The 288,358-nt window shown below is 39.7% G+C and overlaps 1 protein-coding gene across 2 annotated transcripts; it reads right to left on the bottom strand.

Annotated features, from left to right (window-relative positions):
- Positions 1-59,591: 59,591 nt before the first annotated feature.
- Positions 59,592-262,747, bottom strand: khdrbs3 (KH domain containing, RNA binding, signal transduction associated 3). Of its 2 annotated transcripts, XR_012599499.1 has the most exons (11): positions 262,288-262,747; positions 175,295-175,413; positions 153,733-153,849; positions 132,728-132,874; positions 131,733-131,872; positions 120,342-120,522; positions 95,091-95,173; positions 70,016-70,068; positions 64,181-64,320; positions 62,111-62,165; positions 59,592-59,792 (listed from the first exon to the last, which is right to left on the bottom strand). XR_012599499.1 is itself a non-coding variant. In XM_074686039.1 (9 exons), exons 1-9 carry the CDS (start codon positions 262,376-262,378, stop codon positions 64,229-64,231), a joined length of 1,023 nt encoding a protein of 340 aa, XP_074542140.1. In that variant the 5' UTR covers positions 262,379-262,747; the 3' UTR covers positions 62,780-64,228. The 2 variants fall into 2 exon arrangements, 1 of the variants encoding a protein (XP_074542140.1); XM_074686039.1 differs by lacking the exons at positions 59,592-59,792; positions 62,111-62,165 and having other exon boundaries at positions 62,780-64,320.
- Positions 262,748-288,358: the final 25,611 nt, after the last annotated feature.

Genomic DNA, 288,358 nt, shown 5'->3' with positions numbered 1-288,358 from the left:
ATCAGACAATGGTTGGATTGGGTATGACTCGGCGCGTGTTGGTACACCTGGTGTTCAGCCAGCAGAGGTGGATGATTGTGATAAATAGTCCATGGCTCCAACACAGCAAACAAATACCATGGGGCATTCTAACACACATAAAGAGCTAAAGAGCTACAGCTGCACCTGTCTTCAGCATCGTAGTTAAAATGTTTCCTCCTCTTTGGATAAACCTAAACTAGTTCCATACGCACTCAGCTTTGCTTATCAAAAAAAAATACACAGCCTGAAGTTGGATTCTTTTTTCTGCATGTACAAGCAGACTAGACTAAATCCGCCGCTGTGACTTTAGGATGGTGCTATGACCTGCTGGGTGCATGTGAATGTACTGACTGATGCACTGTTTGATCTCTTGTTACGCTGATGATACACAAGTGTGCATCTTAATACCACTTGGAAAAAAAGTACACTCATCTCTTTCCTACACTGTCTAAATAATCAAACCTTGGCTCAAAATCAGCCAAAATAAAGTTCTTATTAGCCTGTCCTGCAAAGTCAACAGTCATTCAGCAGATAATAAGATTTGAGGAGTGGTTTTAAACCATAATTTAGATTTCATAAACCATCATTCAAACAACAATTCAGACTGTTTTGCACTCAGAGTATTGTACCATTTTAGTGTTTCTTATTTTAAGTCAGGTTTTATAAAGCTTTAAAATAAACAGAGCTGAGCTATGTGACACCTTATCACCACTACCTCCTGTAACATACAAATAATTATCCAGCTGCACTACTGCTCTGTATTTCCATTTATACTGATAATGTGTCTGTCCTGGGGTTTAGATGCTTCCTTTACAGAGGTGTCAGCGATTATTCAGTCCTATGATTCAATGCTAATACATAACTGTCACATTGCTGCCTGCTGATGTATTCACGACCAGTTTGCTAAACCACATGTACCCACATTGCATCACTGTTACTGCAGACAAGTATGCACAAGTGGCAAATCAGCCTAATTCTATTCAGCTATCTGCAGAAAATCACAAATGAATATGCTGAGCTAGTAAATATTAAATTACCAGCCCCTGTTTGTGCTCTTTTCATAAATAAATGAATGGATGTCTTTATGTTTTACTGCGACGGGATGTAAAGGAGGAATGGAGTTAGTCAGGTATTAGGGGGCAGGGATATCTCTGCATGGATAAATGAATACGCATGGTCAACAAAACATGCTGTGATTTCTATCAACAGAAAATGCAGGCAATTTGTGTGGAGCCAGCTTTTTTTTTTTTTTTGCCGGCTCTATTTGCTCGATTTCCATACCCCCCGCCCCTGCTGTTCACACCCCTCCCTCTCGCACCGGGCAGCAGGAAATAGGCATTCAACGCTTTCTAGATGACTTCCTGAAAGAAATGAATCTCTCACAGAAAATGAGAACAATGAATAATGAAACGCTGGATGGGATGTGCCTGACCCGTGCTATTCATACAACCTCTGCCGTAGCAGAGAGCCATGTATGAAATTGAAGGTTGTGATCACGGGGCTGTAAAGAGCCGCTGGTTGGACCATTAGAGGGAGAGGAAACAAATAGGTTTTTCTTGGTGCACATATAATCATTTGATTCGGGCTAGACACAGAGCGCGGCACTTCAGCCTGGATAAATCTTGCATTTTGTAACTGTGAGATGGATTATACGTTTTGCCTTCAGTCGTAACATCCTGTGTTATTTTCTGTGGGAACTGTGGATTTTCCAATCACAGTATTTGACAACAATTCCAGGCTGAGGAGAATTGAAAAATTGATAAATAAAAAATCAACTCTGCCCGCTAAAGTGCTCACCCCCGAGTGTAACTGAACGCAAAGTTCCTCAGGGAGGAATAATACAGTCGGACCATTTCCACAGTGTGCGGCCACTTTACCGCTGCAAAAGTGTCTTAACAACATCATAACCCCAGAGAGAAAATAATCCACCGATGACAGCAAATACAGCAGAATAAGGCAGGAAGAATGGCGGGGCCAAGAGGCGTTCAAGGTTTTGAAAGCCTCCTTCTCTGCCTCGCGTTCGGCTCAGCAGGACGGCCAAGAAAAGTGAGGCAAAGAAAAGTTGCTCGTGCCGTTTTCAAAAAAAAAAGAAAGAGAAGAGTCGGACCGCAGCCCTCCAGCTACCGCTGCAATCCTGACATGAAGGAGTCAGCTTGAGCACTTACAAATCTTTCTAATCCCTTTCAACATAGAGCAGCATTTGCCAGACCCCTGCTCCTTCAGGGTTTTAGATAGAGAGAGTGTGTGTGTGTGTGTGTGTGTGCGTAGGTCTGTCAGGAAGGCTAAGTCAGGATGTGCGAAGGACTTTTGAGAGTCAATGGTAGGAGAGCTGAGGCACAGCGGCTGCTCAGTATGAAACTCACACTGTGCTGTGGAGCTATCATTTACCCTATGGGTGCCTGGGTGGCTTACCGCCTGCGTGCTACCAAAGGCCGTGAACTGAGAGATCAAGTAATTACTGAACACTGTCCAGGCTCCTGAGCGTGTGTTTCGTGTTTCACTCTTTTTTCACTGAAGTCGATGCTTTCAGTGTTCATTTGGCTGTGTATAATCATATTGAACGTGGTTGCAGGGGGTGCCTATCTGACACCCGGCACCGACTGCTGTGTTTCGGGTCACTGAGTGCTGTTTACGAATCATTGATTTTGTTGTACAACAGCAAAAGACACAAGGCAAGGCTTCGCCTCATCACGGACAGTCCTAGTGAGGCGCCAACAAACAGAGGGGGGCCACCGTGAAGTGTCACTGCAGCCCAATTATGTTTTTGTAATAAGCCAGTGATGCCTGGCCAGTTGCAGAGCCCCAGGGGGGATCTCCATCGCTCCGTAATTGTATCGGAGTCGCCAATTCCATTTTAATCCTTGAAATGTTGGTATGGGTAATCAGAAGATTGATTGAAGGGAAGTGCTGTTCTGACAGAATACTGACATGGAGACAGCTGGCTGCCTGTCAGAGGGGGAAAGCTGAGTGATATATGAGCATCCTCACTTAAAACAAAGCAAAAACCGCCCACATCTGCAAGGTGATACCACAGCCCTCTGTAGGCTGCACATTTGCTCATTATTCCAGCATGTGAAGCATATCCAGACACACTTTCCTCCTTATGACTGTTGATGATTACATCCACCTTTTTTTTCCCCCACCTTGCTTTGAAATCTGTCACAGGGAGGTCAAAGGAGAAACACTCATCATTATCCTTCAAGAGCATATTACAGGTTAAAGACAGCAGTCATGCAATTCATAGGAAAAAAAAAATTAAAATTCATATTTTTAAAGAAATTTCAAAATGAATAAACCATGGGGTGTCCTGCTGAGATTTTAGTGAGTTGGTTTTACTTCTGCATTAAAAAACTGGTATTTGAACATGACATAACACAAGGGAGTCCCTCTGCTCTTGCCTCTGTTTAACATTAATTAACATGGATCCGACTGTCACTCCTGTCAATGAAGAGGAAGATAATTAGTATTCTTATCCATATGATGGTCCTCAGGGTTATAATTATGAGCTTATTAGGAAAGATGGAGCACTAATCAGAAAAAATGATAACAAAACAAGACAATAACTTCTTAAAGATTTTCAGTGAGCAAAAAGGAGCAGGAAGAAGTCTCAGTTTATCTGATCCTACCCCTTTAAATTTTGCTCAATTTACTACAATTTTAATTTTTTTAAACATGTAAAGTGAATATACAACACCATTTACAAAAAAATACAATCATGCCCATGCCTTCTTTACAAATGTATTTACTATACCCTGTAAAATTTTACTCCAACAACAAGCTAAAATCTTACATTATTTATTTATCACTATACCTCTGGGGGATCATTTCTTTATGCCTCTTTTGAACAGACAGAATTTGTTTTAGTTCTGCTCTCAGTCTATTCCACAGTTTAACTCCATGAACAGTGATACAGAAACTTTTTAATGTTCTACTCACACTTCTGACATTTAGGTTTGAATTTTCCCTTAAATTATAACCTCCTTGCTCCATCCTGAAGCATTTTCTGAATGTTTCTCCATTGCAAATTGTTCCTAGCTTTGTTATAATAGTTAATCTGTTTTGTGCTCCACCAAGTCAAGAATTTTTTGTGTTTTTAATTTAAACAATAATTCATTTGTGTGTGCCTGAAAATCAGCATTATGAATTGGTACTTGTCAAAAAACCATGCAGTTCTAAGTGATTGCCTCGTTAAAAAAAAAAAAAAAAAAGCTGATCTTAACTATGTTTTTACAATGGTCCGTGGGTATCACATGATTTACAAAGGTCACAACACGAATGCAAAAGCGACAATACAACAGAAGTGCAGCCACAACATAAGTTAAAAGAGGTTAGTTATCCCAACAGACAGAAAAGTTGTAACACTAAGTATATGGTTTTATTACTATTATTATTCATCTATGATAAATAAAGCTTTGTAGGGGTGTTGATATCCTTCATAGTGCTTATGTTTTTTTATTCACTGTAAAAATATGTCATATTTAGCTTTATGAGTCAATAACGTTAGCATTGAAGATATATTTAACATAGCTGAAGGTAAAAAAGAAAACAATCATTCACTTAATTTCACAACTTTTCTGTGTCACTGTGGGATAACCGTCCTCTTAACTTCCATTGTGGCTGTACTTTGGTTGTGTTGTGGCTTTTGCATTCATGTTGTTGCTTTTGCAAATGGGCTGACACCTGGCTCAAGTGATGTGCGGATCAATACTGAAATATCAATATTTCCGATACCAGCTGTCTGTGCTCTAACATCGATCCTAAACCTAGAATATGGATACTTTTGATACTTCAGTCGTTTGAGGTCCTGTATGATACGTTGTTCTGTGGGAACTACTTTTTCGCCCGCCTGGCTTAGTGCATAATGCATAAGTGCAGCTGCACGCTGCTCAGTCTGTCACTCACTCTTACGCTGTCACAGGACAGAATGGTAAAGTGCAAAAGAAATCGTGTGTGGAGCTATTGTAGATCCACAAACAGCCAAGATGCTGTTGGTGATATTTTAAGAAAAAACGTCAGGACTTGTGGCAACAGAGCGATCCTCGTTTAACACTTTGGGTTGAATCACAACTAAGAATACAAGTCATTTATGATGAGGGGGACAGAGGTGAAGAAGAGGTCAGCATCAGGTGCTGCTATGGTGAGGCAGACGTCTCTGAGTCCTTCAGTGCTGCAGGCAGACACCATCCATATACAGAAGGAGAAAATGTGGAGCTGTAAGAGTTGCTAAGCTCTGTTGCAATTATTTGAATTACTAGACATGGTTATGAAATAAGTAACAAAATAAATACATGCCTGTATAGATAACTGCATGAGTTCATTTAGAGTAATAATACATAAGTCAAGGAGATAATCTCACAAAGGCAAAAAAGCCGACATTAATTCAGGAGAGGTTTCTAAAGACTCAATCATTTAAAGTGGATTACAAACACCAGGTGTCATTAAATTATACAGAACAATTGCAATTAAACAGTCATAGTTGGTTAAGTTGCACGTAATAAAAGATGAATAAAAAACAACATTTAATCTACAAAATGTATTAATTATAATGTACGACCTGTGTGACTTCTTTAACTGTTGAATAAATAATTCAAAATGTAAGTATTTGCAAACTTGTGCAGTTATTGTGGCATTTATTTATTTAATTAAATATTGTATTGGCAATTTCATTTTAGTGGTATGATTTGAAATGCGCTCATTTTTTTTGTTAAGATTAACCGGACACATTTATTATATTTGTATTGGTACCAGATTGGTATCACCGATACCAGCCTGAATTTTACTCAGGATCGGAAAGGAAATCGATGGAATATAACATCACTACCTGACACCTGTGAGTGAGAAAAGAAAAATAAAAAAGAAATTCTAATGACAAAAATCAATACTTGTGTTGCTTGGTTTTTTCTGTCATGTTGAATCTCTGAAAAATCCTTGTTTTCCTTGTTTTCTGCCACTAGGCAAGGCTAGGGGCTGCTGCTGCCGCTGCCGTTGGTGAGCCTCCAGTTTGTCTGTATTGATGGGACAGCAGCTGCCTCAGTCTCACCCGGTCCCAGCTCCGGTATCTCATCCTGGACTCCATCATATTGCAAGTCACAACAGATGACATGAGTGATGAAGAAATAGTCTTGTCACCTGCACAAAACGAACCCTAGCATGAAAGCTAACTCAATTTTTCTACCTGTTGGGGAAAAATGTACTCAGTGTCCTATTAAGTTGGTATTTCTGCATCCAGTGCAAACGCAATATCTAATTATTTTGATGTATGGTCAAATTATATAATACACCTAAAAAACACAATAAAAACAAACCTGAAATGCTGCTTTCACTCACTACAACCTAATATTCACAGAGTCAGAGAACACGAGTCCCTCATGCTACGTTGTACAACACTATGTTGAGAAAAAAAAACAAACATTCTAAACAGTTTTACTGAAAACAGCCACTTTTTATTCTGAGTTTGTGCATTTTTATTTTATATAAAATATAAAATCAATGACTGACTTATTCTACAGCTATTATCAGACACCCTGAAGTGTTAACTTACAAAACAATGTAACCTGCATTATGCTCTTTAATTCAAAACTACTGTACGTCTTATTAAATTTCCAGCAACATACCAGTTCCCCTTTTAAATATCTTAATTTCACACTGCTAAGAAACAAAACACCCCAAAATCAAATCACCATCTACTTCCTCCTGTATCTGAATGAACACCGTGACTACAGAGCAGCAGAGTCATATTGAAATGCAAGAATACTCCCACACACACACACACACATCCACCATCTCATAGCTCATTTTTAGTACAGACACAATCATTAGAGGAGGAAGCACAATAGAGCTACACTCCATTAAAGGTTAGCACTGTATAAAACTGCTGTTGGTTAGATGATAATAAAAGATACTGGGGTGTAATTAAAGTTAGGAACGATGAGAAGTATTATAACCTTGTTGCAATATTGTGTAAGACAACAGCACATCAAAAGGCTTTAAAAACCAAAAGTGCTAAATGTTAGCTTCGTAAACAGACTGATCCCTGCAGAGCTTTTAGACACTTTAATATCCCCTCTCTTTTTTAAAATGCTAAGGAAAAGTAATCTATTTAAAATAAATAAATAACCCAGCTGATATGATCTGACTGATGCCCAGGAAAAGTGGTATTGACTGATCAGACTCTCTTTATCATACCTATTGATTGGGTTTAGTGTGCTGTGGATTACAGCCACATGTCCCCTGCTTCAGGTAATGAAATATGAGGATCTATTGAATTGGAAAAATAAATGCTTTCAAAAGTATTGCTCTGCAAAGTTAAGCTGACGGCCTTCTGAAATGATCATTATTTATGGGGGGGACAAGCTCGGGGAAGATGACAAAGCCCATCCTGTTCAGCATTTTTCATGCAACAAGATACACCGCACAACGCTGGACTGTCTCCACATGAAAGACCGGGCAGAGAGGAAAAAGTGCATGCGGCAATATGCGCAAAGAAAGCAGGATCAATAACCAATCTAGAGAGCAGAGAGGGTCAGGTTCAGCATGGCGAGGTTATCATATACTGCACCTTACACGGATAATGGAAGGCTCTTGGATGGCTTTAACTGCTTTGTGGGTAAGGAGGTGAAGGATGGTACTGGAAAGGCTGGAACACAAAGAAACACCTTTACATTTACACAAACACAGACAAGAAATATCCACAATCATTCTTCAAAATTATATATGAGAGTTTAATCACTGTGTATGCACATTTTTTCCCTAATCTTTCATTTAAAACTTTCTGTTTCCTTGTATTTTATAGAATTGAGCAGTTAGGGCTTTGTTAAGGGGTGGCACCAAAGACTATATATAGAGTAGACAGGGTGGCCCCGCCCTTTACCATTCTACGGTTTTGAAGCCAAGTACCCCCATTGGAGGTGCCTCCATTGTACAGCCAGAGTGTGTGCAGTAGAGGCTATTAGGGACTCTGGGAGGATCTGAGTGGAGCCAGGTGAAAAATATATATCCCTCTTTGGTATGCACAGTGATGCCACTTAGAATAAAAAAAATTAAGTGTTTTTTTCTGTCTGTCTGTCTCTCTCTCTCTCTCTCTCTCTCTCTCTTCTTTTTTTGGTCTTAAAGTAGATTAAATGAACATAATACAAAGCAAAAAAAAAAAAAAAAAGTACCATAATGATCAATAATACAGAAAGGGGGTTATGTATTTATATTGCAACACATTTTTTTTTTTCAAAAACAAATAATTATACTTGATGGCCTCAACAGTTTGCAATGCATGCCATAAAAAAGATTTTATGTTTGAACGTTACCTGAAGGTAACACTGTTCTAATGAGAAACACCCCATTGCAACAAATGGGTCTAGGGGCTCTAATTTCGTAGACCAGATGCAAGCGCAGGTGCACCTGCCCTGCGCCGGCCTTCGCTGTGCGGACATGGCGTGACCGGTGCACTTTGCAAATTCCCTGCAGTACCAAGAGAGGCACAGTCAAGGTGCAGAGGAGCGCAGAGCTGCGCATCCACGCCTCCCCCCGCGAAAATGGCAGAGAGGGAGGAGAAAAGCCGTGAGTGGGTTTAACACAGCCGACCGCTGTTTTCACCAATCAAATGAGCGCCTCTCCTTGCCTTTAAATGCCCTGCGGCATGGTCTGAGTGATCCCCAGCACCGCGGAAACAGTGCTGGTAGCGGAGACGGTCCCTGCTGCAGGAGAATAGACAGTGGGGCGTATCAGAGGACACGAAGCGCGTCACCGTGTGGGCCAGCTCCCGGGACAGATGTAATCTGTTCCTTTGTCATTAATAGGAGTACAAAATGAAGAGACAGTTACACGGCTGGCTTATCCATTCAGAATACTTTTGATCCACCTGCACTCCTGGTTTGTCATCGCCAAATAGCAGAACCTTTGGTGATATACTGTATACTCTCCCAGTGTCTCCACCTCATCCTCCTCACAATAATGTACACCATCTTAGTAGATCACGTTAAAAATAAAGACTAAAACAGAGAAATATGGGAAATCACGGGTAAATCCTGAGTGACACACATTTATTTTGTCTCTTTTTCTTCTTCTTTTCTCTCCCTCTTTTCTTTGAATTAAATGAAATGAGAGAACCAGATATATACTCAGTATCAGATGTTAAGGCTGTTCTTTGTTTATTTGTAAGATGTGCATCAAACTTCCAGCTGCCGTCAGGTTAACTTTCCATTATGACAAACGGCTTTAATCTGACATCAGATGTGACGGGACAGTTAATATAGATACAAATGTATATGCTGGTTCAGACGGTTACATTAAATAGTGATTACTGTGATTGTTTACTGCATTAAAATGTGCCTGACACTCTGGAAACCTGCCTCTGAGGCTTTGTTGACATGTGTGCACATGTGCGCCTGTCACCAAATTACAGCTGCGTGGGGTGCGCTCCGCTTTGCGCAGAGGATAGACCAGGTTGGAGCTGGCGAGCTTTCAGCGCACTTTTTTGGCACAAAATTGTCACTGCGCCAACATGAATCTGCTGACACCTCCCCCTGGTGCGCCGTCAACTCCCCCTGGCGCGCAGTCACACCCATCTATGAGCAGACGGTCTACCAAATTATCAAATTGGCAGCGCACGGTGGCGCGCCGCACAGCATTAACACTGCGCAGGCCGCGCCAGACTTGCGCCCCCTGCGCTGCACCACGAAATTAGAGCCCAAAGAGTCTAAGTATACTTTTCAACCTGACGTGAACTATTCAACCAAAGACTTGACTACTGTAGTTTTCAGGAGACATACTTTCTTTAGTGGGAAAAATGTGTGGAGGATTTGAGCCTGTGCTCTGTAAAGAAGACTCACAAAGTTCACACCAGTACACCAGAGCCTACAGTGTGAGTCTGAACTTTACTAAAACTAACATCAAATTTATCTAGGTGAAAACTGAAGAGGCCCAAAGAAAGATATTAAAGACCAGTTTGTTTTTGAACAGTTTCTAAACTCAAAGACAGTAAACAAAATGTTTTCATGGTAAATCTGAAATGGTACAGTGTTGCCTCAGGTCAACATTTGCATTTTTACATGTTTTCTTAAATTAATCAGCAAATAAAGTAAATTAATTAGCTATTAATATGATTTTTTAATATGATTTTTTTCTGAGAAAGACACGGTAAAATAGCTATTGGACCGTTTTGAGGAGAGAATTGGTCGAGTTGGTTCTTCAAAAAAGTCCACAAAAACAGGGATACTGCCTGACCTCCAGAAGGTCACATGACAAATTCAAACACTATTATTGGTTCCTTGAGGTTTTTTTTTTTTTTTTTTTAAGTATTTAAAGACAACTGGGATGAATTGTGTAAGTGTAAAAGGCCAAAAATGGGTTTGTTGCTCAGAGGCAACGAAGTATCATCGACATATCTGTTTTTTCTTTCTGAGTCTAATCTCTTCTTGGCTCTCCCTCCTGACAAATTTTACAATCCTTGAAAAAAATACACTCTAATGGCAGCTGTCAATCATCATTAACTTTTTTCCTGGTGCCAGCCTGGTCTGGGTGGGCCCTGAATTCGTCTGCCTAAACACTTGAACACCTTGATCTAAGACTATTGAGGACGCAGAAGAAGACGCTGAGTCCAATTAGCCAAAGAGCTCAGTCAGAATCCAAAATCTTTACTCAAAACAAGCCATCATGAACAAAGTGAGTTGAGAGGTCTGCAAAAAGTCAACTAACTCCCAACTCTCCACACTCAACTCTCCTCTCTTCCTAGGCTCATAACAGCCTCCTCGAAAAACTTCTCTACAAGGCTGAAGCAGCGTCTTTTATAGCCTAGTGTTAGGTGTTTTCTACTGTTGCAACCCAAATTGGTGTAGGCTCAAGTTCAGCATCCTCGGATGTGTCCAGGTTATTTCTGTCAGGGATGGCCTCAAACATGCATTGCAACTCAGTCTTCAAGAGGGAGGAGGGGAGGGAGTTTTTTGGCCTTGACAATAGAAGGCTGGAGAGGGCCAAAGAGGATATCTTTAAATGTTAAAATGTTACCCAGACTCCTGAGTTCCTTCAAGGTTTTCTTATTTTTGTTAGCAGCAATATTTTAACATTCAGCATGCTAATCCATTGGTCAGTGTCCAGTTACATCCTCTGTATTCTGGGCTAATCCTGTAGTCACTGGAAAGCTGTGTCTGTCACCTGTCATTCCAGGATGCACAGGGCTGAGGTGTTATTTACGATTCTGTTTACTCTTTCCCCCTAAGCTAAGGGGACTGCATGCAGTAAGGAGACAGCTGGCAGCTATATTTGAGTTTCTAGACATTCCTTCTAAGCTGCTGTTCAAGGTTGAGTTTTTGGATTGTCCCTCAAAGTATAATTAACTAATGAAAACACAACTTTTATTTTCTAAAAAAAAAAAAAAAAAGAAGGCAAGGCAGCCAAAATAAAATCTTCAAATCATAACAACAATCAAAAGTGAGAAATATTTCTACAAGGTGTATTCATTTTTTAAAGTTTGACCACAGCCCACCTGGAATGACTGGGGAGACAAATTTTTTGACGTAAACTGCAGCCAGCTATCAGGGGGAGCAGTTTTTGCGGCGACTCCCAAGATGACGTCCATTTTTTTTTTCTTTTACAATCTACGGGTAGCTCAGCGGACAGAGTAGGGAATTTAGAGCTTAGGTGCTTCAGTTTGAATCCCAGCTGCACATTAACCCTTTTTTCACCCTAATGGTCCTGGTGATGGTTCAGAGTTGGTTCAACTTGAGCTTCGCCATAGAACCAACTTCTTTTACAGGCAAAGGCTAAAAAATTGTCATTTTGCCACTTTATATGTCTGTTAACATTGCCAATGCATCAGGACACACTTACTGTGTATAAAAACAAATACACTGACCTTGAAAATACTTTTTTTTTTAATGAAAACAAATAAATCATCAGGATCTTACATCCCTCTATGGCTTGATTTTTTTTTTTTTTTTTTTTTTTCTGAATAATTAATTTTCATTATGATTCGGGATGTGATATTACCCTCCATTTTTTTGGGTAACCTTTGGGTTCTGAAAGGGCCCAATGCATGAGGGAACTCTGGGCTAGTAAGCCCAAAAGGCTTCCCTCAGCCCTCAAACTCAGACATCCTTCACTGCAGATGTTGACTGGTGAGTCGCCATGACTACAGGCACCAATAACTTTGAGGCCACAATCTGAAGCAGCCTCTTCCACAACAAAGACTCTCAACATGGCCCCAAGAGTTCCAAGTCACCAACCTCCCACATGATGCACACTCTCAATTATTCATTAACATGCACATATTTGTCTTTACAGAAAAATAACATCAGTTTAATCATATTAAAAAAAAATGAAAGAAAGAAACTGCTCAGTTCACCTTTTTCAACCACAGGGCTGAGTCCTGGGCAGTTTTTTCTTTCCTCACCCCTGATGAAATATCTCACCCAACGCTCCCTCATCATTTTTGGCCAGAGAAATATTTTGAGGTTTTATATTTTGAATAGACTACCATGTTGTTTTGTTGCTATTTCTTGCTCAGTTAATAAGTTTGTCTGAATAAACTTAAATGAAATTAAAAAATAAAAAAAAAATAAAAAAATATTCCAAAGGATAAAGGGGCAGTGTCATAACAAACAAGAGGTTTATTGCCAAGCCAGAGTAATATTCAGGGTCTACTCTTTTAGCTGTCCACCAAAATTTAAAACATTCAAGTACCTGACTTTTCACTTTTGCCAAAGTTGGATAAGCCGAGTGCTATGAGGTTGAAAAGTTTCCTTGTCAAAAGCAGCAGAAAAACTCTTCTCTGACTTTGAAAGAAGGTACAGTCAGCTGGAGCATGATGTGAGAAAGAGTTTTGGCACTGTGGTGTACGCAATTCTTCTTTCAATCGTGGCACGAGCTGGTGCTACGCTGGAACCAGTTTTACAGGCTTGGTGTTTGCTGGGGGTAGTTGTCTGTTGGTTAAAACTCAAAGGAATTGTGCCTGATTGGGCACTAGCGACTAACCAAGCAAAAAGTCTTGCCATGAGTAATGAAGGCACTGCAGAAACGCAATAAAATAAATAAATAGATACATGAAATAAACATGAATGTATTCTCAAGCTAGTTTTATTGGTCCTTTGATGAAATGACGGTCCTCAGGTTTGATTGTGATGTTGTGAGGGTGTTGTTACTGCTGTTGGGAGTCTTAGGATCATACAGGATCTGTATGAAACAGAAAGAGCAACCAAACTGTAACTCCTGAAAGGAAAATGAAAGAGCACTTCAGAGCTTTCTAGAGACTTTCTAATAACACAGGAAACCAATATCGGCTGCTGTATTGAAGGGAAAGCTCTTTAGCTGAGTCAGCACACAGTCATGGACTCAGATTGTTTTATATTTAATTCAGCACAAAAGAAGAGATTTTTCATATTCTGGACCAAAAGATGGAGGACAGAGTTTCACAAAGCTGATCAGATATTCACCAGAAAGAATGAACTCAGAGTTGAATCCTGCAGAAATATTCACAAGTGGCAAAAGTGCAAGTCATTTATAGTGTGTTGGAACCCGGTGGGGCCAGCACATCCCTCAGTAAGCTGAGGTTATGAAATACTGGATTCTCATCAGATTTCTATCCTCTGACTGAAGCCATAAGATTCATATGGTGAGCTGCAAATCTCAGGGACTGTTTACATGATCACAGTTTGAGGATGAAACACAGAGGTATTGTTACATTTTGGCCTCTTGTTTGCATGGAAAAGGCGTTTTAGCTGACCAGAAACAGAAGCTTTTGAAAACGCCGTCCAGAGTGGAATTTTTCTGAAACACCACAGCCACCATAACCCTGTAAACAGCATGTCGCAGTTTTCACGGTGGCTACAGCATTTCAGGAAAACGCTGACATCACAATCCATTTTTCACATTACACTTTTATTGTGGCAATGCCTCCATGCACAAACCAGACAATAACCAGAGTAACAATGGGTAGACTTCTTCTGGTCAGTGGTGCACAGCGTTTTTAGTCCCTCAGCGTTTCTGCGCTAATGTAGTTTTTTTTTTCACTGCAATTTTTCTGTTTTGGGGTGATACATTGTCATGTAAACAAAACTAAATGCATGTGAAATGTGGGCCTTACTACTACAGATAGTGGTAGTCAATGTTTACCAGTCACATGTAATATCTGACAATTCATATGAAGCTTGAATACAAAGGACTAGACTGAATACTGCAATGCAATCCCCCTGCAAAGTGCTCTAGCTGATAACAACAAAAGCTGCTATCTCCAATTTGCTTGTCAAACATCTAATACTTGAGGAAAAAAACAAAAACATAAATTAAAGAATATGTGAAAAATTTTAATATCTGATTAAGTATAACCAGGTTTTGACATTTAAGACAATATTCTGTATATTTTATATAACTACATCAGCCCCACGCCACACACAAAAATCATACTATTTTGGAAACAATTTGGTGGACCACTGACAACACCGCCTTTTTTCCTTTTTTTTTTTTTTTTTTTTTGGTGTAGTGAGTCCCACATTGTGTCCCATTTTAAATCAATACAGGACACAATTTGCCCCATTATTTTTAGTTTGCCTTAAATGCAGCACCACTCTGCCTGAATTCAACAGTATACATCCGCCCACAATATAGAGCAGTTGGTTGGTTGAGTGAGTGGTGTAATAGTCATTTCCTCTCATCTTGGAATGCACCACAAAAGCTGTCTTAGGGTGTATTCACATCTGTGGCTTCTTTGCTTTGTTCCAATTCAGGGGCAAAGATGATACAATTGTAGCGGTTGTCTCTTGGTTTGTTTGTGTTCACAAGGCAAAAGTCTCTTGTGGTCCAAAGTTGTAAACAAATGTCACGTGTGAGCGATTTTTTTTTTCTCTCATTGGTCAGAAATCATACCCAGAAGGCGGGGGGTTTCCTTATCTTCAATCATTCATTCATTCATTCATTCATATTCTTACTTGTTTTTGGAGGTAAAAACAGCCATGGAGCATCAACAACGTGTGTGGCTAGTTTGTGTTATAGCATTTATCTGGCTAACAGTATGTACTATATGATCAACATATGTAGTTTCATCTGGGTTAAGACACTTTGATAAGGCACTTTTTTTCCTTACTGCTCCATGTGAGCCCACGACTCATTTTCCTCAGTTCTTCAGTCTTCGCTTCTTCTGCTGCTGTGGTTGATTCTTCTACTTCTTCTTCTTCTTCTTCTTCTTCTTCTTCTTCTTCTTCTTCTTCTTCTTCTACTGTTTTGACTGTGTAGTTGTCAACAACGCTCATTACTGCCCCCGTCACTACAGTGTGAGCCACAGTTATAAGTCAGTCGTGCCGGTTGCTGGGGCGTTGGTGTTCTCACTGCACAGGAATCGCTACAGGGCTCGAATGGAAGTGAGCTGGTACCACCTATTTTTGGTGATCTCTACCCGCTTGTTTTGTCCCGCATCCGAGTGCGATTGCTGTGTTCACATATGCCCTAATGAACCAAGGTTTTGGGGGGCCTGCCCACTGTTTGGGAACAACTGCCCCAAATGATCCAGGTGTGAATACACCCTTAATCTCAGGGTTTATTTGGATCTTAATCACCTGCTTTGTCTGCTTGACAAATAAACATAAGCTGAATCCAACTTCAACGTTTTCTGGGGATTCTTTGAGTGGGTTTCCAAGATTTAAAGTGTTGTCTAAAAGTTTTTGATGATGAGTAATTGGCTGCTACACATTGTTTCAGACCACAATGTGTACACTTCAAAGTATGGGACATCACATTCTGCTGTATACATGTGATTCCTGAACAAAGACTTTTGTTCCAATTTGTTTTAAATGCGACATAATGGAGCTTTCATTATATTTGAAACATCACATTAATTTGCCAAATGAAATTCAGGAGAAAAAGTACTTTGAATACCACTTATGTTGATCGTCAGCTTGTTGAAAAAAGCAACAATTATAATGGGCTCTTTAAAAAATACAATAAACCCTCTGACCATTTTCCTGCCCTACAGCGTCCACCTCAGGGCAAAACCTTGATTGTATCTTTCTCACAGGTGATGATGTAAATTATGCGGAGGAAAAAATCCCTTATGTTTATCTAAAAGAAACCAAATCATAGAAATGATACAGTTAAACACCTTGTTTTATTTGCCCAGCCTGCGTCAGTGATGGAAAACTCAGTGAGCATGATCAGCTCAGGCACAGTTTCCCCTCAGCTGGACATTAAACACTCACAGAGACCAGCAGCGAGTCTGTTTCTGGTGTAACAAATCTCAGCAGGTGGTCTCTGGAGACAGAAGGGAACCTCTGCAGGAGCAACATGATAAACACGAGCACAAATTTAACTCCAGGTCCATATGGAAGCTGCTTCAGACAGCCCACTCCACACAGCAGGAAGCTTTAGGGCAGGACTTCATTTAAGCTCAGCTGGTTTTTCGTTTGAGTTAGGTTAACAGGAATGTCCAAAGATGACAGTGAACTTTGATAAACTCAGTCTCTCAGATGAGGTGTGATATACATCTGAAGAATCTTATAGGTCACATATTAAGGTTGCATTTCATTTTGAGCCAGGTTTAGGATGCTGAATTTCTGCACAGGTGTTCAGCTGGACTCACTACAATTTAGCGTCCCTGGAGATCAGACTGAACACCTGATCACTGAAGTCTAGGATAGGCTTTATGTTCAGTTCAGCAGGGGACTCTGAGTGGTGGTGGTGGTGAGTCATGCAGACGACAGTCGTATATAACCCTGTCTTGACACCTGTACCAGCAGGTAACTTCCAGTCTCTCCAGCTCTCAATAGTTTTTTCTCTCCTCTTCTTTTCATCTTGCTCTTTCTCTTTACACTCTGGCGTGAAAAGGTGTGCTGTTCTGTCCACGGCTAACAACATGTCATCTTTAATGTCGTAATCTCCTTTGTTAAATTTTTTGTCTCTTTCAAAGCATAAAGACCTTAACGGCTGATCAGTGCCCTGGAAGAACCTGAAGGTTGCTTGAAGAACAGAGAAAACATGAGTGTCATAGTGAAAAGCTTCAAGTTTTCCAAGAAGACATTTCACTCACAGAGATTGGTGTTTGGGTTGTAATGTTTTAAAACCAGCTAAAAGATGAGTTAGGATTGACCCTGGTTCTTCTGGTTCAGTCGTCTTGCTGGTCTTCCATCAAAGCAGTTGTGATGACACACTTAACTCTTTTAACTCTATGTTAAATGAACCTGAACTGTCCCTTTAAGGGCTTATATTTCTTGTGCTAAGGTAAACTCATGTCTACTCTCTCAATGTCCTCCTTGACTCTTTTGTTCTTAGTCCAATTCCCTTCAGCTGTTTGTCTTTTGGGTGATCTGAAAAGCCAATAATTGTCAGTCAGTGCAAGTTAACACTTTAAAGAGGGGGTATTGTGCTTTTTTTTTTTTTTTCTTTCAACTTTGTACCGTGCCTCTGGTGAATTTACATACAATTAAAAAAGAAATATCCCCATTTTTTTTTCTCACTGGTGTTTAAGAAATTTTCTATTTCAGCCTCTGTCTGAAACACTTCATTTAGCTGCCGTCTCTTTAAGGCTCCTTGCTCCACAGACTCCTTTCCCTCTGATTGGCTCTTTTTTAGAACAAAACATTTTATCAGTTTAAAGACAGATTCAGAGATTTCTACATCATATGAATACGTAGAGGTTTGAAAATCTGCGTACATTTAGCCCAAACATCCAGCATTGTTACTTTATATCCATGTTTATAGGGACGGGTACCAAGTTTGGTACTTTATAGGTACTGACCAAATTCTGTCTGTAGTCGTGAGTACAGATTGGCATAAAATCAAATGGTACCATCTTTGGGTACCTGAATGCATCCTTATAACTGTGAGGGAGAGGAAGAGTAGGGGATTTTTCTATAAGATATGAACACAGCATTGCAAGTTTATATATTAGGAGATTAATATGTTAAATTAAAAAAAACATTAATATCTCTTACCACATAAGCACACACTGTTGAGTACTGATACCGACTGTCAGATACTGTATTGTTTTAAATGTTAAAGGATAATTTTGTTTTATACAGCTTTTACATTGTTTATAGAATGAAGTAGAACAAAATGTTCCAAGCAGTGCTTCGGGAGATATTTAGATCCAAAATCGTGCAGTGGACGTCCGTATAATGGGATCCATCGGGGCATAGACAGCGCCGCTCCTAAAATTGCATTAATCGTCCAAAAACTAGTGTTTTTCACCAATATTCCATCATGGTCCGCTCCGGGTTAGTCCTCTGCTGCAGTCTGTGTCACTCCAGACAGCGCTGTGTGGCTGTAATGACTTCTGAACTGATGAAGACTTTGTTTACCTTTGCCCCTCAAAGAAAGGAGTCAGCTCTCCAGAGAGTACTGCGCATGCGCGGAGGGGCAAAGGTAAACAAAGTCTTTGTCAGTTCAGAGGTTATTTCAGCCACCCAGCGCTGTCTGGAGTGACACAGACTGCAGCAGAGGACTAACCCGGAGCGGACCATGATGGAATATTGGTGAAAAACACGAGTTTTTGGACGATTAATGCAGTTTAGGAGCGGCGCTGTCTATGCCCCGATGGATCCCATTATACCGACGTCCGCTGCACGATTTTGGATCTAAATATCTCCCAAAGCACTGCTTGGATCAGGAAAGCCTTCTGGGTGAGTATTTTGTTCTACTTCATTCTATAAACAATGTAAAAGCTGTATAAACAGAACTTATCCTTTAAAGGTACCCATCCCTACATTTTTAAAACATGGGGTAGCAGAATACCCCCTCTTTAAAATCAACAGGATCCAAAGATGATTAAAAAGGATTTGCTGGACACTTCATAATTACCTAAATATTGAAGTTCCTTGCACACAAATTATACCATAAGCTTAATAAAAATAGATTTAAAAAAGGTAGACTGATTACACTGAACACAGATGGAAATAAAAAGACTGATCAGATATAAACCTCAGCTCATAAAGCAGACCTGATTCAGACGTTATGCTGTGTAAATAAGCTGCCTTGAGGAATGTAACACAGCGGCCCAAATAACTCACTTAGTTAATTAAAATGGGTAAAAGATCAATACAGCTCCTGGTCCCTCTCTCCTAATTCTCCAGTATTAATTAAAGATACTCACTTTGAAGCCTGCTTCTCCTCTTCTGTATCTGGTTAATTAGAAACTTTGAGGCAGTAAACGACGCTAAAGGAGACAAACAAACACCAGTAGATCAAATGAAGCCACGGGGTCTTAATCAGAATGAGCAGTGAGGCTTTTTGTTCGCAATTGACTAGAAATCAATATCACCGTATCAGCATTGACTCCATATGTCACTTAAGTCCTGTGAGGTTGTGGCATTAGAGTGGATGTCATTTTTCCTCTGATCTAGGTTCACACTGAGAATTTAAATGACATCTTAGCGGTCTGGGACAAAACAGTGCTGCCCTGAAATTGTACCAGAGTGGCCTGAAGCTCAGGAAAATGAGACAAATGGCTTTCATTGCATCATAACCTTGACCGCGGCGGCTGCACTGCTTTGAGCTCTGGCCGTTGATGCACTTGAGGGCCACTTTGTGCCAGTATTACCCCTCCATGCCGTCCTGCCATCACAGTGCAGTCTGCCCAGTGGCAAAAAATAATAAAATGAAATGTCAAATCAAAGAGACGACAGAGAATGGTCTTTACCACAGGGCTCAAATTTGAGAGTGGAATAGAAAGGCGTATTTACTGCGGCTTTCCTCAGTATTTGGGAGGATATACTGCATATTGAGTCAATGAAATATGGAATGAGTCAAATTCACTCTCAGCTTCTGGTTAAGATATTCATCCTGTGACAAGAAACACGAGTGATATAATAAAGGTTTCTTTAAATAACAAAATGAAAACCCCTCCATTTCACACTAATGTAAGAAACAAACTGCATTTACATTAATTTCACTGACTTAGTAAGAAATACTAACATGCTCACTTCTTCAGAAGACATAACTTAAATGTTACAAATGCAACATCTATCTAATCAAATAAAAATACTGCAAAAACAAAACAAAAATACTGCAGAAATGTTTGCAGTCTGGAAATTACCTTCATCACACTCTGCACTGGCTCAGGTCTCTTATGCATGTGTTTCTGCATCAGTGTGGTGTGTCATGGAGGAGATCAGGTGTCATGAGGCTCAGGTTGCTTTGATATCAGCCTTCAGCTCTTCTGTGTCACTGGATCTGAAGTCTCTCATCTTCCTCTGGATAATACCTCATAGATTCTCTCTGGGGTTCAGGTCCAAGCTCACAAAAACATTATGGTCATTTAACTAGCTTTTGGTTCTTTTGGCGCTGTGGGCAGGAGCCAAGTCCTGCTGGAGAATAACACCAGCCTCTCCATCAAGCTTGTCAGCAGAAGGAAGCATGAAGTGCTCTCAAGTGTTTTGGTAAACATCAGATTTGACTCTGGACTTCAGAAACTACCTGCAGATGACATGACTCCCCAAACCATCACAACAATTCTACAGTTTCATTTAGCACATGCTTTTGTCCAAAGCGACGAACAACACAAGCAAGAATTTGGACAGAAGAAAAAGCCTTCGTTAATGTGACAAAGTGCTTCAAGTTATTTGGCTGCCGCTGCTGCCGTTAGGTGCAAGAAGAAGCGCTTCTCTTTTTTTTTAACTGACTGTGGAAACTTTACTTTGGACTTCAAGCAGCTTAGATGTGCCTCTACATGTTTCCTCCAGACTCTGGGTCATTGAAAAGAGGACTTTGGACCACTAAGCGTTAGTCCAGGTATTTTCTTTCTTAACCCTTGTCAGACTCCTTTGACGTGGTCTCTGGTTCAGGAATGGTTTGTATGAGACGATTGTAGTTATATTCTGTGTTTGTGGCTCTTAATGCTCTGACCCCAGACTCAGTCCACTCCTTGTGTAGTTCTCTCTGGGCTGTCCACCCTGTTTCTTGAGCCTCTTTTCCCACCACACTTTTTTCCCCTTCCACTCCTCTTTCTGTTAATCTGTTTGGATCCAGCACTCTGTGGACAACCAGCTTCTGTAGAAAAAACCCTTGTGTCTTACCCTGCTAGTTAAGTTTGTCAATGACTGTCTCCTGGAAAACTGTCAGTCAGATTGTGTCAGTGACTGAACCAGACTGAAGCCCTGTTTCCACCAAGTGGTTTAACTTGTTTTGACTTGGTACGTCGCACATTTTACAGCATTTCTTTTGACTAAATCAGGGACAGGTCCCCAAATTAGAACAGAATGGAAAATACTTTATGTATCCCGAGGGGAAATTCAGGAGTCGCAGCAGCAATCAAGAAAACAAAAGTAAGAAAGTGTATAGAAAGTGCAAAAAGGTCCACAAGAAATTAGATGACGACATCCCGTCCACCACTCGTCCACCACTCTCCAGCCCAGCCAGTCTCCACCTCCACAGGGTCCAGGACTGAGCCTCCCCAGCAGTCTGTTCAGTCTCTGTCTCCTGGATCCTGTCTGCTCACAGCAGGCGAAGCTCCTCCAATGTGGCACCGGCGTCCGATGTCAGCTCCGTCAGCCACGTCCGTGAACAGCACGATGCCGCTGGGCTAGCACAGCTAGCTCGTCCATCCCATTGGAGATAGATCCCACGTTCCCAACAACGATGGATGGAAGGACAGGTCCACGTCGTCACCTCCCAGCTCACACCTGAGAACCAGCACGTCGTCCTTACCTCCTCCTCCTCACCTTGAGGGAAATCATCAAGCCCTACACTAGTTAGCATTTACATGCTACAGGCTTGTAACAGCTAATTTCACATGTAAACAATGCAGCCATGGTTACATGTAGGATCTCCAGACGAACACAGGAGAAAAGTAGTAAGCTACTTTAGTAGTGAGCTACTGCAACAGGCAGCTACTTGGGCTGCGCCTAACCTTTAACTGTCCCACGCTTTGGTACCCTTTCATTTGGATGCCAGACTAAATCGATCTGATCCTGGAAGGTGAAGCTACAACACTGCTGTCTGTTGATTGGTCGAAAGAATCCTCACTTACAGTTGGACAGCGACTGCTGTGGCACACAGTCTTCTCTGAAACAAAGCTTAATTGTTCTTTGTAATTACGAGCCACATGCCAATCACAAAGCAGACGCATTGGTGGATGTCTTTCATTGTTGCTCTTTGTTTAATGTGTCCCGTTTTTCTTCTTTGTTGGATTTATTAGCGGGGTACACTACATGGCTGACGTTGCTATTGGCATCCGGCTGACACGGCGACCCACCAAGACGGGCATGTTTGGCTGTGGAAACGCAAAACAGGATCAGACTTTACAGATCCAACTCGTACCAAACCAGACTGCTTGGTGAAAATGGGGCTAGAAAGATCATGAAATGGCTCAGGAAACCTTTGCCTGTGTTTCCAGTTGATTATCTGATTTGAATATTCTAATTTTATGAGATACTGGATTTGGGGTTTCTGTTAACTGTGGGTTAAAATCATAATACAAGCAAAAAATACATGATGAGATATTTCACTCAAGGTTTTTCTGAACCGGTTTAATAAATGAGTTTCACTCTTTTGAATTAACTGCTGAAGTAAATAAATAAACTCCACTTTGTTCTATTTTATTGAGATGTACCTTTACAATTTCCCTTTCTGCTTTTTGTACTCTGGGAAAAACGTTGAGACGACTAGCACTTACTGTTGTTGTCAAACCTCCCAAAGCTAGAGAATATCCCAGCATGCACTGAGCCAGAGGCAGAGGCAGAGGACACCATAGGTTCAGAGCCTAACAGCAGGCTGTGACAAAAAGAGACAGACAGCACGGACACAATGAACAGCTGAACTCCCCTACTGTCAGAGAGAAAAGGCACAATCCAATACAGCACATCAAAGTCTCTCTATGAGAGCTGCTCTAATGTTACAGGACAAATCAGTTTCTCTGCATATTTAGATCCTCATTCAAACAATGAGTGAACCCTGTGAGAGCCACAGTTATTACACTGTCCTCTTTATATTCAACATGGCGGTGCAGGGGACACATGTTCTCTTTACCTTTGAATTTTGATACTGTTTCTGGAAATTCATTCAATTCTTAACTCGCAAAACAACACAGTTGATCCACCAATAGTTTTGACTGCTGCCCGGTTCCATTGTGGTCTGTTCAAACTTGAGAGTCTTTCAATAAAGACTTCAATTAATCAATAAATACCGGCTAGGAGTCATGTCCTCATGACAGTGGGTGATGGTGCTTATAGGAAACAGAGTCTTTATACAAGAAAAACACTACAAATTTTGACCACAGGTGTCACTGTAACCTTCAAAAATGGATAGTCCTCACAGAGCCTTTAAATGGAGGGAATTGTGCCTTGCTCTTCTGTATTGAGTTTGAAAGCAGGGTGTGGTTTGAAAACTGTGAAATAAATGGATGTAGTCTCCCTGACGTCACCAGTCTGTTTCCGAAAAGGATTTCTGAGGAAAACTGGCTGGTGTGACCATATTAAAAATGGGGCAGAATTTGAGTCTTCACACTAACAGCTATAGGGCGCTTGTCAGTCACTTGACCTGAGCTGTGCATCTGATTGGGTGAACTCACGATTTCGATATCCTCTGAATCGCAGAGTCAGAAAAAAAGTCTGACAAGGGTTAAGAAAGAAAATAACTGGACTAACGCTTAGTGGTCCAAAGTCCTCTTTTCAATGACCCAGAGTCAGGAGGAAACATGTAGAGGCACATCCAAGCAGCCAGAGTAAAGGTTCTGTAGTCAGTAAGGGAAAGAAAAGCACTTCTTCTTGCACTTAATGGCAGCAGCTGCAGCCAAATAACTTGAAGCACTCTGTCACAATAACTAAGGCTTTTCCTTCTGTCCTAATTCTTGCTTGTGTTGTGCATCACTTTGAACAAAAGTGTCAGCTAAATGAAACTGTAGAATTGTTGTGATGGTTTAGGGTGCCATGTCATCTGCAGGTGGTTTCTGAGGTCCAGAGTTCAATCTGATGTTCACCCAAACACCTTAGAGCACTTCATGCTTCCTTCTGCTGACAAGCTTGATGGAGGGGCTGGTTTCATTCTCCAGCAGGACTTGGCTCCTGCCCACAGCGCCAAATGAACCAAAAGCTGATTAAATTACCATGATGTTACTGTGAGCTTGGACCTGAACCCCAGAGAGAATCTATGTGGTGTTATCCAGAGGAAGATGAGAGACTCCAGACCCAGCGACACAGACAAGCTGAAGGCTGATATCAAAGCAACCTGAGCCTCATGACACCTGATCTCCTCCATGACACACCACACTGTTGCAGCAATACATGCATAAGAGACCTGAGCCAGTACAGAGCGTGATGAAGGTAATTTTCAGACTGCAAACATTTCTGCAGTATTTATTTTATTTTATTTTTTGCAATATTTTATCTAATTAGATAGATGTTGCATTTGTAACATTGATAGTTATACAGACCTGATCAAAATCTTAAGACCGGTTGAAAAATCGCTAAAATATGCATTTTGCACATTTGGACCTTGATGAGGTTTTAAGTAGAGCTACAACATGCAAAAGCAAGGAGAAGTGCAACAACAACAACAACAAAAAAGAAACATTTGGAACTTGGAATTAAAAAAAAAAAAAAAAACTGAAAAAAGTTGTTTATCACCCAATCAAAAGTTTTTAGCACTTCAGCATTGTTTCATATTATTGGGCCGGAGGTTGCCGCTTTTTTTGATCCCTCCAGTACTTGTGCCCATAAACAACAACAAAAACAACAACAAAAACAAAACATCTGAAATAGGAGCAACAGAGATAAAACAGATTAGTATTTTTTGACTCATCAACCTGTCACACCTGCCTCAGGAAGAACTGAAGGACACAAATGTCAGTGAGATTATTTAAAAACTGCTCTGGGGCCTTTTATAAGAGATGTGTGTGTGAAAACTCTTTGGTTTGCAGTGTGAAGAAATGAAGAAGGAGGAAAGGTGAAAAATAATAAACAAGAATAATGTCTGACTGCAGTGACCCAATGTCAGAGAATATGAGTTAAATGAGAGGCCACTTGGCAAAAGATTTTGAAGATGCAAAGGAAATAATCTAGCCTGGCCAAAAGACTCAGAGGAGGCCACTCTTAAAATATGATTTTATTTCTTTTAGTTCCCTAATATGATGTTTAATATATTTTTTTCTGCATCAGATACAAGACAAGACATTTGTCTAGTTTCGAGTGTGGAACTGAATGCAGTTTGTACAAGAAGTGTTCATCTAACATATGACAGTGTAAGACAGAGACAGTCTTTAGAGACATGATGCATGTGGCTTCCCCTCACACTCTGCTCCTGCAGCGCCATTACAAACACTGCATGGATCATGCAGTTGAGGCAGTCTCCTGAGAGTCCAGATGCTGCAGAGAGGACCTCTGTTGACCTCACAGCAGACCCGGGATCAGCGTACTGCGGGTCCACAATGATCATCCTAGGGCCCTTTTAGATGAGGTGTGCATAATGGGGAGGTTTCTCTCACTGAAGGATGAATCAATGTGGCATGAAGAAGAGAATTTCCAGCCCATTTCCCGGCCTGATTACCCCACCACATACAGCTCCTTAATAGCTTGTTGTGTGTCATAAATCTCCTTTTACCACCATAGCATTGCAGATGTATTACAGTGTATGCCTTACATATTAAACCAAAGGTGTCATTGGGGTTCGGAGCTGGTGGCATGTTGGGGCAGTTGTGTGAGGATTCAGGTTTGATGTTTCATCTGTCAGTTTGTCAGGCTGCACACAGAGCCTTCCTGCCTTCAAACAGCTCTCTGGTTTGTACTCAAACTGTCCACGCAGGGGATGGAGAGAAGGATGCTGCGTCTTCCTCCTCACAGGTGGGACTGGAGAGGACGTTTGGGCCCCTAGGCGCAGTAAACAGAACAAACTGTGAGCGTGTACGGGCTCAGGGGTCAGCGTGATCAGGCACCAGTCAGTTTCTGAAATGGAAAATATTGTTCTAAGGAAGATATAGGATCAGGATTTGATTAAGAAGCGTCTGAGCCTTAAACTTTAAAGTACTGAAATCTTGCAAACTACTAATTGAATTATCTGCACACATTTGGCCAACAGGAGCTACAACTGACATCTTGTCACCTTGTGATGTCATTCCAATTTTCTTCGGTACACTGAGCATTAACTTTCCTCATAGTGAGTCCCATGGGTGGCAGGTCAAGAAACACAAAATCAGCCAAGTGCCAATCCATGCACGCAATTTGGATATGTATAAGATTTAAAATATGTCTGCAAATTTGGTTTGCCACTGTAAAATAAGTTCCTCCTGCAGATTGTAAATATATACGCACAGATTTCTAATTGATCCCCACAAACCGCATATCTGTGCATAAGGATTATAAACTCTGCATGGATTTGCAAACCTGATTGGCTCGTGGCCACAATAGGAGAGCATGATAAAATCTGGCTTAACTTGAAAGACATAGTTTTAGTTGTATATATATTAAGTGGGGTTTTATGGGTGTCCTGATCAGAACGGTCTCCTTAGTGAAGAACACACCCATGAAGTGACATAAATCAGAGAAAGTCAATTCCCATCCTGTAACGCAGTATCGTCAAGAAAGTCCCATTCAATAAATCCAACCCTGAGTGTAAGGAGCGACACAATGACGCCACTTTCTGTCACGTTCAGTTCACTAATCAGCCTCTCTATGGCTCACAGAGTCGAGTAAGTCGTCAACTCAGCTGAAAAACAGGTACAAAGGTCGATTCCTGGCATCTCCATTCTGTTCGTGTCCTTGAGCAGGATGCTGAACCCCAAATTGCTCCTGCAGGCACCGATGTGTGCACGTGTGTAAAAGTGCATTATATTAGATACTGATGAGGGCAGGTGTAGTGCATGGCAGCCTTTGTCATTTGTGCATGAGTGTGACAGGTGACGTATTGTATTGTGTTCTCAGTAGTAGAAATGACTGGAAAAATAGTGTCGTAATGTGCTTCATTAGCCATAAAAAATGAAGATCAGACTTAGACATGCAGTGTCTTCTTGTCGTGCCATCAGGGATTTAAGGGTTTACATCTACCCGAATTGGGATTTTCTGCATTTTAGAAATGAACGAATGAAAGTCAGCAGTGTCGCTAATCTCTTTAGGCTGTCCTAAAAGTCGACAAAGGTCACTAAATGGCAAACTATAAACAAACTTATTGCGTTAGGAAAGGGGAGTGGCTCACAGCAGCAACTGTTGCTCCAATCTCTTTTCTTTTTTTACTTTTTTTTTTCGTGGGTAAAACATTTTTTATTTCCAATAGAACAAAATACAAGACAACAAAAATGTCTATCATGATACAATATCAGTGATTAGATGACTTGAACAGTTTTCCTTTTAAACACCCCCCCCCCCAAAAAAAAAAAAAAAAAAAAAATATATATATATATATATATATATATATATATATATATATATATATATATATATATATAATAATTATAAAGAATAAACAAATAAATAAAAAAGGGAAAAGCAAAGAAAAAAGAAAGTAGGAAAACAAAAGAAAAGAAGGACAAAATTCAAATAAAATATGGGGGATAAAAAGGAAACAAAAGAAATCCAAGAGGATAAAAAGGAAATAAAGAGAAAGAAAAAAAACATTGAATAAGATAACAGTGAATAAGTGAAAAAGTAGCAACATAACTTCACTGACATAAATAGGTTAATAGTAAGTTATTTGTACAAACATGTCACATGTACTCATGAGTTTACATATCACATCAAAAGTCTTTACTAACAGAGGAGTAGATTTACCACAGCGCTAGACTTGTTACCAGTCGTCCTTGTCAGCTCACGTCCCCTTTTTGAGTCCTTCTGGCACCCTATCATGTATGTGGACATATTTGCAGACTTACGGCCCAAATACACTAGATGTGTCTCCAGTCTGACTTGACTCTTTCATGACAAATAGATCAAATAGGTGGCTGCATCCCTGCTACAGCAGGATGCAACAGCTATGCATCAGTCCTAGTTCTACCAGATGCTGGAGCTGTGACACGTCAATTAAACAAAAAGCAGATCAAGTGAGACAGGAAGTCGTGCACAGAAACCATCTTAAAACACCAAGTGACTTCAAAATAAAACAAACATGTCAAAGGCAGCTCATATTCAACTTGACTATATCAATAGACCAACATAATCGTGAGCCAGACCAGGACTCGTCAGGTTTGAGGTTTTGCAGCCCAAACAAGAATAAGAAAAGATCATCAATGGATTAAGAAGTGCAGGAACTCCTTTGTCTGAAGACTCTAGGTGTCTGGTGTCCTGCAGGGTGATAGACTGAACATGCAGCTGGTGTGAGTTGATGTACGACCGAGTGGAGCCAGACTGGAAACACATCTGATGTATTCACAACATCAGTGTGAGGGAATTACCCATATTTCATAGCAATGTGACGTGAAACTCAGGGTTCCCAGGGGAAGCCCGCAAACCAGATAAAGGAATCAGGGAAATTGGAACCAATGTTGACGCTTCTGAAATATAAGTCTGTAAAAATGTGTCTGTAAGAACAAATGTATCTAACAGGCTTAATCTGCCTAACGTCTCAAATACACCAGATACATCCAGAGTCTGTCTCTGTTCTTTTGCATGTTGACTGCGTTTGTCAACCCACACTGTCTGCGTGTTCTGTCAGGCAAGCTGCGTGACTGACTGACAGCTGGAGTCACAGACCGAGGAGTTCCCACGCTTCCCACTCCAATGATAAGCCTCTCCTCTAAAACCCCAAACCCGTGGACTCCTGGTTTGGCTTCACTCATTATGTTGGTCTGCTGTGGTAAAGTTCACAAAATCTTACGTCAATACAGTTAAGTGTGTTGGAGTCAATCAGATGTTTTAGTGTGTTTTCAGTGCATGAAAAAAGAAGTCCTGTGTGTTTGATCCAAAGTATGGCCGTAGCGAGGTATGAGGTCAGCGAGGTCCGGACCTCACCTGATTTTTTTTTTTTTTTTTTTCGCCTAATGTGCCCAACTGAATAAAACATAAACTCATAAAAACTTGAAGCCTCTCTGTAAAAAGTTCTTGTAAATTGTAAGTTGTGGTAAACATGAACTTTGTGTTCTGTCTGTGCCTGTGTGCGTGCTGCAGTGTGTTTTTATTATTAGCACTTTGTAGACCACATCCCCGCCCATCTACACCTAGGTGACCACAATATATTTTTCTTTTAGATAATTTGGCACTAGTTTGGCCTGTCAAATCATCTGATCAAAGCCAGTTTATTTACTTTTATCCACAGCAGAGAGTGCGCCACTCTTTTTTTTTCTGTTTTTATGAGCACCCGACTCAGTAGCTGGTCGAGCACGTCACAATGATGCCACTACTCGAGGACCTCGAGTCACATGATGCGTGCTTTGTTTTCAGCTGCACTGGAAGTTCTTCAGATACACACCTCAAAAACACCGCTAAATAAGGCTGTAGTTCTCATCGTGTCGTAAAACGGCGCTACCTCTGCTGCAGAGCCACAGCTGGCTACGAGGTGCTAGCTGCTTAGTGTATCAGTCCGCGTGCACGGCGTGCCAGATATAAATAAACGCAGGTAGTCTGCCAGGACGAAGAGACACGATGAGAACTAGAGCCTTATTTAGCGGTGTTTTTGTGTGAAAGTAACGTGCTGAAAATTCTCTGAATAAAGCGTGAATGCAGACAGATATCAGATTTTTTCGGTGGGAGTCCGTTTATTTGTGTTTTTGGTCAAGTAAAATATGGCCCCGTCTGAGTGCAGAGGAAACCTGCAGAGGAGCAGGGAGGGGGTGTTTGGTGCGAGCGCTCTGGGCTTCTGCTGCACAAAAACACTGCTGTAGGGGTAATTTCTGCCCTAAACCTTGTGATAGGACCCAACTTGTAGCATCCTGGAGTATCACTTCAAGACATGGCTTTGATCTACCATGTCCAACGACAGACTGATGGGCCTGGTGATGATGCATGTGCATCAGAAAGTGGAGGTGAACCAGGAGAATATCCTACGACAGTGGGATGCCTCTGGTCACAGGAGGATTCAGCTAGCCTTTGATGTAAAAAGTTGATTTGTTGTTTTGAAAAATGCTGATTTCACATCACTAAAATATATTCAAACCATAAACATCTTGTGTGACTTTTAGCCTAAAAAAAAAAAAAATAAAATAAAAAAAATTCTTTGCGTGCTTAACGCTCGCATCATGGACCTCACCTATTCCAATATTCTGGCTACAGCCCTAATCCAGAGGGCTCTTACCTGACCCAGCAGAGACTGAGCTGGACGCAGCAAAGTGGAGCCAGTGTGAGTTAACACATTGAGTTGAACTGGCCGTTAGATATCACGGAAATGACCAACTTGGATTGAAGAGGAATGTAAAAGAGGTGTCGGAAGCAGAGAACAAAACAACGAAAGGGAAAAGGGACACAAAGTTTACAATTTCCTGAAACTCAAACCACTGAAAAAAAAATAGAAATGCTTAGCTAAAGGGACTTAAAGAGAACTCAAAGAGCACATTTATTGATTTAAACACTGAAGACATCCAGTATTGACACCAGAGTTTGAAAAACAACGTTCGTTTAGATGTCTGGATAGCAGCAAGAGTGTGATGCAGGAAGCTTAGGCAATGTTTTCATTGGACTGGGGCCTGAAGCACTGTCTAACAAACCCTCTCCGAGTCATAATTTACCAGAAGAGGCCCGGGGGGGAGTGTTTATTTGTCAGAGAGGATACGAAACACACTGTTTCTACCGTCAATTAAACTCAAATAGGCTTTGATTCAAACTGGCATGTAGTGTGTAAATGGATTCATGTGAGGGCCCAACCTCTTTTTTAAGTCATTCTATAGTCAACCAATTACTGATAGCAGACAGCTCTCCTGTTGCTTCCATGTCACCCTGTTCCTAAGAGAAGAGCAAAGTCTGTGCCGGAGTACGCAGAGCGCTCACAGAACTCCGGCTACATTAATAGGCGCTGGGATTTTTCTGTCAGAGCTACATATGCAAATGTGACAGCAATGTACCAACTGGTCATGAAGAGCAGTGGGAGAGCTCTACACATTAGTCATCCTCGCAGAATGAACCGCACTGACACAACCACTAATTAATGGTTAAAAAAAGATTCAGGAGTGATTTCCATCCAGCTCTCCTCCACCTAATCAGTTTATAATAGCATTTTCGTCCTCTGGGATGATAATGTCTTCTCTCAGATGTCTGCTTGCTCTGTCATTAAGCCCTTTGCAGGAGTTTAAGTGGATTTGTCTGTAGGTGTTTCAGAGATAGGGAGCATTTGCAGTGGGACTGTAGTAAATAAGACCGACGAGGAGCTGTTCATAAACACGGGATAACACACGATCTGAGGGACACCTATTTGACAACCAAACACTCCAGTTCATTGTGGAATCAGCTGTTGGTTTAAAGTTTTCATCTTTCTGAGTTAACATTTGATTATGAATGATCCACAGGAAAGTCATCACGCTCTTTAACTCTGATCTATATCCAACGCCCACATCAGAGCTGGTGAGGAGCGCCACTGATCTAAATGACGCTAAAGAGGGAGTGATGGTGGAGTATGTGACTCTAATATGGATAAGTGGATTGAGGTGTCAACTGTGACATCAGTCACAAAAGTACTCGGTAGAGTTTATGGTGTTTCCATCCGGCCTTTTTTACTTAAATTACAGTGCATTTGGAAAAAATACTCCTTTGGTATCTTGGTTGTGGTCTTAGGGTCGTTGTCCTGCTGGAAGATGAACCGTCCCCCCCCAGTCTGAAGTCTAAAGTGCTCCAGAGCAGGTTTTCATTGAGAATGTCTCTGTACATTGCTGCATTCATCTTTCCCTCAATCCTAACTGGTCTCCCAGTTCCTGCTGCTGAAAAACATCCCCACAGCATGATGCTGACACCACCATGCTTCACTGTAGGTGTGAGGAGCGGACTACAGCTCGAACAAATAGGGTGTTTAAAATAATAAAACAATGTAAAAACAGGTATCTTTTGAGTTATGGGTGAGAGCAACCTGGCAATAAAATGAGGCTAAAACAATGATGATCTGGTTTGAGCAGGTTTATTTTTTGAGCATAACAAAAGGTCTTTAAATAACACCAGCAAAACCCACATGAAAAAAATGTAAAACAATAAAAATGACTTAAAATGTCCTTGGTCAAAACAGACCAATAAAAGACAGAAAAAACCTGAGGCGTTGTGTCCAACACTTAGAACTCCCGAGTCAAAAGTCACTTAAAGGAGCAGCAAGACGTCCTCATCTGCAGGCTTTCCTTGGCCACGGCGGTACTGCCAAAACAGGAGTTGGTTGACAGTTTGTGGCACTTCAAGACCCTTAAAAGCTAGCCACTAACAATTCCCACCCAGAGTTGACTATTTTCCCAAAGGGATACTCACAATGCCGGCAGAGCTCTTCACTCTGCTGCTGCTTGTACTCCGCGTTGTAACACTCCTCCACCAGTGGTGGCAAGCTGTGGTGTCCCCGCTTGGTCTCAGAACCTTGCACTGTGCCTCCCCTTCCTCGATTTCTGTCTTGGTTGGTTTAGGCTGCGTCAGTGCCTCCATTCCTCGTGCTTGTGCCTTGTCCTCCCTTGCTGCCCTCGTCTTTCGATCTTTCTCCATCTATGAGTTCCAGGGCAGCTTCTTTGTCCCCTCCCCACAGCTGCTTATTGGTCAAGTGGGCTCCTCGTTGGTCCACCAGGTTATCTGTCAAAGCCCACAACTCAACAACTCTCGCTCAGTTTAGACGGGGTCCAGCTCTACAACAGTCCTGGTGGTTCTGAACTTCTTCTATTTACAGATGATGGTGTCCACTGGACTCATTGGGACCTTCAAAGCAGCAGAAATGTTTCTGGACCCTTCTCTAGATTTGTGGGACCTGATATAGACAGGTGTGTGTCCAATCATCAGGCTACCACAGGTGGACTCCAGTGAAGCTGTAGGAACATCTCATGGTCAGTGGAAACAGGATGAACCTGAGCTCAATTTAGAGCATTGTGGCAAAGGCTGTGAGCACTTATGTTGTCTTTTTTCTTTTTAATTTTTCAGAAATTTGTAAAAACAAACAAAAAAAACAACAGAAAAAAAAAAAAAATTCACATTGTCACAATGGGCTGTTGTGTGTAGAGTTGTCAAGGGAAAAAAATCATTTAGGACCGAGGCTGTAACATTAAATGTGAAAAAGTGAAGTTCTGTGAGTACTTTCCTGATGCACCTTAACTTTAAAGTGTATTTTTGAGCCATGAAAGCAACAAAAAGCAACACAACAGGGTCAGCTTTTCAGAGCTAACGTCAGTGAGTCTGTCAGATCAGGTGAGTCACCTAAAGGTGCTCACAAACTGGATGTATAGAGAGAAACTAAATGTCACCTCTGTTCTCATGACAGCCCTTTGCTTCCAACATTGACCAGTTTACAAATCAAGCAGTTGTTTTCACAACATTCAAAGTGTATCATTAAAATAAACAATTGTGTAAGTTTTGTGATATATTGTAGATGTTCTCAGTTTGTTTTAAAGGATTCTGATTTTTTTCTGTTGTTTCTCTGAAATGTATCCTGTTATTTTATGTCTAACCTGTGAGTTTTTCTTTTTAGGGGTGTTAAAATGCATCATACAGACTCAGTTCTGAATCCCTTCTCTACTCAGATGAAGTACCATTTATGGACATCACACCACATAGGTCCCTTCATTAGACACTCACTGTATGACTGAAAGTTTCTGACTTCTGTTACTTTTCTTTGTCTTAAACCCCTCCTAGCTAAATGTTGTCTGTAGTATGGTTCACTCTTACCCTAGAAAAAGCCAAATGCAGAAACACACAGGTCTAGATACAGTAGTTTTCCTTGCTTTAACTGTTGCTGAAGTTTTTATCCTTTTAAACTCCTTTTTTTTCTTTTGTGGCACCTTGGAAATGGGTAAAGTTGTGCCAGAATCCTCTGCTCCAGTGTTTACCTTCAGTCACAAGATTCTTGCGATCATGAGGTTTAATGGAACTTAAGTTTCATTAAACATGAGTGGATGAATACTTAATTTTTGGACACAGGATGAAAATAAAAACCTTATTCACCCTGCAGATATAAACTTTGAAATGGTGTAAAACAAATGAACAAAAAAGAAAACCAAGGAGTTTTATTTGTATTACCCCAAGTTCAGTAAAAAATGTGTCCATCATGCAGTCGAAAGGTACAGTTGATTGTCTCTCTTCTAAAAAAAGTTCTAATGCTCAGGAAATATCAAGAATACATCGGACAGAAAACTTTTGTTTTCTGCTTTTCAGTGAAATCTCTGACTTTTACCTCAAGAATCAACCCTCTCCCCCCCAAAAAAAACCAATCACAAGGGAAGAGGATTTATTTGAAGGAGCCCAGAGGTCAATTGGTAAATGATTTAAAAATATAGAGTTTAATATTTATGAAGTGTAATTCTGTGTCTGGATGTGGTCTATCTCTCAGATGAGAGCAGTATGTTAGTTTATATTAGCGGACAGATGTTTACTCATATAGCTTCCTTCATAGCTTTGCTGTGGAAATGAAGTCTCCAGAACACTTTGTGTTTGTTTTCCCAGCCTCCGTTAAAAAAAAGGTGTCTGAACAGTAACTTGTTTATCACAATTGCAATTCAATTGAGTGTTTGTCATAGGCCGCTGCACTGACACTGTTTATTTGAATAAATAAAATAAATCAACCCTCCCTCCTCTCTGCATGAAGTGAGTCTAATAATCACACGCTGCAAGTGAACGGCTGTAGAAACCACTGAGAGCTCGGAACTACAAAAATTAATTCTGCTCCGGCTGAAACATCTTTTTCAGCTCCATGTTCTCATTGATTGTTGGTTTTGGTGGATCCATGTGCTTCATGAAGACGAATGTTTCCCACTTACTGTCGGTGTGTCTTTAACAGCAGCAGATTTTTCTTGTTGAGAGGCGAGCAGGTTCCTAGTGAATGTGATCACTGTTCTGTATTGATCCAGAGCTTACATTTACTGTAAAAAACAATAATCAATACAAGAACCATGGGAGGAATCATGTCTGGTTTTGACACAGCATACTGATGATGGTCTTGTATTGGAGTCCTCACTCGTACTATCTGACGCTCTGTCTAACACAAATATATAGTGTCAGTGTTTCAGCTACAGTGGATGGATTTTTTGTTTTTCATTCTGTCTCTTCTACCCCCACAGAAGCATTACATGATTTACAGCTCAATAAAATCTCTGTTTTTCTCTCACTGAAAAGAAAACAATCATTTCAGCCACTGTCTGAAACGCTGCTGTCTCTTTAAGGCTCCCTGCTCAACAACCCCCCTCCTCTCTGATTGGCCACCCCTCTGGAAACTTCTGAGGGCCTCTGGGTGTAGATCAACATGCAGACCTTGGTGTTTGAGCCCTGCCTCTGAACCAATAAGAACATCCATATGTGATGACATCATCATTTTAGCAACTCTCGTGAGGATCTCGTGCTGCTCTGATGTAGCAAAACCACAGCGGAGTATGAGTGAACCGTGGGTCACAATGCTAAGAGCAAACTTCCTTTAGACATGTGCTGAAATTGTGTTGGGGTTAGAGAAAAAGAGATGGACAGAGTTCGTTGTTTAGGGCTGTAGCCAGAGCCGGACCTAGCCAATTTGGAGCCTTGGGAAGATTTCACCTGGTGCCCCTTGGATTATAGCACCAATAACAATTTTTACATACTAAAATGAAACTATCATACAGCGCTACATTTTAGTGATTTTTTTTTTTTTAAAGAAAGAAAGAAAAGAAAAAAAGGGCAAATAATCACTTTTTTTTATAAATTTATATAAATACGAAAAAAAAAAATGAAAAAAAAATAAACAAATAAAAATATCTGGAACTGGTATACAAAAATCTGTGAATACAAATTTAAGATTTGAAAATATGTGTATCACAGGAACCTATAACAAATTACAATAAATAAGAAATCAAGTTAGTCACATATATCAGTAAAGTTAGTAGTCGTGAATATTTATTGATAATAAAGCAATTTGAAAAGCTTAATTCCAGAGGTTCCTTGGTATGTTTTCTCTTCATCAGAGCAGCAGGGCAAGTGTGCTTCAAACTATTTATTACAATAGTTGTATTTGAAATCAGCCGAATGTTAGCTTACTAAGTTCACAATTATGTTAATAAGAAGCAGGACTCTAACGATACCTGCCTCACAAAAGAAAAACTGCAGTTCTATACCTGCTTATTTTATCTACATGTATAAAAATGTTTGTTTACCTGATTAAAAAGTAGTGAAAATCACTGACGTTAACTTTATTAGAAGTTAGGACTTATACAGTCAAACGTGACTACTAACCGATAACAAGCTAGCATAAGAGTGAGTAAAACTTCTAAATAACATTACGCACAAACCTCTGTCTTTACAGCATTTTTTCTCCTCCTCCTCTCTTCTTCTCTTTAACCCCTGGGCTCCTGAAGGCTTTGTTTTTTTGACATGATACCTGTTATTTAGCGTACTGCCGGTCAGTATCATTTATGCAGCATAAACTGCCTGTCCATCTCGTCCACAAATGAACAGGTGAGGAGGAGCGGTGTTGATGATGTTGTGATAGTGAGCCCTTCAGGGTCAAGCAGAGTGCAGGAAAATAGAGCCTATTTTAGGTTATTGTCATGTTTTGCAAGATTCTTTTGTAACATTACTGAATTTAAGTCTGGTAATACAAAAAGATAGCTGCTTGTCGGCACCCCTGGCATTTGCCTATACTGCCTATGCCACAGGCCGGCCCTGGCTGTAGCAGTGATGAGGATGGTGAGACTGAAAAAGCTGTAGCAGCTGAAGTCTGGCTGGTCTGATCCAGAGGAACCAACAAGACAAGACAGCTCATGGAACTTAAGAAAGATCCATGTATTCAAAATTCTCTTTTTACAGTCTACTGTGGTTTCTCTTTGTTTCTTTAATTTGTTTAATAGTTATCTGTTTGTTTTTCAGCCACCAAATGTTTTAGTACAGGACTAAATTGATTCATAAGATTAAAACATGTTTTTTTTGGTCAAATGAAGATGTTTGAGGTCAATAAAGAGCCAAATCGTGTTGTTGTTTTGAGGCTAATAGTAGCTGCGGAGTCAACTCAGTAGATCAAAAGCTGCTAACACTGACCCTTTCCACACATTGCATCACTAAACAATGACCAATCAGCCCGTTCCAGCTCCAGAGAGTGAATAAAGAGCAGTGTTGCTCTGATATCACAACTAATGGACGAGAGGAAAGTAAATGAACGCAATGAGTCAACAAGAATCACTGTACTGGTCCATCAGTGAGGATATCAGACTTCATTCAGGCGTCAGCCCCGTTTATCTTCATGTTCCTCCTACAGCAGAGACAGGCTGAGCAGCTGAGGGCTTCAGTCAGAGTTCACGCAGACTGCAGGACAGCACGGCCTGATCTGCCCGCCGGCCCCCGGCCCCGCATGCTGAGCAGCCACCAGGCGACCTTTGACCCCTAGCTAGTCACAGGGTTTTGATCCTAGCGTCAGCCAGAAGCAGCACAGCTGTAGCAGCAGAGGGAGGCTTCCTCGGGCTCCAATTAGGCTCCCGAGTCGCAGCCGGCCCGCTGCGGCAGAGGCCCTCCAGGGAGCCGGGGCCTGACACTGATGTGGCTGTACAGCAGCTGAAGGGGAGGGCAGCGGGAGGTGCTACCTTTGAGGCAATGCCAATAAGTGGTTTAAAAATGTATGGCACCCTTGTCAAACTTTCTTCATTTCATGCTGCTATGGAAACCAGCTTCAGCCTGTGGCATTGCTGGGGGTAAGAAAAAGTAGGGTCACATTTGTTCTCCTTGTCTTTCTCTTTGCACATGCTCACACACAATTTATTATTCAGTGACTATTGGCACGGCTGTTACAGTGAGCGGATCACACAGAATGACAGGGACTGAAAGAAGAGACTGAATCAAAGAGGGGATGAGAGGTACAACAGAAAAAAAGCATTAAAACTACTGCTGTCAGGGGGTTAAAATTATTAATCTAATTAATTAAAGACATAAGGTCCCCAAAAAGAATCTGAATTCTAGGACATCACAAAATTGTAGTGTATGACTAATCAAACAAATACTCAAATAAGAGAAGATTTGTAAATCCACATTTTTTTCAACTGGCCAATAATAAAATGTTCCCTGCCATTCACGTTGTGCAACTGTTTACTGTGTCTATAGAAGTAAATAATGTTTTTCAGTAGGAGGAGGCGGGATCTGTCGGAGCTTGTCAATTGAAATCCTGCTCATAAACTACTGTGGGTGAGAGCGGTGTGCTCTGTGGATGAGAGCTCAGCATGGATATGAGGAGAACATGTGAGATGACAGAGACATAGCGAGATATATATATATATATATATATATATATATATATATATATATATATATATATATATATATATATATATATATATATATATATGTGTGTGTGTGTGTGTGTGTGTGTGTATATATATATAAATTCAAGAATGCAGTAAAGGATGAGAAAAGTGATGGAAAAAGGAAATGCAAAACCCAAAAAAGTCATATGACACAAAAATGATTATGAATCACAATTTACCCAAAAAAAATGATGAAAAATACAAGTTGTTAAAAATACAAATGGTGAAAAACTTGACGCAAGAAATAATTAAGCCAAAAACGATGGGAAAAACAACGGCACAAACGATGGCGATGACCAAAAAAGGAAAAAAGGGTGGGTGGGGGGTCAACTCAGAAAATGTGGGATTCAGTACACTGCAAAAAAATTGAAATCTTATCAAGTGTTTTTGTTTATCTAGTAAAAGTGTCATTTTACACTTGATATGAGCCACATTTAACTCACCAGTTCAGAACAATGTCTTTTTTTAAAGTTAAAAGACAAAAATGAGGTCTGAATTGCTTGTACCAAGTAAAAAAATCTACTGATGGAACATAAGAAATTTACTCAAAAATTTGCTTGAAACTAGAATAATGACTCAATATAAGTAACCTTTCTCTTGTTCCATTGGCTGAGTCTTTTTTTTTTACCTGTTACAAGCAATTCAGACCTCATTTTATTCATTGAACAACTTGAAATAGGACTTTTTTCTGGACTGGTCTAGTGAATGTGACTCATATTAAGTCTAAAAAGACATTTTATAATGAAATTAGCCCAACATATTTGATAAAACTTCCTTGTTTTGCAGTGTAGGTATGGTTTTTTCAGGATTTTTTACAAAAAAGGAAAATAGGCAGGTTGAAGATGGGGCGGTAGGTATTAGGGGTCCAGGCCACCTCACCAATGAGTGTGGAGATGTTGGGCAGACAGGCTTTCAGATGTGGGTGGGTAGTAGGTCAGGGTTGCAGGTTGAGGATTTCATGTTGGCAATAACTAAGGATCCAATGTAACTCAGAGTCAAGAAGTTGGAGTTATGATTGGAAATAAAGGAACACAAAGCAAAGAGACTGTGCTTCAGATATCAGCTGATGGAGCATAGCTGGGTTTACTGTCTGTAGTTTTTAATTTTGTACATTCATCACTATCTACAATCCATCCTAGCTACAGCCAGAAATCCTGCGAGCAGTTTCTAATCAGCCTTTACGTTCACATGCACCACCATCCAACCTGTCAACACTTAATGCAGTGATCACATTATATGAAGAAAAATATTTTCTGCAGAACACTTGGCTGACAGCACCTTCCCAACTTATGTTAATGAGCATCTCACATGTTGAACAGTGGCCAGCAACCTGGCAGTGCGAGGGCGTGAGGATCTGTGCTGTCAATTATCCAACGTGAAGTAGCCTGGTAGGGACAGCTTGTAGCTTTGCAGCTCATTGACCAAATATAGTCACTCTAATGCACGCTGCCTTTCCATCATCCGCTTCCCAGCGCTTGTTTAATGCACACCAAATCCTTTAAATGAAGTCTGAGCTCTGCTTTATGAGAAACAGTTGGTTCAAAGCCATTTTTGGTTTTGCTTTAAACAGGAACAATTCTGGGTTTTTCATGCGCTGTAATAAAAAAAACAGTCAAACAACTCCATGAGAGGTTTTTGATCAATACTAAATGGGTCGGTGATTGTTTGGCCTGGAGCTGAGGGGTCTGGCTTTCTTCCTAACCTGAAACCCTCCACAAACAAACACACTCCTCAGCCACTTACCGGCTTTTTAACCATTTTCTGATGCAGCCAAAAGGACATCACAAACCATTTAGCTCCATGGGTGAGAGAAGCAGGCGTAGCGACAAAGCTGCATTGTTTATTCAGTATTCATCAGGGCAACATGATTTCTCTTTACCAGATGTTTCTATCGGCGCCCCGCTCTAATTACCCAGCATGCTGATCTACATTTTGACATGTAACAGAGCAGAGAGGTCTGTGCCAAACACCTGGTGGTGTTGTCGGTTGTTCCACTCTGTGACAACTTCAGAATGGATGACTATGTTTTAAGTTTAGCATACAGCCATGGAGGCCCCAACATTCAACCAAAGCAGCTGAAGCTACCCAGCCTGGACTCTGGTCTCTCTGCGGTGGCTCCTAGTGGGTCCAACAAACGACAATCAAAACAGCACTTTGCTTTAATTTAATGACATCTTAGAGAAGTGGCCCTTGTTTTTTTTTTCTTTTTTTTCCCAGACCACAGTTCTTTGTTTCACTTCCTACATTGAATACATTGTCAGAGATGATAGATGACAAAAGAATTTCTCCTAGTGTTTGTCTTTTTCATTTTTCTATTTCTTCCCTCTATATAATAAATACCGTATGGACTGGTTTCACAACAGAAATTAAGTGTTTGGATAAGTGATGTAGAACATGTAATCTAGAAAAGTGGCTTCAGCTGTGAGGAAAGGGGGATTCGTGCAGAGGACGCGCTAGGATGCTAAGACTCGGCAGGTTCCACAGACAACACACTTCGGACTGTTGGTGTGAAACCACTATGTTCCTTTTTTGTTAAGACTCAACCTATTTTTTAATAAAATCTGAACTTTGACAACAACGCTTGTGCTGGCTGCTTCCCTCAGCTTCTCCTCGCTGTTTTTCTTGTTTGAAACCATTCCCTAATATCGGTCTGCCCTTCTTCCCACACTGTACATTTAAGAGTAAGCTTCTCGGGTTTATGGGTTTCCCTTAACTTCTTCCATTTAAATTTACATTTTTGAGACATACTACAATAGAGGGTTAGGGCCACATGTTAAAGAAAAGTAGTAATGAATTTACAAGATTAATCTAGTAAATTTATGAGACCAAAGTTATTTTAGTCTTAAGCTATGGGCTAACAGAACATTTCAGGTATGTAGTATGAAAAACACGAGATCACATGTAAAATGATTTTGATGATGCTACACCTCTTCTGAGGGGTTATTTAATATTTCAGTATTATATTTTTCTCAGTGATGCTATTTATGTTCCTTTTGAGCAAGAGCTGGGTCTGCATAGAGGTCAATGGAAGTTCACCAGCTGAAGATGGCTGATTTTGAGGAAAATACGTTTGCAGCTCTCAGTCTATCTTGCTGTAATTGTAGAGAGGGGTGTAAAAGCAATGTTCCACTGATGAGTAATTGATTGGGTAAAGTTAAATCTAGGTATATGTCTACTTCTTAACAAAGCCTCAGTTTCTTGGCTATCTTTTCAGGGTCCCTTAACTTATGACAGTGTTACGCTGATGTGCTAAAAGATGAAACAGTTCCTTGTTTGGGAAATTTGTAGTACTTATGTATAACTTAACAAAAAACTCGACGGTCCTCAAATTTTTTATTTTTTTATTTTTTTTTACAGGCTGCTGCTTTTCTGATAGCCAAGCTATAGAGTAAAATAATGACTTTATTCTCATACTTTTACGAGCTTTATCTCTTAAATTTACTTTTTTCCCCCTTTAAGGAAACTCTATTCCTCCTTTTTAAATTATAGCCCTAAAATGTATTTATTAAGAAAAATAAGCATGTAACATTTTTATTTTTCTTATGAAATTTCTTTTTTTTTTTTTTTTTTTGATTTTTTTTTTTGATTTTTTTTTTTTTGATTTTTTTTTTTTTTTTTGATTTTTTTTTCTGCATTTTTTATTAGCGTGGACTATAAGTTTATACATTTGATTGAAGTTCGGTTATAAAAAAAAAAAAACAAGGGTTGTATTGATGAATAGCAAAGGTTTAATGCAAAAAAAAATGACACCACATGATGTAAAGATGTGGAGCTATGCTCTGGCAGACTTGGCCTGGAAGGTTACAAATGGTTAAACTGCTTCATGACAAATCAAGTTTTCAGAATCCATTATTAGTGAAGTGTTTTCTCATCTGAAGGTCTCCGTAAAAATCTCTCATTTTAACGTTTCAGAAAAATTACAATGGTTTCGGGGTTTGTCTTGTTTCTGTTTTATCAGTGGAGTTCCTCTGCAGGCCTGAATTGACTTCACTAATAAAGACGAGCTATGCAAAGGCTCCTCAGAGCTTTTATTCTTTGATATGAACAATATATTGTAGATTTTAACTCTCTTTATTGTTTTTATTTTGCTTTATCAGTTTTATTGCTTTATTCCTTTTTACTGCTCGTAGCCTATCTTATTGTTTATTATTGCTTTAATCTTTTTACTTCCTGGTCCCTTTGGTTTCAGCTCTTGTTGGGCTCTTGTAATGAAGGGTTAAACTGTTGCTGGGTTTTTCTGCTTTGGTTTTATGTTTATACCCCAAAGCACTTTGTTGATTCTTAGTTATAAGGTGATGTATAGTTAAATGTGTCATTATTGATAGAGAGATCTGGTGGTCACTTCATTAAGTCTGAAGTAGGAGGTATACCAGAGTCCACTTCATGACATTTTGGATTTTCAGTGTACTAATGAGAGAAAAATCTGGATTATTGTTTAGCGGGGAATCATGTTAAGATAACAAGGTGGCACCAGAGAGACAGAATACAGACTAATGAACCCCCTTTAAAAAAGAACTTGTCTTGACAAAAGCTGTTACTTCACTATGAGTGGTAAATCTGTTAGGATGGACCTAATAGGTGGTGACATAGTGGAGGCATATTTCAAGAGGGGAAGAAAGATCTGGAAAAATAGGGATAAAACCATCTCATCTTTCATGGTGTTCTTGAATCACAACATGAAGGGAAAGGAAAACTCGTCTTCTGCTGCAGCTCTGAAAATGTGAAATCACCAGTCGTATCGTGTGTTGTTAGAAAGGAAGAGAAGTGACGTCGGACGAGGGAAACTCTCTTCAATCTGAGAGCAAGCTTGTAAGGAGTATAAGGAGGAAGAAAACAAGAGAAATGTGCAGCGAGGATGTAGCTGTCCTTCAGTGAAACAGTAAAAGCACAGCGTACCCCTGAGTATCGTTAGGGGAAGTCATTTGAAGAGGCCCAGTTTTGTTCCCCGCTTGGATAAAGACAAAAAAATGCTAATTTCTCCAGCTCTTGTAGGAACGTGACCCTGCTGGAACTCCAGGGGAGGATTCTTGTCTGAGGTACCTCAGAGATGTGATATTTTTTCCCCTAGTGATTTATTAAACGGAGCTGGCTGTACAACAGTAGAGGGCCATGATTGGGAGGGAGGCCCGCTATCATTTTCCCCGGGGACGTGTGTGCACACAGCTATGTGACAAATTAACATCAAAAAGTGCCTCTTGTTTCTGGAAGCGAGGAGGGAAACTTCCTTAGAGCTGATTTATATCATTTCACCACTCCCACTCCCACACACACACACACACACACACACACACACAGCCTCCCAGGTCGCCCACATTAAACAGAGCCATTTCATTAAACCTAAAACCCAATCACCTCATTGTATCCGCCCTAAATATGACCTGCTATAACATGTGATGATCTGTCAGGATGAGCACTCACATGAGATTTCTTCGTCTTGAGGGATTTTATGTGACAGTAAAGGAAACATTAAGCTGCGACCGTGTGATGCTTTCCTTTCATTGTCGGGTAATAAAGACGTCCATCGAGTCAGATGAGGTTCATTTTCAATTAAATCACACACTTTATTTAGAACACACCCTCCATGAAGAAGAGCAGCAGAAGAAACATGTGAATCCACCAGAGAATATGTGATTAAGGTGTGAGGAGATAGAAAGAGGACGCATACCATCAGGAAGTGAGAGGACAAACACCCGTAGAGAGTTTTATCTCTGCTGATGATCAACGTACTGCAAGGAAGTATCCGAGAGAGGTACACGCAGAGTAAAAATAGACAGAGAAAGTTGGAAGAACCCAGAGGCTGGTCTGACACAGAGGAGGAAATTTTATGAAAGCCTCCTGTGCACTGTAGGGGGAAAGAAAAAGACACAGAGATGTACAATCCCAGAGGTCGAGAGGTCCATCTCTGTAACTTTATTCTGAGGGCACGCAGAGAAAAGAGCGCTGACAGTTTCATCATCTCATCCAACACTGATCTAACGCTAAAGCTGAGCCGTGTTCACCTGGCTGCCCAGGGGATTGCCCTGAAACCCGAGACAAAATCAAACTATCAGTGTGACTGCAGACAGAGGAGGAGCGTGTCTGCAGGTCTGCCGGCACCTCTGGACACGAGGCAGCCTTTACAATGATGTAGGAAGTGGAACTGGTGGTTTGAATGACATCAAATAACATATTTGTGAACACTGTAAATTAGTGTTGGGAGAAAAACCAATTCAAGACTGAAGTTTTGCTGTTTTTTCTTCTTTGTGTCTCACTCGAGCTACGCATGGAGTAGACACAGCAACACTGCCCCCATTGTTTCCAGTAGTAACTGCTCCATTCAACCTGTGTCTGTAACATTTATGGAAATGTACAGAAACAGACAAAATGCACAGACAAAAGGCTCCATCTGTATCTGGATCCATACTTAACTTTGAGCATAAATGGGTCTTTATGTGATCACATTATCTTTTCAGCAATCCTTGTGAAGATCTTGCCAGGAGTCATGCTTTGAAAAAAAAAAGAAAGAAAGAAAGAAGAAAGAAAGAAAAGAAAAGAAAAAAAAACTTCCATTTTGATCTGCTTACAAACAGATTTATGGATTTCCACAACATGTGAATCTGTAGAGGTTTGAAAGTCTTAACATCCAGCCTTGGTCTCATATATGTTGGATAAATGCATATGAACACATACTGTCTAACTTGTCACATTGGACAGGAGCCTGGAGGAGAGGAGCACAGTGCGTCTCTGTTTTTGCTGACTCTATAAAACTTCTTCTCTCAGCGTTTCTGTGACTGGATAATTGGTCTTGGATGTTGAAGATTCTGCTCATGTGTGAAAAGTTCAGAGGTCAGGCAGCCAAAAGGTGAGCAGGCAGGTTAGTCATTAGTTAAGTCACTTAAAATGTTTATCACTCATTTCAACACTTACAGTTCGTCCAGTTTTCTTGGTTAAGGTCAGATTTTACATACATTTTTTTAATCCCTGTTTGTTACACAGTTGTAAATATTTTGAGAAAACATCTTGAAAGTGTCTTCAAACACTGAGGGCACAAATTAATTTTATATAAATACAAGTATATCAGATATACTGAAAGCAAAGGGGAAATTGATTACATTTGTTTGTAACATTCGTTACCTATTCAGCCCCTTTTCATTTTTCCATCCTTACACGAGTTACTGATACACCGTACATGTTGAGAATTTGTTGGTAAATCTCTGACAGTGTTTTAATTTCAGTAAGGAAGTGTAGAAAAATTCAAAGGGCTGGGATTAAAAAAGTTTACACTTCTCCCAACTCCTTTTCCTTTTCACTTCTGAGAACCTTTAGAAATTGTCTTGTTTTGTTTTCTTCATTTTTCTGGACAATTTGATGTTATTAAACTAGTCTAAAGACATGGTTTATTAGAAGATGGTTTATCCCCGGTGTATAGTACAATATATCTAAACACGTTATTTTGGTTGAATTTTGTTGGTTGTGGTGTTTTTGGTTTTTTTTGTTTTTTTTTCTGTATGTCTGTTTTTAGTGCATTCCCTGTGCTATTTATTCACAATGCTGTTTATAAGAAGATTAAGAAAAAAAACAGTTGTGAAAAAATTCAACCCTATACAGAGTGAGCTAATCGATACATTTTTAAGAAGAAAATAGTTTTTTTGAACCAGGCTGTAAACATGTTTATTAATGCTGCAAAGAGCTTATTTGTCTTAATGTTTATGTGGTTTCTTGTGCTTTACAGACAGCCTCAAGTGGACACTGGATGAACTGCAGTTTTTAGTTATTGCTTTAATAACAGCAAGAGTCATGAAATCTTGATTAAAAAATGGGGTACTTTATTCATTATCCAACCTATGAGAACTAGGCAGAGAAAAGAGAAACAAACCAGTTGGATAAAATTATTTTCATCACAGATGTAGCTTCTCAGCTGTACAACACAACTTCACACAGTAAGCACATTACAAACAACACAAAAGTGTAATAAGTTCACACTAAAGATTACATCAAGTATACACATGAACAGCATAGACTATAGACTATATCTTGTGCTTTTTTGTTCTCATTGTAAAGTAATTTTAGCATAGCATGTTAATTCATTCAGGCTAATAAGTGTAAATCACAACACAGAGCAAGAAACATAAACACAAACAGACCTCATAGGCTGATTGTATAAAGGGGGCTTAATCTAAGACAGACTTAATTTTCTCTTTCTTATTTTCTTTCTTTCTTTCTTTTTTTTTTTTTTTTTGATTATTGAAACATACACGTCTTTAAATAAACCTGTTGCTCATTATCAATCTTCTGAAAGGCTATCTTCTGAGGTGTTCTATTTTTAGAAGCTGTGAGGAGCTCATTAGCCAAGATTAGTTCCACCCTGATGCACTTCATATAAAACAAACAGACGGACAACCAAGAATTTACCAGAAGAATAATGATGAGGCAGTGACATTAGTATTTCCACACAGGCTTTTTATACCAGAGGTTACAGCTTGACCAGTATGAATGGTATTTTTTGTCTATCTGCACTGTGTGAAAATGAGGCTGTGGTGAAATGATGTGGTCTGATTTACAAAAAAATTATAACCACAAGCTGCTATCTATGATAAAATAATATTTCATCATGTTTCCATAATTTTAGTTTCTATCTTTGATGGTACACATGACTTAAATTTACTCCAGCTTGAACGAGGTTTCATGATATATTTCATGGTTGAATAAGTCTGGTAAAGGAACAGACCAACCACAGCTGTCTGGTGACTTCTCTTCTTTGCTTTAATTTTTACTCAGATGTCTCCTTTGTTATATCTTTGCTGACTCTGTCATGTACATACATCTCTTTAAGCCTGTGAGGGAAAATCTCATCCTACATCTTCTTAACTGGCTAACATTACAGCTTACTGTGAAATGAGAGCGCACCACGACTCGTGTCATGTGAAGCGATCCAGTGAAGGTGGTGACAGGCGTCACAGATACAGAGAGAGCCAGTGCTGGGCTAATGGTTTTCTCTTCTTTTGCAGGTCGTAAAGAAGCAGCAGAGACTGTTTGATAAGCAGTTAAACTCCTCACAGTAGGATTTAAATGATGTACAGTAGATTGCTCAAAAGCAGTTCATTACGTGGACAGAGGGAGCTGAGGGTAGGAAGGTATCAGCTGCTCTGAGAACTTTAACCTCTTCTTTCCTGACGCCCTGATATCAAAGCCAACCACCCATTTAAACAACCTGCATGCTCAAAGCCAGCCTTTAATATTCACACGTGGAAAAGCCACAGAAAGCTCAGAAACTCAACTACAGGCTCACACCAACTATTTTTATGACAATCAAAAAGTTAGAGCACCATGGTATCAAAACAGAAAGGAGGAAAACCTTGGCATCAGCATGAAGAAAAAAAAAGAACATGACCAGTGAGGCAGCTGTATCGTGGACTCACAGAAACAAAACATCTCTCTGAGAGCAGAGACTCCACAGATTTCAACAGTACCATTTTTATCCCACTCCAACCAAGATTCACTGATCCAACAGCCAGACACCACCAAACAAACCATTTGCCTTTGAAAAACACAACCAGAAATGTAGTGATACCTTGCCTGTTTGTGACCAGAAACTTAATCAAATGTGGTAAAAACACTATCACCTAACAACTACATTTCCCAGCATACTTCGAGAACAACATCCAGCTCAGTTGCCTACTTTTTAACACTGTTAATGTGGTTAGATTGGAGGAAGGCACTTGTCCATGAGTCAGTATTAGAATATTAGTATTAGTATGTTTGACTCCTTCTTTTAAAGGTCCCATATTCTCCTTTTCTGTAGTTTAATATGGATCATTGATGTCTTCATGAAATGGTTGTAACATGTTTTGGTCCAAAAAGCCAATAAATCAAGCACAGCAGCATTGTTTCCAGGCTCTCATAGCCCCTCTGTTCAGAACGCTCTGATTTAGTGGGCGTGGCCTTCATATGTAAATGAGCCACCGCTGATACCGCCCAGCTCTTCAGCGTCACTGAGAGCAGCACCACGAGCTCCAGGTGCACAATGTTTAGAAAATAGCACTACAGGCTAGAACAACAGGCTAACCATAGCTAAAGTTAGCATTCTGAAGCTAACACAGAGACAGGGGGAACACTGAGTAAAGGTTTTACATCTGCTCCACAGCACACAGCATTTAAAATACTCACATTTCCAGGGTCCCAGGTTTGTTGGAGGATGGTTGGTAATGCGCCTGGATTCAGGACCAGTCTATTCGCTAGCCCTCTGTTGTACTATCCGAAGTTAGAAAAGCAGTTGGCTGTGAAGTGACTAGCACACACATGCACAGTTTAACTGAGTGTAGCTGGAACATTTCCTTGATAAATGAACTTTAGCCACTTAGTCTTGTCTTCTTCCAACATGAGAAGCTTGTGCATGGAGCAGTATGGCTGCACTGAAAAAAATGTTTTGTTGAATTTACCCAATTTTAATTAATTTTAGCAGTTGCACACAATATCTTTATCTAGATCTAGATAATTTATTTAATCTTAATTTACATGTTATCTTTAAGTTATTTCAAATTAATAACATTCGTTGTTGTAACTCAAATAAACATAGTAGATTTTACTCAAATTTCTTAAGAGATCACAACTAAACCCATGTTAAATAATTTGGTCCAACTACTTCTATTATTAGTTGTAGCAATACAGAATTTCATGTTGATATGGTCCACAAAAATACATTGGAAACCTTAACTTAAATATTGAGTTGGATTGATTAAAAAAATTACATCACTTCAACTGATTGACAGACTTTTTTACAGTGTTATCCTCTGGCTCTGCTCTCTGATGAATAGGGCCTATTGCACATTACTGCCACCTCCTGCTCTGGAGAGGTGTTGCAGATGGGATTCCTACCTAAACCAATTAGGTTGAGTTAACATAAAGTGATTTTGTTGTTTTAACAATTTTGCACATCATGCTGAAACAACATGTTTTGATCTTGTTTAACCACTGAACATGAAATAATCTAGTAGAAGCTACATGTTTTATTTATGCTGATTGAACAAACACCCATGTTCCTTTTTTGAGTGTGTCTACAGCCAAAAACAGCCACACTCCTCTCCCCACTGCTGGACAAATTTCTCTCCAGCAGCGGGAAGAGGAGTGGGCGGGGAAGGGGTTTGGGGGTATCTGCTCCAGTGGACCAGTCAGGTCAGACTTGCTCCTGATTATTCAAAAAAGGGAATTGCTGACGTCAGTAAACCCCGGAAATTGCAAACTGCTCGTTTTAGGTCAGGATTTTACATTCACAAGAACTACTACGTACAGGTTTCATCGTTAAATATCACATTTTGTGGGCTGGGAGGAAAGACAAAGACCCACAAATTTCACTAAAAGACTAAATAAAGTGATTTTTGCATAATATGAGACCTTTAACGTTGAACATAAATGGGCCTTCATCAGTTGGAATAGCATATTGCAGCAATATTTTATACATTTCATTTTATATATATATATATATATATATATATATATATATATATATATATATATATATATATACCACAGCCTCCTACCTCTGGTTAGAACATGGACGATCAGCCTCCTACCTCTGGTTAGAACATGGACGATGCTCTCAACATGCCTGGGTTGTCTCGTGTGTTTATTGTGAAACCGATATAATGCTTACAAAGCTTTAAAGATATATCCTATTTATTCTAAGTATGTAATTTTAAAGCAGGGGCTTCAAACATGGCTCAGGGAGTAACAGGTTGAATTAATTTACCTTACAATAACTCCCCTCATGAGTGACTGTGATTATTAACAGTTTGAGTGTAATAACCCTTTAGTGCCTTCTATTTGTTCTCTGTGGGCGCAGGGACAGACACAGTGTAATTTTCTGGTTAGGATGTTTTATCAGTGCTAACACAGAGCATGGTCATACTCTACAATTAAGCTTTGTTGAGTGTAATCAGTTACTCTGTGGAGTAGAAGAGGGCAGCACATCGATCTGTCCCTCTATTATTTACCGTCTTCTTGTGCAGAGTTGAGCTGGAGTGGCTGAATGAGATCATCTTAAATGCCAAACACGCTCATCTTAACAGAAGGCAAATGTCATTTAGAAGGTCAATGTTCCATGAGAGGAAATAGGTGTTAAGGTAAACACCATAGGTGAGAGGCATTTAAATTTCCTCATGATGGTGTCTCCTTAATAACCTCCTGTCCAGCGAGTCTCCTCACTCTGAGTTTGCAGAATGCGTCCTGTGTTATTTCCCTCTGCCTGCTTATATAGCTCATAACTCCCTGTGTGCTCTGGAAGCGTCTGCAGGCAATCATTTCCCTCTCCCAGCTCTGCTAGCGCTTTGTTTTGGGTAGCTGAGCCGAGAAGCCGGCCGCCCCTCTCTGCTGCTGCTGCAGCTGGAATAAAAACTGAACAGAAGAGTCGCAGTGGGACGAGGTGCTGTGAGAGCACATCAGTTCATTAGCCAGGATGACCAGCAGCAGAGCCAGGGAGAGGGCTGCAGCCTCAGTCTCCAGTTTATTGGAGAAATATAGCATGTTTCTGTTTATACCTGAAAAGAAAATAAAACAGGAGAAAGAATGTCACACAGATATAAACCTATGGGCTGTTATACAGCCAACAGTGGACTGTGGAGGAAACCAACCCAGCATCAACCTCTGCTTGGAGACTTTTACTACAAGGCCTTTTCTTTTTTTTTAACTGTACCTGCGGTTTCAAATCCATCATTTTTCAGTGATTAAAAGATAAATATATTATACTTTTTGGAAAACAATTGTTATACAATAGAATATCAGAATATTCTATTTTTTTTATGTCCCATAGACAATATGCAACAATATGTTGGTAAAGAATGGAGAAAAAAAAAGTGACTGCGACACACCACCAGACCAACAGAGGGCAATATGACAACTCATAACATTCTGTAAATATGATAACAAAGAAGGAGAAAACAGGCTGGTGTTATTATTGGGAGCACAGCAGTTAGCCTGTTAGCACAGAGGAGATGAAATCTGTGCTTGTTTTAACCGTGCTATATTTAACTGCAGATGAATTTGTTGACACCTCAGAAGAGATGAGCGTTTGAAGCAAAGCCAACACCAGTCGAAGAAGTTTCAAAAAGCCTGAAACATCTTTGACATCACCAGACCACTCCGCTGTCTAAAGTATGCAGACGTTGTTTTAGCTTCATAAAAATCATCATTGATTGATGACTTTCAGCAAGTTGCACCCTACTCGACCAGATCATTATTAAATACTTTCCTGATGAGGAGATAATGGCATATTATGTATAAAAATAAAAGCCAAAAGGCTGTTTACATAACAGTTTCAGGCCAGAACACAAAATTATTGTTGCATTTTGGCCTCTCGTTAACACAGAGTTGGCGTTTGAGCCAACTTAGAATGGAAACTTGGGAAACTGAGAAAGTGGAATTTTTCTGAAGCGTTACCACCACTGTTGCTGTGTAAACAGCAAGCCTGAGTTTTCATTGGAAATGTTGATGTCACACTCCACGTCAGGCATCACACTTTCACTGTGGCAACTGAAATTGCCATTCCCGAACCAGACAACAACATCAGTAACAACGGTGGACTAACATGTTGTGTTTGTGCTGCTGAATCTGCTGACTTTCTTTCAACCAAATGCGCATCCGTTGCACTATTTCTGCATGTCTTCTATATTGTCATCTGTTAAGACTTTTTCTGGTCTGTGGAGGGGTGTGTCTCTACACATATTCATGTGAACACACATTTCTTTCTTTTTTTTTTTGTATTCTTGGCTGAAACTTGCCACGTAAACAGGGCCTAGGACGCATTCCTGAGAACTTCTCCTGTTTTTGAACAGCTGTTGTAAACTGGATACCCACTGACGTATATCGTCAGGACTGGATATCAGCTGAACGTCACCAGTTTACAGGGTCACTCTTCAAACCGGAGTATTGGGAGTTTGATGGAGACACATTCACACTATCAGGCTCAAAGAAGACCATTGTTAAGGAGCGATTAAACCAAGTCCATCACATATGGGGGTCATCTTATTGTGGACAGAGGGAGGGGGAAATCAAAACACTGTGGTGCTCTACTGACGAACAGCTTACACACCCTGGCCCCAAAGTTCCTTGGTTAAATCAGTTACCCCAGAGCTAAATTTAGACTGTGGTTCCTGGGGTCAAAAAGCACCAATTTGACGATGATAGGTATGTTTATATAGAATCTTTTACATATAAGTATATTCAAATAGATGTATATCATGTGTACATGCTTTTACTTTTTTTTTGTAAAGAGGTAAACAATGCATGTAAACAAAAATAATTTCCAATAGTAGTTTTCAACTGACACACAAGCGTTTCCTCCTGTGTGGGGCTAAAGAAGATGGCCCAACCTCAAGGTTTTGTCTTTTATGTTGATAAACTGCCAGTTATCTGAACTAATGGCAATAAAGTTAAAAAAAAAAAGGAAAAAAAAAATCAATGTAGGAGTCAGGATCATGAACCATGTTTATTGTATCAATATGGTTTTCAAATACAGATACTGCAGGATTTAAATTGTTAATATATAGCACAAAAAACTTCTTTAAAGTCCAAATTTATGGAGTTATAAACTTGATTAATATGGAATTAATCACAATTAAGTCCTGAAACAAGTTATTAGATCGAGATTTTTTTTAAAAAAGGATCATTTATCTTCCCTAAAATTTTTATAGTAACATATATAGAATAATGATGTATTACTCTAAGGAGGAAATACACTAATACTCATACCTGCTAATTGCAGTAATTCATAATTTGATTGGAGGCTAATGTTCTCAAGTAGTCTGTTTGAGGGGTCCTTGACCCCCTGAGGGACCCCCTGAGGCCCCTCAGTCTATCTCACTACTACTCCGGCTGCTGTTGGCCGGCTAAAAATAAAACCCACTTCTCATCAGGCTTTGTTTTTGTTTACATCTGAGTAGGTATTGATGGAGGGTCAAGAGGAGATGGACTTTAATCTCAAATTTCAAATGGCTGAGAAACAACTTCAAAGTGGATGGGCCTGAAGGATGGAAGCAGCACCAGGAAAACAGTTGAAAGAATAAAGCACAGCAGCATTTACATGAGGAGAGAGATGTTTCCAAGGCAGCAGCAGTTCTGGGGAACATACAATATTTAAAAGGTTGGAGACTGAGACAGCCTTTGCAACACAAACTTATTTGATCTGCAACTTTTATTTCAAGGGTGCATCAAGGTAAATAATATCCCTGCAGTGGTGGGTTTGAAGTCTGAAAAACATGCCAACTGCCAAAACTCATCACGAGCTTCCCCCGTGGAGTTAATAAAAATATATTTAGAGCAGACTTCATTATACTGTACACATCAGGCTGAGATACACTGGAACTGCCTGCATGATTTGCTTCCTGACATGACTCAGGTGGGGAAACATATTCTGACTTTGAAGTGTGAAATCAAAGATAAAAGAGCAGCACATTGTAGTGGGAGCAGAATAGAAGCACATCACTCTCACATTATTTATGGAGACATCTTAAGAGCAGTTAGAAATCCACAGCCTCAACATGTTCTACTTATTGACTCAATGAGTGAAACAAACAGCATCACATGGAAAATTTAGAGCATCCGTATATTTGATGAAACACTTCCTCATTGTTTGCATGCACCAACCCTAATTCTGCTGTGTTTCTAAAGACTCACTGCTGCTTTTCCACCAAAAGAGAAAATGTTTCCCATTGGCCAGCTTTATAATGACACTTTCTCTATATTATTGCCTCTACACGCCGGGCCCTGTAATGATCGATCTCTTTAAATCTTAGCCTCTACTTAGCAGGCGACACACACTGACCTGTGGTCACATTAGCGCTCACTTCTAAAGGAGACAGAGGGGCACTTCAACATTGATCAGATGGTTTTAATCTCACAGAGATTTAGAGCCCTCAAGTTAATTACAGAACAAAAGGCAGCAGGCAGACGCTTTAGAGCCGACATTTGATCAACAAGAAATGGACGAGCACAGTCACAGAATCAAAAGAGAACTCTTCTTTTTTTAAAGCTGTTTTTGACCATCACACAGTCAAATGCAGCTCACATTAAGTACAAGTTTCTTTAGAAAAGGGGTATTCCGCTTTACCATGGATAAAATGTAACACTGCAGGATGTTCAAATTAAACTTGTGCTGATTTGTAAAACTCTAAATATGCTGGTGAAGTCCCTGAATTTGTTTTCACAAGATCTTCCAAAGACTTGCTGAAATGATGAGGTCATCACCTTAGGATATCCTAAGTGCTCCATAATTCGTTGGTGTGGTGGGCCTCAAACAGCTAAAAAGCTAAAGCTAAAAATACACCTTTGATATAGAAAAAAAAAATCCATGTGTGTTGATTGGAAATATGAAACAGGACTTCATCGTTGGTGGTGTACCATTGTAAGTTGAAAATCCAGGATTCTGAATCTAATCTGTCAGAAGCAGTCCAGTAACTGGTGAGAGTCAATTTTCAATTTCAGTTTAGTTTATTTGATAAGGAGGGACAATGTACATTCATACACACTTAAAAAAAATAAAATGTAATTGTACCCAAATCTAGCTACCAAGCTAATTTCCATTGGTAGTTAAAATATAAAAACAAACAGGTTAAAAAAAAATAAAAAATACAAGTATAATAGTTGCAGTCTTAGCTTTATCAAATACCTTTGATAAAGCTACCTGCCATTCTCTCTAACTGCTCCAAGTCAAAGCCTCCATTTATCCTTATCGTAAAAACCTTTCACTGATTCGACCAACTCCAAGTTGGCAAAGACGGGGATGTGCAATTGAGAGAGCTGAATGTCTGTTTATTGTGCCTGTCACCACAAGCACAATTGGATGATGCTGGAAAAAGTGTGATACAGTGTCTTATAATGAATGCAGGTGTGGTCGTTGCACTTTACTCTGAACTATGTGAGAATAATCACAGCCATGGTGCTCAGTTAAAATTGTTTAAAGATGATTCTTCAATTGTAACATTTACTAGTGTGTACTGCACTCCTCTTACCTCTGTAGGTCAGCAGACACAGCACCAGGGAATCCAGAGTTACACAAGTTAAAGTGAGAAGAGATTTTAATGAGTCCGCGCTGTGGAACCATGGGTGAACATGTCAGTTTGTAAGAGAGTGAACATTGTTGAAGGCTTTTTCCGTTTTCTTTTTTTTTTTTTTCCTTTTTTTGTCATAGTTTTATTCCACTGTTTTATTGTGATAAGGATTTCCCTTGGTCTGAAATGAAGTTAACCATCATTAAATGTTAGCTTACAGATAAAAAAAAACACTTCAGTACTACTTGAGCGGCAGGTGATTGAAATAGCCGGAGGACAGAAAACGTTTGGACAACAAGTAATGACTTTGTAGTGATGACTCAGAAATACTATTACTATTTTTACTACATCTACAGTGACACTGTAAAGACAAATAAAGATGGCAATGTGACTGAAACACAAAAGTGAATTTCTCCAAAGACTAAAACTAAGATAGAGGAAACAATTAATGTGAGATGCCCATTTTAACATCTGGCCGGGGACTACATATGATTTATTAATAAATTAAATTAAATTAAAAATTAAATGTAACCTGTTTTTTTTTCAGTTTTTGGAGCCAAAATTATCTCATTCTCTTAACCAGAAGCACTTTGACATATCTAGGAGTGTAGTCTGACTGTTCTGTGGAATTTGTTTAGTAGTGTCACTGGATCTTGTTGTCAAAAAGTGAACATAAAGCTGTAATTCAACCAGAGGAACTTAACCCTGAGCTACCTGAATCTGACAGCAGTAACTAGGGTCCAAATGTAGTTCTTGGTTCAAAGTTTACTACTGAAAACAGCTTTGCCTGGGAGGTGGTACTTTCCACATGTTTAGGAACTTTAGGGGCAACGGTCTAAAAGCTGAACATGTCTGATGGAGCAGCCAGCGTTTTTTTCTATTTCCTCCTTTGTCCACAGTAAGATGACCCCCAGCTGTGATGGACTTGGTTTAGTCCCTCCTAACCAGTGGCGATTGCTCTAAGACTGCAAGGGAAGCTCAGCTTCCCCTAAAATGTCCCCAAAAAATGGTGATAAGTTCTGCTGTGTGTACATTTCATTGATAAAATCTGAGCTAGAATTCCTTCATCTTTTGTTCAGAATCAGCTACCTATCACAGGTAACTGGCTCCACCTCCTTCTCATTCATCCCCGCAGCGTCTCAGCGCTTTAACACAGTCGGACGCTGAGCGTCTTCTGACTTCAGTGGGGAAGCGTAGAGTGGGTTGTTCCACTGTGGAAACTGGACGGTCATTGGATAAACGCTGGGCTTTGTCCCGCCCTCGGACGTTCAGCGTCTCTGGGGGTCTATGAGGCAGTGGGCTGGCCTGGACGCTGGGCTTCTGCATGATGATTGGATGATCTGTCTGAGGCTGAATCCCTTTTTGATTGACAGTGAAATAAGCCAATCAGTGATCTTGAAGTTTAACCCTCCACCGGAGCATCTTCTCAGTTGTTCTGGACTGATCCGGAGGCTTTATTGATCCCCAGTGAGTTTACCTTCCTTAAAAACGATGAGCGTTGTGTTTAAAGATTTTCTCTCTTTTCACCAAGAAGCACCTCTGTATCCAGCTGTGGAGCTTCTCCCCCTGTCACTCACACTTCCAGCCTGTCGTAGTCTCACGTAACAGCTCCAGCTGCAAACAAGTTGACACGGAGGGTAGAATTTACATTTAAATAAGTAAAAAAATTAATGATGTAGGCCGGAAAAAAATGAGCTTCCCCTCCTTGACTGACCAGCAGCTGCCACTGCTCCTAACCAATGGTTTTCTTCGAGCCTAATAGTGTGAATGTGTCTCTGTCAGCTCCTGGTGTTCCAGTTCAAAGAGTGACCCTGTAAACTGTAAGCTGAACGTGTCAGTGGATATACAGTTTTCAACAGTTTTTAAGACGCAGAGGAAGTCCTCAGGAATATACATTTTTATGTGTTAAAATATCCTCAATCAGACAAGTATTCAATGATACTTTAAAGACATCTGAGAAGGATGCACCGTGCTAGAAGTTTTCGATCCACAGGCTTCTTTTTTAAGCAGAAAAAACGGGTCAATCTTAAGTCTTCATGTTTTAGACGGCAGAGTGGTCCGATGTTTTGCCGGTCAAAGCCATTTCAGACTTTTTGAAAGTGCTTAAAGTGGCAATAGCTTTGCTACGAGCGCCCATCTCTTTTGAAGTGTCAGCAAATCCATCTGTGGTAAAAAAAAAAATAAAATCATGACCAAAACCAGCACAGGCTAAATATCCTCCATGCTAACAGGGTAACATGCAGATGGCGGTGTGTCTTGCTGAATAGCTTTCATTGTTGCCCTCTACTGGTTTGGCAGTGTAATGCAACAACCTTTTTTTTAATTTTAATTTTCAACATACATCACTGATGTCCATAATCTACCCAAGTCTTCAGCCTGTAGGGGCATTTCAGACAAACAATGGGCCACAGGAAGTTCCTGAGAACATTCTACCAGGAACTAAAAAAAAATGTCTTCAACTTCTGGTTGAAAACTGACAGCAAAACCACTTTTATAGCAAGAATTTATGACTTGGAAGAAGTCGATTGGTGGTTTATATGGACTTTAATCATTTTTCTAGCAATGGGAAGTAACCTGAGAGAGGGTACCATCTCTGCTATGACTCAAAGTGACAAGAATTACCAGCATTTCTTCCCCAACTCTTTACTGTAACAGTGAATGTAAAGACATTACACCCTGCTACTCTGCAGGAAACATTGAATGAAACCACACTCTAACTTCATTTTCAACAACTGTAGTCATGACAACATTTTGAAGAGTCCTTTAATTACAGTTAAGTTATACATACATTGACTGAGGAGCCCATTGAATTAAACAGAGCGCTGTTTCTTAGGAGTTTATTACAATAAAAAGTAAAGATAAAAATAAGTTTGACAAATCTGAGACGTGGATTTATTTGTGTTATTGCAGTAAGCTTGAGATGAAAGCTGACACCATCTGATTCCATTTAACGTGCCTGTGGTGTTAGTAGTACCAGGACTTGAGACACTTATGTCAGTTTGGACGGGGAACAAGAGGAAACAGCTCGTCTGGCTTTGTAACAACATCACAGAAAATGTGTACCATTCACTAACGATCACGAGAACACACAGCATCAGTGGCTCCGTCTGTTTCCAACTGTTGTTCCTGAGAAAGAAGAGGACATTCAGGCAGACAGACGAGTCTTTAAAGAAGGGTCTGTCCTCTCATTTATATTTAGAAGCCGGCTGAGAATAGTGTCTCAGGTCTGTAAGCTGTCTTGCCTAGTTTCTCCGCAGCCTTCAGAGGTCCCTGTAACAAATGTTAGTGACCCATCGATCTGCTCTGAAATGGACTCGTCTCTCAGCGACAGATCTCATGGCCCTTCTTTGTATGCATTCTTAATCAAATAAGCTGCTCTTACTTTATTAACTCGGACAAGCTCCCTTCAGATAAGCCTGTCTCTCTGTTAAAGCCACTTCAGAGGGGGAATCAGCTCCGGAGGTGATGAGAGTTGACTCTGCTAGCCTGAGATGCAAGCTTTAGGTCGCTGTGTTATTGTGTGAGGCTTGGCCCCCGGGCTCCAGAGAGAATCACTTCCTCTAATGGAAAACTATTGTCTGCCACTGAGCACATACAACTGTGTGGAATACGGATCAGCCTATCCGGACTTATGCACAAGACAGAATGAAGCTCTCCACCCGCTGGAAAGCTATTTTGGAATTGTAATATCCACTGAAGTCGATTCTGATTAAGCAATACGTCTGGGATGGACTGTACTCTTGTGTGTGGCTGGGGGATGTTTTCCAGCTTTGGGAAATACGCACAGAAAACCAACAAAACAGCATTAAAGGAGGAAAAAAAGCTTCTTTTCCCATGAACTGTCCTACATTATAACTCTGGCAATGAGACTAAGCTTAAACCTGTCACAACAATGCAACAATAAGGCACTTGGGGAATCATTTATTCATTGGAGTGGATTGGATATAGGTTAATGAGCACAATACTATGAGATTAGAAATGTCTTGAGAGGTATGATGTCATTTCCCTTTCATACTGCATTATTTATTTACTCGCTCCCCCTCCGAGGCGATGGTTGATGTCTAATGTAAGCGGTAGACTCATCACTTTCAACTACAGTCAAAAACGAGACATCCAGAGAGCAGGTTCACAGTCAGTTCAGAGCGCTCCTGTGTGTATGGAAAATGTATACAGAGCGATGGAGCTCTGATGGAAATATTCCCCAGCAGATCGTCCCCGAGGATGTGGAACTCCATTTGCCTTACAGGTTTCCTCTCCCACCCCCTTCCTCCAGAGAGCGGTGATGTGTGATACATGTATTACCCCAACCCTCCCCCTTTTTTTTTTTTTTTAAACATCACCACAGGTCACTCCATTTTGTCCCCTACAGGAGTCAGCGCAGTCCACACCGTGAAAAATTTAGAAGTCTGAGGTTTGGCCTTTGGGCGGATCCTCTGTGAGGGTTGGACGGCCTTTTCGGGATTTGGTTCGACATTGTGTGGGCTTATATGTTTGGAGGGAAGCTCCTGTGTGGTGTTTCAAGTCTGTTAAGAGAGAACAGAAGAGAAAGAGAGGAACAACGTCAGCATCAAAACAAGGAAACAGGAACAAACAAGGACATTCAGAGTCCTTCCTTTTGTGATATCTGCATCTCAAAGTAATCAGTCAGCCTGTCAGCTTTGTACAAACACAGGGTGTCATTTTCAAACCGGAGCAGCAGGGTTCAGATGACACAGAGTGCTCTGACACACTAATTGCAAAGGTTCACAGAGAGGTAGAGAGTCCAGGGGGACATGAATCCCCCTTTCATAAAGACCTGGAAGGGCATCAAAGGAGAGCTGAGGGTCAACATCCAAACAAGAGCTGATGTCGAGGATTCCTCAAGCTCCAGAAAAAAATATTTTCTACATAAACATCCATCAAAAGAACATCAACTTCCTCTCAAAGTCACATTAATATTTGATGTGTAGTGATGACACCGTGTCCTCTGGGGAATGAAGCATTTTATTTATGCTCAGAGTTTTTAAACAAGACAAACAAACAAGTCTCACCTCAAACGTAAGTCTGCTTTATTTGCCGGAGTGTTACTTAATTACTTGCTTATTCTTAAGTTACCCCTAACTCAGTGTGTAACTTTTTAAAATCAGTGGTTTAATATGAGTGGTTTGATCTTCGAATAAATGATCTGGGATGTTATCATTCATGTGAAACGCATTGTGAGAAAAATGTTTTTTTTTTATACAAGTAATTTACTTGTTTTTCACCCTAATGCTGGGCTTCTACCATATCCATTGCTGTTCTCCCTTCCTTGTCTGTCAGCACCATAGACTACAAAACAAACCTAACAGTCTATGACATCATCAATTTGTTTTTGATAGAGGGTTTTGTTTCCATGCTGAATCGGCAAAGGTGCCAGAATGTAACAAAGCTGAACACACTGATTAGATTTGAAACCTACAAGCTTCAGAGACAGACTGGACATGGATCTAGTGAAATTTAACAGTTAGAAGAAAAGCTCACCTTTGGGTGATATATATTTTCTGTCTGATAGAGGCTGAGGTCAGGTTTTTCAGACACCAATCTGCAAAATTTAAAGTCTTATTTGAACTGCCACTGCACTGTCTGAATTATTTCATCTGAGCGACTGTGAACCCAGCACTTCAGTAGCCTCATCTACTGTTGCCATGCTACAGTTATAGTAATGAGGTCCCTGGATCTGACCCCTGAAAGCTCATTATGCTCAACTTTAAATACACATTCAGACACAGACAGAGCCTTCTGTCTTTGCTTTGTGTTAGTTTTGTCCATATTTCTGCATGTTTCCACAAAGCTTATTGAATTGGGCCAAACGGAATGCCAACGCAAAAAACACATGGAAGTAAATGATCAGAGACGGTAACATAGTTTTAAAGGACGGACACATTTTCATACACAAAGGGAGGATAAAGGGGCCTTAAGCCGTGGAAAGGGACAAACAATCGCTGACGATGGCAGCACAGTTCTATTCAGAGATTCACCAATTAGTGATGTCACAAATTGAGCAAATCTCTTGTACCTCACAGAGAATTCTGGTGTTGCTTACAGAACAGCCTGAAGTCTATTCCTAGGATTACACCAACGTGTATCTCACATTTTGAAAGTCATAATTTACCGTTAATCTCTGATATATATATATATATATATATATATATATATATATATATATATATATATATATATATATATATATCTATATATGCCCCCCCCCCAAAAAAAAACATGTTATTTTATGGGGCTTATTTTACACCTTTAATTACAGAGGAGAAGATAGTGGATAGACCAGCAAACCGGGCAAGAGTGGGGAAAAATGTGCAGGAAAGAGACGACAGGCTAGATTTAAACCTGGTCACCCGCCTCAGGGGGAACCTAGACTAGATAGACTAGGCCATCTGAGTCCCAAGTCCAACAACTAGACTTAATACTTTATTATTTTGATAATATTTACATCATCTCTCCTCCCTCTGAGACCAGAGGGAGACTGATTATACTGTTTTCTAATGGATCATTTTCAAGAGTAGGAACCAGGATCCAATTATGATGCTTGGAATATTTTTACCCATATTTGACCCAAATAGGAGTGTTAGAATAATATGTTCACAGGCTCACAATGTGACAATATATAACAGCTGACCGATTTTTTATGAGCAAGCTGCTGACCAATTTTTTGTAGACTTCTTGGAAACTTTTCAAGAATTCCTCAAAGTTTGTTGGAGCCAGTGTCAAAGTTCTGTGAATTTCTGACCCTCTACTTTTATCACAGTTTGATATTAAAGAGCAAAACATCACCCTAAATAACGTAAAGCACAAGTAAAGAGCAACATACCTCTAGCACCACTATGACACTCGTACAGATGGCCTTGTATAGCCGGGGCATCGACCTAGAAAGGGATATAAACAACACCATGACCATGCAGGCTGGAAGCAGACGACACATTTCACATTCATGAAAACAGCAGATATCCTATTTTATGGTTCAATTATTGTAACAGAGGACATGTTTTATCAAAGTCTTAGAATAAAGTTATTTCACTATGCAGTTGGTTAGAATATTACTGCTATTTATCAAACTTTTTTTTCTTTTTACATTTTGTGTTACAGATATCTAATTATTCCCAGCTTTGAGGCTAGATTACGCACTTAACAGAGACAGGAATACATATTACATTTAAGTTTAGAGAGGTTTTATGTTATCTACATTAGGGGAGAGGTTAAACTAGGTCAGGTTGTTTACCTTGTGGGATGGAGGTCTTTTTAAACAGCTACTGCCATCCTCTCTCTGCGGAGGTCAGCTGGGGGTCATTTAGAGTCTCTTTAATGGACGGGGCAAAGGCAGGCTCTTTAAACGACTGGGAGAGGGTCACATGACCGGAGGAGAACAGAAAGAGCAAAACAAGAAGAGAGAGCAATCCACCCCCCACCCACCTCCCCGTCCCCACCCTGATCCGAACACGGCCTTAGAGGTCAAGGAGGCTTTCATGCAGTGCCGCTCGCTGTTTGTGTCCCGGGTAAACATTCAGAAGTTAATGTGTGTTTACTGATGATGCCTGACGTGATCAGCGCTCGCCTCTCACCGAATTATGTGAGCAAACAGAGTGAGGCGCGTTTCAAGAGTGGTGATGTCGTTATCGCTAAATCCTGCAAATCTCAGTCGGGGAGATTTCCTTCCAAAATGCATCACATGGTGTCCAAATACAAACAGGAGACCAGCTTTATCAGATGACAAAGGCCGTTTACAAGGTTACACAAAGCCTTTCCATGTTTCCGTCAAACTTTCTGCTTCCAATTAGGAGTTTTAACAGCAATCTTAAAACACACTTTCTTTTAAATAAATATCTGTCTGGTTTTTATCATTGTGGGGTTGTTAGTTTAAATTATGAGTCTTTTTAAGAAATCCATAATTATTCTCTCCCAACACATTTTTTTTTGTTTCAAAATGTTTATTCAGCATCAACAAAGAAGAAAATATTAAAGGGCTTACATAAGCTCAAAATCAATATAGTTGAACAAATCTCTAGATGGGGGTAATTACCAATTCACCAGCATGTGATCGAGGATCTAAAAACTGGTTATCATATCTACAAAGTCAAAAAAAAGAAGCAAAAAGTGACATCAAGATGACCGATTGAAAGCCTCTAAAAGAAATCACAGAATTACAAAAAAAAAAAAAAAAAGCTCCTGGACTTTTGCAGCTCCGGTTGGTCCATCTACAGAAAGGATGAGCAGGGTTTTTTTTTACTATTTATAAATCTTTTAAAGTGGATGTTTGAGGGCCTTTATGATGAACACATCTACAGTTTTCAGAATAAAACAGCTGACAATATCCACAGTTGCACACCATGCTTTTATAAGCCCTTTAACACTAACAAACTATTATTTTACAAAAAAAGAGGAGGAAACAGCAAAAACAATGTTTACACTTTGACTTTTTCTCTTTTTTTTTCAGTTTGTAAATGTTTCATTTACAAGGGACACAATTTCACTGATTTACCCCTCAGAAAGAAAAATATCTACAGTACTGCACTTTCCTAGATCTAAGCTACTACATTTTAAGTGATCAACCACGCAGTTTCAAGGTTTGAAGAATAGAGGGTTAGAAATTAAATTGTACTGGCAGCAGTGCAGAAACATCGTATCAGCAGCTTTTACAGAGACATTCCCGAGTAAGAGCCTGATACGATCGCAGAGCTGAGAGAGGAACTTCATATTAAATCTGCGTAAATCTCAACGTCCTGTAGACTTCAAATGAAGGGGAGGTTACATATTTTTACCCAGGGGAGTATAGTTTTATTATAAGGGCATAACCAGCTTTTAATCATTAAGCGTCTGATTATTATTTGTCTTATTTTAGTTTTTGATTCTAAAAAGGTGGGAATGTCCATAAAAAATCCATTACTTGGGTTGATACAGCCATGAGGACTCAGGTGTGGGTTGTATAAACAGTTCAATATCTGGAGTATGGCTGCTCTCTGTACACTCCCTTGGTTGTTCGTGCAGACGGTGCTTTGCCGCGGTTGTTTGCCCACTCTTCCAGACCTGGTGTGAAGGAAAAAAGGAGAGACAGAAGAAGACACACAGACGTGTTCAGCTTAAATCGTTCCTTCATAGAAGCCTCTGCGAATCTATTTGCCTCAACACAAATATTGAATCGAGCACTCTGAATGCGCAGCATCAATGCTGCTCATCTCATAACAAAAGGCCTTTTTCAAAGTGAGAATAAAACCACTCACGCAGAGACACTTGACTTTCACCTGGAAGGATGCATCACAGATAATTGAATGAGAGGATCAAATAGCGACTTGAAAAGGACCCGTTTAGTGTCTCCCAGCAAAAAGGTCACAATTACCATTAGCCCAAATCAGCCCCTGTTCACCCCCTGGTACTGTCAATGTGAGAGTGCCAGTATCGATGGCACCCTTTGTCTGATCTTCAGCCAGCACTGAGGCTTCCCTAGAGCTGAGGCTCACAAAGGGTTGTTTTTTTTTCTTTCCTGTGTACAGCTCTCTGTTGGCAGCACATAGCCAATACCCCTTAATTAAACCTGTCAGACACTCACTGACAGACACTTTGAAGAAACAAACCAAGGTTACCTTGGGTTTTGGAGAACAAGGAGACCCATCAACGCTGTTTATCTGTTTCCTTTGAACTGTCGCCCTTTCCTGTGCGACCCAATGCCGCTGCGCTTTTTGTTTCATGTGCAGGGATGCTGCACCCTAATGAGCCCAAAGTGTGGGGTGCTTTCACGCATGTGTGGTCAGAAGAGTTGGGAGAAGTTTTGTGGAACTTCAACTTAAATCCAGACCAGTTTCTGCAGCACACATCAGCAGGCTGGGTTTTCAATGAGATGTGCAACAGATCAGAGTTCATGATTCATTCAGCAACCTCCGTCAACTATTGCTATAGCAAGAAACAGAGGAAATGAAGGCTTAAAATTCAGAGTTTTGAAGTTGGGAGTAAGTTTCTGATTTTTTTATGTACAAGAAATAATTAAATGTCCTTTCAAAAAAGGGCTTGTTTTGGAGAGCTTCAGAGGTTGAGTGAGGATAAGGATCCTTTTACCGATATGAAAAATAATCTGCTCCATGATCTTTAATCTAAGATCTGTTGCACACCTGGTTTAAAGCTATAAAATCCTGTATATGCAGGAGAGTTTATGTCCTATCATTGGTAAAAAAACAAAAAAAAGTCTTAGTAATTTTAATCTGAACCACATCCCCCTGACAAGTCCAGAAAATGTCTTATTTTAAGATGTTGAAGGACAAAAAACAAATGCCTGAGTTGCTTCAAGTGGGAAAAAAAACAATCTGTTGAAGAAGTGTGGAGGAAAATAACTGAACCTGTCTTGTTTCTTGTATTATGAAAGTATTCTTTTTTGAGTGGACTAAAAAAAGTACATTTTTTTTTACTCTTGACTTTTTTTTCTCACTTCAAGCAATGTTCTGTTGACATCTGTCAGATTCGTCAGTCTGATCACTGTCCATCTGTATCACTCTTTTTTACATATTCTCTCTTTTTTATATATATACTTCCTCTAAATTTAAACTGACACCTTATATTAAGGTTTAAAATGTTTTGCTTATTTGCACTGTTTTTAATTTACTTTGAATTGCCCCTGGGTACAGATACATTTTCCTGAACTGAATTTAATTCAGACATCTTTTATTGTTTTCTTTCTCTCTTTTTTTTTTAAATAACTTGAAATAAAACATTTTTTTTTTTTGGTCTGGTCAAGTTGATGCAGCTTTTATCACACAACACAGTGCTCTGAATGTCTACTTCTAATTGAAAAAAAGACTGACTAAAGATAATCAAACAGCTCATGTCAGAATTGACTGAGAAAAAAAGTCATGTTCGTCTTAATATTAACCACATTCAGTCCAGACAAATGTTTTACACCAAGATATTAAAAGACAATTAAAAATCAATAACAACCTGCCAATGGGGTATGAAAATGAAAATTTCTATGGCATCAGACTTATTTCAAGCCTTCATATTATTTTTGCTTACCACATAGGATTTTTTTTTCTACTATTTCAAACAATTCAGGTGTCATTTTTGTCTTCAGATACCTTGAGATAATTTTCGAGGGGGCTCTTCGGGGGAAAATGACTCATTTTGAGTAAAAGATAACATTTTTCACAAATATGTGGAAAATTCTTGTTTAAATTCCAGTTTGTGCAGCAAGTTTAAGTCTCATTCCAGACAAACAAGTACTCCTGTGTAGCTTTATACTAACATTAGATGTGTTCTAAAGTAACAAATCCTTTTGAGTCAATTTTATGACACAAAAAAAAAACAACTATTTTTTTTTTCTTATAATGATCCTTAAAGCTGGTTTGCATCTTAATTTTACCTGACTTTTCATATTTCAAAGAAGTCTTGAGTTTTTGGACCTCACAGCAGGAAAAGTAAATGTTGTGAAAATCCAAAGCAGCACTGTGTTGTTCCTACATTGCCTACATTTCATGTTAGACATGATTCAATAAAGAAAATTTAAAAGACAGAATCAGAGTTTAAATAGAAAAAATGAATTAAATCATGAAGACATTTTATATCCATGTTTCTTTTCATTTTAGACAACTGCTGTTTAAACATGATTAAATATTTATGCCCTAAAGCTCTTTTTTTCCAACAAAGTAAACGCTCTCTGCAGTAAAAGACAATGATTTTCTAAAAAAAAAAACCTTGATTTAACCTACTGTTTTTGAAAACATCAGTCATTAAGGATATTTTTAGTGATGTGGATGGTGCTCTGCAGAGCGAGGCCTTCAGACCCAGACCCCGTTCAGCAGCAGTCTGCAGCACTGAACTGTATATTATCTCCTCTATCATCTGACTGCACTCTGCAGCAGGCACGACCTTGGCCCACTTTTTCTTTTACCTGTCAGAAGCTGACACAGTATTGTTGAACATTATCTCAGTGGTTTCAACTCTGTCTGAACTCTGGCAAACGGAGCTGCTCACGTCTTTTTTTTTTTTCCAGACATGTTAAACTGGCTGTGAACCAGAGACCACTCATTTAGAGCCATTAAACATTGAACAGTTGTGTTTAGCTGACTGCAGAGCCAGAGTGAAACACGCTCATCAACATTTCTGAGGTTTGAAAAAAAAAAACAAACGTCGACTGGTTGGAGGTTCTGTTAGCTGAGGATGAGGACACGCTATGCTAACTAGCTCATGGCTATCATTAAAGTAACACATTAACTGAGCCTTCCACAACCTAAACATATACCTGTAGGCCATGCTTCATTCTTAGATATGAGGACATTTCAACCTCAAATCTCAATGTCTCAAACTGTGTTTCATTAACTTTTCATGTTTAACATCTGAAAGAGGAAAAACGATGCTTAAAATTAATGCATAATGCAGAGGGAGTTTTTTTTTTTTTTCTGATAACAGCTTCCTTGCTGGTCCAAGATAGACCTATTTAATGTTGTCTTTTAAATCAAAAACAAAGGGGATCACTAAATTTGGCCCAGACTGCTCTTATTTTCATTTTATTTAAAGAAGGGGCTATCAAATTTTTCAGCCCGTGAATCCAGAAATCTTGGAAACTGGGACCCCCGGCTGCAGGAATGCATTAATTGGCCAAAAACAGTCAAAAACAAACAAAAGGTCCAATTTATTGAAATCAGCTGATGTGTGTGTGTGCGTGTGTGTGCGTGTGTGTGTGTGTGTGTGTGTGTGTGTGTGTGTGTGTGTGTGTGTGTGTGTGCTTGTGTGTGTGAGACTACCATAATCCTGTACTTCCAATCTGGCTCCGCTTACACTCCACTGTTATCTTGATTTGGTTACCTCTGAGGTCTTCTAACATTTTCTGTTTGTGTAGCTTTGAACCTCTATTTTTGTTTACACTTTTACTATAATGTAGGGCTGAACAATTAATCAAATTTAAACCGACATCGCAGACTGCAATTGTCAAATTGCAAAGGCTGCAATTAGAAAAAAAAAAAAAGTTATAAAGTGCATCTAAAAAGTGCAATCCACAAGTTTATATATTTCAATGCTTGAAGCCGAAACTTTGTTTTTATTTAAATTTATGCACTTTAGTTTGTGTTGTGTTACTGACGAAAGATCAATAAGGTTTTAAGACATTTGATATTTATTTTATAAAAAAGTGCACTTAACATGTTGACATATTTCAGTGGTTGAGCTAGAGATTTGGTCCTATTCCCATTTCTGCACTTTATTCAGTTCGAAAATCATAAAAGAAAGGATTCATATTTATTTTCAGATTATTGTTAATACCAGGCCTCTTGTTCTTCAGAACTTTGTTCATTTCTCTGATTTTATTCAAGGAAATAATGATAATATTATTAAAAGTCAACAAGGCTCGAAGTTAAATCCATCAGTCAACATTCTGCTGTGATTGTAATAGTTAAATAAAGATACATTCAATTCATCCATCAATTCATCTCATTCATCATAACATGTAGGCCTGGCATTCAGGACAGACTAGTTTATATGTTGACAGTATCCTTTGTCGTGTTGGTCATACCATTGAACGGTTTATTGCTTGTGTTAAGTGAATAATGTAGAAGATAAATATCCCCCCACCCCAACAATCGCAATTGCAATAATGGCCTAAAAAATTGCAATAAGATTATTTTCCAAAATCGTTCAGCCCTACTATAATGGATGAAAAATGCCGCTGTATATAGTTTTCAGCTTTGGAAGGTAATTAATAACTAGCTCTATGAGTGTTTTGCAACCCCTGCTGTAGGAACCACTGAGGAGGATCTGTTTTGATTGCACTCCCTCGCCACCTTCTGGCCCGGAGTCTCACACACAATGTTGTAAATTACTTTTAGCGAGGCATGTGTTTGATTTGGAATTAAATGGAGATTGGATGGAATCAAATTTTCTTTGTTCATGACAACCTTTTACTGGATACAATACACTGAGGTATGGTATTTATCAGTGCGGTCACGAAGCGCTACTGTTTGAAATGTGACATCAAGCAAACGTTGTAGTAGCTGACTATATGTAGTGCTATCGGCAACGTGCTCCTAGTAGGCTAATGTGACAACTTGTAAACACTGTCAGTTTGTATGTAGTTTAGTAGGTGTGGTATTGCAATAGAGACTTAGACGTGCCATATATCAATCCGGTCCTGCTTGACCTGATCGTGACGCTAGGAAGTAGCAATTTAAAATAATCTGTAACCAGCAATAGTGGTGCTGATAATCTCATTATTATATATCTAGAAGAGACTTTTTCAAGTATCACTTTCAAACTTCTTACAGCCCCTTTAATAACTTAGGATGCAGGATTTTGTGTACGCTAATGCAACGTTATAATGATGCTTTAGTGTTCAGCAGAAATTTTTGCTCAGTGGCAGCTAAAATGACCAATCGGATGAGAAGATCAGCTAAAAATCTGATTACCGATCAATTCAAAATCAGCCCCAATCTAGTACTTGAGATCAGGATTGGGATATATTGGGATTTTAACTGCATTTTTTTTTCTCAGCTGAATGAGCTACATATGTATGTTTAATACCATAATAAAAAAAAAATAAAAAAGTAACTCGTAATCATATTTCTTTTTTGTTATTGTGAGTTTTCGTGCTATTGTTGGTCAGAGAGCTCAAGCAGCTGGAGAATGACAGCTTGAATAAATCAATCTGAACCTAATTATTCTGAATCCACAGCGTCACACTTTCTCCAGGTGCCAATGCAACAAAGGACTGACATGAAGTGAATGTGCGTGGGAGAGGTCTGCAACTCACCATAAGAATCATACGACTCCCCGCTGTGTCCGTACTCGTAGTAGTCATCTGAGCTGTGAACAGAGAGAAGAGAGCAATGAATGCTGGGATACATAGATAAATATGAAATATGAGAAAAAGATGTGAGGTTATCAGCAAACAAACGTAGCTTTTCTTATTTCTTCCGTTATTGGAGAAGATCAAAGTGATATTTGCACTGATTCAATCTGATATAATTTATACAGCGGCAATAAACACAAACACAGGGAGTGGTTTTGCAGATATATACGATGCTGAATTTGAAAGTAAAACACAAACAAGAGGAAGCTTTCAATTGCTGAAAAGTTGGGCTGCATTTGTGCCCCTACAAGGCAATTTCCTCAGGCGTATTACGGCACAAACTTCCAGTTCCGAATCGCTGCATATGGAGATCTATGAGAGGAGGCATCTTTAATGAAAAATAAAAAGATGGGGAGGCGAGGTGCGTAGCGCTTCATTTCTCACTTATTTATTTATTTCTTTATTTGCGGTCGCAGGTGAGATGCTGACAGAACAATCCTGCCTCGGTATCATTCAGTAACAGCGCTATCATTCAAGAGAGGCAATTCATCATAAGGCTGCCACTGAGCCGACACCAGCCATCACAGCTGGGTCCTCTCCGCCTGCCTGTCAGTCAGTCTGTCAGCGACAGCAGCACCTCTCTGCTCGCCGGATTAGAGAGCTGAAGGCACCATCTAAAACCCAACACAGCACATCAACACCCCGACTGCTGAGGGCAAAGAGGTGACGCTAATGTCACACCGCTGCCAGAGTAACAGATTACATTTCACTCCAGTTACTGTAATGGAGGAGCGTGTGATCTCAAAAAGCCAAAAAAGGTTGAGACAGTCCGCTCCATTATCAAATTACACCACAGTTTGCAGCACTCCAGGAAATCAATTTCTACAAATTCTGTCTGTTATTAAGCCCGTCTTTCACACTGCAATAAAAAAGAGTCTTCATAATGATCGACACTTCTAAATTAATCTTCATGTCACTTGCTTTCCTCTTTGTATATTCCACAAATTACCTGACAGAACAAAGATGCAGCTCTCTCTGCTTTGTCTTTTAATCAAAGTGTTACATGTGATGGTTGAGTACTGCACTGAGTACCATCACAGTCTTCAAAGGGTGGTTAAAAAAGCAGCTACTGTGACTAAAGAGCACATATTTCATGTCATGTTTTGTAATCCCAGAGTCGAGGACCTTCGCCTGTGAAAAGCCACCTACAGAATGTGATCCCGCTGAAGGACTTGGTGGTGAAAGCTAAATGGACTCGTATTTATGTTGTTCTTTTCTGGTCTTTCCAAAACCTAAAGTGCTTTCATGCCTCTCCTTTCATTCACCCATTCAGTCATTCATCCAGTCACTGAAATCAAAGGCTGCTATTGTTGTTGTTGTTGTTGGTAGTGCTGGCACCACCACAATTCAATGTTTGTCCATTCACATTCCCACACGGCTGTCACCGCGAGCAATCTGGGGCTAAGTGCAGACGACGCAGCTGGAGTCAAACCACCGACCCTTCAGTTGGATGATAGCCCACTCCAGCCACAGTCACCTCTTGTGATAATTACTGGGATTCAGGAAAAATATAATGCAAAAAAGTCTGTAGTTTCCGCATAATTTCAACAGAATTACTATGTTTTTCCCTTTGGTCAGAATTCTTGCTTATGTTGCTTTGGGAAAAAAGCATCTGATAAATGAATTTGTTGAAATGTAGAAGCGGGCTTTGTGGAGCAGGGAGTCTTAAAGATACAGCCGCTAAAACAAAGTGTCTCAGACAGAGGCTTGTTAGAGCCCAATATGTAACAAGGACTGACATGTAATAAAAAAAAAATGTAAAAAAACCCTGAAATGTAACAAGATGCTGAGCCAAAAATGTTATAACTTTTTGCCTATAATGTGACAACTTGTTACATTTTGGGGTGTTATAACGAATCAGGCTTTAACAGCCTGAAATAAGCTTTCAGTTATAACACCAAAATTTTGATCACACACTTGTTAGAGCCTAATTAGTGACAATGACCCAAAATGTAATAAAAGAAAAATATAATATGTTATAAAGTCTGAAATGTAATAACTTGGTGATAATGTAACAGAAGAACAGCCTGAATTTTAAATTCTTAATAAAGCATTAAAAACCCAAAATGTAATAACTGACCAAATATGTAACAAGTTGTTACATTTTAGGCAAAAAGTTATTACATTTTGGGCTCAGCATTGTCACATTTTGGATCTCTTAATAAATTTTGGGCTTTATTAAATTTTTTTAATCTCTCTGGGTCGTTGTAACATGTCAGGTTGTTGTGACATATCAGGCTTTAACAAAGCTTTTGCTTCGAGATGAAAAGCATCAGAGGTACCACAACCGAGCACAGCATTTTAGACTTTATCCTGTCCCTCTGGTGCTCTTGTGGTATATTTACAAGATTTGCTGCTCAAAAAAAAAAAAAATCTCTGTTTTATAAAACCCGTATTTCAGCCTCTGTCTGGAACATTTTGTTTTAGCTGCTGTCCCTTTAAGACTCCCTTTTCCACAAACCCCCTTCACTCTGACTGGTCAGCTGGAGGCATGTTGAGGGCAGAGTTATAGACATCTTCAGAGATGATGTCTTTAAAAATATGTGTGACAGGAGCATGGTTCAGCTCCATTTATTCAGACCAGTTAGTGCTCTTTAAACACTTACTTTACGACTGCAAGCAGCATAAAACTGTCTAGTTGTTCAGTGGTGGGCTTACAAACAAACTCTTCTCTCTGACAAACCAATTTAAAAATGTAACATGTATCACAGATGTATAACAGATGTATAATATGTACATATCTTTATTTCTAACAGACCAATATCTTAATACTTGCACGTGACAAGTTTTAAACATCACCAAAAGTTGAGGCCCGAAGTTGCTAGAGTTATTGGTAGGGATGGGTACAAAAATTTGGTAATTTTAGAGGTACCAACCAAATTCTCTCAAAAGTATTGGGTATCAATTCAAAGGTAAACCAAAAGGTACCATGTTTAGGTACCTAAATGCATTCTTGTAATTGTAAGGGAGTGGAAGAGTAGGAGATTTTCCATGCTGGACATAAACACAGCATTGCAAGAATAGAATACAATAGAATAGAATAGAATAGAATAGAATAGAATAGAACTTTTCTGTCATTGTAACAAGTACAATGAAATTACGTGGGTTACATACTGAAGAAAAAAAATGTTCAATTGAAAACAATATAAATTTTATCAATAAACAAAGTGATGTTTTTTTTTTTTACCACAAAAACACAAAAAATACTGAAAATTTGTACAGTTGAGTACCAGTACCAATTGCAAGGCAACAGCCATCAGTACTGTACCATTTCAAATGTAAAAGGTACCCATCCCTAAATATTAATGATGTCGATATAATGGTTATATATATACATCTCTCTCTCTCTCTCTCTCTCTCTCTCTCTCTCTCTCTCTCTCTCTATATATATATATATATATATATATATATATATATATATATATATATATATATATATTTATATATATATATGTATATATATATATATACATATATATATATATATATATATATATATATATATATATATATCCCTGTTTTTCTCGCACTCCTCCAATGTGTCATGAACCAGGAGGTGTTCATGAGGGTACCCTCATGATATGACCTCATCATTTCAGAAAGTCTGTCAAAGAGCCCTTGCAATTTTTTTCCTTTTTTCTTTTAGAACAGACTGTTTTCATCAGTTTACAGATAGATTTAGAGATTTCTGTAGAGGTTTGAGAATCTGCACATGGGTAGCCTAAACATCTAGCATGGTCACTTTATATCCTTCTCAGAATGTGGGAAAGCAGGATACCCCCTCTTTAATGCCAGCACAGAGGTTGGTCACACAATGAGCTGTCGTTGGATTAATTCACAAAAAAGGCTTTGTCCTCAACACCACATGGAAATGAGTAAAGCAGTAGATTAAATAGAATTCTAAATAGATTAATAACACAAATCTCTTTTAAAGACGATAATATTATGCAGAGTAAGAGTGTAACAACAAAATACTTATCTCCCATTTGTGCCAACATGAAATAAAAAAAATATTCCATATGACATGCTGTCTTGTCTTTTGTGAGAGCTGATCTTGCTTTGGCAGCTTCTCCTACAACTGCAAATGCTTCCCAGCAGCAACATGACACACCGATTGGCTGCTATATTGTTTCCTGTGACAATTTCTTGTTAGGGATGAACAAGACAGCAGGACTGACTGAGGACAGCGGGAGGAATCGTTTTAAGAGCACTGTGGCGGCTCAATGAGACATGAGACAGCTCCCTACAGAGGCTTGTGCCTTAAGTCAGGCTTAGCATAAATTTTACACAGTTCATAATTCAACTACAAACAATGCCAAGCCAGCAGAAGAAAACAAGGCGGATTCTCCTGTGCTAATACAGTCTCCCTGTGAGCGGCGAGGCCAGCTGCTGCGGCTCCGAGCGTGAGGTCTCCAGCCGGCCCTCGCGGCAGAGGTGCCACTGTGCATCTGCCACAGATGTCAAGTCACTGCAATATTCTTGACACCTCTCAATGGCCGACAGAAACAGAGGAGGGGAGGAGAGAGGGACAACTGAGAGCATGTTTGGCTCGTCATGTTGTGTACCCCGAGACAAGCTCTGACAGGATACTAAATAATTAGGTTTCACATTATGCTAAACACAAGGGGTGTATTCCTGAGAGGTCGTCTTAAAACCAGCAGCACTTCCTGTGAATGTGAGCAAATCCATGTGCCACACCTCACAGAGGCAAGCAGACATATCATTAAGGGTGTGAAGTATTGGATAATGTGGGCTTTTCTCTGTCATATACAACAATAAAAACATTAGAATAAAAAAGATGCTGCCCAGCAGTGCTTACAGTGTTTCAGAGGCTTGCCTACATGCTTTGTGCTGTCAGCATTTTCCCCTTCATTTATTTTCTCTATGGTTGTCCCACAAGAACCGGAAAAAAAAAACCCTCTCACTTAAATCTTGAAGTTTCTCAGTTGCTCAAGGCAGAAAAGACCAATAATAGCCGTCCGCCCTGGTGGAAGCTGCCAGTGTGGACCTGCTCTCTGCACAAAGGAGAGGAGTGCAACAAAAGCTGTTAGGCGCCTCTAATTTCTGAGGTGACATTTTATCAATACCACTACAAAACTTCTCTCCTTAGTTACTTTCTCTTCTCAATTACAGAGAGCGGTGAGTCTTGAGATGCTTCCTGAAGGTCAGAGATTTCACTAAAGTTCTGCTCTTTGTGTCCAGAGTTTGACAGCAGCACCTGAAGGCTGCTGTCTGAGCAGCAAACCGTCACTGTCATACTGATGGGCTTCACTGTTAATGAAATGACCGATTTTAACATGTGAATTTTATGACACCAAGGCTTTTCTAAGACATACACCCCTGAAAAATCCTGACAAAAAAAATGATTTTTTTTTATAGTTCATTGATGACTGATTGATGATTTATTGCTTGTTCTTCATCCTTCAAACATCCATGAACAATTTCTTAATTATTAAATTTTAATAAATATAAATCTTAGCATATGATTAATTTAAAATTGCTCTTGTTCCTTTAATTTTTATTTATTTATTTATTTATTTTTCCATTTCAGCCCTTTGCTTCTTATATGTTTTTATTCATCACTTTATCTGATGCTGTTAAGTATCTCATTTAAGTTTCTTAAAAAAGACAACAAAAAAAAAGAAAGAAAGAAAGAAAGAAAGGAAAGATAGATAAATAGGCCAATCAATTACCACAATATTTTGACACCAGTTTTTGCAAATCTATCAAGATAGTCTTCTCCTAAAATCTCAAATGACCTTAGTCCCGCCCTCAGGCACAATGAGCCAATCACGGTGCATATAGCCCATACAGTCAGACAACCTCCATCCATTGAAATGCATTGCAGAAAGTCAGTTTTTTGTTCTGTTTCATGAGAATTTTCTGAGATTTAAAAGTTTAAAATATGGTCTAACAGTGTTCATGGGATATGCAACTCCGACACAAAGTATCCTGAGAGGCTGGGTGACAGTGACACATCTGAACAGAGTAAAGTGTCTTCTTTGGATAAAGTTGTGCTGTAAAGAAACATCAGCTCTGTGTGAATCAAATGAAGAAGGATGTCTCCATCTGCTCTAAGGTCAGCTGACGTCGTATCTGAGGCAGCAGATTGTGACTTTGCTGTAAAGAAATATAAAGTTAACACTAACACCAACACTAACACAGCTAAAGTTAGCATAATGTTAACTCATAGCTGTGTTGTTCATCATGTCTCTTTGTTTGTTGGGAGTTCATTGGCCTGTTTGTTCTAGTTTTTGTTCTTTGGTGATGGTACATCATTGTTAGCTGTTGTCCAAAGGGCTCTAGTTAAGCTAATGTTAGCTTCTGGATTTTAGCTTCATTAACTTATCTGTAATAACTGAGATAACAAAGGTTGTCAAAAGTTGTGCAGAATGATACAGTGTAAATACTGTAGCTCAAACTAACAGAGACACACTCTGGGTAAAGATGGTAAAAAGGAGGTTATATTTTTGTCCTGACCAATGCTGATCCTCTTTTGTTGTCTGAGATGCTGATGCTAACCAGATGCTTTTTATCGACCTTGTCAAGAATAAAATGATTCATATCTTCCTCCAGTGTGGACTTTAGAGACTTTTGGGGACTGAAAGATGATCTGTGATCTTTCTGTCTCCAAAAATCATCAATAGCATTCTGTGACTGTGACACCTGCCATAGCACCTGTTACTAAATGTTCATTGGTTTTTAAGTGAGTGGTGGGGGCGGGGCTTAGCCATAGGTCAATCAAAGCCCCTGTAAGGAACTTTCTGTTTGTGCAGATTTTGGCGCCCCCTGTAGATGAAGAAGTGAATCTAAAGGCAGCTTTAGTTACAATGTGACTATGCCCGAAAAAGGATCATGATATTAAGTCAAAATGTTGGGTAACAGTGGAGGAGGCTTCTGAAATGCTGGTCTCTAAAGTGTTAGCAGGAGCCCTCAAGGACCGAAGCTGAAATGAAGCTTTTCAGACACGACTCAGAAGGAGCTTTAAATCTCATAAAGCTACTTTCTCAGCTCAGAGGACAATGCAAAGAAAGAAAACGGACACAATACACCGTCTGTGAGCAGCCTCATACAGTACATATCTTTAGCATAAGCACTGACTCTTACATTGTTTTGAAAGATTTAATTTCAAATTTAGGTTTCCGTAAAAAAGCTTCATCTTCAAATAAAATTGTGGAATCTGTTGGGAAAAAAGCCACTTACTCTTTAACCTTTGCTCACCTCCCACATATCAGACTCCTCTACCTTAAAGAGGTAAAAAAGAGGAGTGAAAACACCTTCTTCTTCCTCCACTTTATATTTAATACCTTCTTCTTTATTGATTCCATATCACAGCTTCGCCTTGTCTGAAGTCCAGAGCTGGCAGCTGCAACACAAGCAGGAGATGAGCCCCCTGGGGTGCTCAGATTTCACTGGAGATAGGCCCTGTCATAGGTGTGAAAGAGCCTTGGCTTTCTAACTAGGTCAGCGTTTGATTTGACATTCATTAGCAGAGGGCGACCGCTGGCCTGCGTCTCCCTAAACTTCATGGGCCAAGAAGGAAAAAACCCTCCACACAGCACGGGCTGCGTTAATACTACATGGATGGGATAAGTGTGTCTCTGTCATCCAGCTTCTGATCCCAGCCTACTTTCCCACCACAGGTAAAGAGACCCTGCCTCTCCGGATCATCTGTCATCTCTGTAAATGCTTTGTCGTAAGCACTGATGTTGCCATTCCTGGGCACGGGAAACAGATGGTGGTGTTAAATCTGAATGATGTAGTACACGTCCCTGGTGGACTTTGTTTTCTTACATCGTCATTACTCTTCTGGTCCTCTGTGATAGATTAGGAGGAATCTAGTAGGACATCAGGAGTAGCTGTGGAGGTAATACGTGGAGGGGTTGGAGGCGGCTTTTCTTTTCTTCGCCTGTTTCTCGCACGTTTTAACTCATCCTGACTCTCTTTAAATGACTTTTTGGATGCTTCTTTTGAAAAAGGCTTTTTTCATTCATTCATTCTTGGCACAGGAATAAAAAGGTAACATCCTGACAAATTGCCCCCACACAGAATGCTCTGATTTTACAGACGCAGCAGTGATTTTACAGACACAATGCAATGAAAGTGGAGAGAGGAGAAAAGCCGCACTACCTATCCCTTTTTTTTTTGGTCATTCTCTGTGAAATGAAGCCGACGTAATTTCAAATGGAAGAACTCCTTATGGATACACTGGTGATTGCTCTTGTGGTGGCTGATTGCAGAGCTATCTCCAATGCCGACCCCCTGCTGGAGCGCGACAAAGACTGACAAAATGCTCCGTGGCACAGATTTGACTTCACAAATGAGACTTCTTTCTGGCTTTAAAATGACCGTTTATGCCACTTTGATGCATTCTGGGAAAGAAGTGCTCCAGGGAAAATCTGCATGAGCAAGTTGAGTCAGTATTTTTTAAAGCAGATCTTATTGTTAAAGCGCTACATCTGTGCATGACTTTGTTATATTTTATTGAAGGGACATTACATTTCTGAAGCTTTTGTTTGCTGAGAGAGAACAGGGACGGATAGAGAGGAAGACTGATGTAAATCCCGCCCCCCTTCCCCTCAGACAGTCTAATTCCCGCCACAGCACCTGTCACTCACCCTGACAGGCTGTGTACCACGAAAACAGCATCTAGGTACCCAGCATCTGTGAGGCACCGCAGGCGTTTCAGAGGCAGACAGCTAACACAGCCAATCTGTGCTAAGATCCCACAAACACACTGATATTTCTATTGTACTAAATGGATGTTGTCTGCCTCAGGGTGCACACACAACATCAGCAAACCTCAAAGAAGTCGCAGTGATGAAGTCACGCTGAAGAATGTGTCGTTCCAACTGTGTTTGAACACGTTTTTTTGCAGAGATGATTGCTAACATACTTCTTTTGTGGCATAAGAGCAGAAAAAAAACTCCTCAATTATCGGGAGATTTTCTCATCCTGTGGTCCTCGTGTGGATGATAGATAGGAGCGAGGTGAAAATAAGGCAGAGATGATGAATGAATCACATGAGTTTTTCCATCTAATTACTAACAGATCTGGAGCTATTGTAGCAACGGTATCTGTAAATGTGCAAAATGATTTACAAATGCATAGAAAGAGTCACAACTCCGTGCAGACATCCACCAATATTTGTGAATTGATCCAGAAATATGCAAACAGACCTGAAATAGATAAAATAAGTAAAAGCGTTCACATGAATCCACAAATGAGTTGCTACAGTTCTGCAGCAGTGCTGAATTTGTTGATAAAAATTACGAGGATAGATGTTTGGCAACATTAAATTTCATTGAGACAGACAAAATGGTTCATACACAAAAAAAAAATTCAGATGAGCATATGTTTGGTTTTTGCTATTGATGTTAATTAAAGATTAAAAATAGATCCATTGTTTTCACAGAACAAGCATTTACTTTTGACATGACTTACAGTAAGGATCACACTGCAAAAACACTGATATCTTGTTAAGTGTTTTTGAAAACTTAAACTTAATATGAGCCAGATTCACCTGACTAGTCTAGAAAAATGTCTTTTTTCAAGTTGTTAAAAGACAAAAATTAGGTCTGAATTGCTTATAAAAAGTGAAAAAAATCTGCCACTGAAACAAGAGAAAAGTTACTTGCATCAAGATTTTATTACTGTTTTAAAGAGATTAAAAAAATATATATAAAAAAAATTATATATAAATATATAAAAATAAATAAATAAATATATAGATTATTTTACTTGTTACAAACAAGTCAGACCTCATTATTGTCTTTAAATAACTTAAAAACAAGACATTTTTTCTGGACTGGTGAGTTGAATATGGCTTATACCAAGTATAAAAACACATTTAAAAAAAAAAAATCTTAAATAAGCCAAAAACACTTGATAAGATTTTTCCTTTTATAACTCCACTTTTATCAAATGCGAGGAGAGTCCATGATCAATTATTTCACTAAAGGTATAATTTTAGGTATTTTGCCCAAAACTATAAATGGCACAAAGCACAAAAATGTGACCAAATCTAAAAAAGCTGCCACAGTTCATAATTTCCTGCCATTTTTGAGATCAACACATGCATAAAAACTAAGACTCCTTGTGAAGTTTTAATGCCCTGAACTGTGACTCACAGGCACAGGTTGCCAGGACATGCCTAACTTTTCTCACACAACATAATACTCATTAATATGAACAAGTAACGCTTGGCCAATTGAGTGTTAAAAAGTAAATTCATATATTATGTGACGCCAGTGAAGTGACTGAGCTAACAGGCTAATTAACCTGAAAATGAAGCTGCTATAATAACGGCTCCATATTTACTGAGGCAGAGTGGCCCTCAGAATGGATGTACACTCATACTCACGCAGGGATCAGCATTTATCAGTTTGAACATGGGTTGAGGGTGTGATAAAATCCCACACAAGGCCTGAGTCTGTGGATGCAGTTTTCATGTTGGAGGGAGCTCTGTAGTTTGGTTTGTCACATCTGCTGCTGACAGGTTTAAAAAGAGTGTGCCCATGTTCCCACCTCTCTATGCTCCCATGTTTTTAAGATTTTTTTCTTCTCAATCTGGTTTTGTTTTTTCGACTTGAGGAAATGATGAGGATGAGGAAATCTGCCCAAACCCTTTTCAATCAGCCTGTTTCATTTTTCTTGGAATGATTGAAACTGTGACGATTTCTGGGCTGTGGCTACATAGGGCTGACCCTCTGCCAAATAACACAGCTTAATTTCTCCCTACCTCTGTTGCTGTAGTGGTGATCTCCATCTTCTGAACTGTGTCATGCTATTTCCTAAACTCCATGGGTAAAGCCTGAAACGTAAATAGTTTGGAACGTGCAGGTATCTAAAAGCTGTGATTGATATAAAAAGGGAAAAAGATTAAAAAAAAAAAATCACTTCATTAATGTAACTCAGACTGTACTAAGAAATGTGTAATGGTTAAATCAGTTTTATATCATGATGATTAAACTCAGCTAAATTAATAGTGACTCAGCTTCAAAATGTTGAGCGTACCTCATTCACATGCTAATTATACTGATTTGCTTATTGTTCAGTTTACTGTCCATGCTGCTCATGTGACTACTCAATGTGTTTAATTTTAATGGTGGACGCAGACTCTGCTGTGATTGCTGGTGTCCTTATAAAGAGCGGTTTTGTTTGTAGGAACGACCAAAACAACGAACGAAATGGACAAGAACAGAATTCGAAAGCTCAACTAGTCACAGAGCAGAGCCTGCTGTTGGCTCAGCTTGTGAAGGAGAATAAAAGAGTGTTAAGAGGGAAACTGGGTCCCTGGATCACAGCATGAGGGAAGAGGCAGACTTGGGAGCTCATCGCCCTACAAATCTGTTATGTCTCATCTCATATGTTAATCTCACATCCTGTAGTTCAATCTGGTCTGTAGTTGTCCTGTCTGGCTTTATTTTGTGTCCCTCTTTGTCCGGTGTCTGTTCGTCTCGTTCTGCCATGCAATTAATCAAATGTCTCCTGTTGAACTCTATTTACTTCAAGTAAGTTTTGGCAAGGCTTACCTGTGAATTTAAGTTATTTAGTGACTCTTAGGTTTTTCAGTACTCACTGAGGTTTTTGTTTGTTCCTGTTCTTTGTTATTTGTGACTTTGTGTTCTCACTTTTATTTCAATAAATCAACCTAAGCTTCAACCAGTTGTGCTCCTGGATCCTTGAAGAAATTCTTGTCAACATCAATGCATTGTTTCTGCTCTTTGTGCTCACAAACCACAAGTGTGAGAAGCCAGAGCAGAGATTGCAGCCCACAAGCAAAGGTATTCTCAAACAGTGTTGAAGGCTATGGCTGTTGATATCACTTACTCTGATATCAATAATTGTATGAATGTTAGAAATTTCTCATGCTCCTTTACTGGACTGTTTAGGGGGTGGATTAGCAGCTACACAGCTGTCTATAGTGGCAGAAACTGTGTTTAGCATGTTTGGCTTATGAGGCTTCACCTCTCTTAAGGCCCATATATGCTCAACGTTACGTACGGATACGGACAGAGCTTTCTGTCTGTGCTCTGCGTTCATTTTAGCCATATTTCTGCATGTTTCCATGAAGCTTATGGATATGGACCAAACGGAGCAGTACCACTGGAAACCATGGGGGCAGTGTTGCTGTTACCACCCGATGCAAAGCTTTAGGGGCCGTTTACACGACAATGATCTTAGGATGAAAAGCAAAAGTTTTGTTGCTTTTCAGCCCCGGGTTTACACGAAAACAGCGTTTTAGCCGACCTTAAGCTCAAACTTTTGAGAATGACCTCTAGAATGGGATTTTTCTGAAACGCCGCCAACACAGCTGCCGTGTATACAGTTAGCTGGCATTTCCAGTGAAAACGCTGACTTCACACTCCACTTACTGCGAGCACATACAACAAGATAACAGTACCGTTGTTATGATCTTCACGGTCTACCATGTTGAGCTTGTGCTGCTCAATCTACTGAATCTACTGACTGAGCTGATTTGCACATCTATTGCTCTGCTTCTGCTCTTAGTAGGGGTGTAACAGTACACAAAAATCACACTGCAGTACGTACCTTGGTTTTAGGTTCACAGTTCGGTACATTTTCGGTACAGTAACAACGCAAAACCATTTGCTTGTTTAGCATGTTTATTAAACCAAAAACTTGCCATTATACAGTGAGGGAGGGGGGGGGGGGGGGGGGGGGGGGGGGGGGGCTCTTCAAGCTCCGGTTGGTTGTTAGCAGCAGCCGTGATGCACAATTCAGACACAAGCTCCTGTGGCTACAGAAGCTCTTTGATATTCATCTTCTGATTGGCTCACTGTGAGACGTCACGTCCACATGATATGCACATGATCGCAAAGCATGAATCACAGACCACTTTCCTCATGAATACTAAAACGCCTTCCCTGCTCAGCCAATCATAGACAAGTACTCACGTGAATATTAAAGAGCCATGTGCAGCGGCTAACATAAACTTACTGTACTCCTTTGAATACAGCACTGTACCGAACCGAATTGCCTTATGGAGCGGTTCGGCATGGATACGTGTACTGTTACACCCCTAGCTCTTAGTATTCACCAATACACCAGATGATCGGCTCAACTCTACTTTAGTGGAAATCTATCAAAAGCTGCTTCCGGACAAGACAGTTATAGCGCCACCTACAGGCCTGGCATGCTTACCACAGCATTTTCAGTCTCTCGGCGTTTCTGTGTAAACACAATTTTTTTCAGCGTTTTTAGATGGAACGCTGTTGTGTAAACGGGCCTTCATGAGACACGAAGAAGAAATTACAATGGCAGAACTTCCGTGCCGTATTTAATAGCCTCACCGACCATCGCCTGCTACAACGCTGCTTCGTTTAGGTCTTTTATGCAAGCAGAACATTATTAATACCTCCTCCACAGTTGCCATGCTTGTTTTTGAGTTTCGTTGTCATAAACTTTTGACTCTGGGCTGACCCCCCTGGTGGACGTACTGGCCAATGCAAAGGCATCTTAACATCTTCCTTCCTCCCTCCTTATAGCAGTTTAACGCCTTAGGAGCTCTCTTGAGGCTTAAGACGCTTTGAAAATATTTTTTATCTTACTGAGGAAGAGTTTTGAGAAAAATATTAAAAACCCAAGGAATTTTACGATTTTTCCAAGAATGACGTCACTAAGAGCCACTTTTGGCCTAAGGATGCTTCCCCAAGAGTGGGCCTTTCTTTAGTAATCTTAGGGTTTTGTTCAAGGGACACTTAGAGGTTGACATTCTTTGGTTTATGTTGAAATGCTTTCACAGCTACAGCCACACACGTGTCTGACTCTCTTTATACTCCATTCATAGCTTTCAACCTGCTTTCAGCCTGCTTCAACACAGCATATTATGTTTGTCATTGTGAGCAGGCGTGCTGACAAAGGCTTACAGCTCAAAGTTTCAACACACCTACGCACAGCCTCTAAGCTTTCACAAAACTTTAGACGGAAGTGAAATGCATAATTGTGGGTCTTGAACTGAATCTTTTGTCACAAACTTTAACTAATGAAGTGAAATCTCCAGCTGCTAAACTGCAGGGCTGCTCAACTGACCAAAACGGGGATCATCATTTGATGTAAATCCATTCCAGCTGCTCTGCTTCTTACTTATTTTATTGTATCCAGTGTTTATTACTAAATTATTTGATGTTATTTTCTGAAGTTTTTCTCTTTCTAACTCAGTCCTTTGTTTGTGTTGCATTCTGGGTGATATTTGTCTGCCTGTATTTTCAGAATTAGATAAAACATTAAAGACGGGGAGGTTACAATGCTTTGATATTGTTCTCTGAAGGAATTCCTCCTGATGAACTGTTCATACATCATTCCTCGCAGCTCTATCAGAGGCTTTTTTTATGTTATTAAAACTCTAAGTTGTCTTTCTGACTTGAAATGGGACTTCTTCCTGGAGTTTTGTGTCTCTCTAAGCAGTGACTCCCTCAAACATAAAAAATCCAGCCACTCTCCTTTTTCTCTTTAGCCGTCCCTTGTACTAAGATTTACAGTTGTTCCTCAGGGATGCGTCTGCCCTTTAAAACACTGTCACACGGCTCGCCTTGTGCCCTCAAGCCTCCAGGATCCAGCCTACGATATACCAAAGCAAGATGCGCGAGTAGGTGTGAGGTGTCAGCAGCCAGCAGTCTCCGAGGTGTCAAGTATGAAATAACGCTTTGATCACACCCGGGCTGCGAGAGACGACCTCGCTGTGACCTCCCCAAGTGTCCAGCCAGGGCTGTGCCACAGCTGTCATCCTTCTCATTTCCCTACAGAGACGTCACCTTCTCTGCTAATAAAATTAAAGGGCCTCTGCACACACGCAGCCCTCTCCAGCCTCCTTGACCTTAGCGTTTGATCGGTACCGACGTGCTGCAGCTTCAGATGGCTCTCCTGAGAAGACGCTCTCTGCTGCCTCTCCAGAAAAGATGACGGCTCAGTGCTTAGTGTTGTATAAACACGCTAAGAGGAGGCTGTGATCTGGGAAGTGGCGGACCCACTGCCATGGCTGTCACACTGAGGTAGTGTTCCACCAGGTTCCCCCAGGCGTCTGCTCTCTTCTGAAACATGGAAATGTTGCAAAATGTCCTCAGGGTATCAAAAACATCTTTTTTCGCTCCAGTCTCATGTCTTAGGACTATGAACGCCTTATTTGCCTTTCAAATTGAATTATGTCTAAATGACTCAATTCTGGCTGCTCAGTGTGACAGACTGTGTACAGTATAATTACGCAGAATGTCTTGTCTAATTTGGCAGTTGTTCCTATAACAAGAACAGCATTTTGCTCCACTTAAATCCAGCAGAGAACAGTACAAATTTAATCACTGCCACTGCCCAACAGTGAGAGAACAAATGCTGTGTGTACAGTACTCCAGCTCTGCATTTTAGTTAAACATGAGCGTTAGTCTGAGGAGAGTTTCTGTGCAGTTTGGACGAGTGTATCCTAATCTCTAAATATGGGCATGTGTGTACCTCTAACTCATAACTGCTCTGCAGGGAAGGGTTTACATTAAAAGCCAGCCTGTCGTGACTCGTGACAAAGGAAACACACCAAGGCTCAATTAAACCATGAGGTCATCACAAAAGGATCTCCTAACCAGAGAACCGGGCCTCAAACAACAAGGTCTGCCTAAAGCTCCACCCGCGACAGGACTTTTTAGAGAGTTGGCCAATCAGAAGGAAGGGGGTTTGTGAAGTAGGAGCCTTAAAGAGACAGCAGCTCAACAAAGTGTTTCAGACAGATGATGAAATAAGGATTTTCTGAAACACAAGTGAGAGAAAAGGCTACCAGAGAGGCCCCAGGGAGACAGACTAAAAAAAGCTTGCATCAATACCATCACTCAGTCAGCAAATTTCCTCCTTCGCAATATCAACCATCTCTGCCTTTCTGTCACACCCACCAGCACTGACATCCTCGTCAATACCCTGGTCACTTCCTGTTTAGACTTTTGCAATTCCCATCTGGTCTACCACTCAAGCTTCTCCATAAACTCCAACTGGATCAGAACTCCTGTTCTTCACCATCTGCACTGGCTACCAATCCAAGACCTAATTCACTACAAGATTCTCCTCCTCACCTTCACGGCTATTAATAACCTAGCACTGCCATATCTTTCTGATATCCTTCTCACCTACACACCTTCCAGGACTCTCCGATCTTCTTCCTCCATGCTCCTCTCTACACCTCCTGCCCATCTATCCTTGATGGGATCCCAGGTTCTCAGCTGTGCTGCCCCCTGTCTCTGAAACTTTCTCCCTCAAACCATCTGGAACATTACCTATCTCGCCACCTTCAAATCTCCACCTTAAAACTCATTTGTTTTGATTAACCTTTTCTGTCTGACCACACCATCCTCACTTCTGCAGCTTGTTGTTTTGCTATGTAATTGATTATGTTCTTGTTTTTATAAAATTTTACTTTTGCTATGTAAGGGGACCTTGAGTGTCATGAAAGGCACCCACAAAAAATGTTATTATTATTACAACATTCCCTCTTTAAGATAGCAAGTTGGTTTAAAAACATGAGTGGATGAACATGTTAAATGTTTTTCAGAAATGTCAAAAAAATAATCATGAATTCTGCCAACCATGTCAAAAAATCTGCTTTTCTTTACACTTATCATTGTTACACACCCAATCAAAACTATAAGACCAGCTGAAAAATTGCAAGAATTTTCATGTTGCACGGCTTGATCTTAGGAAAGTTCTAAGATGATTTCCAAAATGCAGAAAGAAGAAATGGAAGTGATACAAGCAACAATTGAGCAAGAATTAATGGCAAAACCAAAATTGCACTCTAAAGGCTGGTCATCAGCCGATCGAAAGTTTAAGATGATAGTTAAAGAAAAAAAAAAAAAAAAGTCAAAATAGTAAGTACTCAGTAATAACAGGTAACTCCACCATTCTTGGTGATCACATTACAAAACTGTTTCTTCATGCTTGATTGGAGTGTCTCCAGGAGGCTGTGTGAACGTTGCTCCAAGTGGTGAAGGTGTCTTCATGGAGGATCATCCCCTGTATGGACCTGATGTCACTTTCTGTGAATGCCCCTCTCCATCCATCCCCAAATGTTGTCAGAGTGATTTAGATCAGGGGAACATCAGGGTGGTCCAAAGAGTGAGCTGATTCCTCTGGAAGAAGTCCTTTGTCAGGCGCCCATTGTGACCTGCAGCGTTGTCCTGTTGAAAAACCCAGTCATTCCCACACAGACCAGGGCCCTCAGTCATGAAGGAGGCCCCCTGCAACATCTCCACAGAGCCAGCCGCCGTTTGACGCCCCTGACCAACCTGAAGCTTCATTGGTCCATTGAAGGAAAAGCCCCAGATGATGACGCTTCCTCCACTGTGCCGCTATGAAAACATCTCCAGTGGGATCTCCTGGTCATGTCAGTGATGTTGAAGCCATCAGGACGTCAAGGTTCAGTTTTTTCTCCTCAGAGAATCAAACTTTCTTCACCTTTCAGTGTCCTATGTTTGCTGCTCTCTGAAAAAGTCCAAACGGCGAGTTTGTGATGTTGAAGGAGACGAGGTCTTCAAAGACGTTCGTTCTTAAAGCTCTTCTCTCTCAGATGGCGTCTGATGGTTATTGGGCTGCAGTTGGCTCTTACTTCGTCCAACCTCAGCAAGGATGGCGTGTTGTGAGAGGCCTTGCTGATGCAGCTCAACAATCCGTTGAAGTTCAAAGTGAGAAAGATTTTTAGCCTTTGCCATCAGGACATCATGACAGAGAGAATGCCTGACAGAAAGATTTTGTCTTTTAAAGGCTGTGGTCTTAAACTTTTGATCAGCTGATGAACAGACTGTGTCAGTTTCATTGTTGTTGGGATTAAATTTCCCACTCAGGTTTTTTCTCTCTAATTTCTTCTTTTTGCATTTTAAAAATCTACTTAGACCTTTCTAAGATCAAACAGTAAAAAATGTAAATTTGCAGTCTTCAAATTTTGACCAGGGGTGTGTACACACAGAGCATGATGTGGATGTGAGCTAATATTCTCTATGTGGACAAATATTTGAGCTTCCTGTTTCTGGAGGAATGGATGTTTTATCTCATTCTCTTATTTGACATTGATTTAAACAGGATTTGTGCGGCGGTCCACTGACGACTGTCAAGGTCGTCCGGAGAACAAACTCATCATCGCGTAATAAAAGGCGGTAAGGGTTTATAATTACCTGACTGACATCCCCCCTTTGAACAATCGTCCTGTGCTTAATTTACTCCACTGTTATGAAAACATATCTCAGCATTAATTTAAGTCTCAGAGAATCCACTGATGCAGCATTACGGTCTTTTTTTAAGAGCGCAGGCCTTTTATAAGCAGCCTCTTCCTTCCCTTTGTGTTCACAAATGGCAGGCCTGTTTCTAGCATAAGCCATCGGGGTAATACCCTGACAGAGAGACTGTAAATTGTTCTGCTTGTTATCCTCCGGCAACTGAAATCCTGCCATGCAGTCAGAGCGCAGATTGGTGACTGGGAGCTCCTTCGGCTTCGAGAAACATTGTTAGTAGACTTCCTCTTCGCACACACACACAGGCACAGGCACACACACTCTCTCCTTCTTTCTCCCTGAGGCCCTGCTGCAGCTGGGACCTGCTCTGACTTTCCTCGAGCTTACGGTGAGAATAATGCACCTTTGTCCATCAGGAAGCTAAATGTGAATGTGAATGTGAAGAGAAGCTCAAAAGGACTTTCAGTTGCAGGATTGACTGCGTTCTGTTAGACGTAATAATTGAATCATCTTATGATAGTTTTCTGTACACAGTCCATGTGCTGCCTTCAGTATTTACAGACATTTATGGACTTCCCGTCATAATGTATTCAATCAAATGCTGATGGTATCACAGAAATACTAGTTTAAGCTCTTGATGTACACATGCACAACATCAGCCTGCAGGAAGAGTAACTTTTCAACCATATTCAGGACACAGGATGCTCAAATGAGAGGAGAAGTAAGTGAATCAGCTGTCTCTGGAGGCGCAGGCTCCCATGTCTGGCTCCTATTAGTTGCTTTGTCTCCTGCCTGATAACAGACATGAAAATCTCTTTGAGTAAACCCAGCCTCCAGCCTCTACATGATGGACTCCATTTTTCTTCTTCTCCCCCCTGCACGCTCCCACCTTCAGCAGAACAACCACCCCCCCACCATTATTCACGAGGCTGCTTTTAAAACAAATAGCTGCAGGTTCCTGAGGCGGACCGGCTTCCCCCCACCCGCCGCCCGCCTTCCTCCTCCGGCGAGCATCTCTGCACCTAACCAGCAGCACATCAAGAGACACTGCTCAGTGTGTAACACAGGGCGAGGAGTGCATGTTTGTGTGTGTATGGGTTGTGATCTGGCCCAGTGAAAAAAACAGAGATAGCACAAAAGATGGATGAAGCCTGGGTGACATACATCCTGACACCTCGACAGAAGAAAACATCGACCACCCTGCTCACAAAAGCCAGAGGACAGAATGATGTTTTCTCTTCAGTTTTCCAGCTGCTGCCAATACAATCCAATATTTTGACACACTAAACGCGGGGACAATCACTCTTTCTTTGAAGTGAGACAGGCAAGCGTACATAAATGTTGCACACTGTGTGCTGATGGAATATAGTGGGACGTCAACAAACCAGAGCGAAAGCCTTTGACCTTGTGCGGCTTGAAGAGTGTGATAGCTCCCTGGATATAAGGAAATCAATATTCTGCATTTAGCTGTGCAGGACCCTCTGTTAAATGGAGCAACATACCAAGAGGAGACCGTTTTTTTCCTACATCATGACAAACACAGTGAGCTAAATGCACATTAACAGAGGTGGGGGACTCTAGCCGCAAATTTGAAGGCTTGAGACCTACTAGACAAACACTGATCAAAGACTTGACTTTAATTTGAGACTAGACTTAGATTAGAGACAGATGACTCAAAAAGACTTAAATATTTCCTTTTTTGTGTGATTATCTTAGAAATTATTTTTTATTTTGAAAAAAAAAATGATTGGATGATTTTACAGTGTCAGCTCAGAAGCAGCAGTCATAGAGGTGGGTAGAACAACAATAACTTAATTTGGGTTCAAGGATTGTGTTTTTGATTACGGTATGAAGAAGAGAGCAGTGGTATGCAAAGTCTGCAGCTCAAAAATCAGTCACATGACCACCGCGTCATTCTACTTCATCTGTTACCACAAAACCCACTAAGAAAGGTAAGCTACGTAAATGTGTCTTTTAGCCAGCTGTTACGAAGCTATCATTTCCTTAAAGTAACATAGCTTCAGTAAAGCGTACAGTTAAAGTGTCTTTGTCTTACTCATTGGCTTGTCAAATGGGTCAAAACGCTCCTAGAAAGACAATATTTGCTAACATGAATGCTAACATAGCTCATCAAACTAGTTTTTATTACTCTTAGTGAACACAACATTCAAACTGGGCCCATTCCCGGATCAGTGCCAGTAGCAGCGCACACCCGGTGACTCTCACTGTCACTTTGTGAAAACACTCACTGCACCAGACTCGGCATGTTAGCACAAGCCAATCATGGTTATTGACACATACCGACTTTTTCGGCCTGTGTTGCTCTTCAAGTGCCTAAAAGTGAGTGAAAGTCAAGCCAAGCTTCACCCTTGTTTGGGAAAAAGCTTAAACTCTTTGGTATTTTGTTTGACTTAGGTTGGGTTTGTCTTTCTGGGTGCTATGTTTATGGGGCGCAGTTAAGGCTTGCCTTAAGTGGGTGGCCTGGGTTCAAATCCTTCCTGTGGCCTGTTACCCTTCATGTCGTTCCCCATTCGTACCGTGTTTTCTGCTCTATCCAATTTCCTGTGCTCTTCATTTAAAGGCATAAAAATCCCCAAAATAAAACCAAGCAGACCAGTTCAGTTCATCTCAGTACAGCGCGCATTTTGTGGCGTTTCCACTGACTTATCCCAGGACAGATCCCCAAATAACCGAGACGAGCTGTCCCACTTTTTGGGACCCTTTCGTGCCAGACTGAACCGATCCGCTCTCGGAAGGTGGAGCTACAACACTGCAGACCGTTGATTGGTCAAAAGAATCGTCACTAAACATGCGAGTGCATTTCTCTTTGCGGCACACACAGACTTCTCTAAAGCAAAGCTTGATTGTACTTTGTACCAAAGAGCTACATGCCAGTTACAGAGAGGACAAAATGCTGAATGTCTTTCATCTGTGCTCTTTGTTTACTGTGTCGCGTTTTTCTTCTTCGCTAGATTTTTTTGCGGGGTAAACTGTGTCGCGTTGCTACAGTGCCACGCCATTATTTAGCAGCTGCGGCTTTCGGTATCCAGCTTACACGCCGCCTACCATGAATGGGCACAGTTTGCTGTGGAAACGCAAACAGGATCAGGCTTAACTGTACCAAACTGTGCCAAACTGTACTAAACCAAACCAGACTTCCTGGTGGAGACGCGACAAAAGTCACTTGATCACTGGGTAGTTGCGGTTGGCTGATATAACCATGCTTGCTCTCTGACCAGAAATGTCCTGATACAGCTAAAGCAACAACATACAGGCAGATGAAGGGGTTGAGGCTGATACAGACACTGACATACACCTATAGAGGTCTGTAGAGGATGACTGAGCAGGATTATTGATGTAAAAGTTGACATTCTATCTTTTTAGGAAAATCCTGTTAACTCTTCATTGAAGCTTAAGATATGTGTAAGATAAATGTGACATTAAACAATATTCCGTTTTTTTATATGACGACCAGGCAGACAGCAGGGCACCAGACACCCAGGTGTTGATATTATCATAGTGGACACTGCTTCATTAATAATGACATAAGTTATATTGTTTTTTACTGATTAAACTATTTATTTTTTTACTTATTTATTTATTTAATTCTGAAAGTTTCTGAAAGCCATGAAATGTAGGCCCCATAAGATTCACTTAATAACATAAATACGCACAATAATAATTTTCGACAGTGACTTGGTATTTGCTTGTCACTTGCACATGAGTGACAGTCTCATCTCTGCCAAATACATCAAAGATAACAAGTAACATCTGATTCCTTGTAAAAACATAAAATATGAACTTGAATTCAAAAACAGAGACTTAAATGAGAGATTCCTTCCACCCTGACTGACTCTTTCAGGAGTTAGAATTTTAATGTCACATCCCACCTGTCTGAGTCAACCCTTAAAGGACACCCTTAAAGGTCAGTGAAAACATTTCACACTTCACAAAATACTTTCATTAACAGAAAGTGTTCTTAAGAGTTTCAAACGGGGCAGAAAATGAGCACAGATGACTCCTAACAGCTCATGCACCATAATCCAGCTGCTCTAAATCCAAAAAATCTCAATTTGACCTCATATTCTCTTCCATTTCATTTAGCCCAAATGGTGAGACTGAAGCAAATCCACCGCCTCCAAATGATCCACATAAACGTGTCCTTTACATCTACAGACACCACTTCCTCCATTTGTATCTTAATGCACTGATCCAAGCTGTTGGGAAACTGCTGACATGAGTTTTTCTTTCCTTGTGTGGACTCTTCATCATTTTGCAAATGCACTTGTGTTGATTTTAGTAGAAGAGATTCTGTTTCTTCACTTTCACTGCTGTCTCAGTCTGCTCTGTTAAATATGCCGACAGCAGACTGCTCATGTTTGCAGTTGGTCATATGTTGCTAACTTTTCTCCATCTATGTGAAATCCTGTGGGGGATTTATTACCAGACATTTGCTCGATTAAAAATCGAGCAGACGCGGAGGAACAACAGGATTCATTTTGGACTTGCGTGTGGCACTCTGTTAACTCTAAGAAGAAGAATTATTCCCTTCAGCTCGTTTTCACCAAATGTTTAGAAAGATTTCCGTCTTTTAAGCGTCTTCCTCTTCCTCAGCTGGTTTCTTTCTCTGCCTGACTCCCGTTGGTGCTGGGCTGGTTTTGTAGAGTGTTTATTTATCACAGATTGTTGCTTTATCTCTCTGCCCAGGCAAAGAGGTTGATGAGAGCAGTGAGCCCAACAGTAAACTTGTAGGCTGTAAGACCACAGCGATGTGCTGGAGGTAGTTAAAATACTCAGCCTGGCTGAGGTCATCTGCAGAGTCAGGTGGTTTCTCAACAACTGCTCTGTTACTGAAGAAAGACTCTAATAAGTGTTGTCTTCTTAAACCAGGGGCGTCAAAATCTGCTTCTCAAGGAAAATATTCTCCATTAGGGGGCTTAATATGGGTTAAATATGTCAGGGTTTTTTTATGTCAGGATCAGGATCTGGATTTTATCAGGACTGTTTTTCATTGACAGACTATTTTAACCTGCAAATATCATTTGGCCACAGTATTTGTCGTTCTGCATTCTGATCATTTTTTTGCACTTGTTTTTTCTTTTCTACACCATTTTAAAACTTTAATATGATCTTTTTTGAACCCTCACATCCTGATGAATTCATTCTTTTAAAGACATCAGCTGCAAGAGTTGGACAGAGCTTTAAGTAGCCTATGCACAGTCCAGATGTAGTTTCGTGAGATATTGCTGGATATATGTAGCTTGGCTTAGTTTGTGCACTGGTTGATGATTAAAAACATCATTCATTTTTGTGCCATAATTAACCCTATTTTGTAGAACATCTATCAGAACACATATGTGATACATGAGTTTCAAAAACCTCTATTGTCATGGCAGTATTACTGTTTTGTTGTAATCACAAAAGTCTCCATGAAGCCTGACAAAGAGTTCCTCTCCTCTTCTTCATGTGTGTGCTTTGGGGAGCCTTTTCTTGTAGGATTGCACATTTTTTTTCTGTTTTGTACAGGAGTACATACACAAACAATATTGTTTTTACAAACAGCAAAAGGAAAAGAGATAAAGAACAGAAGAGAACTGGATAAACATGTCAACTTCTTAACTCCTTTCGCTTATTTTGTAACTTTATTGTTCGTTATCTGTCAGTAGAGTGTATTGGACACACGGCTGCCATGAAAACACCCACCCATTTTTTTTTTTTTTCCTCAAGAAAGTCATCATTTATTTTCAAAAAGGTGCAGAAAGGATACTATCTAAACTTTTATGCGTATCCTAAAAAAAAAAAAAAAAAAATTCAAATTTATTTTAAACTTTACAAAAAAAAATGCAAAACAGCCTAATTTATCAAAGTAAATACAAAAAAAATACTATAAACAAAATTACATAGCAATATTTTTTGTGGATTTTTTTGTTAGGAGGGTTAATAAACATCTCATTTTGAAAAAAGAACAAAAAATAATTTTCTGGGGTTTTTTATGGGTCAGGCTTTACAAGGTTAATACATTGAAAGATGAAAGCTTAGGACGGTTTCACTTAAACTCATTCCCTTTGTTTCCTGTACGTTACATTGGAAATATGTGTTTACTTGAAGGGTCATACACAAGAAAAGCTAAGTGCTTAAGGAGTAAAAGCAAATAATAAGGTTAAAGGATCCATTCTACTGGTTTAAAAGGATCAATTTGATGTGTCATTTTACCTTACGTACTCTAAGTTAAAGCACTCTGGTCTGAGGTTATCATTTAGTGGAACTAACAGTGAAATGTATGGACATAAGAGTATATCTTAAATAGATATAAAGAAGTTTCTCTCATAATTTTCTTAGGTCTCAACATTATTGCAAGGGTGTAATTGTCATTTTTAAGAGCCAAAGTCATGTTGAAGTTGTAGAAAATGTTCACATTTCCTTTATTTGTTTATTTCAGCTCTTATGGAGTGCCCACTCTGTTCACAGATGTTGAAGGGAGAGTCTGGAAATCAAACTTTGTGAAGCATCAGTTAAGGAGTCAAATCCACAATCGATAGGAGACTCTATAAGTGTAGTTGACAGACACATACAGTTTTTAGCCTGTGAGTCAAACGTGCACATTGCTCCCTGATGCTTCCCTCATAAGTCCATGAAATAAAACATGTTTTTCTTATATGTCCTGGGTGTAAAATGTACGCTGCAGAACTGTTGAATCTGAACACATTCACAAACATACTGAGCTTCCAAAGTCTTATGTGGAAAAACAAACAACTTACTTCTGTCCTTGATTGCTGTAGTTGTTGTCATAAGATTCGTAGCCTTGGTCGTCGTAAGCTGTTCCGTAGCCGTCGTCGTATTCCTGCAGAAACACAAAGACAGAATGCAGCCGCTTAGATGATGTTAAGAGGAAAAAAAAACAACAAATATTTTAAGGATTTGATGAGAGAATCAGTGCATTATCATCATCCAGCATAAAGCTCCTGTGAGCTGCACTTTCCAACTTTGAAGCTTGAAGCAAGCTACAATAAGTTGTGACCCAGACACCGTTCAGGAACTGGATAATCATTTCTGTCAGTATGGAGCCTTTTCTTAAAATGCTGTTTCAATCAAACCCTTTCTCAACAAAGAAAAAAAAACAAGAACTGTAATTTATAGGAGCCTTCATCTCTGCACATATTTAGGTCAAACTGCTGCTTCTGTGCTGTTGCTACAGCAGCTACGACAGCAGCCCTGCCCTTGTCTCTGTGTCAGCTGACTGACAGTGGGATGTAAAGACTCTCGCTGAGGCAACGTTTCATCACCACCTCAAAGGATGAGCCTTGAACATCTGTTTGTGCTCCAGCAATCTGCCACCCCCAGCCCCCTCCTCCTCACTCCACCCAGGCCCCCGCCAAGAGGAACATCAAAGTGAACCAGTGCCGCACCCGTCCTAATTTGGGATAAATGGGACTTATGTTCCACAAAAGGCGTCGACCCCTAGCGACACATCTCTCATCCCCCACATACTTCTTGGCTAATTCCATCTGCCCCTGATTTGCATGCTTGAAATGAATGTCTGTAAGATTTAGCACATGGAGAAAATGCTCATCACATCCATGTTATTATTGAGGACCTAATTCCTGATTAGAAACATGCTTTTACCAATGACCGCAGTTGAATTGGCTCTTTTATTCTTAATCCTCTGGAAACGGAGGAACTACATGTGACCCTCAGCGCAGAGGACCGGCTGCATGAATACTTCCTCCTTCTCCAGATAAAATGGCAGGTGCATAACAAAACACATGTTTCTATGCTGGAACCTTGCCTTGTTCATCCCACTGGGCTGCTCTAAAGACTTGTTTGTGATTCCTTTGTTGTTTGCATGTTTGTGGGAGGTCTGTTGGTTTTTGTGAAGGTCCTTGTCAGTCCCATTCTATTTGTCTAGAGATGGCTTGAAGGGAATTCAACTCCCTGCTGGCATTTGTAATTCAGCAGCTACAAGAGCTTTTGCAAAGTCAACAATTCCCCAAGCTAATGCAAGGACTAAGTTTAGTCAACAACTGTACTTTTGACGATATTAAAGACCCCGAATGCCTCTTTAAACAATGTAAGCAACAGTTCTCAAAGAGCGGTGTCAGAAGGGATGTAATTATGAGCACTTTCCAACACGCACTTTGATTTCTAATTTTCAATTATAACCTTTTCCACCACAGAGACACTGGATGAAGACAATTAGTCTGCTTTTAGAGGAGTTTGTCAAAGATTATTATTACAACACTGTAATCAGTGGCAGTGGCGAACCGTGAGTACTACAGCTGGGCCTTCACCTCAGCCCTCACAGCCCAGAAAAGAAATCATCGCGGAAAAAAGTAGTTGACAAAGAACATTTTCATTGAATAAATAAAATGAAAATAAAAAAGAGGCTTTACATAAAACAATGACTAACATTATTAAGTGAGTTTACAAAACTTACTTAAATAACCTAAAATTATGAAGAAAATGTCTTTGGTTTTTATCTTTGTCAATCTGTGTCATACATAAACTCGTTACTTTTACCCATCGAGAGTCCTGGCAGGCTGCCAACACTCCTGAATATGGAGGGAGTCTCCCATTTTTTAAAACCCTTTTCTGGCTGTTCTCCTGGCTTATGATTTCTCCTAATTGTCCCCCAACTTTAAATATACTCCTGTAATTGCTAATATTTTTTGAAAGTGAATCAAGTCCCGTACTTGGGCGTTATATCGGAAACTCAAAAACCATCCACCCCCTCTCTCTTAGTTGGTTTGATCCAAAGACGCTACAGCAGACCTAGAACAGTAGAGAGTTCAGGTGGAGGAGACAGACTGTGCCAGTGGAAGAGAGGAATCATTCAAAACAAATTGTCCCTTACAGTGCCCGTGATAGATGAAGTATTACGACGTAAGCACTCGCACGAGCGCCACCAGATGCAATTTTTACTCGCACACGCTGAAAAAATGCTACCAAGCTAGCCACAACTTCGCTCTTGTCCTCTGCCATTCCTCTCACCGCTCTCACCACTCTGCCCACTGTTCGGACTTCACGAAGGCCTACGCTCCTCTGTTTTTGTCCCGCCCCCCAAAAAGTCAAATCGTGATTGGTCAATTCTCCTGTCTCTCTCCAAACCAAAACACATAGCCAGGCCTTCGTGAAGTCCTAACCACTTAACAAGCCAGCAAACCGGGCTCCGATAGAGATAACATGTTTCAGGACAGTAACCCTTTCATTGCTGAAGTGAACTTTGCAGAACACTTAATTTCAAAACTTACATGATGTATTAAATGTATTTTATTCAACTAAATGAGAAATTATATATATATATATATATATATATATATATATATATATATATATATATATATATATATATAGAGAGAGAGAGAGAGAGAGAGAGAGAGAGAGAGAGAGAGAGAGAGAGAGATGATACGTATATTTTTTGGTCCAGATTTTTTTTAAGGCCTTCTCTGAAGGCCTAGAAGTCCCTGAAGGTTCCCCACTGATCAGTGGAGAAAATAATGTTTAAGGTGTAAGTGACTAATAGATTGATACAGAAAGGCTCTCCACAGAATGTAAACATTTGTAGCCTCTAATCCTTAAACTAAAAAACAAAGACACACTAGTTTCACTGTCAGTTTTAAACATTTCCCAGATCAATAACTTCTATATTTATCTCAAGCTAGTAAACACTCATGTGTCCAGAAGCCTCCTCCACTGTTGCCTATAAAGTTGTCATCACTGAGACAAGTGATGTCATAGACAAAATTACCCACCATCCAAACTTTACTGGAATATATATTTGGACCAGACCTGATTGTACCTTTGGGTAGAAAGTGGCCTGGTCCCAAATATACCCAGGGGTGTAAAATAGACTCTTCCAGACCAGACCCCCAACCTCACCCCTCTTGGGCTAAAGGGTTTAGAGTCAATGAAGTGTTTGATTTGATGGGGAATAACCACTGTGAATACAAACAGTACATAAAACATAGCATGATCAAAACACGTCCATCACAATGTACAATTGTACACATAAGTCCATTTGAAATATTAAAGGCTTCATGGACTCTATAGATATAATGTTTTTTGGGGGGAATTCTAAGAAATGCTGAATCAAAGTACTTTGCGTTTACTTTTAATAATGTATGAAAAGCAGTGTTTTTCCTAGAAGAAAAAGGAGTTTTGGTTATATATTATTAATGTTGAACAATGGAAGACAAACTGTATCACTAGACAAAATGTACCTGGGAGTATAATCCAGCCTGTGCCACTTTAACCCTGGGTTAAGTCTAGATGGAGGGGTATAGTTTTGGCTTTTCTTTGAATGAACAGAGTAGGATGGTAGTGTTTGATAAAAATGCTGGGACAGTAACCAAAGCCACAAGTTTCTGCCTCCTTTCTTCTTGTACAACTTACTGAGCGTGCTGCTCAGAGCAGCCTGCAGAGAGATACAACAACAAACCAGGGTCTGGAAATTTACACATGTTGATTCAGCATTTGTTTTTAAAATGTGAAACAGAATAATAGCACATCTAAATGGAACTACATTTTATGAGCCTCAAACTGTATTTGCATATCTGCTTGTGATAAAGTGTCTCTTATGCACGGCTACATCATGGACATTTTTATATTCTTAGGGCTGTATAGTAGTCCGCCCCAAAGACTGAGCCAAATAAAGAAAAAACCTTGGAAGATAGAAATGAAAAAAAAGAAAAAATGAAACTTCTTATTGTCCATTTATACTTTTATATTGTCTAAACAGAGTGGCTGCTTTTCCATTGTTAGTGCAGCTTGTTCACAGGTATCAGAGTGATTTAGAAAGACAAAAGAAAATCTGTTTTCATTATTTTTGATGTACTAGATGGATATTTTTACTCTGAAGTCAGTTCAGATATTAAAAGAAAACTATTTCTCTCAAACGAACAAAATGAGCAAAGCTTTCTTTCCTGCAGAGAACGAGCGGTTTAATCCCTCTTCATTCCTCTTTTTAAACTGGTCTTTCAAAGTAATCATGCTCTTCTGCCAGGCTTTTCACTGAAACAAGAAAGAGATCTCCCCAGCTTCAGTGGAGGCTGACAAGCTCTTAGTGTACATGAAGACTGATTTAAAGACTCTTAGACTTGTTTACATAACATTTAAAGGTCGGGAACGGGCCAAGATTACGCTCAGATGATATGATTGTTCTCAACTTCTGAAATCTGCAACTTTATTTAAAGAAACGCTTTTCACAAGAAGAAAAAGGGATGTTTCAGCTGACTATTGATTTTTCATCAAACTGTGGACTTTCTGAACAAAGGCAAAAGATGTGCAAATTATCTGCCTGAAATACCCTAATCACCAGGACTGAATTTTCTGGACTATTACTTGCAACTTTTCATGGCTTTGCTGGTCCTGCTACTTATACTATACTGGAAAAAGACTGCTGAATTCATACAAAGGAATAACAACAATAATAATAATAATAATAATAATAATAATAATAATAATAATAATAATAATAATAATGATACATTTCTTGACACTCAGGGTCACTGATGCCATATCCCCACAGCCTGACTGCACTGTGTGCTGATAGATGCTCTCTATCCCCGCCCTGGACAGCCTGACAGGTCCCACTGTCCGGTGCCTGAGAACATGTTTTAAAGAAATAAAAGTTCAATCACATCTTCTTTGCTCTTCATTGTGGACAGTTTTCTGTGGTTAGAGTCAACAGTGTCAAAACTCTTGTTACATTTTCAAAGAAAGAACGTTTATCTGGTAGAACTCATTTAAGTTCACACTGCACTGGTTTAGCCAACAACACTCACAGTGAGAGCATGTGAGCGAAGTGGGACAGCAAGTATTTCTGCTCCTGGCTACCTGAGGTGCCCGCCTCTGTCGCTCCCTGCTTCAAGTCCCACCATGCCGCTCCGCCCACTACTGCTCAGCACTCAACAAAGATTGCGTCTCTAGTCCACACTTGCTCCAAAAATAAGTGCATGCACATTTTACCTCTCTTTAACTGAAGACTTACACCCCAAGTTGGTGGGGGTAATACAATATTTGAATTCAGATACTGGGCCAGATGTGGGCATGAATCAGACTCTAGTTGTGAGTGGAAACAAGGAAAAATTGAGCAGGACAGCGCCCCACTCCGCCTCCTCATTCCTGAAAAAAAAAAAAAAAAAAAAAAAAAAAATCCCACTTTGGGCTCTTTTTCAAATTTGGCCACTCCGCTCACATGCTCATGCACAGTAGAGCAAGGTAAAGTGTACATGAGTAAAGTGATCGAGAGGAGTGCTCATAGAGAAGAGAAGAGAAGAGAAGAGAAGAGAAGAGAAGAGAAGAGAAGAGAAGAGAAGAGAAGAGAAGAGAAGAGAAAAGAAACTGAAACTTAACTATGGTCACAGATGCTGTAGGGACAATATTTAAACCTCCCGATAAACAAATACTTCTCAAAGTTACAGGTTAATTGGTCTCTCTGGAAATAAAAACCCAAATCATTCTAAATAAATGGGACTTGCTGTCCAGTGCAGTTTTATTTTCTCCTCTTTATGACACATTCTTTGACTTTTGTGACTTGCACTTACAGTCTAGAAAAAAAACACCATTTTACTTTTTCAGTCATTTTTATGTCCCTGTTTGACCCCCATAGCAGCTTCACATGATTTACAGATAAAAACAATATGAAACAAAATAAATATAAATATGCTGCTATAACATGCTGCTGTCTCTTTAAGACTCCTAGCTTCCTATGATTGGTCAGACCTTTGGAGGCCTATTTTGAGGTGTTTAAGACCTGTCCTTCTATTGTGTAATGAACCAGGAGATCCTCATGTGATGACCTCATCATTTCAGCGAGTCTTGTAAAGATCTTGTGCTATTTTTTGAACAGTAAAAGTTTACAGACAAGTACAGGATTTTCTACAGCATGTGTAGAGGTTTGAAAATCTGCACACGTTGAGTCTGAACATCCAGTATAGTTATGTTATATCCATGTGTAAAATATGGAAAAGCAGAACAATCATTTCCACTTTGCCCCTATTCAACACTGCTCTTGATTTCTATTCTTGGCTTCCTCCATGGTTCATTTGTGCAGATATCTTCTCTTTGAACAACTTGATCTTTGAAAGTAGGAATGATTAATGCCTGCGACTAAAGAAAAAAAAGTAGTTTCCAAGGTTAGAGGGTTCATTAATAACTGCAGACATGATTACTGTATGATTTGAAAGCAGACACCTTTCTTGAGAGCGTCTCACTCTCCCACACGACCACCAGCTGCCAAAAACAGAACAAATGCAGAGACAGGTTTCAATTACAGAATAAGAAAATGACACGAAACACAACTGCTAATTCAAAGTCTCGACTGAAATCTTTACAGCTCAAACAGATTTAACCAAGAAGAAGAAGAAAGCTGGTGCATTGCAAGAGATGTCATTCTGATTGAAAGTGAAATAATGTCTCTGTTCTTGTCAGAAAAATAGCTGTTTTTGTCACAAAACTCCGAGGATGGTTCTATTTCAATCTCTTTAAAAGGTGTCTGTATTTTACCGTACCTATTGCAGGCAGGAAAACAAAACAAAAAAACAAGCATGTTATAAATATTAAATGAAGAGGGAAGACAAAGGCAAATTCATGTGGCTCTGCAGACTCGGTGTTCAAATTGCTTCGTCTGAGAATCCTGTCAAAGTCAACTCATCCATTGGTTTCTATATACTGTCCTCTAGGCACAGGGTTTATATGGTGCCTGTAGTTTTTGTTCTTTTTCCATTAAATGCCTTCTAAATATTCTCCTGTTAAATTTGATACAATAGTTAAATAAATAGAACAATCTATTACTGTTTGCCACTGATACACAAGACAATCTACAAGCTACAGATAGATATATTGAAACAAATTAATACACCGTTAAAGGATTCAAGGTTGTTCATTGTCATACTAACACATTGGGCTCTAATTTCGTGGCGCAGTGCAGGGGGCGCAAGCCTGGCGCACCTCGAGCAGTGTTAATTTTGTGCAGCACACCGCCGTGCGCTGCCAATTTGACAATTTGGTAGACTGTCTGCGCAGAGATGGGTGTGACTGCGCACCAGGGGGAGTTGACGGCGCACCAGGGGGAGGTGTCAGCAGATTCATGTTGGCGCAGTGACAGTTTCGTGGCAAAAAAAGTGCAGAAAGTGTGCTGAAAGCTCACCAGCTCCAACCTGGTCTATTCTCGGTGCAAAGCGGAGCCCACGCTCCGCAGCTGTAATTTGGTGACAGGCGCACATGTGCGCTCATGCCAGCAAAGCCTCAGAGGCAGGTTTCCAAACACTATTTAATGTAACTGTCTGAACCAGCATATACATTTATATCTATATTAACCGTCCCGTCACATCTGATGTCAGATTAAAGCCGTTTGTCATAACGGAAAGTTAACCTGACGGCAGCTGGAAGTTTGATGCACATCTTACAATTAAACAATAAACAGCCTTAACATCTGATACTGAGTATATATCTGGCTTCTCTCATTTCATTTAATTCAAAGAAAAGAGGGAGAGAAAAGACGAGGAAAAAAGAGACAAAATAAATGTACGTCACTCAGGATTTACCCGTGACTTCCCATATTTCTCTGTTTTAGTCTTTATTTTTAACGTGATCTAAAAAGATGGAGTACATTATTGTAAGGAGGATGAGGCAGAGACACCAGGAGAGTATACAGTATATCACCAAAGGTTCTGCTATTTGGCCATGACAAACCAGGAGTGCAGGTGGATCAATAGTATTCTGAATGGATAAGCCAGCTGTGTAACTGTCTCTTAATTTTGTTCTCCTATTAATGACAAAGGAACAGATTACATCTGTCCCGGGAGCTGGCCCACACGGCCACGCCCCGCTGTCCACTCCCCTGCTGCAGGGACAGCGGCTCTGACCGTCTCCGCTACCGGGTCTTTCCAGCATGCTGTTTCCGCGGTGCTGGGGATCACTCAGACCAATCAGACGCTTAGCCTCGGCTGCAGGGCATTTAAAGGCGAGGAGAGGCGCTTAATTGATTGGTGAAAACAGCGCTCGGCTGTGTTAAACCCACTCACGGCTTTTCTCCTCCCTCTCTGCCATTTGCGCGGAGGGAGGCGTGGAAGCGCACCTCTGCACCTCTCTGCACCTTGACTGCACCTCTCTTGACACTGCAGGAAACTTGCAAAGTGCGCCAGTCACGCCCTGTCTGCGCAGCGAAGGCCGGCGCAGGGCAGGTGCGCCTGGTCTACAAAATTAGAGCCCATTCTGTCACATAAGGTGGGATGAAACCTGTCCTCAGGTCTATGTTAAAATCGCATAAGAAGAAAAGAGACAAAAAATTAAATCACAAAAAAGAGCATTTGACGCTAAAGCAAAACAAAAAAAAACAATAAAATGTTGAAAATGTCAAAGTGCAATGTGCAAATGTATGAGCTATATAGAGACATTGTGTTGTATTTGTCTTGTCCTTTTTCTTGTGGCAGGGAGCAGCAGGCAGCAGAGCACCACCAGAGTTCAGTCCCACAGCTTCAGGAAAGCAGCTACTCCTCAGTCTGGTGGTTCTGCTCCTGAAGCCTGAACTACAAACTGAGATATTTTCATTTTGATAGTTTTAGAGGCTATCAGGGCTTTGAGATCTGTTTTAAAATGTAGGACTTCTTCTGTAACATTCAGTTCCTTCTGATGAGCAAGTGGAAAAATTGAAATGCTATCCTTAGATTAAGCTTCATGCAGAAATTTACCTCACTAAATGTGAACTCAGAGACCAGTGCTTCACTTTTTATTGTCTACAATCAGCTCAACTTTGGTAGCTAGAAATCCAAGGCTGCACCCGCTGGGTGTTCAGATGGCTGATAATATCCAGGAGAGAGAAAGCAACAGGTAACCTTCATTTATTGCAGGAAAGGTGTTCAGTGCTCTGTTGGAAAAATGTGTGAGGCCCAGTTCCCTTATTATTAACAGTGGGCCCTGCACTTAGAAAGTTATTTTACTGGAAAAAAAAGCATTAGTGTGTTGATAGATTGGAAAACTGAGGGAATAAGTCAAGACCTGGCATTGTGTTTTTTATTTTATTTCTTTTATTTTTTAACTTTATACTGTTGCTCTGATTCCCCCATACTTCCTAGTCTACATGGTTGAAAGCCCAAATACAAGATTTAAAATCCCCTGTTTTTCTCACACTGCTGTGTTAGGGTAGCCTTATTTCAGCCTCCGAGTGAAACACTTCATTTTAGCTACTGTCTCTTTAAGGCTCCCTGCCGCACAAAACCCCTTCCGTCCCATGTGATGACCTCATCATTTCAGCAAATCTTGTGAATATCCGGTGGAGATCGTGCTGTTTTGGAACAGCACGCTTCAGTCAGTTTTAGGGATTTCTACAACATTTAAAAATGAAGAGGTTTAAAATCTGCTCAAATTAAGTCTGAACTTCACATTGCAGGACAAACATTCAAGTATAATGAAGCTAGCAAGGATTGTCATGACTGTTTAATTGTTGTTTTTCCTCATGTGGTAAAAAAAAAAAAAAAAAATATCAGAGCGTCTTTCAGACTGGTGCACTTCAGCTCCACTACACCTCTGGTGCATCCTCCAAGAAACAGGACAGGGTTGTCACGCTATGCCCTGGTGCCAGACTGTGACAGACGGGAGGCTGGAGGCTGAGGAGACAGGTTTGGGAGGGGTGAGGGGGAAAGACAGGACTGGATTTGAAGGGTTCTAATTGTTGATACTTGTGTAGGTTTAAATGTGACTAGTTCTTAACTGCGTTGGTCCAGTATTAACTCTTTTCTTATAACCAGCCTGATGCTGTGGTACATTATCATATTTCTTGACTCTGCTGACTTGCAGATGTGTTTCCTGAGGACAATGAAAAGTTGAGTTTATATTTTGTAGAGATACTCTTTAATTTTCTACATTTAACCATCCAAAGACTGTTTTAAAGGAGCTGAAGCACAGTTGGTGAGTGAGAAGGCTGATAAGACCAAAATGTCAAAGTTAAAGGGATGATGAAAACTAAATTCAGAATTTCTTGTTGGGATGGAAAATCTTTCCCCTTGTAAAAACTTAGATACAAATTTAAATGCAAATGTGTTTTTGGTGTGGACAGTTAACAGACATGATTTTAGAAAGTTAAAAAAAATACTAAAATAGTTTACTTATGGAAAAATAAACCTTTAAATCAGAAATAATTTTACAATACTGTCAATAAGCGTAGTCAGATTACTGACACATAATTATGTAGATCACTATTTTAATTCAGTGTGGATTCTTCTGAAACTTCTCGTACCTGCAAAAGTTTTCATTATAACTCTGGTAATAATCCTGGTTTTACAAATTCACTACTTTCACAAAAACAGCATGTTCCATTTCTTTCTTTTTATTTGTGATCTCAAACAAGTCTTTTATTATTATTAATGTGAATACAATTATTTCATGTAGAAATGATATGCTACTGTTCAGTGATTGAATGGTTTTGCAGGTTCCAACATTTACAAAAAACTCCCTCAATCAGAATCTCTGATGGAGTTTAGAACCCCTAAAAGTCTGATCTGGTCCTGCATCTAGTGAAACATGTTGACAATATGACAAGAGGCTGACCTAATGATTATAATTATCATAGTAATACAGATTAAAAGAAAGCTCTCAAAAACCAGTATGAAAATAGAAAGTTTAAAAATAAAAAGGAAAAAAGTTAACTAGCCAAATAAAGAAACCCAATAAAAATAAAAAAATAAAAAAATAAAAAGACATTAGCCCCTCTTTAAGAAAAGAGCATTAACAGGTCAGCAATAGTTTAGTGCACTGTAGATCCCTGCTTGTGTGACACTTTAAAAGAAAAAAATGGTTACAGATTTCACAATACATACAATATTATATCATCACCATAACTGCTCTTAGCTCCACCCCCAACTGACCTCCAGAGGGCTGGCCAATCAGAGAAGAGGGGGTTTGTGCAGCAGGGAGCCTTACAGAGACAGCAGCTAAAACAACGTGTTTTAGACAGACTGAAATAAGAGTTTTCTAAGACACCAGTGTGAGAAAAAATTGAGATTTTTCAGGAATAATCAGAAGGGGCAGAAGAAAGCGTAAAAAAAAAAAAAGTGCAGAACCCCTCTTTAACTCTTTAAAGACATAAATGTTATATCCTGGTGTTTCTTTGATTGTGTATTTTATTTTCAGGATCATGTTGAATAAACTGTCATTTGGCTGACCCATTTGTAAGATGATACTTCCTCCATGGAGACTGAGGATATATCTATTGCACAGGCAGTCTGAATTGGTCACCTGTAACAAAACATTGATGGACAGCTCCCATGCCAGGCACTGCACTGAGCAACATGAGCAAGTGGGCATCAGTGTCTTGCTGGAGGACACTTTGACATGTGGACAGGAGGAGCTGAGGATCGATTGCCAACTTTTTGCTTTCTTTTTTTTTTTTTTTGAACATCCTGTCCAGGGGCTGTCCAAATGGCCAAGTAAAGGACTTTGCCTGTCAACTGGTTCCAGGGGAATTTGATGCGTTTTATCAAAAACAGCTATCAGCTGAAAAATTCAGAACACCTTTGTCAGTTTTGCCATTCCTCATATGGAGCTGAAGGGAAGGAGAGCTATTTGGCAACAATGCCACTGAGGTAATAATTTCAACTTGAACTTATAATGGAGACGCAGAGAAGAAGAGATACTACCAAATTGGGGCTCTACCGTGCAGCAACTTCTGGTCAAAACCAGATGAAGCCTTTGTGGAAGTGTCAAAAACTGCAGTTCTCTGAGCGTCCACTTGAGGCTGGCAGCAGAAACAACAGAAACCACATACACACAAAAAGATGATCCTTACAGCATAAATAAATTGGTTACAGCTTAGTTCAATAACTAGTTTGTGTCTGAAAAGCGAAATCCTCTTTACTTTATCCTAACTGGAACAAAGCTGGGTTGAGTTCAGCATTTCCGCGGCCATTGATGAGAGGCTTCAAAACTCTGCATCAAAAACAAATGGGTGATGTCACAAACTACTACTACTACATCCACTCATTATACACTCTGTGGGCTGTACAACCCCACATCCAAAAAGATTTTGGTGCTGTGTAAAGCATAATAAGACTCAGAAAAGTTGTGACAAAATGGTCTGCATCAAAGGATACAAAGTTTTGCTAAACGTCGCTAAAAATGATGCCTCACCACAGCTGTTACACCATCCTATGTCAGGTACATTACACTCAAAATTTTATATTAAGGTGAGCAAAACCTGTTTATAAATATAAAACTATTTCTGTGAGTTACAAGTTTAGAAACTGTTATCTCACCCTGTTTCTACGAGGTGCAGAAGCTCTGTTCACTTTAAAGATGAAGGGCAAGATGAATAAGGAGAAAGTGGAGGAAAGATTTGTGGTGATGAGATTACACTTATTTTATTCTGGTGAGTCACTAGAGTTTAGTTCTGCAAAATGTAGCATGCTGATATTGTTTTCTAACATAATAACCTTTTGTTACTCTTTTTTTTCTTTTGATCATTTAGATAAATTCAAGGTTGTGATTTTCTATATCTATCCTTATAAGAAAGAGTTAAAAATCATTCTCATAGTTACTTTAAGAGTCTAAGGGCCAATCCCAATTTTCATTTCTAACCCTTCCCCTTGGCCCTCTATTTTAAGGGCCAAGGGGTTACAAGACATGAGTAACAGTGAGTAACAAGACAGCCAGGCCATGAAAAGTGAATATTACGGTACTCAAAAGATATATTATGTAGCTTCTTAGTATGGTAACATTCGGTAACATTTCATAGCTTATGTAGCTGATGCAGCTCCTAAATGCAGCTTATCTGTGAAACTCATGAAACGCAGTGAACTCGTCCCCTGTGAACTCGTCACCTGACAATGGTCTGATGTCAGTGAAGCTCTTATGAGCTATACTTGTAGCTGTGGCTATAATGAGGTTAGGCAGATCATTACAGACGAGCGATTTCAAATAAAACCAACAGTTTAAGATATGGCTAATATAGCAAAGTATTTGACATATGATAAAAAAAAATATGGACATCATGGGAAATTTGTCATACCCCTTGGTTTCAAGGGAGGTCTTGATTGGTCTTCGTCTCAAGGGTTGTGTAGCTCCTCCCCTTACACTCAGAGAGAATTGGGACACCCATTCACTATCACTTCACAGAACTGGGATTGGTCCTAAATGATCCAACTGTCAGACTAACTTATCTTATTAGGACAGTGTCAAACAAGGGTTGGTATCAAAAATATGTTTTGAACTTTTTAAAATGACATGTTAGATGTATAGTTTGCATTTTTCTTGGTTTTTCAGTATTTTATGTCATTTCTAACATTTTTAACCAATTAAAGGATCAGTCCCATTTAACTGTCAAATGGTGTAACCACAAAAGCATGACAAGTTATGCAACTTTACTGATGCAAAATGTTATTTATTATGAAATATCTCAAAGTTTATCTAAAATATTTCACCTCTACACTTGATAATAGGGTTTTGTTGCACTGAGCATGTCAGTACGCTGTAGACATCAGTGTTTTCTCTCTATGTTTGGGTCAGTTGGTTTAAGATCATTTTAAGTTTCATTTTAATAGTGTAGTAGACTGATAAAATCATAGGAACTGTTTCGGGCAATATCAGATTTTTTATGAGAAACACTGGTTAAGCCAATTGACAATTATCAGTTTTACGTCTTTCACCCAATAAAATTAATTTCAATAACATTTTTTTTCTTCACTCTCCAAAAATCATGGGAGGAGAACCTGAAACACCACCTAACCCCAACAGCAATAGTAATATTGATTATGTTAGATTAGCAATACTAGACTAACAGTAAGCAACAGCATGAGCAAAACAGTTCATTAGTATCAGTTATGGTTCAACTAATACTATTTCACTACATCAGCACATTACAAAGAAAAGCTCTGGTTTCTTACCACATCCAGGTCTGCTCTCTCAGAACATACACAGGACACAGAGCAGCGACTGAATCACCTGATTGGTTTTCAGCACGAGTCATTTGTCATTATGTTAACTGGGTCCTCCACTGGTCTGAACGCCGGCTCTATCTGGTGCTGTCCACTCCCATTGGACTGCCCTGCCCGGCATTAAGGAGCACATTAAACTTTAACAATGGCATGTTATTGCCATTTATTAGAACAGCTACTCTATAATTGAGTTACAAGCGGGCTGAGAGGAGAAACATGCCTGGTATATAAATCACGCTGGCACATTCAGAATGATTCTTTTCTTCCGTCTGACACATGGAGAAGCATGTTCCAAATGGAAAGCAGTGACGTGAGCGTGATTGAAGCCATTGTTGTATCTGATGTGTTTTAAATTGATATACCGTTTACTCAAAACATCCTGGAGAGCACAATGGTGCTGAATTTCTGCAGCAGAGCAGTGTTTCCATCACTAAACAGGATTAGTGTGACAGTGAGAGGCTGGATGGGGGAGGAGAGACAGAGTGGAGAGGGAGAGCAGCCCCTAAGTGAGTCTTTCATTTGTATGCCAGCGGATGGCTGAGAGGCGTGTTGTTAAAAGATAAGGAGCGGCCTCAGAGGCCACTGAAGACTAACAGAGGGCCTGGCACTGCATGTTACAACAGCGGTATCACAGCCGCTGCACTGTGCTCTACAATACCGCTGTAACAGATAGGATGCCACTGACACCCAGAGCCGGCTTTTCTAACCGCTGGATCTGCTCCCTGTACGCTGCACTAAATCTAAATGAGCTCCCGACATATTGTCCCCACATTATGAACTTTGCAGAGAACTACACAAGCGGCCCGGGCTGCGCAGAGACCCAAAGGTGTCAGAAATGCAAACAACAAAGTGAAAAAATTAAGCAAATCAAAGGAGATGTAAAGCTGTGTTTTCGGGCGGCTTCACGAGGATACCATCTGTTCAAAGATAAATGTTGCGCCTCCGCACAGCTGTGCCACACATTGCTCTTAACTTCTTAACTAAAGCAGCATAATAACACCCCGTGATATTGCTGTAAGAAAAACAAATAACCCAGCATTTGTAACCCCCGGTCATCTGTCTTGGTCTTAAAATTTCACAAAGCGAGGTATCATTTATTTAGCTCCTCCTGACAGCATATTCCACAAAGCTGGGGAGGCTGGGTTTTGTGGAAACTTTTCAGCTGCAGGGACAGAAATACAACTCAAGCGATCAGATCGAGGATGCCAAAAAAGTTGGCCCATGCATCAAGTTGAAGTATCACTACCCTGTGTTACACTTGACAAATGTCTTACTTTCCCTCTCTGTTTTTCTTTGCCACCTCTGGTTCCTCCCTTTCTTCTTTCAGAGTCTGCAGTTTACATTTGAGGAGTCTGTTCATAAGTGTCCCACCTTTACCGTTAGAGAAACTCATGTAATCAAAGTCTGTGCTCCACATGTACTCCGTGCATCATCCTGCTCATATACTGTCGATGCAGAGCCAAACAGGCCCCTGTATGTTCTGAAGTTTTCTCCACTGCAGCAATCCCCTCACAGCCGACCCACTTTGTGTCTCTGCATAAAAGAGACGAGTCTGTGAATGCATAATGCATCACAGAGCAAACCTCTAATCATTTAAATTATGACAAAATTGGCGTAATAGAAATATTGTTCTCATTAGAGGAAAAGCAAGCTAAAAGCAGATGATCATAAGCAAATGTAATGCACCTGATGTAACAGAAAGCATTAGAAGGTAGCAGATGAATTCTCTATAAAGGATCCTCAGAGGTCAGTATTGATACTTGTCAACATGATTGTGGCTTTAACTCATAAATATTATCGGAGTGTGGAATAGGCATACCTATCATGTCAGTCAGACCCAAGGAACAGTAAGTAGCATAAATGTTTCCAATTGAAGCCTGAATATTTACAACTCTCCTAAGAAGCACTGGAGCAGAATGTTTGGGCAGAGCTTCTTTGCTGTTTATCTTCTATCAGAGTTTATATCTGAGAAATGACCCAAACAGTTTGATTGATTGAAAGCGAGGTGAATTTAAGCTAAGTGAAGTTTAGCTGAGGTAAGTTAAATAATTCTAAGCTAAATCAAGTAAAGATGAGTAAAGTTAATATTTCCTATCAGGTAAGTAAGTAAAGCTAAGTAAAGTAAATTAAGCTTAGTAAACTAAATTAAAGTTAAAGTTAGCTAACTTAAGCTCATTGAAGTTAAGCTTAGTAAAGTTAAGCTACAATGAGTGAAGTAAAGCTTAGTCAAGTTAACAGCTGCATTAGGTTGAGATAAGCTTGGCAAGGAAAGGTTAAGATGAGATAACTAAAATTCAGCTTAGATATGTTTAGAAAAAAGTTGAATTTTAGGTAAGAGAAATTAAGCTAAGCTAGTATAAGCTTTGCTAAACTAACATTAAGTTAAGTAATGTTATGTATACGCAAGTTAGGGTGCATGAAGTAAAGTTCAGCTCCCCTATCATGTCTTTGTGAAGTTAGGCTAAGCTAAGCTAATTGAGAAGTTTTAAGCTTAATCAAGCTAAGCTAGTATACGCTTTGCTAAACTAACATTAAGTTAAGTAAAGTTATGTATAGGAAAGTTAGGATACATGAAGTAAAGTTCAGCTCCCCTATCATGTCTTTGTTAAGTTAAGCTAAGCTAAGCTAATTAAGAAGTTTTAAGCTTAATCAAGTTAAGCTAAATTAAGTAAAGCTAAGCTTTATAAAGTAAGGTTAAAATAAACAAAGTTGAGCTAAACCAATTAAAGCACAGTTAAGTCTCTAAAATGATCCTGGATAAGCTAACTTTACTTAAGTAAACTTTAGCAGAGATGAAATTAGTAGAATTAAGCTATCTTAAGTAAGGTGAGGCTTAGTTAAGATAAGCTGAGCTAAATGAGTTGAATTAAGCTGAGTTAAGCAAAGACAATCTAGATAAAACGAGGTTAAGCCAAACCCAGTAAAGCTTCTATAAGTTAAGTTAAACTAAGCTTTGTTGAACTAAGCCTAATTAAGGTGTAGTTTAGCTAAGTGAAGCTAAGCTTTGTTCAGTTATTTTATTTTTTTATTCAATCTTATATAATTTTAAAGCTCTTTCAGTTTAGTTTAATTTAGTTTAGTTGCACATAGTTAAAGTTATCCAAATATAAAAACATTAACCACAAATAATTTAAATTTGCAGATGAAGTAGAAACCAAGGACTGATATCACTGAAAAAATCACCCAAAGAGTCAAAAACAAACAAACAATAAAAACAAAGAAATCATAAAAAATACAGATAGAAATTCAACTGTCGACTTACACAGATATAAATCTTAACTTTATGAGAGATTTATGTTTGCATTAATAACAGCACATAAAAATGTGGTAATAAATATTGCGTAGGGCGAGGACAGTTGAGCGGCTTTGTGTGTGTCTGAAAGTCTCAAGCTCTGCGACCTTGGAACGCAATGTGAGATCACACAAAGGGACACCAAGATTCTGTCTCTGTGGACTCAGTGTGGGACTGTAAAGGTGAACTGAGTGCTGAACTTTGCAGAGGAGGCCTCATGTAACTTCTTGACTTGGTGCTTTTTCACATCAGAGCTTACTGAAAATCACTTCTAACTCTGGAGTGGAGTTCAAGGTCATGGGATTTTTTTGTAATGATCTGAAATTACTGAACAACACTGATAAACTCTTTCTAACATCAAAAAAGCAGAGGGAGGAATAATTACATATCTTGGAGTATCTGAAATGTTGTCCTCACAGCTTCACATACCGTGAGTGATAAATGTAAAGATGTTACCAAAGAAAACACGAGTCAGTCATTGGCTAATATTGTCCAAACAAGGCTGGACAAGCAAACACGAGCCAGAGGGGAGAGTTTTTAATGTGTAGTGAGGACCCACAAGGCTCAGAAGAGATTAGAGCGTCTGGAGGATTGAACGTAAACACAAGCAGCCCACGTGCACTGCTCATTCCTGCGTCCTCTCACCTAAAGGAATAAAGCCTGTGTGTGAAAACAAAAGGCTGAAGACTCAACATGACTGTGGCTCTCTACATCCTCAGTCAGCCTCTGAGGGATTCATATTGGCGATGCTGAACATGCACACAAAAGATGACATATGCAGCCTCGTTTCTGAGATGAGAATTACATCGAGTCTAATTCTTCTCCCGTGGGATTATAGCAGCAGGTAGGATGGAGATCACAATGGACCAAATAAATTACACAAAATGAGATTTGGCTGCAATCAAAGTCACCACTGAAGACTGATGGGGCTGCCAAGACTGGATGACTGCATAATAACATCTCTGTGATTTTGTTTGGTAACAATTAGATTGAGAGTAATTTAATGCGAACTGGAGTGGATGGTGTAAAACAAAAACCATCCTGACAAATGCACACCCATGTGTCTGAGGAACATTATCACAGAGAGGTAGCTCAGGTCTGAGCTGTTTGTCAGAGCGAGGAGAGAGGAGACAACGCCGCCAGCTGAACAAATGTTTTGGCCCGTGGCGATACCGTGCAGAAAAAGAGGGTGGGCACACTTACACTGAGATAAATGAAGGCAACAAATGTGAACATGAAGTCTCGCCGTCATTTCATTGATGGCTACAAGCGCCGATTTATCAGTGCTGATGGAGAACACTTGTCCTGGGATGGTGATGTATTCAGATAATACAGAGTCAAACTCATTCAGCCCCTAATTTGCTGCGAAACGGCGAGATTTATCATGCAACAGATGTTGGGGGTCCTTTCTTCGTGCACCGAGATACACAGGTGCAGGTGTTGGGGGATGCAGTTTACAACTGTGACAATGATAGGAAACAGCTGGTCCAGGAGTCATTCCCTACGACCTCCACACATTTGAAATGCAACCTCTGAATAAACCTGTCAGATGTGGTTAGGTATGGGCTGCTGGGGCAATTTTCCAACGCAGGCCACCTCCTCTCCTCCTTCTATCTGCTAAATATGCCATGTTGATGCCGGGGTCTCTGGAGAACTTGCCTTGACGTGCGGCAGGGACTCTCTTGGCAAACACACAAAGGCTCCGACTCTAAGCCTAATATATTCATCTCTGGTAGCTGTTGATATTACAGCCAGCTCCCGTGAGACTTTGCAGGTATGCGACAAGACCAAAACAGAATAATGGTACAATAACAAATTCAAACTCTATGCTAACACCTCACGTAGCAGATTATTCAGTAATGCATGCTTGTTAAGGGTAAATTCATACAGGCTGATATCTAAACGGCTACGCTGGCTGCTGCATTCTGAAATGCTAGTTCCCCAAGTCCTGGGAAAAAAATGGATGAATGAACGAACCAGGATGATGTTTACAATCTTTTTCTGAATAACCACATGATAAATTGCTGTAAGTTGATCATGATGTTAACCTCTGGTGTGCACACGTTTCTTCTGCTGGTCAGCAGGAACCTGGATCAACAGCCTCACAGCTTCACTGCTGGATTGTTTGATGTTAAATTACAGTGAAACACCAGCTTCTCTGACTATTCTAATGGGAGAAGTGGATCTGTAATGGTTTGTTTACGGTAACTGAAGCTGACATGGGTTGTTGGACAGTTTACTTAAAGAGGTGGTGTAATGTTTTCCTAGATTTGAAACAATAGCCACGTTTACGTGGAGCCAGATATTCGAAATAGAATCGGGTTAGAGGCCCAAACGGAACGAAAATGCTCCTTATAAACACCTCATTCGGAATAAACAGGCCGAATCCGAATGGAATTTCATTCCGATGCACAGGGGTAGAATTTTTCTTTGCCCATTCCGATTAAAAGCAAAATCCTGTCATGTAAACGGTGAATCAGGCTGGGTTCTGTCTGCACACTCTGTCCTGACGTAAACAAGCAGTGACGTATGACGTTTACTCACATGGAAACATGGCGGCTTCCACACAGAGCACAGCACTGGTCTGCGTCGGAAAGTTTGTTTTTAGTACAAACTCTCAAAGAACTAGACATTGTCGCATGCTTAGACGGGAGGAAAACAAGAGATACTGAACTATTTAAAAAAGTCCACGAAAAATATGGCACATGTGAACACCAGATCGGAATAGATCACTTAACATGTAAACAGTTCGCCTGAGAGCTTCAATCGGAATGATTATAATCCGAACGAGAAAAAAGTCTGCATGTAAACATGGCTATAATGTGTAGATTTATCCCAGACTGATCTTGAAAAGGTAATCCTTGCATTATTTTTTTTCCAGATTAGACTGTACTATAGTTACCTCCTCTCCAGTGTAAACCAAAAATCACTCATGTCTCCAAACTGTACAGAATCACTCTTGTTTTAGCCTCCTTTCATTGGCTCCCTGTCAGTTATAGAACAGATTTTAAGATTTTATTAATAACTTTTAGAGTATGCGCAAGGCTGGTTCTGAGTTACAAATTAGGTCTACTGAGCCCCTAAGAGCCAGCCCCCAGCCTTGGATCCTCAGGTGGGAACCTCCTGGTTGTTCAAAGTTGAGGCCTTAAACCAGAGGACACAGAGCCTTTTCAATCAGGGCCTCTTCACTTTGGAACAACCTGCCCAAGGACATGAAGTGGATAAAATCAGATCATCTTTTTAAATCCCTTCTCTAACACACTTTTACCTCCTGGCTTTTATGTGATGTCATCTTTTTCTTGCATACTTACTGCCTTTGCCTTTCACACATTTCTCTTTTTTTTTAATACATATCTCTTTTTTTATTAATGATATGTATTTACCTTTGACTGTTTCATTTACTCCATTTTCACTGTCTTGTACATTAATTGACCATTTGTCTTTCTGTATCTATATTTATTCATCACATTTTACAGCTAACTTTAACTATTGGCTCTCATAACCTTTATCTCCTTTTACTTATTTATCAAATTTATATTAAACATTTTTTGTTTGTTTGTTTTTTTTTTAAATCTTTCTCACTGCTTCCTCTTATCTCTGGTCCTCGTGGTCTCAGTCTATGCAGTTGAGTTCTGGCGCTGCCTGGGTTCCCTCTCCTGCTGTTGTGTTTTTATGTGTTTACTGTACGCTCAGAGGGGGTGTACCCCTGGTTAGGTTCTATCATTTCACTGTTTGTTTGCTGACTTTCATTCTTTATTAGTTTTGTTTAGTGTTGTTTTTCTGGGAATTCAGCTGTAAGAACACTTTGCAAGCTAATGTTTTCAAACCTGCTATAGGAACAAGGTTATAATAATAATAATAATAATAATAATAATAATAATAATAATAATAATAATAATAATAATAATTATTATTATTATTATTATTATTATTATTATTATTATTATTATTATTATTATTATTATTATTATTATTTATTTATTTATTTATTTATTTATTTATTCCAACCTTTACTTGTTCATATGTTATGGGAATCCCTGAAGATCTTCACTAGACTTCCTGAACTGATGAGGTCATCACAAAGGGACAGTCTGACTCGACACATTGGAGGGGCTGGCAGAGAACCTTAAACGGGAGCTGAAACAAAGTGATTCAGACAAAGGCTGAATTATGGGTTTTCTAAATTACCACTGAAAGAAAAAAAAGAAGATTTTTATTTTTTTCCCCTCATTTTTGTTGATAGATTACTTGTGTTATTGTGAAAAGTCTTTTGCTGCTGGTGAAACGTAATAGTCTTAGTAGTCAGCAATGAGCTTCATTTCAGACTGTTTATAGGTTTCTTTTGTTTGTTTGCTTTGTTTTTTGTTTATTTTGATAAATTAGCTCTGTTGTTAAGAATGCCAAATAAGTTATCTTCACTTGACTCACAGAGAGCCATCAAATGATGCCAAGATTTAGGAGAAAACTAAAATAAAATTGTTGATCCTCATCCAAATTCTCCAGCCATAAAATGAGTTTTTATTTTGGGATTTCTGTTGCAATGAAGTTACTTTGTGGTGGGTATGAAGGTTATGAAAATACTTTAGCAAGTGTGTGTAAAACCCCATTTTTAAATCCCAGCCTCATGCCAAGGTTTTTTTTTCAATTCTTAACTGACTTTTCAACATAAATGGAACGAGTAGTGTCTCACTGACTGCCACACGCTGTGAGTAACAACTGCTGATGTAGAAGTAGTACTGTTCATGGATGTCAATAATTAATCCAGTATCTCTACACAGGACATTTCCCAAGCTTTGGAGACAAAGCCAACAGACTGATGGGATGGCACTAATGATGCTGGAACTTTGTGTCTGCAAAATACAAAGATCAGAGTTCAATGAGGATGTGCTCTCTCTGTTCCCTGTCCCCAGCTGACACTTGACCAGAGGGAGATTCTTACTCATCTCAATGAAAACAAGCTAAAAACCAGTCACTGAGAGTCAGAGTGAGACACATTCCTTTCTGTTCAAGTCTCTTGTTGCAGCAAATCCCCATCCTGTAGTTTGAGTCTGGCTTTTTATGACTGTATGTCCACAGAGATTATTCTAATGAGCCTGTGGCACAAAACTTGCTATACACTTTAAAATGCTGTTTAACAATGTGGAAAATATGATTTAGGGGAAAACACATTAACTACTGTTTTTATAAAGGAATAACACATCCAAAGATCGATCAGGGACAATCAATATCTAACTGACATATTTATTAACCCTGAAAGTAACACATGACCGCTCTATTTGTTCATATTTCTTTTAGAGATTTCTGTAACAACCAGACCCTAAGTGGCAACATCCTCATTCCATCATCACAGACTAATGAAATCAAAGCTCACCTGTCGCTCAGGTGTCTGTTGACCCCAGATGATCAGTTTTCTGCAGTGTTACGTGCTGCGTTAACATCAGCAAACTCTGCTTCTGACCAAGGAACATGTTCTCCATTAGGGGGCGATATGGGAAAAATACGTCAGGATGTTTTTATGGCAGGATCAGGATCAGGCTCTGGCCTGTTTTTCAAATTTGGACTATTCTGACCTCAAACAACATTTTTAGTCCCAAATATTTCTGATGCTACAGTCTAAACTAATTTTAATACTTCATTTCATTACTTCAATCTCATCTTGTGTCCTCTGATGTGTTTTTTTGGACTCTCACATTTTAACATCCTGATAAATCCATTCATCTAAAGACATCAGCTGTAAGAGTTGTTAAGTTTTTGAAGAATGTACAAAGCTTTAGCTTCAGACAAGCAGCCTATCCACAGTCCAGATGTAGCTTAGTGAGATTTAATTTAATTTAATTTAACTTAATTCTTTATTTGAATGGGACAATGCATGTTAATGAACAGGCAACAATGCTGTAAGATTTAGCTCAAGGCTAGTTTCCATTCGCAGTCCAATGGGGTAAAAACATACCACCAAGACAAGAACATTCAACAGACGAGACAAAATACACACAATACAAAAAAACAATATCTTAAAACCACACAAAACCTAAAATGTGTATATTTCATCGAATAACACACATCCAACTTTTCCTCCTCCTTCCACACCACTCTCACTCACACATTCACCTGCTAATAAAATATGCTCCTGCCTTCTAATGCTGACAACTTTGCTGTCCTTGAAGCCATTCTCTAAGTTGTCTTTTAAATGTCACATATCTGGTACATTCTCTAATTGTCATTGGTAGAATCTTCCAACTAGAAGAGCCCTGAATAGAGAGCACATTTTGGGAAAACGTGCATTTCCTGAACTGCACTTCACAGTCCCCCCTAGATGTTGATCGAGTGCTAGTCTCACAGTTTCTTATTTTAACGAAATTGTGAAGAGGTGGAGGGGCCAGACCATGCAACACTCTATATACAAGACAGATGTTTTTAAAGATTCTAAGGTTTTCAAAGTTTAAAAAAATATATTTTTCAATTAAAATACATATATGAAAAGACTTGTTTTTTTTTTTATCTTGAACCTTGATAGCTTTTTTATACAGCTGCTCGATTGGTTTAAGCGCTGTGGTACCAGCAAAAGACCAAGTCATTAAACAGTATTCAATATGTGCGAATATCATGCAATGAAGGTATGACTTAGCTGCTTCAGTTGTTATTGAGGACCGAATTTGTTCGAAGTTTTGCAAACCAATTTTGATGGTGTTGGAGACCATTTTAATGTGCTTTTTGAATGTGAGGTTGGAGTCCAAGATCACCCCTAGATATTTGAAATGTGTCACCAACTCCAACTCCTCTCCATCCAGAAACACAAAGGACCTATACTGCTTTATATTTTTTTTACTGAACATCATGCACACTGTCTTTTTTGGGTTAAGCATGAGACAACTTTGCTTAAGCCAGTCGTGCACGTTGCTCAGGCCCTTTGTAAGATTAGCAGCGATAGTCTGCACATTTGAACCATAAGTGAATAACACTGCATCATCAGCATACATTAATATATCAAGCTCAGGGCAAACATCCGGCAAGTCATTGATGTATAAAGAAAATAATAAGGGTCCCAATACAGAACCCTGTGGGACACCAACGTTACTGCTGAGATATCACTTGCCAGACTCTGGTTTGGTTTGGTTTGGTTTGGTTTTTGACCTTGACAGTAAATTTAAATGTACATATGATTTAAAGCATGATAAAAAAAACCACCATGTTTTTTTTTTCTGTCTGTGTTTGTGTACTTCAGGGTTTAGGGTTTTCTTTACTCACCAGAGTTCTTTTGTATCTTCGGTTCCTTTGTGTTTATTCTTTATGATTCTTGTTTTGTGTTTTCTGTGTTTCTTGTTTTAGTCTAAAGCTCTTGTTTCTTGTGGCGTTGGTTTTTGTAATGTGTAGGTCTTTTGTTGTGTTTATTCTTAGTGTTTCTGTGCTTTGTATTTGCCTAGTCTCTGTCTTCAGTTTCCCTGTGTTTAGTTTAGACACATCAGCAGCTGGGTCCTCCACCTCCTCATTTTTCCAGATTCCTGACAAGAGGGAACTACAACACTAGGACTGTAATTATGCCATTATAGTTTGACTGTCACTCATTGATTTCATTAGTTTTTAATGCAGCTATGGATCTCTAAAACGTAAAAAGAACAGTCATTAAAATCCTCCATAAGCTCACAGGCCAAAGAAGTCAATTTGATTGTTTCATCTAAACACCCTGATATAATAATATAGCAGTTCACAACAACGTGGGGCGTGATAAGTATCTCAACAGTAAAAAACACAGTGTTTCTATAAACGTGTCCAACGGAGAGTTTGGATCTACTCACGTATTCGCCGTACGTGTCCTGGACTATGGGAGGGGCTGGCCTGTACCCGGCGGTTGGAGGTGTGCCTCTGGCTCTCTGAACCCCCCTCCCTCTGGAGGATGGAGCCCGGCTGGGTGGGGCTCCTCTTGGTGCTGCTCCCCGTGGCACCGCTGCATGCAGGGGAGGAACTCCTCCTCGAGTCCTGGCACAAGACACAAACATCCGCTCAGGTTGAGATGAAGGAAGAACTCAAAGACATAATTTTCATATTTTCCATGTCTGGGCTTTTAGAGGGAACTCAATTCATCTTGTGAATCATTGGTGGTACACATGAATGGATGATTAGGGTCACAACACATTCATATGTTCCTTGAGCATTAAAAACTGATCATACACCATCAGTCTGAGCTCCTCTCAGCTTTGAAAATGTCTTTATAGCAGGATGCAGTAATTTATTATCTTGGCAGCAGTCTGTCTCTGCACTTCCTCTTCTCTTAATAATTTCCCTCACCGACCAGAACAGCTCAGCACAGCCGTAGCTTTGGATTCAGCTGCATGTTACATGTGTAGGTGGAGACGGCGGAACAGCGAGGGTGGAGGGCAAGCTCCACCAGTCGAGAGAAAGTGAGTCATGTCCATTACTTAAAACACAGCTTCGTCTTGTCGCTGAATTGCTTTCCTGTCTTTTGAGGACTGTTGCCTCTTCTGTTTTGAATGTTTCCTGATTCTGCTGTTGATTTTTAGTATTCAGACTTAAAAATTCAGCCCTTTGAACTCTGATGATATCAGAAAACAACAACAACAAAATTATATTTAAAATATGTTTTAGCTTTGGCGGTTTGATCCTGGAAATGATCACGATGAGGTAAAAAAATAAGAATAAAAAACAGGAAAACTATGAGGACTTTTTAACAAGTTATGACATCCAGTACAGAAACACTGTCTCCATATGAGCTTTAAGATCCAACCATTATCTCCAGAAGAAGACACAAGCAGACTAGACTTGCAGTTCCAAAAACTGTTCTCGGTCTTGAGACCACTTCTACAAAGTTTCGGCCTTGTCACAGCCTCTAAAATCTCTGGTCTTAGTCTTTCCTGGGTCTCAGGTCTCCATTTCAATGAGTTTTGGGTTAACTTAAAAAAGGGATTCGTAGCCAACGATATCCAGGAACGCTGCTGACTCTACGAATCACAGCGTCCGATAATGCATCATTATTATTACAGGTCTTTACAGTGTAACCACTGACATGTCTGCACATGTTTTGTGACACGATTGTTGGTGCTTATGATATTTGTGAAGAACGACTGCAGAGAGGGAGACAAGCCTCTGATAGGTGATCCACATCAACTTTAACTGTATGGCTAGAAATGCTTGAGAAGTTGTTTGTCTTTTACCTGGGGAAGAATTGAGCCTAACTTTCAATGTTACCCTGTCTATTCCACCCAGTGAACCCTCTGATCAGCATAAATTCATCATTCATAAGAAAATAACACAACCTGCAAAGAGGTATGCGCTGGCAAGCAGGGGCATGTCCAGACTTTTTAAACTGGGATGCAGGGGGACATGAATTGTGTGAGCCCACACTCCAGTAAAGAGAATTTTTTCGTTTGTTTGTACACATTAAAAATACAGGATTATAAATGGCTCAGATCATCACTGCTCATTGTCATGTTGAAGAAAGCAGTCTGAGATGATTCCAGCTTTATGACATGGAGCATTATCCTGCTGGAAGTATGCATCAGAAGATGGGTACACTGTGCTCATAAAGGGATGGACATGGTCAGCAACAATACTCAGGTAGGCTGTGGACTTTAAACCATGTTCAGTTGGTACTAAGGGGCCCAAAGTGTGCATTACACCAGCAGCAGCAGCCTAAACCGTTGATACAAGGCAGGATGGATCCATGCGTTCATGTTGTCTACGCCAAATTCTGACCCTACCATCTGAATGTGGAGTAGAAATCCAGACTTATCAGACCATCTGGCACCAACAACCATATCATGTTTGAAGTCCCTTAAATCACCTTTCTTTTCCATTCTGATCCTCAGTTTGAACTGCAGTGGACCATCTTCACCATGTCTACATGACTATGTGCACCGAGTTGCTGCCAAGTGATTGGTTGATTAGATATCTGTGATAACGAGCAGCAGAACAGGTGTTCCAATGTATGATACCCTTATGCTTTCGCTAGATTTGACAAATTTCTAGCTTAATCCATAAGATGCTAAACTGTGTTTTATTGATTAATCAAACATTTTTAGACCATGGACCCCTTTTAGGTGAGACAATTTTTTTTCAGCGACCCTCTTATTATCATAATATTGATAAGCATAATTTAATACAATTCTTGGCTGGAAGTGAGGTCCCCAAAAAACTTGCTCCCCCTGGTGGCTGGCAGCAGATGGGCTGTGGCAAACTTAAAAAAATAACAAAAGACAAAATACATCTAGTAGAAATGTTTTTCATACCCCGATGCTGTGGTGATATGAAGATATTATTGGGCTGTCCAGTCCATGGTCACATGATGGAGGTTTTCTGGAGACCTGATGCTCAGCTGATCTTTAGATGTGACACAGATGTGTATTGTGTTGTGTTGTATTTCTCACTACTTTTTTCATTGCATCTTTATCCTGTCACCACAACTAATCACATTTTGATTCTGGTCTCAGAACAAGTTTCCTCTCAGAGGTAGTAGATCAGGAGCTGGTCACAAAGGGAGCAAAGCTTCCAAAGAGAATATCACACAAGCTCACACTGAGTTGAATCAGCAATGAGATAACAGCTGAGGAGAGACTGGAGAAAAACTCAGGCTAAATGGGAGAATCAGAGTCAACCTTGGTCAAATGTTCAACATAGTGGATGGTTTAGACAATTTTCACGACTCAGAAGTTTTTTTTAAAAAAAATGTCAGTTTTGTTGTTAAAATGCATCTGAGAAACGTCTGTCACTGTTTTCAGTCTGTGGAGGTCACAGCCAGCAGCATTTTTATAATAACTAGTTCATAGCTTTGGTAAGGTCTTTGCTGAGCTGTGTCTTGACTTGATGTCATGAAAGTAATTTAGCAGAGTAAGTGGAGTTTTGGTTATAATGTTTTTTTTGTTGTTGTTTATTTTGAAGTAAGGATCTTGGTTGAGAGTCTAACAAGAAATTAAACTGATCATTGGATTGTATTTGTTGAAACAGTGTGCTGCGCCCACATGTTTCACTGCGTCAACAATTTTATTAAATCTGTAGCCTTCTTTCAGTGAGTGAACCCAGCCACCATTACTCACATTAAGCCGATGGCTGTGCTGATGGTGAGATAAAACAACATGAAAAGGTTGTAGGCAAACCTTCACGGATCAGTCTCTTAGAGTCTGACTGGGTGCACCAAGGATTGCAATTGTCAAATGAGCAAAATAGCCTGTTCATCCATTTAGAGCGTTTGCCTTCATAGGTATGCAGATTTTTTGGAACACGCAAAATTCTGGAAGGAGGAGATCCAAATCTAATCATTTAGCACCAGCATATTTTTTTATCATTCTTATCATTATTCTCAACATATCAATATTAACGTATTAACATTTAATCGAGGCTTCATGTTTTCACTGATTGCACTTGTTTCCACTCGTGCATAATAAAGGTTCATCTCCTGTGCTCTCCCCACCCTCTCCATTTGTGGTTGAGTTAACCCTCTTGTTATATTCATTTGTAAGGAACAGCAGTGATGTTCCCAGGTCAATTTGACCTGATGCATATTTATTTATCCAAAAGATGTCCAAAACCAAAAAAGATCCTCGCAAGCATTGTTCGTAATTCATTACCGACTCCATTACTAATTATTCCATCAATGTTTAGTGCAATGGTGCTCCTTACCTCTCACAGGTAGTGGTTAAATTAGGATAATTCACTCATTAAAGGACAATTGCCAGTGAATGACCCCCCAACTGTTGCCAGGGCACTGATGGTCATTGTCAGCCCAGAAACAGCACTGACCAGCTGCCCCATGTGCGCAACGATGGCCTGAGTGATACGGTGGATGGCACACCACATTGGACACACCTCTCACCTCCTGTGCTATAGCCTGTGAGCCATACATCTGATTTCTTCACCTCCATGGCTTCAAACTTCATTTTTCCTTTACGGCCACTCTGCTCTCCTAAACTCTCCATGGTGACCGGAGGTTTCAAAAGTATTCACATTTATTACTCAAGTAGGAGTACAGATAGTAGGGTTTAAAAAGACCTTTGGAGAAGTTGAAGTATTGACTTGAGCTTTTACTTAAATAAAAGTGTAAAAGTACTAGTTTCAAAATTACTTAAACTATAAAAGTAAAAGAATTATAAGGAGAAAAAATGCCACTGAGGACAAACCGTACCGTACAAGATCTAAAGAACTAAAGAACTAAAATCAAAAAGTAATACCACAGTTTAAGAGTACACTACATATAATAATTTTTGAGTGCATTAAGTCTTCGGAAATATAAACATTTATCAGGACCTAACTAACTGGTCATGTATCCTTCCGTGCAGCGCTAGTGCGCTCCGTCCCCCCCCCTCCTTTCAGCTGTAGGGAATGTAAACAAGCTATGCTTCGGGCGCCGGTTGTAGCCTCGTGTAGTGAAGTTCCATTCACTTTGGAACCAAAAGGATACCTGTATGAACCGGAGTACACAGAAGAAGAGCTGCTACAGATGGCGACTGAAAGGAATACAGAGGAAACATCCACGGATGTTAATAAATGTTTATATTTCCGAAGACCCAATGCACTTAAAAATTATGATATGTAGCGTACTCTTAAACTGTGGTGTTGGCAGAGAAAATAGCCTTTGAATCTGGTACCGTCTTTCCCTGTTAGCGCCTATTTCCTCGTCACCAGTGATTACAGTCTGTTTCTTACTGAGGGAGGGGAGACACCTTTCTACTGTATCTAATGTCCTTAGTGGTCACATAGAGCTCATAAAACCCCACTTCAAAAATACTGAACTGTCTCTTTAAGGCCGTGCCACAGGAGCCTAAAGTGCACTGTAACGGCCATAACGAGTATAAAGTTTCATTTTTGTTGAAATGTTGATGTTAAAAAATGCGGGGCAGCTGTTGTTGACCAATACTCAACAGGAAGGCTAGATTGCTTTAAACTAATCTAGGCTAGCCAAAATGTTCGATTACTTTATTTAGATACTACCACAAAACCTGCAGTGTTTTCTCTATGATTATATTAGGGAGCTCTCTGCCATCCAATGGCAGCACTTTTTCCCATAACAGCCACCGTACTTAGAAGGTGCTGTTTTGTGCCAGCGGAGCGTGGCACTGGCTATAGTTTAAAAAAATGTTTCAGTGAGAACTTCACTATGCCTTATTGTTCCAACTTATGCTCAGGCAGTGTTATTTTTGTACCTCACATCCAACTCGAGTCTAATTCACTCTATCTGAATGATGCAATTTACCTGAAAATTTAAAGAGTAGAAGTAAAAAGTTGGCTAAAAAATAACTACTCCAGTAAAGTATAAATACCCAAAATTTCTACTTAAGTATGGCAATGAATACTTTTTAGTTGGTTACTTGACCCTTCTACTGGTGACAGCAGGTAGAACATACTAAATCTTCATTTAAAGAGGGTGGTTTGCACCTGTTACCAACTGCCCACGCAGTCTTAGTAGATGACCTGCCCGTAGTGTTTTCAAGTAGGGTATTCTGCTTTCCCATAAAAAAAAACATGGATATAAAGTATCAATGCAGGATGTTCAGACTAAACGTGCGCAAATTTCCAAACCTCTACGTATAGAAATGCCAGAATCTTTCTTAAAACTGATCAAAACGCTCTGCTCTAAAAAAAACCCCACAGGATCTTTATGAGACTTGGTGAAATAATGATGTCATCACATAAGGATCTGGACAATGACACATTGGAGGGGCCAGCTTTAAACACCAAACACTAAGGTCTGCCCCCAACAAGCTTCCAGAGGGTTGGCCAATCAGGGGGGAGAGGGTTTGTGGAGCAGGGAGCCTTAAAGAGACAGCAGCTAAAACAAAGTGTTTCAAAAAGGGTTTTCTAAAACACCAGTGAGACAAAAATAGTTTTTTTTTTTTTTCGGCTGTAAATAATGTGAAGCTAAAACAGAGGCATCAGGGTGATAAAGTACAGACTAAAAATGAGCACAATACCCCCTCTTTAACCTCTGTGGCCCTGTCTTTTATTCTCTTTTTTGTAACGCCATCTTGAACAACGCAGAAGTAAAATAAACACACATCTTTCTCAACTTTAACACGATCCCATTAAGTCCCAGAGAGCTGCTTCTTCATGACAACCTCTGAAGGGAAATATCAGAAATGCTGCGCCGCATGGACCAATCAGAATCAATCACTCAACATTATCCAGGGAAACAAAAGGACGTGTAGAAAGCTTTTTGAACAGTGACTTTTGTGCTACCTGTGTGACATTCAAAGGCACACTTTCACATCTGACACACTGAACTTCTTCATCTCGACTTGAAAAATGTGTTTACTCTCTGCAGCGAGCTCTGCGAACTGCTGTTCAATAGGAAAATAAAAAATAAAGGAGTTGTATCTTTCTTTTGCTTTCAGAACAAATGCAGAGAACTTGCCAGATCGAGATCTTTATAAAGAAAAAAAAACACAGTGAGGAAAAATAGCTTCAGTGAGATAGCGATCTGTTCGTGTCATTGATGTCACCTAGATGAATAAACAGCCAGGCCGGAGTCTAACCTGCACTGTAATCAAGATGGAGGTAAAAGTCAAGCTGCTGTGTTGGGAATCAAAGACAGTCTGACCTTGCGGTTTGGTAACACGTTGTCTGAGCTTCTTACAGCGGCTGAGCTTTCTGTTAAAAGCAGTTAACTGATCTGAAGCGGCAGCAGAAAACCACAAAGGTTGCTCTCTGGGTCATTTTCTTTCAATGCATTCGATTTCAGGCGTGCAGCTTATTGGTGCAAAAATCACAGATTTAGGGCAGGTGAAGAAAAACAGAATAATCTCTAATTCTCTGACTAACGGGGACAGTGGAGGATGTTTACTTGATTGAAAGTAGACCGCCTTGAGGCCAAAGAAGAAGACGCATTCAGGGACTGAGAGTTGACTCCTCTTTCAGTGGAGAATGAAACGCAGAGAGATTAAAGCGACGGCGAACACACAAACATTTGGAGGATTGGTGTGGGTCAAAAGTAAAACACGCAGAGTGAAGATTTTAGAAAGAGGACTTTCTGATGAGGAGCCTGCAGGACCTGGGTCTTATCACACTCACATTAGGCATGGTGAATTCCAATTATAGTGAGATTTAAATAAAGTGTGACGGAGAGCGATACACACAGCCGATCACAGTGACCTTGTTTATCTCCACATCTGATGAAAGCAGGTTTACTTTAGTAAACACAAAGAACAAACATCTCCACTCAGTGAATTTCCTCTAACAGAGCACAGCACCACTGCTGCGTCTGTGTGTGTGTGTGTGTGTGTGTGTGTGTGGGTGCACATGTGTGTGAAAGCCTTCTAATGGCCGTGAGTGGTTTTATTTGTAGTCTTATGAGGTCTCAGAGGAGCTGGAATTAGCGTGGGTTAGCAGGGATAGTAGGAAGGCGAGCATCTAGCAGGGAGCATTTGCATATAAAGGCTGTTATGCAAATGTGGCTTTGCTTTGCTAATGTTTATGGACACCAGACATTGCATCACTCTGCTCCACCAGGCACTGTTTACTGACAATTTTCTTCTTCTTCTTAAGGATACTTCCTCTCTGAACAGACAATCTGAGATATTTTAGCTCACAAGAAGGCGAGTGTTGGTAAAACACAGCGACACAGATCAAACTCTTACAGTCGCTAAATCTTCCTTTGTCTCAGACTCCTGCAGGAGTTTGATCTACAGGCAGTTCAACATCAAGACACAATATTTCCACAGCAAAAACTGAAATTTTAGTGTTTATGTCTCAGTAAAAACATGGTTTGTACTAAATCAGAGCCACTAATCTGAAAAAAAAAAAAAAAAAAAAAAATCATATGCAGCTTGGGGTGAGAAGTGCAAACAATTGTCTGAACAACGGAGAACACTGTGGCTAGCTAAGCTCCATTAGTATTTCCAATGTAATAATCTGTCTTTAATCTCAACATTCAAGCTTGTTCACAGCACTTCACATCAGGTGGGTCATTTTTTTCTGTTCATAGCATCTTCAAATCTCACTTCAGCAAAAGTAAATATATAAGTTGCTCCCGCTTATTAGGTGCATTTTTTCAAAATATCTTTTTTTTTCTTGCTGGCTGAGTCCTTCACTAAAGAATTAAGTGTGCTCGTTTGTTGGTATATAAGATATCTTAAAATATTTTTTCACTGTGCACTTATATTTTCCATATTCAGGTTTACCTAAACTGTGACGTCAGTGCAAACACTATTCAAAATATCAAAAGACAAAAATGTATCTGCTGATGGGCCTGCATATTAGATTTTTTTTTACTTAATAAATGAAATAATCCCAATAACTTTAAATAATATCAAGAAGCACTGGTACTTTTTAAAAGTGACAATAACAATCTACCTTTATCTGAGCTTGCCACTAAAGATAGGTACCTATTACATTTAAAAAGATACTGTACTGATAGGGATGGGTACCTTTCACACTTGAAACGATACGGTACCAATTCCCGGTACCTTGCAATCGGTATCGGTACTACTTTTTGGTACTTTTGTGTGCGTAGATGGAAAAAAATATAAATTTGTTTAATAACAAGATGTAAATTATTTTTATTTAACATATTTATTCTTCAATATATAACCCTGTAATGCTGTGTTCATGTCCAGAATGGAAAATCCCTTACTCTTCCACTCCCTCACAGTCACAAGTTTGCTATTAGGTACCTATACATGGTACCTTTTGATTTTGCATGAATCGGTACCTGGTACTTTTGACTGAATTCGGTCGGTACCTATTAAAGTACCTAATTCGGTATCCATCCCTATGTACTGATGCCTGGTATCTTGCAATTGGTATCAGTACTTAACAGTACCTATTTACAGTAATTTTGTCTGTTTATGTGGTAATAAATATAGATTTCTTTGATGATAAAATCTCAAAGTATTTAAATGAAACACATTTTTTCTTCAATATTTAAACTTGCAATGCTGTAAGGATTAGTTTAGGAACGGGAACATGGTAACGTTTGGTTTTACATAAATTGGTACATGGTACTACAGATGGAATTCTGTTGGTACCCATTAAAGTACCTAATTTGGTACCCAACCCTACTTGCCCAAAAAAAAGTGACCCCCCCCCAAAAAAAAATTGGAAAGTGCATTTCATTTTTATGAAGTCTCCTGCTCAGTCTGAAGCCAGAAGAGAGACTGCTGCCAGCGTGGAGTCCATCTGTGAGTGTTTTGGCTAGGGGAGGGGCTCAGCACCCACTACTCATAGAGAAGAAGAGGGTGCTGCAGATCAACACATGCTTTCACGTCAGAGTGTGTCCAAACTCCAGAAAAATTGATGTATTTTGAAAAAGAAAAAAAAAGTTACCAGAGGGAGCTGAAAAGGTGCAAAATATAGCAACAGAGTTGCTAAGTTGGCAGTAGTGCTCCTCCTTCTGTTTCCTTTGTGTGTTTGTGACGTCAGCGCTATGTGCCACATCAATAGTAGTCCAGGCAAAATACCATACTTTGAGCTTTAGAAACTTGAAGTTTCTCGAGGTGGAGGGAATTCCTTGATATTTTTTTTGCTATTTAAGTACTCGTATTATTCAAGGAGTTGCTACAGTCGTACTTTGTTGTGTTTGTGATGCTACGTTTGCTGTTTATGTTAAAGGAACATGCATAGAGATTTTAATAGCTGATAAACATGTATCTCCCTTCCCCAGAAAGAGATTTCTTAAACACTGTAGCCTGTATATCCTTATTTAAAGTACATAACTGCAACATTAAATGCTATTTGTTGCCATGTGGGCTCACATAATTTTTTTTCCCCTGGATAAGTCAGTGCTCTGGTTGGGTCACCACAGTCTACAAGTCTGGACACGCTCCTGATTGTCTGGAGCAGCTCATCGTAGGTACATCAGAGTATAAAGACCCTCCCAATTATCAATATCAATGAGTCAAAATATTAGATTTCTTCATCATCCAAAGCAAAAAAGAGCAGGGTAGGGATGCATGATATATCGGTATAAATATCTGTATCTGTATCGGCTATTGACTCATTAGCTGCCAGCCGTTTTCAGAGCATCTTAAACGATCTTTCAAGACACAAATAATACTGTTTTCTATGACTATGTAAACACTAAAATTACCTAAGAAGAGTGGACACACTTCTTTTATGTTTTTCTTTCTGTTTTAGATTAAAAAAAAAAGACAAAAATATATATATATATATTTTTATCACGCACATCCTTTGATCATCTCCATGGTGGTCTTTTCTTACGATCTCAAAATCTCAGATTTTTTTTTAAAATTAATTAATTCATTTTTTACTAATATTGTTAAATATCGGATATAGGCGATAACAGCAATATTAATATTGGTGCATCCCTTGAGCAGGAAATTGTTTTTGAAGAGAAGCATGTTTTACTGACATGTGTCAGTCACAACATTAACAGTGGGCAGGTGGACAAGACGCTGCCCCAGGTCTGTGATTGGTTCAGAGAAAGATCTCAAGCAAACTCTTTAAAAGTCAGACGGAAAACAGAATATTAAAGGAAAAGGTTCGAACTATTACTGATAAGAAGTCCTGCTGAGACTGTCACCTGTCAAAAAAGGAAATTTTCATATCAAAGTTTTTTGTTTGATTTAGTTTTCATTAACAGTTATATATTTAACAGTGTAGCTATCTGAATCGCAGCTCTGCAACGTAATTTCATGTTCTCGAGCCACTGTGATTAGATCAACCGTGCATACTGCTCAGTTTTAATCCATTTCTTCTCTATTCGTCTTGATACTCTAAACAGTAACAGGTTGCACTGCTGTATCTCAGTGAGTAATAAGCATCTTTTCCTCCCACTGAGGACATAACTTCTGTCAGAGTAAACGTTGGAGAGTCAAGATGACTTTTTCCTCAGACTTCCCTCCCCCTAGATGAACCCTCTTCTGCTCACAGCGTGTGTCAGGACAGCAGTCTGAGGATCAGTCCAGGAGCTGACTGCATAATGAGCTGCTGCTTTAGTTAGCAGGTCTCAACCAGGCTGAGGAGCAGCAGCGTTTGCTCACACATTTAGTAAATCCAACAAAGCTGGCCTAATTTAGTGAAGTGTTTGGACTTGGAACAAAAAGCTCTACAGAGGAAAGAAGTTTAGGACGTGGGACCTGATGTGACAGCACCTTTTCTCTCTGATAACTGCAGTAGACAGAGGAAGCTAAAGAATACAGCGCCCATCCACATGCCTTCCAACAAGCCCCTTAGCTGTAAATACAACACAGCCCTAAGCACACACAGACTTGGACTCAGGTTACCTGGGAGGCCCTGGAACAGGTGTCCCTCTTCCACGGGCCGCTGACTTGCCCCTCACCGATGGCACCTTGGCATCCTCTGAGCCGCCGTTCAGGTATGTGAGCTCCTGCAGCTGGGCCTGTCTGATCTCATCATTGTAATCCTGCACATAGAGACGCAGCATGTTAAGTCGAACACACACACATTCACACACATATGCAGGCAGCAATAGACTCGCTTTCAATTACACTGTATTAAATTTCGTCCTTTATCTCTAGGGCTACAGCCCTGGGAATATCTAATTAATGTACTTTACAGTGCTGCCGTGACCACTGTTCCTGAGGCAGCAAAACATTTCAGATCTCCCGCTGATAAATCCTCAAGACCTCATTTGCCTTTATCTCCTCGTACAGTTGTTTTTGCTGCTAAATTAAAACACATAATTAACCCGGAAATACATCTTTTGTCACGTAAAGATTGATTTTATTGTCATACATCTGCCTTATCAATACTTATGTTTAATGGAAGCATTGAGAAAACAGAAAAGGGTTAGTGGGAGGGGTCTGCCGGTAATTAATGCGAAGATGTAAATCATCATAGCTCTGAGCGCTGGAGATATCATGCATAATGAATGGAGGAAGAGTAAATAAGCTCCATGCTGCATGCTGCTGCCAAAGAGGGTTTGGCCCGTGCAGAGATTCCCTCCTGCGCTCTTTTATTTTGTTATACCCACGACTTCCCACCAAGGATCATACACACTGAATCAGACGCTCCTCACACACACACACACACACACACACTCCTAGACTTCCCCGGCAGAATTTACAGCGCGAGTAACAGACAGAGAGAGTGTGCGAAAGAGCAGGTTGTCTGCGCTGTTACTCACTGGTTACACTGTGGACAGGCTGGAAATGAGTTGGCTGAGGCCAAAGAGCAGCTGAGCAGAGATTCAGGAGGAGGAGAAGAAAAGAGAGACGTGTGTGTGTGTGCGTGTGTGTGTGTGTGTGTGTGAACTTACTGGTATGAGGAACTTCTTGATCTCTTCCAGAGCGTGACCCATCCTGGCGTAGGCCTCAGCAGGAGGGGCGAACACCTCGATGAGGACGTGCAGGTCTTCGTTCAGATGGTGATATTTGGCCTCTCCGCTCTGCCGTAGCTCTTCCTCCTAAAGGAACAGGATGAATAAATCAATCAGTCAGGAACATCCGTCTACTTTCTCTTTCTTGTGTGTTTGAGCGAGGATTTACTGCAGAGCTCGTCTCTAATGAGGCTGGCTGTTTCAAGGCTGCAGAGACACACAAAGACAGAGGAAATATTTATGTGTGTTCTTGTAAACTTTTGTCTGCAAACAGGCAATCCTTACAATCCTACTGACTGCGGCTGTCACGTCTAACCGATTGCTTTTATCCTCACACAGCTGCCTGTCCTCATAACAAATGTACAGATTAAGTCTGAGCTCTCGCACACTTCATCATCACTCCTGCTCCTCTTGTTGTGTTATATCTCACTCTCATGATCTCTGTGGATTCATTACAATAAATTCAGCAACACTGGGAGTCAGACACATCTAGTGGTATATCATTCTGTCTTTTTTTTTCTTTTTTGCAATGAGAAAACTAAAATCTATCAAGTTTTTATGTCTTTATTTGAGTTAAGGTTGTCTGTTAAGAATTAACATGAGTTAGAGTCACCTGACTGCGCTGGAAAAAATGCCATGTATAAAGATGGAAATACTTAAAAATGACAAAAAAAAAACAACAATAATTATCATTCATATAATCTGAACAAATACAACATTATTTATTTGTGTGATGATGGATGATAGATCAATTAATAAAATCCCAAGGAAAACAAGGTTTTTATAAGGTTTTTTTTTTAATTTACAAAATTTTATTTTATCTTATTTCAAACATTTTAATCTTAAAATTATATATATATATATATATATATATATATATATATATATATATATATATATATATACATATATATATATATATATATATATATATATTTTTTTTTTTTTCCTTGCTAAAGCAACCACTACAAAAGGAGGGGTACTTTTTTTGTACTTTGTCTGTAAAAGTGCATTTACACTTCAATGTTTTTTGTCTGAGAGCGTCACACAGACAGTCACAGCAGTGGCGTGAATATTGATGGTGCTATTGGTGTAGTTGCATTGGGGCCCAGATGCCATTAGGGGCCCATGAAGAATGGTCTGTGAATGGTCTTGCCTGGGGCAGTCAGTAAGGTGATGCTGAGGGGGAGGAGCTAATGATAATTTGTTCAATCACCTTGATACCTGTCAGTCATGATGAGTCACAATGACGTGACGTGTTTTTTTCTCCTTTTAGCAAGAAAAAAAGCAAGTGAATGAAAGTGGAAGAGAAAAGGTAGTATCATGTTTGGCAAACCCAAACAAAAAAGTGGTTCAAAAGAGGAAGGAAAGGAAGACACAGGATGAGGGTTCAAGCTAAAATTACCAAATTAGACAAGTTTTTGAACTCAGAACCAGGCAAAAGCTAGCTTTCCACTGCAAGATAGCTGGAGCTTGTTAGCTAGCTCCATAAACAAAGCGGCATATTCCCTATCACAGCGTCCCACTTCTCCAGATGGCCAGAAGGAGACTTAGTGGCTGGAAATCATTGGCAGTCGATAGGAAAGTCTCCTTTATGTATTCCCCGTCAGCGAATGGTTTTCCATGCTTCGCTATGCAGTGAAAAAAGGTATAATTTCCCCTGTTGCCTGGTTTTTAACAGAAAGTTTTAATGTGTTGCTCTATTAAACTTTGCTAAAGCTGTTTCGTGTTTGGTCTCCAACAAAGTTGCACAGTTGATGTCCTACGTACCATATTATGTTGGAGAGAACAACTGGAACTTGTTTTTTTTTTGTCATGATAAAAACCAAGAAATGGATGTGATTGCAAGCTAGCAGACTGACCTCCCAAGAGAGTCACAGTGATGCACTTGCAAGTCACATTCGAGCACTTGTAACGCCCTGATTTGAATTTATTACTTAACGTTATTTGTTAAATATTGACATAACATTTATAATGTGCTCATTTTCTTGGGAAGTGTTAAAATTAAGACAATACAATAGGTTTTTTTTAAAAACGTATTTATTTATCTATTTTGTCCCCTGCCTCCCTGTAATTATTATCTGCGTGCCAACATAAATAGCCTTACGTGACAGTTGTGGCACCTGTGCCCTCTGTTGCCTACCCCTGATGTAGGCCAACTGAACCATTCCCCAGAAAAGGGCAAGAAGATAGGTTTCTCTGACACACCCCACACTGCAGCTGCTGTCCATGGTGCTGAAATGCTGGTTTGCAGGACGAGTGTGAGGTTGGTTAACTGAAACGCTGGCCTACATGGTGACAATATCAGTGCTCACCAGTGGCTGTGGTTGTGTGTCTGAACGTGTGTGTGTGAGGGCTTGTGCACCAGGGCCTATCATGATGTTACTCTTCTGTTTTGATCTGAGAGAATGAGTGGTCTAGGCCTTTCACATATGCTGCGTGCATGCTGAACACCTTGACAGGTAGGTACATCAGAGTAATGCCAGTGACCCAGTGTAGCACTTTGTTATAGATATTAATGGTTTGTAGAACAAGCTGTGCAAAACTCAGACTTTTAAGACAATTTTATTAAATCCCTCTGGACATGATTTTATGACCAATAATGAGGACATGTCTGGGTAAAAGAGGATGTGTGGTCACCCTCCTACTTAAACATCAGCAACACAAACCGATCAAAGCCAAAACTCTTAAGATACCTTTTGTTTAAGACAGCAAGCCCATACAGGCAGACCTACACTAGACGTTTCTATGTGATTGCAGTGCAGGACTTGTGGACAGCATCTATCCACACTGACAGAAAGTGAAAAAAAAAAGGCTTTGTGAGCTTGGACTCTGTACTGTACTGGCAGGTGGTTCCTGACAATCTGGGAAATGGAGTGCCAAAAAACATGCAACAATGAGCCCACAGCGTCAAAAACACAGGATGAAAACAAGCATCTGAAGAATGAGTGTCTACGTAAAAAGAAAAAAATAAATGATGAATAAAAAAGACAAACAGTTGATTTAATAACCCTGTCTCCCTGGAACATTCAGTAACTTCAGAGACCAGTCAGAGCTTTAGAGTTTAAGTCAGTTAGAGTTATCTTTCTGATGGAGCAGTAAATAATTACATAAACTTAGTGTACTTTGGGCACCTGTTAACTTTCAAGAAGTTATATTTTTGTGGGATTTATCACTAAAGACACATTAACAAGAAATAAACATTGAACCTCAGGGCCGCAAGCATTTTTTTTTTTTTTTTTTTAACATCTGATGAGACTATTTAATGCTTTTAGGTCTTAAGTAACTGGAATGAGCACTGAAAGCTATACACACTGAATATAGTTCAGTGCAGTGTTAATTACATACAGACATATACATTAATTGAACACAGAAGTAGACTTAAGATAGCAGTTGCTGTGTTGCTGTCAGACTCGGATGATTTGATTTGCTGAGTACAAGCTGAGCTAACTGTAGGACATTTCTGCAGGAAACACACATCGGACTTTAAAGGGGGGTATTCTGCTTTACCACATTCCTAAACACAGATATGAAGTGACAATGGTGCAGACTTTCAAACCTCTACATATTAATGTGTTGGAGGAAACTGTAAACTGATCAAATCGGTGTATCAAATAATAGCACCAGATCTTCACGAGACTTGCTGCAGTGATGAGAATCTGGGTGTAACATTTGACTTAGATCTCAATTTTGAGCCACATATTAAAAAATCTGGTCACTACAGCAATTTGTCACTTGGAAAACATTGCCAAGGTACGTCAGTTTCTCTCTCTAGCCAAAGCAGAGACACTAGTTCAACCTTTTATCACATGTAGAATAGAGGTCGACCGATATGGGTTTTTTGGGGGCCGATGCCACTGCTTTCCAAATTTGGGCAGCCAATGCCGATATGCATAGCTGATTTTTCCAATTTGATATTCAGGTCGATTGTTAAATAAATATATATTTATCACATTTTTGTGAAACGCAGCAATTTCTGAGCAACTAAAAGAAATCTATTACAACAAGTCGTGTCCAGTCCTCTGAACATTTATTCAGCTTTGAAAACAATGAAATATTTTGTCTGAGTAAACACACAATGTAACAAGCAGTAGCAAACATTCACACTCTTCTTAAAATGTCAAAAAAGAAATTTAAACTTATTAATATAATTTGAACAAAAGTATGTAATGTATCCAAGTGGTTCCACAAGTTTGAGGTGCTCATCTTTTTTGTGCCTGATCAAAAATTGCGTCATTTTATACAACGGATCAAAAATCGGCTTTTTAAAAGAAAATACGGCCGATAGAGACAAATATCCAAATATCGGCCCGATATGTCTACCTCTAATGTAGAATTGATTATTGCAATGCTCTTCTTTCTGGTCTTTCGAAAAAGGAAATTTTTCAGCTTCAGCTGCTCAAAAACTCTATTGCCAGAATGCTGACCTAGACCAGAAAGAGAGCTCACACTACACCAATTTTAAAGTTTCTGCATTAGCTACCAGTATCTTTTAGGATTGGTTTTAAGGTTCTCTTAGTGGTTTTTAAATGTCTTAATGGTCTTGCACCCTCCTATTTATCTGACTTGCTTTTATCACATGTGCCTGTGAGAGCCCTCAGGTTTCAGGTCAAGGATTTTTAACGGTGCCAAAAGTTAACACAAAGACCCACGGTGAGGCAGTCTTTAAATATTACGGCCCACGATTGTGGAACAGCCTGAAGGGCTACACAGAACTTAAAGATTTTTAAAAGCAGACTTAAAACTTACCTTTTTAGTCTGGCCTTTAACTGAGTTTTACTTTTACTTATTTATCTATATATCTAATTATGTTTGAATCTTTGTCTTTTTAAAGTCCTAACTTTAAGTTCAACATATAGTCTTTTTTATGTGTCTATTTAATTTTGTATCTTAAAGTTTTAGTTCCACATCGTTTCTTTTTTACTGCTTTAGTCATTTAATATTTTATTATCTAATTTGTTTCTTTTAGCTTGGTTGTTTTATTTTCTTACTGTGAGTTTAAAATTTACTTTACCTTCAGTATTTCCTCATCAAGGTCTCAAGATAGCGTTTCTTAGTTCCTCAGGTCATCTGCAGGGATTTTAATCAACTGTGTTCACCTTGTGCACTAGGGGTGTGGGATGGTGGGTTAGAGATGGAGGGCTGCACACTAATGTGTGCTTTCTTTTTTTGTTGTTGTTTGCTTTGTTTTGTTTTGATTTGTCAACCACTTTGTGTTGCCACCACTGTGCATGAAAAGTGCTTTATAAATAAAGTTTGATTAATTGATCACATAATCTCCTGGCTGGATTATGACTTTGTATGTATTTATTCATTTGTTTGTTTATTTATTTGTACATTTATTAACTGATTGGCTGACAGCCATTTTAGCGCATTTTGACCAATCTTTCAAAACCCACAGAATATTGTGCTCTCTGACTATGACTACAACACAGAAACTACCAGAAGTGAAAGTAGACTTTCTTCTTTCAGCAGTAGAAAAGAAGTTTGTGTCTACCTTTTTTTCTCTCTCTTTTGTAATCAGCAGTAGAACATAGGTTAGTTTCACCAAAAAACACCTCTTTTGACCTCAAACAGAGGAAATGAGCTTTTATTATTTTTAGCGCTCATCTTCAAAGCTTCATCTGTTGATCCTCTCTGTGATCTCTGTTGTCTTTTCTCAGAATCGCGACACACTGTTGGAGTGTGAGTTGCCTGAACTTGTCCAACTTGCAACACTTCACCATAGTCTCTCTCTGTCATCTCTTTCTCTCATGCTAACCTCTCAACCAAATCTCGCTCATACACTGTATTAAAAGCCTGACACTGATGGACAAGTACTGTCAGACAATCTCCAAGTCCATCCTCCAACCCGCCCCTTTAAATAACAACAGATATCTACATATGTCTTTGGCAGCCAATGAGTTAACCACATGGAGCTACTACAGGAGCACCAGAGGGACAGAAGAGAGACTAAAAAAGCACAATACCCTCTCTTTAAATGTCTACACTTACATTTTTGTGCTGTGTAGATCACATGGAGGAAAAGTCATTGATTTTAATCAGAACATATGGCAGTGCTAGTGACGCACATACGATGTGACCTAACATCTCTACTCTCTTCTTCACTCATTGTAGTGTGAAGATGTCACACATTGTTTCCAGTCTCCTCAGAAATGACTGAAGATGTGTGGGTAAGTGCTTCAGAGAAGTGTGTAAAGTTCACAGAGTCTCCATCTCTTCTCTCTTCTTCTCGTGTGGGTGTCAGAGGGTCGGTGACAGTGAGAGCAGATTTAATTTGAAAGAAAAACAGACGTAAAGATCTGAAAACACCTGGTATAAACCTGCAGCATGATGGCTTCATGTGTGGATCGATCTATTTAAAGGACACAGTAGGATGGAGAAAGAAACTGAAGCAACGCTTGTCACAAGTGTTGCCACAATGACTCTTCCATTCCCATACCATAACTCAAATATGTGTCCTACTACAAATCACTGCTTCCTCAATTCAGCAACACATGGGCATACTTTGAGCTGCTCTGTGGTGTCCTAATTTGCAAATAATGTAAACATAAATACAATGATTCATCGCGGTGGAGGAACCAAAACATCTGATGTGGACAGAAAGATGTCGATCAGATGGTTGGGTCAGGCGTGTCCCAAAGAGTCTGTTCACAACAACTGCTGCTCCAGACTTTCACTACAAGCTGCGTTTTACATCCACTTTTTACTGCCTTCAATTGCCATGTTTTCGAATGCTTGTATATATTGTTTCTGACTCACTCACTCCTGCTTAGACGTTCACTTGACGTCTAGAAAGCCGACGTTCAAGTATTGAACTGCATGTTGATGTCCAGTTAGCGGCCCTAATTTGAATTTAGTGTAGACGTCCTTCTGACTTTTTGGGTTTTAGCAGGAGGTGTCAGAAAAGTTACCAAAAGGTCTCAATTCATGTTTCTGAACAAGAACAACATTCATTACAGATCTAGATTAATTTAATGTGACACCTGCAGTTCACAAGGCGTCTTTCAGAAGCCTGTCGGACCTTCTCTGAGACGCAGCTAAGGTAAGCCTGACCGTAAGCCTGCCCAGGACCAGCTGGCTAATTTACCATGGTTACGAAGCCACACTAGCCCTAAGCCTCGTTTGTGGAACCAAACTCTCACTTAAGTTAGCGTGGCTAACCCAAATAAGCCAGGCTATGAGCTACAACAGTTTGTGGGAATACACCCCTGATCTGCACATCCATCAGATGTCTAATGTTTAGGGAGATAACAGTGAAAATAAAGAGTCCAGGAAAACAAAAAACTGCTTGCATTGTTGAATTACAGTTGAAATTTAAATTTTAGTAATCTCAAAACCTGACCTGTACATCTACAGTGTTTATAAAGATAAAACGAGCTGAAAATTATTTTTCTTTCTTTCTTTCTTTCTTTCTTTCTTTCTTTCTTTCTTTCTTTCTCTATTTATTTATTTAAATTTAGACCTTGTAGGATAGTTAATAAATCATTTTATCATTTTTGTCAGCCTCAATAAATCCCCATGTGCATGCGTGTTTGTTTTTGTAGTGTGGGATCAGGCTGATGAAGCCTCATGGAGGAGAGGAGAAACAAACTCTGAACAGTTCAGTTTCCTCTGTTTGGAGCGATAAGAAAAACTGAGCTAGATGAGTAAGAATTTTCATGGACACAGAGAGTGTAGTTTGCCACATCACAAAAGAAAACTGCATTTAAACATAGTTTTTTATTCAAGTGCATTGTTTGACTGAGAACCCATTTTATTTTTTTTATATTTAAAAGTTATTGATGTTCCATTTACATTCATAAAAAATGATCATTAGAAATAAAAGTTTATTGCATTTGAAATGGTGTATTGCAATATTATGATATATATTTTAATTAGTGGTTAATTTGGTCTCAAAATAATATTGTCAGTAATATTGTTTGTCAATAATTGTGGGACAAAATATTGTCCAGCAAAATTTGTTATTGGCCCAGGCCTGTTTTAATTCAAGAGAAAGATTTGAGGGGTTGAATTAATCCTGAAAAAAACGACAAGAAAATAATTCATACAAAAGACATTTTTTGACACATTTGGTGATAAAAAAAATGGTAAAAGGAGCAGGATGGCTGTTGTTCAAGTCTTGAAAATAAACTTTTATCTTTAACAGTTGGCAATCTTTGGGGGTTGGATATTTCTGACAGCAACAGTCAATTTGTGTTGTTCTCACATTAATGCTCTCCTGTTGGTTAGATTTCAACTATCAGCACAGGAAGAGATCCAACCATAGACTGTAAAAATAAAAAAATAAAAATGGACGTAACCTTGCTCGGCTCAAAGTGAGGTCACCACCAAAACTGCTCCCCCTGGTGGCTGGCTGCAGTATAGGTAAAAAAAAAAAAAAAAAAAAAATCAATCTCCCCAGTCATTCCAGATGAGCTGTGGTCAAACTTAATAAAAATGAATACACCTGGTAGAAATGTCTCTCACGTCCGATTGTTGTGGAGAGTTGAAGATATCATTGGGCTGCCTTGTATTTAAGTCCTCTTGTTTCTGAAAATTTTCATTTTCATTAGTTATACGAGCATAAAAACGAGGCTTAGCGTCACGTTTTATGATGATTGACAGCTGCTGTTCTTGTGTATTTTTTTCAGGGATTGTAAAATATGTCGGGAGGTAGAGTCAGGAAATGATTAGACTCTCAAGAAAACAAAAAAATATTAATTTTGTCACCTGGCTCCACTCAGATTCTCTCCAAGTCCCTCTGCGCAGACTCTGCCTGCACCTGTGATGGGGTATTTTAGCTTCAATACCGTACAACGGTAAATAGCGAGGCCACGCTGTCCACTCTATATACAGTCTATAGTTCTGACTGCATTTGGAGCTCTTATCTTAATGTCATCTTTTCAGCCCTCTTCACTCCAAAGCTCATCATTTAAAAAAAGTACTCCGGACTTTAAGGAGATTTTACAGAAAGGACTGATACTTTGATTAAATAGATTTACAGACTGGCTCTTTTACTAATGTAAAATGTCATCAAATTAACTGCAGTTTCACAACATGTCAAGTGGAAAGTCTCGAGAAATTCCCATAATGTTCAGTTCCAGATGCAAACAATGAAAGCACCTGTTGCCAATTTCCTTATTCCAGCATCCCTTGCTTTTTGTTTTCTGACCTGCTGTCAAACCGCCTGTTGATTCAAACCTCAGTAAGTAGAGCAGACGCAGCCCGCTCCTTCCTCTGGCACCTCAGAAGAGCAGATCATTGAGGATGCAGCAGAAAAACATACCATGTAAACAGCAGGGGGCCGCACAGGCCATTCAGGCCCGACAGAAGCAGGCCAGTAAATGTTATTGATGGCGAGAAATAGGACAGCGAAAACCCCAAATGTCTCCCCAACATATTACACAAAGGAAACAACAGGTTTGGTGTCCCAGATTCTCCTTCTCCACAAAACAGAAAAAAGAAGCTTCTCTGGGGCCTTTCCAGTGGCGGCAACTTCCTCTTCTCCTTCTCCCCCTCGCGCACCGAGCAAGCCAGTGTCTCTGATGTCATCTAATTATAAATAACCTTCTTTTAAGAGAGCCTGTGGTATGTTAATGATATGTTAATTCCCCTCATAAATCTGGGTTTTACGAGCAGAGGGCTCCTTCGCGCGCGGCAGCAGCAGCAGCAGCAGCGCTGACGGAGCTGCCGGTGTCGAGCTGGGAATGTGAACCGGGTGTCGGAAGACACAACTGCTCGCAGATCTGTCTCTCCTCATCCCTTTCATGTGTTTCGAGGTATATTTGCATGAAGAGAGAAATACGAAGCAGTCATTATCAGGTGCTGTAGCCGTATCGTCAGTTCAGTGTTCTATCAGCGTGAGTCATCTCTTCTTTAAAAGTGGAGCTTCTTCTGCTACATCACGCCAGCTCTGCAGTCTAGTTTACATGTGCGAGGCGTCTCACCTCATAGCTACCTTTGATGGCATGAAACCAATCTGCATGTGAGGCCACATGATTTGCACAGTAGATATAAAGCCATGTACCGGGGCCTCAGTGCAGATAAGAAAGCATCTATGATCCAGCAGGGTCTTTAGCAGCTGAGCAGCCCACGGTGAGAGATTACAGCTGTCTGTTCTTCATATCTACTGGCAGCATCTTCATCCTGTTTATATTTTTTTTCTCTGTAAATCTGCTTATGAGGAGCCGATCCTCCTGGAGACAGAGGGCCACGACGCGTTTTGAAAGCTGGAGCCGCTGCAGACGGAGGAGCCCAGAGGTAGAGCATAATGTCGTGCTTGAAGCGTTCACTTTCAACTGGAATTAAGGGCAGCCAAGTTTTATCATCCTGTCTGGGTGAGAAGGGACACAAATTGTATGCAATCCAGCCACCGTCTGTGGTCATGAACTCAGGCTTGTTAATTTAGAGCTTGAACATTCACAGAGGCTCAGAAACTCTTCTCTTTCCTCCTGACAAGGCAATTTAAAAATGTATTCAGAATAATCTGTACATATCTTTATCTCTTATAGAGCAATGATATCATATTCATCCAACATCTGTCTAAGTCGTCCTTTTCTACCAAAAGACCACTGCCGTAATGTGCCCCAGTGCATCTGATGCTGAGAAGCTCGTCCACAACTTCATCTCCTCCAGACTGGACTACTGCAATGTCCTCCTCACTGGGACCTCCACAAGCTACAGCTGATCCAGAACACCGCGGACAGAATCCTTCTCAAAGTCAGAAAACACAAACACAACACCCCAGTACTCCACACACTTCACAGACTTCCCATCACTGCCCGTATACACTACAAGGTCGCTCTCATCACCACCATCAGTGTATCCATGGAAATCCCCACCATACCTCAAAGAACCAATAACCCCAACCAAAAATTCACGCTCTGCACACCAGAACCTACCCTACCAACAATGAACTTAGCTCTGGACCAAGGGAGACTGGGTATTCTGAGCTTCTACATCACATCTGTGAAACTCCCTGTCCAGCCATCTCAGGGACCTACAGACTGTGGATGCTTTCAAGAAACACTTGAAGACCTCCCTCTTTAAAGGAGCTTTTAACTGACCTAAAGTGCTTTTAGAACTGTTGAACTTTGAATTTTTTTAAATGAAATGTGCATTATAAATAGAAGTATTTTTTATTATTATCATTGTCATTAAATTTACAAGTCAAAAGTCGTAAGCATTGAAAAAAAAGTTGGGTAGACATGAGACGCAGGAGATCCACGCGAGAAAACGCATGAGGCTTTTATGCTTTGTAACACCTCGTGCAGTGTATGTTGGTGTAAATTCCCAAACTGCAGGGGGCAGTGTATCAAAAACGTACATCTACCAGAGTACTCAATGAGAGTCGAAGAAGTTTGCTCTTATTTACAACACATTAACATATCTGTCCCGTGGAATTTTCTAAGTTCTTTTAACAGATTCCTCTTGTCTACTGGGAGTTGCCACAATTTCACACCATTTATTAATTACCACTCAGTTATCATGGTGATTTCTGTGTGAAGAGTCATACAGATTCTTGTATTTCTGTGCTTCGACCACTTCTGCCGTCTTGACTATGTGTCTCCATCCGGCAGGTTATACATTTTTGAGTGCGCCAGTGCTAGGGCTGAACGATGCAGATAAAAGTGACCAAGGGGTATGGCTTTTTGATCTACTGGAAGGATCTTTGTAGCCCACAGGGGTTTCTTTTGCCAGAAAAAAAACAGCATTTTGACTTTTGCTGGGTTTAAGGGAAAACAAGGACAAGTTATTATATTCCCTCCAGGTCTGTTAACATGATTTTTTTTTTTTCTAGTTGCAGCCTTGGCGATTTGAAAACTGCATCCTATTACATTGCGATGTCAGTTTAAAATCGATTGATTGTTCAGCCCTAGCCAGCGCAGAAATATTCCGCACGAAAGGGACCACGCGCGAGGGGGTGTAGGTGCGAAAATGATGTCATTCGTCTGCACAAAGCTGTGCGGACCCTGTGGACGCGTCAAGCATCAATCAGCCTAAAGAATGATATATAAGTGTGTTGTTGCATTTCAGCCGCTCTTCTACACAGAAACAGCAATTTTAGGATGGAACAAATGGAATCTTTTGAAAACAAACTCCAGAGTGGATTTTTCTGAAGCACTGCTGCCACCAGTGCTGTGTAAACAGCAAGCCAGAGTTTTCGGTAAAAATGCTGATGTCACACTCCGCTTCAAACATCCAACAGTCCAACAGTACCGTTGTTACGATCTACCTTGTTGTGCTTGTGCTGCTGAATCTGCTGACTGTCTTTAACAAAATGTTCATCTATTGCTCTACATCTGCATTCACCAATTCAACAGATAATTGGCTCAACTCTACTGTAGAGGACATTTACCAAAAGCGGCTTCTGGACATGACAGTTATAGCACCACCTACAGGCCTGGCATGCTCACTACAGCATTTTCAGTCCCTCAGCATTTCTGTGCAAACGTAGATTTTCTTTTTTTTTTAACTATGTTTTTTGTTGTGAAAAGTTGTCATGTAGATGGAGCCTAAAAAACTAAAATCTGTTTTTTCACCCTGGTGTTTTTGAGGACTCTTATTACAGCCTCTGTCTGAAAACACTTTGTTTTAGCTGCTGTCTCTTTAAGGTTCCCCGCTCCACAAACCCCCTTCCCTCTGACTGGCCAGCTCTACAGAGACTTATCTAGGACAGAGCTATGAGCAGACCTTGGTGTTTGAGGTCCGCCACTCCAACATGTCATGAACCAGTCAGGAGATCATTATGTGATGGTCTCTGTAACTCAGCAAGTCTTAGGAAGGTAGTCTATCCGGCATAGTTACTTTAAATCCATGTCTGAAATATGATATATTTCTTCTTCTTTTTTTTAAATCTTATTTTATTTTGTTAGTTTTTCCAAATGCTAAAGGCCAATTTATTAGACTATTCTACAAAGATGTAATGCCTAGTGTTAAATGTTGCAAGTATTCAATTTCTATGATACTGCAGAATGAAAATGCCAGTGAGTTTAGGAAACTCTCTACAAACTGTATGTTCTCAGAGGTCAGTGCAGTAACAAGAATAAAGTTCACGTCATCTGTATTCCTCCTCCGTGTTTATACATCGCCCAACACCAAGGGTCAGAGTGAGAGGGCAGATAAAGACCTTTAGCTCCTTTATGAGCTAGCTCAACCACAGGCCCTTAGTTCTGGTCACTAAGAATGGATTCAGTTTGTTTTTAAAGCAACATAGAGCAGCGCTATCAATATGTTTGAATGCAACTGTTCAGCACAAAGCTTTCTCAGATCTGCCCTCTGTAACTTTACAGATCTGTCCAAGTGGGTTATTCATTCAAACGTCTGTAACGGAGGATTTCAAGGGGTCAAGCTGGTGATCAAACCAGTAATTGAAGTTAATGCCTTGAACCATAAAAGCAAACAAAGCCTGTAACTGCTGCCGCCGGCTGATCGACAAAGTGATTAGCAGTGTACAGATCAGAGGATGAGGAAAGACAACAACCTCAACCAACTCAGACAACTGTAGGAAGGATTTTTGTCATAAAACTCAACTGCAAGACAAAATCTACATCTTGACCCTCTGGTGCATTGTGATTTCTGCAGTGGGCAGTTATTTTAAAGTCATATTCTCCTGGTGGATCTATCTCTGGAGTGCTCTCTGCTGCCACACTCCTTTGAGATTCATTCAGTGGTCAGTCAGTGTAACTGCAAGTCAATTTTCTCTGACTCCAAGATGACGCCAGAGAGCCACACTTGTGGACCCGTGCTGGTGTATTGAATTCTAGAGGTTAAAAAAAGACATATATCATTATATACAGTTATATCTGAGTAATAGTTCAATTCTATATGTTTGAACTTTATATCTAAAATAAGCAGTAATTTATGGTTGACTATGTGTCCACTGTAACGGTCATGATGCAACACCAAGTACATTTTCAACATTAAGTTAAAACATGTGAAAAAATGTTGGAAAGAAGGAATGACACAGGGGATCACCACGAAACACAATTCAATTCATTTTTAAATAAAGTTCATACTGTTAGATGTTAAATACTTTGGTGCTTGTAGTTCACTGGGTAACTTCATAGACATCTTTTTATTTTTACAAAAAAAATAAAATTAAATTAAAAAAAACCTTTTTTTTTCATGCCCTGAGAAAAATGAAAACACAGAATTAGAGATAGACCGATTTTTTGGGGGCCGATACTGACACTGATTATTAGTAGGAAAGGAGGCTGATAACTGATATTTGAAGCCGATATTCATTTGCAGTCAAAGTGAAAATATTGGCGTAAAAATTTTGAACAATGCAAACTCCAACACTTAACTGCAATCAACTGCCTTCAAGCATGTGTTTATTAAACAGCTCCCAGACTTAGCAGCACTTTTTTATAAAGTTAAATCAAAACTTCCAAATTTAAATCCCTACTGTAAATTAATTTTTCCAAAAATTATATGTAACTGCAATAAAATTGGACAGATTGTCATGTAATGTAATGTAGCAGGCATGTAATGCAGTTGCATTAATTTTCTGTCTGGTTTTACAAGACTGATTTAAACGCCCATCAAGGGCTTCCATAGTGTAGACAAGGAAAATTTCTGTGCAGAGAAGCATCAGAGCCAAAACAACACAATTTTGAATGGATTTTATATCTGCCGTCAGATTTAAAAAAAAAAAAAAAAGAGGCCTATGCCAATATGCTCCAAAATGCCAAATATCAGCCCCAATAATTAAATGAAAAGATTAAATGAACATACTATTTACATCCATAACCCTAATCTGATGGTTTCAACAAACAGCCCAGCTGTTTCCATTACATATAACAAGAGCAATCCAACAGATAAGGCAAAACAAGCAATAAATTACAACGGAAAGAACATTTCAATGTTTAAGAGAAGGAGATGGGCAAGAGATGGGAACTAGCAAAAGCTATAATCTCTATATGAAGTATCAGTTGATACAACTGTTTGAAACAGGCATGAGTTGAACTGTCAAAGTTGCATTTTTCCTTTTCCAATAAACCCTATGCATAATTAAAACCAAATAAATAAATGATTAAAATACAGAGCTAGTTGTAGCTATTTTTACCTGTACAGTTTTGATTAAGGAAAGGGATAAGGCACCAACATGTTAATGTAATAGAATAGAACACAAGTCAAAAACTTGATGTTTAGTAGTTTATAAAAAAACATGATTCATTCGATCTAATTTAACCTCTGCTGAACCAAGAGAAACTCATTCAGATCACTAATCTCTTCTTCAAGAGAGCAGCAGCATTGTTTATTAAGTTTTTCCTTATCAAACCAAGAGCAGCAGTTCATGTAAACAAAAGAAGAGGTGATTTTTATAACACATTAAAGAACAGCAGAAGTCATCTCCTCTAGCTCACACTGAGGCTGGAGTGAGTCTGTTTATTCTTGGTGAAGAAAAAGATGTACAGTGTATTTACAAGCATACACAGCTGGTTATCCCTTTGGTCTCACACACAGACTACCCCTCACAGACACTGAAGGTGTTTCCAGCAGCTGGCAATTAGAGCCGACAAAAGACTTAGCAAAAGTGAAACGCAGACAATGTGATTGTTTTGTCTATCAGGGAAATTAAAGAGGGAGAACAATTCCCAGGGAAGGGAAATGGATGAGTTAATCACAGCGCTAACGAGGAGGGGGCGCGGAGCACGGCTGCCTTTACATCATCCGGCTCTGACAGCGGCAGGACAGCCGAGGTGCCATAACCAGGCGGGGAGACTCCGACTCCGGCAGCTTGATGCCTTTCAACCTCTGTGCTCTCACATTCTTGTCAACACAAGATCAAGGTAGTGCAGCGGCAAATATCTCAGCAATTATCCCGGCTCTTTGCAGCAACGCTGCCAAATGTGAGAGTTTGAAAAGGAATGTACAGAGCCCTGTACAGTTTCATCCTCCAACAAGCCTATTGTACTATATTTCCAGAGAGGAAGACTAAAATTACATCTCGTCTAATGAGTTCCACAGGGTGGATATGTACCTTTCTCCTCTGTTCTCGTTGATAAGAGGCCACCCAGACAGGAAGTGTTCTTATATGAACGGGAACATGTCTCACTTTGTGCTCACGTAACAAAAAGACGTCTTTGTTTTTCCCCCGCTCTCGAAAAAGCCTTGAAAGTAGACCCTTTTTTTCTGCAGCTGTCTGACCTTCCTGAGGCATTTCAAGGTCTGGGAACGACACACATTGTGCAGCAGAAAGAAAAAAGAGTCAGCATCCACCAGAAGATAAAATACTTTTTTGAAGTGAGGGTGTGTCCCCCCTCTTAAAAAGAGGAAGCACAGCTCCTCGGCGTGTCCTCGACAGGAAGCTGTCCGTCATAAATCCTGCGGTGTGTTAGTGCAGACAGGTTAGGGCTGCCGAGGTCAGCACATCTCCATGACGGATCTTTCTCTCGCTGCTCATGAGAAGACGACCAACAAAGACTATTGATCACGGTAATCAAAAGGAACGTGCGATATGATAGGGAGGATCATCGCTGCCAACAAATCAGGCCAGACAAACAGAGCGGGAGAAGAGACGCAGACCAGCCGATTTATTCTCCGTTAACCCGTCCAGTCTGCTATCAATCCTGCTGCTAAAGACCTGACGTTTATGCCCTCTCTTTATGAACACACCGTCGATGACCCGGGTCATGAAATAGGATTGTGTTTAAAATTTGAGCTGCTGCTTAGGATACATCCTCTTTCATCATCATTTCTCTCACAGAGGCTTCTTCTTCTTCTTCACGGCAGATCGATGTGTGTGTACATTCTGCTTCTCATCAGCCTCTGTGTGTATGTGTGTGTGTGTGTGTGTGTGTGTGTTTTTGTTTACGATGAGAGAGCAGCCTTTGAAAGATGTGAGGCATGTTTTGGTTGAGCTCTCAGATCATTCACATTTCCATACACTTTTGAAATTTGTTTTCAAGACCAAGCTGTTTTTCCCAAAAAACCTTTGTGGTCCATGTTACCCATGAGCTGTCAGTCAAAAGTGGCGCCGGGCTGCTGGAGCAATCTGATCGCAGCTCTTTTTTTACATTTTGAAAAACATAAAGCTAAAGTAAGAGTGAAAAGAGCAATAAAAAAATAAGATGGAAATGATGACATTTGCTGTATGTGATCAGATTCTAAAGAGCAGGAAAGTAACTACTTAGAGGTTTTCAAAGACTTTGATTTCTTATCATCAAAAATGTATCAACAAGATCACAAACTCTGTCTGCTTCAAGTCGGCGCTCCAAAATCATGAGAGAAAAACTATAAAATGAAGACAAGCTACTTTGAGTTTGCAACACTGCCGAAAAATAAGAAGTTTTCAGGCCAATAAAAAGAATCCATTAAGTTATCAAAGCCACAGAAAGCCAAACTATCAGAAATTCAGCTCGAGTTGCCGTACTGATCTTTGGTAAGACCTGTCTCCAAATGGAGTATCCCATGTGGGGTCACAGGAGGACTGAGCCTCTTCTGCTGTCATTTCTCCAGAGCCTGAACACACCCCAGACAGGTCACCAGTCAATTACAGGCCTGACACCTGGGGACAAACAACTCACACCTGTGGGTGATTTACAGTCACCAGGGGGGGAGAGTGTGTCCAGAAGGAGCCGACACGTGCTGAAGGAGGACATGCAAACTCCTCTCAGTGAGGCTCTTCCTTGTGAGGGACTGTGCTGCTGTGAGGAAAGGTTTAAAGAAGGAGTGTGTGCTTGTTTTAGGTCTCTATCCTGTCTCCCTGTTGCTCCTGTAGGAGCTGGACGTAGTTGCCTTCTCTCAATGGCACCTCGTCTTAGCTGCTGGCTCTCCAGCCCTCTGGAGGCTTGTTAGGGGCCGAGCCAAGGGGTAGACCTCTGTGTTTGAGGCCCGCCTCTCCATCGTATCATGAAGATCCTTATGTGATGATCAAGCAGCAACCTCTGGTCTAAGAATATGAGACGATGCTGAAGTGCTAAAATCTGCTGTTTCTCCAGTGTCCACTTGAGGCTGGCTCTGGAAGTACAGGAAGTCACATACACACCAAGCCAGAAAAAGCAGTTTTCAAATCAGAAATTAAAGTATTTCCAGCCTGGTTCGAAAAACGTCTTCTGTCTGAGTCGCTAATTTTACTATCAGCACACAGTGAAGGGGAGGTGAATTTTTTTCTTACTCGGCAGTTCAGCCCTACAGCTGTACTTGAAATGTCTGTCACTTTAAATATGGTCACTGTAGCCAAAAGTGAGACAGGTGATGTCAGGGGGACTACATCCAATAATTATACAGTCTATGGTGATGACCTCATCATTTTAGCAAGTCTCATGAGATCTCAGCATCCAGTTATTACACAAACGGGACCATTAGTTAGGGATGGGTACCTTTCACATTTGAAACGATACGGTACCAATGCCCAGTAATCGGTACTGGCACTGAACAGAACCAATTTCCAGTACTTTTTTGTGTTTATGTGGTAAAAAATATCAACTTGTTTGATATGAAATATGTATATTTTTTTCAATTAAAAATAGGCATATATTTAATTTATTTAATTATTTATTTAAAATCTATTTTTGATAACCTTGCAGTGTTGTGTTCATGTCCAGCATGGAAAATTACCCACTCTTCCACTTCCTCACAGTCACAAGGTTGCATTAAGGTACCTATAAAAGTACCTTATTCGGTACCCATCCTGACCATTAGTCATAAAAGACCATTATTGTATTGTGTAAACAAATTCCAATTGTGCATGCTCACCCGTGTATCCTAAACTTAATTGTGTTGTATATCTCAGTATCTTCATACTTTTCCAGTGGATCCCTGAATATCTGTTCTCTTCACATGTTACATTTTAAACGGTAACACATGAGCCTGACATCAACCATCTGGCTGTTAGTGCCTGTAATAGTGGGGTCTACCATCTTAAATTCCCATGTTCACGCACAAACAGTCCGTTTTCATCACTAATGGCTGGACGTTCATCCAGGCTCTTGGAAAGATTTCACGATTATTTTAGAACAGAGCACTTTGATCAGTTTTTAGACAGATTCAGGGATTTCTACAACATTTGAATATGTGGAGGTTTAAAAATCTGCACAAGTTCAGTGTGAACATCCAGCATAGTCAAGCTTGGTTTATGATAGCTAGATGCATTTGAACATAAATGTGTGTGACAGAGATGGGGTCTCAAATTTGCTACTCTAACTGGAGTCACACTCAGTCGCACCCACAGAGACTTCAGACTCAACTCTGACTCGTCTTTTGGGACTTGTGAACAGTCATTATATTTTCTTTTTTGGGGTATTAAAATTGAGGAAACTCTGACGAGCTAAATGTGGTTCTTTTCTTTTTTTTTCCCTGTAACCATGGTAACCACTGTTTGTATCAGGTGTGCCTCACAACATCACGTGATATCACTTGCACATCAGATTACGAAAAGTCCTGCAGAGTCTGCAGGATCCAGATCAAAGATGCTGGATCCGCCACATCACACTTTATCAGGCACCTGAAAACTCACCTGGATAGGTCAGTCACATTAGCACATATGGACAGTTAGCTTAGCTTTAGCTATGTAACCGATCACTTAGCTATCTACCAGCCTTGTAACTGAATATTTGAATAGATGAGTGAAAGTTTGCTTTGGGCACTTGTTTACATTGAGGTGCACTGACATGACTGATGGGTAATGTTAATTATCCGTCTCCAAGGAAAGCATTCATTATGTTTTTTTTTTCATTTTTCATATTGTAATTCCCTGTTTAAAGTGATCATATAACAAACAGCTAATCAGCGCTGCTACTGAATGCTAACAGATAGGAGTGATGATAATGATACAGTAAATGCTTTGAATGCTCTTCGTAGATAAAGCTGTACAGTATTCGTAGTAGACCAGATAGCAGCAGATGACAAAAGCTCATAAGATTTATTTTTCAGAGACTTGGGACTTGACTTAGACTTGTGACCAAAGACTTGGGACTTGATTTGGACTTGCAAAAAAAGACTTGTGAACATTTCGTCTGTGTGATGAACAATTCCTGAAGTAAAATTGTGGCCAGACTCGAAAAAGAAGAGGAACTGGTTAAAAAAAAAAAATGGTTGTAAACAGTGTAAAGAACTTATTGTAGCCTAGTTTAACATATGCTGCCCCCTGCAGTTTGGAAACAGCAGACACTAACAGACTTGTGCGGAAACCATTAACTAGCCTTGACTTTATATCCATGTTTAAAATACAGGAAAGCCTCATTTCCCCACATCCCTTCTTTAACCACCAGCAGCCTTTTATTTAGAGCATCCTCACTAGGATGCAATGTCAGAAACCCCCTAAGCGAGAATATATATTTCATCCTGTTAGATTCCATGTCTAAGAGGATGAGATTACCAAGAGCCACCTGGCAATCTGAATCTCAGAGGGGAGGAGCTCCTGCTCACAACAAAGAGGATAAGGAGGGACATGCCGGGACACAGGCTGCAGATATACTTATTGTGTAGCCTTGAATCATGCTGGTTAAACATAATTTTAAATATACTTGACTGTGCTCTACATGTGTATTTAGAGGACTTTATTGATAACTCAAATCTTCAGATAAGCTGCATTAGAAGCTCTTCACAGTCAGTCATTGGTTAAGAGAAGGCGGTCTATAAGGCATCACACTGTTAAGAGTTAGCTTTATGCTAACAATTTGCTTTGCATAGAACTCTTATTCAGCAAAGTTAGACTACTTTTTAAAAAAAAGCATACAGAATTATTTCATTTGAAGAAACATAAAGAGTAAGAGCATGTTTACGTCCCCATGTCAGAGCATTATTTTTGTCAGATGGCTCTTATCTCAGCTGAAATGCTCTGAACCTCCTCATTAAAGCTTCCTTCCTTCACTTGAAAGGCAGGTCCACCCCTCCTCACTTTGAGTTGTGTGAAAGACTTACGGCAGCAGACTGAGATAAAAAGATGTGGGGGTAAAAGAGTGGAAAGAGCAGAGAGAGCGGGGCCAAAAAAATGAAAAACAGTGCAGCGTTACCTTTTCTTTGTCTCTCATGGATCCTTTTCCCAGAATTGACATCTTTGTGAGAGTGTCCTCCTGTAGTCTCTTTAACGAGTTCCCGCGTGGCCCGAGGAGTTTGCCGACAAAGTTAAACTGCAACAGAGAGCGAGAGCGCAGATCAATCAGAATGTGTGTGTTTGAGATAAAGAGCAAAGACAGTCGTACGTCAATCACTCGTGGCTCATTCAGAGAGCGGAGCTAATGAAAACTCATCAGCAGTCAGCGCCGATAGAATCAGTATGGAAGCTTTTCTGAAATGTCTCCTCCCGGGTTCACAGTGTCACCTTTCACAGGTTCAGGATTGACACTGCATAACGATGATCTGAAATGTTCCCACCGGCAAGAAAATGTCTTTAAGAAACATACAGATGGTTGCTCCTGATGCAGAAATAAAGAGCTAATTAGGAGCTTAGCTGCATATTAGTGCAAAAATTACATTAATCCATGCAGCTTAACACATTTTCTTCTGGGTAATCTTAAAAATGACTGCAGCAGAATTAGCAAGGTGCAGTTTGAGTACTAATAAACTGACCACGGCATATGCAATGGGCCTTAGTTAATAAGTGAGTCATGTTAAAATATGTAGGAACTTTCATTTCCAGCTCATTTGTTTGCATTATTGGAATAATGCTGATGCTGATGATTGCAATCCACCCCATTCCCAAACACTGAGGAGAGAACAGTTTCTAAGGCTCCTTGCAGTTTGTTAAATAACCTCTCTGGGGAGGATAGATAACAACTAATCATACCATACTGACAGTGTAGGTGGATTTACATCAAGCCAAAAATGCAGGATTGAAAGACTTCTCAAAGAACTCTTCAACAATAACTCTTAGGGCTCTAACTTCGAAGACCAGGCATAGACCAGGACAGATGTAATCTGTTCCTTTGTCATTAATAGGAGTACAAAATAAAGAGGCAGTTACACAGCTGGCTTATCCATTCAGAATACTTTTAATCCACCTGCACTCCTGGTTTGTCATCGCCAAATAGCAGAACCTTTGGTGATATACTGTATACTCTCCCAGTGTCTCCACCTCATCCTCCTTACAACAATGTACTCCATCTTTTTACATCACGTTAAAAATAAAGACTAAAACAGAGAAATATGGGAAATCACGGGTAAATCCTGAGTGACAAACATTTATTTTGTCTCTTTTTTCTTTGTCTTTTCTCTCCCTCTTTTCTTTGAATTAAATGAAATGAGAGAACCAGATATATACTCAGTATCAGATGTTAAGGCTGTTTATTGTTTAATTGCAAGATGTGCGTCAAACTTCCAGCTGCCGTCAGGTTAACTTTCCATTATGACAAACGGCTTTAATCTGACATCAGATGTGACTGGACAGTTAATATAGATATAAATGTATAAGCTGGTTCAGACAGTTACATTAAATAGTGATTACTGTGATTGTTTATTGCATTAAAATGTGCCTGACACTCTGGAAACCTGCCTCTGAGGCTTTGTTGACATGTGCCCACATGTGCGCCTGTCACCAAATTACAGCTGCGTGGGGTGCGCTCCGCTTTGCGCCGAAGTAGACCAGGTTGGAGCTGGTCAGCTTTCAGCGCACTTTCTGCGCTGTTTTTGCACGAAATTGTCACTGCACCAACATGAATCTGCTGACACCTCCCCCTGGTACGATGTCAACTCCCCCTGGCGCGCCATCACACCCATCTCTGCGCAGATGGTCAACCAAATTGTCAAATTGGCAGGGCACGGCGGTGCACCGCACAGAATTAGCACTGCGCAGGGTGCACCAGGCTTGCGCCCCCCTGCGCTGCACAAAGAAATTAGAGCCCTTAGAGTCATGAGTTTAGATCATGAACTGTTTGATTGTGATGTGATGTAATTTTGTGCAACTGTACACTTCCTGTACTTATGATAAAATTTCATTTTTTTTCTAATTCGATTTTGGCTTTCAGAAAGTATTAACATCACAAGTTTGTCCAACCAGACACACAGATCAAGTGACTGATGCTACAGCTGTTAGAAAGGCTCAAAGACCATGTCATATCCAATATGGCCCCGCCAATGATCCGCTTTGTTATGCTGCATCAGGAACAGATGGGTGACATAGTGCAGACTACGTCCATATTTTCACAGTCTATGGCTGCAACATGTCAATTTACAAAAAAGATTTAGAGAGAAAGGAAGTTGCACACAGAAACCACCTAAAATACCCAGTGACTTTCAAAATAAAACAAATCGTGTCAAAACCAGATCCAACATAATAACAGGTTTTCCAGGCCAACATGAACACAGAGAGGATCAGTAAGTGGGAAGAGCAGGAACTCCTCAGTCTCCTGGCTCCAGCTGTCAAGTGTCCTGCTACGTGCCAGACTGAACACACAGTTGGTGTGAGGGGACAGATGAGAGAGCAAGCAGTCAACACACAACTGGAGTCACATCTGGTGTGTCTCCGGCGTTACTGCCTACATTTTTGATCCAAAAATGATAGAAGAGATGTCTTAAGTGGAGGCTTGTTTCAACCTCTGTTACAAAAGCAGCATGGCTTTGCTTGTATATTGAACCTCCACAGGTACAGGTGGATGTACACAAAATCCCAGGAAAGGCACGTCAGGAAAGAATACGGTTGTTTAATGTTCACATGTGCATGTCCATGACCATGATAAGATCTCATGAGCATGAGACTTGTTTTCTGCTTGTGAGGCTTTTTAGTGTGGGAAACCCAGGGAAGCTGCTGCGTTAGTGAAAGCCAAAGGCGATCTGAATAAAGGAAATGATAAATGATGATAAATAGTGCCAGCAAACAGAATACAACATGATACTGAGCCATTTAGTCCTAAACAGTAGGGCTGTATCGTTTAGATCCATTTTTTTCTTTGATTTAATTTTTTTAAATTGGATTTTTATTTATCTCAAACATTTGCAAATGAGAAGTTGGGAAATAAATAAGTACACAATCTGTTGCCTAAAGAGCAAATATATAACAATAAACCAGTCTCTAACAATGAAAGCAACAACCCCCCCCCCCCCCCCCCCCCCCCCCCCCCCCCCATAAAAAATGCATTCTTTGAGAAGAGACATGAGGAAGCTAAAAGCTTATATGAACCTGCCCCAACGTCCAGAAACATCTCATACACAGAGTAAATACAATTGTCAAAAAACAACAAAGGTGGATAGTTCAACCTCCGCATCTTCACAAGAAGCAGTTGAAACATTTTGATGTGTATAACACACAATATTAAAAAAAATTGCATGCCCCCCCCTCAAGGAATGGGGGGAAAAGATAAGACAAAACACATTTACATTCTCACATTGAAATCTACTGTACTGCTCGATAAACACCTGTTTATAACAGGACATGAAGCTTTTTATGGTGCTGCACATTTTAAGATTGATATCAAAGCTGTTTCACAGACATACCCCTCAAACTGAGATGTGCATGCTTTTCAGAGTTGTCTGGGCTGAATTTTCTAAAAAAAAAAATTTTAATTAAATTCCCCCCCCCTGTCTGCCTGAGAAAAATCTCAACCAAGTACTTGGAATCAGTATTTTTTTTTTTTTTTTTTTGCTTTGAACATGATACATGAAAATGCAACCAGAGGTGTGATGCAACAGCAGGGTGTATGCAAGAGACAAAACACCTTCGGGATTAAAGGGATAGTTCCGTTTTTTTTTTTTTGAAGTGGGGTTGTATGAGCTCTATGTGACCACTAAGGACATTAGATACAGGACAAAGTTGTCTCCTCTCCCTCAGTAAGACACAGACTGTAATCGATGGTGACGAGGAGATAGGCGCTAATAGGGAATGACGGTACCAAATTCAAAGGCTTTTTTCTCTGCCCACAAGAACTAAAATCAGAAAGTAATACCACAGTTTAAGAGTACGCTACATAAAATATTTTTTAAGTGCATTAAGACTTCGGAAAAATAAACATTTATCCAGACATTTATCTGGTCATGTGTCCTTCCACGCAGCGCTAGTGCGCTCCGTCCCCCCTCCTCCTTTCAGCTGTAGGGAATGTAAACAAGCTATGCTTCAGGCACCGGTTGTAGCCTCGTGTAAGTTTGATAAAGTAACGTAATTCTTTTGTTTGTACTCTTAGGATTGTGAGGCAGCGTAGGAAATTCAAAATGAGTGACTATGACAGCGACAAAGAAGTTTCATTCACTTTGGAACCAAAAGGATATCTGTATGAACCGAAGTAGCTACACAGAAGAGGAGCTGCAACAGATGGAGGATGAAAGGAATACAGAGGAAACATCCGCGGACACTGGACATCTCATTGGTAGCGCCTTTTTACGCCACGATGAGAAGTAGACCCTTATTTAGCTGTGTTTTTGTGTGAAAGTAACGCGCTGAAAATTCTCTAAATAAAGCATGATTGCAGACAGATATCAGATTTTTTCAGTGGGAGAAGGTTTATTTGTGTTTTTGGTCAAGTAAAATCGGCCCCGTCTGAGTGCAGAGGAAACCGGCAGAGGAGCAGGGAGGGGGTGTTTGGTGCGAGCGCTCTGGGCTTCTGCTGCACAAAAACACTGCTGTAGGGGTAATTTCTGCTCTAAACCTTGTGATAGGACCCAACTTGTTCCATCCCAGAGTATCACTTTAAGTCAACGCAAGTGCTGATTCGATTTTGACATTTGGGACACACACATCACATTTGCTGTACATTTTAGGAGTCATGTGTAGTTTATTAATTATGTGACGTCTGATTGAAGCATTACTTTTTCAGCCTGAAACCCCTAAAATAGTTCCCCCCCAAAATAGACAAAATGAATAAATAAATGATTTAGCCTATTTGTATAAAGACAGTTTATATGCAAACTTTGCTGTGTTTTCTAAATTGATCTGCTTCCACTGATACTATTATTATCCTGGTTTCGTTACCTCAGAGTGAACAGATCAAACATGATGTGTTTGAATGGTTTTATGTCAAATTTAACCTCTATTTGTGTTGATATTTTAACAGTAATGGGTGAAACATGCAGTTGTAAATAGTTTTTGATTCGGCATTTCACAACCCCAGGGGGTTCGAGCCCTGACTTTGAAAACCTGAATGTTATATATGCAGAATTAGCATCATGCCACGGTGTGCGCTAACACTGAACCTGGCTACCTCTGGCACGTCACCATCCATCAAAAGCTTCCAGCTTAGATTACCACACAAGGTCATGGCTTTTCATACATGAAACCCAAATGTTATGCATTAATACGTCTGGGAGGTGTTCTCTGTGCAGACACACGTCTTAGTCATACAACCTCTACACGGCTAGAACACGGCTGGAACACAGCTCCAGCAGCAGCCGCAGATGGTTAGAGAGACAAAGGGAGGGATAAGCATTTCTCTCTGTCTCCATCTTTTCCATTAACAGTGAGTTATCCAGCTCCCCCTCAACCAGCCAGGTCATCAATTAACTAGCAGGAGGTAAAAGAAACAGGCTGTTTGGTTTTACACCTCACCTATATCACTCCTGTCTTTTGTTCAGGAAGTGAGTGCTTATTAGGAAGCTCCTGCCAATTCCTGGGTGATGGATTTCAGAGCCGGGCTTTAGAGTTTCGCTCCAAGGCAGAAACGGACTGTTTTCATTCTTTCCAGGTTAAAGTCCAGCAGCCCTGCCTGTGTGTTCCTTCAGCTTTTATAATTGCTCCAATTTGTGGAGGGTAGCATCGTAAAAATACAAGAAGTTTCCACAAGCAGCAGTTCTGAGTGTGCTGGTCAGGTTTACAAAATGCACCATTAGAGACGTAGCAGGAAGGTCAGTCATGGTTAGCGTGTTAGCTGCTGTCAATCTCTCTCTGAGAAACATTTATGACCTCTGGACAACAATCCTGCTATGTGAGCGTAGCTAAAAGTTTCAGCTGAATTATGTATAAGCACTAACGGAAAGCTCCAGGTAAGACATGCTGGTGTTTGACCAAGTAACCACAACTATAATGCAACATACGTAATACATGATGTTCGTCACCACTAATGCATCATGGGATATGATGGTAAGGGAAACCATTAACATGCCCTACAATGTGCCCCTTGACCAGAAGTTCCTCTTAAATCCTGGAACTATTCCCCCAGGAACAACATGGTTCCTGTGGCACATTACCGTCTGGGTTTCTACCAAGACCCAAAGGCCTGGGAGTCAGGATGGTGACATATGGAGGGAAGAATATAAGTAACTGCACTGCACCACCAAACCATTAGAGGACAGTAAGAAAGACAATGATAAAGGCCATTCAGCAAAGAGGACACCAGCCTGTCAGCACAGAGGACAGTCAGCTTGAGCTGGTTTTGGTTGTGTTTTATTGCACTGCAGACAGATTTGTTGTGACTTGAAAGAAGATAAGTAGTAGCAACAAAAATCCCGCTGCTTGAAGCCGTTTCAAACCATAAAACTGCTCTGTTAGCCTGTTGACTTTCAGCGGGATACATCCCTTTCAAACAGTTTTAAATCGTCTTAAATACTTACCTGATGAGGACATTTTGACACATATACAGTGCTTAAAGTATTCAACCAACCATCACAAAAATGAGAAAACCACACAGCATCATGAGGCAGTTTGACTTTTTGCTTCTCAAGGATTTTCCTTTGTTTCACCATTTCTAACTGGATTGAGAAGTGTCCAACTGATTTTATACTTTTATAAGTTTGACTTCATTGTTAATAATTTGAGGCAGAAAATTGGAATTTTCTGAGGTGAAAAATAATTAAAAACAAAAAAAAAAAAAAGAAAAGAAAAAAAAGAAAAGAAAAAAACATTTTTTTTTCTGTTCATAAATAAAAGTAAAACAAAATGTGATTTTTAAATCAAAATATAATAATGTGCTTTACTTTTTATACTTAAAGCAAAGCAGTCCATTTTAAAATTCATGTGTAATAACAATGATTGTTGGGACTGGGACAATATATTTTTTCTCCCAATTTTATTCTTTTGTTATTTTAGATCTTTCAATTTGATTTAACTGCAATTCTTTGATACTTTCAATTTTTGGTTTGCTTTTTTTAACACCAGACCAAGTGAAAAAAATCAATGATGAGATGATGATGATTAAGTTTATAGACTACATCAGGAGCCATGTTTTCCCAACAATGCACATCACGTGTGAGTCCAGCTTATAAACAAAGACTTAAAGATTTCAATTTGAAAAAAAAAAGTTTTTTTGAACAAAAAAAACAACATTATTTTAAATTGTTAAACAAAAAATCATGATACTACTATACATTGTTGTTGTTTTTTTACCTCCCACCTCTAATGTTGGTATTCTGGCATTAAAGATATCATGTTGATTAAAAAGCTTGAACATCCTAGTGGATTAACTATTACAGAAACATAAAAACGTGTTTTGGTACAAACTGTTTACTGTGAATGTATGGCATTGGGTGGTGGTTTAGTACATTCCTTCCTGAGGACTTCTGTGCTTGAACAACTGTTGTAAACTGAATCTCCACTGGCGCGTTCAGCTGAGGGTCTCTAGTTTTCAGGGTCACTCTTTAAACTGGAACACCAGGAGCTGACAGAGACACATTCACACTATCAGGCTCAAAGAAGACCATTGTTTAGGAGGTACTAAACCAAGTCCAAGTCCAGTCACAGCTGGTGGTCAATTACTGTAGATGGAAAGAGGGTGAAATACAAACACTGTGGGTGCTGACAAGTTTTTTCATGTTGGGGAAAAAAGTTTTCACCTTTCAGACTCAGGGTCTTGTTACATTTTGGGTCATTGTTTCATGGGCTCTAACAAGCCACAGCCCTGAAGTTAATGGAAATCTGGAAAGTTCTACCCTCCAGGCAGGGCCGTTAAAAGAGTAAATTTAACACCATTGAACCTAAATTTTATAGCTTAGTTCCTGCATTTGAAAAGTACCTAAAATCTGAAGCCACTCACGTTCAATGGCACGTCCAAATGTCAAAACCAAATACAACATCAAATGTTCTGCAAATCCTTTTACAATACTAAGTCAAAATTACACAATCACAAAATGTTAAATGTATTTATGTTACAAGAACAATGTATGTTAATTAACATTTCTGTAAATATGCAGAGTAAGGCAAGAGAGCTGTTCCACGTGGTGCCTGGGCTATCTGTGCTCTAACACGCCTCCTGCTCAGAGCCAGGTGTCACACAGTCCACTCTGAGCCCAGGTATGTGCAGAATGATAATCTGAAGTGTCGGGCCAGAGCTGCCATGTTTGACTAACTAGGGTTTACAGCAAGTACAAATGGTTCCCCCGCTGTGCTGATTTTGTCCTCCTCGTTCTAATGGGAATAAGTGACTCACAAAGTTGTGACCTTGGATTGATGAATATTTAAAACAGTGTTTCTCTTTGATGCTTACTCATGTCCGCGTGTTCGCTTCACCTCAAACGCACCGAACCTCTAGGAGACATTTCCACTCCCTCTAAATTTCAGACACTGACCTTTATTGTTGTGTCAGGGAAATTTCATTCAGGGTAATCTAAGCAAACATGATAGATCCTGGCTGTAATAAATTCACGTTTTCAAATGATAATAAAAGGAGACAGAGCTACCTGGTTGAACACAGGGTGTCAGGAAATGTTTTAAATGTGCTGAGTTTAACTCGCACCCCCTGCATCCATCATTTCCACCTGGATGGAGCCTTGATCACTGAGCTGTGCCATCTCTTGAGCTGTAATTTCACACAGCAGACTTCTCTCTGTGTTACTGCAGCTTTTGTTTCACACGCTCGTACAGATCACTCAGCTCTCAGTCCACCAACAGTAGAAGGATAAAAATGCAGGGAGAAGAAATCATCGCAACTGTGCTACTTCCAACATCCCCGTGTAGCAACTGTGCACACAAGGCCATCAGGCTGAGAGACTAAAGGAGTAAATATACATGAATGGAAAATTTGAACAGGCTGTGACACAGAAATTGAGCCAAACATGAATCGAGCTTGTTTGAGTTTTTGTGAATCCAGGGACACAGACTCAGATTTGTGAGTGAGCTTAGGAAATAAAAAAAAAATTGCCTCCTGTCAAATCAAGGTACAGGGATGTCTGGGGAAGACGGATCAAAACGGAAAAACGAGACAGACATCCGTATTGACTTAATATGGTCCACAGCACTGCATCAAACCACCTGATCCACGAGAGCAACTGGGAGAAAACCTCCTCAGAAAATCTACAAAACTGCTTCATTAGATGGAGTTTATTAAGACTTTGTTACTGACTTTAAGACTGGTTGCTAAAGATACAGTGGTAACCATTTTCAAACGCAGAAATGATGCATCTTTAGAAACACAAGAGTTAAAATCAAATGTCAAATACACTGCAAATGAGGAAACATGCCACAAAAAGCTGAAATAACTGTGCTGACATCAAATGCTCTCAAAATAGACAAATGGTTACAAACCAGAAAAAAATATGAAATTATAAAACATCTGCAAAAAAAAAGTTCATTAAATTCAGGCCTTCTAACTGAAGTACTCCCTGCCTGTAGGGGGCGCTTAACAGTGTGAGGGACACAGCTTTATTATTCATTTTTACAAGTTAATTTAGCAGATTTTTCTGTCCAACAACCACGTACAACACAAGCAAAAATTTAGACTGGACGGAAAAACCTTTGTAAGTACGACAAAGTTTGTTGTATCTGCAGGTGCTTCCATCTAGTGCCAGAAGATTTTTTGTTTTAGTTCCATCTAACACAGGGGTCCCTAAACTTTTTCCCATCAGGGCCAAACAACTTTTTCCTTTTCCGATGGGGGGCCAGGGTCACTTTGTAAAAAAAAAACGTGTGACGATCTCAGGGGTGTCCAAACCAAAAATTTATTGTTTCCCAGAAAGCCACGCATAACCAAATATCAATAACCCTTTCTGGGATTTTGACAGGAAAAAAATCAGAAAATAAATAATAACACTGTCAATGAAATATATAACACTATTTATGAAATAAATAATAACTTAATAACCCTTTTCAGGTTTTTCACAGACAAAAAGACCATTAAATATTAACTTTCTTGTAGACACCGCTGTTTGCAGCTCACTCTCATTAACTTCACTGTGAAAACCAGAAAGTAAGCAGGCTGAGAAACCGAACTAAGTGATACAACACCTACCAGCACAATTCCCCTAACAGTATGGTTGTATAACAGGATTTTTTCTAAGGGAGGGGTGCAGATAGGACACAAACTGCATAAGGGTGGAATAGAAAGTTAAGTTTTACGCATGTGTAAGTCGCAATCACATGACCAGACTGAAAAAATAAATATATCATAATTTGCCTCTGGTATTGTTCAGGGGGCTGGGCAAAATGTGGAGGCGGGCTGTATCTGGCCCCCGGGCCATAGTTTAGGGACCACTGATCTAACATAATGTAGCCACATATAATATTTCCACAGCAACAATACCAATCAACACTCAACAACATTCAATTTTCAGCATTGTCAGTGCTTGTTGTTGACTGTATGCAGAGAAGAAGTGACTGCATTTCTGAGTTCATCAATAACAATAATTTCTTGGAGCAGATCCATTGTAGCCTAGAGTTTCACAAGGTGTCTGCAGGTTTCAGCGAGCCAAATTTAAGATTATTTAAGACTTTTTAATTCCACCCTGAATGAAATTTAAGGCCAAACACTCTATAAATGTAGGGGATATTCGAGGAATCCTGTTTTATTGGAATCTAAACAGACATCATCCAGCTGACCTTCAATATATTTAAGGGTAGGTTAGAACAAGTCTTATGGCATATTAGCTTTTTAGCTATTTAAGCTAATATGCCATGTAAGAATTGTGTTGTCAATCAGTTTAAAGCTGTTTTACGTTGCGTGGTGCTCTCTGTGGATAATGTGTTGTGTCACCTGTTGTCTTGACGGGTATTCCTAACAGAGTGTGCCTGGCTCAATGACTGCCTCCTCTGCCTGCATGTGATAAAACTTTAACGGGAAGCTCCGTCATGTTACGGATTGTTATTCTCTGGTGCTTCTTTCTTTGGTTGAGTAAATGAATTGCACACCAGAGCCCAAAGTTAGAGTCAGGACATTACAGGCAGTGCACACTGATGCCTGCTACCACAGTGAAAGCCCCAAACACAGGGTGGACTTCACGTAGCCAATTAAAGTTTCGACTGCAGCCTTCATAGAAAAAAAAATATGTATAACTTGAACTAGACCTGCCCTGAAAAATTTAAGACCTCTGAGTTGTGTATTTAAGACCAGCATATGACATTTTTAAAGAATTTAAGGCCTTAAACCTAGACACATGAATTTAAGACTTTTTGAGACTTTTTAAGGATGCAGACACTCTTTTTTCCTGAAGCCAGTTGAAACAGAAAAGTAAAATCTGTGAAGCCCATCTGAAGGATAGCCTCTCATGGTGATGAAGCTTCTCTAAATTAACCGCTGCTAGGCACAGCTTTTGTCAGCCACTGGTTTTAGTTAACTGCCAGTGGCACCATTAGCCACCTAGTGACGGAGGGATGTGTTGGAGTAAAGAGATTTGGTGCTTTGGTGACCAAAGAGTTGTTTTGGCATTTTGCAGCATGTTTTTAATTAACAGTGCGTTTCTGTTGTTGGATTTGTCTTATTAATGACAGATGACATTTCTTCTGCATGTGGAGCTAGGTTCCTGATAAACCTGAGTTGTAGTGTTGAATATAGGGGTGATTAAACTGCTCCAGACAAACTGATTTGATGTGAAATATAACAAAGTTATGCTACAACATATATAACTTAACTGTATTCAAGGTCGTCATCACAAATTCAGGTTTATTTCCATAAAATCCTGTGGAAAATTTCTCACTTTGAACATTCTCAAGATTTTTCAACCCTTTTTGAAATGTATTAAAACTGCACAATTTCTCTTCCTCTGTTCTGCCTTTACTACTACTGCCAAGAACAACAACTGCACCCTAACACCTCACCACCAACCCAGAATCCACACACAGGCTCCGGCTGGGGTCTAAGATATAATCTCATCACTTCTTAATTTCTGCACATAAAAAGTCAAACTACAGGGAGTGATGAAGAGCCTAGAAGCTGAACACAAACAGCGTTATCCTTCTGCAGTAAACATTTAAAACCATTACAGCGTGCTGTGTCTGAGCTCCTCTTAAACACTGATGTTTTAGTCCCTTAATATTTTTAGTAGAACCTGTGCTAACAGCAGTGTTTCTCCAGTCATCTACAGAAGTGGGAGCTCATCTGAGTGGATGGTGGGTGTACAGAAAGCATAAGTTCTACAATTAATAGCAGGGTTCACATTCTGAGTGGCTGCGGTCAACAAATAATCCTGTATTTGTTCTTCACATCAGTGTGTTTTGTAACAGACGTACACCTGGACTACGGTCTGTCTGCTCTGCTGTCTCTTTACAGCACAGGTGTTCATATAAGGAAAAACAAAGACCTACAGCCCTGCTTGTAATTGAACCCTGTTTATTTATCTGTTTAATTTGATGCAGAGTCCATCGCTCATATGGCCTTAATTAAGTTTTAATATTTTATGTGTCCTCATATTTAACTATTTATTTGGGTCTAAATGTTCCATGTGCTGCTGTTTTTAGCTAGTGATCAGTTAAAGGCTCTGTGAGGACCATCTGTTTGGTGTTGTTTGCAGTGACACCTGTGGACAGATTCAGTAGTGTTTTTTCCAGGATATAGACCCCATTTCCCATGAGCACCATCATCTACTGTTAAATGGAGAGCAGATCTTAACTTTGCTTTACTTAGCTCAAGACAACCCCTGAATGAAATTATAATTATATAAAATAATGTTTTTGTGTTTTTGCATTCTTAAAGATGCTAAATTGAGTGCAGACTGTAAATTTGAGCTTTGTCAGGGAGTTTAGTGACATCAATGTCACTGAGACTCTTGATCTACGTGCCGTAAATAGATTCATGTTCTCCTAATCTTAGATTTTGGATTAATATTTGGCAATTTTCTAAAAGTGAGACCATTTCAAGATCACCAATAAAATCCTCACTAGAGGTAGACCGATATATCGGCCGGCCGATATATCGGGCCGATATTTAGACATTTGTCTCTATCGGCCATCGGCCGTATTTTCTTTTAAAAAGCCGATTTTTGATCCGTTGTATAAAATGACGCAATTTTTGATCAGGCACAAAAAAGATTAGCACCTCAAACTTGTGGAACCACTTGGATACATCACATACTTTTGTTCAAATTATATTAATAATTTTAAATTTCTTTTTTTGACATTTTAAGAAGAGTGTGAATGTTTACTACTGCTTGTTACATTGTGCGTTTACTCAGACAAAATATTTCATTGTTTTGAAAACTGAATAAATGTTCAGAGGACTGGACACGACTTGTTGTAATAGATTTCTTTTAGTTGCTCAGAAATTGCTGCGTTTCACAAAAATGTGATAAATATATATTTATTTAACAATCGGCCTGAATATCAAATTGGAAAAATCGGCTATGCATATCGGCATCGGCTGCCCAAATTTGGAAAGCATCGGCATCGGCATCGCCCCCCAAAAAACCCATATCGGTCGACCTCTAGTCCTCACAAGGATTTTCAAGCAGGGTTTGAAGTTTAGCAGCAGAAAAAAATCATGAATTCAGCATCTCATAAAGATCTGCTGCCTAATCCCCACCTCCTCACTCCTCAGTGATCTGAATGTGTCAGGATGCTCTGATAACACTCTGCACTGATGATGCAGGCCCGTGCAGACAGAAAAACACCAAAAAAGCATGTCCAAATGTTCCTTGTTATTAAGTGTCAAGATTAAAGCCCTGTTCCCACCAAGTACGGTTTGGTACAGGTTGGATCAGTGAAGCCTGGTCCTGTTTGCCGTGCCCCCTCGTGGTAGGCGGAGTTTAAGCCAGGTGCCGATAGTAGCATCAGTTACATAATAGCATGACACCATAGAAGCGAGACACAGTGTACCCTGCTAATAAATCCAATGAGGAAGACAGACACAGTAAACCTTTCGGGATCAGATCGGTTTAGTATGGCACCCCTATGAAAGGGTCCTAAAAAGTGGGACGGCTCTTCTCTTATTTGGGGATCTGTCTGGGGATTGGTCAGTGGAAACGCCATAAAATGCAAGCTGTGCCGAGGTGAATCCAACATAACTGCTTGGCGGAAACTGGGCTAAAATGTCCACATTTTTTGATGACACAGTTGTTGTTGGCACATGAACTTTTGATAAAGATCCTTTTAATGGGGTTATAGTAAAATAAGCTTTAAATGAAGTAGTTAAGAAAAAAAAAGCAAGTTAGCACCCTCTGTCACTAGAATTTTGTTTTTAAAAATGAAATACAACAGCTGCTTTCTTTGACGTGCTCACTCTGACAGCAGCACATGTTTTCATGCATGTCAATGCAAAGCGCTCCTGTTGTAACACAGAAGCTATGTTTTCTCAGCGCGTGGGTCATAAGGTATTGCAGAAGCTTTTTTTTGCTCCACATTGTTGAGGTCGTCAATGAGGGGATAAAGTATATGTCAGGGGCGGAGTGATGGGTGGGCCCGAGGGTCCCAGGTCCACCTCAAAATTTTCTTTGAAAAAAAAAAAAAAAAAAAATTATTGGTTTTAAAGAGAAATGTTATTGAATTTTGTCACTTTATGCTAATTTTGTTATTGTTAAATGCCCTGCCTGTATAAAACGAGGCAAGTTTGGCCATTTTTCTTAGCCTGATGGTGAAGAAGTTATGACTCATTCAGACTCATGTTATACCAGGACTAGAGAATGATTTTGGGAAAGACTGTAAATTTTTGTCTTTTATTTAACTGTGGTTTATGTTGCTGCTCTTATACATGGAAAGTTGAGGTGGCACAGCCCATTGGTGCATTAGAGCACTACTCTTTGGCAGATACCACTGAGAGTTATGGCTTTAAAACAAACATAGTAACAGTAACATATCTATATCTCTATCTATATCCATAAAGTAATGGCTATTTACCAACTTTTGGAAATTAACCCAAAATTGAAATCCTGGCTCCGTTAAGGTTCAAAGGTTAGTTCTAAACCTGTCACTTTCTACTTCCTCATTCATCATCGTTGACAAAAGCACTTATTCAACTTCTGTTTGATTATTTTCATTGAATGCTCCTTTTATTAAAAGCTTTATCACTGACAAACTCATAAATCTACCCATGCGTATATGTGTGAGGCGCTGAGTATGATTCATTTAGCACCTTCATATAATCAGCTGATTGTCCTTTAAAGGTGTAAAATATTTAACTAATGGGGATTGATCATTGAGTTAGTCTGACTTACATTTAGAGTAACAACATCACCGTGTAGTCAAACAGGGAGAAACAGTGGGTCAGTAACTGATGAGATTTGTTCCCAGCTGTGGGGATAACTCCACACGCATGGTCCTGAGCCACTCCAGTCAGAATTATAGAGAAAAGATTGACACGGTGTAATGGTATTTGTTTGGCACTATTTTAAGTTCCTGACTATTTAAAAAGAGATCAGGCAGATTTGCCTAATGTTTGTCTGACTAATGCCAGTAAATGTCAGAGTGAAGTCTTAATCTCCACATTTCAGCACATCAGCACCCAGTCGATACGGTTGCAGGGGCACCCGTGTCTCCTCATATGGACGATCTGCTGAGTCTCAGCAAACACATGAATATAATCCCTGCTGTTTATCAGAAATCAGAATCCGTCTGACTCCCACTGTGATGGATGCTTTGGGGTTCTGCTAATGCTTGAGTTATCATGAGGGATTATGTGACTTACTAAAACCTGCCTGGGCTCCTGTGCTGGTTCATGTCATTAGACTGTGTGAGAGGATTGTGCTGCTGCTGCCGCCGCTGTAATCACAGGAATAAAAGCTGATGTGTTTAATCACAGGTCGTCTCTGCTGCTCTGTTACAGCGTCAGTCACACAAACCCAGGAACAAACAGAGAACAAAAAAGAAGACTTGACTGAAAACATGCAAACAGATTTTTTATGTAATTCATTTATTTTTGCAGCATGTTCGGCTGACACATAAAAAGGACGTGAATGATTAGAAAGACAGAGGACACGGGAACAAAAAGGGCGTAGGATTAATCACACTCAACTTGAAAGTGCTGCAGGGGGGAAGGGTTTCAGGGTTTGCATCTGAGATCTTTTCATCATTTGCTGAATGTAATACTGCAAGCCTGGTGAAAGGTGTGCAGAGAACCAGTGCCGAGTGATTGTGCTGAGGACAGCAGGACGGGAACGACGGCACAAGGATAAATCACAGCTCCCAGCGCAGAGAAAAGCCACAGTCTGAACTGGAAATAAACCAGTGGGACTCCTTACGCCTCGCTAATGGCCTGCGGTGCTTTCTGCCAAAAGAATGCTCTTCCATAGACGCAGAGATCCGGTAAACGCTCTGATGAGCGCTGATAGTGCATCCTTGTTAAAGATATTTTTAGCCTCCTTGTTGGAGTGACATTATGTCCTACTTCAGTTTTGATCTTCAATCTGAGAGTCTATTTCTGTAGGACGCCTTAAATAAAATTTAACAAAAAAAAATCATTTGAGACATTTTTTTGTGCAGCTTTAACGTGTCCATTACACAACATAACTACACCATCCAACACCAGTATGTCATCCCTCCTGCCAATATCTGTGGAAGTCTAAAAATTCATCAGCAGTATAACAAATCATCAAGGAGCAGCTCCGTTTTATCACACAGAATCAGCAGCCTGGAACTTGCAGCGCCGTCCTTTTCCATTTCATTTTGATAAAAAGCTATGTTTGTGGAGGATGAATTTAACCTCCCCGCACATGCTCCTAAATGGCTATTTGGAAAAATGTCTGTACCACTTCAATGCCAGAAGCCAAAAGGTGATGCTCGCAGCTCAGGAGAAAACCATTCAAGTCAGACCGATCACTCTTGCCATTGCTGCCTGTCACATGGAACAAATTGAATTTGTCTTCCTTCGGTGGCTTGTTGGAGCTCTAAACAGCGTATTAGTGGCTCTACTTATCAAAGCTGTCAAAGCAAATCTGTTTAGCTGTGAACCCCAGAGACTCAGATCAGCCTCCAGATGACACTACGTACATAAACACATACACGTAGTCCCAACATAATTATACTAGTTACAACAAATCTCACTTTCACTCAGAGTCTGGGTCAATCCCAGGAGAAATAATGACTCCCAAAGTTTGAGAAGAATCCAGAACACGTTGATGGGTAAATTGCAAAATGACTCTATCAGTGTCAACAAAAAAGAGTTGTATTTACTGAGGCAAAAACTGAAATCAAAGCATGTGTTTGTATTTTATTCTGAGTAAGAAATTTCTGATTAGACTTTACCTGAGCCACATCCACCAGACAGGAACAGAAAAATGTCTTATTATAAGATATTAAAGGTAAAAATGTTGCCTGAATTACTTTGGAAGAAAAATATTTGTTTCTGGAAGCAGGAATAAAGTATAAATTCAAAGAAAAATCAACAAATGTTTCTTGCTTTTCTCTACTAGCAGAACATTTTACTCTTTATGTTCAGATCAGGTGACATTTTTGTCTTTAGTTATTTCAAAATGAGAGGCTCTTTAAGGCTTTTGAGATGAATATGGTCTATATAACATCCAACGACAGGACTTTACATGAAATCTGAAAACCTACCTATAATGCCTGGCTTTTTACATTTTTATAAGTCTATAATCCCAATGTCCTTTATTTAATTCAATCTTTCATTGTCTCCATTTTTTGTGTCTTTTTATTTTCTTTGTAATTTGGTGTTTTTAGCGTTTTTTTGTATCTTAAACTTTCATTCTTACCCTTTTTATTTATTAATTTATATTTTGTTTATTCTAACTATTTGCAATCTTATTTCTATTTAATATTTTAGCTTATTTTTAACTTTTAAACTACCTTAAAAAATATTGTTTAAGGTGTGCATTAGTCAAATATTCCTTTGATTTTTTTGTGTGCATTTTTTTTTGTTTTTATTTTATTTTTCCATCACTTAAGTTGATCTTTAGTAAAAAAAAAAAGATAAAATAATATAAATTAAAAAAAATAGGGGGAGGGGGGGCACTTTCTCATTTCCAGTTTGTCCTAAATGCTGGTAGCCTTAAACTGATAAAGATCACATTACTAACATAGGACATGTGGAGAAACCTGGGCTGCACAACACCAACAAAAGATGAGCAATACAACATCCACCCTGTCTGCAAAATACCTGGCAATCTTGATTTAGGTTTAGTTATTTATCAATAAACTCCCACTCTATGGTTATCATATATATGGACATGTGGACAACTCAGCATGCTGTACGGATATCACATAACCAAACATAAACTGTGGTATGAATGATTCTAGGATGTAATCCAAATAAAAGCTATGTTTATCTGATGATGATGTACAGCAGCAGTTTGTATGCACAGGATAATATGCTGGCAAGAAAATTTTACATGTGCTCAGACGATGTTAAAACAGAGCTTTTAGAGCTTACTGTACTCTTCTCTATACTGCTGATATGTGGTGTCATTACAGTAAAGCTAAATTTAAAAAGCTACAGGTGGCAGATAATGATGTTTATGGGATATGTCTAAAAATATGAAGATGGAAAAATGCAAGCATATGTTTCTCAATAATAGTGTGTCCACATTTCACGCTGTAATGAGAAGCCTTATGTACAAGTTTATGTCGACTAATGAAATCATAATGACCCTCTCTCAGCCCACACTCTCTGACATAAAGATGTTCCTCTTACTTCTGGAAGCATTGTGTATAAACTGCTGGGAAACTGTTATTTATGTAGTTTTATCATTTTGTTGATTGTGTTTATATGTTTTATTATATGGATCAACAGGGTCTGAAATCAAGTTTTTATATACATTTATGTACACACCATGGAAATCTATGATGTCACTTTAATCTTACTTTTACTATTTGTGTTATTTGTATTTGTTTTATCTGGTGACTAAAGTGCTTTCCAGATGAAATATAAGTAAAATAAGAAATTAAAGCAGATTAACAGAAAGCAACAATGGAACACATCAGGAAAGTAAAACCAGATAAAAATGATAAAACAAGACAAATAAAATAACATGTCACAATATTATTGTGTATTAAAAGTCAGTCTAAACAATTATGTTATAAGCCGGGATTTAAAAAGACCAAAGTTAGTAATGGTGCGTATGTCCGGGGGGAGTTTGTTCCAGAGTCTGGGTCCAGCGACTGAAGAAGCTCGATCACCTCACTGCTTATACCTGGTCCTAGAAACTTCTAAGAGCAGCTGATGAGAAGACCATAACTCTCTGTTGGGGTTTCAAACAGAGAGGAGCTCAGCCAAATAAATAGGTGATATGTATGGCAGTGTAACTTAAGTTATCTTTAATTCATTGAAGTCTCTCTAAAAAAAAATGTTATGGCATTTTTTTTTTTTTTAAGTTATGCATACAAAAAATGTTTGTGGATGTTGTGTGTACTTAGGTTTGTGTGTATGTTACTCTCCTGAAACATGAACAGGTCTAGACCACAGAATGTAAAAAATTGGTGTCATTTTGTTTGGCTCCAAGTGTGGTCGCCACAAAAACAGCTCCCCCTGGTGGCTGGCTACAGTATAGGAAAAAAAAAAAATCTTTCTCCCCAGTCATTCCAGAAGGGCTGTGGTCAAACTTTTAAAAATAAATACAACTTGTAGAAATGTTTCTCACTTTCGATTGTTGTTGTGACTAGAAGATATCATTTGGCTGCCTTGTATTCAAGTTTTTTTTTTTTTCTGAAAAGTTTTGTTTCTATTAGTTATAAGAGGTTAAAAACGAGCCCTTACGTCACGTTTAACAATGACTGGCAGCTGCCATTCTCGTGTACTTTTTCCCAGGATTGTAAAATATGTTGGGAGGTAGAGACAAGAAGTGATTAGACTCTTGAGAAAAAAAATATATATATATTATTTTGTCACCCGGCTCCACTCAGATTCTCCCAGAATCCCTCACAGTCTCTACTGCGCAGACTCTGGCTGCACATCTGCTACCAATGGCTGAGCCTGTGACGGGGGAATTTTGGCTTCAAAACTGTATGATGGTAAATAACAGAGCCACGCTGTCCACTCTAGTTACAGTTTGGTCATCCTCTGACTTTTCAATCTATCTAGCTATTTGGTTCAAAACTAGACATGCACCGATCAATCGGTCGGCCAATCGATCGGTGCCAATTTCCTTAATTTTGGGGGATAGGTGACTGGCCCATGCTTACATAAAAAACTGATCTTATATACCTCCAGGAAGGTCTGACAGCCAGCCATTGTTGCTTTTTGCTCTGAGGACAAAACTCAGGACACTTTATTGGTTGTTTAAGTGAAAACATAAAGATTTTATCGTTCAATGGTTTTCAATAAAATATGATTGGAACATCGAAGGTATATGCTGCCATTTATAAAAAATAACAAAATAAAAATTGGTATCTGCAGGTCAGGCTTTTTAAAGATAGGTGATCAGACAGAAAATTGTGATCAGTGCACCCCTATTCATAACAATCACACTTCCTCTTTAAATGTCATTATCTTTAGCTCCACAGTTCTTTGTGTTCAGAGAGCTGATTTTATGCATTTCTCCTAATTGTTCCTTTCTTATTAATCCAGAAAAGTGTGATTACATTTGTACTGATGGCTCATTTGTGGATCTTTTTTACATTTAATGCTCAGCATGGAGCGATAGAAAGCTGGTGGTGTCATGCTCATGTGTAAAGATCATTAGCAGATGCACATCAAACCGTTCTCAGTTCTTGGTTTTTGCCTCCTCAGCTGACCCCCCCCTCCTCTCTCCTCTCTGCAGGTTACCACCGTCCTTCCCTCTGGAGGGCCGAGGTGAAAACTTGAGTGATGTCCCCATCTAAGAGCTGGCCCCTCTCACTTTTACACCAACCTCCCCGACGCGCTCCCAGCGGGGAATCCCTGTCATGCAGCGAGTGGGTGGCTCTATAAATGCCGCTGCGGGTGAAGGCTCCTCGTGGCGGGGTGAGGCTGAAGAGCTCTCAAAAGGTGGCGGCAGTGTTATCGCTCAAAACCGCTTCATGTGGAGGTCACGGAGAAGCCCACTGTCTCGGACTGTGTACATGTGACTTATGTGCTGCTTTGCAGTCGCACTCTCACCCACAGAGGCTATTATTTTCATGGAAAGAAGACTTCTTGAACTTGAGAAAGACCTGGGGGTGTATTACAAGAAATCCACTGCACACTCAAGAAAATGAAACCCACTGCGAGATAATTCCTCTGAATCATATATTCATAAATATTCATTGACAAATTAATATAGCGAGACATCAGAGCGTCATTGACCAAGGTCAGTGTAATGGAGGTGTGTGTATGCGTGTGTGTGTGTGTGTGTGTGTGTGTGTGTGTGAGGAGAGTGAGAGTTACATCTGGAACATTAAAAAAGCTTCTTCAGACAGAAGGTAGCATCCCTAATATAGTCCTACCCCAGTTCTGTCAGCCAGCACGCCGCATGCCTGTTAGCCATCCGCATGACATGCTACATCTAATAACATAAAGCATCAACAAAATATGTCAAGCTGCACTTGTGAGGATTTTAAATGGAAACCAGAGCTTCAGAAGCCGGCTTCATTATCTATAAATAACAGCATCCAAATTCTCTATCTGCACATCACATTCTCAGAGAAGTCTCTGGTGGTGTAAGGATCACACTTACTTTAGGAAACTGCTTGACTGGTATTAAAACTTTCTGGCCCAGTTTCATGTTCTTGTTGATGACGACGTCGATGAACTTCTCCTCCTCCTTCCCCTCATCTTTCTGGACTTTTTCGATCTCTGGAGAGGCGGCAGAAAGAAAGGAGTCAGTCAGGGGGGTTGACAGGAGTCGAATAAACAAAACTGTAAAACACATTTCATGTCTCAAGAATGATCTTCACATTCAAAACCAGTGAATTATTTGTTATTTCATGGAAATATTATGCTGCTTGCTCTGTCAGGGAGACATGAAGATTGATGCTACCGAGGACTTTTTCAGGGAGCGTGCCCATGTTCCCACATTTTTATTTATTTATTTATTTATTTATTTTCCCAAAATTGGGCCTTATGCCATCAAATATGTACATATTTATTTTCATGGGTACATTGAGTTTTATTTAACGTCGAACTTGTTGCATCCTAATTTGCAACATTGGCTGCTACTTTGGTCAGGTCTGATTTTGTAATAAAGATTTTGGATCTCCATGTGACTCCCTAGATTTTTTTTTTTTTTTTTTTTTTTTTTAAGATGGGGGAAAAAAAACAATTGGATTTACCTTTATAATGAGGATTTACCTTTATTATGATTTTGTATCACTGATGACTGTATTTATGTTTTAGGACCTTCTTGAAAATAAGAGGGTACATATCAAGAGGTTATCCTTGAAGTAAATTATCAAATTATCAGGAAAACAAAAGTGGTATCGCTTTATATTAAGGTCCTGTAATAAGCATTAATAAGACCTTTGTAAGTACTTATAAGATGCTTATTGACATTTTTATTGGTTTATAAGACTATATAACTGCTTAATAAGTGTTTAATAAGGTCATTGTAAGGGTAAGCCACGAGGCCCCACAGGTTAGGTTTAGGCATGGGGCCCTGAATGGTTTGGTTTAGGGGAAGGGCTGGGGTAGGGCTAATGAGAGACAAAAGCAGAAGACAAAAAACAAAAAGGGTTAGGGTTAGGTTCCATATAGCTTATAGATTAAGTTGTCATGTAGCAACTATCACAATGACCTTATTAAACACTTATTAAGCAGTTATATAGTCTTATAAACAAAAAATGTTAATAAGCATCTTATAAGTACTTACAAAGGTCTTATTAATGCTTATTACAGGACTTTAATATAAAGCGTTACCAAAAAAGTAAAGGAAAAAAGAAATGAAGAAAAAGAAACACGCAAGGGAAAAAAAAGTATGTAGCGGAAATATATAAAATTTGTGTTGATGTGGAAGTGCTAAAATTTGCAGTGTCCACTTGAGGCTGGCCCTGGAAGTACAGGACACTACATGCACACCAAGCCAAAAGTTATTTTTTGCAGCAGCAGCAGCAGCAGAAATAAACATGTTTACAGCCTGGTAACAAAAAAGAAACATAACTCATCTTCATGTTACACGTGGATATATTCAGAGTGTCAGACTAGTCCTCCTCTCCTGCCATCAGTCTGTCTCTCTGCAGAGGGAGGAGCTTTGTCTCAACCAGTAAACAAGAGCGGTTTAAACCTTATAGTTGTTTACGATGTATAATTTTACTCAGCAGACCTATTGTGTAAAGTGTAGAACAACATTGAGCAGTTATGGGGGTATGATACCTTGCTCAAGGGCACATCAACAGTGTTCATGAAATTATGCTAACACCTCTCCAGCTATCAGCTGAATTCCCAAACCTGGTCCATGCTACAAACCCTTGTCAGAAGTTATTTGATCTGTTTGTTCTTGGGTGACAGTTAGCTGTTAGCCATGGAGCTAGCCACTGTTACAGAAAGTAAAATCAATACCATGTTTACACATCATGTCTGTGCAGGACGTTAATAAAGTTTTGTCGTGTATGAGAACACTTATGCATGCAAACTGAGAATGTTAACTAAATAATCCATTCTAGAAAAAATAAAAAGGTGCACTACAAAGGAAAATGGTTTGGTCCAACAATACCTGTATTGTCAAGATTATGTATACTGTTTGGGACCAAAAAGAACTGCATAGAAATGCAGAATATCAAAATATGACTTCGAAGTGTTAAAGGTAGAAGTAATCATGGCTGCCCGAGTGATTCACTGACTGGAAAAAAATAATGTATTTAATGTTAGAGATTGTATCATATGACCACATGCTGGCTGAGACAAATGATGATGTTGAGAACTGTAAGCAGTCAAGGGACAGCTTTCTTTCTTGTTACACTGCTGTGCCACTTTGATGATCCTATTGTCTCCATTAATATCAGTATAACTTTGCAATATCTACTTTTTGTTGTTCTGTTCTGACTTGTTTTTCTGCCTTTTGGTAGCCACACAGATAGTTAGCCTGGGTGTTTTTTGAAGGAACTGATCAACCACAGCTTTGACCTGTAAATAGATTAATATGAAAAAAACATTCAACTCTATTCTTCACAGTTTGACTTTTTATTGAAGCGCAGCATAAAAGAGAAACTGTTTTTTTCCTCTGTATTTCTAGCCTTGATTCTCTTCTCCATAGTACAGCTCTTGGATTTGTTCAGTAAGATCAGAGCTGGGGTCAGGATGTTGGTAGAACAGACTGTCCAGCTCCAGCAGGGTTGAGAAGTCAGAATTAAAAAAGATCAAGTCAAAACACGTCTTGAAAGATAAACCTTTTTTCATCAGCATGTTTTTTCCTCAGTGTTTGTGTTTGAAAAATTACAAAGGTCACAAAACACAAAGTCTTGCTGTTGTTCAGCAGATCAAAACAAAGTCTTAGACTTCACAATTTTATTCTAAATGATTGCTCTGCAAAGTCAATGCAACGGTTCAAATATGAGTTGCTAATGACCTCCAGATGCATTGAAAAACATTTTTCTAAACTCAGACAGAACAAGGATGTATGATTTTTCTTTTCTGTCTCCTGTCTATATCTAAAGTCAGGCTGATGATGTGCCATCTTCAGCTCATCCTGGTACTCAATTATTTTAGAACAATCAATTAGTAAAGCACTGACTTAATTAAAGAAATGAAAGAGATTTTTCTTTTTTTTAAATGGTCAAATTTTATGAGAAAGATTAATCATCCTTCTGGAAAACAAAGAGAGAAAAAGAGACTCATTCATTGTTAGTTTATTTTCACTTTGTACAAACTCGCATGGGAATTTTTCCAACAAGTGGTTTGGATCAGAATAGTTTGGTACGGGTCAGATCAGTAAAGCTTGATCCTGTTTACGCTTCCAAAGCTAACTGTATGCTGTGGTAAGCTGCGTGTAAGCCAGGTGCCACGCCATCTACGTATTAATGTAATGGCATCGCAGCGCGACACAGTTTACCCCGCCAATACATCCAGCGAAGAAGAAAATCACCGTTGTCATCGACCAAAAAAAGTTATCTTCAGTGGACTGGAGATTTAAACATGTCAGGGTTATGTGTTGTTCTGTATTACCTCTACTTTCAGCCAATCAATGGACTGCATTGATTGGTGTTTCTAGCGCCACCTTCTGGGTCACACTAGTATGTCAGGCACCCCACCTTTATGGAAATAGGGCTTTTGTAAATCCTCTGTTTGAAAAGCTTTGTTTTTGCTGCTGTCTCTTTAAGGCTCTCTGCTCCGCAAACCCCCTTCCCTCTGATTGGTCGGCCCTCTGGAGGCCTGTTAGGGGCGGAGCTATAGGCAGCACTTGGTGTGTGTTGAAGAGGCTCACCCCTTTAACATGTCATGAACTGGTTAGGAGACCCTTATGTGATGACATCATCATTTCAGCAAGTCTCGTGAAGATCTCATGAAGATCTCGTGCTACTTTTAGACAAATCATTCTATAACATATGAATGTGTAGAGGTTAGAAAAAGTGCACACATTTACTATTAACATCTAAAATTGTTACTTAACATCCATGTTTGAAGTATGAAAAGGGCTGAATACCCCCTCTTTATTTTTTTATTTTTTTAATCAAGGCCCAAACCCTACTTTATCAGACTCAAACTTATACAAAATTAAGAATCTTGTTTGTCTACTTTACCTGATATATTTCACCTGAGTTAAGGTGCATTTGGCAGGTAGTCCCGAGTATCTCTCTCCTATTAGTCCTTGTTAACAAGATTTTGTTCTTGCCTTTATTGACAAAGACTGATGAGTCCCTTCAGCATCATTCATCTCAGCTACTGCTGGAGTCTCCATCACCATAACACTTTGTAATTTAAGCAGGGACACCAATTTACTTGTACAGAAAAAAAAAAAAAAATGAGGAGGACACTGGAGCTTACACCTCCAGGCTACCAAAATATTGGCTGTCACGCTTTCTCTTTTGGGAGAGGTAGACTTTGATGTATTTGGAGATGTAACCTTGAACGTTTAATCAGATGGATAACATCTGTGTTTCAGTGCCAGCAAAATGGTTTTTCATAGAGGGCAGCTGAGAGGTGAGGCGAGGCTGCGACAGAGACTCCAGGCTAAAAGCCCGGCAGGGGAAAGGGTGAGGCGGAGGGCCAGCGCTGTAATAGATTTATTTCTTGTGTTGGAAATGATTTTTTTTTAAATAGAAGAGATATGATTTAAAGAAAAGAAAAGAAAAGAAAAACAGAGCAGGCAGGGCACCTCATCTTTTAATGGAAATATTTGAAGACTTGTTCAGATATATGTGATAGATGTGACTGTGATTACATTTCACCGTAATGAGCTTCATTTCAATCTGGAAGCATGATAAACTACAACGCTCACATGTTCAAACAACACGAGACAAGATAAAACCACACACACACACACACATACACACATTTTTCAATTACTCCACACAGAAAATTAGCGGCACAAACTGAGGCTGCTAAACACAGAACTCAAAGACAATTGTGATTTCTCCACAAAGCTCTGCGAGCGTCACATTTTGCAGAATGTAATTAAACCCTTGATATGAGTTTTAATGGAAGATAAAAAGAAGTATCAGTGAGATGGAGATATCTTTTAAGCTTCAGTTTATCCCGAGGGGGGCAGCGAGTGCACACATTGTGAAAAAGACAACATTAATATTAATGCATCGCCTAGCAACATGCCAAGACAGAGTTTCCTGCTTTCTACCAGGCGTTGTCCTCAAAACACAGAGCCTCTGATGTGCTCCGAGATTGTGTTTCAACTGTGAATCCTCTAATTTCTTTATTTCTAAAAGCTCGCAGCACATTTTTCTGTCTTATCCACGGAAAACATGCTGCATTTTTAGGAGAAAATAAACTCAGAGAGGGCAGCGCCATCAGTCAGCGAGTGTAATAAGCGAACAGCAGCGTGAATGAGCCCGTCCTCAGTTTGTGTGAATTAACTCTCCACAGCTCTTTCAAAAGATCTCGTTTGTGCTTCTGTTTATGAGGGGGAAAAATAGCAGAGTGAAGTGAAAACCACCTCCACCTCCGAGTCATTACCAGTGTTCAAAACAGATGTGAACATGAATCAGTGACACCAGCCCACCACGACCGCTGTGTTCTTTCATTCTGTTCATGAAGACCCCTCTCTCCTCCTCCCCTCCCCTCCCCTCCTCTCCTCTCCTCTCCTCTCCTCCTGCTGCACATGTTGAGTGAGCAGTGACAGTCTGAGACACCAAACAAAAGCCTTTGTTGAAGCAGAGCTCTAGTTGACTTGTGCCACGCTGAAAAACAAAGACATTCATGGAGGTTGAAAAAGTGTCTAATGTGTCTCTGCCCAGACGAAGTGAATGAGTGTGTGCTTCAATTTGCAAAATTCCTTTTAGACATATTTTTGTTTGATTCTGTGAGCTCTGTCACATTCTCATCAAGGCTTTTTCTACTGGAAAGAGGAAATATAGTTACTTTTTAATCAGAACTAGAATCAACGGTATTGCCATTTTTCCTCTCTATATCGGAAAAAAAAAAATCAGGGATGTTTGAAAAAACTTTTTCAGACTGATACTGGTACGAGTACTCCCTTTTGAGTGCAAATACCACTAATACTTTTGATACAAAATATTGCATTAACAGTGAAAGATCATTTTGAACAAGGACAGCACAGTCACTAAGCCCAAAATAAAACACAAACTACTCTCTGAGTTTATGATTTTTTTTTATTTTATTTTTTTTAAGGAATTGTAAAAAAAAGTGCAAAACAAAAACAAAACCAACACCTGTCAGAGTTTTGGTGATTTTTAAATAAACTGAAGTGCAAAATAAAACAGTTTAACTGTTAACTCTCCCTGGTTCATTCATCTTGTCTGATCGGGACCTGCAGTGGTGTAAAACCACAGCAAAGTGGCGCCAACTACTGGCGAGGAGGACTTACTTAACATAAGATTTTTTTGTCTTGAGTATCAGCTAAGGGTGGGTAAAAATATTTATTAATCAATGCATCACAATGTTTTCTCGCCCAATTCAATATCGATTCAGAAAATCCTCTGAATCAATTCACCTCCTGACCAGTGGGTGGTGCTGTGTGTTTGTTTTTTTTTGCGTTGTATGGACGAGGGCTGCACAAGACCAAACATTAAAAAGGCAGCCAAAGCAGTGTGAGGCCAGCTGCTTCAGCTTTAAAGTCTGATGTGTAGGTTGTTTTATTGCTCCAAAACTTGAGGTAACATACCACACATGTTCAAGAGAGAATGAAAATCAAAAATCTAAGCATTCAACTCAATATCAACTCAGATAGATATTGAATTGAATGTCCATCTAAAGAATCAAAATCGAGTTGAATTGTGAGGCTCCTAGCAACACCCAGACCTAGTATAAGCTGCTGGTATGAGCAGCCTTAAAGAGTACTGACACCTTCAAATAAGGCCGGTATCAGCCCGATACCAGGTACCTATACCAGTGCTCGCCCACCCCTTTAAGATATATAATTTTGGGGATAAAGATCCAGGTGAGAAAAAAAACAAAACATAAAAGTTTGAATTGAAGAGTAAGGATGGGTATAGATAAAAAGTTCCTGTGAAGAATCAATTAGAAATAGTTTGATCCATCGACATCTTTGGCCTCTATGCTCAATGATTCCCTCATCGATTCTTAACATTACACTGGATTGGCCAGACCTTGTATCAACGCCAACATGACGTACCACACTTCAGTTGGGCTCATCAGTCAGCAAAAGAATTTCCAAGACAACAGCAGAGAGACAGAAGTAGAACTGGACCGGTACATTTCTTTGGGGCCAATACCGGTAGCAATTATCAATAGTCAAGGAAGCCCATAGCTGATATGTGGAGCTGATAATCATTTGCAGTAAAAGTGAAAGTATTTGTGTCAAAATTCTGAATAATACAAACGCCAACACTTTAATTTGTTTTAACGCCTCTAAGAATTGGTTAATCAAACAGCACCCAGGCTGAATTGAGATCCAACCTCCGACCTTTCAATTGCAAGACCATGGAGTGGTCACATCTTATGATGCATGCCACTCCATCTCCTATCCATGTAGGCCCACACTCCCCGCACTATCAAGACCCCACATTTCTGGTGTCCCTGGTTTCGTACAGCCTCTACTTCCTGTATTGACTTGAATTAGCCCAGCACTTGAACTGCTGCCTCAAATCAACAATAGCCTTCTGTTTGTCTTGTCTCGTCCTATCTGTCATTAAAAAGTAAAAGAAAAAAGAGAAAAACAAAAAGAGAAAAGAGAAAAGAGAAAAGAAAAAAAAAGAGATCCAATCTCCGACCTTTGAATTGCAAGACCAGTGTGCCTCTCATTGCTCCGTTATCTTAAAACCTCCTTTTTCAAAGACCGTAAAATCTTCTCTTATTCCACTAAAATCAAATCAAACCTCACAGAATAAGTATTTTTTTACTGAAGCAAACTGTGTACTTAGACATTAAACAAAGAGTGTGGGGGAGGGAATTAAGACTTCATCAAAATGTTGGCTCAACTTTTGGAGTTTGAGGCTTTAAATGCACAAATAATCTGCAGTGATTCAAATGACTGAGTGTTCAGACACCTCGGCCTGTTTTAACCCCTGTATGGTGAAGTAAATAACAAAAGGAGTATGGATGGAGGTAACAATAGAGGAGCTGGATGACAGGATATTAAGAGGAAAATGGTCCGTGTGTGTGTATGCGTGTGTGTGTGTGTGTATCAGAGAGCTGACTGCACACGCTCATCACTGCTTCTCCTCCACATCAGGAAGCTTCAAATCATCGCTCTGTATGTAAGGTCAACCACAGGAGAGACGCAAAGTAAGTTTGACAACCTGCCGTTTCTGAAAAGTCTGTCTGATGATCTTATTGCTTTTTTAGTTTTTACTGAAAGATCTATTTTTAGCTCCTAACACAGAAAGTCACTCGCTGAGAAAAATGTGATTCCTGATTTTTTTTTTTTTTTTTTTTCTTTTTTTCTGTTTCTAATTTGTTGGATTTATGTTTCTCACTTATTGACCTGCTGTGCAGTTCTTGTGTTCTTAACACACTGTTTTTTTTTTCTTTCCTGTCTACAAGAAAATGCAACAAGGCAATGTAAGGAAAGAGTCCATGGACAGAGTGTGCTGTTGTTTAAAGATTCATCACCTCTGCTCCTTCTTCTGTCAGAGAAAGACATACCACCTTGTCTTCAAGTATAGCACACATACTATAAGGACAAAACAGGGTTAAAGAAACCTTCTGCATGTTGTATTTAACACGGTTACAGCCAGCGTAGTAGAATCACACCTAAAACTGATGGCTCCCTACTGTGAATGTGGTGAGGATGAGTGTTAAACTGCTTTGAGTTTAGTCTGGTCTGCTCCATTCCACTGAAATAACTTCTGTTTGCAGCCCCTCTCTTTGGAAACCCATTTCTGCCAAAAGGAAAAAAAAAAAAAAAGATGAAAAAGTCCAGATAATACAGTCAAAATGTGGTGAAAAGTCAAAATTATGAGATAAAAGGTCAAAGTTATGAGATAAAGTCAAATTTATGAGATAAAAAAGATGAAATTGTGAGATTAAAAGTCATAGTTATGCGATAATAAAACCATAATTATTAGATAAAAGATGAAATTATAAGATAAATAGTCATTATTATGTGATAAAGGCATAATTATGAGATAAAAAGGTCAAATTTTGAGATAAAAAGTAAAGTAGAAATTATGAAATATGGTCAAAATTTTTAGATGAAAAAGCTGAAACCATGAGGTAAAGAGTCATTATAATGTGATTAAAAACTATGAGATAAAAAGATGAAATTATGAGATGAAAAGTCAAAATTGTGAGATGACGTAAAAAATATGAGATAAAAAGATGAATTTCTAAGATAAAAAGTCATAATTATGTGATGAAAACATTATATGAGACAATACATCAACATTTCGAGATAAATATTAGAAATGATGAATGAAAGTGAAAATTATGAGATAAAAAAGCTGAAGTCATGAGATAAGAAATCATAATTATGTGATAAAACTATAAATTATGAGATAAGTCAAAATTATGGGATGAAATAAAAAATATGAGATAAAAAATATAACATTTTGAGATCAAAAGTCTGATTTATGTGATGAAAACAGTTTTTAAATTACATGTCAAAATTTGAGATAAAAAGTAAAGATTATGAGCTATTGATTTTTATGAGATAATAAAGCTGAAATCATTAGATAAAAAAAGTTAGAATTATGAGATAAAGAACAATTACGAGATAAAAAGATAAAATTATTAGATAAAAGAAAAAATAATGAAATATTTCAAAGTGTTTGAGATAAAAGCAGAAGTAATAAAATTATACAAAATCATGAGATAATAAAATATAAAATAGTACCTTTTCATTCATGTTGGGTAAAAAGCTGTAAAAGCTCAAATCTGTTGACTCCTGGTCTGGCTCTGCACATTTTGTCCGTTTATCATCATTGTCAAGATAAATATGAACAGATTTTGAAACAGGTTGTTTTATTTTGAAAGAGACTGGATGTTTTTAGGTAGTTCCGCCTCACTACTTCCTGTACAGCTCAATCTTCCCTTTGGTGAATTTATGCGTCACAGTGAGGTGATACAGAGACTACAACGCAAGCAGTCTCAGACTAATGACTTTAGCTCATAATTTTGACTTCTTTTTTTTTGTACTGGCAGAAATTGACTTCCATACCTCTCAGACATCTGATCAAACCAGAGAAGTTTCTCTTCCCACCATAAATGAGGTAAAGAAAAGACAGCTCATTCTGAGAACAAATCCTGATTTAGTAATTGGAGACCGATCAACAACAAGTATTTCCCTTGTTTTGCACAAAGCAACATCAGAGCAAACAACTTGTTTCATAAAAAGTTACAAAAATAAACCCAGGTTGGTAAAAACACAGATTGATCCACTCAACAGAGACTAATGACACAATCCCTCTTTCTCAGACATGCTGCTCAGCTCCTCTCGCTAGTTTTTATTTTGGGGTTTCCCTGCATCCAGGGTATCAACTATGCAATGGTTGCACACATTAAAAATGCATTTGCAGCCTCCAAAATCCTCTGCCTTGAGGACGACACCCAACAACAGGACACTACTCCAGCCGTCTGCTTTTAGAAATGGATCTAAAAGCGTCTCCGTGACGTGGACTCCTTAATTTAAGGGTTTTAAGATGTGCAGGTTTTCTGGGCAGTGTTGGAGGGATGAGTTAAGACCACCACTTTCACTTCGCAGTGACAGATGCAATATTAATATGGTACCTGCATGTTTAGTGTGGCTCATGTTGCCTCGACAGCCAAAGATAGATTCAGCTACAGAAATAGGATCCAGCCTCACCTGTGGCTCATTCCTCACACAGAAAACATGTAAACAACTCTATTAGACCAGGTGACGCATACATCACACAAAACGTTCCACATCCTTTTCTATTTTTCTGTGCTATCAAGATGTTTTTTTTTTCCTCCCTGCTTGCATTTAACACCAGGTTGGACCCTTTCTGTCTCCAAAACTGCCTTAATTCTTGGTGTCAGAGATTCATCATGTAGCTGAAACCTCCCAGCGTTTTCCCTTATATTGACATCATAGCATCACACAGCTGCTGCAGATTTGTCTTCTGAACATCCATGTTGAGAATCTCCTGTTCCTCCACATCCCAAATATATAAGATTTCACTTGAGGTGTTTGATAAAAGCAAAACAAGGCTGGAGCAACACCTGACTTCATAAACTGTATTAATAAATGCAGTTGACTCACTCTGATTCTTCTCTGATGATGTTCACATTCATTTGTCCCTGCCTCATTAGATAGAGACCCCTTCTTTATTAGAAACTCACCGTCTCCTCCTGTCTACTCCTTCTGCAAACACCTTTTCTTTGTACCAAGTCTTTTCACTGCAAATCTGAAATGTAAAGAAGCTGTGACCGAGTAGTGCAGGCAGCACGCCCACACACACCAACACACACCAACACACTGACACACAGCAGCGCTACATTCACCCAGTCACAATATTGGGTGAACATACTATTCGATACCAACGTACAGCAGCAAAAAGTGGCCGTGAAGTTGGAAGAAATTTAACTTTTTCCTTGTGTTAAATTATTTGAGTAAGTATGTCTGCTGTTGGAATAAAGAAAACCCCTGTAGAAAAGACAAAATTATTGTTGTGGATACATTAATGCAACTTGTTTTAAAATGCCTTGAATTAAAAAACTATTTTAAAAAAACTTTATTTTATAGCACCTTTAAAAAAATGCTTACTAAGTGCTTTGATGGATAAAAACATGACAGAGAATCAGGGAATCAAATATCTGAGGGAGGCTGAGGGAGGTTAGAGATGAGTGAGTGAGCTTTTCCACACCCACTGGAGGTGGGGGTGGGGTCTTTCTGGTTTGAAAGAGAGACAGTTTCGGCTCAAGGCGGAGTTGTGCTGAGTTACCTGAAGGTAACACCTCACAAAACACGTGTTTTGATTATTAACATTTGTTTTGTGAGTTGCTCTTTTCTTTTTCAGATAAGGTGGGACCCAGAGCAGGTTTATATTACTAAAGATGTAAATAATATTTTTTTGTTTTTATTTGCACTGTTAGAGGTAACCCCCGCCCCCCCCCCCCCCAAAAAAATAAAAATAATAATAATAATAATAATAATAATAATAATAATAATAATAATAATAAAAAGAAAGAAAAAAAAAAGAAAACTAAAAAAAAATACTGTGTCATCAGCTAAAGGTGTTTAAGTGTAGTTACATGTCACATGGATTGTTTGTAAGGAGTAAAACAAATCTGCCAACAGAGTAGAAAAGAAATATTTGTCAATAATATCCTAATACAAGAAACTAAAGCCAGGATCTAAGCCCTACTTATCAGAGAGAAAGCAGTCCCTTTTCACTTTATGAAACTAAACAAGTACTTGTTTTTTTTGTCTTTTGACACCTCTGGCAATTTTTTTCAAGAGTAAGTCAGGCATCAATTACTGTCTTTTAAAATTTTAAAAAGACTTTGTTTCTGTATTTGTCAGCTGATTGTGGCTCATATTAAGCCTAATATGACATTTTTATTTAACAACTCAAACATCAAAAATTGCCTTAAATTTCAATTTTGGAGTGTTTCGTTGAGAGAAAACAGAACTGCCTACTATGGGCCAATTTGTTTTTTTGGTTTTCAATCAATCAACTTTTCATACATGAAAGGATAGCACAAGGGGCTCTAATTTCGAAGACCAGGCACGAGCGCAGGCACACCTGCCCTGCGCCGGCCTTCGCCACGCAGACAGGGCGTGACTGGCGCACTTTGCAAGTTTCCTGCAGTGGCAAGAGAGGTGCACTGAAAGCGCAGAGAGGCGCAGGGGTGCGCTTCCACGCCTCCCTCTGCGCAAATGGCAGAGAGGGAGGAGAAAAGCCGTTTGATGCGCGATTTGATGTGCAGTTTGTTGCACATCTTACAATTAAACAATAAACAGCCTTAACATCGGATACTGAATACATATCAAATAAATATCAAATTCAAAGAAAAGAGGGAGAGAAAAGACGAAAAAAAAACCCTTTTTTTGGCACGAAATTGTCACTGCGGCAACATGAATCTGCCGACACCTCCCCCTGGTGCGCTGTCAACTCCCCCTGGCGCTCCGTCACACCCATCTTTGCGCAGACGGACTACCAAATTGGCAAATTGGCTGCGCACGGAATTAACACTGCTCAGGGTGTGCCAGGCTTGCGCCCCCTGCACTGTGCCATGAAGTTAGAGCACAAGGACTTTAAACACAAAATGCTTAAAGAACAGAGAATATTTTAACAATTAAAGTGACAAGAAACCCCCCACTTCTCTCCTAACACACCAACCCAAACTCACTGGCATACAACCTGTAACCCCAAGTGTATAAAACAAACACAACATAATTAGGACGTGTAATGACAAACGGAGGAAACACTGTCAGATCTTAATGGGGAAACACTGAAGGTAGAAGATGTTACGACTCAAGACAAGAGAATTAAAAAACAAAAAATAGAATAAAAAATAAGACAATAAACACCAACAGAGAGCAAGATGCTATGTTAAAATTCAAAGCACAGTATTAAAAAGCAAATATGCAAGAGGTAAAGAAAATGAATCACAATTAAAAAAAAGATAAGTAATAAAGTTATAAACATTTAAATTGTATGAATTTAAATAGATAAAGATCAGAACTAGTTAAACAAATAAATATATAAGTTAAACGCCTCAAGTCTTCAGGCTGTTCCACAGACGTGGGCCACAGTGGTTAAAAGCTGCCACACTGTGGGTCTTTGTTTCTGCTTTTGGTACTGTTTAAAACCCCTACGCAAAGACCAGCGGCGCTCATTGGCACATGACAGCAAATCAGATGGAGAAGAATGTGTGAGACCATTAAGAAAATTAAAAACCTCAAACTCAGTCCCAATTCTAGTCTGTTTAGCCTAAAATTTCAGATTTTATTAAACAAAATGACGGACAGTCTTCAGCGGTGTAAATCAGGAAGAACAGCAAAGCACCGCATTTACTCATCACCATGAGGACAGCTTAGCATGTTTCATCTTCTATGACAGATGACAAACAGCGTCCACGTACCTCAAATGTGTGAAATAACTGAGGGTCAGCTGTTCCCTAATAAGATGTCTGTGTGCCCTCAGCGAAGCAGCTCCTGCTTCATACATATTGTTTACCAAGTTTTCAGCCTACAGATATAATGAGGAGTACATTCTCTCTGGAGTGTGCAATGATTCATACACTAATTATCCCAGACCTCAGAGTGGCTTTGGATGTTCAAGAGGATTCTGATACCAGTTTAAGTCTGAATCTTTGCATCAACTTGGCACTGAGTCTGAATTATGCATTTGAAGAAATCTTTGTTCATGCAAAGAGTAAGAGCTGTAAATGAGACTAGGATGGAAGAAAGTCCTTTTTATGTATTTCTGAGTTACATTAAGTTCTTAAGAATTATCTATTCATAAAAAATGTCTGATGACTCTTTTTGTTCCTGTCAGAAGCTGAACGTACGATTTATCTTCCTTTGTTGATGGTATGGTAGAAGTCCGTCTCAGAAACCTTTCAGCTGAAGTCAACACAGACGTGAGTAACACAAGTTTAATAAATAACATTTCTTTCACATCATGTCTGAAGGACACAGCATGGCGTCTTTTATTCTTTCATTTGTTCACACTGATGTACATTATCTTTAAGTAAAGCTGCTTGCATGACTAATAACACACAGAATGATGATTTCCCCGTGTTCATCCATGGTTTATGAATGTTATTAGTGTTTGCAGAACTCTTCATTATAAAAAAGCATGGATACAGGATGCACCTGTTTAGAAAAGCTTCGCTCTCTTAGCATAAATAATTTAATTGAAAACTGTAAGACGGTGAGTTTCGTTTCTGCTCCAGCGGCCGTGTGAGGCAATAAAAATAAATCTGGTCTAAATAGCGCGGTGGTAGTTTATCGGCAGCTTTCCACCACTTCCACCTCATGCAGCTGATTGCGGTGTGCTGCCGTCTCTGCCAGACAGACTCATTATTTTGTTGTTTTGTCATTACAGGTCAAATGAGTGAAATGCACAAAGGGAGAAAGTTGTGTCATTATTCTCATTTTCTGCTTTCTGTCTGCTGGTTAAGTAGAACTGATGAGGTCACGGAGGAAGCTGACTTTGTCAAACTTTATAACACGACAAGCATGAGGGGAAGGTAAGTTATTAGCTCAGAGAGGTGAGGCTGGATTGAAAAAAAAACATCTTGAATTTTTCTGACTAATATAAAAAAAACAATCTTACCAAAGTGTTTCACTGTTTTTTGTTACACTGTTAAAAAAGCTTGTTTGTGTAGCTCACCGTGTTTTGAATATGCATTATCCATGGAAATAAATTTGACTAGAATTAAATTAAGTCAAACATTGTAATTTACTAAGCATGACTGAAGACCCTCTCAACATTGAGATTGAGTTGTTTTGTTGTGTTATTGACTGAAGTAGGACATCTTGTCTCTGAAAGTAGTTATAGCAATGCTTTGAGTTGTTTGGAACCTCAAGCCGTTGTTATGGCTAAAGTCTGCCAAGGTTCTGAATGTAAATTTTTTTCTTTCATTTTGTTATGAAAACCTTTGCCGGTCAGTATTTTCACAGATTAAGTTTTCTGTATCGTATACAGCGTATTTGTAATAAATCTGGAATAAATATCAATAATGATAATGATAAAAGTAGTAAATCTGTTTGAAAACTGAAGTTCAATCAAAGTATTTTCATCGCTAAAATTTCAATGCAATTTTCTTTATGCAGTAGCATCAGGCTAATCAATCAATCAAGACAGCTAAATGATATGGTTTCTATAGTGGAACTGGATATCAGCCTGTATCAGATGTTTTTCCTTGAGTATTTTTATTCTTCTAAGGACAGGAAAATAATGAATCAATTTTATTTTTTCAAGTATTTGTGTTTTGTTTTGTTTTTCTGAAAGTTTCAGACATGTTTTACTTAAATGTATTGAAAGTTAAAACGCATGGAAAACAATTGCAAGTGTTTTGCAAAGCATGAAAAAGGTATTATTTATGAAATCACCATTTTTTTCTTTTTTATATATTGTAGATAAAGAAGAAGAAAAAACACTGAGAATAACTCATGGAATCCATTTAAAATATACATTTGTTAGACGATTAGTACCATTTAGCCCCTTTCACTTCACTCTTTACAACATAAACTATCAGTAAAATATTGTATGGCTGCATTCCAGAGTCTAATTTAAGCAATAAGAAAAGTCCTTAATGTAAGTGTGCATCAGCTGAACGAATGACCTGAATTTTTTAAAAAAAGTTAAAAAAATAAGATATTAAACACAAAACTTCATGTAACCACAAACCACAACCACAAGAACAGGGGGACTTGTTTTAAAAGTATTGAAGAAACATATGAAGAAACGTAAACAGATTATGCTTTTGACTTTATTTTTATTTTATTTTTAAGTGACAGTATCATGGGCAGTATTTTAATCCTTTTAGATTTTTTATCCTTTGTTGTTTTAATTTTTTCAATCTTCAATGCTTTTCTATTTACAGATGTTTTCCTTTCTTTTATTAGTGATGGTTCTTAGTCTTTTATATATTTTAATATTTTTCCTCACATTTCTCTTTTACCTCTCTTTCACTTCTTCTCTTCTATTTCTTTTTACTGGTTGCCTTTATAATGTAAAGCACTTTGTAACTTTGTTTTAAAAAGTGCTATAGAAATAAAGTTTATTATTCTTATTATTCTTATTATTCTTATTATTATTATTGTTGTTATTATTATTATTATTATTATTATTATTATTATTATTATTATTATTATTATTATTATTATTATTATTATTATTATTATTATATTGAATAAAAAACCAAATTGCCAGGAATGCAAAATTCTGAACTGATTACTCCATCAATCATCACATTTACAAATCACTTCACTACTAAAAAACTGGGGGAAAAAAAGTGAAATAATTTGGTCACAAACAGATAAACAGTTTAAAATTATTGGAAACATTAAAAAAAAAATCTTCCTTACCACATTCCTTGTATGAGCTGACATTTGTGCCACAAGAAACTGAATTCAATTTTTTTTTTTAAATGAATTATTTTATTTAATTTAAAAAGAATGATCTAGAATTTAATTGAATGTTTTGAGACTAAATTTATTGGCTTAATTCTCTATATTCCTTAAATTTAAAAATGCAAAATTCAATTTCAGGACCATTACATCATCTTCATCAGTGAGGAAGACTCATCAAGCACAGAAATCCTCTTTAGTTTCAAAACACTGGATTTAATTTCCGAGGTTTCTGCCCGTTAAAGGGAAGTTTTTCCTTGCCATTGTAACTTGCTAAATGCTGCAAAGTCCTGTACTCATGGTGGATTAAGATAAGATAAGACTCCTTATCTTGTCTTGATCTTGGGTTTCTGCTAATAAAATTTTATTAACATTTACGGGTCTAGACCTGTAAATGTTTTTGTAAAGTGTCTTGAAATAACGTTTGTTATGATTTGGCGCTATATAAATAAAGATTGATTGATTGATTGATTGAATTTCAGATTATGCTTTTTACATTCAATGTAAAAAATTAAATTCAGTTTCCAGAGGCATAAATGTCAGCCCATATCCCTGTTCCAGTCAGAGGTTTTGACCAAGTCATGACCCTTTGTAATGTTTGACTATTGAGTCTGTTAGGCACAGGAAGTAAGACCCTTTTAAAACTACACACAGCTGGTTGCATCATCTGTTAAATTTGACGACTGTACACAGACCAGATGAAGTCCTTCAGTTCCTGCAAAGTTAAACAGCGGTTGTGACTCTGTGTTTTAAGGGGGTCACTTTTCAATTGGAAGGTTGGGGGTTGGATCCTGGTGCCAAATTTTCCCCTAGCAGACACTTATTAGCCCCACAAGGCCCCCTAGTGGCTGTGCGTGAATAAGCTGGGAATGAAGTGTGAATTGGTGAATGTGACGCGATGAAAAAGGGGTCAGAAGACAGCAGAAGTCCACAGTCCACTCCCTGATTTAAAATAAGTGATGGATCAGGGGAGTTGGCACAAGTTTAGACAGAGAGGTTTGGACACTGAGGTATTTGCGAGACTTGATTAGACTGATTATAAATACTTCACTGTTCTTTAAGTGTGTTGTTTATTGAGTTATTAGGCATTATAACTCATCTCTTATATTCCATGTAACTGAGTCAGCCGAAGTCTCTGTTAAATACTTGAATCTCCTCCCTGGTGACATGTCAGAATGAAACCTGGAGCATTAGCTGTTTCCACTCTCTATAAATCTGGAAAAACTCTGATTTTCTGACATGTTTTACGTCGTTTCTTCGTCCCTGTGGGGACGGCAGCAGACCGAGTGACTGCAGACGGATCCAGGCAGTATGGTCAGTGCCAGAAACACTTTGCCCCTCACACATTTCATGTGTGCTACCAGTGTGACCACACGCATTTAGCGTGAATCATGGTGTCAAGGCTGTGACCCTTGAAGAGAAACGCTAACGTGCAAAAAAAAAAAAAAAGAAAAAAGAAGAAGAAGAAGGGGGAAAAAAGCACCTCGACTCGCCCCTGTCCTGAAATCTCAATTTCACTCGGGCTCCTCCATTGCCTTGACAAGGTCAGGCTGGCAGCAGGAATTCGTCTCGCCCCCTAATCTGGAGATTACATTCTCGGCGGCCAGGCGAGGCCCTCCCTCCTTCCCTTTCCCTTTCTGCCTCTCTCCCTGCAACCCTGCCAGCCTGGCTCTCTACTGCGAGGTAACGAGCCAAGACCCGCTTACAGTGTAGAGATAATGTCCACGGATTAAGACAGAGAGCCCCTCGAGTGGTGCCTCTTTGATTTCAGTATCCGGTCGGCGAAACATCATAAATACATCCAGCCAGTCAGAGACTCCATTCACTGTGCAAGTCAGACGCTCATGATTTTAATCCGCCGAACTCCGCCGTAATGGCTGGAGCATTACGCAAATACAAAAGAAAACTCTCTCTGCAGAAATCATGGGATCTTTAGGAATGCTCTCGTCACCCTCGGGGTGAGTCAGATTTGAAACGGTTTGGTAAGAACATTAAAGCTCCCTGAAGATCCCCTTGGGTGGCAGGGTTGTTCAAAGTGCTTTTCTTTTTTTTATTTTAAGAGCCTTCAAGGGTTCAACTTTCCTCCAAGATGCCAGAATCGCTGAAGGCGTCTACCTTATGTGGCAGCTTTCCATCTACTTTAAGGCCTGTGTTGTTTGCTTATCATTAGAATAGTCTCAGGGCGCATTTATCTTGGCACCTGTTCATTTAAAGACTTGCTCACAAGGAGATTATCAAAGTGTTCCCAACCTGCCAGAGGATTTTGCTCTACATATTTACCCTCATCCATGAAATCACAGGCAGCTGCAGTACGCAGCGAAGTGTTAGAGACGAGGGCTTTGTAAGATATGATAACAACACGGAGGTGGCTCTTGTTTTTCTTGAGTCGTGTGTTGTATAAAATGAAACTCGAAAAGTGGCAACCAAATAGATAGATAGATAGATAGATAGATAGATAGATAGATAGATAGATAGATAGATAGATAGATAGATAGATAGATAGATAGATAGATAGATAGATAGATAGATAGATAGATAGATAGATGGATAGAAAAAGTGATCCCTTGAAGACCCTTTCCCTCACATACTCACATAGATACTGGACACACTCAGCCAAGTAATACTATCCTGAATCCTGTCTCTAAAGGAGCATTTCAGCGTTAATTAATTCATATTATCTGAGAGGAAAGAACAACTGCTGAAAAAAAAGCATAAAAAACGAAAAATGCAAATGCACTGTCTCAAAGCTTTGGCCGTCACATCATCTCACCAGGGAAGTGTTAGGTGTTTGTATGAATATCATATTAATAAAACACATCCTATGACTCCCTCACAAACCCATATCCACTATTTAAGATTCAAATCTTCGGCATCAAAACATTCAAACTGTGGCCTAAGAGACGCTGAATTCAGAACGATCCTCAAACATCGTATATGGGTTAATGTTATTCCCCCCATACATAATTCAACATATTTCTCAACGTAGAAGGTTCAGTTTTCACACCGTGCATCAGAAAAGCAGGAGCTGCTCCGAAGTTTCCAGAGGAGGCGAACCTTTCCTGATGTAGGATGAATCAAACATGTAACATGAGGAGGTCACAGAGGAGCTTTTTGTAACCTGTGAGCCGTCGTATCAGGGATCCTGCTGAGGCCTCGTGTTGTTTTTGTCCTAAGCTTGAGAAAAATCCTTCATGGTATCAGATGAGTTTGTTTCAAACTCACCAACAGACAAACAGACTTTTACTTCAGATAGGTACGTATGGTTTGATGACATCTTATTACACCTTTAGACGTGTGATCTTACCTGGGAGAATGTAGTCGCATATTGTGTTCTCAACAGCAAAGCTACGTTGAGTTTTAGTTTGTGTTGGTGGTATCCATTTTTTTTGTTTGTTTTTTTCGTTTTGTTTTTTTTTTTTTTTCTTCAGATAGCCTAAAACAGGGCCATATTATTTTTTTTTCAATATTTTGGTGAAACATTGTAAAACTACTACCACACATATGTACACTTTGCAAAAGCATATTATCTGAGATAAACCCAGTTGCTTACAGAGTTTACTTCATGTTACAGCGGGTCCCTGTTTACAGAGGGGGTATTCAGCTTTTTTGGGGGGGAGGGACTTCTTAGGGGATCCTAATGTGATGACCAGTGTTGGGCAAATTATTTTGAAGTCCAACTAGGTAAAATGACCATTGGGATGCTTAAAAAAAAAATTAAATGTGTTTAAAAAAAAAAAAAAAGTTTTGCTCACATATTGTAGTGTTAACATTCCTGTGTCAGTTTCCAGACTGTGGTCAGGAAGCACATGGAAGACTTAAGCCCGTTTTCCACCAAGTGGTTCGAATTTGGTTTTGTACCCTCCTGTTGGGGTGCCAGACATACCAATCTGTCCCCCAGAAGGTAGCGCTACAAACGCTGCAGTCCATTGATTGGTCAAGAGAATTGACACAGCATACAGCCTTCTTTGAAACAAAGCTTGATTCTGTTTTGTAATAAAGAGCCACATGCCAATCACAAAGAAGACAAATTACTGGATGTCTTCCATTGTTGCTTTTTGTTTGCTGTGTCACGCTTTTCTTCTTCATTGGATTTATTTAAGGGGGTACGCTGTGTTGCGATGCAATGCGGTCATGCTATTACATAGCTGATGCAGCTATCGGCATTCAGCTTGCATGCCCCCTGCCAAAGAAGGGCGCAGGTGGCTGTGGAAACACAGACAGGATCAGGCTTGTCTGATTCACTGAGGCTTCAGTGGTCTCCTCCAGGTCTGAAGTTGATGCTAACTTCAGGGCTAAACCCCAGCACACTTAACCCCTCAGGAGTGGGCAACAAGTATCAAACAGGGATCCGGCTTGGCTCTTGAAGAGCTGCAGCTTTTATTTGTATGTGCACACAAACATGACTTTTCAGTTATCAGTTTTCTTCCTTTTTCATCTCTTCATTTTTCATCTCTTCCCAATCATACACAACACACACACAACTCCTGCTCCATTCTTGCCTTTTATATCAGTGACGCTGAAGTCGTGCCTGTGCCTTCATCCTGAAAACACCATAGTTTAACGTGATGGACCGCTCCGCTACTGTTTTATCTGGCTCTCTTGCAGCCCATTGAGGTTCGTAATGACAACACCCACCCACCTGAACCCTGGCTCTTGAGAGATCGCCCTTGAGATCAAAGAAGCAGAAACCCCCTTTAACCCAGGCTGTCACACCTCCTGTACCATGTTCTTCTTCAAAATCTTATTAAAGCTATGGTCTACGATCTGAAACCCAGTTTGGCTGATGAGACACATTTGAAAAACGCAACCTCACTCACCCCTCACCTCCATGTTCCAAGATCCCGCCCCCCAGCTTGCACCGCCCTTCTTCACCTCCAAACAACACGCACCCTCCGAAAGATTAAGAAGCCAACCAGCAGAAAATGTAACAAACAAGACAGTAACACACAGTAACACAAAGTAACACAAAGTGGTAGCTTTTTGAATTGGACCGACGCGATTAAAACCATGAATCAGCCGGCGAAGCAGGTCTGGCGTTGCCACTGCCAGCTGATCAGAGCAGAGCCGACTGTGGGCGAGGATTTACCTTTCTCGGCGTGTCTTCACCAGCTCAGTTTACAATGCTAAAGATGTGTGGCTAACTTATGCTAAAATCTATTGACAGAGCCGACCCGTTCAACCAGCAGCGTTCAGTCATTAGCCAGTACAGGCTCAGACTAACCAGAGTTATTCAGCTGACATCTCCCACTGTGGTAAACAAAGTCATTACCTGTTCAACAGAAACTCAGCTATCTTGGCATCAGTCTTCAGTCCCAAATCCCTCTGCAGCTTTTTCCACCGGTCGTACATTTCTCCAATATTCAGTCTCTGTTGGCACCTGTATCGCTCATAATTCTTCCTAGCGTCAGCTTTTTCCTTAAAACTTTTTCGTTTTCTTCCCTTCCCTGTGGAGGGTAACAGTAACAGCTTCCTGGTTTCGGTCCTCTCTGGCTCCATGACGCTTCGGTAGCTGAGCAGCTGGCTGACGTGAGAGGGGTAGTGGGGAAGGACGAGGTGGGACCATGGGCATGACAGTGCAAAGCGGGGGAGACAGAGGATTGGATGGACTCACGTACCAATCCGAACCCAGTATGCAGCTTTGCAGCAGATATACTGAATGGATTTTTTTCATTCTTTTTTGGTCTTTATATTGCGTAGATTGGACGATAGGACCAAAACAGCCCTATAAACAGTGTTATTAAGGTGTACAAAGTTCCCAAATCGTAGACCATAGCTTTAATATTATTCAAGTTCATGCAAATGTTTGAGGGAAGATGCCATCCCCAAAACGGTGATGGATGTATCTGAAACACAGAATTGCACTGGGAGAGCCCAAAGCCTGTTTTCACAAAGCTAGAACTCAAGGAAACTCACAAAAGGTTCAAACCAATCAACATTACTTTCCCAAAACACAGCTGCTTCAGTAAATAAATACAGAGAATCATCAACAGCATCAGTGTCTGACGAATGAAAACAGTGATCATGGTGGCAGAGGTACCTTCCATGCTTTGGCTTCCTTTATTTACAATAACCCAAACAACACTGTCTCACAGAGACCGCAGTAAATAATAGTAATTTACCAGCAAAGATGACTTGACTTGTAACACTGTTCAGACCCACACACACATCACTTCCTCATCCTCATGGCTTCCTCATTTCATTAAGTCATTTCAGCCTTGTTAATGTTTCCACTCTCATGTCTTCACCCCTCCATTATATCTCTGTACCCTTTGATACACAGCAGCGAGGTGGAGTAATAGTGTTGGAGGCCTGCCTTGAACCTGATCAGCATAAGGGGCTTATGTTGGTGTGCGCTGGGAAACATAAGGAGGAATGTATGTGCAAAAATAATGAAGATTAAGTGAGGAACACATGTAACAGGAACCTGTAATGAGTCTTTTTATGTATCTTTGGTCAATAAAGGGCCGCTATTATTCCAAAGATTGACCACATGACCGGCTGAGAGCTGATACTTATTAAAAGCCTGCATAATCCCAACGCGTTGGTCTGATGTTAGAAGACACCCATTCACTGTTCTCCGCTCAGATTACACTTTAGATGAATCACTGTCTTTGTTTAGCATTCCAAAGTAGCAGAGCAGCCTGTAATGCTTTCTCTTCATTAGGCTGTCTGCAGACCACTGTGCACAAAACACAGCTCCGGTTGATCTGTGTGTGTGAGAGTGTGTGTGTGTGGATGAATGGAGAGGAAAGCTGCAGCGATAAATCATTTAATAATTAACAATAAATCATCTATCTGGTCAGAACCCAACCTCAACAATGTTTTTGTGGACCTCAACATGAAAGGACCACAGCAAGGCCACTTTATCCTGCAATTAACATAAGCTGATGTTTATCGGTTTGACATCCCTTCGCCTAATGAAGTTTCCCATAAAACTGTCATTAGGCTGTGAAACGGCGGGGGGAGGCCGGGATGGGGGAATCTGAGGATGAAAATGAAAACTGTGCAGCTTAATGTACATCATTATCTGGGATTCATCATCTCAGGCTGCATTTTCAAAATACACTGAATCATCATAACGGGTAATGACCAGACCACCTTCATTTTTTATTACAATTACTCATCACATGTCAATTAGAACTGCAGACAAATGCACCAAAGAACGGAGGAGCCTCCTAAAAGCTTTGGATCCGCTCACTGTGTCTCAGATTCTGGTAAATTCACTGCAACAGTAAGTCGCGGGGCATTAAAGGGAAGCACTAAAGAGTGCACGATCACATGCGCTTCATTTTCTAACATTTACCAATGTGGTGTCGAGCAAACACGTTGCCTCTCGGCATCACTCGTCCTCTGATCGCAACAAGCTCAGACAACCTCTGTTCCTCACGGAGCCAAATCAATTAGATTGCACTTTGTCATCTTTTCATGGTAGCGAGCATCAAACAATTGGAGAAGGAAGAAGATCAATATTGCAAATGAAATAAGGCACTTGATGTTCTCCAGCACTCAATTCCACGCAGGGATAGAGACAGTGTTTGGCATCAACTGTGAGAGGCTGCAAAATACTCTGTGGATCAGCTCCAACAAATACATCCTCTGTTGTTTCATTACAGCAGATTATCAGACAGTTTTGTATCAGGGATTAAGAGGAGCAGCAGCAGCTGACTACACAATCACACCGTGGATGTACACGCCTGATTCTGTCCATCCATCAAACGTGTTTGAATCTTTTATAAGCTGCTCATTGCTTTCCTTACAAAACTCTAATTTCCTTTGGGATCAATAAAGCACTTCTGCATTTGATTCCTCTGAACTAAGCTCATCAAAGAGACACATCTGTCTCATCGCAGATTTACTTCACCTGAGCTGAACTTCATCCGCTCCCGCTGTGGAGGTGTAACAGTCGCCGTCTATCAGGCTCCTCTGCACTTGAAACCTGGATGTAAATGCTACATAATGATGAAGAACACACCAGGCTCCTGGTTCTAGCATGGGAGGTGTTGTGGTGTATGCAGAAAGTCTGTGTGCATGGGAAGCAGGAGGAGCAGTGCATGACAAACTGACTTCGCCAGGTGGAGGTGTTACAACCCTTTACAACACATCTGCTTTGAAGTGTACGAAGGTGACAGGAGTAGGTAAAATTTACAAAGAGGATTCTTGCGCACCCAAGATATCAACTTAATTGTAGAGCTTGGACTATATACTTTTCTCCTGATTTGATTCATTTGCCATTTTTTGGGGTGCCGATAATCAGAATTGCAATTTTTCGATATCCCAGATTTTTGCAATTTTTTTTTTTTTTTCATTTTTTTAACATCAGATCAAGTGAAAAAGTTGAATGATGATGATAATGTCTACAGACTATATCTGGAGCCGTATTTTCCCCAAAAATGAACATCACATGTGAGTCCATTTTGAGGACTTATTCTAGGAATCTGACATCACAACTCTTTTAAGATGCAGCTTATTAACAAAATAAAAAATAAAAACAAAGGACTTAAATTGAAAAAAAAAAAAAGATAATTTGTGCAAGAAAAATACCTATAATACATTACAACATTTTTTTTTTTTTTTACCACCCCTACTTTCTTGTAATGGGAAGATATCACTACATTCTCAAGAAAAATGTCTGTGTGCTCATGAGAAAGTTTCTTATTCAAGCAGTTACTAATGTGACCGAGGAAAAGTTGAACGGATACTAAAGGAACCGTGATTCCTCAAAAGAAGAAAAAAAAATCCTGTCTTCCAATATGTTGTGTCTATGCACCTAGTACACCAGGCTAGCCAGATGTTATCAATATTCAAAAGTAAAACAGGAGTATAACCTAGGGCTGCAAAGTTCTGGAAATTAACGGAAATAATTGGAATTGACAAGAATTTTCTGGAATATACATCAACTGTATTAACCTGCTCATGAACCTAAACATGAAATATTTAGTTTGTTATAAGCAGACATGCATGGAAACCAGTCTAATGTAGCATTTTTAAATGGCATTATTAATGAATTAACCTCACTAAAATCAAAACACTGCAACAGCATAAATTAATATTTATCCTTCAAAGAATAATGTCTTCTTTACAGAGATGGCCCTGGGGGTGCTTTAAGAAAGACAGAGATTTTTTTCCTGCGTCTTCTGTGGTAGTTGTGACATTATTTTTCCTGACTCTTTGACCACTATTCTCGGTGTGCTTGTCTGTGTGTGTGCGCTAGGGCTGAGTATTGGCAAAAACCTCATGATACTATACGCATCACGATATTTGGGTCACGATATGAAAATATCACGCTATCACAATATTGCGATTTATTGTGATATTCTGCACATTAAACTATTGGATTGAAAACAATTTATCTATTTTATTGTTGAAATAAGAAAAGTCAGATGCAGTGTTTTAAACAAACACTTAACTTAAAAACATAACGTGTATCAAGTTTGTCACTTAAACTAATGTGACATTAAACTAATAAAAAAATAATAATAATAATAATATTGTGTGAAAGTCGTGGTCAGTTGGTGAAACTGATAAACTAGTGTAACCAATGTTTCAAATGTAAAATCTAATTTTGCACAAAACATGATTATGATTGTTATTTTATCAGTCTACTTCACTGTAAAAATAAACTTAAATGATTTTAAACTAACTGACCAAAGTACCGAAGGAGAGAAAACATCATCAAAACCCACATCATCAAGTTTAGGAAAGGAATATTTTGATACTCTTTGATAAACTTTGAGATTAAATTTATTATACAGACTATGGGCAACATATAGCAGAGTAACCCTTCAGCGCCATCTACCACAGTGAAGGAGTGGAAGACGTATTGTGCTTCAAACTTACCTAAAATATAACATCCTGATAAAGAACATAAGGCTTTTTAGTCTGTTAAATAAAAGAACAAGGTATAGAGCTGATCTATAAGACAGGAGACCTTGAATATCTTCTGCTGTGATCTAGTGCTATAGATTGAAGGTAATATAATGGTAGGGGAAACACTGCTATTATTTAGGGAACTCTCTTTCAGGATCCCATTGAACATATTCAACAACAAGGACGCATGCCCCGCATCTGTTTCAAAGAGAAAAGTTTTTTTATTTTTTTTTATTTTCCGTGCTCTTCTCTGCTTCTCCTGAGCTGTGCACTTCACCGTCCTCAAGCAGGTTCTCCACATCCATCACTTCCCAGATAATTTCTCATGCACATTACACACTTTGCAAATCCCTATCAGTGGGCCTTTCTCAGATAAACTGAAATAGGTCCAGACCGCACACGTCAGCCCCCCACAAGAGCGTGCTGGCCGCAGTATTTGCATGCATCTTTACAACATACTGTTTCAGCAATGTTGTTTCTGTGATTGAAGTCTTTTGGCCAAAAACACACTTTTGGATCATTCCTGGTGAATACCTAGAAATGAGTGTTTAGACCTTGACTGAAGTGGGAGTGCAGAAGACCTTTCAGACTCAAAAACTATTTACAATTGCACCAATGATTGAGATTTGTATTTATATATAAATGTATAAAAGCTTGTCAATTGGAGGGATGGACAAGAAAATCTATATATTTTTCTACTCATCCTGCTGAATGAGTGTAGTACTGTCCACTGTCAGGATCGACTCTAGATGTGAAAAAAATAATATTTCTAGGAGAAGAGTGAAGTATCGTGGGGGTCAGTTAAATTTGTGAAATTTAGGGTACAGTTTGTTAGTGTGTGTTCAAAGATCTCTATGGCTGATTAAAAAAAAGATTAGCATCAAAGATTGTTAACACAGGTTGAGATGGATCACTGCTGCTGTTTGAACAAAAGTAAGCGTCTACAGTGCAAACAGCCACACTGCTGCTGTTAGGCCCACTTTAAGCTAAAGATCATGTTTCCCAGCTTACTTAACTCTGAACAAAGCAGTCCTGGAAACCAGAAGTAGGAAACTGGATTTTCAAAGCAATCAGCTGTGAAATCACTGCGCTCCACCTAAAGACTGTGCAGTCGACCCATCTGAAATAAACACGGCAGATCTTGATTTTCTCTGGACATATTTAATGACTGAAGCCAGTTGTTCCTGTAGGATATGCTTTATGGGTACTCCCTACAGACAAAAACAAGAAAACCATGCTAAAATGGTTACCACCAGCCTATGCATGGTGAAACAGTTTGATATGGAAAAGACACGTTTACACAGCAAAAACTGAAATCTCATCAAGCGTTTCAGTCTCATTTGAAGCAAAAAAATCATCTGTTAGACTTAATTTGAGTCAAATCCACCTGACAAGTACAGAAAAAATGTCTTATTTCAAGATATTCAAAGACAAAAACAACGCCTGAAGATATCTGCAAGCGTCCAATAACAGGTAAAATTTGCACATTAAGGAAAAACTTGCATCCTTTGCTGACACTGTATTTTAATAAATGACTACTGTTCATTTTAATTTGACTCAGATTCAGTGTACTGAGTATGTAAGAGGCTTGCTGCACAAGGAATAGCTTCAATATAAAGTGTTGTAAAGAACTCAAAGAGGAAAAAAACGACACATCCTGTCCTTGTGTTTGACTTTGACCCACTCTCCTGCAGGAAATCGCTGCTGGGCAGAGGAAACTTAAGCAAAGAAAAACAAGACATAAGATCTTACAGACAACGTCTTGATTAAGCAGGGGTCAGACATTCGAAAGCATCCAGATGCCAGGGAAGATTCCAGTCTTACTGCTGAGGGAGCGGACCATGACGGGTTTTACTGTTATGAGGGAGGTCCTAATGAGTCTCTGAAGGCTCTGAGGAGGGAAGAGTGACTCTGCACTGCCTTAACAGAGTTGCTTAGCACAGCTGCACGGATGATATGTCTCCTATGAGGGGAAAAATCTCCCTCATCCTTCTTTAGCCTTCTTTTTTATCTCCTCTCCGACCTCCTCCACTTTGCACTTACACCATCCTGCATGAGGTAATACAGATATTTGGAGGCAGTGAAAACCTGTGTACTCCTTATTTTCACTTTGCCTGTGATTCAGGGAACGGAAGATTACTTTACAGCTGCACTCAAAGTTCAGTCAGTCAGGATGAAGAAATAGGCTAAAAAAGCTTGTAAAATGTCATCGCTGGCGTTCGGGAGATGTCATGATCTGAGCTTCCAGATACACAGCGGGACAAATCTCCGGTTGACTGTTTATAGCTCACTGAAAGGAAACATTCGGACCATGAACTCAAATCCGTGGGGAAAGCAGAACCAACAGCTCTACTTTGTGTTTGTTGAATACACTCAATTTCTTTTCCTGCTGCCCTGTGACAGCTCGTCCCTGCTGAGACTGCAACGAGACTTCGAGAAGAGAAGAAAAATGAGATGTTCTGGCTGGTCAATCTGCGACTTTTCAGCAATAAATCCTCTGATAATTATTTTTTCCTGCATAGCTTACTTATCCAAGGTTGATCTCTGAAGAAGGAGACTATTTGTCTTTTCTTTTCAAAATGACCCACCCTATCGCTCTCTTATGAATCACCCACTTTAATGGCGTTAATGTATACGCTGAAATACTCTAATGAGTTTGGGAACTAATTAAACAGTTATGTGATATTTTCCACATTTCTTTTTACCAAACCTCCATTACATGACTGTCAAAAGTTTAATTACAAAAGGAGATTAAAACGATTTCACACTGATCAAATATTAATACAGCGGGCTGATGATCATTTTTCTTGGTCTCATACTTCCTAATAATAACTTGACGAGTGAGATTTTTTAAAATAGTGAATATATATTTTTCAGCAAGGGAACTTGACCTCAATGAAAAAGCAGTTTTAAAAAAAAAGAATTGTTAGTCTGAAGTTTAGATTTATCCACTGGCTCTATTTTTATCATTTACCATAATAGCTTGATAATGTTAATTGAACGAACCAAACTTTGGCAGGGCAATCTAATTTTGATATCTGGATCCTGCAAAGGCACTATCAAATATATATAATAGTATTTTTGCCCAAGACATATTTTCGGGAAGAGTTTAGACAAGTTTTCTGAAAAGACAAGAAAAAAAAACACCTCTTTATGCTTTTATATTTTTCTAATATTATGTTTACATAATCTTGGTATTATTGTTAAAATATTTGTTTTATTTAAATTGCCTGATTTCTCCAGCTGAACAGTCTCAAAACAGAGGCCATCCTTGTTGGCACACCACATCAGCTCTGCTCTGCCACTATCACCAGGATTACCTTCTCTGGTCAATAGGGATGGGTACCAAATTAGGTACTTTTATAGGTACCGACCGACTTCTGTCAAAAGTACAGAGTACCGATTCATTTAAAATCAAAAGGTACCATGTTTAGGTACATAAATGCATCCCTGTGACTGGGAGGGAGTGGAAGAGTAGACAATTTTCCATGCTGGACATAAACACAGCGTTGCAAGATTAAGTATTGAAAAAAACATATATTTTGTCATCAAAACAAATTGATATTTTTTACCACATAAACATAAAAAAATACCAAAAAGTGGTACCGTTGAGTACCGGTATCGATTTCCAAGTACCGGGTATGGGTACCGTATCGTTTCAAATGTGAAAGGTACCCATCCCTACTGGTCAAACCATCCCCCTCTCCATATCTGTTGAAATGGACCCACAACTGACCTTTGACATCCACATTAAACACCTCTGAAAGACATAATTCTACCACCTCACGAACATCTCCAAACAACACCACTCACCCTGGCAGATACAGAGCAGCTCGTCCACGTCTATGTCTCATGTCCACTGTAATGCACTCCTCATCAGGCTCTCCGGTGCAATGATCGAACGATCATTGAAATCTTTTCACTAGCTCCTCTGCAAATAACGGAAATCTCATCATGTGTTCTTATCTTATTCTCAGTAGAAATGTCTAAAAATAAGCCATATTCACCAGTCCAGAAAAATTTCTTGCTTCAAGTTGTTTAAAGACAAAAAATGAGCTCTGAATTGCTTGTTTCAAATAAAAAATCTGCCAATGGAACGTGAAAAAAGTTACATGTATTAAGACTTTATTCTAGTTTCAAGCCAATTTTGTAGCAAATTTCCCTTGTTCTTTGTTCCCTTGGCAGATTTGTTTTACTTGTTACAAGCAATTCAGACATCATTTTTGTCTTTAAATAACTTGAAACAAGACATTTTTTTTCTAGACTAACCAGTTGAATGTAGCCTATATGGAGTGTAATGAGACATTTTGTTACTTAAATTGAGACAAAGACAATTGATAAGATTTCTTTTTTTTTAGTGTCCCTGTTCAAGGTCGCCCTCTTTACCCACCAATACATTCACAGGTATTACCTCTCGGACCTCAAAGAACTTTTCTCCCTCCAGACCTCCTCATGGACCCCCTGTTCTATACCCAAAACACCATTCAAGCCCCCAAAACCGAGCTCCACACCATGGGTGATGAGGCCTTTTTCCACTGCAGCTCCAAGACTGTGGAACCCTGACCACCTGAGGGCCCCACAGACTGCACATGTTTTTAAATGGCCTAAAAACCAATCTTTTTACATAAGCATTTTCCTAACAGTCTATTATAGATTTTAGATTTTTATCACAATGTGTTTTACTCTTTAGCACTTTGAGATTGCTGAAATGTAAAATGCATTACAAATTAGAGGCAACAGCTCTGACCACTGAACCACCGAGCAGCCAGGACAACATTTCAGTCTAATTCATTCACACTTTACGAAGAGACTCAAAACTGTGTTCAACTAACCAGAATGTATAATCGAAACAAAATAAACACAAATAAAGGAAAAAAAATACTCAAGTATAAATCAAACACTTGACCGAGGAGACTTTTTTAGTTGTGGTTTTGGGCTTGAGTAGAGACACTGTATAACTTACATAATATCCAAAATAAGCATTTGGACACATTAATCTGGGCTTTATTCAGTTAAAAAAAAAAACATACAGTTAGCCAAAGAGGATAATTACCTATTCAAAGCATTTAAATTATTGTTTTGTGAGCCTCATAACGCATTTGCCAGTCAAAAAAAATGAAATAAAAATGAATTAACAATGCTAAAGATGATGTGAAAATAATATTCAAAATGATAAGAATTAATATACAAAATGTTCTTTCTTTTTGAACTTTGAAATGAGCCTTAGGCAAAGATACTATCAGGCTAATGATAGGTAATATTTGATTGTAACTTTGTCAGCAGGACAAGTCTTTGAAACTAGTGATGTGTTATTACAGTTCCTGACCATGAAAGTTGGGTGATTGGACGCAGAATAAAATAAACGATGATTGTGAAGAGGCTATCATAGAGGCAGCGTTCAGGACCAGGATCACCTGGCCTGATATAATTTGGACTCAGGTATGATGTGAAGAAAATCTCATTACTCCTTATAGCTTTGGACACAGTTTGGCCAACACTGAAAGCACTTCAGCGTCTCCTCAGCGTCCCACAGCAGCGCGTAGAGTTTCAGTAAGTGATATCCTTGAATGGACAAAGAACCTGATACACACCGCTCTTCTCCTTTCCAGCCACATGGAGAGCATCATTCACTTTTACTCTTTTCTGCATCTTTCACTTTGAAACCAAGGCGTCTAAGAATGGCAAGGCGGGCGCTAAATTTAGCACAAAGAGCTCAGGCTGTGCGCTATCACCGAGGCACAAAACCAGACATTTCATCCAGTGTGGAGGAACATGGCTCTAATCTGCAGCTGCAAATTGGAAAGCCACACATTCACCCATGAATCATTAATTCCAGAGTGGAATTACGTTAGCGCTAATTACTGAAGTTCAGCAGCCTAATTCATTTGATTTTAGCCCGTTTCATCTTCAAACATACAGTTAACTTGAGGTTCTCCTCAGGCTCTTCATCAACAACCAGGAAGACGTCCAGTATCATCAATGGAGGATTATTCATTATGGCTTCGTCTAAATGTTAACCTGAATGTTTAAAAGTTTACTGGATGTCTGAAGTACCTCATTAATCACAGTCATTAAAACAAGGTTTGTTTTTTCCCAAGCTTTCCATATGTCATACACACACTGTGAGCTTCAATTATTTTATCTTTTAGCAGAATACGGTAAGATCGAATGAATCAACGATTTCTAAATTTAGAGTGAGACACATTCACCTGACGAGCCTAGAAAATGTCTCATTTCATGATTTAAAAAAAATAAAATGGTGCCTGATTTGCTTAAACAAAGATTGGTAACACACATTTATTTCTCAGAAAGGGAAAACTGAGTCGAAAATAGTTGAAGAAAAAATTTACACGAAGCATCTGTGGATTGAGTTAGATACAAATAGGAAAAAGGAAAACTTAAAATACAGTACGCATGAACCCGATAGTAGATGTAAAATATCTGAATGATTTCCTCAGACTTTGCCACATCTGAGCCATTACCTTTTGTGAAAACCTAATGTATTCAGTCACGACAGTTCAGAAAAAAAAAACACTTTTCATACTTTATTAAAGATACTTTCAAAGATGGCTTCTTTTGGTGGCACAAACATTTGCTAGAAAAACGTCTATAACCAAAAAATCCTAATGAACTCTTTAATCTGGAAGTTGGCCAGTGTTTGTGAATTTATAAAGAGATTAGAAATAATCTGCCAGTGGAGTAAGAAAAATGTAGAGTAAATCCAATCAGACCTTCATTCTTATTTCAAGTAATTAACAAAGTACACTTTCTAACCCACTTAGTACTTTTTTACTTACTCTTTAAAAAAACAGTGAATTTTATTTCACATTCATATCATTATCATTTTGTTTTTGTTTGTTTTAATCTGTCTTTACATATCTCTTCTTATTGTTATAAATCAGTTAAGGCCTCCTCGCATGATTGGTTGATAATGTAATAAATATTTTGAGCCCAGAATATAGTTATTAAAATGTAATAAACCTGAAATTAACAACTGAAGTAACAAAAACAAATATAACGATTTGGGCTCAGCATTGTTACATTTTGGGTCAGTTACTACATTTTGAATTTTATGACTTTTTTGTTTAGTTTTGTTTTTGTTGGCTCAGCAAATTTGTTACATAATTTACAAATTATTTCATTTCAGGTTTTATTATTATTATTATTTTTATTAATTCATTAATTTTCTATACCGCTTATTCTGTTCAGGGTCATGGGTGGCTGGAGCCTATTCCAGCTGTCATTTGGCAAGAGATGGGGTACACCTTGGACTGGTCACCAGCCAATCACAGGGCTGAAACATAGAGACGAACAACCATTCACGCACACACTCACACCTACAGACAATTTGGAGTGATCAATTAACCTGATGAGCATGTTTTTGGACTATGGGAGGAAGACGGAGATCAGGCTGGGAATCAAATCGGTGACCTGCTTGCTGTCAGGCTGCAGCACTAACCGTTGTGCAGCCCTATTATTATTATTATTATTATTATTATTATTATTATTATTAATAATAATAATAATAATAATAATAATAATAATAATAATAATAATAAAAGTAATATTTTATTTTATTTTTTGTCTTTGTTGCGGGCTCTAACAGGCCTGCTAGGGACTAAGAATGAAAAATTTGCCTAATTGTTATTTCTGGTATATTCACAGTGATGCTGCGCTAAAATTTTCATTAAAATTTACTATCCCTATCATTAAATAAATCTAATCAAAGTTTTACAAAACCGTTTAAAATTTCTGCCAATGTGGTAGATAAGTGATTCATATAAAGGCATTATTCTTATATCAAGAAACTAAACAGGTTATATTTTCTAACTTCCCTGGCAGATTTTTTTTTTCAACTTTTTCAACAATTCAGGCATCATTTTTGTCTTTTAGTATCTCAAATTAAAACTTTTTTTGTAAATGTGGCTTATATTAAGTCTAATTGGACTTTTTGCAGTGTAAAATTGCCCAAAAGGGAAATATTAATTTTTTAAAAGCTTGTCTTCATCAGAGATAAATATGCTGTAGGAGCATTAAATTACACAAAACAGGAAAGCTGCTCCGTGTGGATGGAGGCTGACATGTTGGCAGCAGAAAATATAACAGAGCTTCTGTTTGAACAGAACATATGAGTATATGAGGCACACACAGCACAGGCTTACTGTAGACAGTTGTGGCGTACATTATGCATCAGTGCACATTAAATATTAGCACGGTTTCTCCATTTGCTGTTGTTAGTGGTCAAGTCAACTGCAGATAATCAGGTATGATAAATTATAAAATTCTGGGAAGCTTTTAGTGTACAGAAGGGCTCCACAGTGAGTCCAGAGAGGCAGGGAGTGATGGAAAGAGAGATGTTGATAGAGGGAGGAGGAAGGAGGGAGGCGGTGGGCTGGTTAGCAGTAGGCAGCTGGGGCCGGCTGTGCTGAACGGGCAGCAGCCAGGCTGATGGATTACACTGGCTCTCTCCTGGGTAAACGGACACCGCCACCCCTCCCCTTTTAACAATGTCTCAGCCGGTATCGTCATTGAAATGTCTCCAAAGATGGAGGTGAACATGCAGCTGAGCCACTTAATCTGAGAAGCTATATTTCTACCACAGGCAGTGGATTGAAAGATCTTCTCTAAACGAAGCTGATACCGTTTTATGCAGATATGACGGGCCACGCTATAACAGGACAATCCAGTCACCTATTGATTCAGTCAAGACTAATTGTCGGGAAGTAAGGCCATATTGTTTTCATACATGCATCCTATCCTGCTGTTAACGTGCTGTTTGCCAGCGGCTGTGCTTCAGTTTTACAAGATACAAACCCAGAGATTGTCATTAACCCTGGAAATATGAATGAAGCTTTCAGGGTCTGCTCACAACTGCTTCAATCAGGCCTGTGCTAAAAGGTCACACCGCTTAAGTGCGTCCTCTGACTAAATAAATAATGAGGAATGGAATATGTACTTTTCACATTTCCTCTGTGTCCAGAAGCAGTCCTCTGCTTTTCTATGAGACCCTTGACATTTTCATAACAACCTCATCAAGTTTTTGAGCAAAGCAACTCCACCGTTACGCCCTGGTTTAAATATTTCCCTGTAACAGAAATAATTAAATCACAGGAAACAACATCCTCTTTCTACAGCTAAACACTCAAATTGAAGCTTGATTTGCTCCGGCAATAACTGGGACTACATATTCGTACATAATGTTTGTCTCCGGTTATTGTTTCTTTAGATTCCCCGGGAAAATGTCTCAAGGCAAAGAGCTGTAAAAATGTAGATGAAACAATTATGGCTATAAATAATTACAGCATAGTTTCAACAGCAGCTGGGAAATTATAACAGACTGCTTTCCTGAGAAATACTCTAAGTGGCCTACGAATCCATCCACACTCTATAACTAGACATTTCATCAATAATCTACCGTCATTCATCACCGCTGGATTGGTAGTCACCATGACAACAATGCTATTATGAACAGCTCAAACGGTCAAACATGATGTATTTACTGAATGAACCTGGAGGGCAGCTTATTTCCCCTTTTTGTTTCCTTCATTAAGAGGAGAGGTGCATGTGATGCTCACTTAATGAGTCTGCTGATGAAAAAAATGATCTCTTTTTTATTTTCACATGTAGTTTAATCTCACAATAAATAGTAATAATGTTAATACACAATCAGTTTGGTGAAAGCTTTTGCTACTGGCCAAATTGATATTTGTATATTTTGAACAGCTTAGATTTCTTACCAAGATCTTTAAGATGGAATATGATGCTTTCACATATTTCAAACATGGATCGAAAGTAAGAATGCTGGATGTTCAATAGCGATAGACTGCTGTGTTTTTTTTTCCTGATACTGATACAGATTATCAGTGGTCAAGGGAGCCAATAACCAACATTTTGGGCCAATATTCATTGCAGTAAAAGTGAAAATACTGGCATCTAAATTTGCACTTAACTTTTTTTTAAATCCTTTTAAGTTGTTTTATAAAGTTAAATGAAAACATAAAGAAATAAGTTAGCTCCCTAAAGTTTTCTACAGTCGGTCACATTTTCCAAAAGTAGTCTCTGTGTGTCACCAATCAGGTGGTGCCGTGGTGGTACAATGCTAGAGACAGAGAGGGGTAGCTGTATTGGAGCCAAAATAACACCATTTTAAATAAAATTTCTTATCTGTTGACAGATTTTTTCTTTTTTCTTTTATGGAGATGCCATTATGCCTCAAAATGCTAAATATCAGCGTCAAGCAGATAATCAATCTATCCCTAATGTTCAGACTCATAGCATCCAGATTTTCCAACTTCTACATATCATATGTTGTAGAAAACTGTAACTCTATCTGTGAACTGATTTTAACACTTCATTCTAAAGATATCACAAGATCTTCACCTGACTTTCTGACACGAAGATGCAAACACATTAGGATCTCCCAACTGGTTCATGACACGTTGGAGAAGAAGCCACAAACACCAAGGTCTACCCCAACAGGCCTCTAAAAGGCTAGCCAATCAGAGGGGAAGGGGAGAGGTGTGAAAAAATATCAATATTGCAATATATTGGTATTTACTTTACACTTCTGATACAATATTGATAGCTCAACTCTGAATACCAATACTTTTTGCAAAAATAAATATTTAGCGGAGTTGGAAATAAAATATGACCTTTGCGGTAGATGGTGCAGAAGAGCTACTCCACTGTATGTTGCCGATAGGCTATTTAATCGTCTAATCTCAAACTATATTTAAAATATTTTATTCCTACACTTGATGATAAAGGTTTTGATGCCATGAACATCAATGTTTTCTCTCTATTCTTGTGTCAGTTAGTTTAAAATAATGTCAAGTTTAATTTTTACCGTATATGAGCCTGATAAAGTGATATTCTTTGTAATTTTTACACAATATTTTTTAATGAGAAATATTGGTTACTGGCTTTTGAAATTTATCAGTTTCACCAACTGACCACATCTTTCATTTATTTGCAAAATTAGTTTAACGTTACAGTGTTTCATGTGACCCACGTGATGCACTTGATGTTTTCAGGTTAAGTGTATGTGTGGAATACTGCATCTGACTTTCAATATGTCAAACAATAAAAAAATTTTTAAAAAGTTGTTTTCAATCAAATAGTTTTGACTTTATCTGTCCTTTCAATTTATAGTAATATTGTGTGATTTAGACAAATACCTTTTTTTTTTTTTTTTCTTGGGTAACTGTGTAGAATACATTGTGATAAGACATGCACCGATCGATCAGTGCCGATTTCCCTAATTTTGGGAGATCAGTGATCGGCCCATCCTTACATATTAAACTGATCTTTTATACCTCCTGAGAGGTCTGACAGACAGCCATTGTTGTTTTTTGCTCTGAGACCTAAACTCAGGACACTTGATTGGTTGATTGAGTTAAAACATTAAGATGGTATTGTTTCACAGCTATTGCTCAATGATTTTCAATAAAATAAGATTGGAACATTGAAGGTATTTGCTTGCAGTTATAAAAAAAATAAAGATCTGAATGGGGAGGTAAGGCTTTTAAAAGATTGGTGATCGGCCAGAAAATTGAGACCGATGCATCCCTTATTGTGATACATGGTGACACTATTGTATTGTGGCCCAAGTATTGTGATACATATGGTATAGTGAGGATCTTGCCTAGACAGCAGCTTAAACAAAGTGTTTCGGTCAGAGGCTGAAATAAAGGTAATGTATTAGCTGTGAATCAAGTAAAGCTACTACAGAAGCCCCAACTGGACAGTATTAAGTAGCAAAATATCCTCTCTTAAAGATTTTTTTTTTGTACTTTTGGTTCAGTTTATGCTCTAACTAGACTAATATGAAAACAAAATGACAAACAGCATGTTGTGACATGGTGCAAAATCAGTGCAGCGAGTGAAACACGGGGAGCAAACAGGTTGGGAATGGTACCTTAATTATTTAAAGGTCAAACTACACTGCAAAACCTGAAATCAAAGAATCGGGTTTGCTGTAATGAAATCATCCTTTATTTTAGCTTTAATGTGAATCGTGCAGCACGTAGTTGAGACTGTTTGTCATTTACTGCACAGAGTTATTATCTAATGATTTCAGAGATGTGCAGAAACTACACTCACAAACTGTCATGGCATTCTTTTTTATGTCGAGCCCATTATGTCATCCTGCTTTTTCATCTTTCAATGCTCACCTCTTGTTGGAGTCATTTTGACATGAATTTGAAAGCAGAGAGCTGGTGTCGCACTGACCCAGCGGACAGCATTATTGATTGATTAATCTGCCATCCCTTTTGAAAATAACCCTTGCTACTTTGATAGCTCAGTCTCCCGTAGGTCACCATATCTGATTAACCTTTTGTGCGTGGCCAAGCTTTTAAAAGCCAGAGGAGACATGAACAGAGCCTTGCTATATTCTACTCCCATTCTAAGTGACTGAATCAATTGTGAGTGCTTAGCCTCGCTTCAGGCCCTTGCTGTAGGAGCGATAGTGTCGGCCTGATGAATCCGTGTTCGCTGAGTCACCCGGCGTGCACTGCCAAGCACTTACCAGATCCCTGGGAAGCACATCAAACCTGGGATTTTATGAAAGGGGATACTGCAGAGAACCTCGATGGGGAGCCAGGCTTGGTGACAAGATCAAGGAGAAGAAAATGAGAAAAGCGGTAGAAAGAATATGTGCCTTTGTGAGGCTCATTGTGTTTGGTCAAAGCCTGGAGCAGAGGGAGCGCTTGTCCTGGGGCCACTCGGACTCTCTGCTCTGGTCTAGCCCAGGGTCACCTGTTGCCAGAAGGCTTGAAAGTTTCAAGTTAGCTTGCAATTAATCACCGCACATGGGGCTTAACATGGAGATTTGTTCACCATCTTTATTAAAGATATCGAATTACGGAGCGTTTTTCATTTGTGCAGTGGATTTCTCTTCCCGTCTTTATCCGACCCCAAAGGAGGTGATATGTGTGATCAAGTAGCGGACAAACTGATGGAAAATAATGACTCAGTGTTAGTGGACTGGCCTGTGGGCAGAGATTAAGGAAATGAAAAAGGGTTCATGGAGTTATTCATACCGCTCTCCCAGTCTCATTATAGACCACACACCAGAGGGGATGACACTTTGGCTCCCAGCACCTGCGTCCTCACAGCCGCACTAACTTTTGACTCCAAACAATATCATGATGAAGGAAATGAGACTGAGAACTGGACCAGGCAGGGGGAGCAGGAGAGAGAGGTAAGGTAGCAGTGCCCGTCTAAACCCCGACAGTATGACAGTAGATCTATCTGCTTCAGCTTTTTTATGCCACTCTAATCAGCTGAACTGATTGTGCTCCTTCAGTAAACAGAGGTGCATTATGGGAGAGAAAATAAAACATTTTGCTCTTCTAGAAAACTTTCACATTTGAGAGTAGGGCGAGCTTACATAAAGAAACTTAACTGATCCCCAGTGTTTTCATTCCTCAGTCACTGGAAGTGGAGGAGGACACCTCTCCTAAATAAGTGAACCCCCTGGTTGTTTGAGGATAAATACTGGAGAAAAACACAAAGCCTTATGAGAAAATTCATTGGGGTTTTGCAGGCTTCAGAGTTATCAAGCACACCATTTAGTTTAAAATTGAAGAAAAAAAAAAAACCTCAGCAAGATGTAAGACTGTCCCGAATCTGATGCCGAATTCAGCAAAAAACACATATTGGATTATAACTACCTGCATCTGAAATCTCTAATGTAAGCATTTCTATACAAGCAGTCAGACTCCTCTCCAGCGCTTCTATCCAGCATTACCCAGATTTGGCATGCAGAGCCCATGTGATCACAACAGCTAGTGCTATCATGCTAATAAAGCAGCAAGGAGTAAGAGCAATGTCGGCCATGCGGCACTATTCTTTGTTACGATCCAGAAAGACGTAGCAGCCAAGTGCAAAACTTGTCATGCCCTAGTTTCTTGAGATGGCAGGGAAGTTTACTACAACCAACGTCATCACTGAGACTAAGGCTGTATTCAGACCAGAAAAGTCCTTTGGTCCACTTGTTTGGACTTTATTTTTTTTTCGTTTGGTGTGGTTCGTATTCACATTGTACTTTTTGCAAGTGGACTATATTCTGTAAACACATCCACGTGTGTGACGATCAGTGCTCTCATTGGACAGCACTGACAAAGGGCGGCACACAGAGTACAGACCTGGAAATGGAGGTAAACGTGTGTTTGTGCTCTTATTAGAGCTGCAAAATCATTTTCAGTTTCAAGAGCAGCTCCTTCAAAGCAGGCTTAACAACACCATTTACAATTTAGTAACAGCAAAGACGAAAGCGTGCAGCAAGGAGACGCTATGCTCTGCGTGTCCTGACCCACAACATGCTAGCAACAGCGTGGCTAAACAGAAGACGGAGGATCAGGTATGAACCAAAGATGGTTAGGTTACGGTGGCTTTATTGGCCCAAAAAGCACATGTATCCTGTTGTTAGTTCGGATGGACCTTGGTTTGTATTCAGACCTGCACAGGAGAACCACGAACCGCATCAGAGTTCGTTTGGAAGCGGACCGAGACCACCTCAAAAAGTGGGTCTCGGTCCGGTTGTTTGGTCCGCACCAGGGTTCGTTTGTGTCTATTCACACCTGCATGAAAAGTCTGCACCAGCGTGGGAAACGAACCCTGGTCCGTTTAAAGTGGATCGAACAGTCCAGGTCTGAATACGCTCTAAGTCACAACACTTGATCGAACCTTTTCTAACGCTCCATATGACAACATAGGTAATGAAATGCTGATACTCTATCGGATCAATATTGGTATCAGCCAATACTCAAGGCTGCATTATTGGTATCAGAAGTGAAAAAGTTGTATCAGGGCAACCCTACCGATATGTACTAAGTTAAAACCTAAAGAAAAACGACGCAAAACCTGGAGAAAGGAGCATCAACAAACATCTTGAAAACAGTAAAAAAAACAGTCAATAGAGCCAGGACCTAAAGGTAAAACAATAGATTACTTAATACAGAACATATACAGGGATGGGTACTGAAAACTAGCCTTGCAGATGGACCTGCTTGATTCAGTTTCTGAACTCCTGAAGGTCCATCTTGCCAGGCTCTATTGACCGACGATTTCACTCGGCTAAATTCTTAACCGCCCAATCAGGGAAGAGAGACAGGAGCAGCAGAAGTGACGTCAGCAGACTTTCCTACTTGTCAGCGGTTGTTTGATTCCTAATTGGACTTTACAAAAACGGCAGCAGTTGTCTATCGCCGTTATCACAGCTGTTTCTCATGTTCCTGTAGTTGTTTGTCTTTTGTTTCTCAGCAGCGGCACACATAAGTTACATCGTACCTTGGCTTGATGTGGATTGGTCTGTGGTGAGTGTGTCAATCAGAACAGTCGTCCAATCACCAGCTGCTGATTTATTTGAAGGTCCCACCTCTGAAAACAAACCCAAAGAGCTGCTACCCAGATGGACTAGTGAAATATTTCCATGGTGGATATATGAAACTGTCTGTCCGACGTGCAGATTAATCGAAAACAGGTTCCTGTTAAGAATCACTTACAACTGGTTCGATCAATTAACATTATTATCCTTTAAGCTCAACAATTCCAGTGTCTATTCTTTACATCACACCAGAGTGGCCAGTTCATACATCAGTGTCACGAGACGTGCCACACGTCAGTCATGCTTACAACATAATTGTGCAATTTGTGCAACTCTGTAATATCATACAAGGGTGGCAACACCACCAACTTTTAAAAACATCTGCATTAAATGCCAAGAGTGTCATGTTTTATTTACTTATTAACTTAATAAAATGTCACGGACACAGAATAACTATAAAACTTACTTTTTGTAACCAGAAAATTCACAGGAGGAACTGATAAAAGAAATTAATAGATAAGAGAAATAGGCCTACTACCTATCCTTAAACATATAATATATATATTGCATTCTCGGTTGCTAGGCGCTACCCAAGTAGCTGCCTGTTGCAGCAGCTCTCTCTTCTTTGTCCGTTTCATGTAATTTCTTCGTCTCTTTTTCGTAATCTTTGTATCTGGAGTGGATCATCACTTTGTATGGTTCATTGTCGGTCACAGACACCAAACTTTTTGTGGCTTCGGCGATATTTTTTACTATTTTTCTCCTGTGTTTGTCTGGAGATCCTACATGTAACCATGGCTGCATTGTTTACATGCGAAATTAGCTGTTAGCAGCCTGTAGCATGTCAATGCTAACTAGTGTAGGGCTTGATGATTTCCCTCGAGCTGAGGAGGAGGAGGTGAGGACGACGTGCTGGTTCTCGGATGTGAGCTGGGAGGTGACGACGTGGACCTGTCCTTCCATCCATCGTTGTTGGGAACGTGGGATCTAGCCCCGGGGGATGGACGAGCTAGCTGTGCTAACCCAGCAGCTCGTGCTGTTCACGGACGTGGCTGACGGAGCTGACATCGGACGCCGGCGCCACATTGGAGGAGCTTCGCCTGCTGTGAGCAGACAGGATCCAGGAGACAGAGACTGAACAGACTGCTGGGGAGGCTCAGTCCTGGACCCTGTGGAGGTGGAGACTGGCTGGGCTGGAGAGTGGTGGACGAGTGGTGGACGGGATGTCGTCATCTAATTTCTTATGGACCTTTTTGCACTTTCTATACTCTTTCTTACTTTTGTTTTCTTAAATGCTGCTGTGACTCCTGAATTTCCCCTCGGGGATAAATAAAGTATTTTCTATTCTATTCTATTCTATTCTAGACATTGTCTGCATGACATCATGCATTTGTTTCTGATACTGAATTTTAAAGCCTATCCTCAACAGTGGCCATATTGAAAATGCTGAATTCAACCTAGCTTTGTTCAAGTTTGGATGAGGTAAAGAGGTGAAGTGGTTTGTTCTGGACTGTAAACATGTAGGAGGTGACAGAGTGGTCTGGTACAGTCGTGCCCCTGTTTACAGAAGCTATGTAGCCTGGTTGGATTCCAACCCGTGGCTCCTTTCCCGCAGGCCACTCATAGCTCTGTCTTCTGGTTTCCTGCTCTTTCCACTGTTCTGGGTGTGCATTTTGGCTTCCAACCAGCCTCTAGTGGTAACTTAAGGAGCTGCAGCTTTTGGCGCTTCCAGTCTGGCTTTATTTCTAAACTCTTTAAGGTTGCTGCCTGCTTTAAAATGCAAAATAATATAAACAAATAGTTCAAGCCCGGTGCCGAAGAGAGAATTACCTGACCATTAGTGAAAACAGAAAAGTATTTCATCTTTACAGAGTTTCCACACTCCACTGAAGAGTGAATGGTTTACGACTGTGCACAGTACATTCTACTCAATGTCTCACTTAGTCATTCTGGCAAACAAACACATCTCAGCCTATCTCTAACTGGAGTGGGTGGGTTGCATTATATAGGCCAACATAGTTTAACACTGTGCGGCTGAACCAACTCCTCCACACATCTGAAAGCTTTTTCTTCTGGCTCTGCAGCACAATGCACATAAATACTCCAGGTATGGCTGCTGTTATGGGGAAGCATTCATTCTGCAGATTGGAGTTTTTGTTCGACAAACATTTTTCAGAGGTAGAGCAGCTCTGCAGGCAGATGGTTCGGTTAGCTCTAAATGTGCAGGGCTGAGAGGAAAAGAAAAAAAAACAATGCTTTTCAGAAGTTATTTGTGCGGCAAACTTAAATGGCAGTGGAGGAACTTTGTCAGAATATAAATAAAAGACAAAGACTTTTTCACTGACTTGTTGGTCTGCTGGTATAGAAAGTAATCACAGTGTGTGAAAGATGGTTTGATCTGTGTATGATTTACTATAAACGTAGAGGAACGATTCTACACAAAACGACTGAGCTGATACCTGTTGGTCTCTGAAACATCCTGAAACATGTTTTCTTACATCCATTCATCCAGAGATGTTACACAGTCAGTGATTTAACCGTTGAACACTCAATCAGTCGATCCTGCAGACTCAACAGCATCAATGTGTGTTTATGATAGAGAAACACTCTTATTAGTCAAGATGATAAAGTGTGATTTGATTTGTTTCAGATTGACAGAAGACAGGGCTAATTTGTTTTTTTTCTTCTCTTACAGAGGTGGTATTCTGCTTTCCGTATTAAAACATGAAAATAAAGTAACGCTCTTTAGACTAAATGTCTCTATAAAGATATTCATATGTTGTAGAAATCCCTGAATCTGTAATCTACTGAAACACTGAAACACATAAAGGCTGGATCATGGTTCTCACACAAACGTGACGCTAAGAAACAAGACACACAGAATCAGCATGTGCGGCTTTTATACCTTTTAACACTCTGTGTGGCATCCATTGACATCTCTTCCCAAACTGCAGGAGGCAGTACTAGACACAAGTAGAAGATATTTGCATTTGTTTGTATTGTTTAGAACATTTTTTCCCCCAATTCTTCAAGTGTGGCCTCGATTTCAGGACAGGAATTTTTCATAACACAGTTATCACAGCAAACTCCTGTTTGTCTGCAATTTCATCCACCCATCTCCATCCACCATTAGGAAAAGGAGAAGGATTAGGCAAGTCGGGAGAGGCTGCATCAGCATAAACCATGGACTGTTTAATAAATGGACGTAGTCTCCCTGACGTTGAAACAAAGTGTTGAAGCAAAATTTGGGGTGGGCGTCAAGGCCACAATAAAGGCAATGTTATATTTTCCACACCAGCGTGGCACTAGCTTTTATACTTTTTCACACTCCATGTGATGTCCATTCCCAAACTGCAGGGGGCAGTTTATCGCAAACACACGTCTACTACAATACAAAACTAGAGTAGAAGAAGTTGTTTGCATTTGTGTACAACAGTTTTTTTTGTTCTATCTTTTTTTTCTTTTTTTTTGCCGAATCCTCCTTTGTCAGGTTGGGAGTCTGACTGGGGCAGTACGCCTCTCAAATGGCGTACTGCCAGGTGGCGAGCTCAAGGAGGACAGACAACTCCTGTGGAATAGGAGGGCAAAAGCTCGCTTTATTTTGATTTTCAGTACGAATACGGACTGAGAAAGCGGGGCCTCACCATCCTTCTGGCTTTTTGGGTTTTACCCAGGAGGTGCCAGAAAAGTTACCTACACAAGGAACTGTTCATCACAGGGTTATCTCTGTGATTTCTGTGTGATGAATCGTAAATGGTACAGGATTCTTTTTTATTCTTTTTTTTTTCTTTTGGACACCAGGAGCTCCAATTCGTCATTGCATCTCTGTGCGGATGTTAGATATGTTTTTTTTTCATGACCTGTAAATTTTGGGCTTCAAAAAGGACTGCTCGAGGGGGCAAGGCTGCCAAAATCACATCATTCACGGACGAATCAAGAACAAACCAAGCTTAACAGCTAGGGATGTCCCGATATTATATTTTCACTTCCGATACGATACCGATACTGCAGCATTGAGTATTGGCCGATACCGATATTAATCCGATACGATATCAGCATTAAACATGCATACTTTATTACTCATTTTGTAGTATGTCTGTGATGTTAGAAAAGGCTTGATTAAGTGATATTATTCAAACAAAGAACAGTAGTCAGCAACAGTAAGTATGAGGAAAAACTGACCCATTTATTCTTAACCAATGGGTAACAGAAATTTTAACATTAAGCATAAGAATATACAAGTAATTGAAAAAAAACAAAGAATGAATTAGAAGACCCAGAAAATAACCTAAATAGATCAAATAAGAACAGCAGGAGCGGGGTCTAGAATGGACTGCTTATATTGGAGATTTTGGATGCATTCCGATACGATACCGATATTTGTTTTTTTGCTGATATCGGACCGATATCCGATATCAATATTGGACTGGGACACCTCTATTAACAGCTATAGGACACCTGTCAGTCAGGTGAGCTGAGCTGATAACTCTGATTGAACTTGGGATCTTGGGATCTTCTAAACTACTAAGCTAGAAAAAAAGTCTTTCCCGAAACAGTTTTTAGCACTTCAGTGCCCCGTGTTTTTAAGTTGAGGTTGCCGCTTGGCATAAACCAAGCTTAAAGGGTCTCCTAAACTAGGTCTTCCTACAGCTCCACTCTGGACAGGCCTACAGAAGGCTAGCCAATCAGAGGGAGGGGTTTTGTGGAGCTGGAAGCCTTAAAGAGACAGCAGCTAAAACTGAAACAATTTGAAAAAAGTAGAGATAATTTTGCACTGTAAATCATGTACATTTTTACTCTTTGGCTTTTTTTCAAAACAATATTTTATTGGAGACACAATCAAATGAAATACAATGATATAAATTCAAAATGTACAATGGCCTCCTTTTTCTGTTTTTTTTTTTTCCCTAAGAAAACCCATTGTCTCTGCATTCAAAGAAAATTATAAAACATAAAAAATAAATAAATAAATAAATAAATAAATAAATAATTCTTTGGCTTTTAACCTAGCTTGAGACCCTTCTCCTGTTTAAGTGTTTTATGCTTAGTTTGTAGTAACTGTTCATATTGTTCTTGAATTGTTTTTTAAGAACAATAAAAAAAATAGTACCTGCACCTTTTGTTTTATTGATTTATTTGTTTCATGTATTTGCTTGTTCATGCTTGCATCATCTTTTACGTACAAGACTTTGTTTCAGCTGTGGTTGTTTTTAAAGTAAAGTTGAGTTGAGTAAAGACACTAGAGAGGAACCAGATGGACAGAATAAAGACTAATAAAAAAAAGAACACACAATACCCTCCTTTAATGCAAAACTTTGTAGATCAGTGCAGAAACTCCCCTCCATCTTTCTACTTTTCCAGATGTTGCTTAGACACTCTGGCCGCAGGCTGTTGAAGCTCATTTGGAGCTGGAGGTTACTGGCTACTTGCACGGCTCAGTCCAGTCAGTTCACCACACTGTGATAAAATCTGCTTCTCTAAAATAGCAACCAAAGAAAGCTCAGTCCTGTTGAAGTGATATAGTGGTCTGTGCTCCAGCATCTGGGCCCCTCCCGCAGCAGAAATGCGGCAGAATGTGCCGGCTGACACAGACCTCCATCTCCCGTGAATGCAGCCGCAGCCGGGCTGTCAGGAAGATGAAAATATGCCTGGCTTCATTTAGTGCTGTGGGGATCCTGTGGAGAAAAGGGGCAGGTAGAGCTAATGGACTACTCTAGGACACAGTGGGGCTGTCGACTCAGCAACGCCGCCGGCTGTCTCTTCAGGACGCGCCATTTTTATGACAATCTCTCCGAGGCCACAGTGGGCATACGGGAGGGCCCAGGAGCCGTCACCTCGCTGCTCGGATTGTGCAGGATTTACTGTAAACACAATCCATTTTGAGGAATTTCAGATTATTCTGGAGCCAGTCGGAGTCATGAGGGCTGCTCTTTTGTGCTGCAGAAAACAAGTCATTTAGCTGAGGGATACAAAAAATAACAATCACTACAATTTCAAGGCTTTTTGTAGCATTTTCCTTTATCTGTAAACGATGTTCCTGCAGAATTAGTGGTGTATGTAGGTCTTGTTTGCATCCATGCATGTTTCTGCGTGCTCGTCTCTGGTAATGACATATTTCTGCTGCTAACTGAGAACTAGATCCATCATGTGTTGTCAGCCTAGCAGAGCAATAAGAGAGATACAGCAGCTGCACTGATTGACAGAGAGGAAATTGAAGTGTCACATGAAACATGTTAACCATATTTTGCCGCGTGTTGTCACCCACTGGCACGTCGCTTCACTCAAGCAGCCTGAGCAGGAAAACAACAACAGGAGCGAGGAAAAAGGAGGGGAATACTGAAATAACAGGGATTGTTTCCCAATTATCGAGCATCATAAGTGCAAAGAAAGTAGACATGGCGGTTTAAGAGCAGCACTCCAGCTCTCGGAGTGTATTGTCTGACAGTAATCTTGACAGCATTGTCAATGTCAAACCGGCGACCTGAGACGTATGAGCAAATAAGGCTGTGAAAATGTGAAAAAAAAGAGAAACTGTGAAGGGTATGCATGCTCCTCAGGATGACAGTTCACGGTGTAGCACATCAAAGACGTGTCTTTATGTCATCTGAAAGTCAGAATCCGTTCTCACACCATGTGTGATGCCTCAGTGCATCACCGCCCACTGCACATCATTAGCAGGACAGCTCTGAGCTGAAACACAAAAGCAGGCAGCTGACCACTGCTGTCGTCCAGGTCCTCAGCGGGTGCTTCAAGTCGGTCAGGTTGAAACCGTCCCTTTAAGGGTGAGCAGGTTATTTCAATCTGTGCCAGAAACATCTGGGCTGTTGTTGTGCTGTGACATGGCTGATAATAGAGAGTGTGTTTGCCTGAGAGCTGGCAGTGAAAACTCTCGATTAAATGTTCGCTGTGAAAGTCTGGGTGCAAAATGCGCCTTTGAAGCACATACATGCCAACTGTGGGCAGGTGATAATGGGATGGATTCTCAGCAGATAAAGGTCACATGTGTGCGAGGTGCTGTTAGCTGTGCTGCTGCTGGTGGAGACAATCGTCTTCACTCTGTTTTAAACTGAAAGGGCTAAAAAGGCAGCAATAAAACCTTTGGAAATATCATCAGGGTGGGAAGAAAACAAGATCCCATTACAATAAATCCCCTTAAACTCAATTTGCTCTCCAGTTTTTATTTCTTTTTAAAATAGTCGGTAATTCATTCCTCAAAGAAAAGGCACTGATGTTACAGAATTGCTTAACACAAATGCAGATCCTGATTCCTTTTAATAAATTATTATTAATAATCAATCAGTGCCGCAATATTTAACACTGTATTCAATCTTCAGATGGCATTATACTTATTCATGGAGTTTCAAATCTGATGTCTGCACTAAGAAAAATAAATATCTGCCGACACAGCAGGTAGTCTGTCCATCAGTGTGGCTGCTTCAAGCAACATTTGCTCTTATTGCATTTCCATTTCCATCACAATTGACTACATGTCAAATCTGAATCTCTGTATGTTACAAGAGTTCATTCATACGTTTTAAACATTAATTGCCAAACAAAACAACATTTCTACCCAGCGTAACAGGCTCTGCTTCTTTAAGTGCACCAGAGGAGTGCAAGCAAGTTGACCAAGCAACATGCTTTGGCTTTCTGAGGAGTGCCCTGCCAACATCTCCACAAGAGGATAGACAGACAACTATAGGAGGAGGGTGGCCCCGTGATGAGCTGGTGACTAGGGCTGTCACCATTAGGAATTTCTGCAGATTAATTGTCAGACAAATAATTGCGATTGACAAATGTATTGTCTATTTTTTTCTTCTTTATATACTTCTATTTTAAAATAATTAGCTTTCATGGTATTCATTCCGTGCTGGAACCTTAATGAATAAGAGCAATATACATCAAGAAATAAACAAAGACATTCACAACTTCTCTGTTCCTTAGGAGGATTTATTGTAATTAATCAGCTGCAAAAGGGCAAGCATTGAAGCAAACTTGCATTATTTCTGCTTGGCTTAAACTGTCATGAAACACTGCACAGGTCAGGCAAAGGGTTTCTTTGACTTCTTAGTCAATACACAAAGTGCACAGGTCAGTGGTCAGGTAAAAGTCTCTTTGACTTTCTTAATAAACAAATTCTCATCCACACAGTGGCACAGGGAACCGTGCAAGGAAACTCCAACCAACTAACCTTGAATACAATCGGTACACAATAAAAAAGTAAACAAATTGAACAGTAACACGCAGACAAAAATGTTTCTTTTGCCTTTTAGGTTTTGAAAAACAAGACAGGAGGGCAAGTAAACATGGTTGTCTTCAAAAATTGCACAGGGCAAACAATATATTTTCACCTTTTAGGTTCTGTAAAGTGTAAACAGCACGGGTCTCTTAACTCCTTGAGAACGTCATCCTCACATTTTTGTACAGTCTCGGAGATGTATGTTTTGTCTGGTAGGTCATTTGCAGCATTTCTTTAAATGCTGTTTTTCTACCGTATTGAACGGCTGCATTTCCTTTGCGATGAACCATGTTACACTGTCCGTTAAGGCACGACATCTTACACTGTCCTGTTTATATTTGGAGTGTCGTTTGAAAGATTCGACAAGAGCCAGTTGACACGATGCCCCGGCTGCTGTTAAACCGGCTGGAGATTGTGCTACTGGGGTTCTTTCCAAGTTTGGCGTATTGCTGTGGATGGTGGGTCTGCAGGCGTTGCTTCAGATTCATGGTATTAGCGCTTTTGACTGGCACTTTTTTACGGCAAAGTTTACATATCCTCCATATTACAGGGCTCTCCCTTGTCGTTACACTTAAACCCAAAATGCATCCAGAGCGGTGCTGTTGTATGTGGCTTTGGAACCAGAACCTCCTCACCCTCCATGTTATTAGCCTAGCCTTGCTAACTATTCGACCATAACGAGAGGTACAGCAGAGTGAGTGAGGCACCGAGGCTGCGATGCTACGTGCTGCTAGCGCAGCACGGTGACGTCAGATTGGCCAAAATAAATAATTCACGGATATGAAAAATAATCACAATTGGCGAATATTGTAATAATTGTGACTGACCTACTGGTGACCTGTCTTGATAGCTGGGATAGGCTCCAGTCCCCAGTGACCCCAAAAAAGTAAGGGGTAAAGATGTATGGTTGGATGGATGGATGGATGGATGGATGGATGGATGGAGGAGGTGGTGGCTGGGGTGGATAAGGCAGTGTTGGTGTTGCAGTGATCAGTCAGAGGTAAGACATGTTTAACTGGACATGCTATGAGCTGTGATTGGTCGTGAGTGATTGGAAACATTGACTAAGACAGCTGAGGTGTATTACTTCTGTTTCTAAAATCTATCTGAATCATGAAGCCAGCTTAGATAACCATGCATACCAGTTTGTCATATGCACTGATGATGGGCTAACCACTTATTACAACTGGCCATGATTCCTTATGGTGGCAATGATAATATGACCATAGACTGTATAAAGAGTGGACAGCGTGACTCCACCATTTATCATTGTACAGTTTTGAAGCCAAAATACCCCCGTCACAGGTGCAGCCATTGGGAGCTGTTGTGCAGACAGAGTCTGCGCAGTAGAGACTGCGAGAGGATTTGAGTGGAGCCGGGTGACAAAAATAATATATATATATATTTTTTTTTTCAAGTCTAATCACTTTTCAGCTCTCCCTTCTGACAGTTGTCAACCATCGTTAAAAGCAGAACCTTGTTGCTAATCTCTTATAACTAATGAAAACGAAACTCTTCAGAAAAAGATAACTTTTTCAGCCAAATGATATCTTCAAATCACCACAACAATCAGATGTGAGAAACATTTATACAAGGTGTATTTTTTAAAGTTTGACCACAGCCCATCTGGAATGACTGGAGAGCCAGATTTTTTGACCTATATGCAGCCAGCCACCAGGGGGAGCAGTTTTTGTGGCGACCTCACTTCGAGCTGAGCAAGATGACGTCCATTTTTTGAACAGTCTATGAATATAAATGAGAAAAAACATTAGAGGAAAATTAAACTGATCAAACAAGAGGGTGTAATGAAGAGAAGACATGCACCAGTTACTAAAACCAACAGAAGACAAAGAAAAATACAAAGCTATCAAAGTCCTATGTGATAATTATTTCCTGGTTAATCGACAATACGATCCTCAAAGCTAGAAACAGAACAGAGACGTACATCCGTGCTCCTGCAGAAGTTTCTAGAAGGCTGTGGAACAATTGAAGCTGACTGAAACAGCAAATTGTAAATAACTGTATCATCTGGCAAGAATTGATTATCACAGCATCAGTGTATCATGGTATAAGTAGTAAGGTTTAGTGTAGTTGCTTTATGAATTGTATTATAGGAAAGTTATATATATATATATATATATATATATATATATATATATATATATATATATATATATATATATATATATATATATATATATATGTGTGTGTGTGTGTGTGTGTGTGTGTGTATATTGTGTTGTCTTTTCAAAATTGTATCAAATTATTTTACAATTTATATCCTAGATTTGTGTTGTTAGTATCTTACTGTTTTGTATTGAACAGTTTTGTTTCATACCATAACCTCTTGTCATATTGTATATTTTTTTTGTTTCGTATTGTAACTTATGAATTTGTTTCCTATATTCTTTTCTTTGTATTGTATCTTGTCGTTTTAATCTACTGCATCTTATCACTTTGTAATTATGTCATTTTGTTTTCTACGGTAACATTTTGCGTGGCATCATTTTATACAGCTACTTCTAGCACTTCCACATAGGCATTGCCCCTTGCCCTGAAACTAAAATGAGTTAAAACCCTGCTGCATTTTATCATTTCATACTGCATCATGTTGAATCCAATCGTATTATATTGAGTCATATCTTATCACAGTGTATCATATTGTAAGTCTGCTGATTCACATCCAAACTTCTCACCACTGACTCCTTAAAATACAAAAAATGATCTTAATATTGAAATAGTCTCTATCCCTCCAAATTAAATGTGTTGAGTTGTTGGAAAAAGTTCACATCATATGGCTCAACATGTGAAAGACAACAGGAGGTTACCTCAGAGCAGAGAAGTTTGTTTTGAGCCCCTGCTCTTCATTTACTTGTGAGGGCACTTTGTCAGAAGTGAAACAGTGTTGATCAGGGGCCAGAAAACTGCTTCTAAAAACAATAGTGTTGTTATGCAGCGCCAAAGCCGTCATTACACATTGTTATGCAAAAACATAGCATATCCTGTTTAGCATTGCCACGGGGCTTTACTCATTGTGTGAAAGAAGCTTTGTTGGAATTGTTGTTTTTTACCCTGCTTCCCAGAGCTTTCACTGAATAAACTACAAGAGCAAAGCAGCTCTAACACCATGCAGCAATGTTAGACAGCGCACACTGAGGAGAATATCATTTTCAAAACATGTATTTGACTGTTGGTCCTCTCCCTCTACACCTTTTAGCACTGCAGCTGGCTTCAAATTCACAGAATGCAATGCCAAGTCTCACCATTTCCATTTCTGGCTGCGAATATCATAGAGCAATTTGGACAGAATTCAGCTTTTACACATTCAGACCCCTGGCTGCAAAACATTTAGCAGTCGATGAGAGAAGTTAGGATTCTAACTTAAAAGATGCAGAAGCAAGGATGTGGAGCGAGTTTCAAAATCCAAGGAAAATGGAGATCAAACAACAGAGCTGAAAATATTCTCCAGGCACAGAAAACTGAGAAACAGTATGATTAAAAAAGTCTTAAATTAGTCAGGCAGAACTGTTTGAGCCATAAAGCTCACAGAGTCCTCATCAGGGCCGAATGAAAGAAAATGTTGACTTAAACTCGTACTCTCTTTACAGCAGGAGGCATGAAATGTGTGAGTGTATTGACGAGAGGTGATGAAATGTTCACCTTTGATGCTTCTATTTGACTACAGCCTATAAAATGAAACAGATCTCAGCTACAAACATTATTTTCACTGTTGATTATTCAAACCATAAATTTGTTAAAGGAGCAACTGCCTGTTCCTGTTTCATGACTGCTTCCATGATAATTCAAAGATATTCATCTCCTTTCATCAAATTAGTGAGAAAACTTGAAAACGTTCACTTCGGACCGATGAAAGAATAAATCAAAAGAATTTTTCATCTCCATGTTTCTTTAAAGTTCACAAGTTTTGTTTTCCGCAGACTACAAATGAACCAACGATGGAACGGTTCACAAAATCTACTGTGCCGTATTGTCTACTGTTCGGCTCATGTCATGGTTTTGTAGGTTCAGTGTACATTGTAGTTGTTTTTTAACACCACAGAATATAATTTATCCCAATAATCCATAGTTAACATTTTTTTTTTAATTACTATATTATGTGAAGTCATGTAGAACCTGAAACAATGAGGCAGTTCATTGTTTGAAGTGTCATGAAAGCTATTGCTAGTTTCAACACGCCAGCTCTTCAGCGAGGAAAGTCGCAAATCGGCTGTCCTGGAAGTCACTGAATGACGTCATCGCCTAATTTGCATTGTAAGCACTGGATTGTTAAGCCCCATTTCCACCAAGCAGACTGGTTTAGATCAGTTAAATAAACCTAAGGCTAAATTAATTTGAGGCTAAAGTTTGGGGCTGTAGGGCTCACTGGGTTAGGTTCTGTCAAGCCTGGTCCAATTTCGGTTTCCACAGCCGACTGTGTCCCCTCACGGTAGGCGGCGTGAAAGCCAGATGCAGATACATAATAGCGTGACTCCATAGCAGCACAAGGCAGCGTACCCTCCTAATAAATCCTACAAAGAAGAAAACTGTGACACGGTCAACAAAGAGAAACATCGGAAGACACCCAGAAATTCATCTTCTTTGTGATTTCTGTGTAGCTCTTTGTTACAAAGAACAATCAACCTTTGTTTTAGAGAAGACTGTGTGCAGCCAAGAAAAATACAGCAGCGGCTGTCGCACAGGAAGTGATGATTCTTTCGACCAATCAACGGTCTGCAGTGTTCTAGCTCCACCTGGGATGTGATCAGTTTAGTCAAGCACCTCAATGAAAGGGTCCCAAAAAGTGGGATGGCTTGTCTCGGTTATTTGGGGATCTGTCCAGGGATGAGTCAATGGAAATGCCATGAAATGTGTGCCGTACCAAGACGAACCAAACTGAACCGCTTGGTGGAAACGGTGCTTAAATGTCATGGACTCTGTAGGGGAGAGAAATAACGTTGTGGGAGAGACAGAAAGCAGGTAAAAAGAAATGCTGTAAATGTGTTTAGTACTACAAATGGACTTTCTTTTGTCAACTCTTGTTTTATTTTTTATGTTAAACATCAACCCTCCTCCTTTATCCAGGTTGGCAAAAATGACCCAAAAGAGACAAGCACGTGTGGGATTCAAATGCGTGCAGTAGTCGTCTGCTCTGGCTGCAGCTGGGAGAGACTGCTGCAAGCGAGGAGGACTTATCCACCTGTGAGTGTTCGATATGGAAGGGGCCCACAGCAGCACCCACTGCTTGTATAGGAGAGTGAGATCAAAACATGCCAACATTTCAGAATCTTCAAACTCCAGAAAAGTCGCAAGATTTGTTGCTTTTTGGGAAAAAGTCGATTAAGGGGTCAAAAAGTTGCTAAGTTGGTAACACTTAATCGCAGTGAACAATACAGTACCACAGGCAGATCCTCTGGCCTCATGTTGTTCCTCGTTTGCACGTTGTTTTCTGTTACTTACTTCCTTTAACTCACTGCCAGAATCTGTTTGAACTTATATTTTGTTATCAAATTTATTCCTTTGTTGATTTCCAAATATACATCTCCTCATTGTTTGTTATGGCTTAGAGCCAGGTCGTGACACAAGAGTGAAGCAGGAGCGTGACGTCAGAATTTCCACTGAAAATTCACATGCTGTTTTCAGAAAAAATCCACTCTTGAAGCCATTTTCAAAAGTTTCCGTTATAGGTTTGCTTAAACGCTGTTTCTATATAAACAAGACCCCTAGACGCAACAATACTTTTGCGTTTCACCCTAAAACCGTTGTCATGTAAAAGGCCCCTCAGACTGTTTGTCTTTTCCGCGCTCTATGTAGGCAACACAACACACACGCCTCCCTCCACAACTGCTGAAGTCATTCATCTCCCATTGCTCATACCTATGATCGGTTCAGTTACATTTTCTTTTGTTCCTTTAACAAATTCAACAAGCCCAAAGCGTGGGTTAGAGCCATGTGCAATTATTAAAAAACCAACAGCAGATTTTTTTTTTTCTCTTAAAGAATTCTTTATAATGTTCCCAGTTAATTAATGATAGAAAACTCTTTTTCATGGATAGTTTGTATGAAATGAAGACTTTAAAACTTTTACTTTAACTTCTTGAACTTTTGTTGAGCGTGTATAAGAAGACGAGCACAGGCAGTGTAGATTATGCTAAGAGATCAATACTCTTCTGCACTCGGACGTGTAACCGAATATCCTTTCAGATTTCATCGCACTGATAAAAAAAAAGGAAGTCTGGAATTTCTTTGTGTTTAATGAAGATAATCTAGAGAAAGCACCGTTTTTCTCTCCCTCAGATAAACTCACATAAAGTTGTGTTCAATGTGTGGGTTTTTATCACTGCCGCACCTCCTTAGCAGCAGTAAGACTTGACTGCTCCGAGATCCTATGCCCGGTCCCTGCAGACATCTTACACTGCTTTGCTGGAAGGAGAGAGAAGCAGACATGCACGTCTCATTAATTATGTCTCAGTTGAAATATCAGTCCAGAGCTCCCAGCCATTTGACTAAGGCAGAGGTAATGAAACCTCGCACATTGGAGCTAAACGAGACAGCGCAGCGCGGGAGTAGGGGGTGGAAAGACGGGGTGGGGTGGAGGGTTGCCAGGTTGAGAAGGAGCTAAATCTGAAGCTAAGGTTAAATCAATTTGAGGCTAAAGTTTGGGGCTGTAGGGCAGACTGGGTTAGGCTAGGTTTTAGAAGGAAGACACCCCGGCTTTGGTGTCTTAAATCCTTTAAGAAAGCTTTCACCCTACACCAAGTAGAGCATGGCTGCCTGAAACAACAGACCTGAGATCTGCTCTCCCCCTGCAGACAACCATATCATATCAGCAAGGGCAGTATTTAAAGCAGAGAGAGCAACCTTCATCAATAAAAGCTTCCTAAATGTAAAGAACGGAGAAGGTCACCGTCAATTAGGTGGATAAAATAACAGCAGTGACATTCACATGGTCACAAAAGGAAAGGGTTTGATCCCCAGGGACCTCCAGAGGCAGATAACAGCAGCAGCTATATCTACAGGAAGTCAATGACTGATGCCATAAGAGACAACAATGTTTTTGCCTTTGTGCAAATTGAAGAAACATAACCATAAATTTGCAAGCGAGGGATCAATACAAGCCAGACGTGGCCAAGACCTGAGAAACGTATCCAAGGGAAACCATTCGATAACTCCGATCAGAGATGGACTGGTAGCCTGCTATTTATCTTCCATTACTAGCCACAGGACAGTGTCCACTCTGAGCAAGGTTGAGACATTTAGTGACAGATTCGGCCATTAAAGGTTGCACTGATGGGTGTGCTCGGCAATCGGACAGATTTCTCCGTCTATTATTGGCACAATCACGGCCATCTATCAGATGTGGTCCATTAGAGTGGTCACGTTACAAAGCCCCCGCCTCTCACCAACACGACTCTATGTACTATATCTCTACCCACAGGGCAAACATATTCAGGACTTCAGCTCAGATTGCTTACATGACAAACCATTGATCCGATTACTTGGATTTCCAGCGTTTCTTGGAAAAAAAAACAAAAACAAAACAGAGTCCTTTGCAGATTTGATGTGCAACAGTGACAGTGTTGTCATTGGGACGTAAAGAAGTGTTCCTCTTTTCATTTAATGACAAGGACAAGCCTGTGACTATGCTTAATAGTAATGTTCCCATTATGCACAGCAGCATCTCTGGAGACTACCTTTAAATATGGAGCTACTCAATCATGACAAGAAGAACCAGTGTTGGAATGAAATGGGTCATACTATACTTTAAATAAATATGATAATGAGGTAGACACTACCAAATGCCTGGGGGGGTGACTTGTGTTCTGTGGAGGGAACAGCAGGTATACGGTGCTGAAGAAAACTGCTGCAGCAGAGGGAGGGAGTAAAAAACAGCAGAGTGTGTGTGAGGAAAATGGGCTGTGGTGGTCTCTGAGTGAGTTTTCTTAAACCAAGAAGTCAAAAAACTAATGTCTAAACCAAACTTTCAATATCAAATACGACGAAACAGCAAAACATGCAGCTGGTAAAAGTAACCACAGTACTCTGTGTGTAACAGCAAGTTAGGCAAAAGATATATCACAGGGTTGTCATTTTTTTGGCATTGATTAAAAAAGGGGGGAAAAAAATTAAAGAGGGGCTACTCTGCCTTCTCATATTTTAAACGTGGATGAAAAGTAGCAATTCTGGATGTTCAGACTAAGTGTGCAAATTTTTAAACTTTTACATATTAATAAGTAGTAGAAATTCCTGAATCTGTCTGTTAACTCATCAAAACACTTTGTTGAGGAAAAAACACAAGATCTGAATGGGAATTGTTGAAATGATGAGGTCATCAATCAAGGATCTAGCAACCTGTTCATGACACATTGGATGGATGGGCCTCAAACACCAAGGTCAGCTCATAGCTCCACCCTGACAGGCCCCCAGAGGGCTGGCCAATCAGAGAAAAGGGGGTTTGTGAAGCGGGGAGCTTTAAAGAGACAGCAGCTAAAACAATGTGTTTCAAACTGTGGTGGAAACAAAGATTTCCTACAACACCATAGAGAGAGAAAAAGGGACTTAATTTAAGCTGTAAATCAGGTTAAGCTACTACAGGGGCACCAGAGGGACAAAACAAAGACTAAAAAAAGACTATACTTCTTGAATTTTTCATTTAATACTTTCACAAGAAAGAAAAAAAAAATTGTCATAACCCAGACTGTAGCTGGAGTCTTGGGCTACGTTCACGCTGCAGTTAAAAGAGACCTGAATCTGATTTTTCCACCCATACCTGCTTTATTTCGGACAGTGTAAACAGCACAAGTCACTTTCAATTTGATGTGTTTTGAGTCAGATTAAGTCCACTTTCAAAAGTGGTAATGAACTAGATGCATTTTTTTTTTTTTTTAAAGATGACCTCTGTCTGAACAGCCAGCTCCCATGTTATGCAACTTTGATGTCAGTGCAGAGAGACACATGGCACAGCTCTGTGCTGCACCTTATCTCTTGTTCCGTACTCCAGTCCAGTTGGTGGTAGTAATGCATGGATAAGCTGGTTTGACAACAAAAACTGAGGCAGTAGTCACATTTAAAGGGGCTGTGAGGAGTTTCTAAGTGATCTTGAAAACGTCTCCCTTCTAGATATATGCCTGATCGAAATCCACACTTTAAAATGAGATTATCAGTGCCAATATTACAGGTTACAGGTTATTTTAAAATGCTAATTCTTCGCTTCCCGATCAGGTCCAGTTTAGTGGTGAGAAGAGAGATCTGTGTTTTTCTCTGCTGAAAACGATTTCTGTGATTAATTATGTAGTGATGGTGGACACTGGAGCCTAACTGTCAGACAGAAAAAGGACAGAAGAGCAGAAGAAAGATAAACAGGAGAGAGACAGAGCACGAGCTAAAGGCTAACACAGGAGCTAAAGTGTTTCTGCTAATGTTAATTCCAACCCACAGTCAGCAGTTATTCTGCAGTGGTCTGTTTAAACTTGAGAGTCTATCAATAAAATGAAGAGTGAGGTTACGTTAGCTCTGATTGGTAGATGACTAGCAGGACATAACCAGGATTCACTGACGTTACACATTACAGCTGCAGTATTAGCACTACATATGGACAGCTACTAAACTACATACAAACTGATAAAGTTCGTTTGTTCTCACGTTAGCATACAGAGACGTCCTAGCACCAGGCACTACATAAGCTGGCTACTGACGTGGTACAAACTTACAACGTTTGCGTGTTGTCACGTTTCAGACAACAGTGCTATATAACTGTACTGATAAATATCTTACCTTGTGGTGATATAGCTGGTAAAAGGTTCATTTGAACAAAGAAAACTTGTTTTGATCAGATCTCTATTTAATTCCAAAACAAACACATCTTTATGACAGTGTGCGTGAGACTCTGGGCGAGAAGGTGGCGATACAGTCTAATTAAAACAGATCCTCCTGCAGCTCATGTTCAACTGGGCGGGTCACTTCAGGAGAGTGAGCTGTTCACATCAGAGTCCGCAAAGAGGCCAGATTTAAATCCTTTAAACAGCCGAACAAGAAATCAGATTTGAGCATGATAGCCTGCTGTGTGAACTTAAACTTTGACAGGTTATGTCTGGTAGCATGTTCCATGCAGTAAAGAATTTTTTTCTTTTGACCTGACTTGACTTGACTTTCATAAACTGACGGTTCAAAAGAAAGTTTCAATGACACACCAGAGGGAGGGAACGAGATTGTGCTGAATCAGATTATTTTGTCACAAAATACACAACTTTGCAAAAACAGCAGTGAAAGTGGAGTGACTATACAGTTAAAACACAACAATAAAACTTTAGTGTTCTAAACCTCGAGGGCCTTAAAGGTAGTTTCAGCTTTTATCTTTTAAAGGACAAAGGAACAACCCAACCTCATTTGTTTAGTTAAGATGTTAGCTTGTAGCTAATGTAGCATTGTTTTAAAGTGCATCAGAGCCTGATAACACAGAGAAACAGCTGTTTTTCCACACCGATGCCTGTTTTAAATTAAACAGGTTAATTTCAACTTCCACTTGTACATTGTTTTATATTTTAGCCTTTAGATATCCTTACATTTTCCTTACTTTGCCTCTTTTAGCTCCCTTAATACTATTTAAATTAATCAATATATTTTGGTTGTTTTACAATTTTTTTGTGAATTCCGTGGAGATTTCAGTTTTTTCAAATGAAAATGCAGTGTTATAAAACAAGTGTTACATTATTTTTAAACTTTCTCGTTCTATGGGTGCATCACAAATCACCTTTTGTACTTTTAAAGGATGACTGCTTGCTCTGTTCGCAGATATCAGAAATATCCTCATTAAACCTGAGGGAACATGATATGAGTGAGGCCAGGATTAGCACTTCAATTTACGAGGCAGAGGCTTTAAACAAGTGCCCTGTGATGAACAGAAGAGGCCTCCTCCAAGTTAGGCTCTTCCCTCTCAGCAGGGGCCACAATTATCTCTCTCCGGGCGACCTGAGAAGCTCAGCGGGGGCAATGTACTCCTGACAGTGAGATCTATGACACACATCGTGCAATTTGTTCTTCAGCTCTGCAGATTTTTAAAGCAACAACACATTGTGTAAAAAGAGCTGGAGTTTATCATGAGGTCATTCTAAACTGAGGCTGAATTTATGAACGACTGAGCCCAGTTTAGGGTTTGAGACTCATCATTCATTGATGGGAGCTGTAAGGCTGCTTCATTCAGAGATGTTACTCCCTGACCACAGCTTTGAGAAGCTCCGCAGTTAGATATTTATTTTTCTCTTCGTCCTGGCAGACTACCTGCGTTTGTTTATATCCGGCACGCCAGGCGCGGACTGATACGCTAAGTGGCCAGCGCCTTGTAGCCAGCTGTGGCTCTGCAGCGGAGGTAGCGCCGTTTTACGACACGATGAGAACCAGAGCCTTATTTAGCGGTGTTTTTGTGTGAAAGTAACGAGCTGAAAATTCTCTAAATAAAGCGTGAATGCAGACCGATATCAGATTTTTTCAGTGGGAGTCCATTTATTTGTGTTTTTGGTCAAGTAAAAAATGGCCCCGTCTGAGTGCAGAGGAAACCGGCAGAGGAGCAGGAAGGGGGTGTTTGGTGCGAGCGCTCTGGGCTTCTGCTGCACAAAAACACTGCTGTAGGGGTAATTTCTGCCCTAAACCTTGTGATAGGACCCAACTTGTTCCATCCTGGAGTATCACTTTAAGGCTTAATTATGCTTGACGCGTCTGCAAGGAGGAATAACATTTCTGCGCCACCCACACTCAAAAATTTATAACCTGCCGGACGGACATGAGCAGACAAGATGGCGTAGAAGTGAAGAAATACAGACATCAGCCTCACACAGAGGTCACCGTGATAACTGAGTGGTAAGTAATTCTTGGTGTGAAATTACGGCCACTCTCGGCAAAGAGAAAAAATCGGTCTGAAGAACCTGGAAAAATCTCAGGACAGCTACAGCGTGTTGTAAACAAATGCCAACTTATTCGACTCTCGTATGGTACTGTGGTAGACGTTTGTAATACACTGCCCCCTGCAGTTTGGGAATGGATACAAACAGATGCTGCTCTGGGTGTTAAAAAAATGAAGCCTCACGCGGTCATGCGGGTTCTGTTCATCCTATTTACGCGCGTCACATTCGCACAGAAAGCATAACACAGCCTTTATTTTCCTCAGATGGAAGTCCGCAGCCATGGAAGGCCTTCATCTAAAATTGGATTCAGTTTTTGCTGAGTTGTAAAGTTGGAGAAAATCAGACATAATCCAAGAAAATCTCTTAACAGGTTAAATACAATGTGGTCCCCTTTCTTTTGATAGGCATCTACATTTCCCAGTGGTTCCAGAGTGATAATTATGCACAGATAAAGGGGTAATAGACTATGTTATGTGTGTGAATCTATATTTGCAATTCAATATATCTCACCCCTACCTGTGCAGGAAGTGGGATTTGTAGTATGTGTGTATGGCTATTTAAGTCTTATAGACTGCTGTACAGTTTTTATTTCTTTTTCTAAATCAGGTTGAGTTCTAATTTATCATGTCTATGATATATTTTATCTAATTTTGCTTTAATTTATCAATTGTATTTTCTTTCTGTTGTCATTTTCTTTTACCTCCAATGTATATTATGTTCCCTGCATAAAAATTCACAAGTGCAATTACTGCAACTATTATGCATCTTGAAAATCTCCATAAAGGCATACATTTTTAAAAATCTAAAATAAAAAAGTCCACAGCACATACACAGAGAGAAATAACACAAATGTGTGAGTAAACGTAAATATATTAGACAGATGTTTGATGCATTTTCAGCATCAGTCTAAGGTTTTCTTTTGAGTTCATGCTTTTGTTTCTTTTGTAAATCTAGCGATGCCCTCTGAAGCTCGATAAGGACTCCCTTCTCTCCGTGTTTCCATCTCTGCAGATGGCCCATTAAATGAAGCAGCATTGTAACAGCTCCTGAACATAAAGCATGCAGGGAGGTCCCCTGTGTTTGTGTTTTGTTTTGTAAATCAATGCACTTGCCCTCATTGATTCTGAATATGATGCTCCTAATGCATGCAGCTGGTTCATTCTACAAGGTTACGGCGTGCTCATGCATGCCGCCCTGCTCGGCCATGTTTTCCATCACCTTCACGTTATAACTGCAAGATTTCGACCTACTTTTATCTAATTTTCTGACAATGCATTGACCCAGGACCTCCAAGACCAGTGTGAAAAAAACAGCGGGTCTGATTCCTGGCACTGAAATGCAATCCACTCCTCTGGGTGTCTCCCTGGATCCTGTGTTCTTATCAGCTCCTCCAGGATGAAATCCTGTCAATACAACAACCACAGAGAAAGAAAACCAGTCCTCGCCCCCTACTTCTCGTATCAGCGTGGCCCATCTCCACACAGAACAGACCCTGGTCAGACAGCAATTAAAACCCCTGCCCCCCTTGACGGAGGGGCGGAGGGGTGGGTGTGTGTGCGAACCACCGATCTATAAACTTGATTTCTATCCATTCACCTCTTTGTGCTTCACATTGACGCAGCAGCTCAGAAGGCGTTGACTGTGTGGACTGGATGCTCTCTGTAATTACAATCATCTTTGCCAGAGATGCATTACACATGACAGAGGAGAATTGAGCGTCAATACTCTCGTCACTAATGACTGAGCTGTGTAATAAATAGCCCGAGCTGCAGGGATTGCACTTTGTGTTTTCTTCTTCTTGGATTTTAAAATAAAAGCGCTCTCGGAGACATGAATTTTTCCATCAAGTTCCTTCCATGTGTAATTTTCTGATGCATTAATATGCAGCTAAAAGAAGTCCCGACCAAAACTATCTTAAAATTGTTTATTAAGATTTTTTTTTATTTATTAACGAATACCACAAACCACAGCTCCCTGGCTCTGCCCAATTAATCTCTGCATGAAGAACATCTGTCCCTTTTAAATAAAGTATAATGAGCCAATCTGCTGCTTTCGCGGGGAACATGCACTCCTCAACAGTCCGTGGCAAAGAATTTATTTTGTCCAAGATTCACTGAAAAAAAAAAGACTCAATAGATGCACCAAACATTTTCTGCGGTCTAATGAAGGTCCCTGAAAGAGCCTGAAATTTAACAAGCAGACAGACAGGGATCAACTTTCAGGTCAAACTTTAACGAGCCTCTTATTGGGCAAACCCTGGGCCGGACTTTTTAACAAGAAGTGCTGCCAAACAGCGCGGTGAAGGAGCACAGATGAGCCATCGGCTGAGTGTGGAGTCGACAGCGGCACCAGCACGATTTTATCACCAAGGTGAGAGTGGATAACTGCTTGTTATGAGGGTCATATATCCTGATTTGACCCCCTGTTTATGGATTGCCTATAAGACTTAATGAATGTTTTACAGCAGCAGTAGTGACAAGATAACAGGCTGACAAAAACAATACACAGGCTGCATCTGGTCTCCGCGCCATATTAATGAGAACGAGGCGATGAGATCATTCACTGTGTCTGCCGAAGCCGGCTTCACAACACACACACAAGCTGCACTCGTGTTTCGCCATACGATGTGTTTCGAATGCTCTTAGTTGCTTGCTTATGATGGACCAAGAAACTAACACAATTAGGGTTAAATACCAGGCTCTGAAAATAGAGATGGGAGAAGTTGCAGAGGACACGGCTCAGCGGGACACGTGGAAAGGTCTCCTGGCTCTGGAGGTAAATGAACATTTGAACATTTACTTCTTGTCTTCTCTCAGAACATTACCAGGTCACTTCTTCCTGCTCAGAAACATAAAGATGATGATGTGATATTCCACCATTCTTGCTCGTTAAAGAGCAAACCCAACCACCACCAAAGCCTGTGTTTTTGCTTCCAACAGGTGAAATGTAAATCTACACACCACCATAGTTGTGCCTGCAATGAGAGGACAGGACAATGGATAGAATACTAAACTAGAAAGAGATGGAATAAAAATGGCAAACAGCTGCAGACTGGATTCAAACCTGGACCGCCTGCTTCATGGAGCCTCTGCACAGGTTGATTTAACCATTATGCCACAACACCTGCTCAAGATTAACCCTCTCAGAAAGACATTATAAAGACCAAATCTTGTTTTTAACTTCAAATAAGAATATTCTAAGTGAAAAACTGAGTAAAATGTGGTAGGACGCGGTTCGTAATGTCCCTATCAGTAAAGTCATGCTTTTTCAGTCTCCCAGAGTGAATTTGTCACATTAAAATAAACTAAAAGGAGATCAAGTGACCTGACAAAACACACAAAGCATCTGTCTTTCAATACCACAAAAATTAGACTAACTTGTTGTCTGCTGTTTGGATAGCAACTGACCTACAACTAAGTCCCACCCTCAAATACAATATACTTAGACATTTTCTTCCCAGACGTCCATTGAAATGCATTGCAGAAAGTCAGTTTTCATTTTGGTTTGAGATGGAAACACAGATAGAAAGGAGTCCTCGTTGAAAACTTCTTTTTTAAAGGGGACATATCACGCTGATGCTTCATTTAATACTTACATATAATAAATTTGAAAACAAGACCTCTCACCCCCTGAATTTTCAAAAAATGAGATATTGTATTTTTTCTGATATCCTAGAACGAGATTTGATGCCTCTGAAAATAGGTCATTGACATTTGGCTTCGAGATGTCGACCTTCGTGACGACACGTGGATCCTTTCTTTTTATTGGAGTGATCTGATAAAGCAGCTCCTCCTCTGTGATGTCAGTTAGTCACACAACCACCATTGAGGTATACACCCACCAAGAGCCGAGAAGAACGTATAAACTATACATGTTTTGGGATGGGTACCTTTCACATTTGAAACAATACAGTACCGTTGCCTGGTACCTGGCAATCGGTACCGGTACTCAACAGTACCAAGTTCGGTACTTTTTTGTGTTTATGTGGTAAAAAATATCAATTTGTTTAATAATGAAATACAAAAAAAAACAATTTAACAAATTTATTCTTCAATTATTAACCTTACAATGCTCTGTTCATGTCCAGCATGGAAAATCACCTTCTCTTCCACTCCCTCACAGTCACAAGAATGCAATCAGGTACCTAAACATGGTACCTTTTGGTTTTACATGAATTGGTACCCGGTACTTTTGACAGAATTCGATCGGTACCTATATAGGTACCTAATTCGGTACCCATCCCTATACATGTTACAGTGCCGGTTTGACTCACCACACTGAAGCGACCTGAGATGATCTGTGTCCAGGTGGATTTTCTTCCTCCTGAGCTGCAGAACCGTCCGGGTCTGACTCGGGGTCCAGTACAAAGTGACGTATCCTACACCCTGCCATTTTATTAGTGCTATCAATGCCTTATGATGAAGTTTTGGCAAACAGCAAACTCGCTCGGTCTGCTCCATTCAATATGGCAATTTTGTGAACACTGCCATGCAGCAAAAACCGCCCCCTGGCTCTACCCCTTCCGCCCCTCTGATAGAACTGACCAATCAGAGCACAAAGGGCTGTGACAAAGTCTTCTTCAGTTCAGAGGTCAGTACAGCCACACAGCGCTGTCTGGAGTGACACAGACTGCAGCAGAGGACTGACCCGGAGTGGACCATGATGGAATATTGGTGAAACACACAAGTTTTTGGACGATTAATGCAGTTTTAGGAGCGGCGCTGTCTATGCCCCGATGGATCCCATCATACGGACGTCCGCTGCACGATTTTGGATCTAAATATCTCCCAAAGCACTGCTTGGATCAGGAAAGCCTTCTGGGTGAGTATTTTGTTCTACTTCATTCTATAAACAATGTAAAAGCTGTATAAACAGAACTTATCAGTATAAACAGAAAGATTCAGACATTTCAACAGCAAATGAGTATGTACAATTTTGAAAATCTGCATGTTTCGTCTGAACATCATGCATTGGCAGAATACTCCCTCTTTAAAGAATCAGATTCTATGCTGTTTCAACAGACTGTACCCTGACATGTAGACCTAGCTTCAAGAAGCATACGTTAAAAACCTTAATGTAAGAGCGTTTAAACTATAGATCATCTAGTTTCATCGCCTTTAACCACTGCTGAGCTGACAGATCTGAAACAGCTCTCTGCTATACAAAACACATCACGACGCAACATATAAAAGTCCCCCCAGGCCTTGTTTTCCTCATTAAACTGTATTTTCAGTAAAAAATAAATAAAAAATCTGGTGAAAACAAACATATCTGCCAACAACTCCAACCACATTTCAATACAGCCAGTCAAAATCCTGAATAAAGATCAGCAGTCTATCAGGGGAAGACAGGGACTAAAAGCTTGACAGCAAATTGCCTTTCAAACTGACAGACTTTGTTATACAACCTACATGAAAATGCCTCTTCTTCATGTCCAAGTGTGATGGCAGGAAAATAATTAGCATGCCAGCTGCTGCTTGTTCAATAGCATGTAGATGTACAGGCACAGGTCACGAGGTCTGGTAAACTGCTGCTGGGTCATTACTCTGCTCCAGTACCACCGAGCTGTCTGCCAATGACGTTCAGGATACCAGCCAGGTTTGTTTCACTTTGACTCTCTGTGACTTCAGCACAGCCAACGAGCTGCTGCCAATCTGACACAGACACTGACACCTCTCCCCAGATGACCAGTTTCCAAAAAAACTCCTGTTATAACACAAAACTTTCAGCAACTTTCATCACCTTCCTAAAATCTACAGGCAGCCTGGGAACACAAAATAAACAACAAGTTGGTGAGAAGACTTGAAATGTTTGGAGGGAAAAATAAAAGCTGTTGCAACGCACCACCAGGCCAGTAGAGGGCAGTATGACAATAACATTCAGTAACAAAGAATGAAACCATAGGAAAAGACATGCCAGCAGAATAGCCACTAGCCTTAAGGAGAATGAGCCTGTGCTAGCTTTGACCATGCTTTAGTGCCCTGCAGATGGATTTGTTGACACCTAAAGGAGACAAGCACTAGAGGCAAGGCTGTCATTGGTTGAATTTCTTAAATGTCTTCAGATCATGTTTAAATACTCACCTGATTGAGGATATCTGAACACAAATACATGTGTATCCTCAATGGATTCCAGCCATTTTCAGAGCATTCTAACCGATCTCTCAAGACCCACAGAATACTGTGTTCTCTGACTATGTAAACACCCAAACTACCAAATGAGTAGACTCCCTTCTTTCATCTGGAAAAAAAAGTTGTTCCTTCCTATTTCTATTCCCATTTCTGTTTTTTTAGTCATGAGCAGTGGAACAAAGGCTGATTTCACCCAAACCAAAACGGGAGAGAACAATCTCATGATGGCGACGCATACTCTGTTCAAGTTTGAACTACCTAAACTTGTCCGACTTGCAACGTTTTGGCATTGTCCCTTTGTCATCTTGCATATTCTTCTGATAGTGTATGCTGCCCAAAGAGAGCAATGCTGCCACCTACAGAGGTCAGTTAGTCAGTGCACATGTTTACATGCTTGATATTGATGGACAAGCTCAGCCATATCACCCCCAGACCACTCTGTTGACGTCAACGGCAAATGAGGGCCAATGAGTTAAGCCAAGTCAGTTGCAGCTGGGTATCATCTTAGCGTGGACAGAGGGAGGGGGAAATAAAAGCACCACCCAGGCCCCCTACATAAGTTCCTGGACCTCTGGGAATTACTACCTCCAGGTAGAGATTTTATTAGGTTTAAGTTTTATTACCTCGGTGTAAAGCAAGCCCCTAGTTCCTGTGGTAGAAATGCAGTTACTGAAAAGTCACCTTGGTGGAAGAGATGAAGCAGTGCGAAGAGCAAAACCTTAAACACTCAGGTGGTTAGGTCAGGTTAGTTTGGATTTAATGTTGATAGAGCTGAAGGTTTAAAATTTCTTAAAGGCAAAACTATGTCACTTTATTTGCAGCTCCTGTTTTGTACCTGGCTGGATGAGCCAGGTCTGATAACAGCTGTTAACTGTTTCCACCAAGCAGTCCGGTTTGGATCAGTACAGTTTGGTAAGTTTTGGGTCAGAAAAGCATGATCCTGGTTGAGTTTTCACAACCAACTGTGCCTCTCTTGGTAGGCAGCAGATGCAGATAGCCCTGACAGAATGTACCTCGCTCGTAACTCCGACAAAGAAAATGCAACACAGTTTAGATTTGACAGCAGTTTCACACTGTTTCTCGATGCCATTTTCCCAAGAAAAAGAAACTTATCCTCGCAAAGTCGACCGGAGATTTCAACTTGGTAGGGTCATGTTCATTTCATTTTCATTTCAGTTTCCACCGCTTATCCGGGTCCGGGTCGGGGAGGCAGCAGGGCCATCAGCGAAGACCAATGACTCATGTCCCCGGCCACTTCCACCAGCTCCTCTGGGGGGGATACCAAGGGGTTACCAGGCCAGCTGAAAGATATGATCTCTCCACCGGGTCCTGGGTCTACCCCGGGGTCTCCTCCCAGTTGGACATGCCCTAAACACCTCCCCAGGGAGGCGGCCAGAAGGCACCCTCACCAGGTGCCTGAACCACCTCATCTGGCTCCTATCGATGCGGAAGAGCAGCAGCTCTATCTCTAACCCTATCCCTAAGGCTGAGGCAAAACACCATGTGGAGGGAACTCATTGCAGCCGCTTTTATCTGCTATCTTGTTCTTTCGGTCACAACCCACAGCTCGTGGCCATAGGTGAGGTTTCGAACGCAGATTGACCGGTAAATTGAAAGCCTTGCCCTCTGGCTCAGCTTTCTCTTCACCACAACAGGCCGGTATAGTGTCGGCATCACTGCCAATGCCACCCTGATCTATCTGTCAATCTCTTGCTCCATTTCCCCCTCACTTGTGAACAAGACCCCGAGATACTTGAACTCCTCCACCTGGACCGGTTGTTCCTAATTACCCCATCGCACAGGAAGCTTCAGTTCTTTTGACCAATCATCAGACTGCAGTATCTCCAGCTCCACCTTCTGGGTTTGGATCAGTATGTCTGGCACCCCAACAGGAGGGTACCAAAAATTGGGATGGTACGAGTCGGTAATTTTGTGACCTGTCCTGGTTTTAGTCAAAGAAGATGCCACAAAATGTGTAACACACTGAGACAAACTGAACTGCTTGGTGGAAATGGGGCTTTTAATATCACTGCTGATGAAATGGTGTTGGTCTTGACACAATAACAGATTAGTTAATTCCAAGTATGTAAACAGTCATCTATCATGACAACCTTTTTCAGGGACATTACTGAAAAATCATATATTCATATTTGGTTTAGGTTTTTGTGTTTTCAGAAAAACTTATGAAGCCCATTATTTTAAGAGGGTGTTGATATGTAAAGAAGAAAATTTGTGCTGATGTTTGAGTAAATAATGACCAAATCTGTTTTCAGTTGATTGTTCCAAAAGGTAAAAGTGAGCTTTCAACACGCCGTTTAACGTCATATCCAAATGACACAATCAGATGAATATCGTCTGCTTTCAATGAGATTTCTAAAACACACTCTCTACCAAAGACTCCTTGAGATTTCACCACATATCTTGGTGCAACTTCCCGATTTAAAACAGTGAATTAGACAAAACTGGCAGCGGAAGCAGTGTTAATGATAGATCCTCACATCTGCTGCTCAGTGCATCCAACTAACACCAACTGCAAGTGTCTGAGGCTGGATTGGAGGTATGAATTCTGACATTGGTACCCTAAAGGCATAAATATATTTAACCTGCAGAAAATGGTTAATGCTGTTGGTGGAAGAATTGCTACATGTCAGATTTTCAACACAGTCCAGCTATCTTTGAGGCCTTAAACTGTGTCCACTGACAACGGGAGTGCTTGAAAATACAATTTTCAGGCTTTTATCCTGAGCTTTTAAGATCCGGTGCCAGGGATTAGACCTGCTGACGGCAAAAATGAAAAATATACATAGACGGGGCGTTGGAGCGGACAAGGATGGATGCTAACAGCAGCAACAACAAGAGGAGAAATGAGGTTATGATCTTAACCTTGGATATTTTCCCCATGTCACAGAGATGTTTCAGGGGAAGCTTTGAATCATAATATCGTACCTAACATCGTATTTACTGAGAGTGTAGGTGACTTACACCATCTGTTTATAAAGCAACAGGCTCAGGCAGACACTCTGCCAGAAAAAAGGCACAAGGTCCCCGGGCTTATCTCGGGCGAGGTGTGCTGCTGCTCCTCGGCACCAGCGAGGTGGAACGATAAACATAATTAAATTGAGTTGGATTACACAAAATGGATCGGATCAGTTGGGGAGGCGGAGAAGCTAATCCAGTGCAATCCACTCTATAGAGGTGCCAACCGCACAAAACGACATAAATAAAGAAGAGGGAGAGGGATGCTGAGAGAGGATCAAGGCAGGGACACAGAAAGGACCCTTTAAATCAAAAAGAGGGCGCTACAAAGTCAAATATCGACTCCAACAGAGCAGTTCAGAGCAGGAAATACAGGATAATCATAAAAAAGCTGATGAATAGGTTTACTCTGTACAGAAATAAAGCACTCTCATAATAAAAGCCTGTGTTTGGAATGCTGCCATTGTGTTAAAAATGAATAAGCAATGAATTCTGCCACTCCTGTCCTTTGAGGAAGTGGGAAATCACACTTGTCTTTCATCACAGCGGTTCTGACAGTCGTTTAGTCACGGATAGATACCAATGAGATTCATCTCTCCTTCTTTTTCACCTTAACCCCTCCTTTATGAAGTGTTTTAGTTATTGATGGAGGAGTGATGTATGAGGCAGCTCAGTCAACAGTGGCCTCAGAGGTTTCTTTACAGACTTAACTTTTTATATTAATGACTAACACACCTGTGGTCTCTAAAACCACTTTTTCTTTCTTCTATTCCACTCTCCTCATCCATTCTTTGTTCCCTCCTCTCAGATTGCATTTTCCCTTTTGTAACTGACTGTGGTACAATCCCCTAACAAATAACCTTTCCCCGAGGAAAGAGACTCTCCTTTTCTGCAGCCCTGCCAGACCCCTAAACCTGCTCCTCCGTCTTTTTTTCCACCCTCATCTCGCCTCGTCTCTCAGCCTCAGGCTAAGCAAACAAATTGATACAGTCTGAGGGGTTTCTTCTGCTTCTCAAACAAATCCTGTGTAATCCAGGTCTGTGTCCTGTCTCGAGCTGCACTGCAGAGCACATTATCATCCAATAAAATGATTAATAATGGATCTATAAGTGCTGCAGGGAGGGATAAAGCGAAGCCATATTGCCGAGGTGATGACACGGGCTCTCTCCAATATCTATACCGCAATTACAGATCTGAACGGCCTGCTGGAAAATGAGCAGGGATATTTCTAGCTGGCTAACTCAATTAAAAGTCTGTTACTACCCAAGAAGTTAAGAGTATAAAGTGCAGTATGTGGTAAGCAGTGTGTGGAACCCCTACTGTGTCATTTCTGGACTCCTTTTTAATCTTAAGTTACAGTGTCTGAAATAAGTCAGGTAAAGTTTTTTGGCAAAGAAAAAGAAGAAGAAGCTGGAGCAGGAACAAAAAAAGGAATGAGTGGGATATCTTGCTTTCACACAATCTTTGCTGAGAATGGCGTACACAAAACAACAGTTAGCTAGCTAGTAAAGTAGCTAGTAAAAACAAACAGCAACATAATTACTAAGGAGGAAATTACAGGGAAATCAGAGGTGACCCAAAAATGCAAATTAGCAACGACCAGTTCAACACCGTTGGTTGTAAGAGTCTGGAGGTCATGTACCGTCAAGGTTACACAAAAAAGATCTGTAAACTGGAACTCAGTTATCATGTGAGCGTATCAGTCATGAGACAGCTTTGAAGAGAGAACACGTTAATATTCAACTCAAAGGCCAAAGTTAGAGCATCAGTGAGTTTTCTTCCTCCTCTCCTCACACCAAATAGTGGAACAAATTGAACAGCTAACATGTTCGATTTAATACCCGAGTGTTGGTCTCAAATATTTTTTATGTTTTAAAGATTTATTTTTTAATTGAAAAGCTGATTGCTAAAAAGAACCAATATTTGATTTCCAGTTGGACAGCTGCCAGCTTGTGTCTCAGGGGCAGGGCTGTTTTTTGTTTTTTGTATTTTTTTCTACCAAATATCCACTCCCTCAAAGCTGTTGTGAGGATCCCTCTGTTGGTGTTGCGTTTGCTGCCCCCTTTGGAAAAATAAACACCTCTCATTTCTTCACTAGTCTCGTCCTGTTCTTGGGTAAAAAGTGTTTTCCGGTGGAAAAATTCACCAAAGACAAAATGTTCCACTTTTCAAAGAAATTTCAGAAATCAAATTGACAATTTGAGAACATTCATCTTAATTTTTGAAAAGTCATATTTATTTTTTTGGTTTTAATTATTTTAATTGGCCCCTTTTCTGCCAATTAGTCAAATAATTGCTTAAATAATCAGTGTCTTGTTGGCTACCAGAACAGACGCAAGTTGCAGTTCTGACTCCTTCTTAGTTTAACCCTTAGAGACCTATTATTGTGCAAGTCTGTCTTGCATTTTTACTTTTATTTTCTTGGAGTATCTTTTATTTATTTACATCAATATAACTCAAATATTTATAACGTGTTGACTGATGTCTTAACTGCTACAATAAATTGCTTTAAAGTACAATAAACTTTAAAAAACAAATGTTTTTTTTTTTTATTTTAAATGCAAATTTTAAATAATAATAAAAAAAAAAAAACTTGCACAATATTCTTTGGAACCACAGACAATTTATCTGGAGTCTGTACATAACTTGCATTTTGAGAAGAAAACTTTTGAGAAGAAAAATGAATAACAGTGAGAAATTTGTAGACAACATAATGATCAAAACAAATTATTTACAATAGTGCAATCAGTTTTGTATATGTGCCAGATACTTGTGAACATATTTTTCCTAAAGAAAACCATGGTTATTCATAAAAAGTGCATTTGAAAAGAAAACAAAATAGTTTTTACAGCTAAAACTTCAGACTATGTGACAGTGTGATGAGGTTCATTTCAACATAAGAATGATGCAAATACCTGTGGTTTAGACTTTTTGTTTAGTATGATTTATTGAAATGTAAAAGTGTTTTGAGACACCGTGAATGTGTGTGACTGCCCAGTTTTTACATTTAATAAAATAGTTGATATATCTTATCTGGCTTTAAGTCAAAAATGCATATGCAAAATGTAGCACTGGTGCTGTGCTAGGCACGTCAGGGTTAATGACTTGGTAGTTCAGGTGAATCAGTCTAAAACTAATCCTAATTTTTCCATATGAACAACTAAACACCCAGATATGTTTTTCCTGATGTTTGTCTCTTCAGTAAAGTAACATTTTGACTGAACTTAATTGACGTTCCCCAAATAACGTTTAGTAAAGACAGACCTGCAAAAATCTCTTTCTAGTGACTCCGTATCACACTAGTACCTCTTCTCACCTCAGTGAACAAGTATATTTTAATCTTTTTAACCTCAAAGAGCAGCTTTTAATATCTCACTGGGTCAATACTATGAAATCCTTTAAAATGGAAAGGGGGATTTTTCTTCTCTGTCCAGCTTAACATATGTTATGTGGATGAAAAGTAGCAGCATCAAAATGAGGGCGCACCGCCAATAATTGGAACCAGTCTCTATCCACTCATAAAAGATGTGATCCTAGCCATAATAAAGGGCTCTGCCACAAATTAAATACAGTATTTTATTTGAGGGTTTATGATATGTATTATATCTAACTTAACTGCTGAGGCCTACATATTATGGGACCTAAAGAGCAGACGTTGAGATATGTATTCGCTTAAACTTCTGCCTCTGGTGAGCTGTGCTGAATAAATGGTAAAGCTAATTTAAAGTCATTTTAACACATATTTTGGTGATACTATTCTAAAAAAGGTGAAAGATATATGTTGAACTTAACTGTCTCAGATAAAAGTAAATAAAAGGATTAAGGGAAAGTCAAAGTTTCATTGATAGATTTAGAACCAGAATGAAACATTTAATTCCATAACCAGCCGTCTCACATCCATGTAACACAAACCTCTCAATGATCCCCCTACAAGACTTCTGGGGTATCGGTTTACAACATACTCCAGTCCAAACAAGGGCAGTTTGCATTATTTAAGCTGCCCTGGCTAGCCACTTTAATTGAGAGTCTTCACTTGGCGAGCCAGCAGCTCAGAGCGGGCCCTAAGCTACGTTATGCATGCAGGTGGAAGGGGAAAATGCACATCTTAGTGGCATCTGAAATATGAATGCAGAATGTTGAACACGGAAATCTGATATTCCATCATGAAGCAATCAAACAGGACCAAAGGCAAGATTTGCACGAGAAAGAGACTGCATCCAATGCAACAGGGTGATGGCACCGAATGCACCACTGAGCCAACTGCTTCAATGCTTGTTTAAAGAGGGGGTTTAATGCTTTCCCATATTTTAAACACAGATATAACATAAAAATGTTGAGGAAACCCCTGAATGTGTCTGTAAACTGATCTAACTCATCTGTTCTAAAAAATAATAATAATAACAAGATCTTTGTGAGACTTGCTGAAATGATGTCATCACACAAGGATCTCATAACTGGTCCATGAAAAGGCTAGCCAGTCGGAGAGAAGGGGGTTTGTGAAGTGGGTAGCCTTAAAGAGACAGTAGCTTAGAGAAAGTGTTTCAGACAGATGCTGAAATAAGATTTTTTGGTTTTGCTTTGAAACACCCGTGAGAGAAAAAAAAATGATTTTTCAAGCTCTTATTCTTGTGAATATACTACAGAACAAAGACTAAAAAAATATTTTATCATTTTTTTTAACTTGTGTCATGGGTGTAATTTCATGTGTCTGGTATGTTTAATAGCTTTTAACAGTTATGAGTTATTTTTTGAATCACTGTTTGCAAAACACAGCCTACTCACCCATGGTTTGCTTAATGTTTTATTGTTTGATTTGAATAAAACAACAAGCTGTGACTCTCTTACCTTGGACATTTTTTAAATGACTCTTCTCTGCGTCATATCTGATGTTAGTTGGACAGTGTGGATTTCTCCCCTACATGATCTGTGGCCTAGATGTCAGTGTATGGAAGCAGAGCTCAACAAAAAATAAGATTTATGTGCCTGATAGTTGATAATAAAAAGCTGCTTAGTGCTCCATATGTTAATGTAAAGCACTGCAGACAGTGTGCATATGCTACAGAGCCTGGGTTATCTGAGACCGGTACCAGTGCCGGTTTTAGAGAGGAAAACTCATAGTCCAGCAGAGGCTCTTAAAGTAAATATTTGACCTTAGGTGGAGAAAAAAAAATCATGGGTGAGACCAGGCACCACTGCAATATGACTGCTCAGACAGCTGTGTTTACGGACAAGTTTAAAAAGGAAAATTCATTTTTTAAAACCGTTATCCACGGACTGAGCAAAACAGAAAATGCAGAAAACTGAGGAGTCAGAGTTAGAGATAGACCGATATGCTTTTTTCACAGACGATACCAATTATTAGTAGTCAAGGAGGCTAATAACCGATATCTGGAGCTGATATTAATTTGCATCAGAAGTGAAAATACTAACGTTAAAGTTTTGAATACTACAAACTCAAACACTTATATTTGTTTAAATGACTTTAAACATGTGTTTATTGAACAGCTCATAGGCTCAGCAGAATGTCTCATTTAGGTAATACTTAGAAAAAATGGAACTGGGATGTTTTTTTACATTTTGGGAGTCTGCTGCTTAAACTTATCTTTCAATATGTGTGAGCACTGTGCAGGCACAGCTCTCACTGCTGATTGGCTGTTACTCTACCCTTACCTGAGCCATGGCTCTGTGTGTAACCAATGAGATGCATCAGAGCCAAAATAACACTTTTAAATTGATTTTTTATCAGCTGTTGAATATAAAAAAGAGGGGGATTCTGATATGCTTCAAAATAATGCATATCGATAATGATAACCCTCCCACAATGAAACATGACAGAAACAGGCATGACTGTAATGTTAATCTAACACTTTTGTGTTTTTAGAGAGGATATGTCTACTGGAGGAGCTGCAGGAGCAGACCTGATCTGAACAAAGGAAATATAAACCTATGTAAATAAAACTATAAGATGGAATAGTTACAAGCTTTGAAAAAAATAAAAAAAATAAAAAAATACAGCATAAAACCAATTCGAATTTACAACGGTATGCCCATGGTTAGAAAGTTAAAAGGAAAAAAAAAGCACAATTCCTCTGAATTCCTGCTACGCTAGCTTTCTGTTAGCAAATATTGATCTTACTGACCTATAAGGAGCTGCACACACCTCTCACTGCACTGTCTCAACTGTGACTGCACAAACAAGTTTCCACATAGCTGTAGATGAGTCCAACTGTAATCAGCTGGAAAGTAGAGGTGGGCAATACTGGGAATTTTGGGCGATACTGATACCGATACTTTTTAATATTTAAGGCTGATGTTTCATAAAACTGCTGACCTTAAGTTGTTTTGGGGATTTTTTCTTTTGACTATGCTGTAAAAATGTAGGGCAGAATTTGGGCAAAGTTCAAAGGTGGCTACAAAATCCTTTAGTGTCATGATAAACATTTATGTTCAGAAACAATACAACAGTAAAAAGAAAAAGAACAAAAAATCCCCAAAACATTTTGTGTGGAATTCTTTTCTTTAAAAAAAGTGCAAAAAAATATCATTTTCATTTTTTATTTTTTTTTGAGGTATAGAGTTGAAGACTTCAATACAAAAAAAATAAATGAATAAATAAAAGTTCACCCTTTATTAAACTCATTTTTTAAAGTAGTAAAGTTTAAAGAAATATCATACCAGAACAAATGTTTTAAGACAATTCAAACAAATTTGCTTTTTTGGAGTCTGCTTGCTTGTTTCCACTAGTGCCACTGAGCCACGTGACGTGACACGGACACAGCCAGGTTGGCACTTTTATAAAACCTCAGCAGTCAGTGCATGCAGGAGAAAAAAGAATAGAGTATTGATCTTTTTACACCGATATCATTCGATATCGATACCAACGTTGGTATTGATATTATCGATATTTGGATCGGTCCGCCCACCTTTACTGGAAAGTCTTACTACAGCTAATCAGAGGAGTTTAGCTTATCTGGAGGGTAAAAACTTGACGCGCTTGAAAAAAAAAAAACTGACTGCAATTTCGGAATCAGCATGTCAATTCTGGTTGGAATCAGCAAAAAATCTAACTCAACAGATTTTTTTTTTTTTTTTTTTCAAAATTGCTCCTTAGCGTAACCGATAATCAGTCCACCCCTAGTCAGAGTCAACCTGTTTGACGAATCATGACATTTTAAAATCTGCAGATTCAGAAACGGCGCCATTTGCAGAAGCCGTTAACAAATTCATTCAAGGATTTATAAACCTATATACTTTTATATACCTTTTGGCAAACACATTTGTTCTCCAGATAACTTAATATAGGTGTAAATTCATGAAAAGTATTGATTTAAAAATCAGTAAAATGGAATGTTAATTTTAAAAAAGTGTGTTCACTAATGGTTTACCTGCGAGGCCAGTTTCAGTTTGATACGGTTTGTCAGTAAATAAATCAGTCTGTATCTAATGTTTATTTGTTAGGCTGTGAATTTAACACATCAGCCTTTTTTCCTCACCACTCTCACTCTGTACTGTACATACAGTCCAGTCCATCCTCTCATTCTGGCCTCTTTCCAAAACTCAGACTACCCCAATTACACACACATCCAGGTGAAACCTGCAATGGCAGCAAATGGCTTTCTTCCAACAGTGTTATGTTATATTACTATTAATGGAGAGCAACTGTGTGTTTACACACAGAGGAACACAGATGACTTATGTTAATATTTCAGCTTTGACATTTTAACTATAATAGAGCCTAACAAGTCTGCTATCTGAGGAAGAAAGAGCTGAATCACGGCCCCATCAGCTCATTACTGCGGCTATAACAAGTGAGAACATGCATCCTACATTAGCAGAGAAATCGATGCAGCCCTGTGACTCGTCGCGTCTGTAAATGAGGCGCTGTTAGGTTTTATAGCCGGGCTCTGCCTGTGTTAGTCCTGGCCTACATTGATTCCGGTGGGAGCAGAAGCAAAGCAGAGACAGAGCTCTGCAAACACCTCTTCCCCACAGCGGCGCTCAGCAGCCTTCCTCTGCTCGTCTGAATGCAGAGTGGGTTGCTGGAGCTCCCCTGTCTGCCCTCTTACAGTTCACTTGCAAGTTCACTACACGAGCGGGTCAAATCACCAGTCGGCTCTGTGCTTCAGACAGCTTCAGAGAGCCGCGGCTGCGCCTCCACCTCACTGTGTGGCTCAGCGTGTCGGCCGGCCGCGGATCCACAGATCATTATCGCTATCAAGCACTGTTTCCCCAACAAAACGATATCTCTGCCTTTGATCCTCTGCCAAAGCTTATTTTTGTTCACTTCTGGGCATTCTAACCCAGGAACTGCTCTCACTTGGGGCAAAACTCAAGCACGGCTAAAAATACCCCACTGTTCTGTTGATGAGATGGAAATGTATGAATTAACGCTGGGACATCGCAGGACAGGGAAGCTTCTCCTTACCTGCACAGGCTGTGTGGATAATGTGTGTCTTTTGTTATTGTTTTTCTTTTATGGAGGAGCTAGCTGAGGCAGCTAATGTAATGCAAACATTGTGCTGGGCTCCTGCTGTGGAATATCCAATTAAAAAGCTCTAGATGTGGAGTGTCTCTGCAGCACTGAGGTTAGGACATTCAAACTGGGCCAGAGGTTCTGAAACATTCAGAGCGGGCCGCACGCTGCTCTGCGTCTTCACCCTGAACAAACACTATACATCTGGTGCAGGAAGGGATTTTACATTTTTCAATACGAGCTGAGGAAATACAAACAGAGGTTACATTTGTTTACTGTTGAGCTGCTCTGTTTTAATCGCAGTGCCTTCACAGGAGGAATAACCACAGTCATTTTGGTTAAAGTAATGAAGCTCCTTACAGAGCTCTAATGTTTCCCTCAGGTCACTTCCTCTTTTTTTATGGTGTTGTTTATATGTTAGTGTTGTTATGAGTTTCCACTGTATACACATCTTTATTTTGTTCATTTTTTAAAGCATTTATCACCCTGTATCTCAGCCTTTCATCTTATTAATTCAGTGTTTAAGCATGACACACAACCACTTCTAGGGATGATACCTTTTACAGTTCACTTTCATACCCATGCCCAGTATCTGGCAATCTGTATCAGTACTCAACGGTACTAATTTTCCATACTTTTTGTGTGTTTTTGTGGTAATAAATATATATTGTTAATAATTAAGTTTTTTGATTTTTTTGGTCCACCATTATCTAATGTAAGACTATAGAATGACGTTTTAACATCGTGTTAGTTGCTTTTTGAGAGATAAACAGAGATAAATGGTACAATTATTTCACACGTCCACCATTATCTAATGTAAGACAATAATACAGCGTTTTAACGTCGTGTAAGTTGCTCATTGTGTGTTTACATTTTTAATTTCTTTTTATCCTTACTGTGTTTAAAGTGTGACTTATTTATTTTTTATTCTGTTTACAGCTTGTTCTAATTTATCATTGGTTTACACTACAGTTCTTATGTTGACAGTTTTATAATTGAAGTTCCTTGTTTCAATTTAGTAGTGTTCTGTCTCTGTCTTGAATCATATGGGTATTATAATTTGTGTTTATATACAGTATATATCCTGTGCATATCAATAAATTTATGATATATATATATCAGTCGATATATCGGATATCGGCCGATATATTGGATATCGGCTTTTTTTGCCCCCAGTATCGGCTTCGGCATCGGCTCCAAAAATCCCATATCGGTGGGGCTCTAGTTGATTTTACGTGAATCTGTACCTTGGTAGCTCAGACAGAATTTGGTCAGTAGCTATAAAAGTACCTAATTCAGTACCCACCCCTAATCACCTTTACATTTAGCCTGACCTTTACATCAAGGCTTTTAATTTTTTCACAAAGAGTGCTCTCACTAAATTATGTTTGACATAAATCTTTATTTCAGTGATCAAACCTCCTTGTTCCATAATCACAGACTGATGAACTCAAAGCTCACCTGTCCCTCAGGTGTCGGTTGATCCCAGACCATCAGTGGTCAGTTTCCTCAATGTTACGTGCTGTAAACATCAGCAAACTCTACTTCTGACCAGGGAACATGTTCTCCACTAGGGGGCGACATGTAGGGATGGGTACCGAATAAGGTACTTTTACAGGTCACAACTTAATTCTATTGTACCACGTACAATTCAGGTAAATCAAAAGGTACCATGTTTAGGTACCTAAATGCATCCTTGTGACTATGAGAGTGGAAGAGTAGGTGATTTTCCATGCTGGACATGAACACAGCACTGCAAGTTCATACATTAAAATGTAAATATGCTAAATTGAAAAACTTTGAGATTTTATTATCAAACAAATTAATATTCATTATAGGGCTGAACAATTAATCGAATTTAAACCGACATCGCAATGTAACAGAGTGTAATTTTCAAATCGTAGAGTCTGCAATTTATAAATGGGATTTTAAAAGGTTTCATGTCGACAAACTTTCAGTGTATTTCATTTCATCATCATAACATGAAGGCCTGACCTTCATGCTTTAGAGTTATATAGAATGATTTCATTGGTTTACTAAATAATGCAAAAGATCCCCCCCCCCCCCCCCCCAAAAAAAATAAATAAATAAATAAATAAATAAATAAGAATAATGATAAATAAGTAAATAAATAAAATTGCATGCTACATCGCAATCTCAATATTGGTTTCAAGAAAATCGCAATTAGATTATTTTCTAAAACTGTTCAGCCCTAATTTATTACCACATAAACACACACAAATGTACTGAAAATTGGTACCATTTAGTGCCGATACCCATTGCCAGGTACCAGGCATGGGTGCTGTATCGTTTCAAATGTGAAAGGTACCCATCCCTAGCGATATGGGGAAAATATGATGCCAGGAACTAGATTTTATCAGGATTGTTCATATTCAGACTATTGTGACCTGTAAACAACATCTTTAGCCCCAAAATATTTCTGATACTGCATTCTCTATTATTCTAAGCACCAATTTCCACCTTTTCTGCTCCATTTCATACCTTTAATCTCATCTTGTGTCCTCTGGTGTTTTTTTTTTTAACTTTGCATTTTCGCATCACGTTAAAAACATAAGTTAAAGATGTCAGCTGTAAGAGCTGATGACTTTCTGCAGAATGTACAGAGCTTTAGCTTTATACTTGAGTTTAGTGAGACATTACCAGACGTCCTTTGGTTTGGTTTGTGACCTTGACAGAAAATGTTAATTTCTGTGGCATAATTAGTACATTGCAAGATGAAAGCCTAGGGGTGCATGAAAACGGCCCTGGAGCCAGACTTTGGACTTACCTGATCTAAAGCAAGTGCAGACAGAGATACACACCACTCTTTTTCTTTTGTATCTTCAAATGTAGACTTAAAGAGTCCGTGCAAACTCATCATTTAGTGAATTACACTCTAGCTGTTATAATTTTGAAGGTCAGATTAACCCCTGAACTGTGAGATTTTCACTGAATATTAGGCCTGTCAGGATAACAAATTTTGCTAGACGATAATTTTCCAAAATATTATTGCTGATAAACGATATTATTGTCAATATTATTGTGATTTTTTTTTTCCATTTTTTTATTGATGTAATTCTGATAAATGGGATAATAAAGTGAGTACACCATATCAAAAGCAAGAAACTTAAATTTCTTAAGAGTATTTAACTGTAATTAAAAGGTCAGGATATTTTAAATAAAATAAATTTAACAAAAAATATAATAAATTTAACAAACAAGAAAGAGAAAAAAAATACAATGAAAATGAAATGGACTCTCTTTTAGAAAAAAATGCATGTAAATGAAAATAACTGATACTAATCAAAAACAATAAAACATAGACCCTGTCTCTAAAGAAAAAACGAAACTCAAAAAAAAAAAAAAAAGCCTCAGTAAGAGCGGATTGTCAAAGAACAAGGCTCCGCTGCACCTCCCCTTCTTCTTCTTCGTCGCCACTATATTCAAACAAATGCGACATATCAGCTCGTTGGTGTTCATGAGCTCACACTTTGTTCATTCTGATAAAAAACAAAATATTCCCACAGTGGGACTGTGGCAGGCGGCTTAAGAACCGTATCTTTCGTGCCATCACTCATTTTAGCATGTGTTTCCTCCTTACCCCTCAGGACGCTCGCGTCAGCTTTCCCCCCAGTGTACGCGCGAGCAGCCCCGTCTTCACCCCAAAGATTGCATTTTTGACAGATGCTCACTCCGTTATAAATCCGCTAAATCCGCTATAGAACCTATGCACCCCGGTGTTAGGAAAGATAGCAAACTTACTGACAACGTTTTTATTTAACGTTCGGTTAATTGATTTATTGATTATCGTGACAGGCCTACTGCATGTAATGAAAGGTAATCACTCCTTCTCCTGGATTGTGTATTAAAACAAATGAAGGCCTGAATTTTACACCATATAAAAAAGATCACATCTGGTTCTGTTTTTTTTGGTTCTCTGGTTCTCTTTTTTTGCAAATGAATTTCTGAAAAAGGTGTAAAAATGCACCTGTAAGTGTCTTTTTAATGAGGTTATGGATGAGCTAACATTATGCAAACATTTAGTGTGCACCTTAGAAAATAGCAGTTTAAGCTTGTTGCTGATGTACTCCAATTTCTGTTTGCCACACATCAACAATGGTCTAGTCTCCCCCACACTGGATTTGTTAATAATTAAGTGACAGCTAAGGATTATGATTTTCAAGGTCAGGAGGAACTTTCTTACCCAGACTCTGTATTATTTCCTTCTTGTGCGACAGGATATGTTACATGCAAGCCCCGTGCCCCGTGCTCTGCCGGGTAGCACTGATTTCATGTAAATAACAGATGCACTTCATGCCTCAGGAGGTGTTTCTGCACCTAGAAGTCTGTCATTAGTATTCAGCTGGGGATTTTTCATTCCATGTAGGCTGCTGGTCCTGCCTGGCTCTTATTTTGGCTTAAGATATTTCTCCAGCTCCAAGTGTCTGCTGCTGACTGTATGAGGCTTGTCACAGGGGCAGAGATATGCTCCTTTTGGGAGGAGAGCTCTGCGAACGGCCCAAACTTATCAAAGCTGCCCGCCGCTGTCCCCCAGCTCCCAACACAATGCGCCCCTAATTTCTCCTCAATGGGAGTCCCTGCAGACCTGGAGTAATCTCATAGTCACCGCTTGCACGCAGTAACTCTAGTTACTCTAGCTGTGTTCCCTGCGTCCCCTGCCAATTGCATAATCAGGTCCAGAACTCATCAGCAAGATGGCAGAAGAAGTGCTCTATTAAGCCTCATCCTGTTCCATCTGTTGTGTAAGAGAGAGATAACAGTATTTACAGTTTTGGAGTTGCGGCAGACTGTTTCGGCCAAATTTTGTGCACCGCAGAGTTCTGCTTACTTCATGAAATGTCACGGATTAATTCTGCCGCTTGCGATGGTGTCCAAATGCAATGTTTGCCCCCACCAGAAATATCACAAACTAACTTTACTGGAACTGTTACACCAAGAACCAGGGAGGTTCAGCTTTTTTAAATGAAAAACAGGAAACGCAGAAACAGTTATTTTAAAGCTGAGCTGCCTCAAACTTGAAGTATTTCATCATTTTTTTTTTTAAATTTTGGGAAGCTGTCAGTTTTGCTTTCACTGAGCAGGAGACCTGCTCTGTGGATAAAGGTTTTTAAATGAGACTCTGTCAGAAAAAAATTGTCGTCTTTTAACTGCTATTTAATATTCTCTCCTTCCTTTTTTTTGGGGGGAAAGGAATATGTGTTCTTAGAGGAAAAAAAGAAAGTCTAACCCAGATATGTGTGAGAAAAAAAATGGCAGATAAGGAAAGTGCTGAGTAAAACACAGCCTTATCTCGCTCAGACAGTGGAATACATTTACCTTACTGTACGTGAATCAGCTCACTGAAAGATGCATTAACCTCACTCTGTTCTTTCAAACCAGACTCCATCTGCAAGCGATAGTGTCAGGTCGTTACAGCCATTACTCCAACGTACACTTCATGGAAATCAGTCAGTGAGTCAATGACAACACGGCGAGCTTTTTTACACACTACCACTGAATCAAGGCTGTATGGTGGGATTTCATTTTTAAACAACAATATTTTCAAACGTAAGGAGCTCAGAGAGTCAAATAAATCTAACAAAATTTAAAAAATGAAGAAGCATCTGCGTTGATTATGAAAAGTAACAGCACCGGCTTTCATAAACAAATAATTTTGGAGTTGGAAACAAAGCACACTTCTTCTCCTTTAACATTTTTGTTGACTGAATATGAAGCCAGAGATTTGAAGGATGTTTTGCCTGTTTTCTGTCTCTTCTTCACTGATTATGAATGGATGAAATTATAGAAAATAAACTAAAAAAAAAAAAAAAACAGCAGTGGCGGTTTGAAATTAAAGCCCTTCGTCAGCTGTCACGGTGGCAGCTCACAGACGGTTCTGTCAGTCTTTTTGGAGGCACGTCAGAAATCTATGTGGAGCGTTTTAAAGCTGTAAACACAAGATATGATCAAAATCATTTGAAATCCTCAATTTATTGTGCATTTTTTTGCAAAAAAAAGAAAAACCTGCTGTACCTACATTTTACCTTGTGTTTAGCAAGTGATTTTCTTGTCACCTGCACAGAAACGGAGTCATGATTAAAAGTATTCAGTGTTTGTCACTTGTGTAATGTGACAAACAACAAACATGAATGTTAAATCAGTGCCTCGAGGAATGCTCTCCTGTTGTTCCAAGTTCAGGATGCAGAGACTCGAAGGAGGACACGGCTGACTGGGTAACACCAGCCCTGTGCAGGAGCTGCATCTGTGGCTACAACAGCATTAGTGACAGTGCAGCTGCTCTTAGCGTGTTGCCTCTCAAGCCAACAGTCTCCAGGACTAGAGACACAGAGCCCACGAGTGGTGCTCGAAGGAGGCGCTTGGATGCTGTAACAGTGCACTTCCCAAGGAGCTCCACGGGGCCGCGTCTCAAGGAGTGTTTGCAAAAAATTTTTTTTTAAATCAGACAGCTTCAAAGCAGAAAGCTGTGCAACGGATTAATTAAAGCGTCTGCGAGCTGCCTCCATCCGTCCGAGATTCCATTTCAGTCACGTCCATTTCTTCAAAGCAGGACACACATGTACATTTAAATAAGAGCGTGATCACTCCAGCACAGATTACACACGCCTGCATGGGACAGGGACGCCTGCAGCCTGCAAAGTGGGATGTCAAATGATAGTTTCATCCACAAAGTCAGGTTGTACTCCTGTGACATGGGTGCATTTTAAACTTTTTTTTGTAATAACCTTTACCTTTATTTTTCCAGGTTTGTGCATAATGAAAACCTGCAACACATGTCTTATTTAGAGGTGTAAACAGAAGGATGTTTGTGTAGTTTGACCCATTTAAATGAAAAGTTTGTTGTAGAGCTAAAGCAGCTTCATCCCTCAGTCAACCTGTCTCTTTTTCCCTCCTTATTTCTACACCTCTGAGGGCTTTCCACGCCACATTTGTTCAATAACAACTTGGCAAAACAGCCATGATGCTAAAAGGACCTCGCTATTTTAGTGTGACCAAACAGGAAATCGTAAGTAGACCCACAAACCTCTTATTTATAACTTGAGGTAGGCGGGCTGGTGGAGTCATGTAGCCTGCAGCCCAGCACCATGCGTTAAACCTGAACAGTGAGCTTTAGACTCGCACTGTTTCCACGCAGCTAAACTGTTTACTTCAGTATTTATCCACGGATATTTACCTTGATCCAGTAGCCGCAGGGAGTGCTGAAAAGACGGATCCAGCGTGTCCTTCTCTGCCATAAGCTCCGGCAAGTACTTCTCGCTCTCCATCTCGTCCTCTGCAGTGGGCTCCGAGGAAAAACACTCAAATGTGTGTCGAGTAAATGATAACAAAACTTGCTCAGCGTCCAAAAGGCTCCAAGTTAGCTCCAGATCTCTTTTCAAGAGGTAAAAACGCAGGTGATAGTGGCATTCGCGCTCGCGCTACCAGAGCATTTCTCAGTCCGCGCGACACTCTCCCGCCCTCTCTGTCTCTCACACGCGCACACACACACACACAGTTGTCGGTTAAATGTGAGCGGAGGGTTTTATCCCATGGAAGAGATGCTCAGCCAGCAGAGCCCCGCTTTGCATTCCAGCCGGAGTGAGGGTCCCTCTCCTCTCTGCGTGGACAGGCTCTTTGAAGCTCACGCTGTTGGAGCCAGTGCTGGAGTGAGGCAGAGGCAGCTATTGGTTGCCACGCGCGACACGCAGCCGGTGGGGGAAAGGGGGGCGGAGCGACACACCGGAGCTGTCCGCGGTGCTTAGTCCTGTCATTACCATATCATTATCATAAAGTTATCATGAGCGCGGGCTGCATTTCATAAACACTGAGTTTGATGTCAGCCATCATTACACTAACATAGCCTGTCCGCGTCTCTCTGCTGTTAATTCACACACCTGATACACACACACACACACACACACACACACACACCTCTTTTATTACACGGTCTGTGTCTAAGGGCAGACTGATCAAATTATAAACTACTATCAAATACTAACGTGGACTAAAAATCAGTTAAGCATAAAAAATGTATCTAAAATCGTCTCAAAAAATGTAAAATTTATCATAATGTGAAAATGTAAGACTTAAAAAACACACTGGAGGACACAAGACGAGGCGAAAGTGATGAAATGGTGCAGAAAAATAGTTCTGAACACAGGGTTAGAAAGATTTGAGGACTTTTTTTTTTTCTTCTGGTCAAAATATTCTGAATATGCAAGCAATCCCGATTCTGATCCTGCCTTAAAAAAAACATCCTGACATTTTTCTCCATATCGCCCCCTAGTGGAGAATTTTCCCTGGTCAGAAGCAGAGTTTGCCCATGTTAAGATAGAATGTTACACTGCAGAAAACTGACCAGTTAGTGATGAGAAATCAGTCTAAGAAACAGTTATGTAAAAAACAAAACAAATACGTGTTAGTTAAAGCTGCTGATCATTCTTGCAGAATCAAACGTGGCCCTCTTTGATGAAAGGTTAGTGCTTCTTGCTGTAACACAGGAGTAGCTTCAGAGACTCAGGGACAAACTGGAGCTCTGGTTAATCTACCAGATTTAAGTAAGACATTAAACTTACTAAATGCTGTTGTCACCACTTCACTTTCAGGCCCCTTTAAAAGAAAGGAGAATTAAATAGAAAAATGATGCTGGTTAATTCCAGAGCAGCAAATTACCAAAAAGTAACTAATGCAAATTGAGCCTCGGGGTGTAATTGAGCCTGGTTAGTTTAAGGATCTGTTGAGCTTCAGTATCTGCTGTGGCAGGTTTGCTTTAATATCTTCATTTATTTAAAGGTTTTTTTTTTTTGCATTAAGTTGAAGATAGCTAGAACTTGCTGCCAGAGCTTCATAAATTATGAGACATAATCACCCTTTTGCTCTCCTAAGGGGCCTCAGCCTCACAAGCCTGATAACCCATTTCAGGGAGACATTTTTTTATAAGAGTGTCCATAGTCAGGATAGGCATCAGCATAGGTCACAGAACATATGACAGAGAAGAGCAGCCACACATAACATCACAAGGCGTTGAAATACCTGACATAACAGGATAAAGAATGTCCAAGTCAACCAAAGCCTGATGTCTCTGCCTCCAAACTATTCAGCTTTAGTAAAAGGAGCTAATTTAACTGCTTTTTACCACCTCAGCTCTGACCTTTGGACAGACGGTAAGAAAAGGTGGTTGTTTCAAAGAGAGAAAGTTCCTGACCTCATCTGTCTGATAAAGGTGAGAAGGTTTAAAGGAAGTGGACTTATAAATAAGGACACCTCGACAGGAAGGAGCAACCAACACATTCATAAAGCAAACAGTGATGAGTGAGAGCTTTAAAGTTAGAGACAAACCTTAGTATCCACGTCTTCAGACTGCCTCTAACTTGTCGCATTTTGCCCCCAACTTTTGAAACAGTGTGAGTAAATTTTCCATCTACTTACACATGTGAAACCATTAAAATTGCTAATCATTTAAATCATAATCAGATATTTTTAGTTGCTTACAAACGTCAGCTCCACACTTTGTTGTTGGCTAACTTGTACAAATGAGCTGGTTTGCCAACCAACATTAATTCCAAAAGAAGAAAAGGGAGACGAACACCAAAGAAGAAGAAAGTGGGCCAATGTGTGAAAAGAGGTGGGTCTTGGCAGTGGTGTGCACAGACTTTTTAAAGTGCAGGGGCAAAAAGAGAAAGAAAAGGCACATACAGCGCACATTTTTCAACCCTAGGGGGCACTTAAGTCCATACCTACCCTTATGCACACCACTGGGACTCCGGGTTACCCCAAACAATGGCGAAGATGACTTTCAGTGCCTACTTTCTCCCTAATAAACCAAAGGAAGTTCCAGATGAAACAAATCCTGCTACATTACTTGTATGTCGTGTCAAAACTTGAACAATAAAATGTGAATTTAGATGTAAACATTGTGCTTCCTGCATTTGTTGTCAAAGTGTTAATCAGTAAGACAGTGAAAATGAGAGGAAATGTGAAAATTTACTTTTCAGGTCAATTTACAGGGTGTGCACCTAAATTTTCTACTTGGACCGCTAAAATTTAAAGATTCTATTAGGAGGATGTGTTTTAATTGGACTCTCTCGCCATCTTCTGGCCCGGAGTCTTCGCACACTGTCATAAATTACTTTTAGTGAGGTGTGTGTTTGTTTTGGATTCAAATGGAGATCGAAACAAAACAAATTTTCTTTGTTCAAGTCAACTTTTTACTGGATACAATGTCTAAGGTCAAGTATTTATCAGTACAGCTATGTAGCGATACAGTTTGAAACATGGCGTTGTAGCAGCTGGCTGTATGTAGTGCTATCGGCAGCCCAGTGCTCCCACGTATCTGTAGGCTAACAAGAAGTAAACCCTGTCAGTTTGTTGTTTAGCAGCTGTTTATATTTAGCACAGCTGACTCTTTCTTCTGCTCTTCTGTCCTTTTTCTGTCTGACAGTTAGGCTCCAGTGTCCACCATCACTACAAAATTAATCACGGTCCTGTTCAACCCGATCGGGAAGCTACGAAGTAGCCTTAAATTTAAAGTGTGGATTACAATCAGGCATATATCTAGAGGGAAGACTTTTTCAAGATCACTTTCAAACTCCTAACAGCCCCTTTAAAGTTGGAGGCTGTAGTTCAGCAAAACAGAAAGGTGTCAGAGAGCAGCTTGTGATATGTTTCTGGATATATAAACCCAGTCATCTCACCTGCTGCTGAATACCAGGTGTAAATCAAGGAGACGTCTTTTTCTGAGTGAGGTTAGTGGAGGATGATTTCTCAACAATCAATCCAGTTTTGATTAACTCGATATCATCCTTTAAGGGCAAAACTTTTAGATGAAGCAAAGTTTATTTGTAAACATCTTGATGAGAGACTCACACAATGAGTCATTTTAGAGATTTTTTCCCCCCTGCATTTATTCATTCCAAGGTTGTCTCACACATTAATACAGGAGACATAAATAGAGATGGAGTAATTACTGAGAGATGCGCCCTGAAGATACAGACATGTGAAAATATATATACTGGTTATAGTCTTGATGCAGATGAGACATCCTCAGGTGTGAGTGACATATAGAAAACATCTTATTTCTAGAGGAACAGTCCCTGCTGTATTCCACACAGGTTGGTGCAGTAACACAGGAAGCTGAATAATCATCCTCTTTACACATTTAAGACATTGATTAGAGCAGCATGACTCCTTAGGTTGCTTTTACTTGTTAGGACAAACCTGTCAATAGATCTCAGAAAAATCCATTCACCTTTTAAAAAGGTCAAGCATGCGTTTCCCTGGAGCGTGTTTTTGAATTCATTAAATAAGAGGAGACGAAAACGAGGCCACACAAAGCAGCTGTCATTATTACAGCCCCCACTTCACGAGCCTCTGGAAAAAAACAGAGATACAGTAAACAGACGGTGACACTGAGAATGACAGCTGGAGAGTTTATCCAGAACTTTATCAGACGTCCCCGAGCCTTACAGTCGCTTCCTGGAAACATACAATAAATGCGCAAGGAGAATTTAGAGCATTCAACTGCGGGCCGGGGAAGAATGATTCGTATACAAGCCTCCTGTTTGTCAGAAAATGTGGAAAGAAGATAAGAATTCCGTCAATATTTGTGGAGGATGCTGAGGTAGCCTCAGGTGGGCGGCTATCTGTAGGCTGATCAGCACTGGTTATATAATTGACTATTTTTTTTCTCCATTCTATTTCAATAAGTTGGAGAAAATGTGACCCAGAGGCTAACACCGAGATGGGTTTATGTATATTTATTAACGTTATATCCTCTGTGAACTTTGGAATGTGCTGTTGGTTATTTTGCTTTTGTGAGTTGCGCTCTGGAATAACAGCTCCAGGCTCTAATGATGATTTATATTTATTTATATGTACGATATCTATATAAATAGATGGGTGGAATTATGCACATTTTGCTTGGTGAGGTATGCAGGGTTGAAAGGTTTGCAGTCATCTATATGCAGGGAGAAAATGCAGACTGTGTGTAAGCCAGTAAAAATGCTTTTCAATCACTGCGAGATTCATGAAATCGCAGGCGTGCCGACAAGACGACTTGCTCCGCTCTTTAAGCGTGTTGAAGGATTGTTTTACTTCAGATCTTTCTGGGGCTCTGAGTGATTCAGTGCAAAAGAGAAACGCATTATGAATCAGCTTACTTTTTAATCTCTCCTGGAGACCATTAAAAAAAGCGGCTCAAATGCACTAATCTCCTATTCACAAGAGCGACTTATTTATAGATATGCCTGCCATCTGTTGCTCCCCGTCTTCATAAACACAGCCTCACACTGTCATTGATGTTTGAATCAAAGTTGTGGGGCTATACGTCTTCCTCGAGACGTTTGTTTCCACCTCTAAGTGATTGCAATACATCAACCACAATGAAAATAATGATGGTTTATGGGGCAACATTTTTATATATGTCACAGCTGACCACAAGGGCAGCAGCCCTGGTGTAAACAAAGCAATGAGGAATGTTCTGTCAGTGGGTGTAAAGAATGAGCAACAGTGGGCTATTACATTGACAAAGTGTTATTTTGATCATTAGAGAACGGCTGCCCCCTTCCCTCACCCCTCGGCCTGTCCCAGCCCGATAAATATGATGTTAACTACACCTACAACCGGACAGCCTGTGCAGAGCCTCAGGGTGCTGTATACGGTATATTTGCCCACACTTCTATGTCTGACTGCACACACTCAAAGCCAGTGTTCCTCCTCCTGTGAACAAGGAGCAGGGATCTAATCAGAGCTGCATCCAGCGGATGTAAAACCCTCACCGTCTCGTCAGCTCTCAGTCTTCGTAAAATCCCCCTTACAGCCACATAAATGTCACTCGGGCCTTGTCACCTGAGAAGTAATTCGAGCCTGATTTGTCCGCGAGCTGATTGCTGTGTCACTCTGTGTCACAGGAGGAACAGGAACTGGGAATGCAGAGTCTGACAGATTTCCATTTCCACGTTATTTTTAGCCCAGTGGAATGGACAGGATTACAGTGGCGAATCAGCAACACTTTTAACACCAAAAATACATGCAACTCTCTGCAGAAGGATGGCGAGGAGAGTGACAACACTGCCTCCTTGTGGCCACCTCAGAGCATGCATGTGCAGGCTGAAAGAGCACATCAGGCTTTTGGAGCTTTTCCACAAGAAGAATCCAGTTAGGTAAGAAGAAGAGTGTTAGATATTAGCATAAAGCTTAGCTCTAAACGCTGCAGTTTGTTTCATTTATAAGCAGCCTCAGAAGAAAGTGTGCAGCTCTGCTGGTAAAAGCATCATTACACCCAACCAAAGTTGTTCTGCTTACATCTACTGGAAGCATTTGGAGAGAGGATGTTTGAATTATAAACAGGAGATTGTTTTTGCATCATTGTGTCACCTTCTTTCTTGATTCATCCTCTTTTTAAACAGTTTGCATGCTAGCTTTTTAAATAAAGCTAGCTTAATGATGTTAAATTGTATTTTTAAGCCATACAAAGACTTCCAACGCTCTCTAATGTCAGTGTTATTCTTCCCTGCTTACCTTAACAAAGCCCTTCTTTCAAGATATTGTTTTTTCCTCTCGCACACAGCACCACAATGCAGCAGCAGTCACAAAAGGCATCTTATTGTGGCTACTAAATGGAGCGCTCACATCCATTAAACAGCCATTCAACAGAATTATATTGCCAGCGCCGATCTATCGGGTACATTGATCACGCATCGTCGGCTGTGAAGTGCAGACTCTGGGCTACTCTCCTGGAAGTGTTGTGAAAAAGAAACCTAATGAGAAACTGTCAGGAGCACACAGGTAAACAAATCAATGGCACCCAGCAGTGCTCCCAAGGTCGAGCCAAACACACACACACACACACACTCACACACACGTGAACAGCAGCAACACCTCTAAAAAGCTCAAGAGTTGGAGCTGAAACCAAACTGTCAACATTTCACATTCACTGTTCGTGTTACATGTTGGTGCTTTTTGATTTTTGGACTTTTGATCTTGGCTGAAGAGAAATGATCTCAGAGGCACTGAGAGGAAAGAGTGAAAGTTTAGTTTTGCCACATAAAAAAGAAGTCCCACCATTCAGTAATGCACAATAATACAAAAACCTGCAAGACAGTTTATTAATTTTTTTGTTTGTTTGTTTGTTTGTTTGTTTTTTAAGTGAGTAGGGACGGGTATCGACAACCAACTCTAGAAAATCCATTGACATTATAAGTGTTTACTTTTAATGATTCCCTTGTTGATTCTTTACATTACCCTAAAACAACAATGTGCCAAGATTTCTACTTGTTTTCATTTATTTCATATTTATTTGCATATGAACTCAATACAATATTGTTGACTCCAAAAACCTGCAAAACCTAATTTTTGTGCACAGAAAATTCACAGGAAGAATTGATAAGGGGATCGATAAAGAATCAGATTGACAATTGGAATTGATAAAGGGCATTGGTATCAAAAAAATCTCATGAATACTCCTCCCTATAGGCAGAGATGGCAAAAGTACCTGGATTCCTTACCTGAGTAGAAGCAAAATACCTACCTTGAGGAAAAGTAAAAAGTTCTGATCCTAATATCTACTCCAGTAAAAGTAATAAGTACAGCCTCTGAAATGTACTCGAAAGTACTTTTAAACGTAAAAAGTATTCCTATTGCATGATTCACTGACTGTAAACACGGGATAATTTATATGGAGCTACTTTAACAATGTTATTGTTTGAACAAACGCTTCCTGCCTAGTGTCCTAATATCATGAACTTAGCACAGAAAGACTGACACAAACGCAGGACACCAAGACCAGAGTTCAGAGGGCAAAAAGGCTTTAATCAGAGAGCAGGCAGAAGTTGGTACACAGAAAGGCAGGACAAAACAGGCAGAGGTAACAGACAGACATAAAGCAAAAGGTGAGGTCAAAAAGGCAAGGTTCAATACACAGCAAGACTATGACTATGAAAAAAGGCTGTGACGAAGCCTGTGAGGTACGACAAACTGGCAACAAGACAGTGAGAACCATGCTGTAAAATACAAGAGGTAATGAGGGTAATGGGAAACAGGTGGAGAGGAATGTGCAGAAATGAATGAAACAATACAGACATGACACCTAATTTACTTGATGGACTGTTCTTGAATGCCACTACTTCCTGGAGTTTTGGTTTGCACAAGATGCAATGCATACATCAGGAGTTGTTTTTGGCACCAACAAACTCAAAAAGCTCTTTTAAATAAGGCCATGGGAGCTGCTGCTGTGACTGTGAGGGACCCTCACCGTTGTACATTTCGTGCAGCTGCTTGAACGTGCTGATGATGTTGCTGTATCAACAAACAAAAAATATATAGGCCCAGGCTTTATATATAAATTAACAAGCCTTTTTGGGAAATATAAGAAGTAGAAAGTACAGATATTTATGTTGAAAATGTAAATGAGTAAAAGTAAAGTCGTCAGAGAAATAAATACTTTTAAAGTACAAAGTACCTGAAAAATCTACTTAAAAACAGTAATGAAGCATTTGTACTTTGTTATATGCCATCTCTGCCTGTAGGTGAGTAGATAACTCTTTTATATGGCGCTTGTTACAGCTCAATATATAACAACGACCCAAAATGTGATTTAAAAAAGATAGAATAAAACCTTTTATGTAATAACTGGTCAGTAGTGAAACTAGTCGCTAAGACTGAAATGTAATAACTTCTTGCCAAAGCTATGCCTCTGACATAAAATAATTTTGACAATTGACTTGACCTTTGTTCAGTTTGAGCTCATACACTGGATTTTAACTGCTTCAATTTCACCAACACTGTAAGACTGGGGCTGTTCTGAAAGTTTAAACCGTTAGTTTATACTATTTCTGTGTTTTCCCATGTTTGTTTTCTTATATGTCTTGAAAGGGATGTAACTGGAATGAAATTTACCCTCAGAGATCAATAAAGTATTCCGATTCTGATTCTAATTATGTATGATTGATGTTTCCCAGGTCATTTAAAGTCTTCTGTTCTGTAAAAGTAAAGAAAGTGAGAAGATAACACAGAAGACATTAAATGGTAAATGGACCAGTATTTATATAGCCCTTTTCCAGTCTCTCAGACCACCCAAAGTGCTCTACACTGCTTGTCTCATTCACCCAACTACACCAGATTCACACACTGATGGTAGAGGTTTCTACTGGGAATCATCAGTTCTTAACTAACACATTGACACCCATCCATACACCACTGACCAACACTGGGAGCAATTTTGGTTCAGTGTCTTGCTCAAGGACACTTCAGCATGTGACTACAGAAGCTGGAATCGCACCCCAGACCTTCCAATTGAGAGGTGACAGCACTACTACTAAGCCACAGATGCCCTGTTAAGAGGTCCATTACTGAGACAAGATTATAAAAATGTCACTGTTCTCTGAAAGGTTAAGGGTTTTATCACTTTTTTATTACATTTTTTATTATTATATTTTAGGTCTTTGATCCATATCAGGCTCTAACAGGACTTAAAAAGCCACAAGTGCCTCATTTAAAAATTTAACAACTACCCCATTGAGGAATTCCTTCATTCTCTGCTGAAACTGACAAATTTTGCCTGTTGTCATGTCATAAATACCTAACCTCGTCACTTTGTACCAAGAGAAAAGTTGTCTCGAACAAAAAAAAGGAGAGTTAAAAAGAAGATCTGCTCTTCATTTCATTTATTTGGTTAAAAACAAACACATAAATTGGTACGAGTCAAGTCCTCACCACAGTGAGCGCAAGTACTCATGGGAAATGGAGTCTTTATCCCAGAAAAACACTGGCTTTTCCCAAGGATCCGGTTTATAGAAATAAAGCCTATGCAGAAGTGCTAAAAGTTGCTGTTCCTCAAGGATGTACCACGTACACACCAAGAAAAAAAAGGAAAAACAAAAAAACTTTCACAGCATCAAAAAGAATATTTACAGCCTGGTAGAGCTGGGATGATATGCTTTTATGCTTTTCTCCTGATTTGATTCTTTTACAATTTTTGGGGTGCTGATTTGAATTAAATCTTCGATAGTTACGATTTTTGCCATTTTTAGCTTGCTTTTGTATCACCAAGCCATGAGAAAAACTGTTAAACGATAATGATGCTGTCAACAGACTATATCAGAAGCCATATTTTCCCAAAAATGCACATCATGTGGTTCATTTTTTAAGATTTATTTCAGGGTCTAACATTGCAGCTTTTTCCCAGTCCAGCTCATAAACAAAGACTAAAATGAAGGATTTGAAAAAAAAATAGAAAACAATTTTTTACAAAAAAAAAAAAAAATCACGATTTAAAATCATTAAAGAAAAAAACCTGATTCGAGGATACGTTGATTTTGTTTTCCACCCCTACAGCCTGGTGCAAAAAACAGCTCAGGTCCAAAACGCTGATTTTACCAACAGCACACATTGTATGGGGGTGAATATTTTTCAAAATTTGCGCTTTAGAAGATATAAGGGTCACCTGATTGTCCAATCAGAGACACAGCTTAGCTCACATGACTGACACGTGTCCTGAAGCTGTTAGAAAGGAAACTCAAAGCCTGTCATATCCAATGTGGCTCTGTCCGTGGATTGGCTTCATTTCACTGTTTCAGGAACAGACAGGTGACATTGCAGAAACTACTTTCATATTTTATATAGTTTATCACTTTTCCAGAGGGTCCTTAGAGTGTCTTTAAAGAGATAAAACTCTGATTTGATTGAACTTTCAGAGGGAAATAGAAACTAGAGATAGTAAAGGTCAAACTTATTCAGAGTCTGAGTTTTCTTTGAGATGTTCTTGGTAAACTGAGGCTTGGATGACGACCTCTGTCACATACTCAGTAGCTGATGATTAGAGTCCCTGATTTGATGAACTAAAACACAAATTAATCATTTTATACAAACACATTTCAAATACAACACATGTGCTTGTTGGCTCTTTTGAGTAAGAGCATACTAGTCTTTAGACGAAATGATTACAGAATTAAATATATACATCCACGCCTGTCCAGCATATCATAGTTTGGGTTGTACGACCTGAAAAGCCAGTCCCCAGGGGGTCGAGCAGGCACAGACAGCTTCAGGAGAGCTGGAGCTGTTATTCCTCATCTCAGTCTAAGCGGAAAGCTTCACGCTGAGCCCAAGGACATCTGAGGTGGTATCAGTCCTGTCTTCTGACTGCAGTTTTAAACATGTCACAGTGTATTTATGCATTTGTGCCACTGTATCTCCTATTTAATGATGAATTTTTAACAAATGTGGTCAAAATCCTGCAGAATATCCAGCTCCTGAGACTTGGGGCATGTGTTTTGTGTCACAGTGTCATATCTAAAGGCTACAGGGGTTGATAACTGAGGAAGCTGAATACACATCCTGTTTTCTTAAACTAAGCAGGGAGTGAAATGACAATGCTGTAAGAACATCTTCACACTTTGTACCAATGAAATGATAATAAGCAATAAAACAGCAGAAGTGATAACTCAGTAAATGTTCAGACATAATAACGCTCTGACATGTTCCATTAGAGCTCTGTGCTGTGGCAAATTATCACGCTGCCTGCACAAACGCTGTGTTTTTACTTGCCTAAACTGTGTGAACATGACAGAAGAGATAATGAAAGTCAGTGTAATAAACACAACCTGATGTCACAAAGGCTTTTATGAGACAGATCATTTCATATCCAACAGCTCCACAAACACAACGCGAAGTCGCAGCCTCTCCGTGCACATCATCCTGGTTTGCCTGTAATGACGAAGAGGTTAACAGAGCAGCCTGGAGTCGTCCACGCTATGCAGTGACTAAATGTGTGCTGAGTGTTACCACAGAGCACTTACATACCACGCAGAGACACAAGGTCAACAGCAGTAATTATTCTGTGGGAAGCGTGTTGGTCTACAGTGGGTGATTTCATTTCCTGTCATTAGCCACAGCGATTAAGCAGCAGAACAATGATGCTATGATAGCATCAGCGACCACCACGCACGCCGCCCAAGGCTTGCTCTAATGTGCACCAACAGTCTGTGGATGTCTTCTGTCACATGGTTTCACGAAACACTGTGCGAAAGACAGCGGCGAGGTCACTTACTGCAAATCAGAGAGCTGAGGGTGAGAGGAAGAGATAGAAGCAGTCGTCTGACACAACCATCCAAACTAATGTAGGTATTTCTTTGTCCAGTTAGCACGAAACACAGATTCACACACGGAGAGAAACATTAGCTTTTATGTCAGGTTTAGGGCCACCTGGAAAACACAGGTCCAACAGCTTTTGTGATAGTTTGGCTTTGTGTATTTCTGGGATTTGGATTTTCTTGTGTATCTTGAGTTTCTAAGTTATTCTTTGTGGTTCTCATTTCCTCTGGTAAGTCATAGGCCTTGTCCACAGGTAGCCAGGTATTTTCAAAAACGAGTATCCCCCCTCATTCATTTTTAAAAATACTTTCGTCCACGCGCAGCGGATAAATCCGCAGGTGAGTGCCGCTCAAAGCACCCCAAACTCATAATGGGCAGTGTTTTCTAGATGTAAGACCTGTGCCATCCAATCAGAATAAGCCCCCGTTATTCGGCTGTGATGCTTGAGAAACAAAAAACTCAGTGTACCAGCGTATATATGAAACCATGAAACTGGAGTTTTCCAAAATCTTCACTTTGGCCAGAGTTTTCAGGAAATATTGTTTGTAGTGACGTAAACCGGTTTTGTGTGGACGACAGGCGTACACGTATAAAAATATTTGCAGTTTCCCAAATACCCAAGAGCACCCATCTGCAGGGACTGAGCGTCGCCATATCGTCAACACATAGTGGAAAAGGCAAACCGGAAGTTGGTCTGCTTCGTGTTTTTATTTATTTATTTATTTATTTATTTATTTATTTTATTTTTTTTTTAACTTAAGAATGTGCAATTAAAGTTATTACAGTACTGAAGATTCTTTTGTTTTTGAAATCCTTTTTTTCCCCGTTTTTAGTATTACCAAAGTACAATTAACAATATACACATAGTTGCAGGGGCTAAGATACAGCAATCATCCAACAAAGATGCACAAAAAAATACACATAACAACACAAGAAAAATAAAAGTTAAAATATTCTTTGTGTTCTTTTTGACTTTTTTGGCGCTTCGGTGCTCTCATTAAACTGAAAGTCGGACATATTCAAGATTTTATTCAGGGCTCGATAACAAAATATGCTTTTATTTTCCTGTTTATGGTTATAACGGAATTCAGACTGGCGCTATACCCCTGGTTGTGTTTCTTAACCATTTTTTTGTTGTTTTTCTGGTTTAAATTTTTGTTTTCTGTTTTTTTTTTTCTTACATTAATTACCGTTTAATTTGAAACGTGCATAATACATGTCAACAGCATAACGTCTACAAAATCTGGTTACGTCGAAATTTCATTTGTGTTTCATTGAGATCTGGTATTATTGGCTCTGAGGGGCGCCTGAGTTCCTGCATGGTGTCGTACAGCTGAAAAAGTAAAAAAAATAGACGAAGAAGACCAACTTCCAGTTTACCTTCAATTTGAGCCACATTTACCTGATGAGTCCAGAAAAGTTCTTATTTCTTAATATTAAAAGACAAAATAATATCTCAACTAAGAATAAACCTAAGAAAGAACTATTGAAGTGTCTTAACCTAAAAATGAAATTAAACAAGAATGTTTCCTTTTACCCCATCTGCCAATTTTCTTTTAAATGATTTTTACTCTTCAAGTATCTTGATTTTTTTTTTTTTTGTGAATGTGTACAGGCTAAGATTTGACCAGAAACTGAGTCTGAATTACTAAATGAATTTGAGAAGTGTGATCTGAAAATGAATTTGATGTTTTGAAATTGAATTTATCTTGCTTGAAAATCAAATCCTCTTTACTTCTTAAATTCAAAAACGTAAAATTCAATTTCAGTTTATTGTGTCATGAACATTACATTATCTAAATATGTGAGGAAGAGCAACTGAGCACAGATTCACAGAGATCCATACAGAAAAGTTGATCAACTTTTTCTATACAAATAAATGACACATACCCCCACCTCAGTATCAATACCATACATGTGGTAATTGTCATGTCATCAACTAATTAACACCTAAAGTCGCTGTGTGGACAGTTTGTTAGGAGGTGTTGATTGCAGCACCTTCACCCGCTGTTGTCAAGACAACTTTTTGCAAATCGACAACAGAAATCACGAAACAGCCCTTTATTGGTTTGACAAGTAAGTGAATGATCATCCAAAGTAATACACCAAAGACTGGAAATACATGACAAGAATTTCACTGATTTTCTTTTATTGAGATTTATTCATGAGAGCTGTGAAAACGCAGAGAAATCCAACATGTGTGCTCGCACTATTTCATTTCAATTATCAAGTCAGCTGGTAATGGAGCATTAAAGGCCTGTGACATGCTAAATTAAGGGACTTCTGGTTGGTTTGTGTTTGTTTGTGTGTGTGTGTGAGTGGAAAAAGATGTCAGAGAGAAAGATGTAAAAGGAGGAGACTGAAAAAGTGAAAGCCCTAGTTTTATGAGCCATTAGGCTCTGTAATGGTGGATCAAAGATGACGCCAGAGGCAGTGAGAGGAGAGGCCTGGGAAGAGGATTTACCTACTCAGCCTACTCAACTGATCCTCCAAATCCTCCAACTCTCTCAAACTGTACCCTCACTCTCTGCAACTTTAAAACAGAAAAAAAACAAGGCCTATTTTTACTCTGGGGCCAAGATCAACAAACAGCAGAAGTTTTGCTCATTTATCTTCCACAAGGATTGAAATCCAAAGAGGAAATTGAAAAACAAAGATTGTTAAGCGGAGAATTGGCTTCACGTCCTTTCCTCCGCTCTAAGGTAAATCACCGTCCAAGATATAAAATATGGAAAGGGCGCATTGTAAAGGCAGGACAAACCTCAAGAGAGGCCAAGTATTGATCGTAGAATACACCACTTTGGTTTCTGTGAGTTGTAGAGCAGCTCTGAGGTTCAAGAGTTCATCCTGTAACAGAGAGGCGACAGGAAGGTCACAGATTCGATCCACCTGAATGTCAATATGTCAAACGGTGACCTGTTCACTTGCTGCGCTCATATCATCTGGATGAAAGAGTCACTTACTGGAAAACCTCCTAAAACGCCAGACTTTTGATCATCTCTGTAACAATATACAGTAAATGTCCTTCAAAGTGCACTGAATCTTTACTTACAAATCCATACCGTCATAGTTGTTGCTCCAAATAATAGTCAAATGTCTATGACCAGATCAGTGTGGAGTTAAGAGTTTCATGAGGACAAGGTCTGCTGTCTGTATTCCTCCTCTCTCCTTGGTTGTCCTTGTCCACAATGGCAAATAAAAAGAAATAAAACCCTACATTTCCTCAATGCAAGTCAAGCAGAGTGAGAGTGGCTTATGTGTGTTTGTTTCTAAAGTAACTTAAATACCTAGTAAAATTACAAATACAGCTTTAAAGATACTCCACAGCAAAAACAGATTATTTTGTTGATTTAAAGGAGAATGTTTCAAAAAGGTGGTAGTGTGCCTTTTGTCTGTATTCTGTCCCTCTGGTGCCTCCATAGTTTCTGTACAGTATTTATAGCTAAAAAAACAACTAATTTTTCTCAAACTGTTGCACCAGGGAATCATAGTTTCAGCTTCTGTCTAAAACACTTTATTTTAGCTACTGTCTCTTTAAGGGCGCGCTAGAAAAACCCCCTTCACTCTGATTGGCCAGCTCTTTGAATACCTGACAGGAGCATTAGTTGGTTTCTGGTCTATCTGCAGCCTGCCTCATAAGGACTCTTGAAGAAATGCAGTTTTAAACTCTTTTGGCTTCATATATTTAAACTGGGGGTTGCTACTTGGTCAAGCTATGGGAAGACCTTAGTGTTGGAGACCCACCCCTCCAATGTGACATGAAGCAGATGGAGATCCTTACGCTAAGACCTCATCATTCCATCAAATCTTGTGAGAATCCCATGAAGCAGTCAATGTTTTGAGGTTTAAAATCTTGTAAAGATCTAGATCTCTTGAAGATTTCAATCTTGTGAAGATCTGATAGTGAACACATTGTTTTATTGAGGACCTCTTTCTCCTAAAGATCTCATGAAGATCTTAATCTTGTGATGATCTCAATCCTGTGCTGTTCTCAATCTTTGGAATCTCTCAGTGTCTTAAAGGTCCCATATTAAGCAAAATTCCCTTTAGACTGGTTTTGTAACAGTAATATGCGTCCCCGGCCTGTCTACAAACACCCCCGATATGAGAAAATTCTATCGTCTCCTTCTCTTGCTCTCTCCAGACAAAGTTTGCTTTCAGGACATGTGTGCTCACACACGCGGAGTTGAGATCTGCCCTGCATGAGGTCATGCACTGCAGAAGTAAAAAAAAGTAACTCCTCCAGGCCCACCCCTTTGTACTGCTCCTTCTGTGCTGCGAGTTTTTTTTACCTTGGCTGCTTCGGTAAAATAAACATGGCGAAGGTAGGAGCGAAGCATGCCTGTTGCTCTGTTGTTGGCTGCACCAAAGAGCACAGAAGACTTTTTTTTTTAACTCCATCACATGAGGTTTTGATGATGCGGTGGATTAATTTTATTTTTGATGGAGATGCACACACAACTCCTAAAATGTTGTATGTGTGTTCTCACCATTTCACTTCGGACTGCTTTCTCAACGAGGGCCAGTACAAAGCAGGATTCACCAAGAACCTGAAGCTGAAGCATGGATCTGTACCAACTCTCCGTGACCCAGCTACATATGTGGGAGCTGTAAGTTTTACTGATTTATGTTGCTTTACTATATGCTCTACCAAGCCCGATAGCCTGATGAATGTGGTTTTAGCATGGCAGCTAACGTAAGTTACTGTTTGTAACTTAGTTTCCTTACACTACGTTAACACACATGAGTAAATAATATCAGGGGACCTGAAAGGGAAGATATATGGACATCTATTTCACATGAAGCTAGCTTTATATACACATTGTTATCTTTTGTTTGGACGGATGTGACTACTTGTTGCGGAAGCCCTTGATGGCACTAATGATGTGCTACAGAGTATAGCTAACGCTCTTAATCTTGTGAAAATAGATCTCACTCTAGGAGAGTTCTCAATCTGGAGAAGCCCTCAGTTTCATGAATTTATCATCTGGGTAAGATCTCAATCTTGTGAAGATCTCATGAAGATCTTAGTCCCGTGAAGCTCATGTCCTAGTGAAAACCTTGTTGTTGTGAGAACCTTGTTCTATGGAAAACCTGTTCTTGTAAAAATCTCTTGAAGCTCTCAGTCTCATCAAGCTCTCAAACTTGGGAATATCTCAATCTCCTGAAAATATTGTGAAGATCTTCTTATGATGAAGTCAATCTCCTAAAAATCTTGACCTCGTGAAGATCTCGCTTTAGAGAAAATTGATATGAGCTGAATTTATGCTGTTTCAGGAAAAAGCTTTATGGACACAATAGCCTGTGAGCTAACCAAAGCTCAGATTATCAAGCTGAAAAATGAATAGTTACTTTTATTAAGAAATTCTACTAGTTTTAAGCAAACTTTCTGGCCAATTTTTCTCTTGTACCATTGGCAGATTTTTTTTTTTTACTTGTTCCAGCAATTCAGACATTATTTTTGTCTTTAAATAACTCAAAACAAGACATTTTTCTGTACTGATCAGTTGAATGTGGCTCATATCAAGTATAATAAGACAATTTTTGCTTAGAATAAGATAAAAAACACCTGATTAAGATTTCTGTTTTGCAGTGTACAACAGCACCATAACAACGACAGATTGGCATATAGGACAGAGGAACAGATGGTTATATGTCCTCATTGAAGAAACTTCTCCACTGATGTTTTTGTCAGGTCAGAGAGTCTGAGGGGGATTGACATATAGAGTTTTATAAATAGTTGAAAAGATTTGGTTCAGCTGTGATCAGCGTTAAGGTCAAACGTCAGTTATCTGCTTGTCGATTTGGACAGAGTCAGGGTGTTTCATTAAAGCTGATTCTCTGTGTTTTGTTTTGGAGTAATACAAACTCTTTAAATATTGATGCTGTACAGATGAGTGCGGTACCTTCAGGATTAAACACAGGACTCTCTGTAACGTGAAGTGAGCAGCGAGCAGCAGCTTCGTCGCCTCCTCTGGTGATGGAATAGTTCATTAAGCTGCTGTGAGAGGGAGGTGGGACACAGAAATGATAAATGGAGCACTGTGGCTCCATTTTTGTGAGAAAGTGGTTTAATGGTTAAAACAGAAAATATACTATTGTGATTTTTTTAATCTGTACATAAAAAAGTACAATGTTTCAAACAAATAAAGCTAAATAAAGAGTGCACTGCAAAACTTTTCATTATGAAATTACAATAATTTGCTGTTTACTGTAAAAATTAAAAACAGTATGTTTTAGTGAATGAATTTACAGTACATTGCTATATTAATGTAAAAAAAAAGAAAAAGAAACAAAGTGAAGTAGAACTTAAAAAGGAAGAAGTGGTGCATGGTCGTGGAAGTTTTGGGTTTTAAAACATTTAATGTCCAAAAGATCAGAAACTGAAAACATTGTTAAATAAGCTGAGTGTTTGACATTAGTGTTGTCTGATTTGGGACTGGCCTCTTCTGTGAGTCACAGGTGAAACAGCAATAAGAGGCAGGAGATGACTAAGGACGCACTTGCTCAATGAGTGGCCCACTGTAGACCCCAAAATTCAAATTAATCCACTTGTTTTAATCTATGAAAACCAGAAATTTGTTAGTTCAGTTTTATGTCTGAGTTTTCAGGGTTGGAAATGATGATTTCTGAGTAGATTTAACTTTTGTTACTGTTTAAGTAAGCACAACTTAAAACCATTAGTTTGTCCCTGCTTTTTGTAACCGTGAGCGAGGAGGGGACACAGTCGATATGAGACTGTGCTGTACTTCTAGGTGTGCAGTAGGGGCACAGATTGTCTGCGCGTCACATTGATCAGCTGCGGCATTGATCAGCTGTCCATGCTCTATGTGGTGTCGAACTGACTGTGTCAGAAATAAATAAATATCTTTTTACTCTTGATTGGCTTAAATAACATGATAGTCCAGTCAAAATTTAAAAAGATATTAACCATTAGGCACACACTGTAAAAGTCAGTAGGTACAAGACCCTGTGCCATGGAGCACAGACACCAGTCAGTGCTGTGGGGCTCAGACAACCTGTTCCCCCTGAAGAACAATATTTCAATGTACAGCAGGGTCTCATATTTACTGCTTTCCCTCCTCACTCATGGTTACTAAAGTTATGCAATTAGAGCTGATTTTTTTTTGGTGACGGGGTTTATAGCCATGAGTGAGGAGGGAACACTGGATATGAGACCCAGCTGTACTTCAAAATTTTATTCAGTTTAGTTGTTCAGATCTGATTCAATTTTTAATTGTTGCATTTATTTAATTCATAAGGTGAATTTTTTGATATCACATCTTTCAGTTTTGAGTGACGTCAACTTATTATGTTTTACAGTGATGTGCAACATTTTTTTTAACAAATAAGCATCAGGTTTATTTGATTAAAGATGTTCAGTAGAATGATTTTCCATAATAATCACAACTACTGAAGATGTTGAGTTAAATTGACTTATTTCATTACTCAGTCTTTTAAAGGGCAACTCCGTTTTTTTGACGCTTGGACCTTATTTATAGGTGTGTGCATGCTCATATACTCACTCAGACAAACATCGTGCAGCTCGGAGTCCTTCAGAAGTTATTTTGATCCAGCTGATTTTAGCCGCACTTAGCGGGGGCCACGGCAAGGGAGCTTCAGCTCTAGACATAATCTCTGCAAAATCGCTAGTTTCGGCTATATTTTTTCATCCATCGCCAGTGTTATCATAAAGTCAGCCCGTCTACCGTCTTCAGGTGGGTCAGCTGACCCAGAGCTGACCTGGTAAACAAACGTTTGACGGTTGTCCTTACCGGTTTGAGCCTGAGTACACGGACGAGGAGCTCCATGAAAGAAGGATGCAGAGGGAGAGAGACGAAGAGCTGGCTCGAGAACAACAAACAGGAGCACGTCCACGACTCAATGCAAACTGGTGGTGCGCTTGTGGACAGTGTTCGCCTATGGCAACAGAAGAGGAGTGTGTTTGTGATAACACTGGAGATGGATGAAAAAATTTAGCCGAAATGAGCTATTTTGCAGAGATTATGTCCCGCGTTGTAGCTCCTTTGCCGTGGCCCCCGCTAAGTGCGGCTAAAATCAGCTGGATCTAAATAACTTCTGAAGGACTCCGAGCTGCATGATGTTTGTCTGAGTGAGTATATGAGCATGCACACACCTATAAATAAGGTCCAGGTGTCAAAAAACGGGAGTTGCCCTTTAAGGTAACAAGTGTCAAGATTTACTAGCATTTTACAAGTAAATTCAACTTATCCAGGTTTACAGTGCAGGTACAAATGCTTATCTGAATACTTACATCTCAAAGTGGGCTTGTTATATGATTATAATAAAAGGGGTATAAATACATTTCAATAGGGCGTGGAAAGGATATATTAACGAAATTTGAAATTTGCTGATGATCCCCAGTGACATCAAAATTTTTATGAATGAAACTAATATGTGGCCATAAAAAAGTACTTCAGTATAAACAATGCAAAACAGAGGTTGTAGAAATACAATAAGACACATGAGAGTGGACACAGACTGATTGAACAAAAGCAGCTTTGTACATATGAGTCTTGAACTTGCTTCAACCCTCATCAGGCACCTACCACACATATCAACACATGGAAGTGTGAAAGTTTTACCACATATCAAACCTCTTGTCATGTAAAACATGTTACCATGTCATTTTCAGGATTATATCCTCTTATAGATGTTAAAATAGCTGATTTCTTCCTCCTCTTACTGACAGAATGTGGTATCCACCCTGTCAAGCAGCCTGTCTTTACTGCCAGGCATCAGCGCCTGTTTCCAGCATCCCCACTTTAAACCATAATTATCATCCAGAATCTCCACCTTTGTACCTGCCACTCAGCGCTGCTCCCTGTGTAATAAGCTGCTCTCCTTCCTGTGCTGACAGGAAGGTTTCCCGGTGCCAGCAGACGGCTGCACACTCACACACTGACTGCTGGCTGGTTAGGAGGGAGACAAAGCCAATTACCCTTTCCCCCTCAGCACTTCTCCTCTTTTTTCTCCATGGTTAACGCGAGCTAATGGAGGTTTGCTGTGGCAGAGATAACAGATACCTTTGCTCATATTACTGAAAGGCTTTTTTACTCCAATTCCTCCTTTCTTGGATTAATTCAATTAATGAATTAACACTGTCAAAGCTCGGTTATTGAGAAAGCTTTCAAGACATTGATTTTTTTTCTTTTCTTTTTTTAATCTTTAGGTCAAGTGTCTATTATATTCATTCCCAAGAGGGGTGAATGTGCTTTCTCATATTTTAGACACCGATATAAAGTACCAATGCTGAATGTCAGACTCAACATGTCCAGATTTTTAAATCTTCATATGTTGTACAAATCCCTGAATCTGTCAGTATTCTGATCAAATTTCTGTTAAAACAATAGCATGACATTTTCACAAGACTTTCTGAAACTATGAGATCATCACACGAGGATTTCCTGCTTTATGACATGGAGAGGTGGGCTAAGTCACCAAGGTCTTTCCATTGCACTGCCCCTAACAGGCTCCTAGAAGGCTGGCCAATCAGAGCGAAGGGGGTTTGTTGAGCAGGAAGCCTTAAAGAGATAGCAGCTGAACACAGTATTTCAAACAGGCTGAAAGAAGAGTTTTGTCAAACTCCAATAAGAGGACAATAGGGTTATAATTGAGCTGTAAATCGTGTAAAGAATCTACAAGGCACAATACTCCTTCTTTAAGGAAAAAAAAAACAGGTGTATGATTTTTTAAAGAATTTATTTGTAAATCATGGTGGAAAATAAGTATTTGGTCAACAACAAACAAGCCAGATTTATGGCTTTCACAGACCTGTAACTTCTTCTTTAAGAAGCTCTTCTGTCCTCCACTTGTTACCTGTATAAAGACACCTGTCCACAGTCTAAAATAATCAGACTCCGAACTCAACCATGGCCAAGACCAAAGAGCTTTCCAAGGACACCAGAAAGAAAACTGTAGATCTGCAGCAGGCTGGGAGGAGGGAGAGTGAATCTACAACAGGTGAGCAGGTTGGTTTGAGTAAATCAACTGTGGGAGCAACTGGAAGAAAATGGAAGACATACAAGACCATTGATAATCTCCCTCCATCTGGAGCCCAATGCAAGATCTCATCCTGTGGGGTCAAAATGATCATGAAAACGGTAAGCCAAGATCCCAAAACAAGAAATAGAAATAGAAAAGAAATAGAAAATACTTTATTTATCCCCGAGAGGAAATTCTGGAGTCAAAGCAGCAGTCAATAAAACAAAAGTAAGAAAGTGTATTGAAAGTGCAAAAAGGTCCATAAGAAATTAGATGACGACATCCCGTCCACCACTCTCCAGTTCAGCCAGTCTCCACCTCCACAGGGTCCAGGACTGAGCCTCCCCAGCAGTCTGTTCAGTCTCTGTCTCCTGGATCCTGTCTGCCCACAGCAGGTGAAGCTCCTCCAATGTGGCGCTGGCGTCCAATGTCAGCTCCGTCAGCCACGTCCGTGAACAGCACGATGCCGCTGGGTTAGCACAGCTAGCTCATCCATCCCACCAGAGATAGATCCCACGTTCCCATCAACGATGGATGGAAGGACAGGTCCACGTCGTCACCTCTCAGCCCACACCCGAGAATCAGCACGTGGTCCTCACCTCCTCCTCTTCAGCTCGAGGGACATCATCAAGCCCTACACTAGTTAGCATTGACATGCTACAGGCTGCTAACAGCTAATTTCACATGTAAACAATGCAGCCATGGTTACATGTAGGATCTCCAGACAAACACAGGAGAAAAGTAGTAAAAATATCATTGAAGCCACAAAAAGTTTGGTGTCCATGGCCAACAATGAGCCATACAAAGTAATGATCCACTCCAAATACAAAGATTACGAAAAAGAGATGAAAAAAATGACAAGAAACGGACAAAGACGACAGAGCTACTGCAACAGGCAGCTACTTGGGCAGCGCCTAGCAACGGAAAAGACACAGAGGGACCTGATGAATGACCTGCAGAGAGCTGGGACCATAGTAACACCATCAGTCACACATTACGCCCAGAGGGACTCAGATCCTCCAGCACCAGACGTGTCCCCTTGCTTAAGCCAGTACATGTCCAGAGAGTATATGGAGGATCCAGAAGAGGATTGGGAGATGCTTTTGGCTGGTTTTCTGCAAAGGGGACAGGGCGACTGATCCATGTTAAGGAAAGAAGGAACAGGGCCATGTATGGTGAGATTTGAAGCCTAAACCTCCTTCAATCAGTGAGAGCATTGAAGATGGAACGTGCCTGGGTCTTCCAGCATGAAAATGATCCCAAATACACTGCTCAGCCAACAAAGGAGTGTCTCCATAAAAATGATTTCAAGGTCCTGGAGTGGCCTAGCTAGACTTCAACACCACAGAAAATTTGTGTAGGGAGTTAAAGTCCATGTTGCCAAGTGACAGCCCCAAAACATCACTGCTCTAGAGGAGATCTGCATGGAGGAATGGGCAAAAATACCAGCTATAGTGTGAGCAAACTTGGTGAAGACTTACAGGAAACCTTTGACCTCTGTCATCGCCAACAAAGGTAATGTTTCAAAGGATTGAAGAGAACTTTTTTATTGACCAAATAGGCCTACTTATTTTCGAACATAATTTACAAATTCTGTATTTTCCGCACTATAAGGCGCTTCGGAGTATAAGGCGCACCTTCAATGAATGGCCTATTTGAAAACTGTTTTCATATATAGGGCGCACCGCATTATAAGGCGCATAGAATAGAAGCTATAGTAGTGGCTGGTGTTGCGTTATGCATTAACTAGATGGAGCTGCGCTAAAGGGAATGTCAACAAAACAGTCAGATAAGTCGGTCAAACTCAGGCTACATCCACACGGAGCCGCACATTTTCCTATCCAACTATTTTCTGTGCCGTTTTCAAAAAAAGTGCGCTGTAAAGACGAAGCCATGTCTGCCTTCCACAAAAGCCATTTTCAGAGATCAGTTCACATGCCAGACCTTTGGGGGCGCGCTGCATTGCTCTAACAATAAACAAGAGAAGAAGCCCGGGCCAGCCTGTGAGCTAACGTTAGCACTTAGCAGAAGTCCTTTTTACCAGTTCTTACCACTGTTACTTTGGCGATGCCCCCTGACTACGGTAGCCATGATTAATCAATATTAATCTATATATTTTAGGCGCATCCGATTATAAGGCGCACTGTTGGCGTTTGAGAAAATTGAAGGCTTTTAGGTGCGCCCTATAGTGCAGAAAATACGGTAAGTTCTTTGAGGATCCTGATTTCCTGATTTTTTTTTCTCTCATTTGTTTCTCATAGTTACCTTTGATGAAAATTACAGACCTCTCTCATCTCTCTAAGTTGGAGAACTTGCAAAATCAGTGGCTGACTGAATAGCCTCTAAAAAGCATGTCTAAAAGTTTGTCGACTCGTTTCCTGCTGCTTTTCTGCAGCACTTTGCGGAGCTTGGTTCCCGGTATTATGTTAACAATGTGTAAGTGACTTTAAATCTCAACAATTTAAGTTCTTGAACTCTACAATGTAAAATCCTTAAAATCAACATTATATTAAACAGTATTTATTCTAATAGATCAAGAGAACAAGGGACTCTGCTCAGTCCTGTCTCTGGTACTCGGTCCTGTTACTCCTTATTTGAGTTACAGGACTAAAAGTAACAGGAATGAGGTTTTAGCATAGAGTTAGTAAATGCATGAAATACAGCAACATGGCATTTATGCTAACAGCATGTTGACACTAAGCACATTATAGAATTACTGAACACAAGATCAAAGAGTCTAAAGGTTATAAATGTCAAATTTGTGTATTAAATATTATAAAGTCCACATGCCTTTGGGAACACAGAACACATCCAGCTGGATCTGTATTTCCTGGGTCAAAATCCTGCCAGACCTCTTGTGATGTGGGATGCCATCCGTCATCCTTGTTTACATCCAGGTGATACAGCATTATAGCGTTATGGTAGTTTTTCCATTCAAGCCCCACCGCCCTCAGTTCAGCCACAACTGTTTTAATTAACTTCATATCTCATTGATGTTACTTTTCCATCTTATATTGTCATTTGGAATGAGGAAAAGAATGAGAAAAAGGTGGTGAATGCAGCCTGTTCTTTCATTTTTTGTATGTGTGCTGTTGTTTGAAAATATAGATAGGGCTAACCAGAGACTTGAAAAGGAGAGCATTTTGATTGGAATTTGTTAGTAGGACACAAACGCGGCAGTGGAGACAATCTCTGAAGATGTTGTGTTGTGAATACTAATTACCAGAAGCAGATGCTTAATGAATTCCTAGTTTTTAAAGTGGAATAATATTGATAATATGTTTAATATGTTGAATATTTTAAACTTTGGAGAAGGATGCTGACCTGCGCTGCTGGTTTTAATATGTATGATGAAGCTAATTTCAAAGAATGAAACCCTACTCGTGGTCTTAGCTGGTCTGAGGCTGTGTGTTTTTGTTGAACTCTCGAGTCTTGAGTGGGATCTTGAGTGGGCGGGTGAGCAGCACAGAAAATGAAACAGGATACTGATATTTTCACAAGCACTGTATTAATAATCAAAACAAGAGAAACACTTTGTCAGATAAAAATTCAAGTGCTTTGAACAGGAAATAAAAACTTGTCACTCATTTAAGTGAGTGGCATGGCCATCATGAGTGAATCAGGTCTTTTCTTCTAAACTCTTACGGTTACTGAAATATAAAAAAGGGGTCTGGGTTGTCATCCAGTTCTTCTTTGTTTCACTGTGAGTCTGTGTAAAGTCCAGCCAATATTTCTGTCTACTTTATACTCAGAGTTTCAATATTCATCCAACCCAGCAGAGACGTGTGAGTTCATATTCGTTTGATGTCGATCTCCAGCAGAAACAGAGAAATAAGCATCTTGAAGCATCCACAGGAGGAGATACATCATGTGGTGCACTACTGCCAATGTGTTTTTAGGCAGAGGGTATAGGAAATTCATGAAACAGTAACTATTTAATTTTTTAATCTTAAATTTAAAATTAATTTCAATAAGTTCAGATTGTTAAAGAAGTATGTCATTTTTTAGGTCTTGTAAGGATAGAAATATATAAAAAAAATCTTCCAAAAATAAAAGAGCACACAGACTACTGAGTTTGAGACCAGGGTCATAATACAGGAGCCAGAAAAATATGTCCACACAAAGAACTGCTCAAATGTATCATTAAAATAATGTTCCTGTATTTTAAGATT

The sequence above is a fragment of the Halichoeres trimaculatus genome, unplaced genomic scaffold (genome assembly GCF_033239565.1).
Source record: "Halichoeres trimaculatus isolate MK-OKI-2021-1 unplaced genomic scaffold, fHalTri1.1 fHalTri1_scaffold_14, whole genome shotgun sequence".
In the NCBI taxonomy this organism is placed as follows: Eukaryota; Metazoa; Chordata; class Actinopteri; order Labriformes; family Labridae; genus Halichoeres; species Halichoeres trimaculatus.
The sequence above is the reverse complement of the archived record's forward strand: the minus strand, read 5'-3'. Positions and strand labels throughout refer to the sequence as shown.

Coding starts and splice junctions, on each gene's coding strand:
- khdrbs3 (XM_074686039.1), bottom strand. CDS start 262,378: ATGGAGAGCGAGAAGTACTTGCCGGAGCTTATGGCAGAGAAGGACACG. Junction 132,875..153,732: donor CCATGAGAGACAAAGAAAAG/GTAACGCTGCAC, acceptor CTGTTCCTTTAG/GAGGAAGAGCTACGGCAGAG. Junction 95,174..120,341: donor AGGACACGTACGGCGAATAC/GTGAGTAGATCC, acceptor GTGTTTCTGCAG/GAATACGACGACGGCTACGG.